This window comes from Microcebus murinus, chromosome 23, assembly GCF_040939455.1.
Source record: "Microcebus murinus isolate Inina chromosome 23, M.murinus_Inina_mat1.0, whole genome shotgun sequence".
In the NCBI taxonomy this organism is placed as follows: domain Eukaryota; kingdom Metazoa; phylum Chordata; class Mammalia; order Primates; family Cheirogaleidae; genus Microcebus; species Microcebus murinus.
Window position 1 is genome coordinate 1569375 of NC_134126.1, and position 222500 is coordinate 1791874.

At 63.1% G+C, this 222500-nt stretch overlaps 54 non-coding genes and 3 pseudogenes across 54 annotated transcripts; all 57 read right to left on the reverse strand.

Annotated features, from left to right (window-relative positions):
- Positions 1-500: 500 nt before the first annotated feature.
- LOC142863994 (uncharacterized) lies at positions 501-623 on the reverse strand (annotated as a pseudogene).
- A 3788-nt stretch (positions 624-4411) lies between these two features.
- Positions 4412-4530, reverse strand: LOC142864020 (5S ribosomal RNA). The gene has a single exon (XR_012914618.1). It is a non-coding gene; the product is annotated as a 5S ribosomal RNA (ribosomal RNA).
- A 3790-nt stretch (positions 4531-8320) lies between these two features.
- On the reverse strand, positions 8321-8439 carry LOC142864032 (5S ribosomal RNA). Its single transcript, XR_012914628.1, has one exon. It is a non-coding gene; the product is annotated as a 5S ribosomal RNA (ribosomal RNA).
- Positions 8440-12231: 3792 nt separating this feature from the next.
- LOC142864043 (5S ribosomal RNA) lies at positions 12232-12350 on the reverse strand. The gene has a single exon (XR_012914636.1). It is a non-coding gene; the product is annotated as a 5S ribosomal RNA (ribosomal RNA).
- Positions 12351-16139: 3789 nt separating this feature from the next.
- Positions 16140-16258, reverse strand: LOC142864048 (5S ribosomal RNA). The gene has a single exon (XR_012914641.1). It is a non-coding gene; the product is annotated as a 5S ribosomal RNA (ribosomal RNA).
- A 3789-nt stretch (positions 16259-20047) lies between these two features.
- On the reverse strand, positions 20048-20166 carry LOC142864049 (5S ribosomal RNA). The gene has a single exon (XR_012914642.1). It is a non-coding gene; the product is annotated as a 5S ribosomal RNA (ribosomal RNA).
- Positions 20167-23964: 3798 nt separating this feature from the next.
- Positions 23965-24083, reverse strand: LOC142864050 (5S ribosomal RNA). The gene has a single exon (XR_012914643.1). It is a non-coding gene; the product is annotated as a 5S ribosomal RNA (ribosomal RNA).
- A 3763-nt stretch (positions 24084-27846) lies between these two features.
- LOC142864051 (5S ribosomal RNA) lies at positions 27847-27965 on the reverse strand. Its single transcript, XR_012914644.1, has one exon. It is a non-coding gene; the product is annotated as a 5S ribosomal RNA (ribosomal RNA).
- A 3773-nt stretch (positions 27966-31738) lies between these two features.
- LOC142864052 (5S ribosomal RNA) lies at positions 31739-31857 on the reverse strand. Its single transcript, XR_012914645.1, has one exon. It is a non-coding gene; the product is annotated as a 5S ribosomal RNA (ribosomal RNA).
- Positions 31858-35628: 3771 nt separating this feature from the next.
- LOC142864053 (5S ribosomal RNA) lies at positions 35629-35747 on the reverse strand. Its single transcript, XR_012914646.1, has one exon. It is a non-coding gene; the product is annotated as a 5S ribosomal RNA (ribosomal RNA).
- A 3772-nt stretch (positions 35748-39519) lies between these two features.
- LOC142864054 (5S ribosomal RNA) lies at positions 39520-39638 on the reverse strand. Its single transcript, XR_012914647.1, has one exon. It is a non-coding gene; the product is annotated as a 5S ribosomal RNA (ribosomal RNA).
- Positions 39639-43401: 3763 nt separating this feature from the next.
- LOC142864055 (5S ribosomal RNA) lies at positions 43402-43520 on the reverse strand. The gene has a single exon (XR_012914648.1). It is a non-coding gene; the product is annotated as a 5S ribosomal RNA (ribosomal RNA).
- A 3773-nt stretch (positions 43521-47293) lies between these two features.
- Positions 47294-47412, reverse strand: LOC142864056 (5S ribosomal RNA). Its single transcript, XR_012914649.1, has one exon. It is a non-coding gene; the product is annotated as a 5S ribosomal RNA (ribosomal RNA).
- A 3767-nt stretch (positions 47413-51179) lies between these two features.
- On the reverse strand, positions 51180-51298 carry LOC142864057 (5S ribosomal RNA). Its single transcript, XR_012914650.1, has one exon. It is a non-coding gene; the product is annotated as a 5S ribosomal RNA (ribosomal RNA).
- A 3764-nt stretch (positions 51299-55062) lies between these two features.
- LOC142863925 (5S ribosomal RNA) lies at positions 55063-55181 on the reverse strand. Its single transcript, XR_012914590.1, has one exon. It is a non-coding gene; the product is annotated as a 5S ribosomal RNA (ribosomal RNA).
- A 3769-nt stretch (positions 55182-58950) lies between these two features.
- Positions 58951-59069, reverse strand: LOC142863926 (5S ribosomal RNA). Its single transcript, XR_012914591.1, has one exon. It is a non-coding gene; the product is annotated as a 5S ribosomal RNA (ribosomal RNA).
- A 3748-nt stretch (positions 59070-62817) lies between these two features.
- On the reverse strand, positions 62818-62936 carry LOC142864058 (5S ribosomal RNA). The gene has a single exon (XR_012914651.1). It is a non-coding gene; the product is annotated as a 5S ribosomal RNA (ribosomal RNA).
- A 3798-nt stretch (positions 62937-66734) lies between these two features.
- LOC142864059 (5S ribosomal RNA) lies at positions 66735-66853 on the reverse strand. The gene has a single exon (XR_012914652.1). It is a non-coding gene; the product is annotated as a 5S ribosomal RNA (ribosomal RNA).
- Positions 66854-70647: 3794 nt separating this feature from the next.
- On the reverse strand, positions 70648-70766 carry LOC142864060 (5S ribosomal RNA). Its single transcript, XR_012914653.1, has one exon. It is a non-coding gene; the product is annotated as a 5S ribosomal RNA (ribosomal RNA).
- Positions 70767-74555: 3789 nt separating this feature from the next.
- LOC142864061 (5S ribosomal RNA) lies at positions 74556-74674 on the reverse strand. The gene has a single exon (XR_012914654.1). It is a non-coding gene; the product is annotated as a 5S ribosomal RNA (ribosomal RNA).
- A 3787-nt stretch (positions 74675-78461) lies between these two features.
- Positions 78462-78580, reverse strand: LOC142864062 (5S ribosomal RNA). The gene has a single exon (XR_012914655.1). It is a non-coding gene; the product is annotated as a 5S ribosomal RNA (ribosomal RNA).
- Positions 78581-82369: 3789 nt separating this feature from the next.
- LOC142864064 (5S ribosomal RNA) lies at positions 82370-82488 on the reverse strand. Its single transcript, XR_012914657.1, has one exon. It is a non-coding gene; the product is annotated as a 5S ribosomal RNA (ribosomal RNA).
- A 3790-nt stretch (positions 82489-86278) lies between these two features.
- LOC142864065 (5S ribosomal RNA) lies at positions 86279-86397 on the reverse strand. The gene has a single exon (XR_012914658.1). It is a non-coding gene; the product is annotated as a 5S ribosomal RNA (ribosomal RNA).
- Positions 86398-90180: 3783 nt separating this feature from the next.
- On the reverse strand, positions 90181-90299 carry LOC142864066 (5S ribosomal RNA). Its single transcript, XR_012914659.1, has one exon. It is a non-coding gene; the product is annotated as a 5S ribosomal RNA (ribosomal RNA).
- Positions 90300-94082: 3783 nt separating this feature from the next.
- LOC142864067 (5S ribosomal RNA) lies at positions 94083-94201 on the reverse strand. Its single transcript, XR_012914660.1, has one exon. It is a non-coding gene; the product is annotated as a 5S ribosomal RNA (ribosomal RNA).
- Positions 94202-97989: 3788 nt separating this feature from the next.
- LOC142864068 (5S ribosomal RNA) lies at positions 97990-98108 on the reverse strand. The gene has a single exon (XR_012914661.1). It is a non-coding gene; the product is annotated as a 5S ribosomal RNA (ribosomal RNA).
- Positions 98109-101898: 3790 nt separating this feature from the next.
- On the reverse strand, positions 101899-102017 carry LOC142864069 (5S ribosomal RNA). The gene has a single exon (XR_012914662.1). It is a non-coding gene; the product is annotated as a 5S ribosomal RNA (ribosomal RNA).
- A 3783-nt stretch (positions 102018-105800) lies between these two features.
- LOC142864070 (5S ribosomal RNA) lies at positions 105801-105919 on the reverse strand. Its single transcript, XR_012914663.1, has one exon. It is a non-coding gene; the product is annotated as a 5S ribosomal RNA (ribosomal RNA).
- A 3785-nt stretch (positions 105920-109704) lies between these two features.
- On the reverse strand, positions 109705-109823 carry LOC142864071 (5S ribosomal RNA). Its single transcript, XR_012914664.1, has one exon. It is a non-coding gene; the product is annotated as a 5S ribosomal RNA (ribosomal RNA).
- A 3789-nt stretch (positions 109824-113612) lies between these two features.
- On the reverse strand, positions 113613-113731 carry LOC142864072 (5S ribosomal RNA). Its single transcript, XR_012914665.1, has one exon. It is a non-coding gene; the product is annotated as a 5S ribosomal RNA (ribosomal RNA).
- A 3788-nt stretch (positions 113732-117519) lies between these two features.
- On the reverse strand, positions 117520-117638 carry LOC142864073 (5S ribosomal RNA). The gene has a single exon (XR_012914666.1). It is a non-coding gene; the product is annotated as a 5S ribosomal RNA (ribosomal RNA).
- Positions 117639-121431: 3793 nt separating this feature from the next.
- On the reverse strand, positions 121432-121550 carry LOC142864075 (5S ribosomal RNA). The gene has a single exon (XR_012914668.1). It is a non-coding gene; the product is annotated as a 5S ribosomal RNA (ribosomal RNA).
- A 3791-nt stretch (positions 121551-125341) lies between these two features.
- LOC142864076 (5S ribosomal RNA) lies at positions 125342-125460 on the reverse strand. Its single transcript, XR_012914669.1, has one exon. It is a non-coding gene; the product is annotated as a 5S ribosomal RNA (ribosomal RNA).
- Positions 125461-129251: 3791 nt separating this feature from the next.
- On the reverse strand, positions 129252-129368 carry LOC142863932 (uncharacterized; annotated as a pseudogene).
- A 3785-nt stretch (positions 129369-133153) lies between these two features.
- On the reverse strand, positions 133154-133272 carry LOC142864077 (5S ribosomal RNA). Its single transcript, XR_012914670.1, has one exon. It is a non-coding gene; the product is annotated as a 5S ribosomal RNA (ribosomal RNA).
- Positions 133273-137065: 3793 nt separating this feature from the next.
- LOC142864078 (5S ribosomal RNA) lies at positions 137066-137184 on the reverse strand. Its single transcript, XR_012914671.1, has one exon. It is a non-coding gene; the product is annotated as a 5S ribosomal RNA (ribosomal RNA).
- Positions 137185-140975: 3791 nt separating this feature from the next.
- Positions 140976-141094, reverse strand: LOC142864079 (5S ribosomal RNA). The gene has a single exon (XR_012914672.1). It is a non-coding gene; the product is annotated as a 5S ribosomal RNA (ribosomal RNA).
- A 3791-nt stretch (positions 141095-144885) lies between these two features.
- On the reverse strand, positions 144886-145002 carry LOC142863933 (uncharacterized; annotated as a pseudogene).
- Positions 145003-148792: 3790 nt separating this feature from the next.
- On the reverse strand, positions 148793-148911 carry LOC142863897 (5S ribosomal RNA). Its single transcript, XR_012914562.1, has one exon. It is a non-coding gene; the product is annotated as a 5S ribosomal RNA (ribosomal RNA).
- A 3788-nt stretch (positions 148912-152699) lies between these two features.
- On the reverse strand, positions 152700-152818 carry LOC142863898 (5S ribosomal RNA). The gene has a single exon (XR_012914563.1). It is a non-coding gene; the product is annotated as a 5S ribosomal RNA (ribosomal RNA).
- Positions 152819-156611: 3793 nt separating this feature from the next.
- Positions 156612-156730, reverse strand: LOC142863899 (5S ribosomal RNA). Its single transcript, XR_012914564.1, has one exon. It is a non-coding gene; the product is annotated as a 5S ribosomal RNA (ribosomal RNA).
- A 3791-nt stretch (positions 156731-160521) lies between these two features.
- On the reverse strand, positions 160522-160640 carry LOC142863900 (5S ribosomal RNA). Its single transcript, XR_012914565.1, has one exon. It is a non-coding gene; the product is annotated as a 5S ribosomal RNA (ribosomal RNA).
- Positions 160641-164422: 3782 nt separating this feature from the next.
- On the reverse strand, positions 164423-164541 carry LOC142863901 (5S ribosomal RNA). Its single transcript, XR_012914566.1, has one exon. It is a non-coding gene; the product is annotated as a 5S ribosomal RNA (ribosomal RNA).
- A 3804-nt stretch (positions 164542-168345) lies between these two features.
- LOC142863903 (5S ribosomal RNA) lies at positions 168346-168464 on the reverse strand. The gene has a single exon (XR_012914568.1). It is a non-coding gene; the product is annotated as a 5S ribosomal RNA (ribosomal RNA).
- A 3775-nt stretch (positions 168465-172239) lies between these two features.
- LOC142863904 (5S ribosomal RNA) lies at positions 172240-172358 on the reverse strand. The gene has a single exon (XR_012914569.1). It is a non-coding gene; the product is annotated as a 5S ribosomal RNA (ribosomal RNA).
- Positions 172359-176123: 3765 nt separating this feature from the next.
- Positions 176124-176242, reverse strand: LOC142863905 (5S ribosomal RNA). The gene has a single exon (XR_012914570.1). It is a non-coding gene; the product is annotated as a 5S ribosomal RNA (ribosomal RNA).
- Positions 176243-180013: 3771 nt separating this feature from the next.
- On the reverse strand, positions 180014-180132 carry LOC142863927 (5S ribosomal RNA). Its single transcript, XR_012914592.1, has one exon. It is a non-coding gene; the product is annotated as a 5S ribosomal RNA (ribosomal RNA).
- A 3765-nt stretch (positions 180133-183897) lies between these two features.
- LOC142863906 (5S ribosomal RNA) lies at positions 183898-184016 on the reverse strand. Its single transcript, XR_012914571.1, has one exon. It is a non-coding gene; the product is annotated as a 5S ribosomal RNA (ribosomal RNA).
- Positions 184017-187784: 3768 nt separating this feature from the next.
- LOC142863907 (5S ribosomal RNA) lies at positions 187785-187903 on the reverse strand. Its single transcript, XR_012914572.1, has one exon. It is a non-coding gene; the product is annotated as a 5S ribosomal RNA (ribosomal RNA).
- Positions 187904-191664: 3761 nt separating this feature from the next.
- On the reverse strand, positions 191665-191783 carry LOC142863908 (5S ribosomal RNA). The gene has a single exon (XR_012914573.1). It is a non-coding gene; the product is annotated as a 5S ribosomal RNA (ribosomal RNA).
- Positions 191784-195550: 3767 nt separating this feature from the next.
- LOC142863909 (5S ribosomal RNA) lies at positions 195551-195669 on the reverse strand. Its single transcript, XR_012914574.1, has one exon. It is a non-coding gene; the product is annotated as a 5S ribosomal RNA (ribosomal RNA).
- Positions 195670-199426: 3757 nt separating this feature from the next.
- On the reverse strand, positions 199427-199545 carry LOC142863910 (5S ribosomal RNA). Its single transcript, XR_012914575.1, has one exon. It is a non-coding gene; the product is annotated as a 5S ribosomal RNA (ribosomal RNA).
- Positions 199546-203312: 3767 nt separating this feature from the next.
- On the reverse strand, positions 203313-203431 carry LOC142863911 (5S ribosomal RNA). Its single transcript, XR_012914576.1, has one exon. It is a non-coding gene; the product is annotated as a 5S ribosomal RNA (ribosomal RNA).
- A 3762-nt stretch (positions 203432-207193) lies between these two features.
- On the reverse strand, positions 207194-207312 carry LOC142863912 (5S ribosomal RNA). Its single transcript, XR_012914577.1, has one exon. It is a non-coding gene; the product is annotated as a 5S ribosomal RNA (ribosomal RNA).
- A 3776-nt stretch (positions 207313-211088) lies between these two features.
- On the reverse strand, positions 211089-211207 carry LOC142863928 (5S ribosomal RNA). Its single transcript, XR_012914593.1, has one exon. It is a non-coding gene; the product is annotated as a 5S ribosomal RNA (ribosomal RNA).
- Positions 211208-214970: 3763 nt separating this feature from the next.
- On the reverse strand, positions 214971-215089 carry LOC142863914 (5S ribosomal RNA). The gene has a single exon (XR_012914579.1). It is a non-coding gene; the product is annotated as a 5S ribosomal RNA (ribosomal RNA).
- Positions 215090-218850: 3761 nt separating this feature from the next.
- LOC142863915 (5S ribosomal RNA) lies at positions 218851-218969 on the reverse strand. Its single transcript, XR_012914580.1, has one exon. It is a non-coding gene; the product is annotated as a 5S ribosomal RNA (ribosomal RNA).
- Between the last annotated feature and the right edge of the window lie 3531 nt (positions 218970-222500).

Sequence of the window (222500 nt, forward strand, 5' to 3'; positions counted from 1 at the left end):
GAGAGAGAAAAGAAAATGCAATCCTAGAGGTAAGAGACACTTTTTAAAAATAATGAATCCGAAGAGAAAAGTAAAAGGAGGCCTGTGGAGCAGGTCTGGGTGTGACTCCGGATCCCCCAACATCAGGTGCCACCACCAAAGATTCCTGCGTGTAGCCCATAGAACCCCAAAAGCAACGGGACGAGTTCTGGTCACATACTCCCTCAAAATGACATCCTGGCCTTCTTCTGGAACTCCCTCCCCTCTCAGACTCTCAAGGTTTCCTCCAGCGTGTCGGTTCCCACAGAGCAGACCTTTGGTCTGAGACCTGACAGTCCAGATGCCACGCATGCTGCCGCGTGGCGGCGGTGTCGCGGCTTGGGACAAGAGGAGGCCCCACGGTGCGGGCTGGGGCGCCAGGCACCGCGCGGGCGCTGAGGGTGGGGGTGACCCCCACCCCGGGCCGCCGCCGCGCTCCCAGAAAGGGGACAGAACAAGAGGCAAAAAAAAAAAAAAGCAGCAGCCTGTGGCACCCGGTATTCCCAGGCGGTCTCCCATCCAAGTACTAACCAGGCCCGACCCTGCTTAGCTTCCGAGACCAGACGAGATCGGGGGCGTTCAGGGAGGGTGGTGTGGCCCTAGACGGCGGCGGAGGGCGCCCCTGCCCCGCTCGAGAAGCCGAGCCTCTCTGGGCTTCCCCGCCGCCGCCTCCCGCCCCAGGCCCCGCGCCGGGCCGGGCCGGGCCGGTTGAGTTCGCCGGCCGGGTCCCGCTGGCTCCCAGGGACGGGGGTGATGGGCGGGGCGGGGCGGGGCGGGGCGGGGCGGGGTGGGGGGCTGTCTCTCTATACACACACACACACACTCACACTCACTCACACTCACACAAGATGCGCCTCCACGGCTGGACTCGCCAAGGTGGAGCCCTCCCAGCCCCCCTCGTCTCCTCGCCCGGCCTCCTTCACCTACCCGCTGCCCACCCCCAGCGCGTCGCTGCCGCTGACTGCGCACGCGCGGGACGCTCGCCCTTTGACCCCAGCCAGGGGCCGCCCTCCCCCACAACCCCTTTCAGCTGTGCCCCCCCCCTCGCCCTGTGGGTGGGCTGCCGCCTATTCCCCCGGGCCAGGGCTGGGGCACAGCCAGTGTATGGGGCGTCTCTCTCTGGGGATGTGTCCCATGGGTGGGGTGGGGTGGCGTGGTTTGGGGGGTGCTGAAGAAATCAGTCCCCTCCATCTCCTACCTCTGGAAAACGCCCAAGCCCGTGGAGAACTGCCGGCACCGCTTCGTGGGGGCCGGGACCCTCCTCCGTGTCCTCCTGTGGCCCAGTCCAAGGGGCCTGGGCCTGGCCGGGGCTGCATTGGACCCCGACCACCCTGGCGTGTGGACTCGCTAAAAATCGGCCATTAGATATTGGATTCCAGCTTCCTGGAGGTCATTTCACTAATGAGTGCACCGGAAAGAGTTTCCTAATCCATCTGTGAGGGTGGCAACTGAAAGAGAATTTGAAAGCTGACAGAATAGGCGAGGGAAGGCATAGGAGATTTCCACACCCAGCAAGGAAGACTTTCCCGAAATGGAAGAAAGAAACGAGCAAACAGAGACACCGGTAGCCCGCCCGGAAAAGAGTCTGCCCCTGAGAGAAAGCACCCTGACCAGGTTCACCCGTGGGTGGGTGGCGAGCTAGCGGCATTCAGAAGAGCGAGGCCCGCAGTCTGTGCGGAAGACACCTGCGCTCGGGTGTGTGTGGCGGCGCGATTCACAAGCAGCTCTAGACGTTAAACCCAGGAGAAGCCAGGGAGTTCCCAACGCCCCAGGTGTCCTCAGCCCACGACTGGCTGCTGTGGGAATGCGAAGCCCGGCTCCTTGTCTCAGAGCGGGGTTCCCAGGAGGATCAGGCTGAAGCTGGGACTTGGCCTCAAAGTGTCCCCTCGCATGGCCACCCCCTTCCCCTTCCTGCTCCTCTACTCCTGGTGCCCCTCCATCCAGGGGCCAGACCTTAAAGAGTCACCGCAAGAGAATCCTGGTCCCAAAGGAGCCTTCTGGGGGACCGGTGCTGAGAGAGGTTGTGGGCATGGCCCGCTGGGGCTCTGCCCGACATAGGGCTGAGAGATGCCACCTCCCAGCTCTGGGTCCCTGCAGGAAGTGTTGGCAAGCACAGGGCCGGTCCTCCAAAGGCCCAGGTGCAGGGAGCCCAGGCCAAGCAGCCTGTGGAAGAAGCCACTTGCCGTGCCACCCCGGGAACAGGACTGCAGGCCCCGGCCCTTCCCACCTCCTCCTCCTCCTCCTCCTCCTCCCCCCCGCCCCGCCCCCACAGGGCACAGGGCTCAGAGACACCTCAGACTCTTGCTACCCAAAGTGCAAAGGGCATCAGTTGCTCCTCCAACCCCCCCCCCCCCCCCCCCGCCCAGCAGACCACGTTGTCCAGCCAGCCCCCGGGCCTCCCTGGGGTGCCCAGCACAAAAGTGCAGACACCCACCGGACCCTCAGTCTCAGTTTTCGGAGGTTTTTGCCACTCTAAGGACCCGCAGGCCAGCTGGGCCTTCGGGCAGGACAGAGAGCCCCGGAATCCGACGTGGAGAGCTGCGTGTACGTCCCCATCAGGAGGCGGTCCCCACCTCCGCGGCTCTCCCCTTGCGGGGAGCGGCAGCCCAGCCGGCAGCCGCAGGGCCTCAGGGAAGACACCAGGCTGGGCCCCCGCGGCACAGCGGGGGCACGTCCCCCGCACTCACGCGACTTAGGGACGGCTGCTGGAGACTGCTGCGGCCACCCTGCTGCCGGGTTTCTGGAGGGCTTCCTGGAAGCAGCATCCACACCAAGCCCTTGGAAGGCCCAGGCGACGGAGGAGCCGGTCAGGCAGGGGCCGAGGACGGTGAGAGGCCGGGCGGGAAGGAGCGTGTCAGGCAGGGGCAGAGGACGGTGACCGGCCGGGCGGGGAGGAGCCGGTCAGGCGGGGGCCCAGGACAGTGACGGGCCTGGCCGGGGAGGAGTGCGTCAGGCAGGGGCAGAGGAGACGGGCTGGGTAAGGGTTAGGGTTACAGTTAGGGCACAATTCACAATCCCAAAGACGTGGAAGCGACCCGAGTGCCCATCCATCCAGGAGTGCATCAATAAAATGTGGCGCGTGGACACCACGGAGTGCCATTCGGCTGTGAGGAGCAGCGGTGAGAGGGCGCCTCTCGTGTTCTCCTGGCCAGAGCTGGAACCCGTTCCAGTAAACCAAGTATCCCAAGAATGGACACACGAGCACCACGTGAGCGCGCTCACCAGCAAATTGGTACGAACGGATGGACGCCTAAGTGGACGGAGAGGAATCACCTTCATCGGGTGGGTGTCGGGCGGGTGGGGGGAGGGGAGGGGCATACACATCCATTAGGCATGGGGTGGGTGCGCACCGACTGGGGGATGGGCGCACTTGAAGCTCTGACCCGAGGGGGGAGGCTTGGAGAGGGCAAGGCACCCGACCTTAACATTGGTACCCCCACAATACGCTGGAACAACATGAGAGGTATATGAATAAGAACACAGGGGGGGCCGGGCGCGGTGGCTCACGCCTGTAATCCTAGCTCTCTGGGAGGCCGAGGCGGGCGGATTGCTCCAGGTCAGGAGTTCGAAACCAGCCTGAGCAAGAGCGAGACCCCGTCTCTACTAAAAATAGAAAGAAATTAATTGGCCAACTAATATATATAGAAAAACACAGCCGGGCGTGGTGGTGCATGCCTGTAGTCCCAACTACTCGGGAGGCTGAGGCAGCAGGATTGCTTGAGCCCGGAGATTGAGGTTGCTGTGAGCTAGGCTGACGCCATGGCACTCACTCTAGCCTGGGCAGCAAAACGAGACTCTGTCTCAAAAAATAAAAAAAAAAGAACACAGGGGGGAGGGCGGCACGGGCAACACATGTCACCTGAATACTTGTACTCCCATCATCTGCTTGAAAAGAGAGAGAAAAGAAAATGCAATCCTAGAGGTAAGAGACACTTTTTAAAAATAATGAATCCGAAGAGAAAAGTAAAAGGAGGCCTGTGGAGCAGGTCTGGGTGTGACTCCGGATCCCCCAACATCAGGTGCCACCACCAAAGATTCCTGCGTGTAGCCCATAGAACCCCAAAAGCAACGGGACGAGTTCTGGTCACATACTCCCTCAAAATGACATCCTGGCCTTCTTCTGGAACTCCCTCCCCTCTCAGACTCTCAAGGTTTCCTCCAGCGTGTCGGTTCCCACAGAGCAGACCTTTGGTCTGAGACCTGACAGTCCAGATGCCACGCATGCTGCCGCGTGGCGGCGGTGTCGCGGCTTGGGACAAGAGGAGGCCCCACGGTGCGGGCTGGGGCGCCAGGCACCGCGCGGGCGCTGAGGGTGGGGGTGACCCCCACCCCGGGCCGCCGCCGCGCTCCCAGAAAGGGGACAGAACAAGAGGCAAAAAAAAAAAAAAGCAGCAGCCTGTGGCACCCGGTATTCCCAGGCGGTCTCCCATCCAAGTACTAACCAGGCCCGACCCTGCTTAGCTTCCGAGACCAGACGAGATCGGGGGCGTTCAGGGTGGTGTGGCCCTAGACGGCGGCGGAGGGCGCCCCTGCCCCGCTCGAGAAGCCGAGCCTCTCTGGGCTTCCCCGCCGCCGCCTCCCGCCCCAGGCCCCGCGCCGGGCCGGGCCGGGCCGGTTGAGTTCGCCGGCCGGGTCCCGCTGGCTCCCAGGGACGGGGGTGATGGGCGGGGCGGGGCGGGGCGGGGCGGGGCGGGGCGGGGTGGGGGGCTGTCTCTCTATACACACACACACACACTCACACTCACTCACACTCACACAAGATGCGCCTCCACGGCTGGACTCGCCAAGGTGGAGCCCTCCCAGCCCCCCTCGTCTCCTCGCCCGGCCTCCTTCACCTACCCGCTGCCCACCCCCAGCGCGTCGCTGCCGCTGACTGCGCACGCGCGGGACGCTCGCCCTTTGACCCCAGCCAGGGGCCGCCCTCCCCCACAACCCCTTTCAGCTGTGCCCCCCCCCTCGCCCTGTGGGTGGGCTGCCGCCTATTCCCCCGGGCCAGGGCTGGGGCACAGCCAGTGTATGGGGCGTCTCTCTCTGGGGATGTGTCCCATGGGTGGGGTGGGGTGGCGTGGTTTGGGGGGTGCTGAAGAAATCAGTCCCCTCCATCTCCTACCTCTGGAAAACGCCCAAGCCCGTGGAGAACTGCCGGCACCGCTTCGTGGGGGCCGGGACCCTCCTCCGTGTCCTCCTGTGGCCCAGTCCAAGGGGCCTGGGCCTGGCCGGGGCTGCATTGGACCCCGACCACCCTGGCGTGTGGACTCGCTAAAAATCGGCCATTAGATATTGGATTCCAGCTTCCTGGAGGTCATTTCACTAATGAGTGCACCGGAAAGAGTTTCCTAATCCATCTGTGAGGGTGGCAACTGAAAGAGAATTTGAAAGCTGACAGAATAGGCGAGGGAAGGCATAGGAGATTTCCACACCCAGCAAGGAAGACTTTCCCGAAATGGAAGAAAGAAACGAGCAAACAGAGACACCGGTAGCCCGCCCGGAAAAGAGTCTGCCCCTGAGAGAAAGCACCCTGACCAGGTTCACCCGTGGGTGGGTGGCGAGCTAGCGGCATTCAGAAGAGCGAGGCCCGCAGTCTGTGCGGAAGACACCTGCGCTCGGGTGTGTGTGGCGGCGCGATTCACAAGCAGCTCTAGACGTTAAACCCAGGAGAAGCCAGGGAGTTCCCAACGCCCCAGGTGTCCTCAGCCCACGACTGGCTGCTGTGGGAATGCGAAGCCCGGCTCCTTGTCTCAGAGCGGGGTTCCCAGGAGGATCAGGCTGAAGCTGGGACTTGGCCTCAAAGTGTCCCCTCGCATGGCCACCCCCTTCCCCTTCCTGCTCCTCTACTCCTGGTGCCCCTCCATCCAGGGGCCAGACCTTAAAGAGTCACCGCAAGAGAATCCTGGTCCCAAAGGAGCCTTCTGGGGGACCGGTGCTGAGAGAGGTTGTGGGCATGGCCCGCTGGGGCTCTGCCCGACATAGGGCTGAGAGATGCCACCTCCCAGCTCTGGGTCCCTGCAGGAAGTGTTGGCAAGCACAGGGCCGGTCCTCCAAAGGCCCAGGTGCAGGGAGCCCAGGCCAAGCAGCCTGTGGAAGAAGCCACTTGCCGTGCCACCCCGGGAACAGGACTGCAGGCCCCGGCCCTTCCCACCTCCTCCTCCTCCTCCTCCTCCTCCCCCCCGCCCCGCCCCCACAGGGCACAGGGCTCAGAGACACCTCAGACTCTTGCTACCCAAAGTGCAAAGGGCATCAGTTGCTCCTCCAACCCCCCCCCCCCCCCCGCCCAGCAGACCACGTTGTCCAGCCAGCCCCCGGGCCTCCCTGGGGTGCCCAGCACAAAAGTGCAGACACCCACCGGACCCTCAGTCTCAGTTTTCGGAGGTTTTTGCCACTCTAAGGACCCGCAGGCCAGCTGGGCCTTCGGGCAGGACAGAGAGCCCCGGAATCCGACGTGGAGAGCTGCGTGTACGTCCCCATCAGGAGGCGGTCCCCACCTCCGCGGCTCTCCCCTTGCGGGGAGCGGCAGCCCAGCCGGCAGCCGCAGGGCCTCAGGGAAGACACCAGGCTGGGCCCCCGCGGCACAGCGGGGGCACGTCCCCCGCACTCACGCGACTTAGGGACGGCTGCTGGAGACTGCTGCGGCCACCCTGCTGCCGGGTTTCTGGAGGGCTTCCTGGAAGCAGCATCCACACCAAGCCCTTGGAAGGCCCAGGCGACGGAGGAGCCGGTCAGGCAGGGGCCGAGGACGGTGAGAGGCCGGGCGGGAAGGAGCGTGTCAGGCAGGGGCAGAGGACGGTGACCGGCCGGGCGGGGAGGAGCCGGTCAGGCGGGGGCCCAGGACAGTGACGGGCCTGGCCGGGGAGGAGTGCGTCAGGCAGGGGCAGAGGAGACGGGCTGGGTAAGGGTTAGGGTTACAGTTAGGGCACAATTCACAATCCCAAAGACGTGGAAGCGACCCGAGTGCCCATCCATCCAGGAGTGCATCAATAAAATGTGGCGCGTGGACACCACGGAGTGCCATTCGGCTGTGAGGAGCAGCGGTGAGAGGGCGCCTCTCGTGTTCTCCTGGCCAGAGCTGGAACCCGTTCCAGTAAACCAAGTATCCCAAGAATGGACACACGAGCACCACGTGAGCGCGCTCACCAGCAAATTGGTACGAACGGATGGACGCCTAAGTGGACGGAGAGGAATCACCTTCATCGGGTGGGTGTCGGGCGGGTGGGGGGAGGGGAGGGGCATACACATCCATTAGGCATGGGGTGGGTGCGCACCGACTGGGGGATGGGCGCACTTGAAGCTCTGACCCGAGGGGGGAGGCTTGGAGAGGGCAAGGCACCCGACCTTAACATTGGTACCCCCACAATACGCTGGAACAACATGAGAGGTATATGAATAAGAACACAGGGGGGGCCGGGCGCGGTGGCTCACGCCTGTAATCCTAGCTCTCTGGGAGGCCGAGGCGGGCGGATTGCTCCAGGTCAGGAGTTCGAAACCAGCCTGAGCAAGAGCGAGACCCCGTCTCTACTAAAAATAGAAAGAAATTAATTGGCCAACTAATATATATAGAAAAACACAGCCGGGCGTGGTGGTGCATGCCTGTAGTCCCAACTACTCGGGAGGCTGAGGCAGCAGGATTGCTTGAGCCCGGAGATTGAGGTTGCTGTGAGCTAGGCTGACGCCATGGCACTCACTCTAGCCTGGGCAGCAAAACGAGACTCTGTCTCAAAAAATAAAAAAAAAAGAACACAGGGGGGAGGGCGGCACGGGCAACACATGTCACCTGAATACTTGTACTCCCATCATCTGCTTGAAAAGAGAGAGAAAAGAAAATGCAATCCTAGAGGTAAGAGACACTTTTTAAAAATAATGAATCCGAAGAGAAAAGTAAAAGGAGGCCTGTGGAGCAGGTCTGGGTGTGACTCCGGATCCCCCAACATCAGGTGCCACCACCAAAGATTCCTGCGTGTAGCCCATAGAACCCCAAAAGCAACGGGACGAGTTCTGGTCACATACTCCCTCAAAATGACATCCTGGCCTTCTTCTGGAACTCCCTCCCCTCTCAGACTCTCAAGGTTTCCTCCAGCGTGTCGGTTCCCACAGAGCAGACCTTTGGTCTGAGACCTGACAGTCCAGATGCCACGCATGCTGCCGCGTGGCGGCGGTGTCGCGGCTTGGGACAAGAGGAGGCCCCACGGTGCGGGCTGGGGCGCCAGGCACCGCGCGGGCGCTGAGGGTGGGGGTGACCCCCACCCCGGGCCGCCGCCGCGCTCCCAGAAAGGGGACAGAACAAGAGGCAAAAAAAAAAAAAAGCAGCAGCCTGTGGCACCCGGTATTCCCAGGCGGTCTCCCATCCAAGTACTAACCAGGCCCGACCCTGCTTAGCTTCCGAGACCAGACGAGATCGGGGGCGTTCAGGGTGGTGTGGCCCTAGACGGCGGCGGAGGGCGCCCCTGCCCCGCTCGAGAAGCCGAGCCTCTCTGGGCTTCCCCGCCGCCGCCTCCCGCCCCAGGCCCCGCGCCGGGCCGGGCCGGGCCGGTTGAGTTCGCCGGCCGGGTCCCGCTGGCTCCCAGGGACGGGGGTGATGGGCGGGGCGGGGCGGGGCGGGGCGGGGCGGGGCGGGGTGGGGGGCTGTCTCTCTATACACACACACACACACTCACACTCACTCACACTCACACAAGATGCGCCTCCACGGCTGGACTCGCCAAGGTGGAGCCCTCCCAGCCCCCCTCGTCTCCTCGCCCGGCCTCCTTCACCTACCCGCTGCCCACCCCCAGCGCGTCGCTGCCGCTGACTGCGCACGCGCGGGACGCTCGCCCTTTGACCCCAGCCAGGGGCCGCCCTCCCCCACAACCCCTTTCAGCTGTGCCCCCCCCCTCGCCCTGTGGGTGGGCTGCCGCCTATTCCCCCGGGCCAGGGCTGGGGCACAGCCAGTGTATGGGGCGTCTCTCTCTGGGGATGTGTCCCATGGGTGGGGTGGGGTGGCGTGGTTTGGGGGGTGCTGAAGAAATCAGTCCCCTCCATCTCCTACCTCTGGAAAACGCCCAAGCCCGTGGAGAACTGCCGGCACCGCTTCGTGGGGGCCGGGACCCTCCTCCGTGTCCTCCTGTGGCCCAGTCCAAGGGGCCTGGGCCTGGCCGGGGCTGCATTGGACCCCGACCACCCTGGCGTGTGGACTCGCTAAAAATCGGCCATTAGATATTGGATTCCAGCTTCCTGGAGGTCATTTCACTAATGAGTGCACCGGAAAGAGTTTCCTAATCCATCTGTGAGGGTGGCAACTGAAAGAGAATTTGAAAGCTGACAGAATAGGCGAGGGAAGGCATAGGAGATTTCCACACCCAGCAAGGAAGACTTTCCCGAAATGGAAGAAAGAAACGAGCAAACAGAGACACCGGTAGCCCGCCCGGAAAAGAGTCTGCCCCTGAGAGAAAGCACCCTGACCAGGTTCACCCGTGGGTGGGTGGCGAGCTAGCGGCATTCAGAAGAGCGAGGCCCGCAGTCTGTGCGGAAGACACCTGCGCTCGGGTGTGTGTGGCGGCGCGATTCACAAGCAGCTCTAGACGTTAAACCCAGGAGAAGCCAGGGAGTTCCCAACGCCCCAGGTGTCCTCAGCCCACGACTGGCTGCTGTGGGAATGCGAAGCCCGGCTCCTTGTCTCAGAGCGGGGTTCCCAGGAGGATCAGGCTGAAGCTGGGACTTGGCCTCAAAGTGTCCCCTCGCATGGCCACCCCCTTCCCCTTCCTGCTCCTCTACTCCTGGTGCCCCTCCATCCAGGGGCCAGACCTTAAAGAGTCACCGCAAGAGAATCCTGGTCCCAAAGGAGCCTTCTGGGGGACCGGTGCTGAGAGAGGTTGTGGGCATGGCCCGCTGGGGCTCTGCCCGACATAGGGCTGAGAGATGCCACCTCCCAGCTCTGGGTCCCTGCAGGAAGTGTTGGCAAGCACAGGGCCGGTCCTCCAAAGGCCCAGGTGCAGGGAGCCCAGGCCAAGCAGCCTGTGGAAGAAGCCACTTGCCGTGCCACCCCGGGAACAGGACTGCAGGCCCCGGCCCTTCCCACCTCCTCCTCCTCCTCCTCCTCCTCCCCCCCGCCCCGCCCCCACAGGGCACAGGGCTCAGAGACACCTCAGACTCTTGCTACCCAAAGTGCAAAGGGCATCAGTTGCTCCTCCAACCCCCCCCCCCCCCCCCGCCCAGCAGACCACGTTGTCCAGCCAGCCCCCGGGCCTCCCTGGGGTGCCCAGCACAAAAGTGCAGACACCCACCGGACCCTCAGTCTCAGTTTTCGGAGGTTTTTGCCACTCTAAGGACCCGCAGGCCAGCTGGGCCTTCGGGCAGGACAGAGAGCCCCGGAATCCGACGTGGAGAGCTGCGTGTACGTCCCCATCAGGAGGCGGTCCCCACCTCCGCGGCTCTCCCCTTGCGGGGAGCGGCAGCCCAGCCGGCAGCCGCAGGGCCTCAGGGAAGACACCAGGCTGGGCCCCCGCGGCACAGCGGGGGCACGTCCCCCGCACTCACGCGACTTAGGGACGGCTGCTGGAGACTGCTGCGGCCACCCTGCTGCCGGGTTTCTGGAGGGCTTCCTGGAAGCAGCATCCACACCAAGCCCTTGGAAGGCCCAGGCGACGGAGGAGCCGGTCAGGCAGGGGCCGAGGACGGTGAGAGGCCGGGCGGGAAGGAGCGTGTCAGGCAGGGGCAGAGGACGGTGACCGGCCGGGCGGGGAGGAGCCGGTCAGGCGGGGGCCCAGGACAGTGACGGGCCTGGCCGGGGAGGAGTGCGTCAGGCAGGGGCAGAGGAGACGGGCTGGGTAAGGGTTAGGGTTACAGTTAGGGCACAATTCACAATCCCAAAGACGTGGAAGCGACCCGAGTGCCCATCCATCCAGGAGTGCATCAATAAAATGTGGCGCGTGGACACCACGGAGTGCCATTCGGCTGTGAGGAGCAGCGGTGAGAGGGCGCCTCTCGTGTTCTCCTGGCCAGAGCTGGAACCCGTTCCAGTAAACCAAGTATCCCAAGAATGGACACACGAGCACCACGTGAGCGCGCTCACCAGCAAATTGGTACGAACGGATGGACGCCTAAGTGGACGGAGAGGAATCACCTTCATCGGGTGGGTGTCGGGCGGGTGGGGGGAGGGGAGGGGCATACACATCCATTAGGCATGGGGTGGGTGCGCACCGACTGGGGGATGGGCGCACTTGAAGCTCTGACCCGAGGGGGGAGGCTTGGAGAGGGCAAGGCACCCGACCTTAACATTGGTACCCCCACAATACGCTGGAACAACATGAGAGGTATATGAATAAGAACACAGGGGGGGCCGGGCGCGGTGGCTCACGCCTGTAATCCTAGCTCTCTGGGAGGCCGAGGCGGGCGGATTGCTCCAGGTCAGGAGTTCGAAACCAGCCTGAGCAAGAGCGAGACCCCGTCTCTACTAAAAATAGAAAGAAATTAATTGGCCAACTAATATATATAGAAAAACACAGCCGGGCGTGGTGGTGCATGCCTGTAGTCCCAACTACTCGGGAGGCTGAGGCAGCAGGATTGCTTGAGCCCGGAGATTGAGGTTGCTGTGAGCTAGGCTGACGCCATGGCACTCACTCTAGCCTGGGCAGCAAAACGAGACTCTGTCTCAAAAAATAAAAAAAAAAGAACACAGGGGGGAGGGCGGCACGGGCAACACATGTCACCTGAATACTTGTACTCCCATCATCTGCTTGAAAAGAGAGAGAAAAGAAAATGCAATCCTAGAGGTAAGAGACACTTTTTAAAAATAATGAATCCGAAGAGAAAAGTAAAAGGAGGCCTGTGGAGCAGGTCTGGGTGTGACTCCGGATCCCCCAACATCAGGTGCCACCACCAAAGATTCCTGCGTGTAGCCCATAGAACCCCAAAAGCAACGGGACGAGTTCTGGTCACATACTCCCTCAAAATGACATCCTGGCCTTCTTCTGGAACTCCCTCCCCTCTCAGACTCTCAAGGTTTCCTCCAGCGTGTCGGTTCCCACAGAGCAGACCTTTGGTCTGAGACCTGACAGTCCAGATGCCACGCATGCTGCCGCGTGGCGGCGGTGTCGCGGCTTGGGACAAGAGGAGGCCCCACGGTGCGGGCTGGGGCGCCAGGCACCGCGCGGGCGCTGAGGGTGGGGGTGACCCCCACCCCGGGCCGCCGCCGCGCTCCCAGAAAGGGGACAGAACAAGAGGCAAAAAAAAAAAAAAAGCAGCAGCCTGTGGCACCCGGTATTCCCAGGCGGTCTCCCATCCAAGTACTAACCAGGCCCGACCCTGCTTAGCTTCCGAGACCAGACGAGATCGGGGGCGTTCAGGGTGGTGTGGCCCTAGACGGCGGCGGAGGGCGCCCCTGCCCCGCTCGAGAAGCCGAGCCTCTCTGGGCTTCCCCGCCGCCGCCTCCCGCCCCAGGCCCCGCGCCGGGCCGGGCCGGGCCGGTTGAGTTCGCCGGCCGGGTCCCGCTGGCTCCCAGGGACGGGGGTGATGGGCGGGGCGGGGCGGGGCGGGGCGGGGCGGGGCGGGGTGGGGGGCTGTCTCTCTATACACACACACACACACTCACACTCACTCACACTCACACAAGATGCGCCTCCACGGCTGGACTCGCCAAGGTGGAGCCCTCCCAGCCCCCCTCGTCTCCTCGCCCGGCCTCCTTCACCTACCCGCTGCCCACCCCCAGCGCGTCGCTGCCGCTGACTGCGCACGCGCGGGACGCTCGCCCTTTGACCCCAGCCAGGGGCCGCCCTCCCCCACAACCCCTTTCAGCTGTGCCCCCCCCCTCGCCCTGTGGGTGGGCTGCCGCCTATTCCCCCGGGCCAGGGCTGGGGCACAGCCAGTGTATGGGGCGTCTCTCTCTGGGGATGTGTCCCATGGGTGGGGTGGGGTGGCGTGGTTTGGGGGGTGCTGAAGAAATCAGTCCCCTCCATCTCCTACCTCTGGAAAACGCCCAAGCCCGTGGAGAACTGCCGGCACCGCTTCGTGGGGGCCGGGACCCTCCTCCGTGTCCTCCTGTGGCCCAGTCCAAGGGGCCTGGGCCTGGCCGGGGCTGCATTGGACCCCGACCACCCTGGCGTGTGGACTCGCTAAAAATCGGCCATTAGATATTGGATTCCAGCTTCCTGGAGGTCATTTCACTAATGAGTGCACCGGAAAGAGTTTCCTAATCCATCTGTGAGGGTGGCAACTGAAAGAGAATTTGAAAGCTGACAGAATAGGCGAGGGAAGGCATAGGAGATTTCCACACCCAGCAAGGAAGACTTTCCCGAAATGGAAGAAAGAAACGAGCAAACAGAGACACCGGTAGCCCGCCCGGAAAAGAGTCTGCCCCTGAGAGAAAGCACCCTGACCAGGTTCACCCGTGGGTGGGTGGCGAGCTAGCGGCATTCAGAAGAGCGAGGCCCGCAGTCTGTGCGGAAGACACCTGCGCTCGGGTGTGTGTGGCGGCGCGATTCACAAGCAGCTCTAGACGTTAAACCCAGGAGAAGCCAGGGAGTTCCCAACGCCCCAGGTGTCCTCAGCCCACGACTGGCTGCTGTGGGAATGCGAAGCCCGGCTCCTTGTCTCAGAGCGGGGTTCCCAGGAGGATCAGGCTGAAGCTGGGACTTGGCCTCAAAGTGTCCCCTCGCATGGCCACCCCCTTCCCCTTCCTGCTCCTCTACTCCTGGTGCCCCTCCATCCAGGGGCCAGACCTTAAAGAGTCACCGCAAGAGAATCCTGGTCCCAAAGGAGCCTTCTGGGGGACCGGTGCTGAGAGAGGTTGTGGGCATGGCCCGCTGGGGCTCTGCCCGACATAGGGCTGAGAGATGCCACCTCCCAGCTCTGGGTCCCTGCAGGAAGTGTTGGCAAGCACAGGGCCGGTCCTCCAAAGGCCCAGGTGCAGGGAGCCCAGGCCAAGCAGCCTGTGGAAGAAGCCACTTGCCGTGCCACCCCGGGAACAGGACTGCAGGCCCCGGCCCTTCCCACCTCCTCCTCCTCCTCCTCCTCCTCCCCCCCGCCCCGCCCCCACAGGGCACAGGGCTCAGAGACACCTCAGACTCTTGCTACCCAAAGTGCAAAGGGCATCAGTTGCTCCTCCAACCCCCCCCCCCCCCCGCCCAGCAGACCACGTTGTCCAGCCAGCCCCCGGGCCTCCCTGGGGTGCCCAGCACAAAAGTGCAGACACCCACCGGACCCTCAGTCTCAGTTTTCGGAGGTTTTTGCCACTCTAAGGACCCGCAGGCCAGCTGGGCCTTCGGGCAGGACAGAGAGCCCCGGAATCCGACGTGGAGAGCTGCGTGTACGTCCCCATCAGGAGGCGGTCCCCACCTCCGCGGCTCTCCCCTTGCGGGGAGCGGCAGCCCAGCCGGCAGCCGCAGGGCCTCAGGGAAGACACCAGGCTGGGCCCCCGCGGCACAGCGGGGGCACGTCCCCCACACTCACGCGACTTAGGGACGGCTGCTGGAGACTGCTGCGGCCACCCTGCTGCCGGGTTTCTGGAGGGCTTCCTGGAAGCAGCATCCACACCAAGCCCTTGGAAGGCCCAGGCGACGGAGGAGCCGGTCAGGCAGGGGCCGAGGACGGTGAGAGGCCGGGCGGGAAGGAGCGTGTCAGGCAGGGGCAGAGGACGGTGACCGGCCGGGCGGGGAGGAGCCGGTCAGGCGGGGGCCCAGGACAGTGACGGGCCTGGCCGGGGAGGAGTGCGTCAGGCAGGGGCAGAGGAGACGGGCTGGGTAAGGGTTAGGGTTACAGTTAGGGCACAATTCACAATCCCAAAGACGTGGAAGCGACCCGAGTGCCCATCCATCCAGGAGTGCATCAATAAAATGTGGCGCGTGGACACCACGGAGTGCCATTCGGCTGTGAGGAGCAGCGGTGAGAGGGCGCCTCTCGTGTTCTCCTGGCCAGAGCTGGAACCCGTTCCAGTAAACCAAGTATCCCAAGAATGGACACACGAGCACCACGTGAGCGCGCTCACCAGCAAATTGGTACGAACGGATGGACGCCTAAGTGGACGGAGAGGAATCACCTTCATCGGGTGGGTGTCGGGCGGGTGGGGGGAGGGGAGGGGCATACACATCCATTAGGCATGGGGTGGGTGCGCACCGACTGGGGGATGGGCGCACTTGAAGCTCTGACCCGAGGGGGGAGGCTTGGAGAGGGCAAGGCACCCGACCTTAACATTGGTACCCCCACAATACGCTGGAACAACATGAGAGGTATATGAATAAGAACACAGGGGGGGCCGGGCGCGGTGGCTCACGCCTGTAATCCTAGCTCTCTGGGAGGCCGAGGCGGGCGGATTGCTCCAGGTCAGGAGTTCGAAACCAGCCTGAGCAAGAGCGAGACCCCGTCTCTACTAAAAATAGAAAGAAATTAATTGGCCAACTAATATATATAGAAAAACACAGCCGGGCGTGGTGGTGCATGCCTGTAGTCCCAACTACTCGGGAGGCTGAGGCAGCAGGATTGCTTGAGCCCGGAGATTGAGGTTGCTGTGAGCTAGGCTGACGCCATGGCACTCACTCTAGCCTGGGCAGCAAAACGAGACTCTGTCTCAAAAAATAAAAAAAAAAGAACACAGGGGGGAGGGCGGCACGGGCAACACATGTCACCTGAATACTTGTACTCCCATCATCTGCTTGAAAAGAGAGAGAAAAGAAAATGCAATCCTAGAGGTAAGAGACACTTTTTAAAAATAATGAATCCGAAGAGAAAAGTAAAAGGAGGCCTGTGGAGCAGGTCTGGGTGTGACTCCGGATCCCCCAACATCAGGTGCCACCACCAAAGATTCCTGCGTGTAGCCCATAGAACCCCAAAAGCAACGGGACGAGTTCTGGTCACATACTCCCTCAAAATGACATCCTGGCCTTCTTCTGGAACTCCCTCCCCTCTCAGACTCTCAAGGTTTCCTCCAGCGTGTCGGTTCCCACAGAGCAGACCTTTGGTCTGAGACCTGACAGTCCAGATGCCACGCATGCTGCCGCGTGGCGGCGGTGTCGCGGCTTGGGACAAGAGGAGGCCCCACGGTGCGGGCTGGGGCGCCAGGCACCGCGCGGGCGCTGAGGGTGGGGGTGACCCCCACCCCGGGCCGCCGCCGCGCTCCCAGAAAGGGGACAGAACAAGAGGCAAAAAAAAAAAAAAGCAGCAGCCTGTGGCACCCGGTATTCCCAGGCGGTCTCCCATCCAAGTACTAACCAGGCCCGACCCTGCTTAGCTTCCGAGACCAGACGAGATCGGGGGCGTTCAGGGTGGTGTGGCCCTAGACGGCGGCAGAGGGCGCCCCTGCCCCGCTCGAGAAGCCGAGCCTCTCTGGGCTTCCCCGCCGCCGCCTCCCGCCCCAGGCCCCGCGCCGGGCCGGGCCGGGCCGGTTGAGTTCGCCGGCCGGGTCCCGCTGGCTCCCAGGGACGGGGGTGATGGGCGGGGCGGGGCGGGGCGGGGCGGGGCGGGGCGGGGTGGGGGGGCTGTCTCTCTATACACACACACACACACTCACACTCACTCACACTCACACAAGATGCGCCTCCACGGCTGGACTCGCCAAGGTGGAGCCCTCCCAGCCCCCCTCGTCTCCTCGCCCGGCCTCCTTCACCTACCCGCTGCCCACCCCCAGCGCGTCGCTGCCGCTGACTGCGCACGCGCGGGACGCTCGCCCTTTGACCCCAGCCAGGGGCCGCCCTCCCCCACAACCCCTTTCAGCTGTGCCCCCCCCCTCGCCCTGTGGGTGGGCTGCCGCCTATTCCCCCGGGCCAGGGCTGGGGCACAGCCAGTGTATGGGGCGTCTCTCTCTGGGGATGTGTCCCATGGGTGGGGTGGGGTGGCGTGGTTTGGGGGGTGCTGAAGAAATCAGTCCCCTCCATCTCCTACCTCTGGAAAACGCCCAAGCCCGTGGAGAACTGCCGGCACCGCTTCGTGGGGGCCGGGACCCTCCTCCGTGTCCTCCTGTGGCCCAGTCCAAGGGGCCTGGGCCTGGCCGGGGCTGCATTGGACCCCGACCACCCTGGCGTGTGGACTCGCTAAAAATCGGCCATTAGATATTGGATTCCAGCTTCCTGGAGGTCATTTCACTAATGAGTGCACCGGAAAGAGTTTCCTAATCCATCTGTGAGGGTGGCAACTGAAAGAGAATTTGAAAGCTGACAGAATAGGCGAGGGAAGGCATAGGAGATTTCCACACCCAGCAAGGAAGACTTTCCCGAAATGGAAGAAAGAAACGAGCAAACAGAGACACCGGTAGCCCGCCCGGAAAAGAGTCTGCCCCTGAGAGAAAGCACCCTGACCAGGTTCACCCGTGGGTGGGTGGCGAGCTAGCGGCATTCAGAAGAGCGAGGCCCGCAGTCTGTGCGGAAGACACCTGCGCTCGGGTGTGTGTGGCGGCGCGATTCACAAGCAGCTCTAGACGTTAAACCCAGGAGAAGCCAGGGAGTTCCCAACGCCCCAGGTGTCCTCAGCCCACGACTGGCTGCTGTGGGAATGCGAAGCCCGGCTCCTTGTCTCAGAGCGGGGTTCCCAGGAGGATCAGGCTGAAGCTGGGACTTGGCCTCAAAGTGTCCCCTCGCATGGCCACCCCCTTCCCCTTCCTGCTCCTCTACTCCTGGTGCCCCTCCATCCAGGGGCCAGACCTTAAAGAGTCACCGCAAGAGAATCCTGGTCCCAAAGGAGCCTTCTGGGGGACCGGTGCTGAGAGAGGTTGTGGGCATGGCCCGCTGGGGCTCTGCCCGACATAGGGCTGAGAGATGCCACCTCCCAGCTCTGGGTCCCTGCAGGAAGTGTTGGCAAGCACAGGGCCGGTCCTCCAAAGGCCCAGGTGCAGGGAGCCCAGGCCAAGCAGCCTGTGGAAGAAGCCACTTGCCGTGCCACCCCGGGAACAGGACTGCAGGCCCCGGCCCTTCCCACCTCCTCCTCCTCCTCCTCCTCCTCCCCCCCGCCCCGCCCCCACAGGGCACAGGGCTCAGAGACACCTCAGACTCTTGCTACCCAAAGTGCAAAGGGCATCAGTTGCTCCTCCAACCCCCCCCCCCCCCGCCCAGCAGACCACGTTGTCCAGCCAGCCCCCGGGCCTCCCTGGGGTGCCCAGCACAAAAGTGCAGACACCCACCGGACCCTCAGTCTCAGTTTTCGGAGGTTTTTGCCACTCTAAGGACCCGCAGGCCAGCTGGGCCTTCGGGCAGGACAGAGAGCCCCGGAATCCGACGTGGAGAGCTGCGTGTACGTCCCCATCAGGAGGCGGTCCCCACCTCCGCGGCTCTCCCCTTGCGGGGAGCGGCAGCCCAGCCGGCAGCCGCAGGGCCTCAGGGAAGACACCAGGCTGGGCCACCGCGGCACAGCGGGGGCACGTCCCCCGCACTCACGCGACTTAGAGACGGCTGCTGGAGACTGCTGCGGCCACCCTGCTGCCGGGTTTCTGGAGGGCTTCCTGGAAGCAGCATCCACACCAAGCCCTTGGAAGGCCCAGGCGACGGAGGAGCCGGTCAGGCAGGGGCCGAGGACGGTGAGAGGCCGGGCGGGAAGGAGCGTGTCAGGCAGGGGCAGAGGACGGTGACCGGCCGGGCGGGGAGGAGCCGGTCAGGCGGGGGCCCAGGACAGTGACGGGCCTGGCCGGGGAGGAGTGCGTCAGGCAGGGGCAGAGGAGACGGGCTGGGTAAGGGTTAGGGTTACAGTTAGGGCACAATTCACAATCCCAAAGACGTGGAAGCGACCCGAGTGCCCATCCATCCAGGAGTGCATCAATAAAATGTGGCGCGTGGACACCACGGAGTGCCATTCGGCTGTGAGGAGCAGCGGTGAGAGGGCGCCTCTCGTGTTCTCCTGGCCAGAGCTGGAACCCGTTCCAGTAAACCAAGTATCCCAAGAATGGACACACGAGCACCACGTGAGCGCGCTCACCAGCAAATTGGTACGAACGGATGGACGCCTAAGTGGACGGAGAGGAATCACCTTCATCGGGTGGGTGTCGGGCGGGTGGGGGGAGGGGAGGGGCATACACATCCATTAGGCATGGGGTGGGTGCGCACCGACTGGGGGATGGGCGCACTTGAAGCTCTGACCCGAGGGGGGAGGCTTGGAGAGGGCAAGGCACCCGACCTTAACATTGGTACCCCCACAATACGCTGGAACAACATGAGAGGTATATGAATAAGAACACAGGGGGGGCCGGGCGCGGTGGCTCACGCCTGTAATCCTAGCTCTCTGGGAGGCCGAGGCGGGCGGATTGCTCCAGGTCAGGAGTTCGAAACCAGCCTGAGCAAGAGCGAGACCCCGTCTCTACTAAAAATAGAAAGAAATTAATTGGCCAACTAATATATATAGAAAAACACAGCCGGGCGTGGTGGTGCATGCCTGTAGTCCCAACTACTCGGGAGGCTGAGGCAGCAGGATTGCTTGAGCCCGGAGATTGTGGTTGCTGTGAGCTAGGCTGACGCCATGGCACTCACTCTAGCCTGGGCAGCAAAACGAGACTCTGTCTCAAAAAATAAAAAAAAAAGAACACAGGGGGGAGGGCGGCACGGGCAACACATGTCACCTGAATACTTGTACTCCCATCATCTGCTTGAAAAGAGAGAGAAAAGAAAATGCAATCCTAGAGGTAAGAGACACTTTTTAAAAATAATGAATCCGAAGAGAAAAGTAAAAGGAGGCCTGTGGAGCAGGTCTGGGTGTGACTCCGGATCCCCCAACATCAGGTGCCACCACCAAAGATTCCTGCGTGTAGCCCATAGAACCCCAAAAGCAACGGGACGAGTTCTGGTCACATACTCCCTCAAAATGACATCCTGGCCTTCTTCTGGAACTCCCTCCCCTCTCAGACTCTCAAGGTTTCCTCCAGCGTGTCGGTTCCCACAGAGCAGACCTTTGGTCTGAGACCTGACAGTCCAGATGCCACGCATGCTGCCGCGTGGCGGCGGTGTCGCGGCTTGGGACAAGAGGAGGCCCCACGGTGCGGGCTGGGGCGCCAGGCACCGCGCGGGCGCTGAGGGTGGGGGTGACCCCCACCCCGGGCCGCCGCCGCGCTCCCAGAAAGGGGACAGAACAAGAGGCAAAAAAAAAAAAAAGCAGCAGCCTGTGGCACCCGGTATTCCCAGGCGGTCTCCCATCCAAGTACTAACCAGGCCCGACCCTGCTTAGCTTCCGAGACCAGACGAGATCGGGGGCGTTCAGGGTGGTGTGGCCCTAGACGGCGGCGGAGGGCGCCCCTGCCCCGCTCGAGAAGCCGAGCCTCTCTGGGCTTCCCCGCCGCCGCCTCCCGCCCCAGGCCCCGCGCCGGGCCGGGCCGGGCCGGTTGAGTTCGCCGGCCGGGTCCCGCTGGCTCCCAGGGACGGGGGTGATGGGCGGGGCGGGGCGGGGCGGGGCGGGGCGGGGCGGGGGGCTGTCTCTCTATACACACACACACACACTCACACTCACTCACACTCACACAAGATGCGCCTCCACGGCTGGACTCGCCAAGGTGGAGCCCTCCCAGCCCCCCTCGTCTCCTCGCCCGGCCTCCTTCACCTACCCGCTGCCCACCCCCAGCGCGTCGCTGCCGCTGACTGCGCACGCGCGGGACGCTCGCCCTTTGACCCCAGCCAGGGGCCGCCCTCCCCCACAACCCCTTTCAGCTGTGCCCCCCCCCTCGCCCTGTGGGTGGGCTGCCGCCTATTCCCCCGGGCCAGGGCTGGGGCACAGCCAGTGTATGGGGCGTCTCTCTCTGGGGATGTGTCCCATGGGTGGGGTGGGGTGGCGTGGTTTGGGGGGTGCTGAAGAAATCAGTCCCCTCCATCTCCTACCTCTGGAAAACGCCCAAGCCCGTGGAGAACTGCCGGCACCGCTTCGTGGGGGCCGGGACCCTCCTCCGTGTCCTCCTGTGGCCCAGTCCAAGGGGCCTGGGCCTGGCCGGGGCTGCATTGGACCCCGACCACCCTGGCGTGTGGACTCGCTAAAAATCGGCCATTAGATATTGGATTCCAGCTTCCTGGAGGTCATTTCACTAATGAGTGCACCGGAAAGAGTTTCCTAATCCATCTGTGAGGGTGGCAACTGAAAGAGAATTTGAAAGCTGACAGAATAGGCGAGGGAAGGCATAGGAGATTTCCACACCCAGCAAGGAAGACTTTCCCGAAATGGAAGAAAGAAACGAGCAAACAGAGACACCGGTAGCCCGCCCGGAAAAGAGTCTGCCCCTGAGAGAAAGCACCCTGACCAGGTTCACCCGTGGGTGGGTGGCGAGCTAGCGGCATTCAGAAGAGCGAGGCCCGCAGTCTGTGCGGAAGACACCTGCGCTCGGGTGTGTGTGGCGGCGCGATTCACAAGCAGCTCTAGACGTTAAACCCAGGAGAAGCCAGGGAGTTCCCAACGCCCCAGGTGTCCTCAGCCCACGACTGGCTGCTGTGGGAATGCGAAGCCCGGCTCCTTGTCTCAGAGCGGGGTTCCCAGGAGGATCAGGCTGAAGCTGGGACTTGGCCTCAAAGTGTCCCCTCGCATGGCCACCCCTTCCCCTTCCTGCTCCTCTACTCCTGGTGCCCCTCCATCCAGGGGCCAGACCTTAAAGAGTCACCGCAAGAGAATCCTGGTCCCAAAGGAGCCTTCTGGGGGACCGGTGCTGAGAGAGGTTGTGGGCATGGCCCGCTGGGGCTCTGCCCGACATAGGGCTGAGAGATGCCACCTCCCAGCTCTGGGTCCCTGCAGGAAGTGTTGGCAAGCACAGGGCCGGTCCTCCAAAGGCCCAGGTGCAGGGAGCCCAGGCCAAGCAGCCTGTGGAAGAAGCCACTTGCCGTGCCACCCCGGGAACAGGACTGCAGGCCCCGGCCCTTCCCACCTCCTCCTCCTCCTCCTCCTCCTCCCCCCCGCCCCGCCCCCACAGGGCACAGGGCTCAGAGACACCTCAGACTCTTGCTACCCAAAGTGCAAAGGGCATCAGTTGCTCCTCCAACCCCCCCCCCCCCGCCCAGCAGACCACGTTGTCCAGCCAGCCCCCGGGCCTCCCTGGGGTGCCCAGCACAAAAGTGCAGACACCCACCGGACCCTCAGTCTCAGTTTTCGGAGGTTTTTGCCACTCTAAGGACCCGCAGGCCAGCTGGGCCTTCGGGCAGGACAGAGAGCCCCGGAATCCGACGTGGAGAGCTGCGTGTACGTCCCCATCAGGAGGCGGTCCCCACCTCCGCGGCTCTCCCCTTGCGGGAGCGGCAGCCCAGCCGGCAGCCGCAGGGCCTCAGGGAAGACACCAGGCTGGGCCCCCGCGGCACAGCGGGGGCACGTCCCCCGCACTCACGCGACTTAGGGACGGCTGCTGGAGACTGCTGCGGCCACCCTGCTGCCGGGTTTCTGGAGGGCTTCCTGGAAGCAGCGTCCACACCAAGCCCTTGGAAGGCCCAGGCGACGGAGGAGCCGGTCAGGCAGGGGCCGAGGACGGTGAGAGGCCGGGCGGGCGGGAAGGAGCATGTCAGGCAGGGGCAGAGGACGGTGACAGGCCGGGCGGGGAGGAGCCGGTCAGGCGGGGGCCCAGGACAGTGACGGGCCTGGCCGGGGAGGAGTGCCTCAGGCAGGGGCAGAGGAGACGGGGGCTGGGTAAGGGTTAGGGTGACAGTTAGGGCACAATTCACAATCGCAAAGACGTGGAAGCCACCCGAGTGCCCATCCATCCAGGAGTGCATGAATAAAATGTGGCGCGTGGACACCACGGAGTGCCATTCGGCTGTGAGGAGCAGCGGTGAGAGGGCGTCTCTCGTGTTCTCCTGGCCAGAGCTGGAACCCGTTCCAGTAAGCCAGGTATCCCAAGAATGGACACACGAGCACCACGTGAGCGCGCTCACCAGCAAATTGGTACGAACGGATGGACGCCTAAGTGGACGGAGAGGAGTCACCTTCATCGGGTGGGTGTCGGGCGGGTGGGGGGAGGGGAGGGGCATACACATCCATTAGGCATGGGGTGGGTGCGCACCGACTGGGGGATGGGCGCACTTGAAGCTCTGACCCGAGGGGGGAGGCTTGGAGAGGGCAAGGCACCCGACCTTAACATTGGTACCCCCACAATACGCTGGAACAACATGAGAGGTATATGAATAAGAACACAGGGGGGGGGGGCCGGGCGCGGTGGCTCACGCCTGTAATCCTAGCTCTCTGGGAGGCCGAGGCGGGCGGATTGCTCCAGGTCAGGAGTTCGAAACCAGCCTGAGCAAGAGCGAGACCCCGTCTCTACTAAAAATAGAAAGAAATTAATTGGCCAACTAATATATATAGAAAAACACAGCCGGGCGTGGTGGTGCATGCCTGTAGTCCCAACTACTCGGGAGGCTGAGGCAGCAGGATTGCTTGAGCCCGGAGATTGAGGTTGCTGTGAGCTAGGCTGACGCCATGGCACTCACTCTAGCCTGGGCAGCAAAACGAGACTCTGTCTCAAAAAAAAAAAAAAAAAGAACACAGGGGGGAGGCCGGCACGGGCAACACATGTCACCTGAATACTTGTACTCCCATCATCTGCTTGAAGAGAGAGAGAAAAGAAACTGCAATCATAGAGGTAAGAGACACTTTTTAAAAATAATGAATCCGAAGAGAAAAGTAAAAGGAGGCCTGTGGAGCAGGTCTGGGTGTGACTCCGGATCCCCCAACATCAGGTGCCACCACCAAAGATTCCTGCGTGTAGCCCATAGAACCCCAAAAGCAACGGGACGAGTTCTGGTCACATACTCCCTCAAAATGACATCCTGGCCTTCTTCTGGAACTCCCTCCCCTCTCAGACTCTCAAGGTTTCCTCCAGCGTGTCGGTTCCCACAGAGCAGACCTTTGGTCTGAGACCTGACAGTCCAGATGCCACGCATGCTGCCGCGTGGCGGCGGTGTCGCGGCTTGGGACAAGAGGAGGCCCCACGGTGCGGGCTGGGGCGCCAGGCACCGCGCGGGCGCTGAGAGTGGGGGTGACCCGCACCCCGGGCCGCCGCCGCGCTCCCAGAAAGGGGACAGAACAAGAGGCAAAAAAAAAAAAAAAAAAAAAAGCAGCAGCCTGTGGCACCCGGTATTCCCAGGCGGTCTCCCATCCAAGTACTAACCAGGCCCGACCCTGCTTAGCTTCCGAGACCAGACGAGATCGGGGGCGTTCAGGGTGGTGTGGCCCTAGACGGCGGCGGAGGGCGCCCCTGCCCCGCTCGAGAAGCCGAGCCTCTCTGGGCTTCCCCGCCGCCGCCTCCCGCCCCAGGCCCCGCGCCGGGCCGGGCCGGTTGAGTTCGCAGGGACGGGGGTGATGGGCGGGGCGGGGCGGGGCGGGGCGGGGGGCTGTCTCTCTATACACACACACACACTCACACTCACTCACACTCACACAAGATGCGCCTCCACGGCTGGACTCGCCAAGGTGGAGCCCTCCCAGCCCCCCTCGTCTCCTCGCCCGGCCTCCTTCACCTACCCGCTGCCCACCCCCAGCGCGTCGCTGCCTCCCGCTGACTGCGCACGCGCGGGACGCTCGCCCTTTGACCCCAGCCAGGGGCCGCCCTCCCCCACAACCCCTTTCAGCTGCGCCCCCCCCTCGCCCTGTGGGTGGGCTGCCGCCTATTCCCCCGGGCCAGGGCTGGGGCACAGCCAGTGTATGGGGCGTCTCTCTCTGGGGATGTGTCCCATGGGTGGGGTGGGGTGGCGTGGTTTGGGGGGCGCTGAAGAAATCAGTCCCCTCCATCTCCTACCTCTGGAAAACGCCCAAGCCCGTGGAGAACTGCCGGCACCGCTTCGTGGGGGCCGGGACCCTCCTCCGTGTCCTCCTGTGGCCCAGTCCAAGGGGCCTGGGCCTGGCCGGGGCTGCATTGGACCCCGACCACCCTGGCGTGTGGACTCGCTAAAAATCGGCCATTAGATATTGGATTCCAGCTTCCTGGAGGTCATTTCACTAATGAGTGCACCGGAAAGAGTTTCCTAATCCATCTGTGAGGGTGGCAACTGAAAGAGAATTTGAAAGCTGACAGAATAGGCGAGGGAAGGCATAGGAGATTTCCACACCCAGCAAGGAAGACTTTCCCGAAATGGAAGAAAGAAACGAGCAAACAGAGACACCGGTAGCCCGCCCGGAAAAGAGTCTGCCCCTGAGAGAAAGCACCCTGACCAGGTTCACCCGTGGGTGGGTGGGTGGCGAGCTAGCGGCATTCAGAAGAGCGAGGCCCGCAGTCTGTGTGGAAGACACCTGCGCTCGGGTGTGTGTGGCGGCGCGATTCACAAGCAGCTCTAGACGTTAAACCAAGGAGAAGCCAGGGAGTTCCCAACGCCCCAGGTGTCCTCAGCCCACGACTGGCTGCTGTGGGAATGCGAAGCCCGGCTCCTGGTCTCAGAGCGGGGTTCCCAGGAGGATCAGGCTGAAGCTGGGACTCGGCCTCAAAGTGTCCCCTCGCATGGCCACCCCCTTCCCCTTCCTGCTCCTCTACTCCTGGTGCCCCTCCATCCAGGGGCCAGACCTTAAAGAGTCACCGCAAGAGAATCCTGGTCCCAAAGGAGCCTTCTGGGGGACCGGTGCTGAGAGAGGTTGTGGGCATGGCCCGCTGGGGCTCTGCCCGACCCAGGGCTGAGAGATGCCACCTCCCAGCTCTGGGTCCCTGCAGGAAGTGTTGGCAAGCACAGGGCCGGTCCTCCAAAGGCCCAGGTGCAGGGAGCCCAGGCCAAGCAGCCTGTGGAAGAAGCCACTTGCCGTGCCACCCCGGGAACAGGACTGCAGGCCCCGGCCCTTCCCACGTCCTCCTCCTCCTCCTCCTCCTCCTCCCCCCCGGCCCCCCCCCACAGGGCACAGGGCTCAGAGACACCTCAGACTCTTGCTACCCAAAGTGCAAAGGGCATCAGTTGCTCCTCCAACCCCCCCGCCCAGCAGACCACGTTGTCCAGCCAGCCCCCGGGCCTCCCTGGGGTGCCCAGCACAAAAGTGCAGACACCCACCGGACCCTCAATCTCAGTTTTCGGATGTTTTTGCCACTCTAAGGACCCGCAGGCCAGCTGGGCCTTCGGGCAGGACAGAGAGCCCCGGAATCCGACGTGGAGAGCTGCGTGTACGTCCCCATCAGGAGGCGGTCCCCACCTCCGCGGCTCTCCCCTTGCGGGGAGCGGCAGCCCAGCCGGCAGCCGCAGGGCCTCAGGGAAGACACCAGGCTGGGCCCCCGCGGCACAGCGGGGGCACGTCCCCCGCACTCACGCGACTTAGGGACGGCTGCTGGAGACTGCTGCGGCCACCCTGCTGCCGGGTTTCTGGAGGGCTTCCTGGAAGCAGCGTCCACACCAAGCCCTTGGAAGGCCCAGGCGACGGAGGAGCCGGTCAGGCAGGGGCCGAGGACGGTGAGAGGCCGGGCGGGCGGGAAGGAGCATGTCAGGCAGGGGCAGAGGACGGTGACAGGCCGGGCGGGGAGGAGCCGGTCAGGCGGGGGCCCAGGACAGTGACGGGCCTGGCCGGGGAGGAGTGCCTCAGGCAGGGGCAGAGGAGACGGGGGCTGGGTAAGGGTTAGGGTGACAGTTAGGGCACAATTCACAATCGCAAAGACGTGGAAGCCACCCGAGTGCCCATCCATCCAGGAGTGCATGAATAAAATGTGGCGCGTGGACACCACGGAGTGCCATTCGGCTGTGAGGAGCAGCGGTGAGAGGGCGTCTCTCGTGTTCTCCTGGCCAGAGCTGGAACCCGTTCCAGTAAGCCAGGTATCCCAAGAATGGACACACGAGCACCACGTGAGCGCGCTCACCAGCAAATTGGTACGAACGGATGGACGCCTAAGTGGACAGAGAGGAGTCACCTTCATCGGGTGGGTGTCGGGCGGGTGGGGGGAGGGGAGGGGCATACACATCCATTAGGCATGGGGTGGGTGCGCACCGACTGGGGGATGGGCGCACTTGAAGCTCTGACCCGAGGGGGGAGGCTTGGAGAGGGCAAGGCACCCGACCTTAACATTGGTACCCCCACAATACGCTGGAACAACATGAGAGGTATATGAATAAGAACACAGGGGGGGGGGCCGGGCGCGGTGGCTCACGCCTGTAATCCTAGCTCTCTGGGAGGCCGAGGCGGGCGGATTGCTCCAGGTCAGGAGTTCGAAACCAGCCTGAGCAAGAGCGAGACCCCGTCTCTACTAAAAATAGAAAGAAATTAATTGGCCAGCTAATATATATAGAAAAACACAGCCGGGCGTGGTGGTGCATGCCTGTAGTCCCAACTACTCGGGAGGCTGAGGCAGCAGGATTGCTTGAGCCCGGAGATTGAGGTTGCTGTGAGCTAGGCTGACGCCATGGCACTCACTCTAGCCTGGGCAGCAAAACGAGACTCTGTCTCAAAAAAAAAAAAAAAAAAGAACACAGGGGGGAGGGGGGCACGGGCAACACATGTCACCTGAATACTTGTACTCCCATCATCTGCTTGAAGAGAGAGAGAAAAGAAACTGCAATCATAGAGGTAAGAGACACTTTTTAAAAATAATGAATCCGAAGTGAAAAGTAAAAGGAGGCCTGTGGAGCAGGTCTGGGTGTGACTCCGGATCCCCCAACATCAGGTGCCACCACCAAAGATTCCTGCGTGTAGCCCATAGAACCCCAAAAGCAACGGGACGAGTTCTGGTCACATACTCCCTCAAAATGACATCCTGGCCTTCTTCTGGAACTCCCTCCCCTCTCAGACTCTCAAGGTTTCCTCCAGCGTGTCGGTTCCCACAGAGCAGACCTTTGGTCTGAGACCTGACAGTCCAGATGCCACGCATGCTGCCGCGTGGCGGCGGTGTCGCGGCTTGGGACAAGAGGAGGCCCCACGGTGCGGGCTGGGGCGCCAGGCACCGCGCGGGCGCTGAGAGTGGGGGTGACCCGCACCCCGGGCCGCCGCCGCGCTCCCAGAAAGGGGACAGAACAAGAGGCAAAAAAAAAAAAAAAAAAAAGCAGCAGCCTGTGGCACCCGGTATTCCCAGGCGGTCTCCCATCCAAGTACTAACCAGGCCCGACCCTGCTTAGCTTCCGAGACCAGACGAGATCGGGGGCGTTCAGGGTGGTGTGGCCCTAGACGGCGGCGGAGGGCGCCCCTGCCCCGCTCGAGAAGCCGAGCCTCTCTGGGCTTCCCCGCCGCCGCCTCCCGCCCCAGGCCCCGCGCCGGGCCGGGCCGGTTGAGTTCGCAGGGACGGGGGTGATGGGCGGGGCGGGGCGGGGCGTGGCGGGGCGGGGGGCTGTCTCTCTATACACACACACACACTCACACTCACTCACACTCACACAAGATGCGCCTCCACGGCTGGACTCGCCAAGGTGGAGCCCTCCCAGCCCCCCTCGTCTCCTCGCCCGGCCTCCTTCACCTACCCGCTGCCCACCCCCAGCGCGTCGCTGCCTCCCGCTGACTGCGCACGCCCGGGACGCTCGCCCTTTGACCCCAGCCAGGGGCCGCCCTCCCCCACAACCCCTTTCAGCTGCGCCCCCCCCTCGCCCTGTGGGTGGGCTGCCGCCTATTCCCCCGGGCCAGGGCTGGGGCACAGCCAGTGTATGGGGCGTCTCTCTCTGGGGATGTGTCCCATGGGTGGGGTGGGGTGGCGTGGTTTGGGGGGCGCTGAAGAAATCAGTCCCCTCCATCTCCTACCTCTGGAAAACGCCCAAGCCCGTGGAGAACTGCCGGCACCGCTTCGTGGGGGCCGGGACCCTCCTCCGTGTCCTCCTGTGGCCCAGTCCAAGGGGCCTGGGCCTGGCCGGGGCTGCATTGGACCCCGACCACCCTGGCGTGTGGACTCGCTAAAAATCGGCCATTAGATATTGGATTCCAGCTTCCTGGAGGTCATTTCACTAATGAGTGCACCGGAAAGAGTTTCCTAATCCATCTGTGAGGGTGGCAACTGAAAGAGAATTTGAAAGCTGACAGAATAGGCGAGGGAAGGCATAGGAGATTTCCACACCCAGCAAGGAAGACTTTCCCGAAATGGAAGAAAGAAACGAGCAAACAGAGACACCGGTAGCCCGCCCGGAAAAGAGTCTGCCCCTGAGAGAAAGCACCCTGACCAGGTTCACCCGTGGGTGGGTGGGTGGCGAGCTAGCGGCATTCAGAAGAGCGAGGCCCGCAGTCTGTGCGGAAGACACCTGCGCTCGGGTGTGTGTGGCGGCGCGATTCACAAGCAGCTCTAGACGTTAAACCAAGGAGAAGCCAGGGAGTTCCCAACGCCCCAGGTGTCCTCAGCCCACGACTGGCTGCTGTGGGAATGCGAAGCCCGGCTCCTGGTCTCAGAGCGGGGTTCCCAGGAGGATCAGGCTGAAGCTGGGACTCGGCCTCAAAGTGTCCCCTCGCATGGCCACCCCCTTCCCCTTCCTGCTCCTCTACTCCTGGTGCCCCTCCATCCAGGGGCCAGACCTTAAAGAGTCACCGCAAGAGAATCCTGGTCCCAAAGGAGCCTTCTGGGGGACCGGTGCTGAGAGAGGTTGTGGGCATGGCCCGCTGGGGCTCTGCCCGACCCAGGGCTGAGAGATGCCACCTCCCAGCTCTGGGTCCCTGCAGGAAGTGTTGGCAAGCACAGGGCCGGTCCTCCAAAGGCCCAGGTGCAGGGAGCCCAGGCCAAGCAGCCTGTGGAAGAAGCCACTTGCCGTGCCACCCCGGGAACAGGACTGCAGGCCCTGGCCCTTCCCACGTCCTCCTCCTCCTCCTCCTCCTCCTCCTCCCCCCCGGCCCCCCCCCACAGGGCACAGGGCTCAGAGACACCTCAGACTCTTGCTACCCAAAGTGCAAAGGGCATCAGTTGCTCCTCCAACCCCCCCGCCCAGCAGACCACGTTGTCCAGCCAGCCCCCGGGCCTCCCTGGGGTGCCCAGCACAAAAGTGCAGACACCCACCGGACCCTCAATCTCAGTTTTCGGATGTTTTTGCCACTCTAAGGACCCGCAGGCCAGCTGGGCCTTCGGGCAGGACAGAGAGCCCCGGAATCCGACGTGGAGAGCTGCGTGTACGTCCCCATCAGGAGGCGGTCCCCACCTCCGCGGCTCTCCCCTTGCGGGGAGCGGCAGCCCAGCCGGCAGCCGCAGGGCCTCAGGGAAGACACCAGGCTGGGCCCCCGCGGCACAGCGGGGGCACGTCCCCCGCACTCACGCGACTTAGGGACGGCTGCTGGAGACTGCTGCGGCCACCCTGCTGCCGGGTTTCTGGAGGGCTTCCTGGAAGCAGCGTCCACACCAAGCCCTTGGAAGGCCCAGGCGACGGAGGAGCCGGTCAGGCAGGGGCCGAGGACGGTGAGAGGCCGGGCGGGCGGGAAGGAGCATGTCAGGCAGGGGCAGAGGACGGTGACAGGCCGGGCGGGGAGGAGCCGGTCAGGCGGGGGCCCAGGACAGTGACGGGCCTGGCCGGGGAGGAGTGCCTCAGGCAGGGGCAGAGGAGACGGGGGCTGGGTAAGGGTTAGGGTGACAGTTAGGGCACAATTCACAATCGCAAAGACGTGGAAGCCACCCGAGTGCCCATCCATCCAGGAGTGCATGAATAAAATGTGGCGCGTGGACACCACGGAGTGCCATTCGGCTGTGAGGAGCAGCGGTGAGAGGGCGTCTCTCGTGTTCTCCTGGCCAGAGCTGGAACCCGTTCCAGTAAGCCAGGTATCCCAAGAATGGACACACGAGCACCACGTGAGCGCGCTCACCAGCAAATTGGTACGAACGGATGGACGCCTAAGTGGACAGAGAGGAGTCACCTTCATCGGGTGGGTGTCGGGCGGGTGGGGGGAGGGGAGGGGCATACACATCCATTAGGCATGGGGTGGGTGCGCACCGACTGGGGGATGGGCGCACTTGAAGCTCTGACCCGAGGGGGGAGGCTTGGAGAGGGCAAGGCACCCGACCTTAACATTGGTACCCCCACAATACGCTGGAACAACATGAGAGGTATATGAATAAGAACACGGGGGGGGGGGGCCGGGCGCGGTGGCTCACGCCTGTAATCCTAGCTCTCTGGGAGGCCGAGGCGGGCGGATTGCTCCAGGTCAGGAGTTCGAAACCAGCCTGAGCAAGAGCGAGACCCCGTCTCTACTAAAAATAGAAAGAAATTAATTGGCCAACTAATATATATAGAAAAACACAGCCGGGCGTGGTGGTGCATGCCTGTAGTCCCAACTACTCGGGAGGCTGAGGCAGCAGGATTGCTTGAGCCCGGAGATTGAGGTTGCTGTGAGCTAGGCTGACGCCATGGCACTCACTCTAGCCTGGGCAGCAAAACGAGACTCTGTCTCAAAAAAAAAAAAAAAAAGAACACAGGGGGGAGGCCGGCACGGGCAACACATGTCACCTGAATACTTGTACTCCCATCATCTGCTTGAAGAGAGAGAGAAAAGAAACTGCAATCATAGAGGTAAGAGACACTTTTTAAAAATAATGAATCCGAAGAGAAAAGTAAAAGGAGGCCTGTGGAGCAGGTCTGGGTGTGACTCCGGATCCCCCAACATCAGGTGCCACCACCAAAGATTCCTGCGTGTAGCCCATAGAACCCCAAAAGCAACGGGACGAGTTCTGGTCACATACTCCCTCAAAATGACATCCTGGCCTTCTTCTGGAACTCCCTCCCCTCTCAGACTCTCAAGGTTTCCTCCAGCGTGTCGGTTCCCACAGAGCAGACCTTTGGTCTGAGACCTGACAGTCCAGATGCCACGCATGCTGCCGCGTGGCGGCGGTGTCGCGGCTTGGGACAAGAGGAGGCCCCACGGTGCGGGCTGGGGCGCCAGGCACCGCGCGGGCGCTGAGAGTGGGGGTGACCCGCACCCCGGGCCGCCGCCGCGCTCCCAGAAAGGGGACAGAACAAGAGGCAAAAAAAAAAAAAAAAAAAAAAGCAGCAGCCTGTGGCACCTGGTATTCCCAGGGGGTCTCCCATCCAAGTACTAACCAGGCCCGACCCTGCTTAGCTTCCGAGACCAGACGAGATCGGGGGCGTTCAGGGTGGTGTGGCCCTAGACGGCGGCGGAGGGCGCCCCTGCCCCGCTCGAGAAGCCGAGCCTCTCTGGGCTTCCCCGCCGCCGCCTCCCGCCCCAGGCCCCGCGCCGGGCCGGGCCGGTTGAGTTCGCAGGGACGGGGGTGATGGGCGGGGCGGGGCGGGGCGGGGCGGGGTGGGGGGCTGTCTCTCTATACACACACACACACTCACACTCACTCACACTCACACAAGATGCGCCTCCACGGCTGGACTCGCCAAGGTGGAGCCCTCCCAGCCCCCCTCGTCTCCTCGCCCGGCCTCCTTCACCTACCCGCTGCCCACCCCCAGCGCGTCGCTGCCTCCCGCTGACTGCGCACGCGCGGGACGCTCGCCCTTTGACCCCAGCCAGGGGCCGCCCTCCCCCACAACCCCTTTCAGCTGCGCCCCCCCCTCGCCCTGTGGGTGGGGTGCCGCCTATTCCCCCGGGCCAGGGCTGGGGCACAGCCAGTGTATGGGGCGTCTCTCTCTGGGGATGTGTCCCATGGGTGGGGTGGGGTGGCGTGGTTTGGGGGGCGCTGAAGAAATCAGTCCCCTCCATCTCCTACCTCTGGAAAACGCCCAAGCCCGTGGAGAACTGCCGGCACCGCTTCGTGGGGGCCGGGACCCTCCTCCGTGTCCTCCTGTGGCCCAGTCCAAGGGGCCTGGGCCTGGCCGGGGCTGCATTGGACCCCGACCACCCTGGCGTGTGGACTCGCTAAAAATCGGCCATTAGATATTGGATTCCAGCTTCCTGGAGGTCATTTCACTAATGAGTGCACCGGAAAGAGTTTCCTAATCCATCTGTGAGGGTGGCAACTGAAAGAGAATTTGAAAGCTGACAGAATAGGCGAGGGAAGGCATAGGAGATTTCCACACCCAGCAAGGAAGACTTTCCCGAAATGGAAGAAAGAAACGAGCAAACAGAGACACCGGTAGCCCGCCCGGAAAAGAGTCTGCCCCTGAGAGAAAGCACCCTGACCAGGTTCACCCGTGGGTGGGTGGGTGGCGAGCTAGCGGCATTCAGAAGAGCGAGGCCCGCAGTCTGTGCGGAAGACACCTGCGCTCGGGTGTGTGTGGCGGCGCGATTCACAAGCAGCTCTAGACGTTAAACCAAGGAGAAGCCAGGGAGTTCCCAACGCCCCAGGTGTCCTCAGCCCACGACTGGCTGCTGTGGGAATGCGAAGCCCGGCTCCTGGTCTCAGAGCGGGGTTCCCAGGAGGATCAGGCTGAAGCTGGGACTCGGCCTCAAAGTGTCCCCTCGCATGGCCACCCCCTTCCCCTTCCTGCTCCTCTACTCCTGGTGCCCCTCCATCCAGGGGCCAGACCTTAAAGAGTCACCGCAAGAGAATCCTGGTCCCAAAGGAGCCTTCTGGGGGACCGGTGCTGAGAGAGGTTGTGGGCATGGCCCGCTGGGGCTCTGCCCGACCCAGGGCTGAGAGATGCCACCTCCCAGCTCTGGGTCCCTGCAGGAAGTGTTGGCAAGCACAGGGCCGGTCCTCCAAAGGCCCAGGTGCAGGGAGCCCAGGCCAAGCAGCCTGTGGAAGAAGCCACTTGCCGTGCCACCCCGGGAACAGGACTGCAGGCCCTGGCCCTTCCCACGTCCTCCTCCTCCTCCTCCTCCTCCTCCTCCCCCCCGGCCCCCCCCCACAGGGCACAGGGCTCAGAGACACCTCAGACTCTTGCTACCCAAAGTGCAAAGGGCATCAGTTGCTCCTCCAACCCCCCCGCCCAGCAGACCACGTTGTCCAGCCAGCCCCCGGGCCTCCCTGGGGTGCCCAGCACAAAAGTGCAGACACCCACCGGACCCTCAATCTCAGTTTTCGGATGTTTTTGCCACTCTAAGGACCCGCAGGCCAGCTGGGCCTTCGGGCAGGACAGAGAGCCCCGGAATCCGACGTGGAGAGCTGCGTGTACGTCCCCATCAGGAGGCGGTCCCCACCTCCGCGGCTCTCCCCTTGCGGGGAGCGGCAGCCCAGCCGGCAGCCGCAGGGCCTCAGGGAAGACACCAGGCTGGGCCCCCGCGGCACAGCGGGGGCACGTCCCCCGCACTCACGCGACTTAGGGACGGCTGCTGGAGACTGCTGCGGCCACCCTGCTGCCGGGTTTCTGGAGGGCTTCCTGGAAGCAGCGTCCACACCAAGCCCTTGGAAGGCCCAGGCGACGGAGGAGCCGGTCAGGCAGGGGCCGAGGACGGTGAGAGGCCGGGCGGGCGGGAAGGAGCATGTCAGGCAGGGGCAGAGGACGGTGACAGGCCGGGCGGGGAGGAGCCGGTCAGGCGGGGGCCCAGGACAGTGACGGGCCTGGCCGGGGAGGAGTGCCTCAGGCAGGGGCAGAGGAGACGGGGGCTGGGTAAGGGTTAGGGTGACAGTTAGGGCACAATTCACAATCGCAAAGACGTGGAAGCCACCCGAGTGCCCATCCATCCAGGAGTGCATGAATAAAATGTGGCGCGTGGACACCACGGAGTGCCATTCGGCTGTGAGGAGCAGCGGTGAGAGGGCGTCTCTCGTGTTCTCCTGGCCAGAGCTGGAACCCGTTCCAGTAAGCCAGGTATCCCAAGAATGGACACACGAGCACCACGTGAGCGCGCTCACCAGCAAATTGGTACGAACGGATGGACGCCTAAGTGGACAGAGAGGAGTCACCTTCATCGGGTGGGTGTCGGGCGGGTGGGGGGAGGGGAGGGGCATACACATCCATTAGGCATGGGGTGGGTGCGCACCGACTGGGGGATGGGCGCACTTGAAGCTCTGACCCGAGGGGGGAGGCTTGGAGAGGGCAAGGCACCCGACCTTAACATTGGTACCCCCACAATACGCTGGAACAACATGAGAGGTATATGAATAAGAACACAGGGGGGGGGGCCGGGCGCGGTGGCTCACGCCTGTAATCCTAGCTCTCTGGGAGGCCGAGGCGGGCGGATTGCTCCAGGTCAGGAGTTCGAAACCAGCCTGAGCAAGAGCGAGACCCCGTCTCTACTAAAAATAGAAAGAAATTAATTGGCCAACTAATATATATAGAAAAACACAGCCGGGCGTGGTGGTGCATGCCTGTAGTCCCAACTACTCGGGAGGCTGAGGCAGCAGGATTGCTTGAGCCCGGAGATTGAGGTTGCTGTGAGCTAGGCTGACGCCATGGCACTCACTCTAGCCTGGGCAGCAAAACGAGACTCTGTCTCAAAAAAAAAAAAAAAAAAGAACACAGGGGGGAGGGGGGCACGGGCAACACATGTCACCTGAATACTTGTACTCCCATCATCTGGTTGAAGAGAGAGAGAAAAGAAACTGCAATCATAGAGGTAAGAGACACTTTTTAAAAATAATGAATCCGAAGTGAAAAGTAAAAGGAGGCCTGTGGAGCAGGTCTGGGTGTGACTCCGGATCCCCCAACATCAGGTGCCACCACCAAAGATTCCTGCGTGTAGCCCATAGAACCCCAAAAGCAACGGGACGAGTTCTGGTCACATACTCCCTCAAAATGACATCCTGGCCTTCTTCTGGAACTCCCTCCCCTCTCAGACTCTCAAGGTTTCCTCCAGCGTGTCGGTTCCCACAGAGCAGACCTTTGGTCTGAGACCTGACAGTCCAGATGCCACGCATGCTGCCGCGTGGCGGCGGTGTCGCGGCTTGGGACAAGAGGAGGCCCCACGGTGCGGGCTGGGGCGCCAGGCACCGCGCGGGCGCTGAGAGTGGGGGTGACCCGCACCCCGGGCCGCCGCCGCGCTCCCAGAAAGGGGACAGAACAAGAGGCAAAAAAAAAAAAAAAAAAAAGCAGCAGCCTGTGGCACCCGGTATTCCCAGGCGGTCTCCCATCCAAGTACTAACCAGGCCCGACCCTGCTTAGCTTCCGAGACCAGACGAGATCGGGGGCGTTCAGGGTGGTGTGGCCCTAGACGGCGGCGGAGGGCGCCCCTGCCCCGCTCGAGAAGCCGAGCCTCTCTGGGCTTCCCCGCCGCCGCCTCCCGCCCCAGGCCCCGCGCCGGGCCGGGCCGGTTGAGTTCGCAGGGACGGGGGTGATGGGCGGGGCGGGGCGGGGCGGGGCGGGGCGGGGGGCTGTCTCTCTATACACACACACACACTCACACTCACTCACACTCACACAAGATGCGCCTCCACGGCTGGACTCGCCAAGGTGGAGCCCTCCCAGCCCCCCTCGTCTCCTCGCCCGGCCTCCTTCACCTACCCGCTGCCCACCCCCAGCGCGTCGCTGCCTCCCGCTGACTGCGCACGCCCGGGACGCTCGCCCTTTGACCCCAGCCAGGGGCCGCCCTCCCCCACAACCCCTTTCAGCTGCGCCCCCCCCTCGCCCTGTGGGTGGGCTGCCGCCTATTCCCCCGGGCCAGGGCTGGGGCACAGCCAGTGTATGGGGCGTCTCTCTCTGGGGATGTGTCCCATGGGTGGGGTGGGGTGGCGTGGTTTGGGGGGCGCTGAAGAAATCAGTCCCCTCCATCTCCTACCTCTGGAAAACGCCCAAGCCCGTGGAGAACTGCCGGCACCGCTTCGTGGGGGCCGGGACCCTCCTCCGTGTCCTCCTGTGGCCCAGTCCAAGGGGCCTGGGCCTGGCCGGGGCTGCATTGGACCCCGACCACCCTGGCGTGTGGACTCGCTAAAAATCGGCCATTAGATATTGGATTCCAGCTTCCTGGAGGTCATTTCACTAATGAGTGCACCGGAAAGAGTTTCCTAATCCATCTGTGAGGGTGGCAACTGAAAGAGAATTTGAAAGCTGACAGAATAGGCGAGGGAAGGCATAGGAGATTTCCACACCCAGCAAGGAAGACTTTCCCGAAATGGAAGAAAGAAACGAGCAAACAGAGACACCGGTAGCCCGCCCGGAAAAGAGTCTGCCCCTGAGAGAAAGCACCCTGACCAGGTTCACCCGTGGGTGGGTGGGTGGCGAGCTAGCGGCATTCAGAAGAGCGAGGCCCGCAGTCTGTGCGGAAGACACCTGCGCTCGGGTGTGTGTGGCGGCGCGATTCACAAGCAGCTCTAGACGTTAAACCAAGGAGAAGCCAGGGAGTTCCCAACGCCCCAGGTGTCCTCAGCCCACGACTGGCTGCTGTGGGAATGCGAAGCCCGGCTCCTGGTCTCAGAGCGGGGTTCCCAGGAGGATCAGGCTGAAGCTGGGACTCGGCCTCAAAGTGTCCCCTCGCATGGCCACCCCCTTCCCCTTCCTGCTCCTCTACTCCTGGTGCCCCTCCATCCAGGGGCCAGACCTTAAAGAGTCACCGCAAGAGAATCCTGGTCCCAAAGGAGCCTTCTGGGGGACCGGTGCTGAGAGAGGTTGTGGGCATGGCCCGCTGGGGCTCTGCCCGACCCAGGGCTGAGAGATGCCACCTCCCAGCTCTGGGTCCCTGCAGGAAGTGTTGGCAAGCACAGGGCCGGTCCTCCAAAGGCCCAGGTGCAGGGAGCCCAGGCCAAGCAGCCTGTGGAAGAAGCCACTTGCCGTGCCACCCCGGGAACAGGACTGCAGGCCCTGGCCCTTCCCACGTCCTCCTCCTCCTCCTCCTCCTCCTCCTCCCCCCCGGCCCCCCCCCACAGGGCACAGGGCTCAGAGACACCTCAGACTCTTGCTACCCAAAGTGCAAAGGGCATCAGTTGCTCCTCCAACCCCCCCGCCCAGCAGACCACGTTGTCCAGCCAGCCCCCGGGCCTCCCTGGGGTGCCCAGCACAAAAGTGCAGACACCCACCGGACCCTCAATCTCAGTTTTCGGATGTTTTTGCCACTCTAAGGACCCGCAGGCCAGCTGGGCCTTCGGGCAGGACAGAGAGCCCCGGAATCCGACGTGGAGAGCTGCGTGTACGTCCCCATCAGGAGGCGGTCCCCACCTCCGCGGCTCTCCCCTTGCGGGGAGCGGCAGCCCAGCCGGCAGCCGCAGGGCCTCAGGGAAGACACCAGGCTGGGCCCCCGCGGCACAGCGGGGGCACGTCCCCCGCACTCACGCGACTTAGGGACGGCTGCTGGAGACTGCTGCGGCCACCCTGCTGCCGGGTTTCTGGAGGGCTTCCTGGAAGCAGCGTCCACACCAAGCCCTTGGAAGGCCCAGGCGACGGAGGAGCCGGTCAGGCAGGGGCCGAGGACGGTGAGAGGCCGGGCGGGCGGGAAGGAGCATGTCAGGCAGGGGCAGAGGACGGTGACAGGCCGGGCGGGGAGGAGCCGGTCAGGCGGGGGCCCAGGACAGTGACGGGCCTGGCCGGGGAGGAGTGCCTCAGGCAGGGGCAGAGGAGACGGGGGCTGGGTAAGGGTTAGGGTGACAGTTAGGGCACAATTCACAATCGCAAAGACGTGGAAGCCACCCGAGTGCCCATCCATCCAGGAGTGCATGAATAAAATGTGGCGCGTGGACACCACGGAGTGCCATTCGGCTGTGAGGAGCAGCGGTGAGAGGGCGTCTCTCGTGTTCTCCTGGCCAGAGCTGGAACCCGTTCCAGTAAGCCAGGTATCCCAAGAATGGACACACGAGCACCACGTGAGCGCGCTCACCAGCAAATTGGTACGAACGGATGGACGCCTAAGTGGACAGAGAGGAGTCACCTTCATCGGGTGGGTGTCGGGCGGGTGGGGGGAGGGGAGGGGCATACACATCCATTAGGCATGGGGTGGGTGCGCACCGACTGGGGGATGGGCGCACTTGAAGCTCTGACCCGAGGGGGGAGGCTTGGAGAGGGCAAGGCACCCGACCTTAACATTGGTACCCCCACAATACGCTGGAACAACATGAGAGGTATATGAATAAGAACACGGGGGGGGGGGCCGGGCGCGGTGGCTCACGCCTGTAATCCTAGCTCTCTGGGAGGCCGAGGCGGGCGGATTGCTCCAGGTCAGGAGTTCGAAACCAGCCTGAGCAAGAGCGAGACCCCGTCTCTACTAAAAATAGAAAGAAATTAATTGGCCAACTAATATATATAGAAAAACACAGCCGGGCGTGGTGGTGCATGCCTGTAGTCCCAACTACTCGGGAGGCTGAGGCAGCAGGATTGCTTGAGCCCGGAGATTGAGGTTGCTGTGAGCTAGGCTGACGCCATGGCACTCACTCTAGCCTGGGCAGCAAAACGAGACTCTGTCTCAAAAAAAAAAAAAAAAAGAACACAGGGGGGAGGCCGGCACGGGCAACACATGTCACCTGAATACTTGTACTCCCATCATCTGCTTGAAGAGAGAGAGAAAAGAAACTGCAATCATAGAGGTAAGAGACACTTTTTAAAAATAATGAATCCGAAGAGAAAAGTAAAAGGAGGCCTGTGGAGCAGGTCTGGGTGTGACTCCGGATCCCCCAACATCAGGTGCCACCACCAAAGATTCCTGCGTGTAGCCCATAGAACCCCAAAAGCAACGGGACGAGTTCTGGTCACATACTCCCTCAAAATGACATCCTGGCCTTCTTCTGGAACTCCCTCCCCTCTCAGACTCTCAAGGTTTCCTCCAGCGTGTCGGTTCCCACAGAGCAGACCTTTGGTCTGAGACCTGACAGTCCAGATGCCACGCATGCTGCCGCGTGGCGGCGGTGTCGCGGCTTGGGACAAGAGGAGGCCCCACGGTGCGGGCTGGGGCGCCAGGCACCGCGCGGGCGCTGAGAGTGGGGGTGACCCGCACCCCGGGCCGCCGCCGCGCTCCCAGAAAGGGGACAGAACAAGAGGCAAAAAAAAAAAAAAAAAAAAAAGCAGCAGCCTGTGGCACCCGGTATTCCCAGGCGGTCTCCCATCCAAGTACTAACCAGGCCCGACCCTGCTTAGCTTCCGAGACCAGACGAGATCGGGGGCGTTCAGGGTGGTGTGGCCCTAGACGGCGGCGGAGGGCGCCCCTGCCCCGCTCGAGAAGCCGAGCCTCTCTGGGCTTCCCCGCCGCCGCCTCCCGCCCCAGGCCCCGCGCCGGGCCGGGCCGGTTGAGTTCGCAGGGACGGGGGTGATGGGCGGGGCGGGGCGGGGCGGGGCGGGGGGCTGTCTCTCTATACACACACACACACTCACACTCACTCACACTCACACAAGATGCGCCTCCACGGCTGGACTCGCCAAGGTGGAGCCCTCCCAGCCCCCCTCGTCTCCTCGCCCGGCCTCCTTCACCTACCCGCTGCCCACCCCCAGCGCGTCGCTGCCTCCCGCTGACTGCGCACGCGCGGGACGCTCGCCCTTTGACCCCAGCCAGGGGCCGCCCTCCCCCACAACCCCTTTCAGCTGCGCCCCCCCCTCGCCCTGTGGGTGGGCTGCCGCCTATTCCCCCGGGCCAGGGCTGGGGCACAGCCAGTGTATGGGGCGTCTCTCTCTGGGGATGTGTCCCATGGGTGGGGTGGGGTGGCGTGGTTTGGGGGGCGCTGAAGAAATCAGTCCCCTCCATCTCCTACCTCTGGAAAACGCCCAAGCCCGTGGAGAACTGCCGGCACCGCTTCGTGGGGGCCGGGACCCTCCTCCGTGTCCTCCTGTGGCCCAGTCCAAGGGGCCTGGGCCTGGCCGGGGCTGCATTGGACCCCGACCACCCTGGCGTGTGGACTCGCTAAAAATCGGCCATTAGATATTGGATTCCAGCTTCCTGGAGGTCATTTCACTAATGAGTGCACCGGAAAGAGTTTCCTAATCCATCTGTGAGGGTGGCAACTGAAAGAGAATTTGAAAGCTGACAGAATAGGCGAGGGAAGGCATAGGAGATTTCCACACCCAGCAAGGAAGACTTTCCCGAAATGGAAGAAAGAAACGAGCAAACAGAGACACCGGTAGCCCGCCCGGAAAAGAGTCTGCCCCTGAGAGAAAGCACCCTGACCAGGTTCACCCGTGGGTGGGTGGGTGGCGAGCTAGCGGCATTCAGAAGAGCGAGGCCCGCAGTCTGTGTGGAAGACACCTGCGCTCGGGTGTGTGTGGCGGCGCGATTCACAAGCAGCTCTAGACGTTAAACCAAGGAGAAGCCAGGGAGTTCCCAACGCCCCAGGTGTCCTCAGCCCACGACTGGCTGCTGTGGGAATGCGAAGCCCGGCTCCTGGTCTCAGAGCGGGGTTCCCAGGAGGATCAGGCTGAAGCTGGGACTCGGCCTCAAAGTGTCCCCTCGCATGGCCACCCCCTTCCCCTTCCTGCTCCTCTACTCCTGGTGCCCCTCCATCCAGGGGCCAGACCTTAAAGAGTCACCGCAAGAGAATCCTGGTCCCAAAGGAGCCTTCTGGGGGACCGGTGCTGAGAGAGGTTGTGGGCATGGCCCGCTGGGGCTCTGCCCGACCCAGGGCTGAGAGATGCCACCTCCCAGCTCTGGGTCCCTGCAGGAAGTGTTGGCAAGCACAGGGCCGGTCCTCCAAAGGCCCAGGTGCAGGGAGCCCAGGCCAAGCAGCCTGTGGAAGAAGCCACTTGCCGTGCCACCCCGGGAACAGGACTGCAGGCCCCGGCCCTTCCCACGTCCTCCTCCTCCTCCTCCTCCTCCTCCCCCCCGGCCCCCCCCCACAGGGCACAGGGCTCAGAGACACCTCAGACTCTTGCTACCCAAAGTGCAAAGGGCATCAGTTGCTCCTCCAACCCCCCCGCCCAGCAGACCACGTTGTCCAGCCAGCCCCCGGGCCTCCCTGGGGTGCCCAGCACAAAAGTGCAGACACCCACCGGACCCTCAATCTCAGTTTTCGGATGTTTTTGCCACTCTAAGGACCCGCAGGCCAGCTGGGCCTTCGGGCAGGACAGAGAGCCCCGGAATCCGACGTGGAGAGCTGCGTGTACGTCCCCATCAGGAGGCGGTCCCCACCTCCGCGGCTCTCCCCTTGCGGGGAGCGGCAGCCCAGCCGGCAGCCGCAGGGCCTCAGGGAAGACACCAGGCTGGGCCCCCGCGGCACAGCGGGGGCACGTCCCCCGCACTCACGCGACTTAGGGACGGCTGCTGGAGACTGCTGCGGCCACCCTGCTGCCGGGTTTCTGGAGGGCTTCCTGGAAGCAGCGTCCACACCAAGCCCTTGGAAGGCCCAGGCGACGGAGGAGCCGGTCAGGCAGGGGCCGAGGACGGTGAGAGGCCGGGCGGGCGGGAAGGAGCATGTCAGGCAGGGGCAGAGGACGGTGACAGGCCGGGCGGGGAGGAGCCGGTCAGGCGGGGGCCCAGGACAGTGACGGGCCTGGCCGGGGAGGAGTGCCTCAGGCAGGGGCAGAGGAGACGGGGGCTGGGTAAGGGTTAGGGTGACAGTTAGGGCACAATTCACAATCGCAAAGACGTGGAAGCCACCCGAGTGCCCATCCATCCAGGAGTGCATGAATAAAATGTGGCGCGTGGACACCACGGAGTGCCATTCGGCTGTGAGGAGCAGCGGTGAGAGGGCGTCTCTCGTGTTCTCCTGGCCAGAGCTGGAACCCGTTCCAGTAAGCCAGGTATCCCAAGAATGGACACACGAGCACCACGTGAGCGCGCTCACCAGCAAATTGGTACGAACGGATGGACGCCTAAGTGGACAGAGAGGAGTCACCTTCATCGGGTGGGTGTCGGGCGGGTGGGGGGAGGGGAGGGGCATACACATCCATTAGGCATGGGGTGGGTGCGCACCGACTGGGGGATGGGCGCACTTGAAGCTCTGACCCGAGGGGGGAGGCTTGGAGAGGGCAAGGCACCCGACCTTAACATTGGTACCCCCACAATACGCTGGAACAACATGAGAGGTATATGAATAAGAACACAGGGGGGGGGGGCCGGGCGCGGTGGCTCACGCCTGTAATCCTAGCTCTCTGGGAGGCCGAGGCGGGCGGATTGCTCCAGGTCAGGAGTTCGAAACCAGCCTGAGCAAGAGCGAGACCCCGTCTCTACTAAAAATAGAAAGAAATTAATTGGCCAACTAATATATATAGAAAAACACAGCCGGGCGTGGTGGTGCATGCCTGTAGTCCCAACTACTCGGGAGGCTGAGGCAGCAGGATTGCTTGAGCCCGGAGATTGAGGTTGCTGTGAGCTAGGCTGACGCCATGGCACTCACTCTAGCCTGGGCAGCAAAACGAGACTCTGTCTCAAAAAAAAAAAAAAAAAGAACACAGGGGGGAGGCCGGCACGGGCAACACATGTCACCTGAATACTTGTACTCCCATCATCTGCTTGAAGAGAGAGAGAAAAGAAACTGCAATCATAGAGGTAAGAGACACTTTTTAAAAATAATGAATCCGAAGAGAAAAGTAAAAGGAGGCCTGTGGAGCAGGTCTGGGTGTGACTCCGGATCCCCCAACATCAGGTGCCACCACCAAAGATTCCTGCGTGTAGCCCATAGAACCCCAAAAGCAACGGGACGAGTTCTGGTCACATACTCCCTCAAAATGACATCCTGGCCTTCTTCTGGAACTCCCTCCCCTCTCAGACTCTCAAGGTTTCCTCCAGCGTGTCGGTTCCCACAGAGCAGACCTTTGGTCTGAGACCTGACAGTCCAGATGCCACGCATGCTGCCGCGTGGCGGCGGTGTCGCGGCTTGGGACAAGAGGAGGCCCCACGGTGCGGGCTGGGGCGCCAGGCACCGCGCGGGCGCTGAGAGTGGGGGTGACCCGCACCCCGGGCCGCCGCCGCGCTCCCAGAAAGGGGACAGAACAAGAGGCAAAAAAAAAAAAAAAAAAAAGCAGCAGCCTGTGGCACCCGGTATTCCCAGGCGGTCTCCCATCCAAGTACTAACCAGGCCCGACCCTGCTTAGCTTCCGAGACCAGACGAGATCGGGGGCGTTCAGGGTGGTGTGGCCCTAGACGGCGGCGGAGGGCGCCCCTGCCCCGCTCGAGAAGCCGAGCCTCTCTGGGCTTCCCCGCCGCCGCCTCCCGCCCCAGGCCCCGCGCCGGGCCGGGCCGGTTGAGTTCGCAGGGACGGGGGTGATGGGCGGGGCGGGGCGGGGCGGGGCGGGGCGGGGGGCTGTCTCTCTATACACACACACACACTCACACTCACTCACACTCACACAAGATGCGCCTCCACGGCTGGACTCGCCAAGGTGGAGCCCTCCCAGCCCCCCTCGTCTCCTCGCCCGGCCTCCTTCACCTACCCGCTGCCCACCCCCAGCGCGTCGCTGCCTCCCGCTGACTGCGCACGCCCGGGACGCTCGCCCTTTGACCCCAGCCAGGGGCCGCCCTCCCCCACAACCCCTTTCAGCTGCGCCCCCCCCTCGCCCTGTGGGTGGGCTGCCGCCTATTCCCCCGGGCCAGGGCTGGGGCACAGCCAGTGTATGGGGCGTCTCTCTCTGGGGATGTGTCCCATGGGTGGGGTGGGGTGGCGTGGTTTGGGGGGCGCTGAAGAAATCAGTCCCCTCCATCTCCTACCTCTGGAAAACGCCCAAGCCCGTGGAGAACTGCCGGCACCGCTTCGTGGGGGCCGGGACCCTCCTCCGTGTCCTCCTGTGGCCCAGTCCAAGGGGCCTGGGCCTGGCCGGGGCTGCATTGGACCCCGACCACCCTGGCGTGTGGACTCGCTAAAAATCGGCCATTAGATATTGGATTCCAGCTTCCTGGAGGTCATTTCACTAATGAGTGCACCGGAAAGAGTTTCCTAATCCATCTGTGAGGGTGGCAACTGAAAGAGAATTTGAAAGCTGACAGAATAGGCGAGGGAAGGCATAGGAGATTTCCACACCCAGCAAGGAAGACTTTCCCGAAATGGAAGAAAGAAACGAGCAAACAGAGACACCGGTAGCCCGCCCGGAAAAGAGTCTGCCCCTGAGAGAAAGCACCCTGACCAGGTTCACCCGTGGGTGGGTGGGTGGCGAGCTAGCGGCATTCAGAAGAGCGAGGCCCGCAGTCTGTGCGGAAGACACCTGCGCTCGGGTGTGTGTGGCGGCGCGATTCACAAGCAGCTCTAGACGTTAAACCAAGGAGAAGCCAGGGAGTTCCCAACGCCCCAGGTGTCCTCAGCCCACGACTGGCTGCTGTGGGAATGCGAAGCCCGGCTCCTGGTCTCAGAGCGGGGTTCCCAGGAGGATCAGGCTGAAGCTGGGACTCGGCCTCAAAGTGTCCCCTCGCATGGCCACCCCCTTCCCCTTCCTGCTCCTCTACTCCTGGTGCCCCTCCATCCAGGGGCCAGACCTTAAAGAGTCACCGCAAGAGAATCCTGGTCCCAAAGGAGCCTTCTGGGGGACCGGTGCTGAGAGAGGTTGTGGGCATGGCCCGCTGGGGCTCTGCCCGACCCAGGGCTGAGAGATGCCACCTCCCAGCTCTGGGTCCCTGCAGGAAGTGTTGGCAAGCACAGGGCCGGTCCTCCAAAGGCCCAGGTGCAGGGAGCCCAGGCCAAGCAGCCTGTGGAAGAAGCCACTTGCCGTGCCACCCCGGGAACAGGACTGCAGGCCCTGGCCCTTCCCACGTCCTCCTCCTCCTCCTCCTCCTCCTCCTCCCCCCCGGCCCCCCCCCACAGGGCACAGGGCTCAGAGACACCTCAGACTCTTGCTACCCAAAGTGCAAAGGGCATCAGTTGCTCCTCCAACCCCCCCGCCCAGCAGACCACGTTGTCCAGCCAGCCCCCGGGCCTCCCTGGGGTGCCCAGCACAAAAGTGCAGACACCCACCGGACCCTCAATCTCAGTTTTCGGATGTTTTTGCCACTCTAAGGACCCGCAGGCCAGCTGGGCCTTCGGGCAGGACAGAGAGCCCCGGAATCCGACGTGGAGAGCTGCGTGTACGTCCCCATCAGGAGGCGGTCCCCACCTCCGCGGCTCTCCCCTTGCGGGGAGCGGCAGCCCAGCCGGCAGCCGCAGGGCCTCAGGGAAGACACCAGGCTGGGCCCCCGCGGCACAGCGGGGGCACGTCCCCCGCACTCACGCGACTTAGGGACGGCTGCTGGAGACTGCTGCGGCCACCCTGCTGCCGGGTTTCTGGAGGGCTTCCTGGAAGCAGCGTCCACACCAAGCCCTTGGAAGGCCCAGGCGACGGAGGAGCCGGTCAGGCAGGGGCCGAGGACGGTGAGAGGCCGGGCGGGCGGGAAGGAGCATGTCAGGCAGGGGCAGAGGACGGTGACAGGCCGGGCGGGGAGGAGCCGGTCAGGCGGGGGCCCAGGACAGTGACGGGCCTGGCCGGGGAGGAGTGCCTCAGGCAGGGGCAGAGGAGACGGGGGCTGGGTAAGGGTTAGGGTGACAGTTAGGGCACAATTCACAATCGCAAAGACGTGGAAGCCACCCGAGTGCCCATCCATCCAGGAGTGCATGAATAAAATGTGGCGCGTGGACACCACGGAGTGCCATTCGGCTGTGAGGAGCAGCGGTGAGAGGGCGTCTCTCGTGTTCTCCTGGCCAGAGCTGGAACCCGTTCCAGTAAGCCAGGTATCCCAAGAATGGACACACGAGCACCACGTGAGCGCGCTCACCAGCAAATTGGTACGAACGGATGGACGCCTAAGTGGACAGAGAGGAGTCACCTTCATCGGGTGGGTGTCGGGCGGGTGGGGGGAGGGGAGGGGCATACACATCCATTAGGCATGGGGTGGGTGCGCACCGACTGGGGGATGGGCGCACTTGAAGCTCTGACCCGAGGGGGGAGGCTTGGAGAGGGCAAGGCACCCGACCTTAACATTGGTACCCCCACAATACGCTGGAACAACATGAGAGGTATATGAATAAGAACACGGGGGGGGGGGGCCGGGCGCGGTGGCTCACGCCTGTAATCCTAGCTCTCTGGGAGGCCGAGGCGGGCGGATTGCTCCAGGTCAGGAGTTCGAAACCAGCCTGAGCAAGAGCGAGACCCCGTCTCTACTAAAAATAGAAAGAAATTAATTGGCCAACTAATATATATAGAAAAACACAGCCGGGCGTGGTGGTGCATGCCTGTAGTCCCAACTACTCGGGAGGCTGAGGCAGCAGGATTGCTTGAGCCCGGAGATTGAGGTTGCTGTGAGCTAGGCTGACGCCATGGCACTCACTCTAGCCTGGGCAGCAAAACGAGACTCTGTCTCAAAAAAAAAAAAAAAAAGAACACAGGGGGGAGGCCGGCACGGGCAACACATGTCACCTGAATACTTGTACTCCCATCATCTGCTTGAAGAGAGAGAGAAAAGAAACTGCAATCATAGAGGTAAGAGACACTTTTTAAAAATAATGAATCCGAAGAGAAAAGTAAAAGGAGGCCTGTGGAGCAGGTCTGGGTGTGACTCCGGATCCCCCAACATCAGGTGCCACCACCAAAGATTCCTGCGTGTAGCCCATAGAACCCCAAAAGCAACGGGACGAGTTCTGGTCACATACTCCCTCAAAATGACATCCTGGCCTTCTTCTGGAACTCCCTCCCCTCTCAGACTCTCAAGGTTTCCTCCAGCGTGTCGGTTCCCACAGAGCAGACCTTTGGTCTGAGACCTGACAGTCCAGATGCCACGCATGCTGCCGCGTGGCGGCGGTGTCGCGGCTTGGGACAAGAGGAGGCCCCACGGTGCGGGCTGGGGCGCCAGGCACCGCGCGGGCGCTGAGAGTGGGGGTGACCCGCACCCCGGGCCGCCGCCGCGCTCCCAGAAAGGGGACAGAACAAGAGGCAAAAAAAAAAAAAAAAAAAAAAGCAGCAGCCTGTGGCACCCGGTATTCCCAGGCGGTCTCCCATCCAAGTACTAACCAGGCCCGACCCTGCTTAGCTTCCGAGACCAGACGAGATCGGGGGCGTTCAGGGTGGTGTGGCCCTAGACGGCGGCGGAGGGCGCCCCTGCCCCGCTCGAGAAGCCGAGCCTCTCTGGGCTTCCCCGCCGCCGCCTCCCGCCCCAGGCCCCGCGCCGGGCCGGGCCGGTTGAGTTCGCAGGGACGGGGGTGATGGGCGGGGCGGGGCGGGGCGGGGCGGGGGGCTGTCTCTCTATACACACACACACACTCACACTCACTCACACTCACACAAGATGCGCCTCCACGGCTGGACTCGCCAAGGTGGAGCCCTCCCAGCCCCCCTCGTCTCCTCGCCCGGCCTCCTTCACCTACCCGCTGCCCACCCCCAGCGCGTCGCTGCCTCCCGCTGACTGCGCACGCGCGGGACGCTCGCCCTTTGACCCCAGCCAGGGGCCGCCCTCCCCCACAACCCCTTTCAGCTGCGCCCCCCCCTCGCCCTGTGGGTGGGCTGCCGCCTATTCCCCCGGGCCAGGGCTGGGGCACAGCCAGTGTATGGGGCGTCTCTCTCTGGGGATGTGTCCCATGGGTGGGGTGGGGTGGCGTGGTTTGGGGGGCGCTGAAGAAATCAGTCCCCTCCATCTCCTACCTCTGGAAAACGCCCAAGCCCGTGGAGAACTGCCGGCACCGCTTCGTGGGGGCCGGGACCCTCCTCCGTGTCCTCCTGTGGCCCAGTCCAAGGGGCCTGGGCCTGGCCGGGGCTGCATTGGACCCCGACCACCCTGGCGTGTGGACTCGCTAAAAATCGGCCATTAGATATTGGATTCCAGCTTCCTGGAGGTCATTTCACTAATGAGTGCACCGGAAAGAGTTTCCTAATCCATCTGTGAGGGTGGCAACTGAAAGAGAATTTGAAAGCTGACAGAATAGGCGAGGGAAGGCATAGGAGATTTCCACACCCAGCAAGGAAGACTTTCCCGAAATGGAAGAAAGAAACGAGCAAACAGAGACACCGGTAGCCCGCCCGGAAAAGAGTCTGCCCCTGAGAGAAAGCACCCTGACCAGGTTCACCCGTGGGTGGGTGGGTGGCGAGCTAGCGGCATTCAGAAGAGCGAGGCCCGCAGTCTGTGTGGAAGACACCTGCGCTCGGGTGTGTGTGGCGGCGCGATTCACAAGCAGCTCTAGACGTTAAACCAAGGAGAAGCCAGGGAGTTCCCAACGCCCCAGGTGTCCTCAGCCCACGACTGGCTGCTGTGGGAATGCGAAGCCCGGCTCCTGGTCTCAGAGCGGGGTTCCCAGGAGGATCAGGCTGAAGCTGGGACTCGGCCTCAAAGTGTCCCCTCGCATGGCCACCCCCTTCCCCTTCCTGCTCCTCTACTCCTGGTGCCCCTCCATCCAGGGGCCAGACCTTAAAGAGTCACCGCAAGAGAATCCTGGTCCCAAAGGAGCCTTCTGGGGGACCGGTGCTGAGAGAGGTTGTGGGCATGGCCCGCTGGGGCTCTGCCCGACCCAGGGCTGAGAGATGCCACCTCCCAGCTCTGGGTCCCTGCAGGAAGTGTTGGCAAGCACAGGGCCGGTCCTCCAAAGGCCCAGGTGCAGGGAGCCCAGGCCAAGCAGCCTGTGGAAGAAGCCACTTGCCGTGCCACCCCGGGAACAGGACTGCAGGCCCCGGCCCTTCCCACGTCCTCCTCCTCCTCCTCCTCCTCCTCCCCCCCGGCCCCCCCCCACAGGGCACAGGGCTCAGAGACACCTCAGACTCTTGCTACCCAAAGTGCAAAGGGCATCAGTTGCTCCTCCAACCCCCCCGCCCAGCAGACCACGTTGTCCAGCCAGCCCCCGGGCCTCCCTGGGGTGCCCAGCACAAAAGTGCAGACACCCACCGGACCCTCAATCTCAGTTTTCGGATGTTTTTGCCACTCTAAGGACCCGCAGGCCAGCTGGGCCTTCGGGCAGGACAGAGAGCCCCGGAATCCGACGTGGAGAGCTGCGTGTACGTCCCCATCAGGAGGCGGTCCCCACCTCCGCGGCTCTCCCCTTGCGGGGAGCGGCAGCCCAGCCGGCAGCCGCAGGGCCTCAGGGAAGACACCAGGCTGGGCCCCCGCGGCACAGCGGGGGCACGTCCCCCGCACTCACGCGACTTAGGGACGGCTGCTGGAGACTGCTGCGGCCACCCTGCTGCCGGGTTTCTGGAGGGCTTCCTGGAAGCAGCGTCCACACCAAGCCCTTGGAAGGCCCAGGCGACGGAGGAGCCGGTCAGGCAGGGGCCGAGGACGGTGAGAGGCCGGGCGGGCGGGAAGGAGCATGTCAGGCAGGGGCAGAGGACGGTGACAGGCCGGGCGGGGAGGAGCCGGTCAGGCGGGGGCCCAGGACAGTGACGGGCCTGGCCGGGGAGGAGTGCCTCAGGCAGGGGCAGAGGAGACGGGGGCTGGGTAAGGGTTAGGGTGACAGTTAGGGCACAATTCACAATCGCAAAGACGTGGAAGCCACCCGAGTGCCCATCCATCCAGGAGTGCATGAATAAAATGTGGCGCGTGGACACCACGGAGTGCCATTCGGCTGTGAGGAGCAGCGGTGAGAGGGCGTCTCTCGTGTTCTCCTGGCCAGAGCTGGAACCCGTTCCAGTAAGCCAGGTATCCCAAGAATGGACACACGAGCACCACGTGAGCGCGCTCACCAGCAAATTGGTACGAACGGATGGACGCCTAAGTGGACAGAGAGGAGTCACCTTCATCGGGTGGGTGTCGGGCGGGTGGGGGGAGGGGAGGGGCATACACATCCATTAGGCATGGGGTGGGTGCGCACCGACTGGGGGATGGGCGCACTTGAAGCTCTGACCCGAGGGGGGAGGCTTGGAGAGGGCAAGGCACCCGACCTTAACATTGGTACCCCCACAATACGCTGGAACAACATGAGAGGTATATGAATAAGAACACGGGGGGGGGGGGGGGCCGGGCGCGGTGGCTCACGCCTGTAATCCTAGCTCTCTGGGAGGCCGAGGCGGGCGGATTGCTCCAGGTCAGGAGTTCGAAACCAGCCTGAGCAAGAGCGAGACCCCGTCTCTACTAAAAATAGAAAGAAATTAATTGGCCAACTAATATATATAGAAAAACACAGCCGGGCGTGGTGGTGCATGCCTGTAGTCCCAACTACTCGGGAGGCTGAGGCAGCAGGATTGCTTGAGCCCGGAGATTGAGGTTGCTGTGAGCTAGGCTGACGCCATGGCACTCACTCTAGCCTGGGCAGCAAAACGAGACTCTGTCTCAAAAAAAAAAAAAAAAAGAACACAGGGGGGAGGCCGGCACGGGCAACACATGTCACCTGAATACTTGTACTCCCATCATCTGCTTGAAGAGAGAGAGAAAAGAAACTGCAATCATAGAGGTAAGAGACACTTTTTAAAAATAATGAATCCGAAGAGAAAAGTAAAAGGAGGCCTGTGGAGCAGGTCTGGGTGTGACTCCGGATCCCCCAACATCAGGTGCCACCACCAAAGATTCCTGCGTGTAGCCCATAGAACCCCAAAAGCAACGGGACGAGTTCTGGTCACATACTCCCTCAAAATGACATCCTGGCCTTCTTCTGGAACTCCCTCCCCTCTCAGACTCTCAAGGTTTCCTCCAGCGTGTCGGTTCCCACAGAGCAGACCTTTGGTCTGAGACCTGACAGTCCAGATGCCACGCATGCTGCCGCGTGGCGGCGGTGTCGCGGCTTGGGACAAGAGGAGGCCCCACGGTGCGGGCTGGGGCGCCAGGCACCGCGCGGGCGCTGAGAGTGGGGGTGACCCGCACCCCGGGCCGCCGCCGCGCTCCCAGAAAGGGGACAGAACAAGAGGCAAAAAAAAAAAAAAAAAAAAAGCAGCAGCCTGTGGCACCCGGTATTCCCAGGCGGTCTCCCATCCAAGTACTAACCAGGCCCGACCCTGCTTAGCTTCCGAGACCAGACGAGATCGGGGGCGTTCAGGGTGGTGTGGCCCTAGACGGCGGCGGAGGGCGCCCCTGCCCCGCTCGAGAAGCCGAGCCTCTCTGGGCTTCCCCGCCGCCGCCTCCCGCCCCAGGCCCCGCGCCGGGCCGGGCCGGTTGAGTTCGCAGGGACGGGGGTGATGGGCGGGGCGGGGCGGGGCGGGGCGGGGGGCTGTCTCTCTATACACACACACACACTCACACTCACTCACACTCACACAAGATGCGCCTCCACGGCTGGACTCGCCAAGGTGGAGCCCTCCCAGCCCCCCTCGTCTCCTCGCCCGGCCTCCTTCACCTACCCGCTGCCCACCCCCAGCGCGTCGCTGCCTCCCGCTGACTGCGCACGCGCGGGACGCTCGCCCTTTGACCCCAGCCAGGGGCCGCCCTCCCCCACAACCCCTTTCAGCTGCGCCCCCCCCTCGCCCTGTGGGTGGGCTGCCGCCTATTCCCCCGGGCCAGGGCTGGGGCACAGCCAGTGTATGGGGCGTCTCTCTCTGGGGATGTGTCCCATGGGTGGGGTGGGGTGGCGTGGTTTGGGGGGCGCTGAAGAAATCAGTCCCCTCCATCTCCTACCTCTGGAAAACGCCCAAGCCCGTGGAGAACTGCCGGCACCGCTTCGTGGGGGCCGGGACCCTCCTCCGTGTCCTCCTGTGGCCCAGTCCAAGGGGCCTGGGCCTGGCCGGGGCTGCATTGGACCCCGACCACCCTGGCGTGTGGACTCGCTAAAAATCGGCCATTAGATATTGGATTCCAGCTTCCTGGAGGTCATTTCACTAATGAGTGCACCGGAAAGAGTTTCCTAATCCATCTGTGAGGGTGGCAACTGAAAGAGAATTTGAAAGCTGACAGAATAGGCGAGGGAAGGCATAGGAGATTTCCACACCCAGCAAGGAAGACTTTCCCGAAATGGAAGAAAGAAACGAGCAAACAGAGACACCGGTAGCCCGCCCGGAAAAGAGTCTGCCCCTGAGAGAAAGCACCCTGACCAGGTTCACCCGTGGGTGGGTGGGTGGCGAGCTAGCGGCATTCAGAAGAGCGAGGCCCGCAGTCTGTGCGGAAGACACCTGCGCTCGGGTGTGTGTGGCGGCGCGATTCACAAGCAGCTCTAGACGTTAAACCAAGGAGAAGCCAGGGAGTTCCCAACGCCCCAGGTGTCCTCAGCCCACGACTGGCTGCTGTGGGAATGCGAAGCCCGGCTCCTGGTCTCAGAGCGGGGTTCCCAGGAGGATCAGGCTGAAGCTGGGACTCGGCCTCAAAGTGTCCCCTCGCATGGCCACCCCCTTCCCCTTCCTGCTCCTCTACTCCTGGTGCCCCTCCATCCAGGGGCCAGACCTTAAAGAGTCACCGCAAGAGAATCCTGGTCCCAAAGGAGCCTTCTGGGGGACCGGTGCTGAGAGAGGTTGTGGGCATGGCCCGCTGGGGCTCTGCCCGACCCAGGGCTGAGAGATGCCACCTCCCAGCTCTGGGTCCCTGCAGGAAGTGTTGGCAAGCACAGGGCCGGTCCTCCAAAGGCCCAGGTGCAGGGAGCCCAGGCCAAGCAGCCTGTGGAAGAAGCCACTTGCCGTGCCACCCCGGGAACAGGACTGCAGGCCCCGGCCCTTCCCACGTCCTCCTCCTCCTCCTCCTCCTCCTCCCCCCGGCCCCCCCCCACAGGGCACAGGGCTCAGAGACACCTCAGACTCTTGCTACCCAAAGTGCAAAGGGCATCAGTTGCTCCTCCAACCCCCCCGCCCAGCAGACCACGTTGTCCAGCCAGCCCCCGGGCCTCCCTGGGGTGCCCAGCACAAAAGTGCAGACACCCACCGGACCCTCAATCTCAGTTTTCGGATGTTTTTGCCACTCTAAGGACCCGCAGGCCAGCTGGGCCTTCGGGCAGGACAGAGAGCCCCGGAATCCGACGTGGAGAGCTGCGTGTACGTCCCCATCAGGAGGCGGTCCCCACCTCCGCGGCTCTCCCCTTGCGGGGAGCGGCAGCCCAGCCGGCAGCCGCAGGGCCTCAGGGAAGACACCAGGCTGGGCCCCCGCGGCACAGCGGGGGCACGTCCCCCGCACTCACGCGACTTAGGGACGGCTGCTGGAGACTGCTGCGGCCACCCTGCTGCCGGGTTTCTGGAGGGCTTCCTGGAAGCAGCGTCCACACCAAGCCCTTGGAAGGCCCAGGCGACGGAGGAGCCGGTCAGGCAGGGGCCGAGGACGGTGAGAGGCCGGGCGGGCGGGAAGGAGCATGTCAGGCAGGGGCAGAGGACGGTGACAGGCCGGGCGGGGAGGAGCCGGTCAGGCGGGGGCCCAGGACAGTGACGGGCCTGGCCGGGGAGGAGTGCCTCAGGCAGGGGCAGAGGAGACGGGGGCTGGGTAAGGGTTAGGGTGACAGTTAGGGCACAATTCACAATCGCAAAGACGTGGAAGCCACCCGAGTGCCCATCCATCCAGGAGTGCATGAATAAAATGTGGCGCGTGGACACCACGGAGTGCCATTCGGCTGTGAGGAGCAGCGGTGAGAGGGCGTCTCTCGTGTTCTCCTGGCCAGAGCTGGAACCCGTTCCAGTAAGCCAGGTATCCCAAGAATGGACACACGAGCACCACGTGAGCGCGCTCACCAGCAAATTGGTACGAACGGATGGACGCCTAAGTGGACAGAGAGGAGTCACCTTCATCGGGTGGGTGTCGGGCGGGTGGGGGGAGGGGAGGGGCATACACATCCATTAGGCATGGGGTGGGTGCGCACCGACTGGGGGATGGGCGCACTTGAAGCTCTGACCCGAGGGGGGAGGCTTGGAGAGGGCAAGGCACCCGACCTTAACATTGGTACCCCCACAATACGCTGGAACAACATGAGAGGTATATGAATAAGAACACAGGGGGGGGGGCCGGGCGCGGTGGCTCACGCCTGTAATCCTAGCTCTCTGGGAGGCCGAGGCGGGCGGATTGCTCCAGGTCAGGAGTTCGAAACCAGCCTGAGCAAGAGCGAGACCCCGTCTCTACTAAAAATAGAAAGAAATTAATTGGCCAACTAATATATATAGAAAAACACAGCCGGGCGTGGTGGTGCATGCCTGTAGTCCCAACTACTCGGGAGGCTGAGGCAGCAGGATTGCTTGAGCCCGGAGATTGAGGTTGCTGTGAGCTAGGCTGACGCCATGGCACTCACTCTAGCCTGGGCAGCAAAACGAGACTCTGTCTCAAAAAAAAAAAAAAAAAAGAACACAGGGGGGAGGGGGGCACGGGCAACACATGTCACCTGAATACTTGTACTCCCATCATCTGCTTGAAGAGAGAGAGAAAAGAAACTGCAATCATAGAGGTAAGAGACACTTTTTAAAAATAATGAATCCGAAGTGAAAAGTAAAAGGAGGCCTGTGGAGCAGGTCTGGGTGTGACTCCGGATCCCCCAACATCAGGTGCCACCACCAAAGATTCCTGCGTGTAGCCCATAGAACCCCAAAAGCAACGGGACGAGTTCTGGTCACATACTCCCTCAAAATGACATCCTGGCCTTCTTCTGGAACTCCCTCCCCTCTCAGACTCTCAAGGTTTCCTCCAGCGTGTCGGTTCCCACAGAGCAGACCTTTGGTCTGAGACCTGACAGTCCAGATGCCACGCATGCTGCCGCGTGGCGGCGGTGTCGCGGCTTGGGACAAGAGGAGGCCCCACGGTGCGGGCTGGGGCGCCAGGCACCGCGCGGGCGCTGAGAGTGGGGGTGACCCGCACCCCGGGCCGCCGCCGCGCTCCCAGAAAGGGGACAGAACAAGAGGCAAAAAAAAAAAAAAAAAAAAAAGCAGCAGCCTGTGGCACCCGGTATTCCCAGGGGGTCTCCCATCCAAGTACTAACCAGGCCCGACCCTGCTTAGCTTCCGAGACCAGACGAGATCGGGGGCGTTCAGGGTGGTGTGGCCCTAGACGGCGGCGGAGGGCGCCCCTGCCCCGCTCGAGAAGCCGAGCCTCTCTGGGCTTCCCCGCCGCCGCCTCCCGCCCCAGGCCCCGCGCCGGGCCGGGCCGGTTGAGTTCGCAGGGACGGGGGTGATGGGCGGGGCGGGGCGGGGCGGGGCGGGGGGCTGTCTCTCTATACACACACACACACTCACACTCACTCACACTCACACAAGATGCGCCTCCACGGCTGGACTCGCCAAGGTGGAGCCCTCCCAGCCCCCCTCGTCTCCTCGCCCGGCCTCCTTCACCTACCCGCTGCCCACCCCCAGCGCGTCGCTGCCTCCCGCTGACTGCGCACGCCCGGGACGCTCGCCCTTTGACCCCAGCCAGGGGCCGCCCTCCCCCACAACCCCTTTCAGCTGCGCCCCCCCCTCGCCCTGTGGGTGGGCTGCCGCCTATTCCCCCGGGCCAGGGCTGGGGCACAGCCAGTGTATGGGGCGTCTCTCTCTGGGGATGTGTCCCATGGGTGGGGTGGGGTGGCGTGGTTTGGGGGGCGCTGAAGAAATCAGTCCCCTCCATCTCCTACCTCTGGAAAACGCCCAAGCCCGTGGAGAACTGCCGGCACCGCTTCGTGGGGGCCGGGACCCTCCTCCGTGTCCTCCTGTGGCCCAGTCCAAGGGGCCTGGGCCTGGCCGGGGCTGCATTGGACCCCGACCACCCTGGCGTGTGGACTCGCTAAAAATCGGCCATTAGATATTGGATTCCAGCTTCCTGGAGGTCATTTCACTAATGAGTGCACCGGAAAGAGTTTCCTAATCCATCTGTGAGGGTGGCAACTGAAAGAGAATTTGAAAGCTGACAGAATAGGCGAGGGAAGGCATAGGAGATTTCCACACCCAGCAAGGAAGACTTTCCCGAAATGGAAGAAAGAAACGAGCAAACAGAGACACCGGTAGCCCGCCCGGAAAAGAGTCTGCCCCTGAGAGAAAGCACCCTGACCAGGTTCACCCGTGGGTGGGTGGGTGGCGAGCTAGCGGCATTCAGAAGAGCGAGGCCCGCAGTCTGTGCGGAAGACACCTGCGCTCGGGTGTGTGTGGCGGCGCGATTCACAAGCAGCTCTAGACGTTAAACCAAGGAGAAGCCAGGGAGTTCCCAACGCCCCAGGTGTCCTCAGCCCACGACTGGCTGCTGTGGGAATGCGAAGCCCGGCTCCTGGTCTCAGAGCGGGGTTCCCAGGAGGATCAGGCTGAAGCTGGGACTCGGCCTCAAAGTGTCCCCTCGCATGGCCACCCCCTTCCCCTTCCTGCTCCTCTACTCCTGGTGCCCCTCCATCCAGGGGCCAGACCTTAAAGAGTCACCGCAAGAGAATCCTGGTCCCAAAGGAGCCTTCTGGGGGACCGGTGCTGAGAGAGGTTGTGGGCATGGCCCGCTGGGGCTCTGCCCGACCCAGGGCTGAGAGATGCCACCTCCCAGCTCTGGGTCCCTGCAGGAAGTGTTGGCAAGCACAGGGCCGGTCCTCCAAAGGCCCAGGTGCAGGGAGCCCAGGCCAAGCAGCCTGTGGAAGAAGCCACTTGCCGTGCCACCCCGGGAACAGGACTGCAGGCCCTGGCCCTTCCCACGTCCTCCTCCTCCTCCTCCTCCTCCTCCTCCCCCCCGGCCCCCCCCCACAGGGCACAGGGCTCAGAGACACCTCAGACTCTTGCTACCCAAAGTGCAAAGGGCATCAGTTGCTCCTCCAACCCCCCCGCCCAGCAGACCACGTTGTCCAGCCAGCCCCCGGGCCTCCCTGGGGTGCCCAGCACAAAAGTGCAGACACCCACCGGACCCTCAATCTCAGTTTTCGGATGTTTTTGCCACTCTAAGGACCCGCAGGCCAGCTGGGCCTTCGGGCAGGACAGAGAGCCCCGGAATCCGACGTGGAGAGCTGCGTGTACGTCCCCATCAGGAGGCGGTCCCCACCTCCGCGGCTCTCCCCTTGCGGGGAGCGGCAGCCCAGCCGGCAGCCGCAGGGCCTCAGGGAAGACACCAGGCTGGGCCCCCGCGGCACAGCGGGGGCACGTCCCCCGCACTCACGCGACTTAGGGACGGCTGCTGGAGACTGCTGCGGCCACCCTGCTGCCGGGTTTCTGGAGGGCTTCCTGGAAGCAGCGTCCACACCAAGCCCTTGGAAGGCCCAGGCGACGGAGGAGCCGGTCAGGCAGGGGCCGAGGACGGTGAGAGGCCGGGCGGGCGGGAAGGAGCATGTCAGGCAGGGGCAGAGGACGGTGACAGGCCGGGCGGGGAGGAGCCGGTCAGGCGGGGGCCCAGGACAGTGACGGGCCTGGCCGGGGAGGAGTGCCTCAGGCAGGGGCAGAGGAGACGGGGGCTGGGTAAGGGTTAGGGTGACAGTTAGGGCACAATTCACAATCGCAAAGACGTGGAAGCCACCCGAGTGCCCATCCATCCAGGAGTGCATGAATAAAATGTGGCGCGTGGACACCACGGAGTGCCATTCGGCTGTGAGGAGCAGCGGTGAGAGGGCGTCTCTCGTGTTCTCCTGGCCAGAGCTGGAACCCGTTCCAGTAAGCCAGGTATCCCAAGAATGGACACACGAGCACCACGTGAGCGCGCTCACCAGCAAATTGGTACGAACGGATGGACGCCTAAGTGGACAGAGAGGAGTCACCTTCATCGGGTGGGTGTCGGGCGGGTGGGGGGAGGGGAGGGGCATACACATCCATTAGGCATGGGGTGGGTGCGCACCGACTGGGGGATGGGCGCACTTGAAGCTCTGACCCGAGGGGGGAGGCTTGGAGAGGGCAAGGCACCCGACCTTAACATTGGTACCCCCACAATACGCTGGAACAACATGAGAGGTATATGAATAAGAACACGGGGGGGGGGGGGCCGGGCGCGGTGGCTCACGCCTGTAATCCTAGCTCTCTGGGAGGCCGAGGCGGGCGGATTGCTCCAGGTCAGGAGTTCGAAACCAGCCTGAGCAAGAGCGAGACCCCGTCTCTACTAAAAATAGAAAGAAATTAATTGGCCAACTAATATATATAGAAAAACACAGCCGGGCGTGGTGGTGCATGCCTGTAGTCCCAACTACTCGGGAGGCTGAGGCAGCAGGATTGCTTGAGCCCGGAGATTGAGGTTGCTGTGAGCTAGGCTGACGCCATGGCACTCACTCTAGCCTGGGCAGCAAAACGAGACTCTGTCTCAAAAAAAAAAAAAAAAAGAACACAGGGGGGAGGCCGGCACGGGCAACACATGTCACCTGAATACTTGTACTCCCATCATCTGCTTGAAGAGAGAGAGAAAAGAAACTGCAATCATAGAGGTAAGAGACACTTTTTAAAAATAATGAATCCGAAGAGAAAAGTAAAAGGAGGCCTGTGGAGCAGGTCTGGGTGTGACTCCGGATCCCCCAACATCAGGTGCCACCACCAAAGATTCCTGCGTGTAGCCCATAGAACCCCAAAAGCAACGGGACGAGTTCTGGTCACATACTCCCTCAAAATGACATCCTGGCCTTCTTCTGGAACTCCCTCCCCTCTCAGACTCTCAAGGTTTCCTCCAGCGTGTCGGTTCCCACAGAGCAGACCTTTGGTCTGAGACCTGACAGTCCAGATGCCACGCATGCTGCCGCGTGGCGGCGGTGTCGCGGCTTGGGACAAGAGGAGGCCCCACGGTGCGGGCTGGGGCGCCAGGCACCGCGCGGGCGCTGAGAGTGGGGGTGACCCGCACCCCGGGCCGCCGCCGCGCTCCCAGAAAGGGGACAGAACAAGAGGCAAAAAAAAAAAAAAAAAAAAAAGCAGCAGCCTGTGGCACCCGGTATTCCCAGGGGGTCTCCCATCCAAGTACTAACCAGGCCCGACCCTGCTTAGCTTCCGAGACCAGACGAGATCGGGGGCGTTCAGGGTGGTGTGGCCCTAGACGGCGGCGGAGGGCGCCCCTGCCCCGCTCGAGAAGCCGAGCCTCTCTGGGCTTCCCCGCCGCCGCCTCCCGCCCCAGGCCCCGCGCCGGGCCGGGCCGGTTGAGTTCGCAGGGACGGGGGTGATGGGCGGGGCGGGGCGGGGCGGGGCGGGGGGCTGTCTCTCTATACACACACACACACTCACACTCACTCACACTCACACAAGATGCGCCTCCACGGCTGGACTCGCCAAGGTGGAGCCCTCCCAGCCCCCCTCGTCTCCTCGCCCGGCCTCCTTCACCTACCCGCTGCCCACCCCCAGCGCGTCGCTGCCTCCCGCTGACTGCGCACGCCCGGGACGCTCGCCCTTTGACCCCAGCCAGGGGCCGCCCTCCCCCACAACCCCTTTCAGCTGCGCCCCCCCCTCGCCCTGTGGGTGGGCTGCCGCCTATTCCCCCGGGCCAGGGCTGGGGCACAGCCAGTGTATGGGGCGTCTCTCTCTGGGGATGTGTCCCATGGGTGGGGTGGGGTGGCGTGGTTTGGGGGGCGCTGAAGAAATCAGTCCCCTCCATCTCCTACCTCTGGAAAACGCCCAAGCCCGTGGAGAACTGCCGGCACCGCTTCGTGGGGGCCGGGACCCTCCTCCGTGTCCTCCTGTGGCCCAGTCCAAGGGGCCTGGGCCTGGCCGGGGCTGCATTGGACCCCGACCACCCTGGCGTGTGGACTCGCTAAAAATCGGCCATTAGATATTGGATTCCAGCTTCCTGGAGGTCATTTCACTAATGAGTGCACCGGAAAGAGTTTCCTAATCCATCTGTGAGGGTGGCAACTGAAAGAGAATTTGAAAGCTGACAGAATAGGCGAGGGAAGGCATAGGAGATTTCCACACCCAGCAAGGAAGACTTTCCCGAAATGGAAGAAAGAAACGAGCAAACAGAGACACCGGTAGCCCGCCCGGAAAAGAGTCTGCCCCTGAGAGAAAGCACCCTGACCAGGTTCACCCGTGGGTGGGTGGGTGGCGAGCTAGCGGCATTCAGAAGAGCGAGGCCCGCAGTCTGTGTGGAAGACACCTGCGCTCGGGTGTGTGTGGCGGCGCGATTCACAAGCAGCTCTAGACGTTAAACCAAGGAGAAGCCAGGGAGTTCCCAACGCCCCAGGTGTCCTCAGCCCACGACTGGCTGCTGTGGGAATGCGAAGCCCGGCTCCTGGTCTCAGAGCGGGGTTCCCAGGAGGATCAGGCTGAAGCTGGGACTCGGCCTCAAAGTGTCCCCTCGCATGGCCACCCCCTTCCCCTTCCTGCTCCTCTACTCCTGGTGCCCCTCCATCCAGGGGCCAGACCTTAAAGAGTCACCGCAAGAGAATCCTGGTCCCAAAGGAGCCTTCTGGGGGACCGGTGCTGAGAGAGGTTGTGGGCATGGCCCGCTGGGGCTCTGCCCGACCCAGGGCTGAGAGATGCCACCTCCCAGCTCTGGGTCCCTGCAGGAAGTGTTGGCAAGCACAGGGCCGGTCCTCCAAAGGCCCAGGTGCAGGGAGCCCAGGCCAAGCAGCCTGTGGAAGAAGCCACTTGCCGTGCCACCCCGGGAACAGGACTGCAGGCCCCGGCCCTTCCCACGTCCTCCTCCTCCTCCTCCTCCTCCTCCCCCCCGGCCCCCCCCCACAGGGCACAGGGCTCAGAGACACCTCAGACTCTTGCTACCCAAAGTGCAAAGGGCATCAGTTGCTCCTCCAACCCCCCCGCCCAGCAGACCACGTTGTCCAGCCAGCCCCCGGGCCTCCCTGGGGTGCCCAGCACAAAAGTGCAGACACCCACCGGACCCTCAATCTCAGTTTTCGGATGTTTTTGCCACTCTAAGGACCCGCAGGCCAGCTGGGCCTTCGGGCAGGACAGAGAGCCCCGGAATCCGACGTGGAGAGCTGCGTGTACGTCCCCATCAGGAGGCGGTCCCCACCTCCGCGGCTCTCCCCTTGCGGGGAGCGGCAGCCCAGCCGGCAGCCGCAGGGCCTCAGGGAAGACACCAGGCTGGGCCCCCGCGGCACAGCGGGGGCACGTCCCCCGCACTCACGCGACTTAGGGACGGCTGCTGGAGACTGCTGCGGCCACCCTGCTGCCGGGTTTCTGGAGGGCTTCCTGGAAGCAGCGTCCACACCAAGCCCTTGGAAGGCCCAGGCGACGGAGGAGCCGGTCAGGCAGGGGCCGAGGACGGTGAGAGGCCGGGCGGGAAGGAGCGTGTCAGGCAGGGGCAGAGGACGGTGACCGGCCGGGCGGGGAGGAGCCGGTCAGGCGGGGGCCCAGGACAGTGACGGGCCTGGCCGGGGAGGAGTGCGTCAGGCAGGGGCAGAGGAGACGGGCTGGGTAAGGGTTAGGGTTACAGTTAGGGCACAATTCACAATCCCAAAGACGTGGAAGCGACCCGAGTGCCCATCCATCCAGGAGTGCATCAATAAAATGTGGCGCGTGGACACCACGGAGTGCCATTCGGCTGTGAGGAGCAGCGGTGAGAGGGCGCCTCTCGTGTTCTCCTGGCCAGAGCTGGAACCCGTTCCAGTAAACCAAGTATCCCAAGAATGGACACACGAGCACCACGTGAGCGCGCTCACCAGCAAATTGGTACGAACGGATGGACGCCTAAGTGGACGGAGAGGAATCACCTTCATCGGGTGGGTGTCGGGCGGGTGGGGGGAGGGGAGGGGCATACACATCCATTAGGCATGGGGTGGGTGCGCACCGACTGGGGGATGGGCGCACTTGAAGCTCTGACCCGAGGGGGGAGGCTTGGAGAGGGCAAGGCACCCGACCTTAACATTGGTACCCCCACAATACGCTGGAACAACATGAGAGGTATATGAATAAGAACACAGGGGGGGCCGGGCGCGGTGGCTCACGCCTGTAATCCTAGCTCTCTGGGAGGCCGAGGCGGGCGGATTGCTCCAGGTCAGGAGTTCGAAACCAGCCTGAGCAAGAGCGAGACCCCGTCTCTACTAAAAATAGAAAGAAATTAATTGGCCAACTAATATATATAGAAAAACACAGCCGGGCGTGGTGGTGCATGCCTGTAGTCCCAACTACTCGGGAGGCTGAGGCAGCAGGATTGCTTGAGCCCGGAGATTGAGGTTGCTGTGAGCTAGGCTGACGCCATGGCACTCACTCTAGCCTGGGCAGCAAAACGAGACTCTGTCTCAAAAAATAAAAAAAAAAGAACACAGGGGGGAGGGCGGCACGGGCAACACATGTCACCTGAATACTTGTACTCCCATCATCTGCTTGAAAAGAGAGAGAAAAGAAAATGCAATCCTAGAGGTAAGAGACACTTTTTAAAAATAATGAATCCGAAGAGAAAAGTAAAAGGAGGCCTGTGGAGCAGGTCTGGGTGTGACTCCGGATCCCCCAACATCAGGTGCCACCACCAAAGATTCCTGCGTGTAGCCCATAGAACCCCAAAAGCAACGGGACGAGTTCTGGTCACATACTCCCTCAAAATGACATCCTGGCCTTCTTCTGGAACTCCCTCCCCTCTCAGACTCTCAAGGTTTCCTCCAGCGTGTCGGTTCCCACAGAGCAGACCTTTGGTCTGAGACCTGACAGTCCAGATGCCACGCATGCTGCCGCGTGGCGGCGGTGTCGCGGCTTGGGACAAGAGGAGGCCCCACGGTGCGGGCTGGGGCGCCAGGCACCGCGCGGGCGCTGAGGGTGGGGGTGACCCCCACCCCGGGCCGCCGCCGCGCTCCCAGAAAGGGGACAGAACAAGAGGCAAAAAAAAAAAAAAAGCAGCAGCCTGTGGCACCCGGTATTCCCAGGCGGTCTCCCATCCAAGTACTAACCAGGCCCGACCCTGCTTAGCTTCCGAGACCAGACGAGATCGGGGGCGTTCAGGGTGGTGTGGCCCTAGACGGCGGCGGAGGGCGCCCCTGCCCCGCTCGAGAAGCCGAGCCTCTCTGGGCTTCCCCGCCGCCGCCTCCCGCCCCAGGCCCCGCGCCGGGCCGGGCCGGGCCGGGCCGGTTGAGTTCGCCGGCCGGGTCCCGCTGGCTCCCAGGGACGGGGGTGATGGGCGGGGCGGGGCGGGGCGGGGCGGGGCGGGGTGGGGGGCTGTCTCTCTATACACACACACACACACTCACACTCACTCACACTCACACAAGATGCGCCTCCACGGCTGGACTCGCCAAGGTGGAGCCCTCCCAGCCCCCCTCGTCTCCTCGCCCGGCCTCCTTCACCTACCCGCTGCCCACCCCCAGCGCGTCGCTGCCGCTGACTGCGCACGCGCGGGACGCTCGCCCTTTGACCCCAGCCAGGGGCCGCCCTCCCCCACAACCCCTTTCAGCTGTGCCCCCCCCCTCGCCCTGTGGGTGGGCTGCCGCCTATTCCCCCGGGCCAGGGCTGGGGCACAGCCAGTGTATGGGGCGTCTCTCTCTGGGGATGTGTCCCATGGGTGGGGTGGGGTGGCGTGGTTTGGGGGGTGCTGAAGAAATCAGTCCCCTCCATCTCCTACCTCTGGAAAACGCCCAAGCCCGTGGAGAACTGCCGGCACCGCTTCGTGGGGGCCGGGACCCTCCTCCGTGTCCTCCTGTGGCCCAGTCCAAGGGGCCTGGGCCTGGCCGGGGCTGCATTGGACCCCGACCACCCTGGCGTGTGGACTCGCTAAAAATCGGCCATTAGATATTGGATTCCAGCTTCCTGGAGGTCATTTCACTAATGAGTGCACCGGAAAGAGTTTCCTAATCCATCTGTGAGGGTGGCAACTGAAAGAGAATTTGAAAGCTGACAGAATAGGCGAGGGAAGGCATAGGAGATTTCCACACCCAGCAAGGAAGACTTTCCCGAAATGGAAGAAAGAAACGAGCAAACAGAGACACCGGTAGCCCGCCCGGAAAAGAGTCTGCCCCTGAGAGAAAGCACCCTGACCAGGTTCACCCGTGGGTGGGTGGCGAGCTAGCGGCATTCAGAAGAGCGAGGCCCGCAGTCTGTGCGGAAGACACCTGCGCTCGGGTGTGTGTGGCGGCGCGATTCACAAGCAGCTCTAGACGTTAAACCCAGGAGAAGCCAGGGAGTTCCCAACGCCCCAGGTGTCCTCAGCCCACGACTGGCTGCTGTGGGAATGCGAAGCCCGGCTCCTTGTCTCAGAGCGGGGTTCCCAGGAGGATCAGGCTGAAGCTGGGACTTGGCCTCAAAGTGTCCCCTCGCATGGCCACCCCCTTCCCCTTCCTGCTCCTCTACTCCTGGTGCCCCTCCATCCAGGGGCCAGACCTTAAAGAGTCACCGCAAGAGAATCCTGGTCCCAAAGGAGCCTTCTGGGGGACCGGTGCTGAGAGAGGTTGTGGGCATGGCCCGCTGGGGCTCTGCCCGACATAGGGCTGAGAGATGCCACCTCCCAGCTCTGGGTCCCTGCAGGAAGTGTTGGCAAGCACAGGGCCGGTCCTCCAAAGGCCCAGGTGCAGGGAGCCCAGGCCAAGCAGCCTGTGGAAGAAGCCACTTGCCGTGCCACCCCGGGAACAGGACTGCAGGCCCCGGCCCTTCCCACCTCCTCCTCCTCCTCCTCCTCCTCCCCCCCGCCCCGCCCCCACAGGGCACAGGGCTCAGAGACACCTCAGACTCTTGCTACCCAAAGTGCAAAGGGCATCAGTTGCTCCTCCAACCCCCCCCCCCCCCCCCCCCCCCCGCCCAGCAGACCACGTTGTCCAGCCAGCCCCCGGGCCTCCCTGGGGTGCCCAGCACAAAAGTGCAGACACCCACCGGACCCTCAGTCTCAGTTTTCGGAGGTTTTTGCCACTCTAAGGACCCGCAGGCCAGCTGGGCCTTCGGGCAGGACAGAGAGCCCCGGAATCCGACGTGGAGAGCTGCGTGTACGTCCCCATCAGGAGGCGGTCCCCACCTCCGCGGCTCTCCCCTTGCGGGGAGCGGCAGCCCAGCCGGCAGCCGCAGGGCCTCAGGGAAGACACCAGGCTGGGCCCCCGCGGCACAGCGGGGGCACGTCCCCCGCACTCACGCGACTTAGGGACGGCTGCTGGAGACTGCTGCGGCCACCCTGCTGCCGGGTTTCTGGAGGGCTTCCTGGAAGCAGCATCCACACCAAGCCCTTGGAAGGCCCAGGCGACGGAGGAGCCGGTCAGGCAGGGGCCGAGGACGGTGAGAGGCCGGGCGGGAAGGAGCGTGTCAGGCAGGGGCAGAGGACGGTGACCGGCCGGGCGGGGAGGAGCCGGTCAGGCGGGGGCCCAGGACAGTGACGGGCCTGGCCGGGGAGGAGTGCGTCAGGCAGGGGCAGAGGAGACGGGCTGGGTAAGGGTTAGGGTTACAGTTAGGGCACAATTCACAATCCCAAAGACGTGGAAGCGACCCGAGTGCCCATCCATCCAGGAGTGCATCAATAAAATGTGGCGCGTGGACACCACGGAGTGCCATTCGGCTGTGAGGAGCAGCGGTGAGAGGGCGCCTCTCGTGTTCTCCTGGCCAGAGCTGGAACCCGTTCCAGTAAACCAAGTATCCCAAGAATGGACACACGAGCACCACGTGAGCGCGCTCACCAGCAAATTGGTACGAACGGATGGACGCCTAAGTGGACGGAGAGGAATCACCTTCATCGGGTGGGTGTCGGGCGGGTGGGGGGAGGGGAGGGGCATACACATCCATTAGGCATGGGGTGGGTGCGCACCGACTGGGGGATGGGCGCACTTGAAGCTCTGACCCGAGGGGGGAGGCTTGGAGAGGGCAAGGCACCCGACCTTAACATTGGTACCCCCACAATACGCTGGAACAACATGAGAGGTATATGAATAAGAACACAGGGGGGGCCGGGCGCGGTGGCTCACGCCTGTAATCCTAGCTCTCTGGGAGGCCGAGGCGGGCGGATTGCTCCAGGTCAGGAGTTCGAAACCAGCCTGAGCAAGAGCGAGACCCCGTCTCTACTAAAAATAGAAAGAAATTAATTGGCCAACTAATATATATAGAAAAACACAGCCGGGCGTGGTGGTGCATGCCTGTAGTCCCAACTACTCGGGAGGCTGAGGCAGCAGGATTGCTTGAGCCCGGAGATTGAGGTTGCTGTGAGCTAGGCTGACGCCATGGCACTCACTCTAGCCTGGGCAGCAAAACGAGACTCTGTCTCAAAAAATAAAAAAAAAAGAACACAGGGGGGAGGGCGGCACGGGCAACACATGTCACCTGAATACTTGTACTCCCATCATCTGCTTGAAAAGAGAGAGAAAAGAAAATGCAATCCTAGAGGTAAGAGACACTTTTTAAAAATAATGAATCCGAAGAGAAAAGTAAAAGGAGGCCTGTGGAGCAGGTCTGGGTGTGACTCCGGATCCCCCAACATCAGGTGCCACCACCAAAGATTCCTGCGTGTAGCCCATAGAACCCCAAAAGCAACGGGACGAGTTCTGGTCACATACTCCCTCAAAATGACATCCTGGCCTTCTTCTGGAACTCCCTCCCCTCTCAGACTCTCAAGGTTTCCTCCAGCGTGTCGGTTCCCACAGAGCAGACCTTTGGTCTGAGACCTGACAGTCCAGATGCCACGCATGCTGCCGCGTGGCGGCGGTGTCGCGGCTTGGGACAAGAGGAGGCCCCACGGTGCGGGCTGGGGCGCCAGGCACCGCGCGGGCGCTGAGGGTGGGGGTGACCCCCACCCCGGGCCGCCGCCGCGCTCCCAGAAAGGGGACAGAACAAGAGGCAAAAAAAAAAAAAAGCAGCAGCCTGTGGCACCCGGTATTCCCAGGCGGTCTCCCATCCAAGTACTAACCAGGCCCGACCCTGCTTAGCTTCCGAGACCAGACGAGATCGGGGGCGTTCAGGGTGGTGTGGCCCTAGACGGCGGCGGAGGGCGCCCCTGCCCCGCTCGAGAAGCCGAGCCTCTCTGGGCTTCCCCGCCGCCGCCTCCCGCCCCAGGCCCCGCGCCGGGCCGGGCCGGGCCGGTTGAGTTCGCCGGCCGGGTCCCGCTGGCTCCCAGGGACGGGGGTGATGGGCGGGGCGGGGCGGGGCGGGGCGGGGCGGGGCGGGGTGGGGGGCTGTCTCTCTATACACACACACACACACTCACACTCACTCACACTCACACAAGATGCGCCTCCACGGCTGGACTCGCCAAGGTGGAGCCCTCCCAGCCCCCCTCGTCTCCTCGCCCGGCCTCCTTCACCTACCCGCTGCCCACCCCCAGCGCGTCGCTGCCGCTGACTGCGCACGCGCGGGACGCTCGCCCTTTGACCCCAGCCAGGGGCCGCCCTCCCCCACAACCCCTTTCAGCTGTGCCCCCCCCCTCGCCCTGTGGGTGGGCTGCCGCCTATTCCCCCGGGCCAGGGCTGGGGCACAGCCAGTGTATGGGGCGTCTCTCTCTGGGGATGTGTCCCATGGGTGGGGTGGGGTGGCGTGGTTTGGGGGGTGCTGAAGAAATCAGTCCCCTCCATCTCCTACCTCTGGAAAACGCCCAAGCCCGTGGAGAACTGCCGGCACCGCTTCGTGGGGGCCGGGACCCTCCTCCGTGTCCTCCTGTGGCCCAGTCCAAGGGGCCTGGGCCTGGCCGGGGCTGCATTGGACCCCGACCACCCTGGCGTGTGGACTCGCTAAAAATCGGCCATTAGATATTGGATTCCAGCTTCCTGGAGGTCATTTCACTAATGAGTGCACCGGAAAGAGTTTCCTAATCCATCTGTGAGGGTGGCAACTGAAAGAGAATTTGAAAGCTGACAGAATAGGCGAGGGAAGGCATAGGAGATTTCCACACCCAGCAAGGAAGACTTTCCCGAAATGGAAGAAAGAAACGAGCAAACAGAGACACCGGTAGCCCGCCCGGAAAAGAGTCTGCCCCTGAGAGAAAGCACCCTGACCAGGTTCACCCGTGGGTGGGTGGCGAGCTAGCGGCATTCAGAAGAGCGAGGCCCGCAGTCTGTGCGGAAGACACCTGCGCTCGGGTGTGTGTGGCGGCGCGATTCACAAGCAGCTCTAGACGTTAAACCCAGGAGAAGCCAGGGAGTTCCCAACGCCCCAGGTGTCCTCAGCCCACGACTGGCTGCTGTGGGAATGCGAAGCCCGGCTCCTTGTCTCAGAGCGGGGTTCCCAGGAGGATCAGGCTGAAGCTGGGACTTGGCCTCAAAGTGTCCCCTCGCATGGCCACCCCCTTCCCCTTCCTGCTCCTCTACTCCTGGTGCCCCTCCATCCAGGGGCCAGACCTTAAAGAGTCACCGCAAGAGAATCCTGGTCCCAAAGGAGCCTTCTGGGGGACCGGTGCTGAGAGAGGTTGTGGGCATGGCCCGCTGGGGCTCTGCCCGACATAGGGCTGAGAGATGCCACCTCCCAGCTCTGGGTCCCTGCAGGAAGTGTTGGCAAGCACAGGGCCGGTCCTCCAAAGGCCCAGGTGCAGGGAGCCCAGGCCAAGCAGCCTGTGGAAGAAGCCACTTGCCGTGCCACCCCGGGAACAGGACTGCAGGCCCCGGCCCTTCCCACCTCCTCCTCCTCCTCCTCCTCCTCCCCCCCGCCCCGCCCCCACAGGGCACAGGGCTCAGAGACACCTCAGACTCTTGCTACCCAAAGTGCAAAGGGCATCAGTTGCTCCTCCAACCCCCCCCCCCCCCCCCCCCGCCCAGCAGACCACGTTGTCCAGCCAGCCCCCGGGCCTCCCTGGGGTGCCCAGCACAAAAGTGCAGACACCCACCGGACCCTCAGTCTCAGTTTTCGGAGGTTTTTGCCACTCTAAGTACCCGCAGGCCAGCTGGGCCTTCGGGCAGGACAGAGAGCCCCGGAATCCGACGTGGAGAGCTGCGTGTACGTCCCCATCAGGAGGCGGTCCCCACCTCCGCGGCTCTCCCCTTGCGGGGAGCGGCAGCCCAGCCGGCAGCCGCAGGGCCTCAGGGAAGACACCAGGCTGGGCCCCCGCGGCACAGCGGGGGCACGTCCCCCGCACTCACGCGACTTAGGGACGGCTGCTGGAGACTGCTGCGGCCACCCTGCTGCCGGGTTTCTGGAGGGCTTCCTGGAAGCAGCATCCACACCAAGCCCTTGGAAGGCCCAGGCGACGGAGGAGCCGGTCAGGCAGGGGCCGAGGACGGTGAGAGGCCGGGCGGGAAGGAGCGTGTCAGGCAGGGGCAGAGGACGGTGACCGGCCGGGCGGGGAGGAGCCGGTCAGGCGGGGGCCCAGGACAGTGACGGGCCTGGCCGGGGAGGAGTGCGTCAGGCAGGGGCAGAGGAGACGGGCTGGGTAAGGGTTAGGGTTACAGTTAGGGCACAATTCACAATCCCAAAGACGTGGAAGCGACCCGAGTGCCCATCCATCCAGGAGTGCATCAATAAAATGTGGCGCGTGGACACCACGGAGTGCCATTCGGCTGTGAGGAGCAGCGGTGAGAGGGCGCCTCTCGTGTTCTCCTGGCCAGAGCTGGAACCCGTTCCAGTAAACCAAGTATCCCAAGAATGGACACACGAGCACCACGTGAGCGCGCTCACCAGCAAATTGGTACGAACGGATGGACGCCTAAGTGGACGGAGAGGAATCACCTTCATCGGGTGGGTGTCGGGCGGGTGGGGGGAGGGGAGGGGCATACACATCCATTAGGCATGGGGTGGGTGCGCACCGACTGGGGGATGGGCGCACTTGAAGCTCTGACCCGAGGGGGGAGGCTTGGAGAGGGCAAGGCACCCGACCTTAACATTGGTACCCCCACAATACGCTGGAACAACATGAGAGGTATATGAATAAGAACACAGGGGGGGCCGGGCGCGGTGGCTCACGCCTGTAATCCTAGCTCTCTGGGAGGCCGAGGCGGGCGGATTGCTCCAGGTCAGGAGTTCGAAACCAGCCTGAGCAAGAGCGAGACCCCGTCTCTACTAAAAATAGAAAGAAATTAATTGGCCAACTAATATATATAGAAAAACACAGCCGGGCGTGGTGGTGCATGCCTGTAGTCCCAACTACTCGGGAGGCTGAGGCAGCAGGATTGCTTGAGCCCGGAGATTGAGGTTGCTGTGAGCTAGGCTGACGCCATGGCACTCACTCTAGCCTGGGCAGCAAAACGAGACTCTGTCTCAAAAAATAAAAAAAAAAGAACACAGGGGGGAGGGCGGCACGGGCAACACATGTCACCTGAATACTTGTACTCCCATCATCTGCTTGAAAAGAGAGAGAAAAGAAAATGCAATCCTAGAGGTAAGAGACACTTTTTAAAAATAATGAATCCGAAGAGAAAAGTAAAAGGAGGCCTGTGGAGCAGGTCTGGGTGTGACTCCGGATCCCCCAACATCAGGTGCCACCACCAAAGATTCCTGCGTGTAGCCCATAGAACCCCAAAAGCAACGGGACGAGTTCTGGTCACATACTCCCTCAAAATGACATCCTGGCCTTCTTCTGGAACTCCCTCCCCTCTCAGACTCTCAAGGTTTCCTCCAGCGTGTCGGTTCCCACAGAGCAGACCTTTGGTCTGAGACCTGACAGTCCAGATGCCACGCATGCTGCCGCGTGGCGGCGGTGTCGCGGCTTGGGACAAGAGGAGGCCCCACGGTGCGGGCTGGGGCGCCAGGCACCGCGCGGGCGCTGAGGGTGGGGGTGACCCCCACCCCGGGCCGCCGCCGCGCTCCCAGAAAGGGGACAGAACAAGAGGCAAAAAAAAAAAAAAGCAGCAGCCTGTGGCACCCGGTATTCCCAGGCGGTCTCCCATCCAAGTACTAACCAGGCCCGACCCTGCTTAGCTTCCGAGACCAGACGAGATCGGGGGCGTTCAGGGTGGTGTGGCCCTAGACGGCGGCGGAGGGCGCCCCTGCCCCGCTCGAGAAGCCGAGCCTCTCTGGGCTTCCCCGCCGCCGCCTCCCGCCCCAGGCCCCGCGCCGGGCCGGGCCGGGCCGGTTGAGTTCGCCGGCCGGGTCCCGCTGGCTCCCAGGGACGGGGGTGATGGGCGGGGCGGGGCGGGGCGGGGCGGGGCGGGGCGGGGTGGGGGGCTGTCTCTCTATACACACACACACACACTCACACTCACTCACACTCACACAAGATGCGCCTCCACGGCTGGACTCGCCAAGGTGGAGCCCTCCCAGCCCCCCTCGTCTCCTCGCCCGGCCTCCTTCACCTACCCGCTGCCCACCCCCAGCGCGTCGCTGCCGCTGACTGCGCACGCGCGGGACGCTCGCCCTTTGACCCCAGCCAGGGGCCGCCCTCCCCCACAACCCCTTTCAGCTGTGCCCCCCCCCTCGCCCTGTGGGTGGGCTGCCGCCTATTCCCCCGGGCCAGGGCTGGGGCACAGCCAGTGTATGGGGCGTCTCTCTCTGGGGATGTGTCCCATGGGTGGGGTGGGGTGGCGTGGTTTGGGGGGTGCTGAAGAAATCAGTCCCCTCCATCTCCTACCTCTGGAAAACGCCCAAGCCCGTGGAGAACTGCCGGCACCGCTTCGTGGGGGCCGGGACCCTCCTCCGTGTCCTCCTGTGGCCCAGTCCAAGGGGCCTGGGCCTGGCCGGGGCTGCATTGGACCCCGACCACCCTGGCGTGTGGACTCGCTAAAAATCGGCCATTAGATATTGGATTCCAGCTTCCTGGAGGTCATTTCACTAATGAGTGCACCGGAAAGAGTTTCCTAATCCATCTGTGAGGGTGGCAACTGAAAGAGAATTTGAAAGCTGACAGAATAGGCGAGGGAAGGCATAGGAGATTTCCACACCCAGCAAGGAAGACTTTCCCGAAATGGAAGAAAGAAACGAGCAAACAGAGACACCGGTAGCCCGCCCGGAAAAGAGTCTGCCCCTGAGAGAAAGCACCCTGACCAGGTTCACCCGTGGGTGGGTGGCGAGCTAGCGGCATTCAGAAGAGCGAGGCCCGCAGTCTGTGCGGAAGACACCTGCGCTCGGGTGTGTGTGGCGGCGCGATTCACAAGCAGCTCTAGACGTTAAACCCAGGAGAAGCCAGGGAGTTCCCAACGCCCCAGGTGTCCTCAGCCCACGACTGGCTGCTGTGGGAATGCGAAGCCCGGCTCCTTGTCTCAGAGCGGGGTTCCCAGGAGGATCAGGCTGAAGCTGGGACTTGGCCTCAAAGTGTCCCCTCGCATGGCCACCCCCTTCCCCTTCCTGCTCCTCTACTCCTGGTGCCCCTCCATCCAGGGGCCAGACCTTAAAGAGTCACCGCAAGAGAATCCTGGTCCCAAAGGAGCCTTCTGGGGGACCGGTGCTGAGAGAGGTTGTGGGCATGGCCCGCTGGGGCTCTGCCCGACATAGGGCTGAGAGATGCCACCTCCCAGCTCTGGGTCCCTGCAGGAAGTGTTGGCAAGCACAGGGCCGGTCCTCCAAAGGCCCAGGTGCAGGGAGCCCAGGCCAAGCAGCCTGTGGAAGAAGCCACTTGCCGTGCCACCCCGGGAACAGGACTGCAGGCCCCGGCCCTTCCCACCTCCTCCTCCTCCTCCTCCTCCTCCCCCCCGCCCCGCCCCCACAGGGCACAGGGCTCAGAGACACCTCAGACTCTTGCTACCCAAAGTGCAAAGGGCATCAGTTGCTCCTCCAACCCCCCCCCCCCCCCGCCCAGCAGACCACGTTGTCCAGCCAGCCCCCGGGCCTCCCTGGGGTGCCCAGCACAAAAGTGCAGACACCCACCGGACCCTCAGTCTCAGTTTTCGGAGGTTTTTGCCACTCTAAGTACCCGCAGGCCAGCTGGGCCTTCGGGCAGGACAGAGAGCCCCGGAATCCGACGTGGAGAGCTGCGTGTACGTCCCCATCAGGAGGCGGTCCCCACCTCCGCGGCTCTCCCCTTGCGGGGAGCGGCAGCCCAGCCGGCAGCCGCAGGGCCTCAGGGAAGACACCAGGCTGGGCCCCCGCGGCACAGCGGGGGCACGTCCCCCGCACTCACGCGACTTAGGGACGGCTGCTGGAGACTGCTGCGGCCACCCTGCTGCCGGGTTTCTGGAGGGCTTCCTGGAAGCAGCATCCACACCAAGCCCTTGGAAGGCCCAGGCGACGGAGGAGCCGGTCAGGCAGGGGCCGAGGACGGTGAGAGGCCGGGCGGGAAGGAGCGTGTCAGGCAGGGGCAGAGGACGGTGACCGGCCGGGCGGGGAGGAGCCGGTCAGGCGGGGGCCCAGGACAGTGACGGGCCTGGCCGGGGAGGAGTGCGTCAGGCAGGGGCAGAGGAGACGGGCTGGGTAAGGGTTAGGGTTACAGTTAGGGCACAATTCACAATCCCAAAGACGTGGAAGCGACCCGAGTGCCCATCCATCCAGGAGTGCATCAATAAAATGTGGCGCGTGGACACCACGGAGTGCCATTCGGCTGTGAGGAGCAGCGGTGAGAGGGCGCCTCTCGTGTTCTCCTGGCCAGAGCTGGAACCCGTTCCAGTAAACCAAGTATCCCAAGAATGGACACACGAGCACCACGTGAGCGCGCTCACCAGCAAATTGGTACGAACGGATGGACGCCTAAGTGGACGGAGAGGAATCACCTTCATCGGGTGGGTGTCGGGCGGGTGGGGGGAGGGGAGGGGCATACACATCCATTAGGCATGGGGTGGGTGCGCACCGACTGGGGGATGGGCGCACTTGAAGCTCTGACCCGAGGGGGGAGGCTTGGAGAGGGCAAGGCACCCGACCTTAACATTGGTACCCCCACAATACGCTGGAACAACATGAGAGGTATATGAATAAGAACACAGGGGGGGCCGGGCGCGGTGGCTCACGCCTGTAATCCTAGCTCTCTGGGAGGCCGAGGCGGGCGGATTGCTCCAGGTCAGGAGTTCGAAACCAGCCTGAGCAAGAGCGAGACCCCGTCTCTACTAAAAATAGAAAGAAATTAATTGGCCAACTAATATATATAGAAAAACACAGCCGGGCGTGGTGGTGCATGCCTGTAGTCCCAACTACTCGGGAGGCTGAGGCAGCAGGATTGCTTGAGCCCGGAGATTGAGGTTGCTGTGAGCTAGGCTGACGCCATGGCACTCACTCTAGCCTGGGCAGCAAAACGAGACTCTGTCTCAAAAAATAAAAAAAAAAGAACACAGGGGGGAGGGCGGCACGGGCAACACATGTCACCTGAATACTTGTACTCCCATCATCTGCTTGAAAAGAGAGAGAAAAGAAAATGCAATCCTAGAGGTAAGAGACACTTTTTAAAAATAATGAATCCGAAGAGAAAAGTAAAAGGAGGCCTGTGGAGCAGGTCTGGGTGTGACTCCGGATCCCCCAACATCAGGTGCCACCACCAAAGATTCCTGCGTGTAGCCCATAGAACCCCAAAAGCAACGGGACGAGTTCTGGTCACATACTCCCTCAAAATGACATCCTGGCCTTCTTCTGGAACTCCCTCCCCTCTCAGACTCTCAAGGTTTCCTCCAGCGTGTCGGTTCCCACAGAGCAGACCTTTGGTCTGAGACCTGACAGTCCAGATGCCACGCATGCTGCCGCGTGGCGGCGGTGTCGCGGCTTGGGACAAGAGGAGGCCCCACGGTGCGGGCTGGGGCGCCAGGCACCGCGCGGGCGCTGAGGGTGGGGGTGACCCCCACCCCGGGCCGCCGCCGCGCTCCCAGAAAGGGGACAGAACAAGAGGCAAAAAAAAAAAAAAGCAGCAGCCTGTGGCACCCGGTATTCCCAGGCGGTCTCCCATCCAAGTACTAACCAGGCCCGACCCTGCTTAGCTTCCGAGACCAGACGAGATCGGGGGCGTTCAGGGTGGTGTGGCCCTAGACGGCGGCGGAGGGCGCCCCTGCCCCGCTCGAGAAGCCGAGCCTCTCTGGGCTTCCCCGCCGCCGCCTCCCGCCCCAGGCCCCGCGCCGGGCCGGGCCGGGCCGGTTGAGTTCGCCGGCCGGGTCCCGCTGGCTCCCAGGGACGGGGGTGATGGGCGGGGCGGGCCGGGGCGGGGCGGGGCGGGGCGGGGTGGGGGGCTGTCTCTCTATACACACACACACACACTCACACTCACTCACACTCACACAAGATGCGCCTCCACGGCTGGACTCGCCAAGGTGGAGCCCTCCCAGCCCCCCTCGTCTCCTCGCCCGGCCTCCTTCACCTACCCGCTGCCCACCCCCAGCGCGTCGCTGCCGCTGACTGCGCACGCGCGGGACGCTCGCCCTTTGACCCCAGCCAGGGGCCGCCCTCCCCCACAACCCCTTTCAGCTGTGCCCCCCCCCTCGCCCTGTGGGTGGGCTGCCGCCTATTCCCCCGGGCCAGGGCTGGGGCACAGCCAGTGTATGGGGCGTCTCTCTCTGGGGATGTGTCCCATGGGTGGGGTGGGGTGGCGTGGTTTGGGGGGTGCTGAAGAAATCAGTCCCCTCCATCTCCTACCTCTGGAAAACGCCCAAGCCCGTGGAGAACTGCCGGCACCGCTTCGTGGGGGCCGGGACCCTCCTCCGTGTCCTCCTGTGGCCCAGTCCAAGGGGCCTGGGCCTGGCCGGGGCTGCATTGGACCCCGACCACCCTGGCGTGTGGACTCGCTAAAAATCGGCCATTAGATATTGGATTCCAGCTTCCTGGAGGTCATTTCACTAATGAGTGCACCGGAAAGAGTTTCCTAATCCATCTGTGAGGGTGGCAACTGAAAGAGAATTTGAAAGCTGACAGAATAGGCGAGGGAAGGCATAGGAGATTTCCACACCCAGCAAGGAAGACTTTCCCGAAATGGAAGAAAGAAACGAGCAAACAGAGACACCGGTAGCCCGCCCGGAAAAGAGTCTGCCCCTGAGAGAAAGCACCCTGACCAGGTTCACCCGTGGGTGGGTGGCGAGCTAGCGGCATTCAGAAGAGCGAGGCCCGCAGTCTGTGCGGAAGACACCTGCGCTCGGGTGTGTGTGGCGGCGCGATTCACAAGCAGCTCTAGACGTTAAACCCAGGAGAAGCCAGGGAGTTCCCAACGCCCCAGGTGTCCTCAGCCCACGACTGGCTGCTGTGGGAATGCGAAGCCCGGCTCCTTGTCTCAGAGCGGGGTTCCCAGGAGGATCAGGCTGAAGCTGGGACTTGGCCTCAAAGTGTCCCCTCGCATGGCCACCCCCTTCCCCTTCCTGCTCCTCTACTCCTGGTGCCCCTCCATCCAGGGGCCAGACCTTAAAGAGTCACCGCAAGAGAATCCTGGTCCCAAAGGAGCCTTCTGGGGGACCGGTGCTGAGAGAGGTTGTGGGCATGGCCCGCTGGGGCTCTGCCCGACATAGGGCTGAGAGATGCCACCTCCCAGCTCTGGGTCCCTGCAGGAAGTGTTGGCAAGCACAGGGCCGGTCCTCCAAAGGCCCAGGTGCAGGGAGCCCAGGCCAAGCAGCCTGTGGAAGAAGCCACTTGCCGTGCCACCCCGGGAACAGGACTGCAGGCCCCGGCCCTTCCCACCTCCTCCTCCTCCTCCTCCTCCTCCCCCCCGCCCCGCCCCCACAGGGCACAGGGCTCAGAGACACCTCAGACTCTTGCTACCCAAAGTGCAAAGGGCATCAGTTGCTCCTCCAACCCCCCCCCCCCCGCCCAGCAGACCACGTTGTCCAGCCAGCCCCCGGGCCTCCCTGGGGTGCCCAGCACAAAAGTGCAGACACCCACCGGACCCTCAGTCTCAGTTTTCGGAGGTTTTTGCCACTCTAAGTACCCGCAGGCCAGCTGGGCCTTCGGGCAGGACAGAGAGCCCCGGAATCCGACGTGGAGAGCTGCGTGTACGTCCCCATCAGGAGGCGGTCCCCACCTCCGCGGCTCTCCCCTTGCGGGGAGCGGCAGCCCAGCCGGCAGCCGCAGGGCCTCAGGGAAGACACCAGGCTGGGCCCCCGCGGCACAGCGGGGGCACGTCCCCCGCACTCACGCGACTTAGGGACGGCTGCTGGAGACTGCTGCGGCCACCCTGCTGCCGGGTTTCTGGAGGGCTTCCTGGAAGCAGCATCCACACCAAGCCCTTGGAAGGCCCAGGCGACGGAGGAGCCGGTCAGGCAGGGGCCGAGGACGGTGAGAGGCCGGGCGGGAAGGAGCGTGTCAGGCAGGGGCAGAGGACGGTGACCGGCCGGGCGGGGAGGAGCCGGTCAGGCGGGGGCCCAGGACAGTGACGGGCCTGGCCGGGGAGGAGTGCGTCAGGCAGGGGCAGAGGAGACGGGCTGGGTAAGGGTTAGGGTTACAGTTAGGGCACAATTCACAATCCCAAAGACGTGGAAGCGACCCGAGTGCCCATCCATCCAGGAGTGCATCAATAAAATGTGGCGCGTGGACACCACGGAGTGCCATTCGGCTGTGAGGAGCAGCGGTGAGAGGGCGCCTCTCGTGTTCTCCTGGCCAGAGCTGGAACCCGTTCCAGTAAACCAAGTATCCCAAGAATGGACACACGAGCACCACGTGAGCGCGCTCACCAGCAAATTGGTACGAACGGATGGACGCCTAAGTGGACGGAGAGGAATCACCTTCATCGGGTGGGTGTCGGGCGGGTGGGGGGAGGGGAGGGGCATACACATCCATTAGGCATGGGGTGGGTGCGCACCGACTGGGGGATGGGCGCACTTGAAGCTCTGACCCGAGGGGGGAGGCTTGGAGAGGGCAAGGCACCCGACCTTAACATTGGTACCCCCACAATACGCTGGAACAACATGAGAGGTATATGAATAAGAACACAGGGGGGGCCGGGCGCGGTGGCTCACGCCTGTAATCCTAGCTCTCTGGGAGGCCGAGGCGGGCGGATTGCTCCAGGTCAGGAGTTCGAAACCAGCCTGAGCAAGAGCGAGACCCCGTCTCTACTAAAAATAGAAAGAAATTAATTGGCCAACTAATATATATAGAAAAACACAGCCGGGCGTGGTGGTGCATGCCTGTAGTCCCAACTACTCGGGAGGCTGAGGCAGCAGGATTGCTTGAGCCCGGAGATTGAGGTTGCTGTGAGCTAGGCTGACGCCATGGCACTCACTCTAGCCTGGGCAGCAAAACGAGACTCTGTCTCAAAAAATAAAAAAAAAAGAACACAGGGGGGAGGGCGGCACGGGCAACACATGTCACCTGAATACTTGTACTCCCATCATCTGCTTGAAAAGAGAGAGAAAAGAAAATGCAATCCTAGAGGTAAGAGACACTTTTTAAAAATAATGAATCCGAAGAGAAAAGTAAAAGGAGGCCTGTGGAGCAGGTCTGGGTGTGACTCCGGATCCCCCAACATCAGGTGCCACCACCAAAGATTCCTGCGTGTAGCCCATAGAACCCCAAAAGCAACGGGACGAGTTCTGGTCACATACTCCCTCAAAATGACATCCTGGCCTTCTTCTGGAACTCCCTCCCCTCTCAGACTCTCAAGGTTTCCTCCAGCGTGTCGGTTCCCACAGAGCAGACCTTTGGTCTGAGACCTGACAGTCCAGATGCCACGCATGCTGCCGCGTGGCGGCGGTGTCGCGGCTTGGGACAAGAGGAGGCCCCACGGTGCGGGCTGGGGCGCCAGGCACCGCGCGGGCGCTGAGGGTGGGGGTGACCCCCACCCCGGGCCGCCGCCGCGCTCCCAGAAAGGGGACAGAACAAGAGGCAAAAAAAAAAAAAAGCAGCAGCCTGTGGCACCCGGTATTCCCAGGCGGTCTCCCATCCAAGTACTAACCAGGCCCGACCCTGCTTAGCTTCCGAGACCAGACGAGATCGGGGGCGTTCAGGGTGGTGTGGCCCTAGACGGCGGCGGAGGGCGCCCCTGCCCCGCTCGAGAAGCCGAGCCTCTCTGGGCTTCCCCGCCGCCGCCTCCCGCCCCAGGCCCCGCGCCGGGCCGGGCCGGGCCGGTTGAGTTCGCCGGCCGGGTCCCGCTGGCTCCCAGGGACGGGGGTGATGGGCGGGGCGGGCCGGGGCGGGGCGGGGCGGGGCGGGGTGGGGGGCTGTCTCTCTATACACACACACACACACTCACACTCACTCACACTCACACAAGATGCGCCTCCACGGCTGGACTCGCCAAGGTGGAGCCCTCCCAGCCCCCCTCGTCTCCTCGCCCGGCCTCCTTCACCTACCCGCTGCCCACCCCCAGCGCGTCGCTGCCGCTGACTGCGCACGCGCGGGACGCTCGCCCTTTGACCCCAGCCAGGGGCCGCCCTCCCCCACAACCCCTTTCAGCTGTGCCCCCCCCCTCGCCCTGTGGGTGGGCTGCCGCCTATTCCCCCGGGCCAGGGCTGGGGCACAGCCAGTGTATGGGGCGTCTCTCTCTGGGGATGTGTCCCATGGGTGGGGTGGGGTGGCGTGGTTTGGGGGGTGCTGAAGAAATCAGTCCCCTCCATCTCCTACCTCTGGAAAACGCCCAAGCCCGTGGAGAACTGCCGGCACCGCTTCGTGGGGGCCGGGACCCTCCTCCGTGTCCTCCTGTGGCCCAGTCCAAGGGGCCTGGGCCTGGCCGGGGCTGCATTGGACCCCGACCACCCTGGCGTGTGGACTCGCTAAAAATCGGCCATTAGATATTGGATTCCAGCTTCCTGGAGGTCATTTCACTAATGAGTGCACCGGAAAGAGTTTCCTAATCCATCTGTGAGGGTGGCAACTGAAAGAGAATTTGAAAGCTGACAGAATAGGCGAGGGAAGGCATAGGAGATTTCCACACCCAGCAAGGAAGACTTTCCCGAAATGGAAGAAAGAAACGAGCAAACAGAGACACCGGTAGCCCGCCCGGAAAAGAGTCTGCCCCTGAGAGAAAGCACCCTGACCAGGTTCACCCGTGGGTGGGTGGCGAGCTAGCGGCATTCAGAAGAGCGAGGCCCGCAGTCTGTGCGGAAGACACCTGCGCTCGGGTGTGTGTGGCGGCGCGATTCACAAGCAGCTCTAGACGTTAAACCCAGGAGAAGCCAGGGAGTTCCCAACGCCCCAGGTGTCCTCAGCCCACGACTGGCTGCTGTGGGAATGCGAAGCCCGGCTCCTTGTCTCAGAGCGGGGTTCCCAGGAGGATCAGGCTGAAGCTGGGACTTGGCCTCAAAGTGTCCCCTCGCATGGCCACCCCCTTCCCCTTCCTGCTCCTCTACTCCTGGTGCCCCTCCATCCAGGGGCCAGACCTTAAAGAGTCACCGCAAGAGAATCCTGGTCCCAAAGGAGCCTTCTGGGGGACCGGTGCTGAGAGAGGTTGTGGGCATGGCCCGCTGGGGCTCTGCCCGACATAGGGCTGAGAGATGCCACCTCCCAGCTCTGGGTCCCTGCAGGAAGTGTTGGCAAGCACAGGGCCGGTCCTCCAAAGGCCCAGGTGCAGGGAGCCCAGGCCAAGCAGCCTGTGGAAGAAGCCACTTGCCGTGCCACCCCGGGAACAGGACTGCAGGCCCCGGCCCTTCCCACCTCCTCCTCCTCCTCCTCCTCCTCCCCCCCGCCCCGCCCCCACAGGGCACAGGGCTCAGAGACACCTCAGACTCTTGCTACCCAAAGTGCAAAGGGCATCAGTTGCTCCTCCAACCCCCCCCCCCCCCCGCCCAGCAGACCACGTTGTCCAGCCAGCCCCCGGGCCTCCCTGGGGTGCCCAGCACAAAAGTGCAGACACCCACCGGACCCTCAGTCTCAGTTTTCGGAGGTTTTTGCCACTCTAAGGACCCGCAGGCCAGCTGGGCCTTCGGGCAGGACAGAGAGCCCCGGAATCCGACGTGGAGAGCTGCGTGTACGTCCCCATCAGGAGGCGGTCCCCACCTCCGCGGCTCTCCCCTTGCGGGGAGCGGCAGCCCAGCCGGCAGCCGCAGGGCCTCAGGGAAGACACCAGGCTGGGCCCCCGCGGCACAGCGGGGGCACGTCCCCCGCACTCACGCGACTTAGGGACGGCTGCTGGAGACTGCTGCGGCCACCCTGCTGCCGGGTTTCTGGAGGGCTTCCTGGAAGCAGCATCCACACCAAGCCCTTGGAAGGCCCAGGCGACGGAGGAGCCGGTCAGGCAGGGGCCGAGGACGGTGAGAGGCCGGGCGGGAAGGAGCGTGTCAGGCAGGGGCAGAGGACGGTGACCGGCCGGGCGGGGAGGAGCCGGTCAGGCGGGGGCCCAGGACAGTGACGGGCCTGGCCGGGGAGGAGTGCGTCAGGCAGGGGCAGAGGAGACGGGCTGGGTAAGGGTTAGGGTTACAGTTAGGGCACAATTCACAATCCCAAAGACGTGGAAGCGACCCGAGTGCCCATCCATCCAGGAGTGCATCAATAAAATGTGGCGCGTGGACACCACGGAGTGCCATTCGGCTGTGAGGAGCAGCGGTGAGAGGGCGCCTCTCGTGTTCTCCTGGCCAGAGCTGGAACCCGTTCCAGTAAACCAAGTATCCCAAGAATGGACACACGAGCACCACGTGAGCGCGCTCACCAGCAAATTGGTACGAACGGATGGACGCCTAAGTGGACGGAGAGGAATCACCTTCATCGGGTGGGTGTCGGGCGGGTGGGGGGAGGGGAGGGGCATACACATCCATTAGGCATGGGGTGGGTGCGCACCGACTGGGGGATGGGCGCACTTGAAGCTCTGACCCGAGGGGGGAGGCTTGGAGAGGGCAAGGCACCCGACCTTAACATTGGTACCCCCACAATACGCTGGAACAACATGAGAGGTATATGAATAAGAACACAGGGGGGGCCGGGCGCGGTGGCTCACGCCTGTAATCCTAGCTCTCTGGGAGGCCGAGGCGGGCGGATTGCTCCAGGTCAGGAGTTCGAAACCAGCCTGAGCAAGAGCGAGACCCCGTCTCTACTAAAAATAGAAAGAAATTAATTGGCCAACTAATATATATAGAAAAACACAGCCGGGCGTGGTGGTGCATGCCTGTAGTCCCAACTACTCGGGAGGCTGAGGCAGCAGGATTGCTTGAGCCCGGAGATTGAGGTTGCTGTGAGCTAGGCTGACGCCATGGCACTCACTCTAGCCTGGGCAGCAAAACGAGACTCTGTCTCAAAAAATAAAAAAAAAAGAACACAGGGGGGAGGGCGGCACGGGCAACACATGTCACCTGAATACTTGTACTCCCATCATCTGCTTGAAAAGAGAGAGAAAAGAAAATGCAATCCTAGAGGTAAGAGACACTTTTTAAAAATAATGAATCCGAAGAGAAAAGTAAAAGGAGGCCTGTGGAGCAGGTCTGGGTGTGACTCCGGATCCCCCAACATCAGGTGCCACCACCAAAGATTCCTGCGTGTAGCCCATAGAACCCCAAAAGCAACGGGACGAGTTCTGGTCACATACTCCCTCAAAATGACATCCTGGCCTTCTTCTGGAACTCCCTCCCCTCTCAGACTCTCAAGGTTTCCTCCAGCGTGTCGGTTCCCACAGAGCAGACCTTTGGTCTGAGACCTGACAGTCCAGATGCCACGCATGCTGCCGCGTGGCGGCGGTGTCGCGGCTTGGGACAAGAGGAGGCCCCACGGTGCGGGCTGGGGCGCCAGGCACCGCGCGGGCGCTGAGGGTGGGGGTGACCCCCACCCCGGGCCGCCGCCGCGCTCCCAGAAAGGGGACAGAACAAGAGGCAAAAAAAAAAAAAAGCAGCAGCCTGTGGCACCCGGTATTCCCAGGCGGTCTCCCATCCAAGTACTAACCAGGCCCGACCCTGCTTAGCTTCCGAGACCAGACGAGATCGGGGGCGTTCAGGGTGGTGTGGCCCTAGACGGCGGCGGAGGGCGCCCCTGCCCCGCTCGAGAAGCCGAGCCTCTCTGGGCTTCCCCGCCGCCGCCTCCCGCCCCAGGCCCCGCGCCGGGCCGGGCCGGGCCGGTTGAGTTCGCCGGCCGGGTCCCGCTGGCTCCCAGGGACGGGGGTGATGGGCGGGGCGGGCCGGGGCGGGGCGGGGCGGGGTGGGGGGCTGTCTCTCTATACACACACACACACACTCACACTCACTCACACTCACACAAGATGCGCCTCCACGGCTGGACTCGCCAAGGTGGAGCCCTCCCAGCCCCCCTCGTCTCCTCGCCCGGCCTCCTTCACCTACCCGCTGCCCACCCCCAGCGCGTCGCTGCCACTGACTGCGCACGCGCGGGACGCTCGCCCTTTGACCCCAGCCAGGGGCCGCCCTCCCCCACAACCCCTTTCAGCTGTGCCCCCCCCCTCGCCCTGTGGGTGGGCTGCCGCCTATTCCCCCGGGCCAGGGCTGGGGCACAGCCAGTGTATGGGGCGTCTCTCTCTGGGGATGTGTCCCATGGGTGGGGTGGGGTGGCGTGGTTTGGGGGGTGCTGAAGAAATCAGTCCCCTCCATCTCCTACCTCTGGAAAACGCCCAAGCCCGTGGAGAACTGCCGGCACCGCTTCGTGGGGGCCGGGACCCTCCTCCGTGTCCTCCTGTGGCCCAGTCCAAGGGGCCTGGGCCTGGCCGGGGCTGCATTGGACCCCGACCACCCTGGCGTGTGGACTCGCTAAAAATCGGCCATTAGATATTGGATTCCAGCTTCCTGGAGGTCATTTCACTAATGAGTGCACCGGAAAGAGTTTCCTAATCCATCTGTGAGGGTGGCAACTGAAAGAGAATTTGAAAGCTGACAGAATAGGCGAGGGAAGGCATAGGAGATTTCCACACCCAGCAAGGAAGACTTTCCCGAAATGGAAGAAAGAAACGAGCAAACAGAGACACCGGTAGCCCGCCCGGAAAAGAGTCTGCCCCTGAGAGAAAGCACCCTGACCAGGTTCACCCGTGGGTGGGTGGCGAGCTAGCGGCATTCAGAAGAGCGAGGCCCGCAGTCTGTGCGGAAGACACCTGCGCTCGGGTGTGTGTGGCGGCGCGATTCACAAGCAGCTCTAGACGTTAAACCCAGGAGAAGCCAGGGAGTTCCCAACGCCCCAGGTGTCCTCAGCCCACGACTGGCTGCTGTGGGAATGCGAAGCCCGGCTCCTTGTCTCAGAGCGGGGTTCCCAGGAGGATCAGGCTGAAGCTGGGACTTGGCCTCAAAGTGTCCCCTCGCATGGCCACCCCCTTCCCCTTCCTGCTCCTCTACTCCTGGTGCCCCTCCATCCAGGGGCCAGACCTTAAAGAGTCACCGCAAGAGAATCCTGGTCCCAAAGGAGCCTTCTGGGGGACCGGTGCTGAGAGAGGTTGTGGGCATGGCCCGCTGGGGCTCTGCCCGACCCAGGGCTGAGAGATGCCACCTCCCAGCTCTGGGTCCCTGCAGGAAGTGTTGGCAAGCACAGGGCCGGTCCTCCAAAGGCCCAGGTGCAGGGAGCCCAGGCCAAGCAGCCTGTGGAAGAAGCCACTTGCCGTGCCACCCCGGGAACAGGACTGCAGGCCCCGGCCCTTCCCACCTCCTCCTCCTCCTCCTCCTCCTCCCCCCCGCCCCGCCCCCACAGGGCACAGGGCTCAGAGACACCTCAGACTCTTGCTACCCAAAGTGCAAAGGGCATCAGTTGCTCCTCCAACCCCCCCCCCCCCCCCCCCCCGCCCAGCAGACCACGTTGTCCAGCCAGCCCCCGGGCCTCCCTGGGGTGCCCAGCACAAAAGTGCAGACACCCACCGGACCCTCAGTCTCAGTTTTCGGAGGTTTTTGCCACTCTAAGGACCCGCAGGCCAGCTGGGCCTTCGGGCAGGACAGAGAGCCCCGGAATCCGACGTGGAGAGCTGCGTGTACGTCCCCATCAGGAGGCGGTCCCCACCTCCGCGGCTCTCCCCTTGCGGGGAGCGGCAGCCCAGCCGGCAGCCGCAGGGCCTCAGGGAAGACACCAGGCTGGGCCCCCGCGGCACAGCGGGGGCACGTCCCCCGCACTCACGCGACTTAGGGACGGCTGCTGGAGACTGCTGCGGCCACCCTGCTGCCGGGTTTCTGGAGGGCTTCCTGGAAGCAGCATCCACACCAAGCCCTTGGAAGGCCCAGGCGACGGAGGAGCCGGTCAGGCAGGGGCCGAGGACGGTGAGAGGCCGGGCGGGAAGGAGCGTGTCAGGCAGGGGCAGAGGACGGTGACCGGCCGGGCGGGGAGGAGCCGGTCAGGCGGGGGCCCAGGACAGTGACGGGCCTGGCCGGGGAGGAGTGCGTCAGGCAGGGGCAGAGGAGACGGGCTGGGTAAGGGTTAGGGTTACAGTTAGGGCACAATTCACAATCCCAAAGACGTGGAAGCGACCCGAGTGCCCATCCATCCAGGAGTGCATCAATAAAATGTGGCGCGTGGACACCACGGAGTGCCATTCGGCTGTGAGGAGCAGCGGTGAGAGGGCGCCTCTCGTGTTCTCCTGGCCAGAGCTGGAACCCGTTCCAGTAAACCAAGTATCCCAAGAATGGACACACGAGCACCACGTGAGCGCGCTCACCAGCAAATTGGTACGAACGGATGGACGCCTAAGTGGACGGAGAGGAATCACCTTCATCGGGTGGGTGTCGGGCGGGTGGGGGGAGGGGAGGGGCATACACATCCATTAGGCATGGGGTGGGTGCGCACCGACTGGGGGATGGGCGCACTTGAAGCTCTGACCCGAGGGGGGAGGCTTGGAGAGGGCAAGGCACCCGACCTTAACATTGGTACCCCCACAATACGCTGGAACAACATGAGAGGTATATGAATAAGAACACAGGGGGGGCCGGGCGCGGTGGCTCACGCCTGTAATCCTAGCTCTCTGGGAGGCCGAGGCGGGCGGATTGCTCCAGGTCAGGAGTTCGAAACCAGCCTGAGCAAGAGCGAGACCCCGTCTCTACTAAAAATAGAAAGAAATTAATTGGCCAACTAATATATATAGAAAAACACAGCCGGGCGTGGTGGTGCATGCCTGTAGTCCCAACTACTCGGGAGGCTGAGGCAGCAGGATTGCTTGAGCCCGGAGATTGAGGTTGCTGTGAGCTAGGCTGACGCCATGGCACTCACTCTAGCCTGGGCAGCAAAACGAGACTCTGTCTCAAAAAATAAAAAAAAAAGAACACAGGGGGGAGGGCGGCACGGGCAACACATGTCACCTGAATACTTGTACTCCCATCATCTGCTTGAAAAGAGAGAGAAAAGAAAATGCAATCCTAGAGGTAAGAGACACTTTTTAAAAATAATGAATCCGAAGAGAAAAGTAAAAGGAGGCCTGTGGAGCAGGTCTGGGTGTGACTCCGGATCCCCCAACATCAGGTGCCACCACCAAAGATTCCTGCGTGTAGCCCATAGAACCCCAAAAGCAACGGGACGAGTTCTGGTCACATACTCCCTCAAAATGACATCCTGGCCTTCTTCTGGAACTCCCTCCCCTCTCAGACTCTCAAGGTTTCCTCCAGCGTGTCGGTTCCCACAGAGCAGACCTTTGGTCTGAGACCTGACAGTCCAGATGCCACGCATGCTGCCGCGTGGCGGCGGTGTCGCGGCTTGGGACAAGAGGAGGCCCCACGGTGCGGGCTGGGGCGCCAGGCACCGCGCGGGCGCTGAGGGTGGGGGTGACCCCCACCCCGGGCCGCCGCCGCGCTCCCAGAAAGGGGACAGAACAAGAGGCAAAAAAAAAAAAAAGCAGCAGCCTGTGGCACCCGGTATTCCCAGGCGGTCTCCCATCCAAGTACTAACCAGGCCCGACCCTGCTTAGCTTCCGAGACCAGACGAGATCGGGGGCGTTCAGGGTGGTGTGGCCCTAGACGGCGGCGGAGGGCGCCCCTGCCCCGCTCGAGAAGCCGAGCCTCTCTGGGCTTCCCCGCCGCCGCCTCCCGCCCCAGGCCCCGCGCCGGGCCGGGCCGGGCCGGTTGAGTTCGCCGGCCGGGTCCCGCTGGCTCCCAGGGACGGGGGTGATGGGCGGGGCGGGCCGGGGCGGGGCGGGGCGGGGTGGGGGGCTGTCTCTCTATACACACACACACACACTCACACTCACTCACACTCACACAAGATGCGCCTCCACGGCTGGACTCGCCAAGGTGGAGCCCTCCCAGCCCCCCTCGTCTCCTCGCCCGGCCTCCTTCACCTACCCGCTGCCCACCCCCAGCGCGTCGCTGCCACTGACTGCGCACGCGCGGGACGCTCGCCCTTTGACCCCAGCCAGGGGCCGCCCTCCCCCACAACCCCTTTCAGCTGTGCCCCCCCCCTCGCCCTGTGGGTGGGCTGCCGCCTATTCCCCCGGGCCAGGGCTGGGGCACAGCCAGTGTATGGGGCGTCTCTCTCTGGGGATGTGTCCCATGGGTGGGGTGGGGTGGCGTGGTTTGGGGGGTGCTGAAGAAATCAGTCCCCTCCATCTCCTACCTCTGGAAAACGCCCAAGCCCGTGGAGAACTGCCGGCACCGCTTCGTGGGGGCCGGGACCCTCCTCCGTGTCCTCCTGTGGCCCAGTCCAAGGGGCCTGGGCCTGGCCGGGGCTGCATTGGACCCCGACCACCCTGGCGTGTGGACTCGCTAAAAATCGGCCATTAGATATTGGATTCCAGCTTCCTGGAGGTCATTTCACTAATGAGTGCACCGGAAAGAGTTTCCTAATCCATCTGTGAGGGTGGCAACTGAAAGAGAATTTGAAAGCTGACAGAATAGGCGAGGGAAGGCATAGGAGATTTCCACACCCAGCAAGGAAGACTTTCCCGAAATGGAAGAAAGAAACGAGCAAACAGAGACACCGGTAGCCCGCCCGGAAAAGAGTCTGCCCCTGAGAGAAAGCACCCTGACCAGGTTCACCCGTGGGTGGGTGGCGAGCTAGCGGCATTCAGAAGAGCGAGGCCCGCAGTCTGTGCGGAAGACACCTGCGCTCGGGTGTGTGTGGCGGCGCGATTCACAAGCAGCTCTAGACGTTAAACCCAGGAGAAGCCAGGGAGTTCCCAACGCCCCAGGTGTCCTCAGCCCACGACTGGCTGCTGTGGGAATGCGAAGCCCGGCTCCTTGTCTCAGAGCGGGGTTCCCAGGAGGATCAGGCTGAAGCTGGGACTTGGCCTCAAAGTGTCCCCTCGCATGGCCACCCCCTTCCCCTTCCTGCTCCTCTACTCCTGGTGCCCCTCCATCCAGGGGCCAGACCTTAAAGAGTCACCGCAAGAGAATCCTGGTCCCAAAGGAGCCTTCTGGGGGACCGGTGCTGAGAGAGGTTGTGGGCATGGCCCGCTGGGGCTCTGCCCGACATAGGGCTGAGAGATGCCACCTCCCAGCTCTGGGTCCCTGCAGGAAGTGTTGGCAAGCACAGGGCCGGTCCTCCAAAGGCCCAGGTGCAGGGAGCCCAGGCCAAGCAGCCTGTGGAAGAAGCCACTTGCCGTGCCACCCCGGGAACAGGACTGCAGGCCCCGGCCCTTCCCACCTCCTCCTCCTCCTCCTCCTCCTCCCCCCCGCCCCGCCCCCACAGGGCACAGGGCTCAGAGACACCTCAGACTCTTGCTACCCAAAGTGCAAAGGGCATCAGTTGCTCCTCCAACCCCCCCCCCCCCCGCCCAGCAGACCACGTTGTCCAGCCAGCCCCCGGGCCTCCCTGGGGTGCCCAGCACAAAAGTGCAGACACCCACCGGACCCTCAGTCTCAGTTTTCGGAGGTTTTTGCCACTCTAAGGACCCGCAGGCCAGCTGGGCCTTCGGGCAGGACAGAGAGCCCCGGAATCCGACGTGGAGAGCTGCGTGTACGTCCCCATCAGGAGGCGGTCCCCACCTCCGCGGCTCTCCCCTTGCGGGGAGCGGCAGCCCAGCCGGCAGCCGCAGGGCCTCAGGGAAGACACCAGGCTGGGCCCCCGCGGCACAGCGGGGGCACGTCCCCCGCACTCACGCGACTTAGGGACGGCTGCTGGAGACTGCTGCGGCCACCCTGCTGCCGGGTTTCTGGAGGGCTTCCTGGAAGCAGCATCCACACCAAGCCCTTGGAAGGCCCAGGCGACGGAGGAGCCGGTCAGGCAGGGGCCGAGGACGGTGAGAGGCCGGGCGGGAAGGAGCGTGTCAGGCAGGGGCAGAGGACGGTGACCGGCCGGGCGGGGAGGAGCCGGTCAGGCGGGGGCCCAGGACAGTGACGGGCCTGGCCGGGGAGGAGTGCGTCAGGCAGGGGCAGAGGAGACGGGCTGGGTAAGGGTTAGGGTTACAGTTAGGGCACAATTCACAATCCCAAAGACGTGGAAGCGACCCGAGTGCCCATCCATCCAGGAGTGCATCAATAAAATGTGGCGCGTGGACACCACGGAGTGCCATTCGGCTGTGAGGAGCAGCGGTGAGAGGGCGCCTCTCGTGTTCTCCTGGCCAGAGCTGGAACCCGTTCCAGTAAACCAAGTATCCCAAGAATGGACACACGAGCACCACGTGAGCGCGCTCACCAGCAAATTGGTACGAACGGATGGACGCCTAAGTGGACGGAGAGGAATCACCTTCATCGGGTGGGTGTCGGGCGGGTGGGGGGAGGGGAGGGGCATACACATCCATTAGGCATGGGGTGGGTGCGCACCGACTGGGGGATGGGCGCACTTGAAGCTCTGACCCGAGGGGGGAGGCTTGGAGAGGGCAAGGCACCCGACCTTAACATTGGTACCCCCACAATACGCTGGAACAACATGAGAGGTATATGAATAAGAACACAGGGGGGGCCGGGCGCGGTGGCTCACGCCTGTAATCCTAGCTCTCTGGGAGGCCGAGGCGGGCGGATTGCTCCAGGTCAGGAGTTCGAAACCAGCCTGAGCAAGAGCGAGACCCCGTCTCTACTAAAAATAGAAAGAAATTAATTGGCCAACTAATATATATAGAAAAACACAGCCGGGCGTGGTGGTGCATGCCTGTAGTCCCAACTACTCGGGAGGCTGAGGCAGCAGGATTGCTTGAGCCCGGAGATTGAGGTTGCTGTGAGCTAGGCTGACGCCATGGCACTCACTCTAGCCTGGGCAGCAAAACGAGACTCTGTCTCAAAAAATAAAAAAAAAAGAACACAGGGGGGAGGGCGGCACGGGCAACACATGTCACCTGAATACTTGTACTCCCATCATCTGCTTGAAAAGAGAGAGAAAAGAAAATGCAATCCTAGAGGTAAGAGACACTTTTTAAAAATAATGAATCCGAAGAGAAAAGTAAAAGGAGGCCTGTGGAGCAGGTCTGGGTGTGACTCCGGATCCCCCAACATCAGGTGCCACCACCAAAGATTCCTGCGTGTAGCCCATAGAACCCCAAAAGCAACGGGACGAGTTCTGGTCACATACTCCCTCAAAATGACATCCTGGCCTTCTTCTGGAACTCCCTCCCCTCTCAGACTCTCAAGGTTTCCTCCAGCGTGTCAGTTCCCACAGAGCAGACCTTTGGTCTGAGACCTGACAGTCCAGATGCCACGCATGCTGCCGCGTGGCGGCGGTGTCGCGGCTTGGGACAAGAGGAGGCCCCACGGTGCGGGCTGGGGCGCCAGGCACCGCGCGGGCGCTGAGGGTGGGGGTGACCCCCACCCCGGGCCGCCGCCGCGCTCCCAGAAAGGGGACAGAACAAGAGGCAAAAAAAAAAAAAAGCAGCAGCCTGTGGCACCCGGTATTCCCAGGCGGTCTCCCATCCAAGTACTAACCAGGCCCGACCCTGCTTAGCTTCCGAGACCAGACGAGATCGGGGGCGTTCAGGGTGGTGTGGCCCTAGACGGCGGCGGAGGGCGCCCCTGCCCCGCTCGAGAAGCCGAGCCTCTCTGGGCTTCCCCGCCGCCGCCTCCCGCCCCAGGCCCCGCGCCGGGCCGGGCCGGGCCGGTTGAGTTCGCCGGCCGGGTCCCGCTGGCTCCCAGGGACGGGGGTGATGGGCGGGGCGGGGCGGGGCGGGGCGGGGCGGGGTGGGGGGCTGTCTCTCTATACACACACACACACACTCACACTCACTCACACTCACACAAGATGCGCCTCCACGGCTGGACTCGCCAAGGTGGAGCCCTCCCAGCCCCCCTCGTCTCCTCGCCCGGCCTCCTTCACCTACCCGCTGCCCACCCCCAGCGCGTCGCTGCCGCTGACTGCGCACGCGCGGGACGCTCGCCCTTTGACCCCAGCCAGGGGCCGCCCTCCCCCACAACCCCTTTCAGCTGTGCCCCCCCCCTCGCCCTGTGGGTGGGCTGCCGCCTATTCCCCCGGGCCAGGGCTGGGGCACAGCCAGTGTATGGGGCGTCTCTCTCTGGGGATGTGTCCCATGGGTGGGGTGGGGTGGCGTGGTTTGGGGGGTGCTGAAGAAATCAGTCCCCTCCATCTCCTACCTCTGGAAAACGCCCAAGCCCGTGGAGAACTGCCGGCACCGCTTCGTGGGGGCCGGGACCCTCCTCCGTGTCCTCCTGTGGCCCAGTCCAAGGGGCCTGGGCCTGGCCGGGGCTGCATTGGACCCCGACCACCCTGGCGTGTGGACTCGCTAAAAATCGGCCATTAGATATTGGATTCCAGCTTCCTGGAGGTCATTTCACTAATGAGTGCACCGGAAAGAGTTTCCTAATCCATCTGTGAGGGTGGCAACTGAAAGAGAATTTGAAAGCTGACAGAATAGGCGAGGGAAGGCATAGGAGATTTCCACACCCAGCAAGGAAGACTTTCCCGAAATGGAAGAAAGAAACGAGCAAACAGAGACACCGGTAGCCCGCCCGGAAAAGAGTCTGCCCCTGAGAGAAAGCACCCTGACCAGGTTCACCCGTGGGTGGGTGGCGAGCTAGCGGCATTCAGAAGAGCGAGGCCCGCAGTCTGTGCGGAAGACACCTGCGCTCGGGTGTGTGTGGCGGCGCGATTCACAAGCAGCTCTAGACGTTAAACCCAGGAGAAGCCAGGGAGTTCCCAACGCCCCAGGTGTCCTCAGCCCACGACTGGCTGCTGTGGGAATGCGAAGCCCGGCTCCTTGTCTCAGAGCGGGGTTCCCAGGAGGATCAGGCTGAAGCTGGGACTTGGCCTCAAAGTGTCCCCTCGCATGGCCACCCCCTTCCCCTTCCTGCTCCTCTACTCCTGGTGCCCCTCCATCCAGGGGCCAGACCTTAAAGAGTCACCGCAAGAGAATCCTGGTCCCAAAGGAGCCTTCTGGGGGACCGGTGCTGAGAGAGGTTGTGGGCATGGCCCGCTGGGGCTCTGCCCGACATAGGGCTGAGAGATGCCACCTCCCAGCTCTGGGTCCCTGCAGGAAGTGTTGGCAAGCACAGGGCCGGTCCTCCAAAGGCCCAGGTGCAGGGAGCCCAGGCCAAGCAGCCTGTGGAAGAAGCCACTTGCCGTGCCACCCCGGGAACAGGACTGCAGGCCCCGGCCCTTCCCACCTCCTCCTCCTCCTCCTCCTCCTCCCCCCCGCCCCGCCCCCACAGGGCACAGGGCTCAGAGACACCTCAGACTCTTGCTACCCAAAGTGCAAAGGGCATCAGTTGCTCCTCCAACCCCCCCCCCCCCCGCCCAGCAGACCACGTTGTCCAGCCAGCCCCCGGGCCTCCCTGGGGTGCCCAGCACAAAAGTGCAGACACCCACCGGACCCTCAGTCTCAGTTTTCGGAGGTTTTTGCCACTCTAAGTACCCGCAGGCCAGCTGGGCCTTCGGGCAGGACAGAGAGCCCCGGAATCCGACGTGGAGAGCTGCGTGTACGTCCCCATCAGGAGGCGGTCCCCACCTCCGCGGCTCTCCCCTTGCGGGGAGCGGCAGCCCAGCCGGCAGCCGCAGGGCCTCAGGGAAGACACCAGGCTGGGCCCCCGCGGCACAGCGGGGGCACGTCCCCCGCACTCACGCGACTTAGGGACGGCTGCTGGAGACTGCTGCGGCCACCCTGCTGCCGGGTTTCTGGAGGGCTTCCTGGAAGCAGCATCCACACCAAGCCCTTGGAAGGCCCAGGCGACGGAGGAGCCGGTCAGGCAGGGGCCGAGGACGGTGAGAGGCCGGGCGGGAAGGAGCGTGTCAGGCAGGGGCAGAGGACGGTGACCGGCCGGGCGGGGAGGAGCCGGTCAGGCGGGGGCCCAGGACAGTGACGGGCCTGGCCGGGGAGGAGTGCGTCAGGCAGGGGCAGAGGAGACGGGCTGGGTAAGGGTTAGGGTTACAGTTAGGGCACAATTCACAATCCCAAAGACGTGGAAGCGACCCGAGTGCCCATCCATCCAGGAGTGCATCAATAAAATGTGGCGCGTGGACACCACGGAGTGCCATTCGGCTGTGAGGAGCAGCGGTGAGAGGGCGCCTCTCGTGTTCTCCTGGCCAGAGCTGGAACCCGTTCCAGTAAACCAAGTATCCCAAGAATGGACACACGAGCACCACGTGAGCGCGCTCACCAGCAAATTGGTACGAACGGATGGACGCCTAAGTGGACGGAGAGGAATCACCTTCATCGGGTGGGTGTCGGGCGGGTGGGGGGAGGGGAGGGGCATACACATCCATTAGGCATGGGGTGGGTGCGCACCGACTGGGGGATGGGCGCACTTGAAGCTCTGACCCGAGGGGGGAGGCTTGGAGAGGGCAAGGCACCCGACCTTAACATTGGTACCCCCACAATACGCTGGAACAACATGAGAGGTATATGAATAAGAACACAGGGGGGGCCGGGCGCGGTGGCTCACGCCTGTAATCCTAGCTCTCTGGGAGGCCGAGGCGGGCGGATTGCTCCAGGTCAGGAGTTCGAAACCAGCCTGAGCAAGAGCGAGACCCCGTCTCTACTAAAAATAGAAAGAAATTAATTGGCCAACTAATATATATAGAAAAACACAGCCGGGCGTGGTGGTGCATGCCTGTAGTCCCAACTACTCGGGAGGCTGAGGCAGCAGGATTGCTTGAGCCCGGAGATTGAGGTTGCTGTGAGCTAGGCTGACGCCATGGCACTCACTCTAGCCTGGGCAGCAAAACGAGACTCTGTCTCAAAAAAAAAAAAAAAAAGAACACAGGGGGGAGGGCGGCACGGGCAACACATGTCACCTGAATACTTGTACTCCCATCATCTGCTTGAAAAGAGAGAGAAAAGAAAATGCAATCCTAGAGGTAAGAGACACTTTTTAAAAATAATGAATCCGAAGAGAAAAGTAAAAGGAGGCCTGTGGAGCAGGTCTGGGTGTGACTCCGGATCCCCCAACATCAGGTGCCACCACCAAAGATTCCTGCGTGTAGCCCATAGAACCCCAAAAGCAACGGGACGAGTTCTGGTCACATACTCCCTCAAAATGACATCCTGGCCTTCTTCTGGAACTCCCTCCCCTCTCAGACTCTCAAGGTTTCCTCCAGCGTGTCGGTTCCCACAGAGCAGACCTTTGGTCTGAGACCTGACAGTCCAGATGCCACGCATGCTGCCGCGTGGCGGCGGTGTCGCGGCTTGGGACAAGAGGAGGCCCCACGGTGCGGGCTGGGGCGCCAGGCACCGCGCGGGCGCTGAGGGTGGGGGTGACCCCCACCCCGGGCCGCCGCCGCGCTCCCAGAAAGGGGACAGAACAAGAGGCAAAAAAAAAAAAAAGCAGCAGCCTGTGGCACCCGGTATTCCCAGGCGGTCTCCCATCCAAGTACTAACCAGGCCCGACCCTGCTTAGCTTCCGAGACCAGACGAGATCGGGGGCGTTCAGGGTGGTGTGGCCCTAGACGGCGGCGGAGGGCGCCCCTGCCCCGCTCGAGAAGCCGAGCCTCTCTGGGCTTCCCCGCCGCCGCCTCCCGCCCCAGGCCCCGCGCCGGGCCGGGCCGGGCCGGTTGAGTTCGCCGGCCGGGTCCCGCTGGCTCCCAGGGACGGGGGTGATGGGCGGGGCGGGGCGGGGCGGGGCGGGGCGGGGCGGGGTGGGGGGCTGTCTCTCTATACACACACACACACACTCACACTCACTCACACTCACACAAGATGCGCCTCCACGGCTGGACTCGCCAAGGTGGAGCCCTCCCAGCCCCCCTCGTCTCCTCGCCCGGCCTCCTTCACCTACCCGCTGCCCACCCCCAGCGCGTCGCTGCCGCTGACTGCGCACGCGCGGGACGCTCGCCCTTTGACCCCAGCCAGGGGCCGCCCTCCCCCACAACCCCTTTCAGCTGTGCCCCCCCCCTCGCCCTGTGGGTGGGCTGCCGCCTATTCCCCCGGGCCAGGGCTGGGGCACAGCCAGTGTATGGGGCGTCTCTCTCTGGGGATGTGTCCCATGGGTGGGGTGGGGTGGCGTGGTTTGGGGGGTGCTGAAGAAATCAGTCCCCTCCATCTCCTACCTCTGGAAAACGCCCAAGCCCGTGGAGAACTGCCGGCACCGCTTCGTGGGGGCCGGGACCCTCCTCCGTGTCCTCCTGTGGCCCAGTCCAAGGGGCCTGGGCCTGGCCGGGGCTGCATTGGACCCCGACCACCCTGGCGTGTGGACTCGCTAAAAATCGGCCATTAGATATTGGATTCCAGCTTCCTGGAGGTCATTTCACTAATGAGTGCACCGGAAAGAGTTTCCTAATCCATCTGTGAGGGTGGCAACTGAAAGAGAATTTGAAAGCTGACAGAATAGGCGAGGGAAGGCATAGGAGATTTCCACACCCAGCAAGGAAGACTTTCCCGAAATGGAAGAAAGAAACGAGCAAACAGAGACACCGGTAGCCCGCCCGGAAAAGAGTCTGCCCCTGAGAGAAAGCACCCTGACCAGGTTCACCCGTGGGTGGGTGGCGAGCTAGCGGCATTCAGAAGAGCGAGGCCCGCAGTCTGTGCGGAAGACACCTGCGCTCGGGTGTGTGTGGCGGCGCGATTCACAAGCAGCTCTAGACGTTAAACCCAGGAGAAGCCAGGGAGTTCCCAACGCCCCAGGTGTCCTCAGCCCACGACTGGCTGCTGTGGGAATGCGAAGCCCGGCTCCTTGTCTCAGAGCGGGGTTCCCAGGAGGATCAGGCTGAAGCTGGGACTTGGCCTCAAAGTGTCCCCTCGCATGGCCACCCCCTTCCCCTTCCTGCTCCTCTACTCCTGGTGCCCCTCCATCCAGGGGCCAGACCTTAAAGAGTCACCGCAAGAGAATCCTGGTCCCAAAGGAGCCTTCTGGGGGACCGGTGCTGAGAGAGGTTGTGGGCATGGCCCGCTGGGGCTCTGCCCGACATAGGGCTGAGAGATGCCACCTCCCAGCTCTGGGTCCCTGCAGGAAGTGTTGGCAAGCACAGGGCCGGTCCTCCAAAGGCCCAGGTGCAGGGAGCCCAGGCCAAGCAGCCTGTGGAAGAAGCCACTTGCCGTGCCACCCCGGGAACAGGACTGCAGGCCCCGGCCCTTCCCACCTCCTCCTCCTCCTCCTCCTCCTCCCCCCCGCCCCGCCCCCACAGGGCACAGGGCTCAGAGACACCTCAGACTCTTGCTACCCAAAGTGCAAAGGGCATCAGTTGCTCCTCCAACCCCCCCCCCCCCCGCCCAGCAGACCACGTTGTCCAGCCAGCCCCCGGGCCTCCCTGGGGTGCCCAGCACAAAAGTGCAGACACCCACCGGACCCTCAGTCTCAGTTTTCGGAGGTTTTTGCCACTCTAAGGACCCGCAGGCCAGCTGGGCCTTCGGGCAGGACAGAGAGCCCCGGAATCCGACGTGGAGAGCTGCGTGTACGTCCCCATCAGGAGGCGGTCCCCACCTCCGCGGCTCTCCCCTTGCGGGGAGCGGCAGCCCAGCCGGCAGCCGCAGGGCCTCAGGGAAGACACCAGGCTGGGCCCCCGCGGCACAGCGGGGGCACGTCCCCCGCACTCACGCGACTTAGGGACGGCTGCTGGAGACTGCTGCGGCCACCCTGCTGCCGGGTTTCTGGAGGGCTTCCTGGAAGCAGCATCCACACCAAGCCCTTGGAAGGCCCAGGCGACGGAGGAGCCGGTCAGGCAGGGGCCGAGGACGGTGAGAGGCCGGGCGGGAAGGAGCGTGTCAGGCAGGGGCAGAGGACGGTGACCGGCCGGGCGGGGAGGAGCCGGTCAGGCGGGGGCCCAGGACAGTGACGGGCCTGGCCGGGGAGGAGTGCGTCAGGCAGGGGCAGAGGAGACGGGCTGGGTAAGGGTTAGGGTTACAGTTAGGGCACAATTCACAATCCCAAAGACGTGGAAGCGACCCGAGTGCCCATCCATCCAGGAGTGCATCAATAAAATGTGGCGCGTGGACACCACGGAGTGCCATTCGGCTGTGAGGAGCAGCGGTGAGAGGGCGCCTCTCGTGTTCTCCTGGCCAGAGCTGGAACCCGTTCCAGTAAACCAAGTATCCCAAGAATGGACACACGAGCACCACGTGAGCGCGCTCACCAGCAAATTGGTACGAACGGATGGACGCCTAAGTGGACGGAGAGGAATCACCTTCATCGGGTGGGTGTCGGGCGGGTGGGGGGAGGGGAGGGGCATACACATCCATTAGGCATGGGGTGGGTGCGCACCGACTGGGGGATGGGCGCACTTGAAGCTCTGACCCGAGGGGGGAGGCTTGGAGAGGGCAAGGCACCCGACCTTAACATTGGTACCCCCACAATACGCTGGAACAACATGAGAGGTATATGAATAAGAACACAGGGGGGGCCGGGCGCGGTGGCTCACGCCTGTAATCCTAGCTCTCTGGGAGGCCGAGGCGGGCGGATTGCTCCAGGTCAGGAGTTCGAAACCAGCCTGAGCAAGAGCGAGACCCCGTCTCTACTAAAAATAGAAAGAAATTAATTGGCCAACTAATATATATAGAAAAACACAGCCGGGCGTGGTGGTGCATGCCTGTAGTCCCAACTACTCGGGAGGCTGAGGCAGCAGGATTGCTTGAGCCCGGAGATTGAGGTTGCTGTGAGCTAGGCTGACGCCATGGCACTCACTCTAGCCTGGGCAGCAAAACGAGACTCTGTCTCAAAAAATAAAAAAAAAAGAACACAGGGGGGAGGGCGGCACGGGCAACACATGTCACCTGAATACTTGTACTCCCATCATCTGCTTGAAAAGAGAGAGAAAAGAAAATGCAATCCTAGAGGTAAGAGACACTTTTTAAAAATAATGAATCCGAAGAGAAAAGTAAAAGGAGGCCTGTGGAGCAGGTCTGGGTGTGACTCCGGATCCCCCAACATCAGGTGCCACCACCAAAGATTCCTGCGTGTAGCCCATAGAACCCCAAAAGCAACGGGACGAGTTCTGGTCACATACTCCCTCAAAATGACATCCTGGCCTTCTTCTGGAACTCCCTCCCCTCTCAGACTCTCAAGGTTTCCTCCAGCGTGTCGGTTCCCACAGAGCAGACCTTTGGTCTGAGACCTGACAGTCCAGATGCCACGCATGCTGCCGCGTGGCGGCGGTGTCGCGGCTTGGGACAAGAGGAGGCCCCACGGTGCGGGCTGGGGCGCCAGGCACCGCGCGGGCGCTGAGGGTGGGGGTGACCCCCACCCCGGGCCGCCGCCGCGCTCCCAGAAAGGGGACAGAACAAGAGGCAAAAAAAAAAAAAAGCAGCAGCCTGTGGCACCCGGTATTCCCAGGCGGTCTCCCATCCAAGTACTAACCAGGCCCGACCCTGCTTAGCTTCCGAGACCAGACGAGATCGGGGGCGTTCAGGGTGGTGTGGCCCTAGACGGCGGCGGAGGGCGCCCCTGCCCCGCTCGAGAAGCCGAGCCTCTCTGGGCTTCCCCGCCGCCGCCTCCCGCCCCAGGCCCCGCGCCGGGCCGGGCCGGGCCGGTTGAGTTCGCCGGCCGGGTCCCGCTGGCTCCCAGGGACGGGGGTGATGGGCGGGGCGGGCCGGGGCGGGGCGGGGCGGGGTGGGGGGCTGTCTCTCTATACACACACACACACACTCACACTCACTCACACTCACACAAGATGCGCCTCCACGGCTGGACTCGCCAAGGTGGAGCCCTCCCAGCCCCCCTCGTCTCCTCGCCCGGCCTCCTTCACCTACCCGCTGCCCACCCCCAGCGCGTCGCTGCCACTGACTGCGCACGCGCGGGACGCTCGCCCTTTGACCCCAGCCAGGGGCCGCCCTCCCCCACAACCCCTTTCAGCTGTGCCCCCCCCCTCGCCCTGTGGGTGGGCTGCCGCCTATTCCCCCGGGCCAGGGCTGGGGCACAGCCAGTGTATGGGGCGTCTCTCTCTGGGGATGTGTCCCATGGGTGGGGTGGGGTGGCGTGGTTTGGGGGGTGCTGAAGAAATCAGTCCCCTCCATCTCCTACCTCTGGAAAACGCCCAAGCCCGTGGAGAACTGCCGGCACCGCTTCGTGGGGGCCGGGACCCTCCTCCGTGTCCTCCTGTGGCCCAGTCCAAGGGGCCTGGGCCTGGCCGGGGCTGCATTGGACCCCGACCACCCTGGCGTGTGGACTCGCTAAAAATCGGCCATTAGATATTGGATTCCAGCTTCCTGGAGGTCATTTCACTAATGAGTGCACCGGAAAGAGTTTCCTAATCCATCTGTGAGGGTGGCAACTGAAAGAGAATTTGAAAGCTGACAGAATAGGCGAGGGAAGGCATAGGAGATTTCCACACCCAGCAAGGAAGACTTTAGACTTTCCCGAAATGGAAGAAAGAAACGAGCAAACAGAGACACCGGTAGCCCGCCCGGAAAAGAGTCTGCCCCTGAGAGAAAGCACCCTGACCAGGTTCACCCGTGGGTGGGTGGCGAGCTAGCGGCATTCAGAAGAGCGAGGCCCGCAGTCTGTGCGGAAGACACCTGCGCTCGGGTGTGTGTGGCGGCGCGATTCACAAGCAGCTCTAGACGTTAAACCCAGGAGAAGCCAGGGAGTTCCCAACGCCCCAGGTGTCCTCAGCCCACGACTGGCTGCTGTGGGAATGCGAAGCCCGGCTCCTTGTCTCAGAGCGGGGTTCCCAGGAGGATCAGGCTGAAGCTGGGACTTGGCCTCAAAGTGTCCCCTCGCATGGCCACCCCCTTCCCCTTCCTGCTCCTCTACTCCTGGTGCCCCTCCATCCAGGGGCCAGACCTTAAAGAGTCACCGCAAGAGAATCCTGGTCCCAAAGGAGCCTTCTGGGGGACCGGTGCTGAGAGAGGTTGTGGGCATGGCCCGCTGGGGCTCTGCCCGACCCAGGGCTGAGAGATGCCACCTCCCAGCTCTGGGTCCCTGCAGGAAGTGTTGGCAAGCACAGGGCCGGTCCTCCAAAGGCCCAGGTGCAGGGAGCCCAGGCCAAGCAGCCTGTGGAAGAAGCCACTTGCCGTGCCACCCCGGGAACAGGACTGCAGGCCCCGGCCCTTCCCACCTCCTCCTCCTCCTCCTCCTCCTCCCCCCCGCCCCGCCCCCACAGGGCACAGGGCTCAGAGACACCTCAGACTCTTGCTACCCAAAGTGCAAAGGGCATCAGTTGCTCCTCCAACCCCCCCCCCCCCCGCCCAGCAGACCACGTTGTCCAGCCAGCCCCCGGGCCTCCCTGGGGTGCCCAGCACAAAAGTGCAGACACCCACCGGACCCTCAGTCTCAGTTTTCGGAGGTTTTTGCCACTCTAAGGACCCGCAGGCCAGCTGGGCCTTCGGGCAGGACAGAGAGCCCCGGAATCCGACGTGGAGAGCTGCGTGTACGTCCCCATCAGGAGGCGGTCCCCACCTCCGCGGCTCTCCCCTTGCGGGGAGCGGCAGCCCAGCCGGCAGCCGCAGGGCCTCAGGGAAGACACCAGGCTGGGCCCCCGCGGCACAGCGGGGGCACGTCCCCCGCACTCACGCGACTTAGGGACGGCTGCTGGAGACTGCTGCGGCCACCCTGCTGCCGGGTTTCTGGAGGGCTTCCTGGAAGCAGCATCCACACCAAGCCCTTGGAAGGCCCAGGCGACGGAGGAGCCGGTCAGGCAGGGGCCGAGGACGGTGAGAGGCCGGGCGGGAAGGAGCGTGTCAGGCAGGGGCAGAGGACGGTGACCGGCCGGGCGGGGAGGAGCCGGTCAGGCGGGGGCCCAGGACAGTGACGGGCCTGGCCGGGGAGGAGTGCGTCAGGCAGGGGCAGAGGAGACGGGCTGGGTAAGGGTTAGGGTTACAGTTAGGGCACAATTCACAATCCCAAAGACGTGGAAGCGACCCGAGTGCCCATCCATCCAGGAGTGCATCAATAAAATGTGGCGCGTGGACACCACGGAGTGCCATTCGGCTGTGAGGAGCAGCGGTGAGAGGGCGCCTCTCGTGTTCTCCTGGCCAGAGCTGGAACCCGTTCCAGTAAACCAAGTATCCCAAGAATGGACACACGAGCACCACGTGAGCGCGCTCACCAGCAAATTGGTACGAACGGATGGACGCCTAAGTGGACGGAGAGGAATCACCTTCATCGGGTGGGTGTCGGGCGGGTGGGGGGAGGGGAGGGGCATACACATCCATTAGGCATGGGGTGGGTGCGCACCGACTGGGGGATGGGCGCACTTGAAGCTCTGACCCGAGGGGGGAGGCTTGGAGAGGGCAAGGCACCCGACCTTAACATTGGTACCCCCACAATACGCTGGAACAACATGAGAGGTATATGAATAAGAACACAGGGGGGGCCGGGCGCGGTGGCTCACGCCTGTAATCCTAGCTCTCTGGGAGGCCGAGGCGGGCGGATTGCTCCAGGTCAGGAGTTCGAAACCAGCCTGAGCAAGAGCGAGACCCCGTCTCTACTAAAAATAGAAAGAAATTAATTGGCCAACTAATATATATAGAAAAACACAGCCGGGCGTGGTGGTGCATGCCTGTAGTCCCAACTACTCGGGAGGCTGAGGCAGCAGGATTGCTTGAGCCCGGAGATTGAGGTTGCTGTGAGCTAGGCTGACGCCATGGCACTCACTCTAGCCTGGGCAGCAAAACGAGACTCTGTCTCAAAAAATAAAAAAAAAAGAACACAGGGGGGAGGGCGGCACGGGCAACACATGTCACCTGAATACTTGTACTCCCATCATCTGCTTGAAAAGAGAGAGAAAAGAAAATGCAATCCTAGAGGTAAGAGACACTTTTTAAAAATAATGAATCCGAAGAGAAAAGTAAAAGGAGGCCTGTGGAGCAGGTCTGGGTGTGACTCCGGATCCCCCAACATCAGGTGCCACCACCAAAGATTCCTGCGTGTAGCCCATAGAACCCCAAAAGCAACGGGACGAGTTCTGGTCACATACTCCCTCAAAATGACATCCTGGCCTTCTTCTGGAACTCCCTCCCCTCTCAGACTCTCAAGGTTTCCTCCAGCGTGTCGGTTCCCACAGAGCAGACCTTTGGTCTGAGACCTGACAGTCCAGATGCCACGCATGCTGCCGCGTGGCGGCGGTGTCGCGGCTTGGGACAAGAGGAGGCCCCACGGTGCGGGCTGGGGCGCCAGGCACCGCGCGGGCGCTGAGGGTGGGGGTGACCCCCACCCCGGGCCGCCGCCGCGCTCCCAGAAAGGGGACAGAACAAGAGGCAAAAAAAAAAAAAAGCAGCAGCCTGTGGCACCCGGTATTCCCAGGCGGTCTCCCATCCAAGTACTAACCAGGCCCGACCCTGCTTAGCTTCCGAGACCAGACGAGATCGGGGGCGTTCAGGGTGGTGTGGCCCTAGACGGCGGCGGAGGGCGCCCCTGCCCCGCTCGAGAAGCCGAGCCTCTCTGGGCTTCCCCGCCGCCGCCTCCCGCCCCAGGCCCCGCGCCGGGCCGGGCCGGGCCGGTTGAGTTCGCCGGCCGGGTCCCGCTGGCTCCCAGGGACGGGGGTGATGGGCGGGGCGGGCCGGGGCGGGGCGGGGCGGGGTGGGGGGCTGTCTCTCTATACACACACACACACACTCACACTCACTCACACTCACACAAGATGCGCCTCCACGGCTGGACTCGCCAAGGTGGAGCCCTCCCAGCCCCCCTCGTCTCCTCGCCCGGCCTCCTTCACCTACCCGCTGCCCACCCCCAGCGCGTCGCTGCCACTGACTGCGCACGCGCGGGACGCTCGCCCTTTGACCCCAGCCAGGGGCCGCCCTCCCCCACAACCCCTTTCAGCTGTGCCCCCCCCCTCGCCCTGTGGGTGGGCTGCCGCCTATTCCCCCGGGCCAGGGCTGGGGCACAGCCAGTGTATGGGGCGTCTCTCTCTGGGGATGTGTCCCATGGGTGGGGTGGGGTGGCGTGGTTTGGGGGGTGCTGAAGAAATCAGTCCCCTCCATCTCCTACCTCTGGAAAACGCCCAAGCCCGTGGAGAACTGCCGGCACCGCTTCGTGGGGGCCGGGACCCTCCTCCGTGTCCTCCTGTGGCCCAGTCCAAGGGGCCTGGGCCTGGCCGGGGCTGCATTGGACCCCGACCACCCTGGCGTGTGGACTCGCTAAAAATCGGCCATTAGATATTGGATTCCAGCTTCCTGGAGGTCATTTCACTAATGAGTGCACCGGAAAGAGTTTCCTAATCCATCTGTGAGGGTGGCAACTGAAAGAGAATTTGAAAGCTGACAGAATAGGCGAGGGAAGGCATAGGAGATTTCCACACCCAGCAAGGAAGACTTTCCCGAAATGGAAGAAAGAAACGAGCAAACAGAGACACCGGTAGCCCGCCCGGAAAAGAGTCTGCCCCTGAGAGAAAGCACCCTGACCAGGTTCACCCGTGGGTGGGTGGCGAGCTAGCGGCATTCAGAAGAGCGAGGCCCGCAGTCTGTGCGGAAGACACCTGCGCTCGGGTGTGTGTGGCGGCGCGATTCACAAGCAGCTCTAGACGTTAAACCCAGGAGAAGCCAGGGAGTTCCCAACGCCCCAGGTGTCCTCAGCCCACGACTGGCTGCTGTGGGAATGCGAAGCCCGGCTCCTTGTCTCAGAGCGGGGTTCCCAGGAGGATCAGGCTGAAGCTGGGACTTGGCCTCAAAGTGTCCCCTCGCATGGCCACCCCCTTCCCCTTCCTGCTCCTCTACTCCTGGTGCCCCTCCATCCAGGGGCCAGACCTTAAAGAGTCACCGCAAGAGAATCCTGGTCCCAAAGGAGCCTTCTGGGGGACCGGTGCTGAGAGAGGTTGTGGGCATGGCCCGCTGGGGCTCTGCCCGACATAGGGCTGAGAGATGCCACCTCCCAGCTCTGGGTCCCTGCAGGAAGTGTTGGCAAGCACAGGGCCGGTCCTCCAAAGGCCCAGGTGCAGGGAGCCCAGGCCAAGCAGCCTGTGGAAGAAGCCACTTGCCGTGCCACCCCGGGAACAGGACTGCAGGCCCCGGCCCTTCCCACCTCCTCCTCCTCCTCCTCCTCCTCCCCCCCGCCCCGCCCCCACAGGGCACAGGGCTCAGAGACACCTCAGACTCTTGCTACCCAAAGTGCAAAGGGCATCAGTTGCTCCTCCAACCCCCCCCCCCCCCGCCCAGCAGACCACGTTGTCCAGCCAGCCCCCGGGCCTCCCTGGGGTGCCCAGCACAAAAGTGCAGACACCCACCGGACCCTCAGTCTCAGTTTTCGGAGGTTTTTGCCACTCTAAGGACCCGCAGGCCAGCTGGGCCTTCGGGCAGGACAGAGAGCCCCGGAATCCGACGTGGAGAGCTGCGTGTACGTCCCCATCAGGAGGCGGTCCCCACCTCCGCGGCTCTCCCCTTGCGGGGAGCGGCAGCCCAGCCGGCAGCCGCAGGGCCTCAGGGAAGACACCAGGCTGGGCCCCCGCGGCACAGCGGGGGCACGTCCCCCGCACTCACGCGACTTAGGGACGGCTGCTGGAGACTGCTGCGGCCACCCTGCTGCCGGGTTTCTGGAGGGCTTCCTGGAAGCAGCATCCACACCAAGCCCTTGGAAGGCCCAGGCGACGGAGGAGCCGGTCAGGCAGGGGCCGAGGACGGTGAGAGGCCGGGCGGGAAGGAGCGTGTCAGGCAGGGGCAGAGGACGGTGACCGGCCGGGCGGGGAGGAGCCGGTCAGGCGGGGGCCCAGGACAGTGACGGGCCTGGCCGGGGAGGAGTGCGTCAGGCAGGGGCAGAGGAGACGGGCTGGGTAAGGGTTAGGGTTACAGTTAGGGCACAATTCACAATCCCAAAGACGTGGAAGCGACCCGAGTGCCCATCCATCCAGGAGTGCATCAATAAAATGTGGCGCGTGGACACCACGGAGTGCCATTCGGCTGTGAGGAGCAGCGGTGAGAGGGCGCCTCTCGTGTTCTCCTGGCCAGAGCTGGAACCCGTTCCAGTAAACCAAGTATCCCAAGAATGGACACACGAGCACCACGTGAGCGCGCTCACCAGCAAATTGGTACGAACGGATGGACGCCTAAGTGGACGGAGAGGAATCACCTTCATCGGGTGGGTGTCGGGCGGGTGGGGGGAGGGGAGGGGCATACACATCCATTAGGCATGGGGTGGGTGCGCACCGACTGGGGGATGGGCGCACTTGAAGCTCTGACCCGAGGGGGGAGGCTTGGAGAGGGCAAGGCACCCGACCTTAACATTGGTACCCCCACAATACGCTGGAACAACATGAGAGGTATATGAATAAGAACACAGGGGGGGCCGGGCGCGGTGGCTCACGCCTGTAATCCTAGCTCTCTGGGAGGCCGAGGCGGGCGGATTGCTCCAGGTCAGGAGTTCGAAACCAGCCTGAGCAAGAGCGAGACCCCGTCTCTACTAAAAATAGAAAGAAATTAATTGGCCAACTAATATATATAGAAAAACACAGCCGGGCGTGGTGGTGCATGCCTGTAGTCCCAACTACTCGGGAGGCTGAGGCAGCAGGATTGCTTGAGCCCGGAGATTGAGGTTGCTGTGAGCTAGGCTGACGCCATGGCACTCACTCTAGCCTGGGCAGCAAAACGAGACTCTGTCTCAAAAAATAAAAAAAAAAGAACACAGGGGGGAGGGCGGCACGGGCAACACATGTCACCTGAATACTTGTACTCCCATCATCTGCTTGAAAAGAGAGAGAAAAGAAAATGCAATCCTAGAGGTAAGAGACACTTTTTAAAAATAATGAATCCGAAGAGAAAAGTAAAAGGAGGCCTGTGGAGCAGGTCTGGGTGTGACTCCGGATCCCCCAACATCAGGTGCCACCACCAAAGATTCCTGCGTGTAGCCCATAGAACCCCAAAAGCAACGGGACGAGTTCTGGTCACATACTCCCTCAAAATGACATCCTGGCCTTCTTCTGGAACTCCCTCCCCTCTCAGACTCTCAAGGTTTCCTCCAGCGTGTCGGTTCCCACAGAGCAGACCTTTGGTCTGAGACCTGACAGTCCAGATGCCACGCATGCTGCCGCGTGGCGGCGGTGTCGCGGCTTGGGACAAGAGGAGGCCCCACGGTGCGGGCTGGGGCGCCAGGCACCGCGCGGGCGCTGAGGGTGGGGGTGACCCCCACCCCGGGCCGCCGCCGCGCTCCCAGAAAGGGGACAGAACAAGAGGCAAAAAAAAAAAAAAGCAGCAGCCTGTGGCACCCGGTATTCCCAGGCGGTCTCCCATCCAAGTACTAACCAGGCCCGACCCTGCTTAGCTTCCGAGACCAGACGAGATCGGGGGCGTTCAGGGTGGTGTGGCCCTAGACGGCGGCGGAGGGCGCCCCTGCCCCGCTCGAGAAGCCGAGCCTCTCTGGGCTTCCCCGCCGCCGCCTCCCGCCCCAGGCCCCGCGCCGGGCCGGGCCGGGCCGGTTGAGTTCGCCGGCCGGGTCCCGCTGGCTCCCAGGGACGGGGGTGATGGGCGGGGCGGGCCGGGGCGGGGCGGGGCGGGGTGGGGGGCTGTCTCTCTATACACACACACACACACTCACACTCACTCACACTCACACAAGATGCGCCTCCACGGCTGGACTCGCCAAGGTGGAGCCCTCCCAGCCCCCCTCGTCTCCTCGCCCGGCCTCCTTCACCTACCCGCTGCCCACCCCCAGCGCGTCGCTGCCACTGACTGCGCACGCGCGGGACGCTCGCCCTTTGACCCCAGCCAGGGGCCGCCCTCCCCCACAACCCCTTTCAGCTGTGCCCCCCCCCTCGCCCTGTGGGTGGGCTGCCGCCTATTCCCCCGGGCCAGGGCTGGGGCACAGCCAGTGTATGGGGCGTCTCTCTCTGGGGATGTGTCCCATGGGTGGGGTGGGGTGGCGTGGTTTGGGGGGTGCTGAAGAAATCAGTCCCCTCCATCTCCTACCTCTGGAAAACGCCCAAGCCCGTGGAGAACTGCCGGCACCGCTTCGTGGGGGCCGGGACCCTCCTCCGTGTCCTCCTGTGGCCCAGTCCAAGGGGCCTGGGCCTGGCCGGGGCTGCATTGGACCCCGACCACCCTGGCGTGTGGACTCGCTAAAAATCGGCCATTAGATATTGGATTCCAGCTTCCTGGAGGTCATTTCACTAATGAGTGCACCGGAAAGAGTTTCCTAATCCATCTGTGAGGGTGGCAACTGAAAGAGAATTTGAAAGCTGACAGAATAGGCGAGGGAAGGCATAGGAGATTTCCACACCCAGCAAGGAAGACTTTCCCGAAATGGAAGAAAGAAACGAGCAAACAGAGACACCGGTAGCCCGCCCGGAAAAGAGTCTGCCCCTGAGAGAAAGCACCCTGACCAGGTTCACCCGTGGGTGGGTGGCGAGCTAGCGGCATTCAGAAGAGCGAGGCCCGCAGTCTGTGCGGAAGACACCTGCGCTCGGGTGTGTGTGGCGGCGCGATTCACAAGCAGCTCTAGACGTTAAACCCAGGAGAAGCCAGGGAGTTCCCAACGCCCCAGGTGTCCTCAGCCCACGACTGGCTGCTGTGGGAATGCGAAGCCCGGCTCCTTGTCTCAGAGCGGGGTTCCCAGGAGGATCAGGCTGAAGCTGGGACTTGGCCTCAAAGTGTCCCCTCGCATGGCCACCCCCTTCCCCTTCCTGCTCCTCTACTCCTGGTGCCCCTCCATCCAGGGGCCAGACCTTAAAGAGTCACCGCAAGAGAATCCTGGTCCCAAAGGAGCCTTCTGGGGGACCGGTGCTGAGAGAGGTTGTGGGCATGGCCCGCTGGGGCTCTGCCCGACATAGGGCTGAGAGATGCCACCTCCCAGCTCTGGGTCCCTGCAGGAAGTGTTGGCAAGCACAGGGCCGGTCCTCCAAAGGCCCAGGTGCAGGGAGCCCAGGCCAAGCAGCCTGTGGAAGAAGCCACTTGCCGTGCCACCCCGGGAACAGGACTGCAGGCCCCGGCCCTTCCCACCTCCTCCTCCTCCTCCTCCTCCTCCCCCCCGCCCCGCCCCCACAGGGCACAGGGCTCAGAGACACCTCAGACTCTTGCTACCCAAAGTGCAAAGGGCATCAGTTGCTCCTCCAACCCCCCCCCCCCCCCCGCCCAGCAGACCACGTTGTCCAGCCAGCCCCCGGGCCTCCCTGGGGTGCCCAGCACAAAAGTGCAGACACCCACCGGACCCTCAGTCTCAGTTTTCGGAGGTTTTTGCCACTCTAAGGACCCGCAGGCCAGCTGGGCCTTCGGGCAGGACAGAGAGCCCCGGAATCCGACGTGGAGAGCTGCGTGTACGTCCCCATCAGGAGGCGGTCCCCACCTCCGCGGCTCTCCCCTTGCGGGGAGCGGCAGCCCAGCCGGCAGCCGCAGGGCCTCAGGGAAGACACCAGGCTGGGCCCCCGCGGCACAGCGGGGGCACGTCCCCCGCACTCACGCGACTTAGGGACGGCTGCTGGAGACTGCTGCGGCCACCCTGCTGCCGGGTTTCTGGAGGGCTTCCTGGAAGCAGCATCCACACCAAGCCCTTGGAAGGCCCAGGCGACGGAGGAGCCGGTCAGGCAGGGGCCGAGGACGGTGAGAGGCCGGGCGGGAAGGAGCGTGTCAGGCAGGGGCAGAGGACGGTGACCGGCCGGGCGGGGAGGAGCCGGTCAGGCGGGGGCCCAGGACAGTGACGGGCCTGGCCGGGGAGGAGTGCGTCAGGCAGGGGCAGAGGAGACGGGCTGGGTAAGGGTTAGGGTTACAGTTAGGGCACAATTCACAATCCCAAAGACGTGGAAGCGACCCGAGTGCCCATCCATCCAGGAGTGCATCAATAAAATGTGGCGCGTGGACACCACGGAGTGCCATTCGGCTGTGAGGAGCAGCGGTGAGAGGGCGCCTCTCGTGTTCTCCTGGCCAGAGCTGGAACCCGTTCCAGTAAACCAAGTATCCCAAGAATGGACACACGAGCACCACGTGAGCGCGCTCACCAGCAAATTGGTACGAACGGATGGACGCCTAAGTGGACGGAGAGGAATCACCTTCATCGGGTGGGTGTCGGGCGGGTGGGGGGAGGGGAGGGGCATACACATCCATTAGGCATGGGGTGGGTGCGCACCGACTGGGGGATGGGCGCACTTGAAGCTCTGACCCGAGGGGGGAGGCTTGGAGAGGGCAAGGCACCCGACCTTAACATTGGTACCCCCACAATACGCTGGAACAACATGAGAGGTATATGAATAAGAACACAGGGGGGGCCGGGCGCGGTGGCTCACGCCTGTAATCCTAGCTCTCTGGGAGGCCGAGGCGGGCGGATTGCTCCAGGTCAGGAGTTCGAAACCAGCCTGAGCAAGAGCGAGACCCCGTCTCTACTAAAAATAGAAAGAAATTAATTGGCCAACTAATATATATAGAAAAACACAGCCGGGCGTGGTGGTGCATGCCTGTAGTCCCAACTACTCGGGAGGCTGAGGCAGCAGGATTGCTTGAGCCCGGAGATTGAGGTTGCTGTGAGCTAGGCTGACGCCATGGCACTCACTCTAGCCTGGGCAGCAAAACGAGACTCTGTCTCAAAAAATAAAAAAAAAAGAACACAGGGGGGAGGGCGGCACGGGCAACACATGTCACCTGAATACTTGTACTCCCATCATCTGCTTGAAAAGAGAGAGAAAAGAAAATGCAATCCTAGAGGTAAGAGACACTTTTTAAAAATAATGAATCCGAAGAGAAAAGTAAAAGGAGGCCTGTGGAGCAGGTCTGGGTGTGACTCCGGATCCCCCAACATCAGGTGCCACCACCAAAGATTCCTGCGTGTAGCCCATAGAACCCCAAAAGCAACGGGACGAGTTCTGGTCACATACTCCCTCAAAATGACATCCTGGCCTTCTTCTGGAACTCCCTCCCCTCTCAGACTCTCAAGGTTTCCTCCAGCGTGTCGGTTCCCACAGAGCAGACCTTTGGTCTGAGACCTGACAGTCCAGATGCCACGCATGCTGCCGCGTGGCGGCGGTGTCGCGGCTTGGGACAAGAGGAGGCCCCACGGTGCGGGCTGGGGCGCCAGGCACCGCGCGGGCGCTGAGGGTGGGGGTGACCCCCACCCCGGGCCGCCGCCGCGCTCCCAGAAAGGGGACAGAACAAGAGGCAAAAAAAAAAAAAAGCAGCAGCCTGTGGCACCCGGTATTCCCAGGCGGTCTCCCATCCAAGTACTAACCAGGCCCGACCCTGCTTAGCTTCCGAGACCAGACGAGATCGGGGGCGTTCAGGGTGGTGTGGCCCTAGACGGCGGCGGAGGGCGCCCCTGCCCCGCTCGAGAAGCCGAGCCTCTCTGGGCTTCCCCGCCGCCGCCTCCCGCCCCAGGCCCCGCGCCGGGCCGGGCCGGGCCGGGCCGGTTGAGTTCGCCGGCCGGGTCCCGCTGGCTCCCAGGGACGGGGGTGATGGGCGGGGCGGGGCGGGGCGGGGCGGGGCGGGGTGGGGGGCTGTCTCTCTATACACACACACACACACTCACACTCACTCACACTCACACAAGATGCGCCTCCACGGCTGGACTCGCCAAGGTGGAGCCCTCCCAGCCCCCCTCGTCTCCTCGCCCGGCCTCCTTCACCTACCCGCTGCCCACCCCCAGCGCGTCGCTGCCGCTGACTGCGCACGCGCGGGACGCTCGCCCTTTGACCCCAGCCAGGGGCCGCCCTCCCCCACAACCCCTTTCAGCTGTGCCCCCCCCCTCGCCCTGTGGGTGGGCTGCCGCCTATTCCCCCGGGCCAGGGCTGGGGCACAGCCAGTGTATGGGGCGTCTCTCTCTGGGGATGTGTCCCATGGGTGGGGTGGGGTGGCGTGGTTTGGGGGGTGCTGAAGAAATCAGTCCCCTCCATCTCCTACCTCTGGAAAACGCCCAAGCCCGTGGAGAACTGCCGGCACCGCTTCGTGGGGGCCGGGACCCTCCTCCGTGTCCTCCTGTGGCCCAGTCCAAGGGGCCTGGGCCTGGCCGGGGCTGCATTGGACCCCGACCACCCTGGCGTGTGGACTCGCTAAAAATCGGCCATTAGATATTGGATTCCAGCTTCCTGGAGGTCATTTCACTAATGAGTGCACCGGAAAGAGTTTCCTAATCCATCTGTGAGGGTGGCAACTGAAAGAGAATTTGAAAGCTGACAGAATAGGCGAGGGAAGGCATAGGAGATTTCCACACCCAGCAAGGAAGACTTTCCCGAAATGGAAGAAAGAAACGAGCAAACAGAGACACCGGTAGCCCGCCCGGAAAAGAGTCTGCCCCTGAGAGAAAGCACCCTGACCAGGTTCACCCGTGGGTGGGTGGCGAGCTAGCGGCATTCAGAAGAGCGAGGCCCGCAGTCTGTGCGGAAGACACCTGCGCTCGGGTGTGTGTGGCGGCGCGATTCACAAGCAGCTCTAGACGTTAAACCCAGGAGAAGCCAGGGAGTTCCCAACGCCCCAGGTGTCCTCAGCCCACGACTGGCTGCTGTGGGAATGCGAAGCCCGGCTCCTTGTCTCAGAGCGGGGTTCCCAGGAGGATCAGGCTGAAGCTGGGACTTGGCCTCAAAGTGTCCCCTCGCATGGCCACCCCCTTCCCCTTCCTGCTCCTCTACTCCTGGTGCCCCTCCATCCAGGGGCCAGACCTTAAAGAGTCACCGCAAGAGAATCCTGGTCCCAAAGGAGCCTTCTGGGGGACCGGTGCTGAGAGAGGTTGTGGGCATGGCCCGCTGGGGCTCTGCCCGACATAGGGCTGAGAGATGCCACCTCCCAGCTCTGGGTCCCTGCAGGAAGTGTTGGCAAGCACAGGGCCGGTCCTCCAAAGGCCCAGGTGCAGGGAGCCCAGGCCAAGCAGCCTGTGGAAGAAGCCACTTGCCGTGCCACCCCGGGAACAGGACTGCAGGCCCCGGCCCTTCCCACCTCCTCCTCCTCCTCCTCCTCCTCCCCCCCGCCCCGCCCCCACAGGGCACAGGGCTCAGAGACACCTCAGACTCTTGCTACCCAAAGTGCAAAGGGCATCAGTTGCTCCTCCAACCCCCCCCCCCCCCGCCCAGCAGACCACGTTGTCCAGCCAGCCCCCGGGCCTCCCTGGGGTGCCCAGCACAAAAGTGCAGACACCCACCGGACCCTCAGTCTCAGTTTTCGGAGGTTTTTGCCACTCTAAGTACCCGCAGGCCAGCTGGGCCTTCGGGCAGGACAGAGAGCCCCGGAATCCGACGTGGAGAGCTGCGTGTACGTCCCCATCAGGAGGCGGTCCCCACCTCCGCGGCTCTCCCCTTGCGGGGAGCGGCAGCCCAGCCGGCAGCCGCAGGGCCTCAGGGAAGACACCAGGCTGGGCCCCCGCGGCACAGCGGGGGCACGTCCCCCGCACTCACGCGACTTAGGGACGGCTGCTGGAGACTGCTGCGGCCACCCTGCTGCCGGGTTTCTGGAGGGCTTCCTGGAAGCAGCATCCACACCAAGCCCTTGGAAGGCCCAGGCGACGGAGGAGCCGGTCAGGCAGGGGCCGAGGACGGTGAGAGGCCGGGCGGGAAGGAGCGTGTCAGGCAGGGGCAGAGGACGGTGACCGGCCGGGCGGGGAGGAGCCGGTCAGGCGGGGGCCCAGGACAGTGACGGGCCTGGCCGGGGAGGAGTGCGTCAGGCAGGGGCAGAGGAGACGGGCTGGGTAAGGGTTAGGGTTACAGTTAGGGCACAATTCACAATCCCAAAGACGTGGAAGCGACCCGAGTGCCCATCCATCCAGGAGTGCATCAATAAAATGTGGCGCGTGGACACCACGGAGTGCCATTCGGCTGTGAGGAGCAGCGGTGAGAGGGCGCCTCTCGTGTTCTCCTGGCCAGAGCTGGAACCCGTTCCAGTAAACCAAGTATCCCAAGAATGGACACACGAGCACCACGTGAGCGCGCTCACCAGCAAATTGGTACGAACGGATGGACGCCTAAGTGGACGGAGAGGAATCACCTTCATCGGGTGGGTGTCGGGCGGGTGGGGGGAGGGGAGGGGCATACACATCCATTAGGCATGGGGTGGGTGCGCACCGACTGGGGGATGGGCGCACTTGAAGCTCTGACCCGAGGGGGGAGGCTTGGAGAGGGCAAGGCACCCGACCTTAACATTGGTACCCCCACAATACGCTGGAACAACATGAGAGGTATATGAATAAGAACACAGGGGGGGCCGGGCGCGGTGGCTCACGCCTGTAATCCTAGCTCTCTGGGAGGCCGAGGCGGGCGGATTGCTCCAGGTCAGGAGTTCGAAACCAGCCTGAGCAAGAGCGAGACCCCGTCTCTACTAAAAATAGAAAGAAATTAATTGGCCAACTAATATATATAGAAAAACACAGCCGGGCGTGGTGGTGCATGCCTGTAGTCCCAACTACTCGGGAGGCTGAGGCAGCAGGATTGCTTGAGCCCGGAGATTGAGGTTGCTGTGAGCTAGGCTGACGCCATGGCACTCACTCTAGCCTGGGCAGCAAAACGAGACTCTGTCTCAAAAAATAAAAAAAAAAGAACACAGGGGGGAGGGCGGCACGGGCAACACATGTCACCTGAATACTTGTACTCCCATCATCTGCTTGAAAAGAGAGAGAAAAGAAAATGCAATCCTAGAGGTAAGAGACACTTTTTAAAAATAATGAATCCGAAGAGAAAAGTAAAAGGAGGCCTGTGGAGCAGGTCTGGGTGTGACTCCGGATCCCCCAACATCAGGTGCCACCACCAAAGATTCCTGCGTGTAGCCCATAGAACCCCAAAAGCAACGGGACGAGTTCTGGTCACATACTCCCTCAAAATGACATCCTGGCCTTCTTCTGGAACTCCCTCCCCTCTCAGACTCTCAAGGTTTCCTCCAGCGTGTCGGTTCCCACAGAGCAGACCTTTGGTCTGAGACCTGACAGTCCAGATGCCACGCATGCTGCCGCGTGGCGGCGGTGTCGCGGCTTGGGACAAGAGGAGGCCCCACGGTGCGGGCTGGGGCGCCAGGCACCGCGCGGGCGCTGAGGGTGGGGGTGACCCCCACCCCGGGCCGCCGCCGCGCTCCCAGAAAGGGGACAGAACAAGAGGCAAAAAAAAAAAAAAAGCAGCAGCCTGTGGCACCCGGTATTCCCAGGCGGTCTCCCATCCAAGTACTAACCAGGCCCGACCCTGCTTAGCTTCCGAGACCAGACGAGATCGGGGGCGTTCAGGGTGGTGTGGCCCTAGACGGCGGCGGAGGGCGCCCCTGCCCCGCTCGAGAAGCCGAGCCTCTCTGGGCTTCCCCGCCGCCGCCTCCCGCCCCAGGCCCCGCGCCGGGCCGGGCCGGGCCGGGCCGGTTGAGTTCGCCGGCCGGGTCCCGCTGGCTCCCAGGGACGGGGGTGATGGGCGGGGCGGGGCGGGGCGGGGCGGGGCGGGGTGGGGGGCTGTCTCTCTATACACACACACACACACTCACACTCACTCACACTCACACAAGATGCGCCTCCACGGCTGGACTCGCCAAGGTGGAGCCCTCCCAGCCCCCCTCGTCTCCTCGCCCGGCCTCCTTCACCTACCCGCTGCCCACCCCCAGCGCGTCGCTGCCGCTGACTGCGCACGCGCGGGACGCTCGGCCTTTGACCCCAGCCAGGGGCCGCCCTCCCCCACAACCCCTTTCAGCTGTGCCCCCCCCCTCGCCCTGTGGGTGGGCTGCCGCCTATTCCCCCGGGCCAGGGCTGGGGCACAGCCAGTGTATGGGGCGTCTCTCTCTGGGGATGTGTCCCATGGGTGGGGTGGGGTGGCGTGGTTTGGGGGGTGCTGAAGAAATCAGTCCCCTCCATCTCCTACCTCTGGAAAACGCCCAAGCCCGTGGAGAACTGCCGGCACCGCTTCGTGGGGGCCGGGACCCTCCTCCGTGTCCTCCTGTGGCCCAGTCCAAGGGGCCTGGGCCTGGCCGGGGCTGCATTGGACCCCGACCACCCTGGCGTGTGGACTCGCTAAAAATCGGCCATTAGATATTGGATTCCAGCTTCCTGGAGGTCATTTCACTAATGAGTGCACCGGAAAGAGTTTCCTAATCCATCTGTGAGGGTGGCAACTGAAAGAGAATTTGAAAGCTGACAGAATAGGCGAGGGAAGGCATAGGAGATTTCCACACCCAGCAAGGAAGACTTTCCCGAAATGGAAGAAAGAAACGAGCAAACAGAGACACCGGTAGCCCGCCCGGAAAAGAGTCTGCCCCTGAGAGAAAGCACCCTGACCAGGTTCACCCGTGGGTGGGTGGCGAGCTAGCGGCATTCAGAAGAGCGAGGCCCGCAGTCTGTGCGGAAGACACCTGCGCTCGGGTGTGTGTGGCGGCGCGATTCACAAGCAGCTCTAGACGTTAAACCCAGGAGAAGCCAGGGAGTTCCCAACGCCCCAGGTGTCCTCAGCCCACGACTGGCTGCTGTGGGAATGCGAAGCCCGGCTCCTTGTCTCAGAGCGGGGTTCCCAGGAGGATCAGGCTGAAGCTGGGACTTGGCCTCAAAGTGTCCCCTCGCATGGCCACCCCCTTCCCCTTCCTGCTCCTCTACTCCTGGTGCCCCTCCATCCAGGGGCCAGACCTTAAAGAGTCACCGCAAGAGAATCCTGGTCCCAAAGGAGCCTTCTGGGGGACCGGTGCTGAGAGAGGTTGTGGGCATGGCCCGCTGGGGCTCTGCCCGACATAGGGCTGAGAGATGCCACCTCCCAGCTCTGGGTCCCTGCAGGAAGTGTTGGCAAGCACAGGGCCGGTCCTCCAAAGGCCCAGGTGCAGGGAGCCCAGGCCAAGCAGCCTGTGGAAGAAGCCACTTGCCGTGCCACCCCGGGAACAGGACTGCAGGCCCCGGCCCTTCCCACCTCCTCCTCCTCCTCCTCCTCCTCCCCCCCGCCCCGCCCCCACAGGGCACAGGGCTCAGAGACACCTCAGACTCTTGCTACCCAAAGTGCAAAGGGCATCAGTTGCTCCTCCAACCCCCCCCCCCCCCGCCCAGCAGACCACGTTGTCCAGCCAGCCCCCGGGCCTCCCTGGGGTGCCCAGCACAAAAGTGCAGACACCCACCGGACCCTCAGTCTCAGTTTTCGGAGGTTTTTGCCACTCTAAGTACCCGCAGGCCAGCTGGGCCTTCGGGCAGGACAGAGAGCCCCGGAATCCGACGTGGAGAGCTGCGTGTACGTCCCCATCAGGAGGCGGTCCCCACCTCCGCGGCTCTCCCCTTGCGGGGAGCGGCAGCCCAGCCGGCAGCCGCAGGGCCTCAGGGAAGACACCAGGCTGGGCCCCCGCGGCACAGCGGGGGCACGTCCCCCGCACTCACGCGACTTAGGGACGGCTGCTGGAGACTGCTGCGGCCACCCTGCTGCCGGGTTTCTGGAGGGCTTCCTGGAAGCAGCATCCACACCAAGCCCTTGGAAGGCCCAGGCGACGGAGGAGCCGGTCAGGCAGGGGCCGAGGACGGTGAGAGGCCGGGCGGGAAGGAGCGTGTCAGGCAGGGGCAGAGGACGGTGACCGGCCGGGCGGGGAGGAGCCGGTCAGGCGGGGGCCCAGGACAGTGACGGGCCTGGCCGGGGAGGAGTGCGTCAGGCAGGGGCAGAGGAGACGGGCTGGGTAAGGGTTAGGGTTACAGTTAGGGCACAATTCACAATCCCAAAGACGTGGAAGCGACCCGAGTGCCCATCCATCCAGGAGTGCATCAATAAAATGTGGCGCGTGGACACCACGGAGTGCCATTCGGCTGTGAGGAGCAGCGGTGAGAGGGCGCCTCTCGTGTTCTCCTGGCCAGAGCTGGAACCCGTTCCAGTAAACCAAGTATCCCAAGAATGGACACACGAGCACCACGTGAGCGCGCTCACCAGCAAATTGGTACGAACGGATGGACGCCTAAGTGGACGGAGAGGAATCACCTTCATCGGGTGGGTGTCGGGCGGGTGGGGGGAGGGGAGGGGCATACACATCCATTAGGCATGGGGTGGGTGCGCACCGACTGGGGGATGGGCGCACTTGAAGCTCTGACCCGAGGGGGGAGGCTTGGAGAGGGCAAGGCACCCGACCTTAACATTGGTACCCCCACAATACGCTGGAACAACATGAGAGGTATATGAATAAGAACACAGGGGGGGCCGGGCGCGGTGGCTCACGCCTGTAATCCTAGCTCTCTGGGAGGCCGAGGCGGGCGGATTGCTCCAGGTCAGGAGTTCGAAACCAGCCTGAGCAAGAGCGAGACCCCGTCTCTACTAAAAATAGAAAGAAATTAATTGGCCAACTAATATATATAGAAAAACACAGCCGGGCGTGGTGGTGCATGCCTGTAGTCCCAACTACTCGGGAGGCTGAGGCAGCAGGATTGCTTGAGCCCGGAGATTGAGGTTGCTGTGAGCTAGGCTGACGCCATGGCACTCACTCTAGCCTGGGCAGCAAAACGAGACTCTGTCTCAAAAAATAAAAAAAAAAGAACACAGGGGGGAGGGCGGCACGGGCAACACATGTCACCTGAATACTTGTACTCCCATCATCTGCTTGAAAAGAGAGAGAAAAGAAAATGCAATCCTAGAGGTAAGAGACACTTTTTAAAAATAATGAATCCGAAGAGAAAAGTAAAAGGAGGCCTGTGGAGCAGGTCTGGGTGTGACTCCGGATCCCCCAACATCAGGTGCCACCACCAAAGATTCCTGCGTGTAGCCCATAGAACCCCAAAAGCAACGGGACGAGTTCTGGTCACATACTCCCTCAAAATGACATCCTGGCCTTCTTCTGGAACTCCCTCCCCTCTCAGACTCTCAAGGTTTCCTCCAGCGTGTCGGTTCCCACAGAGCAGACCTTTGGTCTGAGACCTGACAGTCCAGATGCCACGCATGCTGCCGCGTGGCGGCGGTGTCGCGGCTTGGGACAAGAGGAGGCCCCACGGTGCGGGCTGGGGCGCCAGGCACCGCGCGGGCGCTGAGGGTGGGGGTGACCCCCACCCCGGGCCGCCGCCGCGCTCCCAGAAAGGGGACAGAACAAGAGGCAAAAAAAAAAAAAAGCAGCAGCCTGTGGCACCCGGTATTCCCAGGCGGTCTCCCATCCAAGTACTAACCAGGCCCGACCCTGCTTAGCTTCCGAGACCAGACGAGATCGGGGGCGTTCAGGGTGGTGTGGCCCTAGACGGCGGCGGAGGGCGCCCCTGCCCCGCTCGAGAAGCCGAGCCTCTCTGGGCTTCCCCGCCGCCGCCTCCCGCCCCAGGCCCCGCGCCGGGCCGGGCCGGGCCGGGCCGGTTGAGTTCGCCGGCCGGGTCCCGCTGGCTCCCAGGGACGGGGGTGATGGGCGGGGCGGGGCGGGGCGGGGCGGGGCGGGGTGGGGGGCTGTCTCTCTATACACACACACACACACTCACACTCACTCACACTCACACAAGATGCGCCTCCACGGCTGGACTCGCCAAGGTGGAGCCCTCCCAGCCCCCCTCGTCTCCTCGCCCGGCCTCCTTCACCTACCCGCTGCCCACCCCCAGCGCGTCGCTGCCGCTGACTGCGCACGCGCGGGACGCTCGCCCTTTGACCCCAGCCAGGGGCCGCCCTCCCCCACAACCCCTTTCAGCTGTGCCCCCCCCCTCGCCCTGTGGGTGGGCTGCCGCCTATTCCCCCGGGCCAGGGCTGGGGCACAGCCAGTGTATGGGGCGTCTCTCTCTGGGGATGTGTCCCATGGGTGGGGTGGGGTGGCGTGGTTTGGGGGGTGCTGAAGAAATCAGTCCCCTCCATCTCCTACCTCTGGAAAACGCCCAAGCCCGTGGAGAACTGCCGGCACCGCTTCGTGGGGGCCGGGACCCTCCTCCGTGTCCTCCTGTGGCCCAGTCCAAGGGGCCTGGGCCTGGCCGGGGCTGCATTGGACCCCGACCACCCTGGCGTGTGGACTCGCTAAAAATCGGCCATTAGATATTGGATTCCAGCTTCCTGGAGGTCATTTCACTAATGAGTGCACCGGAAAGAGTTTCCTAATCCATCTGTGAGGGTGGCAACTGAAAGAGAATTTGAAAGCTGACAGAATAGGCGAGGGAAGGCATAGGAGATTTCCACACCCAGCAAGGAAGACTTTCCCGAAATGGAAGAAAGAAACGAGCAAACAGAGACACCGGTAGCCCGCCCGGAAAAGAGTCTGCCCCTGAGAGAAAGCACCCTGACCAGGTTCACCCGTGGGTGGGTGGCGAGCTAGCGGCATTCAGAAGAGCGAGGCCCGCAGTCTGTGCGGAAGACACCTGCGCTCGGGTGTGTGTGGCGGCGCGATTCACAAGCAGCTCTAGACGTTAAACCCAGGAGAAGCCAGGGAGTTCCCAACGCCCCAGGTGTCCTCAGCCCACGACTGGCTGCTGTGGGAATGCGAAGCCCGGCTCCTTGTCTCAGAGCGGGGTTCCCAGGAGGATCAGGCTGAAGCTGGGACTTGGCCTCAAAGTGTCCCCTCGCATGGCCACCCCCTTCCCCTTCCTGCTCCTCTACTCCTGGTGCCCCTCCATCCAGGGGCCAGACCTTAAAGAGTCACCGCAAGAGAATCCTGGTCCCAAAGGAGCCTTCTGGGGGACCGGTGCTGAGAGAGGTTGTGGGCATGGCCCGCTGGGGCTCTGCCCGACATAGGGCTGAGAGATGCCACCTCCCAGCTCTGGGTCCCTGCAGGAAGTGTTGGCAAGCACAGGGCCGGTCCTCCAAAGGCCCAGGTGCAGGGAGCCCAGGCCAAGCAGCCTGTGGAAGAAGCCACTTGCCGTGCCACCCCGGGAACAGGACTGCAGGCCCCGGCCCTTCCCACCTCCTCCTCCTCCTCCTCCTCCTCCCCCCCGCCCCGCCCCCACAGGGCACAGGGCTCAGAGACACCTCAGACTCTTGCTACCCAAAGTGCAAAGGGCATCAGTTGCTCCTCCAACCCCCCCCCCCCCCCCCCCGCCCAGCAGACCACGTTGTCCAGCCAGCCCCCGGGCCTCCCTGGGGTGCCCAGCACAAAAGTGCAGACACCCACCGGACCCTCAGTCTCAGTTTTCGGAGGTTTTTGCCACTCTAAGGACCCGCAGGCCAGCTGGGCCTTCGGGCAGGACAGAGAGCCCCGGAATCCGACGTGGAGAGCTGCGTGTACGTCCCCATCAGGAGGCGGTCCCCACCTCCGCGGCTCTCCCCTTGCGGGGAGCGGCAGCCCAGCCGGCAGCCGCAGGGCCTCAGGGAAGACACCAGGCTGGGCCCCCGCGGCACAGCGGGGGCACGTCCCCCGCACTCACGCGACTTAGGGACGGCTGCTGGAGACTGCTGCGGCCACCCTGCTGCCGGGTTTCTGGAGGGCTTCCTGGAAGCAGCATCCACACCAAGCCCTTGGAAGGCCCAGGCGACGGAGGAGCCGGTCAGGCAGGGGCCGAGGACGGTGAGAGGCCGGGCGGGAAGGAGCGTGTCAGGCAGGGGCAGAGGACGGTGACCGGCCGGGCGGGGAGGAGCCGGTCAGGCGGGGGCCCAGGACAGTGACGGGCCTGGCCGGGGAGGAGTGCGTCAGGCAGGGGCAGAGGAGACGGGCTGGGTAAGGGTTAGGGTTACAGTTAGGGCACAATTCACAATCCCAAAGACGTGGAAGCGACCCGAGTGCCCATCCATCCAGGAGTGCATCAATAAAATGTGGCGCGTGGACACCACGGAGTGCCATTCGGCTGTGAGGAGCAGCGGTGAGAGGGCGCCTCTCGTGTTCTCCTGGCCAGAGCTGGAACCCGTTCCAGTAAACCAAGTATCCCAAGAATGGACACACGAGCACCACGTGAGCGCGCTCACCAGCAAATTGGTACGAACGGATGGACGCCTAAGTGGACGGAGAGGAATCACCTTCATCGGGTGGGTGTCGGGCGGGTGGGGGGAGGGGAGGGGCATACACATCCATTAGGCATGGGGTGGGTGCGCACCGACTGGGGGATGGGCGCACTTGAAGCTCTGACCCGAGGGGGGAGGCTTGGAGAGGGCAAGGCACCCGACCTTAACATTGGTACCCCCACAATACGCTGGAACAACATGAGAGGTATATGAATAAGAACACAGGGGGGGCCGGGCGCGGTGGCTCACGCCTGTAATCCTAGCTCTCTGGGAGGCCGAGGCGGGCGGATTGCTCCAGGTCAGGAGTTCGAAACCAGCCTGAGCAAGAGCGAGACCCCGTCTCTACTAAAAATAGAAAGAAATTAATTGGCCAACTAATATATATAGAAAAACACAGCCGGGCGTGGTGGTGCATGCCTGTAGTCCCAACTACTCGGGAGGCTGAGGCAGCAGGATTGCTTGAGCCCGGAGATTGAGGTTGCTGTGAGCTAGGCTGACGCCATGGCACTCACTCTAGCCTGGGCAGCAAAACGAGACTCTGTCTCAAAAAATAAAAAAAAAAGAACACAGGGGGGAGGGCGGCACGGGCAACACATGTCACCTGAATACTTGTACTCCCATCATCTGCTTGAAAAGAGAGAGAAAAGAAAATGCAATCCTAGAGGTAAGAGACACTTTTTAAAAATAATGAATCCGAAGAGAAAAGTAAAAGGAGGCCTGTGGAGCAGGTCTGGGTGTGACTCCGGATCCCCCAACATCAGGTGCCACCACCAAAGATTCCTGCGTGTAGCCCATAGAACCCCAAAAGCAACGGGACGAGTTCTGGTCACATACTCCCTCAAAATGACATCCTGGCCTTCTTCTGGAACTCCCTCCCCTCTCAGACTCTCAAGGTTTCCTCCAGCGTGTCGGTTCCCACAGAGCAGACCTTTGGTCTGAGACCTGACAGTCCAGATGCCACGCATGCTGCCGCGTGGCGGCGGTGTCGCGGCTTGGGACAAGAGGAGGCCCCACGGTGCGGGCTGGGGCGCCAGGCACCGCGCGGGCGCTGAGGGTGGGGGTGACCCCCACCCCGGGCCGCCGCCGCGCTCCCAGAAAGGGGACAGAACAAGAGGCAAAAAAAAAAAAAAGCAGCAGCCTGTGGCACCCGGTATTCCCAGGCGGTCTCCCATCCAAGTACTAACCAGGCCCGACCCTGCTTAGCTTCCGAGACCAGACGAGATCGGGGGCGTTCAGGGTGGTGTGGCCCTAGACGGCGGCGGAGGGCGCCCCTGCCCCGCTCGAGAAGCCGAGCCTCTCTGGGCTTCCCCGCCGCCGCCTCCCGCCCCAGGCCCCGCGCCGGGCCGGGCCGGGCCGGTTGAGTTCGCCGGCCGGGTCCCGCTGGCTCCCAGGGACGGGGGTGATGGGCGGGGCGGGGCGGGGCGGGGCGGGGCGGGGCGGGGTGGGGGGCTGTCTCTCTATACACACACACACACACTCACACTCACTCACACTCACACAAGATGCGCCTCCACGGCTGGACTCGCCAAGGTGGAGCCCTCCCAGCCCCCCTCGTCTCCTCGCCCGGCCTCCTTCACCTACCCGCTGCCCACCCCCAGCGCGTCGCTGCCGCTGACTGCGCACGCGCGGGACGCTCGCCCTTTGACCCCAGCCAGGGGCCGCCCTCCCCCACAACCCCTTTCAGCTGTGCCCCCCCCCTCGCCCTGTGGGTGGGCTGCCGCCTATTCCCCCGGGCCAGGGCTGGGGCACAGCCAGTGTATGGGGCGTCTCTCTCTGGGGATGTGTCCCATGGGTGGGGTGGGGTGGCGTGGTTTGGGGGGTGCTGAAGAAATCAGTCCCCTCCATCTCCTACCTCTGGAAAACGCCCAAGCCCGTGGAGAACTGCCGGCACCGCTTCGTGGGGGCCGGGACCCTCCTCCGTGTCCTCCTGTGGCCCAGTCCAAGGGGCCTGGGCCTGGCCGGGGCTGCATTGGACCCCGACCACCCTGGCGTGTGGACTCGCTAAAAATCGGCCATTAGATATTGGATTCCAGCTTCCTGGAGGTCATTTCACTAATGAGTGCACCGGAAAGAGTTTCCTAATCCATCTGTGAGGGTGGCAACTGAAAGAGAATTTGAAAGCTGACAGAATAGGCGAGGGAAGGCATAGGAGATTTCCACACCCAGCAAGGAAGACTTTCCCGAAATGGAAGAAAGAAACGAGCAAACAGAGACACCGGTAGCCCGCCCGGAAAAGAGTCTGCCCCTGAGAGAAAGCACCCTGACCAGGTTCACCCGTGGGTGGGTGGCGAGCTAGCGGCATTCAGAAGAGCGAGGCCCGCAGTCTGTGCGGAAGACACCTGCGCTCGGGTGTGTGTGGCGGCGCGATTCACAAGCAGCTCTAGACGTTAAACCCAGGAGAAGCCAGGGAGTTCCCAACGCCCCAGGTGTCCTCAGCCCACGACTGGCTGCTGTGGGAATGCGAAGCCCGGCTCCTTGTCTCAGAGCGGGGTTCCCAGGAGGATCAGGCTGAAGCTGGGACTTGGCCTCAAAGTGTCCCCTCGCATGGCCACCCCCTTCCCCTTCCTGCTCCTCTACTCCTGGTGCCCCTCCATCCAGGGGCCAGACCTTAAAGAGTCACCGCAAGAGAATCCTGGTCCCAAAGGAGCCTTCTGGGGGACCGGTGCTGAGAGAGGTTGTGGGCATGGCCCGCTGGGGCTCTGCCCGACATAGGGCTGAGAGATGCCACCTCCCAGCTCTGGGTCCCTGCAGGAAGTGTTGGCAAGCACAGGGCCGGTCCTCCAAAGGCCCAGGTGCAGGGAGCCCAGGCCAAGCAGCCTGTGGAAGAAGCCACTTGCCGTGCCACCCCGGGAACAGGACTGCAGGCCCCGGCCCTTCCCACCTCCTCCTCCTCCTCCTCCTCCTCCCCCCCGCCCCGCCCCCACAGGGCACAGGGCTCAGAGACACCTCAGACTCTTGCTACCCAAAGTGCAAAGGGCATCAGTTGCTCCTCCAACCCCCCCCCCCCCCCCCGCCCAGCAGACCACGTTGTCCAGCCAGCCCCCGGGCCTCCCTGGGGTGCCCAGCACAAAAGTGCAGACACCCACCGGACCCTCAGTCTCAGTTTTCGGAGGTTTTTGCCACTCTAAGGACCCGCAGGCCAGCTGGGCCTTCGGGCAGGACAGAGAGCCCCGGAATCCGACGTGGAGAGCTGCGTGTACGTCCCCATCAGGAGGCGGTCCCCACCTCCGCGGCTCTCCCCTTGCGGGGAGCGGCAGCCCAGCCGGCAGCCGCAGGGCCTCAGGGAAGACACCAGGCTGGGCCCCCGCGGCACAGCGGGGGCACGTCCCCCGCACTCACGCGACTTAGGGACGGCTGCTGGAGACTGCTGCGGCCACCCTGCTGCCGGGTTTCTGGAGGGCTTCCTGGAAGCAGCATCCACACCAAGCCCTTGGAAGGCCCAGGCGACGGAGGAGCCGGTCAGGCAGGGGCCGAGGACGGTGAGAGGCCGGGCGGGAAGGAGCGTGTCAGGCAGGGGCAGAGGACGGTGACCGGCCGGGCGGGGAGGAGCCGGTCAGGCGGGGGCCCAGGACAGTGACGGGCCTGGCCGGGGAGGAGTGCGTCAGGCAGGGGCAGAGGAGACGGGCTGGGTAAGGGTTAGGGTTACAGTTAGGGCACAATTCACAATCCCAAAGACGTGGAAGCGACCCGAGTGCCCATCCATCCAGGAGTGCATCAATAAAATGTGGCGCGTGGACACCACGGAGTGCCATTCGGCTGTGAGGAGCAGCGGTGAGAGGGCGCCTCTCGTGTTCTCCTGGCCAGAGCTGGAACCCGTTCCAGTAAACCAAGTATCCCAAGAATGGACACACGAGCACCACGTGAGCGCGCTCACCAGCAAATTGGTACGAACGGATGGACGCCTAAGTGGACGGAGAGGAATCACCTTCATCGGGTGGGTGTCGGGCGGGTGGGGGGAGGGGAGGGGCATACACATCCATTAGGCATGGGGTGGGTGCGCACCGACTGGGGGATGGGCGCACTTGAAGCTCTGACCCGAGGGGGGAGGCTTGGAGAGGGCAAGGCACCCGACCTTAACATTGGTACCCCCACAATACGCTGGAACAACATGAGAGGTATATGAATAAGAACACAGGGGGGGCCGGGCGCGGTGGCTCACGCCTGTAATCCTAGCTCTCTGGGAGGCCGAGGCGGGCGGATTGCTCCAGGTCAGGAGTTCGAAACCAGCCTGAGCAAGAGCGAGACCCCGTCTCTACTAAAAATAGAAAGAAATTAATTGGCCAACTAATATATATAGAAAAACACAGCCGGGCGTGGTGGTGCATGCCTGTAGTCCCAACTACTCGGGAGGCTGAGGCAGCAGGATTGCTTGAGCCCGGAGATTGAGGTTGCTGTGAGCTAGGCTGACGCCATGGCACTCACTCTAGCCTGGGCAGCAAAACGAGACTCTGTCTCAAAAAATAAAAAAAAAAGAACACAGGGGGGAGGGCGGCACGGGCAACACATGTCACCTGAATACTTGTACTCCCATCATCTGCTTGAAAAGAGAGAGAAAAGAAAATGCAATCCTAGAGGTAAGAGACACTTTTTAAAAATAATGAATCCGAAGAGAAAAGTAAAAGGAGGCCTGTGGAGCAGGTCTGGGTGTGACTCCGGATCCCCCAACATCAGGTGCCACCACCAAAGATTCCTGCGTGTAGCCCATAGAACCCCAAAAGCAACGGGACGAGTTCTGGTCACATACTCCCTCAAAATGACATCCTGGCCTTCTTCTGGAACTCCCTCCCCTCTCAGACTCTCAAGGTTTCCTCCAGCGTGTCGGTTCCCACAGAGCAGACCTTTGGTCTGAGACCTGACAGTCCAGATGCCACGCATGCTGCCGCGTGGCGGCGGTGTCGCGGCTTGGGACAAGAGGAGGCCCCACGGTGCGGGCTGGGGCGCCAGGCACCGCGCGGGCGCTGAGGGTGGGGGTGACCCCCACCCCGGGCCGCCGCCGCGCTCCCAGAAAGGGGACAGAACAAGAGGCAAAAAAAAAAAAAAGCAGCAGCCTGTGGCACCCGGTATTCCCAGGCGGTCTCCCATCCAAGTACTAACCAGGCCCGACCCTGCTTAGCTTCCGAGACCAGACGAGATCGGGGGCGTTCAGGGTGGTGTGGCCCTAGACGGCGGCGGAGGGCGCCCCTGCCCCGCTCGAGAAGCCGAGCCTCTCTGGGCTTCCCCGCCGCCGCCTCCCGCCCCAGGCCCCGCGCCGGGCCGGGCCGGGCCGGTTGAGTTCGCCGGCCGGGTCCCGCTGGCTCCCAGGGACGGGGGTGATGGGCGGGGCGGGGCGGGGCGGGGCGGGGCGGGGCGGGGTGGGGGGCTGTCTCTCTATACACACACACACACACTCACACTCACTCACACTCACACAAGATGCGCCTCCACGGCTGGACTCGCCAAGGTGGAGCCCTCCCAGCCCCCCTCGTCTCCTCGCCCGGCCTCCTTCACCTACCCGCTGCCCACCCCCAGCGCGTCGCTGCCGCTGACTGCGCACGCGCGGGACGCTCGCCCTTTGACCCCAGCCAGGGGCCGCCCTCCCCCACAACCCCTTTCAGCTGTGCCCCCCCCCTCGCCCTGTGGGTGGGCTGCCGCCTATTCCCCCGGGCCAGGGCTGGGGCACAGCCAGTGTATGGGGCGTCTCTCTCTGGGGATGTGTCCCATGGGTGGGGTGGGGTGGCGTGGTTTGGGGGGTGCTGAAGAAATCAGTCCCCTCCATCTCCTACCTCTGGAAAACGCCCAAGCCCGTGGAGAACTGCCGGCACCGCTTCGTGGGGGCCGGGACCCTCCTCCGTGTCCTCCTGTGGCCCAGTCCAAGGGGCCTGGGCCTGGCCGGGGCTGCATTGGACCCCGACCACCCTGGCGTGTGGACTCGCTAAAAATCGGCCATTAGATATTGGATTCCAGCTTCCTGGAGGTCATTTCACTAATGAGTGCACCGGAAAGAGTTTCCTAATCCATCTGTGAGGGTGGCAACTGAAAGAGAATTTGAAAGCTGACAGAATAGGCGAGGGAAGGCATAGGAGATTTCCACACCCAGCAAGGAAGACTTTCCCGAAATGGAAGAAAGAAACGAGCAAACAGAGACACCGGTAGCCCGCCCGGAAAAGAGTCTGCCCCTGAGAGAAAGCACCCTGACCAGGTTCACCCGTGGGTGGGTGGCGAGCTAGCGGCATTCAGAAGAGCGAGGCCCGCAGTCTGTGCGGAAGACACCTGCGCTCGGGTGTGTGTGGCGGCGCGATTCACAAGCAGCTCTAGACGTTAAACCCAGGAGAAGCCAGGGAGTTCCCAACGCCCCAGGTGTCCTCAGCCCACGACTGGCTGCTGTGGGAATGCGAAGCCCGGCTCCTTGTCTCAGAGCGGGGTTCCCAGGAGGATCAGGCTGAAGCTGGGACTTGGCCTCAAAGTGTCCCCTCGCATGGCCACCCCCTTCCCCTTCCTGCTCCTCTACTCCTGGTGCCCCTCCATCCAGGGGCCAGACCTTAAAGAGTCACCGCAAGAGAATCCTGGTCCCAAAGGAGCCTTCTGGGGGACCGGTGCTGAGAGAGGTTGTGGGCATGGCCCGCTGGGGCTCTGCCCGACATAGGGCTGAGAGATGCCACCTCCCAGCTCTGGGTCCCTGCAGGAAGTGTTGGCAAGCACAGGGCCGGTCCTCCAAAGGCCCAGGTGCAGGGAGCCCAGGCCAAGCAGCCTGTGGAAGAAGCCACTTGCCGTGCCACCCCGGGAACAGGACTGCAGGCCCCGGCCCTTCCCACCTCCTCCTCCTCCTCCTCCTCCTCCCCCCCGCCCCGCCCCCACAGGGCACAGGGCTCAGAGACACCTCAGACTCTTGCTACCCAAAGTGCAAAGGGCATCAGTTGCTCCTCCAACCCCCCCCCCCCCCCCCGCCCAGCAGACCACGTTGTCCAGCCAGCCCCCGGGCCTCCCTGGGGTGCCCAGCACAAAAGTGCAGACACCCACCGGACCCTCAGTCTCAGTTTTCGGAGGTTTTTGCCACTCTAAGGACCCGCAGGCCAGCTGGGCCTTCGGGCAGGACAGAGAGCCCCGGAATCCGACGTGGAGAGCTGCGTGTACGTCCCCATCAGGAGGCGGTCCCCACCTCCGCGGCTCTCCCCTTGCGGGGAGCGGCAGCCCAGCCGGCAGCCGCAGGGCCTCAGGGAAGACACCAGGCTGGGCCCCCGCGGCACAGCGGGGGCACGTCCCCCGCACTCACGCGACTTAGGGACGGCTGCTGGAGACTGCTGCGGCCACCCTGCTGCCGGGTTTCTGGAGGGCTTCCTGGAAGCAGCATCCACACCAAGCCCTTGGAAGGCCCAGGCGACGGAGGAGCCGGTCAGGCAGGGGCCGAGGACGGTGAGAGGCCGGGCGGGAAGGAGCGTGTCAGGCAGGGGCAGAGGACGGTGACCGGCCGGGCGGGGAGGAGCCGGTCAGGCGGGGGCCCAGGACAGTGACGGGCCTGGCCGGGGAGGAGTGCGTCAGGCAGGGGCAGAGGAGACGGGCTGGGTAAGGGTTAGGGTTACAGTTAGGGCACAATTCACAATCCCAAAGACGTGGAAGCGACCCGAGTGCCCATCCATCCAGGAGTGCATCAATAAAATGTGGCGCGTGGACACCACGGAGTGCCATTCGGCTGTGAGGAGCAGCGGTGAGAGGGCGCCTCTCGTGTTCTCCTGGCCAGAGCTGGAACCCGTTCCAGTAAACCAAGTATCCCAAGAATGGACACACGAGCACCACGTGAGCGCGCTCACCAGCAAATTGGTACGAACGGATGGACGCCTAAGTGGACGGAGAGGAATCACCTTCATCGGGTGGGTGTCGGGCGGGTGGGGGGAGGGGAGGGGCATACACATCCATTAGGCATGGGGTGGGTGCGCACCGACTGGGGGATGGGCGCACTTGAAGCTCTGACCCGAGGGGGGAGGCTTGGAGAGGGCAAGGCACCCGACCTTAACATTGGTACCCCCACAATACGCTGGAACAACATGAGAGGTATATGAATAAGAACACAGGGGGGGCCGGGCGCGGTGGCTCACGCCTGTAATCCTAGCTCTCTGGGAGGCCGAGGCGGGCGGATTGCTCCAGGTCAGGAGTTCGAAACCAGCCTGAGCAAGAGCGAGACCCCGTCTCTACTAAAAATAGAAAGAAATTAATTGGCCAACTAATATATATAGAAAAACACAGCCGGGCGTGGTGGTGCATGCCTGTAGTCCCAACTACTCGGGAGGCTGAGGCAGCAGGATTGCTTGAGCCCGGAGATTGAGGTTGCTGTGAGCTAGGCTGACGCCATGGCACTCACTCTAGCCTGGGCAGCAAAACGAGACTCTGTCTCAAAAAATAAAAAAAAAAGAACACAGGGGGGAGGGCGGCACGGGCAACACATGTCACCTGAATACTTGTACTCCCATCATCTGCTTGAAAAGAGAGAGAAAAGAAAATGCAATCCTAGAGGTAAGAGACACTTTTTAAAAATAATGAATCCGAAGAGAAAAGTAAAAGGAGGCCTGTGGAGCAGGTCTGGGTGTGACTCCGGATCCCCCAACATCAGGTGCCACCACCAAAGATTCCTGCGTGTAGCCCATAGAACCCCAAAAGCAACGGGACGAGTTCTGGTCACATACTCCCTCAAAATGACATCCTGGCCTTCTTCTGGAACTCCCTCCCCTCTCAGACTCTCAAGGTTTCCTCCAGCGTGTCGGTTCCCACAGAGCAGACCTTTGGTCTGAGACCTGACAGTCCAGATGCCACGCATGCTGCCGCGTGGCGGCGGTGTCGCGGCTTGGGACAAGAGGAGGCCCCACGGTGCGGGCTGGGGCGCCAGGCACCGCGCGGGCGCTGAGGGTGGGGGTGACCCCCACCCCGGGCCGCCGCCGCGCTCCCAGAAAGGGGACAGAACAAGAGGCAAAAAAAAAAAAAAGCAGCAGCCTGTGGCACCCGGTATTCCCAGGCGGTCTCCCATCCAAGTACTAACCAGGCCCGACCCTGCTTAGCTTCCGAGACCAGACGAGATCGGGGGCGTTCAGGGTGGTGTGGCCCGGCGGCGGAGGGCGCCCCTGCCCCGCTCGAGAAGCCGAGCCTCTCTGGGCTTCCCCGCCGCCGCCTCCCGCCCCAGGCCCCGCGCCGGGCCGGGCCGGGCCGGGCCGGTTGAGTTCGCCGGCCGGGTCCCGCTGGCTCCCAGGGACGGGGGTGATGGGCGGGGCGGGGCGGGGCGGGGCGGGGCGGGGTGGGGGGCTGTCTCTCTATACACACACACACACACTCACACTCACTCACACTCACACAAGATGCGCCTCCACGGCTGGACTCGCCAAGGTGGAGCCCTCCCAGCCCCCCTCGTCTCCTCGCCCGGCCTCCTTCACCTACCCGCTGCCCACCCCCAGCGCGTCGCTGCCGCTGACTGCGCACGCGCGGGACGCTCGGCCTTTGACCCCAGCCAGGGGCCGCCCTCCCCCACAACCCCTTTCAGCTGTGCCCCCCCCCTCGCCCTGTGGGTGGGCTGCCGCCTATTCCCCCGGGCCAGGGCTGGGGCACAGCCAGTGTATGGGGCGTCTCTCTCTGGGGATGTGTCCCATGGGTGGGGTGGGGTGGCGTGGTTTGGGGGGTGCTGAAGAAATCAGTCCCCTCCATCTCCTACCTCTGGAAAACGCCCAAGCCCGTGGAGAACTGCCGGCACCGCTTCGTGGGGGCCGGGACCCTCCTCCGTGTCCTCCTGTGGCCCAGTCCAAGGGGCCTGGGCCTGGCCGGGGCTGCATTGGACCCCGACCACCCTGGCGTGTGGACTCGCTAAAAATCGGCCATTAGATATTGGATTCCAGCTTCCTGGAGGTCATTTCACTAATGAGTGCACCGGAAAGAGTTTCCTAATCCATCTGTGAGGGTGGCAACTGAAAGAGAATTTGAAAGCTGACAGAATAGGCGAGGGAAGGCATAGGAGATTTCCACACCCAGCAAGGAAGACTTTCCCGAAATGGAAGAAAGAAACGAGCAAACAGAGACACCGGTAGCCCGCCCGGAAAAGAGTCTGCCCCTGAGAGAAAGCACCCTGACCAGGTTCACCCGTGGGTGGGTGGCGAGCTAGCGGCATTCAGAAGAGCGAGGCCCGCAGTCTGTGCGGAAGACACCTGCGCTCGGGTGTGTGTGGCGGCGCGATTCACAAGCAGCTCTAGACGTTAAACCCAGGAGAAGCCAGGGAGTTCCCAACGCCCCAGGTGTCCTCAGCCCACGACTGGCTGCTGTGGGAATGCGAAGCCCGGCTCCTTGTCTCAGAGCGGGGTTCCCAGGAGGATCAGGCTGAAGCTGGGACTTGGCCTCAAAGTGTCCCCTCGCATGGCCACCCCCTTCCCCTTCCTGCTCCTCTACTCCTGGTGCCCCTCCATCCAGGGGCCAGACCTTAAAGAGTCACCGCAAGAGAATCCTGGTCCCAAAGGAGCCTTCTGGGGGACCGGTGCTGAGAGAGGTTGTGGGCATGGCCCGCTGGGGCTCTGCCCGACATAGGGCTGAGAGATGCCACCTCCCAGCTCTGGGTCCCTGCAGGAAGTGTTGGCAAGCACAGGGCCGGTCCTCCAAAGGCCCAGGTGCAGGGAGCCCAGGCCAAGCAGCCTGTGGAAGAAGCCACTTGCCGTGCCACCCCGGGAACAGGACTGCAGGCCCCGGCCCTTCCCACCTCCTCCTCCTCCTCCTCCTCCTCCCCCCCGCCCCGCCCCCACAGGGCACAGGGCTCAGAGACACCTCAGACTCTTGCTACCCAAAGTGCAAAGGGCATCAGTTGCTCCTCCAACCCCCCCCCCCCCCGCCCAGCAGACCACGTTGTCCAGCCAGCCCCCGGGCCTCCCTGGGGTGCCCAGCACAAAAGTGCAGACACCCACCGGACCCTCAGTCTCAGTTTTCGGAGGTTTTTGCCACTCTAAGTACCCGCAGGCCAGCTGGGCCTTCGGGCAGGACAGAGAGCCCCGGAATCCGACGTGGAGAGCTGCGTGTACGTCCCCATCAGGAGGCGGTCCCCACCTCCGCGGCTCTCCCCTTGCGGGGAGCGGCAGCCCAGCCGGCAGCCGCAGGGCCTCAGGGAAGACACCAGGCTGGGCCCCCGCGGCACAGCGGGGGCACGTCCCCCGCACTCACGCGACTTAGGGACGGCTGCTGGAGACTGCTGCGGCCACCCTGCTGCCGGGTTTCTGGAGGGCTTCCTGGAAGCAGCATCCACACCAAGCCCTTGGAAGGCCCAGGCGACGGAGGAGCCGGTCAGGCAGGGGCCGAGGACGGTGAGAGGCCGGGCGGGAAGGAGCGTGTCAGGCAGGGGCAGAGGACGGTGACCGGCCGGGCGGGGAGGAGCCGGTCAGGCGGGGGCCCAGGACAGTGACGGGCCTGGCCGGGGAGGAGTGCGTCAGGCAGGGGCAGAGGAGACGGGCTGGGTAAGGGTTAGGGTTACAGTTAGGGCACAATTCACAATCCCAAAGACGTGGAAGCGACCCGAGTGCCCATCCATCCAGGAGTGCATCAATAAAATGTGGCGCGTGGACACCACGGAGTGCCATTCGGCTGTGAGGAGCAGCGGTGAGAGGGCGCCTCTCGTGTTCTCCTGGCCAGAGCTGGAACCCGTTCCAGTAAACCAAGTATCCCAAGAATGGACACACGAGCACCACGTGAGCGCGCTCACCAGCAAATTGGTACGAACGGATGGACGCCTAAGTGGACGGAGAGGAATCACCTTCATCGGGTGGGTGTCGGGCGGGTGGGGGGAGGGGAGGGGCATACACATCCATTAGGCATGGGGTGGGTGCGCACCGACTGGGGGATGGGCGCACTTGAAGCTCTGACCCGAGGGGGGAGGCTTGGAGAGGGCAAGGCACCCGACCTTAACATTGGTACCCCCACAATACGCTGGAACAACATGAGAGGTATATGAATAAGAACACAGGGGGGGCCGGGCGCGGTGGCTCACGCCTGTAATCCTAGCTCTCTGGGAGGCCGAGGCGGGCGGATTGCTCCAGGTCAGGAGTTCGAAACCAGCCTGAGCAAGAGCGAGACCCCGTCTCTACTAAAAATAGAAAGAAATTAATTGGCCAACTAATATATATAGAAAAACACAGCCGGGCGTGGTGGTGCATGCCTGTAGTCCCAACTACTCGGGAGGCTGAGGCAGCAGGATTGCTTGAGCCCGGAGATTGAGGTTGCTGTGAGCTAGGCTGACGCCATGGCACTCACTCTAGCCTGGGCAGCAAAACGAGACTCTGTCTCAAAAAATAAAAAAAAAAGAACACAGGGGGGAGGGCGGCACGGGCAACACATGTCACCTGAATACTTGTACTCCCATCATCTGCTTGAAAAGAGAGAGAAAAGAAAATGCAATCCTAGAGGTAAGAGACACTTTTTAAAAATAATGAATCCGAAGAGAAAAGTAAAAGGAGGCCTGTGGAGCAGGTCTGGGTGTGACTCCGGATCCCCCAACATCAGGTGCCACCACCAAAGATTCCTGCGTGTAGCCCATAGAACCCCAAAAGCAACGGGACGAGTTCTGGTCACATACTCCCTCAAAATGACATCCTGGCCTTCTTCTGGAACTCCCTCCCCTCTCAGACTCTCAAGGTTTCCTCCAGCGTGTCGGTTCCCACAGAGCAGACCTTTGGTCTGAGACCTGACAGTCCAGATGCCACGCATGCTGCCGCGTGGCGGCGGTGTCGCGGCTTGGGACAAGAGGAGGCCCCACGGTGCGGGCTGGGGCGCCAGGCACCGCGCGGGCGCTGAGGGTGGGGGTGACCCCCACCCCGGGCCGCCGCCGCGCTCCCAGAAAGGGGACAGAACAAGAGGCAAAAAAAAAAAAAAGCAGCAGCCTGTGGCACCCGGTATTCCCAGGCGGTCTCCCATCCAAGTACTAACCAGGCCCGACCCTGCTTAGCTTCCGAGACCAGACGAGATCGGGGGCGTTCAGGGTGGTGTGGCCCTAGACGGCGGCGGAGGGCGCCCCTGCCCCGCTCGAGAAGCCGAGCCTCTCTGGGCTTCCCCGCCGCCGCCTCCCGCCCCAGGCCCCGCGCCGGGCCGGGCCGGGCCGGGCCGGTTGAGTTCGCCGGCCGGGTCCCGCTGGCTCCCAGGGACGGGGGTGATGGGCGGGGCGGGGCGGGGCGGGGCGGGGCGGGGTGGGGGGCTGTCTCTCTATACACACACACACACACTCACACTCACTCACACTCACACAAGATGCGCCTCCACGGCTGGACTCGCCAAGGTGGAGCCCTCCCAGCCCCCCTCGTCTCCTCGCCCGGCCTCCTTCACCTACCCGCTGCCCACCCCCAGCGCGTCGCTGCCGCTGACTGCGCACGCGCGGGACGCTCGCCCTTTGACCCCAGCCAGGGGCCGCCCTCCCCCACAACCCCTTTCAGCTGTGCCCCCCCCCTCGCCCTGTGGGTGGGCTGCCGCCTATTCCCCCGGGCCAGGGCTGGGGCACAGCCAGTGTATGGGGCGTCTCTCTCTGGGGATGTGTCCCATGGGTGGGGTGGGGTGGCGTGGTTTGGGGGGTGCTGAAGAAATCAGTCCCCTCCATCTCCTACCTCTGGAAAACGCCCAAGCCCGTGGAGAACTGCCGGCACCGCTTCGTGGGGGCCGGGACCCTCCTCCGTGTCCTCCTGTGGCCCAGTCCAAGGGGCCTGGGCCTGGCCGGGGCTGCATTGGACCCCGACCACCCTGGCGTGTGGACTCGCTAAAAATCGGCCATTAGATATTGGATTCCAGCTTCCTGGAGGTCATTTCACTAATGAGTGCACCGGAAAGAGTTTCCTAATCCATCTGTGAGGGTGGCAACTGAAAGAGAATTTGAAAGCTGACAGAATAGGCGAGGGAAGGCATAGGAGATTTCCACACCCAGCAAGGAAGACTTTCCCGAAATGGAAGAAAGAAACGAGCAAACAGAGACACCGGTAGCCCGCCCGGAAAAGAGTCTGCCCCTGAGAGAAAGCACCCTGACCAGGTTCACCCGTGGGTGGGTGGCGAGCTAGCGGCATTCAGAAGAGCGAGGCCCGCAGTCTGTGCGGAAGACACCTGCGCTCGGGTGTGTGTGGCGGCGCGATTCACAAGCAGCTCTAGACGTTAAACCCAGGAGAAGCCAGGGAGTTCCCAACGCCCCAGGTGTCCTCAGCCCACGACTGGCTGCTGTGGGAATGCGAAGCCCGGCTCCTTGTCTCAGAGCGGGGTTCCCAGGAGGATCAGGCTGAAGCTGGGACTTGGCCTCAAAGTGTCCCCTCGCATGGCCACCCCCTTCCCCTTCCTGCTCCTCTACTCCTGGTGCCCCTCCATCCAGGGGCCAGACCTTAAAGAGTCACCGCAAGAGAATCCTGGTCCCAAAGGAGCCTTCTGGGGGACCGGTGCTGAGAGAGGTTGTGGGCATGGCCCGCTGGGGCTCTGCCCGACATAGGGCTGAGAGATGCCACCTCCCAGCTCTGGGTCCCTGCAGGAAGTGTTGGCAAGCACAGGGCCGGTCCTCCAAAGGCCCAGGTGCAGGGAGCCCAGGCCAAGCAGCCTGTGGAAGAAGCCACTTGCCGTGCCACCCCGGGAACAGGACTGCAGGCCCCGGCCCTTCCCACCTCCTCCTCCTCCTCCTCCTCCTCCCCCCCGCCCCGCCCCCACAGGGCACAGGGCTCAGAGACACCTCAGACTCTTGCTACCCAAAGTGCAAAGGGCATCAGTTGCTCCTCCAACCCCCCCCCCCCCCCCCCCGCCCAGCAGACCACGTTGTCCAGCCAGCCCCCGGGCCTCCCTGGGGTGCCCAGCACAAAAGTGCAGACACCCACCGGACCCTCAGTCTCAGTTTTCGGAGGTTTTTGCCACTCTAAGGACCCGCAGGCCAGCTGGGCCTTCGGGCAGGACAGAGAGCCCCGGAATCCGACGTGGAGAGCTGCGTGTACGTCCCCATCAGGAGGCGGTCCCCACCTCCGCGGCTCTCCCCTTGCGGGGAGCGGCAGCCCAGCCGGCAGCCGCAGGGCCTCAGGGAAGACACCAGGCTGGGCCCCCGCGGCACAGCGGGGGCACGTCCCCCGCACTCACGCGACTTAGGGACGGCTGCTGGAGACTGCTGCGGCCACCCTGCTGCCGGGTTTCTGGAGGGCTTCCTGGAAGCAGCATCCACACCAAGCCCTTGGAAGGCCCAGGCGACGGAGGAGCCGGTCAGGCAGGGGCCGAGGACGGTGAGAGGCCGGGCGGGAAGGAGCGTGTCAGGCAGGGGCAGAGGACGGTGACCGGCCGGGCGGGGAGGAGCCGGTCAGGCGGGGGCCCAGGACAGTGACGGGCCTGGCCGGGGAGGAGTGCGTCAGGCAGGGGCAGAGGAGACGGGCTGGGTAAGGGTTAGGGTTACAGTTAGGGCACAATTCACAATCCCAAAGACGTGGAAGCGACCCGAGTGCCCATCCATCCAGGAGTGCATCAATAAAATGTGGCGCGTGGACACCACGGAGTGCCATTCGGCTGTGAGGAGCAGCGGTGAGAGGGCGCCTCTCGTGTTCTCCTGGCCAGAGCTGGAACCCGTTCCAGTAAACCAAGTATCCCAAGAATGGACACACGAGCACCACGTGAGCGCGCTCACCAGCAAATTGGTACGAACGGATGGACGCCTAAGTGGACGGAGAGGAATCACCTTCATCGGGTGGGTGTCGGGCGGGTGGGGGGAGGGGAGGGGCATACACATCCATTAGGCATGGGGTGGGTGCGCACCGACTGGGGGATGGGCGCACTTGAAGCTCTGACCCGAGGGGGGAGGCTTGGAGAGGGCAAGGCACCCGACCTTAACATTGGTACCCCCACAATACGCTGGAACAACATGAGAGGTATATGAATAAGAACACAGGGGGGGCCGGGCGCGGTGGCTCACGCCTGTAATCCTAGCTCTCTGGGAGGCCGAGGCGGGCGGATTGCTCCAGGTCAGGAGTTCGAAACCAGCCTGAGCAAGAGCGAGACCCCGTCTCTACTAAAAATAGAAAGAAATTAATTGGCCAACTAATATATATAGAAAAACACAGCCGGGCGTGGTGGTGCATGCCTGTAGTCCCAACTACTCGGGAGGCTGAGGCAGCAGGATTGCTTGAGCCCGGAGATTGAGGTTGCTGTGAGCTAGGCTGACGCCATGGCACTCACTCTAGCCTGGGCAGCAAAACGAGACTCTGTCTCAAAAAATAAAAAAAAAAGAACACAGGGGGGAGGGCGGCACGGGCAACACATGTCACCTGAATACTTGTACTCCCATCATCTGCTTGAAAAGAGAGAGAAAAGAAAATGCAATCCTAGAGGTAAGAGACACTTTTTAAAAATAATGAATCCGAAGAGAAAAGTAAAAGGAGGCCTGTGGAGCAGGTCTGGGTGTGACTCCGGATCCCCCAACATCAGGTGCCACCACCAAAGATTCCTGCGTGTAGCCCATAGAACCCCAAAAGCAACGGGACGAGTTCTGGTCACATACTCCCTCAAAATGACATCCTGGCCTTCTTCTGGAACTCCCTCCCCTCTCAGACTCTCAAGGTTTCCTCCAGCGTGTCGGTTCCCACAGAGCAGACCTTTGGTCTGAGACCTGACAGTCCAGATGCCACGCATGCTGCCGCGTGGCGGCGGTGTCGCGGCTTGGGACAAGAGGAGGCCCCACGGTGCGGGCTGGGGCGCCAGGCACCGCGCGGGCGCTGAGGGTGGGGGTGACCCCCACCCCGGGCCGCCGCCGCGCTCCCAGAAAGGGGACAGAACAAGAGGCAAAAAAAAAAAAAAGCAGCAGCCTGTGGCACCCGGTATTCCCAGGCGGTCTCCCATCCAAGTACTAACCAGGCCCGACCCTGCTTAGCTTCCGAGACCAGACGAGATCGGGGGCGTTCAGGGTGGTGTGGCCCTAGACGGCGGCGGAGGGCGCCCCTGCCCCGCTCGAGAAGCCGAGCCTCTCTGGGCTTCCCCGCCGCCGCCTCCCGCCCCAGGCCCCGCGCCGGGCCGGGCCGGGCCGGTTGAGTTCGCCGGCCGGGTCCCGCTGGCTCCCAGGGACGGGGGTGATGGGCGGGGCGGGGCGGGGCGGGGCGGGGCGGGGCGGGGTGGGGGGCTGTCTCTCTATACACACACACACACACTCACACTCACTCACACTCACACAAGATGCGCCTCCACGGCTGGACTCGCCAAGGTGGAGCCCTCCCAGCCCCCCTCGTCTCCTCGCCCGGCCTCCTTCACCTACCCGCTGCCCACCCCCAGCGCGTCGCTGCCGCTGACTGCGCACGCGCGGGACGCTCGCCCTTTGACCCCAGCCAGGGGCCGCCCTCCCCCACAACCCCTTTCAGCTGTGCCCCCCCCCTCGCCCTGTGGGTGGGCTGCCGCCTATTCCCCCGGGCCAGGGCTGGGGCACAGCCAGTGTATGGGGCGTCTCTCTCTGGGGATGTGTCCCATGGGTGGGGTGGGGTGGCGTGGTTTGGGGGGTGCTGAAGAAATCAGTCCCCTCCATCTCCTACCTCTGGAAAACGCCCAAGCCCGTGGAGAACTGCCGGCACCGCTTCGTGGGGGCCGGGACCCTCCTCCGTGTCCTCCTGTGGCCCAGTCCAAGGGGCCTGGGCCTGGCCGGGGCTGCATTGGACCCCGACCACCCTGGCGTGTGGACTCGCTAAAAATCGGCCATTAGATATTGGATTCCAGCTTCCTGGAGGTCATTTCACTAATGAGTGCACCGGAAAGAGTTTCCTAATCCATCTGTGAGGGTGGCAACTGAAAGAGAATTTGAAAGCTGACAGAATAGGCGAGGGAAGGCATAGGAGATTTCCACACCCAGCAAGGAAGACTTTCCCGAAATGGAAGAAAGAAACGAGCAAACAGAGACACCGGTAGCCCGCCCGGAAAAGAGTCTGCCCCTGAGAGAAAGCACCCTGACCAGGTTCACCCGTGGGTGGGTGGCGAGCTAGCGGCATTCAGAAGAGCGAGGCCCGCAGTCTGTGCGGAAGACACCTGCGCTCGGGTGTGTGTGGCGGCGCGATTCACAAGCAGCTCTAGACGTTAAACCCAGGAGAAGCCAGGGAGTTCCCAACGCCCCAGGTGTCCTCAGCCCACGACTGGCTGCTGTGGGAATGCGAAGCCCGGCTCCTTGTCTCAGAGCGGGGTTCCCAGGAGGATCAGGCTGAAGCTGGGACTTGGCCTCAAAGTGTCCCCTCGCATGGCCACCCCCTTCCCCTTCCTGCTCCTCTACTCCTGGTGCCCCTCCATCCAGGGGCCAGACCTTAAAGAGTCACCGCAAGAGAATCCTGGTCCCAAAGGAGCCTTCTGGGGGACCGGTGCTGAGAGAGGTTGTGGGCATGGCCCGCTGGGGCTCTGCCCGACATAGGGCTGAGAGATGCCACCTCCCAGCTCTGGGTCCCTGCAGGAAGTGTTGGCAAGCACAGGGCCGGTCCTCCAAAGGCCCAGGTGCAGGGAGCCCAGGCCAAGCAGCCTGTGGAAGAAGCCACTTGCCGTGCCACCCCGGGAACAGGACTGCAGGCCCCGGCCCTTCCCACCTCCTCCTCCTCCTCCTCCTCCTCCCCCCCGCCCCGCCCCCACAGGGCACAGGGCTCAGAGACACCTCAGACTCTTGCTACCCAAAGTGCAAAGGGCATCAGTTGCTCCTCCAACCCCCCCCCCCCCCCCCGCCCAGCAGACCACGTTGTCCAGCCAGCCCCCGGGCCTCCCTGGGGTGCCCAGCACAAAAGTGCAGACACCCACCGGACCCTCAGTCTCAGTTTTCGGAGGTTTTTGCCACTCTAAGGACCCGCAGGCCAGCTGGGCCTTCGGGCAGGACAGAGAGCCCCGGAATCCGACGTGGAGAGCTGCGTGTACGTCCCCATCAGGAGGCGGTCCCCACCTCCGCGGCTCTCCCCTTGCGGGGAGCGGCAGCCCAGCCGGCAGCCGCAGGGCCTCAGGGAAGACACCAGGCTGGGCCCCCGCGGCACAGCGGGGGCACGTCCCCCGCACTCACGCGACTTAGGGACGGCTGCTGGAGACTGCTGCGGCCACCCTGCTGCCGGGTTTCTGGAGGGCTTCCTGGAAGCAGCATCCACACCAAGCCCTTGGAAGGCCCAGGCGACGGAGGAGCCGGTCAGGCAGGGGCCGAGGACGGTGAGAGGCCGGGCGGGAAGGAGCGTGTCAGGCAGGGGCAGAGGACGGTGACCGGCCGGGCGGGGAGGAGCCGGTCAGGCGGGGGCCCAGGACAGTGACGGGCCTGGCCGGGGAGGAGTGCGTCAGGCAGGGGCAGAGGAGACGGGCTGGGTAAGGGTTAGGGTTACAGTTAGGGCACAATTCACAATCCCAAAGACGTGGAAGCGACCCGAGTGCCCATCCATCCAGGAGTGCATCAATAAAATGTGGCGCGTGGACACCACGGAGTGCCATTCGGCTGTGAGGAGCAGCGGTGAGAGGGCGCCTCTCGTGTTCTCCTGGCCAGAGCTGGAACCCGTTCCAGTAAACCAAGTATCCCAAGAATGGACACACGAGCACCACGTGAGCGCGCTCACCAGCAAATTGGTACGAACGGATGGACGCCTAAGTGGACGGAGAGGAATCACCTTCATCGGGTGGGTGTCGGGCGGGTGGGGGGAGGGGAGGGGCATACACATCCATTAGGCATGGGGTGGGTGCGCACCGACTGGGGGATGGGCGCACTTGAAGCTCTGACCCGAGGGGGGAGGCTTGGAGAGGGCAAGGCACCCGACCTTAACATTGGTACCCCCACAATACGCTGGAACAACATGAGAGGTATATGAATAAGAACACAGGGGGGGCCGGGCGCGGTGGCTCACGCCTGTAATCCTAGCTCTCTGGGAGGCCGAGGCGGGCGGATTGCTCCAGGTCAGGAGTTCGAAACCAGCCTGAGCAAGAGCGAGACCCCGTCTCTACTAAAAATAGAAAGAAATTAATTGGCCAACTAATATATATAGAAAAACACAGCCGGGCGTGGTGGTGCATGCCTGTAGTCCCAACTACTCGGGAGGCTGAGGCAGCAGGATTGCTTGAGCCCGGAGATTGAGGTTGCTGTGAGCTAGGCTGACGCCATGGCACTCACTCTAGCCTGGGCAGCAAAACGAGACTCTGTCTCAAAAAATAAAAAAAAAAGAACACAGGGGGGAGGGCGGCACGGGCAACACATGTCACCTGAATACTTGTACTCCCATCATCTGCTTGAAAAGAGAGAGAAAAGAAAATGCAATCCTAGAGGTAAGAGACACTTTTTAAAAATAATGAATCCGAAGAGAAAAGTAAAAGGAGGCCTGTGGAGCAGGTCTGGGTGTGACTCCGGATCCCCCAACATCAGGTGCCACCACCAAAGATTCCTGCGTGTAGCCCATAGAACCCCAAAAGCAACGGGACGAGTTCTGGTCACATACTCCCTCAAAATGACATCCTGGCCTTCTTCTGGAACTCCCTCCCCTCTCAGACTCTCAAGGTTTCCTCCAGCGTGTCGGTTCCCACAGAGCAGACCTTTGGTCTGAGACCTGACAGTCCAGATGCCACGCATGCTGCCGCGTGGCGGCGGTGTCGCGGCTTGGGACAAGAGGAGGCCCCACGGTGCGGGCTGGGGCGCCAGGCACCGCGCGGGCGCTGAGGGTGGGGGTGACCCCCACCCCGGGCCGCCGCCGCGCTCCCAGAAAGGGGACAGAACAAGAGGCAAAAAAAAAAAAAAGCAGCAGCCTGTGGCACCCGGTATTCCCAGGCGGTCTCCCATCCAAGTACTAACCAGGCCCGACCCTGCTTAGCTTCCGAGACCAGACGAGATCGGGGGCGTTCAGGGTGGTGTGGCCCTAGACGGCGGCGGAGGGCGCCCCTGCCCCGCTCGAGAAGCCGAGCCTCTCTGGGCTTCCCCGCCGCCGCCTCCCGCCCCAGGCCCCGCGCCGGGCCGGGCCGGGCCGGTTGAGTTCGCCGGCCGGGTCCCGCTGGCTCCCAGGGACGGGGGTGATGGGCGGGGCGGGGCGGGGCGGGGCGGGGCGGGGCGGGGTGGGGGGCTGTCTCTCTATACACACACACACACACTCACACTCACTCACACTCACACAAGATGCGCCTCCACGGCTGGACTCGCCAAGGTGGAGCCCTCCCAGCCCCCCTCGTCTCCTCGCCCGGCCTCCTTCACCTACCCGCTGCCCACCCCCAGCGCGTCGCTGCCGCTGACTGCGCACGCGCGGGACGCTCGCCCTTTGACCCCAGCCAGGGGCCGCCCTCCCCCACAACCCCTTTCAGCTGTGCCCCCCCCCTCGCCCTGTGGGTGGGCTGCCGCCTATTCCCCCGGGCCAGGGCTGGGGCACAGCCAGTGTATGGGGCGTCTCTCTCTGGGGATGTGTCCCATGGGTGGGGTGGGGTGGCGTGGTTTGGGGGGTGCTGAAGAAATCAGTCCCCTCCATCTCCTACCTCTGGAAAACGCCCAAGCCCGTGGAGAACTGCCGGCACCGCTTCGTGGGGGCCGGGACCCTCCTCCGTGTCCTCCTGTGGCCCAGTCCAAGGGGCCTGGGCCTGGCCGGGGCTGCATTGGACCCCGACCACCCTGGCGTGTGGACTCGCTAAAAATCGGCCATTAGATATTGGATTCCAGCTTCCTGGAGGTCATTTCACTAATGAGTGCACCGGAAAGAGTTTCCTAATCCATCTGTGAGGGTGGCAACTGAAAGAGAATTTGAAAGCTGACAGAATAGGCGAGGGAAGGCATAGGAGATTTCCACACCCAGCAAGGAAGACTTTCCCGAAATGGAAGAAAGAAACGAGCAAACAGAGACACCGGTAGCCCGCCCGGAAAAGAGTCTGCCCCTGAGAGAAAGCACCCTGACCAGGTTCACCCGTGGGTGGGTGGCGAGCTAGCGGCATTCAGAAGAGCGAGGCCCGCAGTCTGTGCGGAAGACACCTGCGCTCGGGTGTGTGTGGCGGCGCGATTCACAAGCAGCTCTAGACGTTAAACCCAGGAGAAGCCAGGGAGTTCCCAACGCCCCAGGTGTCCTCAGCCCACGACTGGCTGCTGTGGGAATGCGAAGCCCGGCTCCTTGTCTCAGAGCGGGGTTCCCAGGAGGATCAGGCTGAAGCTGGGACTTGGCCTCAAAGTGTCCCCTCGCATGGCCACCCCCTTCCCCTTCCTGCTCCTCTACTCCTGGTGCCCCTCCATCCAGGGGCCAGACCTTAAAGAGTCACCGCAAGAGAATCCTGGTCCCAAAGGAGCCTTCTGGGGGACCGGTGCTGAGAGAGGTTGTGGGCATGGCCCGCTGGGGCTCTGCCCGACATAGGGCTGAGAGATGCCACCTCCCAGCTCTGGGTCCCTGCAGGAAGTGTTGGCAAGCACAGGGCCGGTCCTCCAAAGGCCCAGGTGCAGGGAGCCCAGGCCAAGCAGCCTGTGGAAGAAGCCACTTGCCGTGCCACCCCGGGAACAGGACTGCAGGCCCCGGCCCTTCCCACCTCCTCCTCCTCCTCCTCCTCCTCCCCCCCGCCCCGCCCCCACAGGGCACAGGGCTCAGAGACACCTCAGACTCTTGCTACCCAAAGTGCAAAGGGCATCAGTTGCTCCTCCAACCCCCCCCCCCCCCCCCGCCCAGCAGACCACGTTGTCCAGCCAGCCCCCGGGCCTCCCTGGGGTGCCCAGCACAAAAGTGCAGACACCCACCGGACCCTCAGTCTCAGTTTTCGGAGGTTTTTGCCACTCTAAGGACCCGCAGGCCAGCTGGGCCTTCGGGCAGGACAGAGAGCCCCGGAATCCGACGTGGAGAGCTGCGTGTACGTCCCCATCAGGAGGCGGTCCCCACCTCCGCGGCTCTCCCCTTGCGGGGAGCGGCAGCCCAGCCGGCAGCCGCAGGGCCTCAGGGAAGACACCAGGCTGGGCCCCCGCGGCACAGCGGGGGCACGTCCCCCGCACTCACGCGACTTAGGGACGGCTGCTGGAGACTGCTGCGGCCACCCTGCTGCCGGGTTTCTGGAGGGCTTCCTGGAAGCAGCATCCACACCAAGCCCTTGGAAGGCCCAGGCGACGGAGGAGCCGGTCAGGCAGGGGCCGAGGACGGTGAGAGGCCGGGCGGGAAGGAGCGTGTCAGGCAGGGGCAGAGGACGGTGACCGGCCGGGCGGGGAGGAGCCGGTCAGGCGGGGGCCCAGGACAGTGACGGGCCTGGCCGGGGAGGAGTGCGTCAGGCAGGGGCAGAGGAGACGGGCTGGGTAAGGGTTAGGGTTACAGTTAGGGCACAATTCACAATCCCAAAGACGTGGAAGCGACCCGAGTGCCCATCCATCCAGGAGTGCATCAATAAAATGTGGCGCGTGGACACCACGGAGTGCCATTCGGCTGTGAGGAGCAGCGGTGAGAGGGCGCCTCTCGTGTTCTCCTGGCCAGAGCTGGAACCCGTTCCAGTAAACCAAGTATCCCAAGAATGGACACACGAGCACCACGTGAGCGCGCTCACCAGCAAATTGGTACGAACGGATGGACGCCTAAGTGGACGGAGAGGAATCACCTTCATCGGGTGGGTGTCGGGCGGGTGGGGGGAGGGGAGGGGCATACACATCCATTAGGCATGGGGTGGGTGCGCACCGACTGGGGGATGGGCGCACTTGAAGCTCTGACCCGAGGGGGGAGGCTTGGAGAGGGCAAGGCACCCGACCTTAACATTGGTACCCCCACAATACGCTGGAACAACATGAGAGGTATATGAATAAGAACACAGGGGGGGCCGGGCGCGGTGGCTCACGCCTGTAATCCTAGCTCTCTGGGAGGCCGAGGCGGGCGGATTGCTCCAGGTCAGGAGTTCGAAACCAGCCTGAGCAAGAGCGAGACCCCGTCTCTACTAAAAATAGAAAGAAATTAATTGGCCAACTAATATATATAGAAAAACACAGCCGGGCGTGGTGGTGCATGCCTGTAGTCCCAACTACTCGGGAGGCTGAGGCAGCAGGATTGCTTGAGCCCGGAGATTGAGGTTGCTGTGAGCTAGGCTGACGCCATGGCACTCACTCTAGCCTGGGCAGCAAAACGAGACTCTGTCTCAAAAAATAAAAAAAAAAGAACACAGGGGGGAGGGCGGCACGGGCAACACATGTCACCTGAATACTTGTACTCCCATCATCTGCTTGAAAAGAGAGAGAAAAGAAAATGCAATCCTAGAGGTAAGAGACACTTTTTAAAAATAATGAATCCGAAGAGAAAAGTAAAAGGAGGCCTGTGGAGCAGGTCTGGGTGTGACTCCGGATCCCCCAACATCAGGTGCCACCACCAAAGATTCCTGCGTGTAGCCCATAGAACCCCAAAAGCAACGGGACGAGTTCTGGTCACATACTCCCTCAAAATGACATCCTGGCCTTCTTCTGGAACTCCCTCCCCTCTCAGACTCTCAAGGTTTCCTCCAGCGTGTCGGTTCCCACAGAGCAGACCTTTGGTCTGAGACCTGACAGTCCAGATGCCACGCATGCTGCCGCGTGGCGGCGGTGTCGCGGCTTGGGACAAGAGGAGGCCCCACGGTGCGGGCTGGGGCGCCAGGCACCGCGCGGGCGCTGAGGGTGGGGGTGACCCCCACCCCGGGCCGCCGCCGCGCTCCCAGAAAGGGGACAGAACAAGAGGCAAAAAAAAAAAAAAGCAGCAGCCTGTGGCACCCGGTATTCCCAGGCGGTCTCCCATCCAAGTACTAACCAGGCCCGACCCTGCTTAGCTTCCGAGACCAGACGAGATCGGGGGCGTTCAGGGTGGTGTGGCCCGGCGGCGGAGGGCGCCCCTGCCCCGCTCGAGAAGCCGAGCCTCTCTGGGCTTCCCCGCCGCCGCCTCCCGCCCCAGGCCCCGCGCCGGGCCGGGCCGGGCCGGGCCGGTTGAGTTCGCCGGCCGGGTCCCGCTGGCTCCCAGGGACGGGGGTGATGGGCGGGGCGGGGCGGGGCGGGGCGGGGCGGGGTGGGGGGCTGTCTCTCTATACACACACACACACACTCACACTCACTCACACTCACACAAGATGCGCCTCCACGGCTGGACTCGCCAAGGTGGAGCCCTCCCAGCCCCCCTCGTCTCCTCGCCCGGCCTCCTTCACCTACCCGCTGCCCACCCCCAGCGCGTCGCTGCCGCTGACTGCGCACGCGCGGGACGCTCGGCCTTTGACCCCAGCCAGGGGCCGCCCTCCCCCACAACCCCTTTCAGCTGTGCCCCCCCCCTCGCCCTGTGGGTGGGCTGCCGCCTATTCCCCCGGGCCAGGGCTGGGGCACAGCCAGTGTATGGGGCGTCTCTCTCTGGGGATGTGTCCCATGGGTGGGGTGGGGTGGCGTGGTTTGGGGGGTGCTGAAGAAATCAGTCCCCTCCATCTCCTACCTCTGGAAAACGCCCAAGCCCGTGGAGAACTGCCGGCACCGCTTCGTGGGGGCCGGGACCCTCCTCCGTGTCCTCCTGTGGCCCAGTCCAAGGGGCCTGGGCCTGGCCGGGGCTGCATTGGACCCCGACCACCCTGGCGTGTGGACTCGCTAAAAATCGGCCATTAGATATTGGATTCCAGCTTCCTGGAGGTCATTTCACTAATGAGTGCACCGGAAAGAGTTTCCTAATCCATCTGTGAGGGTGGCAACTGAAAGAGAATTTGAAAGCTGACAGAATAGGCGAGGGAAGGCATAGGAGATTTCCACACCCAGCAAGGAAGACTTTCCCGAAATGGAAGAAAGAAACGAGCAAACAGAGACACCGGTAGCCCGCCCGGAAAAGAGTCTGCCCCTGAGAGAAAGCACCCTGACCAGGTTCACCCGTGGGTGGGTGGCGAGCTAGCGGCATTCAGAAGAGCGAGGCCCGCAGTCTGTGCGGAAGACACCTGCGCTCGGGTGTGTGTGGCGGCGCGATTCACAAGCAGCTCTAGACGTTAAACCCAGGAGAAGCCAGGGAGTTCCCAACGCCCCAGGTGTCCTCAGCCCACGACTGGCTGCTGTGGGAATGCGAAGCCCGGCTCCTTGTCTCAGAGCGGGGTTCCCAGGAGGATCAGGCTGAAGCTGGGACTTGGCCTCAAAGTGTCCCCTCGCATGGCCACCCCCTTCCCCTTCCTGCTCCTCTACTCCTGGTGCCCCTCCATCCAGGGGCCAGACCTTAAAGAGTCACCGCAAGAGAATCCTGGTCCCAAAGGAGCCTTCTGGGGGACCGGTGCTGAGAGAGGTTGTGGGCATGGCCCGCTGGGGCTCTGCCCGACATAGGGCTGAGAGATGCCACCTCCCAGCTCTGGGTCCCTGCAGGAAGTGTTGGCAAGCACAGGGCCGGTCCTCCAAAGGCCCAGGTGCAGGGAGCCCAGGCCAAGCAGCCTGTGGAAGAAGCCACTTGCCGTGCCACCCCGGGAACAGGACTGCAGGCCCCGGCCCTTCCCACCTCCTCCTCCTCCTCCTCCTCCTCCCCCCCGCCCCGCCCCCACAGGGCACAGGGCTCAGAGACACCTCAGACTCTTGCTACCCAAAGTGCAAAGGGCATCAGTTGCTCCTCCAACCCCCCCCCCCCCCGCCCAGCAGACCACGTTGTCCAGCCAGCCCCCGGGCCTCCCTGGGGTGCCCAGCACAAAAGTGCAGACACCCACCGGACCCTCAGTCTCAGTTTTCGGAGGTTTTTGCCACTCTAAGTACCCGCAGGCCAGCTGGGCCTTCGGGCAGGACAGAGAGCCCCGGAATCCGACGTGGAGAGCTGCGTGTACGTCCCCATCAGGAGGCGGTCCCCACCTCCGCGGCTCTCCCCTTGCGGGGAGCGGCAGCCCAGCCGGCAGCCGCAGGGCCTCAGGGAAGACACCAGGCTGGGCCCCCGCGGCACAGCGGGGGCACGTCCCCCGCACTCACGCGACTTAGGGACGGCTGCTGGAGACTGCTGCGGCCACCCTGCTGCCGGGTTTCTGGAGGGCTTCCTGGAAGCAGCATCCACACCAAGCCCTTGGAAGGCCCAGGCGACGGAGGAGCCGGTCAGGCAGGGGCCGAGGACGGTGAGAGGCCGGGCGGGAAGGAGCGTGTCAGGCAGGGGCAGAGGACGGTGACCGGCCGGGCGGGGAGGAGCCGGTCAGGCGGGGGCCCAGGACAGTGACGGGCCTGGCCGGGGAGGAGTGCGTCAGGCAGGGGCAGAGGAGACGGGCTGGGTAAGGGTTAGGGTTACAGTTAGGGCACAATTCACAATCCCAAAGACGTGGAAGCGACCCGAGTGCCCATCCATCCAGGAGTGCATCAATAAAATGTGGCGCGTGGACACCACGGAGTGCCATTCGGCTGTGAGGAGCAGCGGTGAGAGGGCGCCTCTCGTGTTCTCCTGGCCAGAGCTGGAACCCGTTCCAGTAAACCAAGTATCCCAAGAATGGACACACGAGCACCACGTGAGCGCGCTCACCAGCAAATTGGTACGAACGGATGGACGCCTAAGTGGACGGAGAGGAATCACCTTCATCGGGTGGGTGTCGGGCGGGTGGGGGGAGGGGAGGGGCATACACATCCATTAGGCATGGGGTGGGTGCGCACCGACTGGGGGATGGGCGCACTTGAAGCTCTGACCCGAGGGGGGAGGCTTGGAGAGGGCAAGGCACCCGACCTTAACATTGGTACCCCCACAATACGCTGGAACAACATGAGAGGTATATGAATAAGAACACAGGGGGGGCCGGGCGCGGTGGCTCACGCCTGTAATCCTAGCTCTCTGGGAGGCCGAGGCGGGCGGATTGCTCCAGGTCAGGAGTTCGAAACCAGCCTGAGCAAGAGCGAGACCCCGTCTCTACTAAAAATAGAAAGAAATTAATTGGCCAACTAATATATATAGAAAAACACAGCCGGGCGTGGTGGTGCATGCCTGTAGTCCCAACTACTCGGGAGGCTGAGGCAGCAGGATTGCTTGAGCCCGGAGATTGAGGTTGCTGTGAGCTAGGCTGACGCCATGGCACTCACTCTAGCCTGGGCAGCAAAACGAGACTAGACTCTGTCTCAAAAAATAAAAAAAAAAGAACACAGGGGGGAGGGCGGCACGGGCAACACATGTCACCTGAATACTTGTACTCCCATCATCTGCTTGAAAAGAGAGAGAAAAGAAAATGCAATCCTAGAGGTAAGAGACACTTTTTAAAAATAATGAATCCGAAGAGAAAAGTAAAAGGAGGCCTGTGGAGCAGGTCTGGGTGTGACTCCGGATCCCCCAACATCAGGTGCCACCACCAAAGATTCCTGCGTGTAGCCCATAGAACCCCAAAAGCAACGGGACGAGTTCTGGTCACATACTCCCTCAAAATGACATCCTGGCCTTCTTCTGGAACTCCCTCCCCTCTCAGACTCTCAAGGTTTCCTCCAGCGTGTCGGTTCCCACAGAGCAGACCTTTGGTCTGAGACCTGACAGTCCAGATGCCACGCATGCTGCCGCGTGGCGGCGGTGTCGCGGCTTGGGACAAGAGGAGGCCCCACGGTGCGGGCTGGGGCGCCAGGCACCGCGCGGGCGCTGAGGGTGGGGGTGACCCCCACCCCGGGCCGCCGCCGCGCTCCCAGAAAGGGGACAGAACAAGAGGCAAAAAAAAAAAAAAGCAGCAGCCTGTGGCACCCGGTATTCCCAGGCGGTCTCCCATCCAAGTACTAACCAGGCCCGACCCTGCTTAGCTTCCGAGACCAGACGAGATCGGGGGCGTTCAGGGTGGTGTGGCCCTAGACGGCGGCGGAGGGCGCCCCTGCCCCGCTCGAGAAGCCGAGCCTCTCTGGGCTTCCCCGCCGCCGCCTCCCGCCCCAGGCCCCGCGCCGGGCCGGGCCGGGCCGGTTGAGTTCGCCGGCCGGGTCCCGCTGGCTCCCAGGGACGGGGGTGATGGGCGGGGCGGGGCGGGGCGGGGCGGGGCGGGGTGGGGGGCTGTCTCTCTATACACACACACACACACTCACACTCACTCACACTCACACAAGATGCGCCTCCACGGCTGGACTCGCCAAGGTGGAGCCCTCCCAGCCCCCCTCGTCTCCTCGCCCGGCCTCCTTCACCTACCCGCTGCCCACCCCCAGCGCGTCGCTGCCGCTGACTGCGCACGCGCGGGACGCTCGCCCTTTGACCCCAGCCAGGGGCCGCCCTCCCCCACAACCCCTTTCAGCTGTGCCCCCCCCCTCGCCCTGTGGGTGGGCTGCCGCCTATTCCCCCGGGCCAGGGCTGGGGCACAGCCAGTGTATGGGGCGTCTCTCTCTGGGGATGTGTCCCATGGGTGGGGTGGGGTGGCGTGGTTTGGGGGGTGCTGAAGAAATCAGTCCCCTCCATCTCCTACCTCTGGAAAACGCCCAAGCCCGTGGAGAACTGCCGGCACCGCTTCGTGGGGGCCGGGACCCTCCTCCGTGTCCTCCTGTGGCCCAGTCCAAGGGGCCTGGGCCTGGCCGGGGCTGCATTGGACCCCGACCACCCTGGCGTGTGGACTCGCTAAAAATCGGCCATTAGATATTGGATTCCAGCTTCCTGGAGGTCATTTCACTAATGAGTGCACCGGAAAGAGTTTCCTAATCCATCTGTGAGGGTGGCAACTGAAAGAGAATTTGAAAGCTGACAGAATAGGCGAGGGAAGGCATAGGAGATTTCCACACCCAGCAAGGAAGACTTTCCCGAAATGGAAGAAAGAAACGAGCAAACAGAGACACCGGTAGCCCGCCCGGAAAAGAGTCTGCCCCTGAGAGAAAGCACCCTGACCAGGTTCACCCGTGGGTGGGTGGCGAGCTAGCGGCATTCAGAAGAGCGAGGCCCGCAGTCTGTGCGGAAGACACCTGCGCTCGGGTGTGTGTGGCGGCGCGATTCACAAGCAGCTCTAGACGTTAAACCCAGGAGAAGCCAGGGAGTTCCCAACGCCCCAGGTGTCCTCAGCCCACGACTGGCTGCTGTGGGAATGCGAAGCCCGGCTCCTTGTCTCAGAGCGGGGTTCCCAGGAGGATCAGGCTGAAGCTGGGACTTGGCCTCAAAGTGTCCCCTCGCATGGCCACCCCCTTCCCCTTCCTGCTCCTCTACTCCTGGTGCCCCTCCATCCAGGGGCCAGACCTTAAAGAGTCACCGCAAGAGAATCCTGGTCCCAAAGGAGCCTTCTGGGGGACCGGTGCTGAGAGAGGTTGTGGGCATGGCCCGCTGGGGCTCTGCCCGACATAGGGCTGAGAGATGCCACCTCCCAGCTCTGGGTCCCTGCAGGAAGTGTTGGCAAGCACAGGGCCGGTCCTCCAAAGGCCCAGGTGCAGGGAGCCCAGGCCAAGCAGCCTGTGGAAGAAGCCACTTGCCGTGCCACCCCGGGAACAGGACTGCAGGCCCCGGCCCTTCCCACCTCCTCCTCCTCCTCCTCCTCCTCCCCCCCGCCCCGCCCCCACAGGGCACAGGGCTCAGAGACACCTCAGACTCTTGCTACCCAAAGTGCAAAGGGCATCAGTTGCTCCTCCAACCCCCCCCCCCCCCCCCCCGCCCAGCAGACCACGTTGTCCAGCCAGCCCCCGGGCCTCCCTGGGGTGCCCAGCACAAAAGTGCAGACACCCACCGGACCCTCAGTCTCAGTTTTCGGAGGTTTTTGCCACTCTAAGGACCCGCAGGCCAGCTGGGCCTTCGGGCAGGACAGAGAGCCCCGGAATCCGACGTGGAGAGCTGCGTGTACGTCCCCATCAGGAGGCGGTCCCCACCTCCGCGGCTCTCCCCTTGCGGGGAGCGGCAGCCCAGCCGGCAGCCGCAGGGCCTCAGGGAAGACACCAGGCTGGGCCCCCGCGGCACAGCGGGGGCACGTCCCCCGCACTCACGCGACTTAGGGACGGCTGCTGGAGACTGCTGCGGCCACCCTGCTGCCGGGTTTCTGGAGGGCTTCCTGGAAGCAGCATCCACACCAAGCCCTTGGAAGGCCCAGGCGACGGAGGAGCCGGTCAGGCAGGGGCCGAGGACGGTGAGAGGCCGGGCGGGAAGGAGCGTGTCAGGCAGGGGCAGAGGACGGTGACCGGCCGGGCGGGGAGGAGCCGGTCAGGCGGGGGCCCAGGACAGTGACGGGCCTGGCCGGGGAGGAGTGCGTCAGGCAGGGGCAGAGGAGACGGGCTGGGTAAGGGTTAGGGTTACAGTTAGGGCACAATTCACAATCCCAAAGACGTGGAAGCGACCCGAGTGCCCATCCATCCAGGAGTGCATCAATAAAATGTGGCGCGTGGACACCACGGAGTGCCATTCGGCTGTGAGGAGCAGCGGTGAGAGGGCGCCTCTCGTGTTCTCCTGGCCAGAGCTGGAACCCGTTCCAGTAAACCAAGTATCCCAAGAATGGACACACGAGCACCACGTGAGCGCGCTCACCAGCAAATTGGTACGAACGGATGGACGCCTAAGTGGACGGAGAGGAATCACCTTCATCGGGTGGGTGTCGGGCGGGTGGGGGGAGGGGAGGGGCATACACATCCATTAGGCATGGGGTGGGTGCGCACCGACTGGGGGATGGGCGCACTTGAAGCTCTGACCCGAGGGGGGAGGCTTGGAGAGGGCAAGGCACCCGACCTTAACATTGGTACCCCCACAATACGCTGGAACAACATGAGAGGTATATGAATAAGAACACAGGGGGGGCCGGGCGCGGTGGCTCACGCCTGTAATCCTAGCTCTCTGGGAGGCCGAGGCGGGCGGATTGCTCCAGGTCAGGAGTTCGAAACCAGCCTGAGCAAGAGCGAGACCCCGTCTCTACTAAAAATAGAAAGAAATTAATTGGCCAACTAATATATATAGAAAAACACAGCCGGGCGTGGTGGTGCATGCCTGTAGTCCCAACTACTCGGGAGGCTGAGGCAGCAGGATTGCTTGAGCCCGGAGATTGAGGTTGCTGTGAGCTAGGCTGACGCCATGGCACTCACTCTAGCCTGGGCAGCAAAACGAGACTCTGTCTCAAAAAATAAAAAAAAAAGAACACAGGGGGGAGGGCGGCACGGGCAACACATGTCACCTGAATACTTGTACTCCCATCATCTGCTTGAAAAGAGAGAGAAAAGAAAATGCAATCCTAGAGGTAAGAGACACTTTTTAAAAATAATGAATCCGAAGAGAAAAGTAAAAGGAGGCCTGTGGAGCAGGTCTGGGTGTGACTCCGGATCCCCCAACATCAGGTGCCACCACCAAAGATTCCTGCGTGTAGCCCATAGAACCCCAAAAGCAACGGGACGAGTTCTGGTCACATACTCCCTCAAAATGACATCCTGGCCTTCTTCTGGAACTCCCTCCCCTCTCAGACTCTCAAGGTTTCCTCCAGCGTGTCGGTTCCCACAGAGCAGACCTTTGGTCTGAGACCTGACAGTCCAGATGCCACGCATGCTGCCGCGTGGCGGCGGTGTCGCGGCTTGGGACAAGAGGAGGCCCCACGGTGCGGGCTGGGGCGCCAGGCACCGCGCGGGCGCTGAGGGTGGGGGTGACCCCCACCCCGGGCCGCCGCCGCGCTCCCAGAAAGGGGACAGAACAAGAGGCAAAAAAAAAAAAAAGCAGCAGCCTGTGGCACCCGGTATTCCCAGGCGGTCTCCCATCCAAGTACTAACCAGGCCCGACCCTGCTTAGCTTCCGAGACCAGACGAGATCGGGGGCGTTCAGGGTGGTGTGGCCCTAGACGGCGGCGGAGGGCGCCCCTGCCCCGCTCGAGAAGCCGAGCCTCTCTGGGCTTCCCCGCCGCCGCCTCCCGCCCCAGGCCCCGCGCCGGGCCGGGCCGGGCCGGTTGAGTTCGCCGGCCGGGTCCCGCTGGCTCCCAGGGACGGGGGTGATGGGCGGGGCGGGGCGGGGCGGGGCGGGGCGGGGCGGGGTGGGGGGCTGTCTCTCTATACACACACACACACACTCACACTCACTCACACTCACACAAGATGCGCCTCCACGGCTGGACTCGCCAAGGTGGAGCCCTCCCAGCCCCCCTCGTCTCCTCGCCCGGCCTCCTTCACCTACCCGCTGCCCACCCCCAGCGCGTCGCTGCCGCTGACTGCGCACGCGCGGGACGCTCGCCCTTTGACCCCAGCCAGGGGCCGCCCTCCCCCACAACCCCTTTCAGCTGTGCCCCCCCCCTCGCCCTGTGGGTGGGCTGCCGCCTATTCCCCCGGGCCAGGGCTGGGGCACAGCCAGTGTATGGGGCGTCTCTCTCTGGGGATGTGTCCCATGGGTGGGGTGGGGTGGCGTGGTTTGGGGGGTGCTGAAGAAATCAGTCCCCTCCATCTCCTACCTCTGGAAAACGCCCAAGCCCGTGGAGAACTGCCGGCACCGCTTCGTGGGGGCCGGGACCCTCCTCCGTGTCCTCCTGTGGCCCAGTCCAAGGGGCCTGGGCCTGGCCGGGGCTGCATTGGACCCCGACCACCCTGGCGTGTGGACTCGCTAAAAATCGGCCATTAGATATTGGATTCCAGCTTCCTGGAGGTCATTTCACTAATGAGTGCACCGGAAAGAGTTTCCTAATCCATCTGTGAGGGTGGCAACTGAAAGAGAATTTGAAAGCTGACAGAATAGGCGAGGGAAGGCATAGGAGATTTCCACACCCAGCAAGGAAGACTTTCCCGAAATGGAAGAAAGAAACGAGCAAACAGAGACACCGGTAGCCCGCCCGGAAAAGAGTCTGCCCCTGAGAGAAAGCACCCTGACCAGGTTCACCCGTGGGTGGGTGGCGAGCTAGCGGCATTCAGAAGAGCGAGGCCCGCAGTCTGTGCGGAAGACACCTGCGCTCGGGTGTGTGTGGCGGCGCGATTCACAAGCAGCTCTAGACGTTAAACCCAGGAGAAGCCAGGGAGTTCCCAACGCCCCAGGTGTCCTCAGCCCACGACTGGCTGCTGTGGGAATGCGAAGCCCGGCTCCTTGTCTCAGAGCGGGGTTCCCAGGAGGATCAGGCTGAAGCTGGGACTTGGCCTCAAAGTGTCCCCTCGCATGGCCACCCCCTTCCCCTTCCTGCTCCTCTACTCCTGGTGCCCCTCCATCCAGGGGCCAGACCTTAAAGAGTCACCGCAAGAGAATCCTGGTCCCAAAGGAGCCTTCTGGGGGACCGGTGCTGAGAGAGGTTGTGGGCATGGCCCGCTGGGGCTCTGCCCGACATAGGGCTGAGAGATGCCACCTCCCAGCTCTGGGTCCCTGCAGGAAGTGTTGGCAAGCACAGGGCCGGTCCTCCAAAGGCCCAGGTGCAGGGAGCCCAGGCCAAGCAGCCTGTGGAAGAAGCCACTTGCCGTGCCACCCCGGGAACAGGACTGCAGGCCCCGGCCCTTCCCACCTCCTCCTCCTCCTCCTCCTCCTCCCCCCCGCCCCGCCCCCACAGGGCACAGGGCTCAGAGACACCTCAGACTCTTGCTACCCAAAGTGCAAAGGGCATCAGTTGCTCCTCCAACCCCCCCCCCCCCCCCCCCGCCCAGCAGACCACGTTGTCCAGCCAGCCCCCGGGCCTCCCTGGGGTGCCCAGCACAAAAGTGCAGACACCCACCGGACCCTCAGTCTCAGTTTTCGGAGGTTTTTGCCACTCTAAGGACCCGCAGGCCAGCTGGGCCTTCGGGCAGGACAGAGAGCCCCGGAATCCGACGTGGAGAGCTGCGTGTACGTCCCCATCAGGAGGCGGTCCCCACCTCCGCGGCTCTCCCCTTGCGGGGAGCGGCAGCCCAGCCGGCAGCCGCAGGGCCTCAGGGAAGACACCAGGCTGGGCCCCCGCGGCACAGCGGGGGCACGTCCCCCGCACTCACGCGACTTAGGGACGGCTGCTGGAGACTGCTGCGGCCACCCTGCTGCCGGGTTTCTGGAGGGCTTCCTGGAAGCAGCATCCACACCAAGCCCTTGGAAGGCCCAGGCGACGGAGGAGCCGGTCAGGCAGGGGCCGAGGACGGTGAGAGGCCGGGCGGGAAGGAGCGTGTCAGGCAGGGGCAGAGGACGGTGACCGGCCGGGCGGGGAGGAGCCGGTCAGGCGGGGGCCCAGGACAGTGACGGGCCTGGCCGGGGAGGAGTGCGTCAGGCAGGGGCAGAGGAGACGGGCTGGGTAAGGGTTAGGGTTACAGTTAGGGCACAATTCACAATCCCAAAGACGTGGAAGCGACCCGAGTGCCCATCCATCCAGGAGTGCATCAATAAAATGTGGCGCGTGGACACCACGGAGTGCCATTCGGCTGTGAGGAGCAGCGGTGAGAGGGCGCCTCTCGTGTTCTCCTGGCCAGAGCTGGAACCCGTTCCAGTAAACCAAGTATCCCAAGAATGGACACACGAGCACCACGTGAGCGCGCTCACCAGCAAATTGGTACGAACGGATGGACGCCTAAGTGGACGGAGAGGAATCACCTTCATCGGGTGGGTGTCGGGCGGGTGGGGGGAGGGGAGGGGCATACACATCCATTAGGCATGGGGTGGGTGCGCACCGACTGGGGGATGGGCGCACTTGAAGCTCTGACCCGAGGGGGGAGGCTTGGAGAGGGCAAGGCACCCGACCTTAACATTGGTACCCCCACAATACGCTGGAACAACATGAGAGGTATATGAATAAGAACACAGGGGGGGCCGGGCGCGGTGGCTCACGCCTGTAATCCTAGCTCTCTGGGAGGCCGAGGCGGGCGGATTGCTCCAGGTCAGGAGTTCGAAACCAGCCTGAGCAAGAGCGAGACCCCGTCTCTACTAAAAATAGAAAGAAATTAATTGGCCAACTAATATATATAGAAAAACACAGCCGGGCGTGGTGGTGCATGCCTGTAGTCCCAACTACTCGGGAGGCTGAGGCAGCAGGATTGCTTGAGCCCGGAGATTGAGGTTGCTGTGAGCTAGGCTGACGCCATGGCACTCACTCTAGCCTGGGCAGCAAAACGAGACTCTGTCTCAAAAAATAAAAAAAAAAGAACACAGGGGGGAGGGCGGCACGGGCAACACATGTCACCTGAATACTTGTACTCCCATCATCTGCTTGAAAAGAGAGAGAAAAGAAAATGCAATCCTAGAGGTAAGAGACACTTTTTAAAAATAATGAATCCGAAGAGAAAAGTAAAAGGAGGCCTGTGGAGCAGGTCTGGGTGTGACTCCGGATCCCCCAACATCAGGTGCCACCACCAAAGATTCCTGCGTGTAGCCCATAGAACCCCAAAAGCAACGGGACGAGTTCTGGTCACATACTCCCTCAAAATGACATCCTGGCCTTCTTCTGGAACTCCCTCCCCTCTCAGACTCTCAAGGTTTCCTCCAGCGTGTCGGTTCCCACAGAGCAGACCTTTGGTCTGAGACCTGACAGTCCAGATGCCACGCATGCTGCCGCGTGGCGGCGGTGTCGCGGCTTGGGACAAGAGGAGGCCCCACGGTGCGGGCTGGGGCGCCAGGCACCGCGCGGGCGCTGAGGGTGGGGGTGACCCCCACCCCGGGCCGCCGCCGCGCTCCCAGAAAGGGGACAGAACAAGAGGCAAAAAAAAAAAAAAGCAGCAGCCTGTGGCACCCGGTATTCCCAGGCGGTCTCCCATCCAAGTACTAACCAGGCCCGACCCTGCTTAGCTTCCGAGACCAGACGAGATCGGGGGCGTTCAGGGTGGTGTGGCCCTAGACGGCGGCGGAGGGCGCCCCTGCCCCGCTCGAGAAGCCGAGCCTCTCTGGGCTTCCCCGCCGCCGCCTCCCGCCCCAGGCCCCGCGCCGGGCCGGGCCGGGCCGGTTGAGTTCGCCGGCCGGGTCCCGCTGGCTCCCAGGGACGGGGGTGATGGGCGGGGCGGGGCGGGGCGGGGCGGGGCGGGGCGGGGTGGGGGGCTGTCTCTCTATACACACACACACACACTCACACTCACTCACACTCACACAAGATGCGCCTCCACGGCTGGACTCGCCAAGGTGGAGCCCTCCCAGCCCCCCTCGTCTCCTCGCCCGGCCTCCTTCACCTACCCGCTGCCCACCCCCAGCGCGTCGCTGCCGCTGACTGCGCACGCGCGGGACGCTCGCCCTTTGACCCCAGCCAGGGGCCGCCCTCCCCCACAACCCCTTTCAGCTGTGCCCCCCCCCTCGCCCTGTGGGTGGGCTGCCGCCTATTCCCCCGGGCCAGGGCTGGGGCACAGCCAGTGTATGGGGCGTCTCTCTCTGGGGATGTGTCCCATGGGTGGGGTGGGGTGGCGTGGTTTGGGGGGTGCTGAAGAAATCAGTCCCCTCCATCTCCTACCTCTGGAAAACGCCCAAGCCCGTGGAGAACTGCCGGCACCGCTTCGTGGGGGCCGGGACCCTCCTCCGTGTCCTCCTGTGGCCCAGTCCAAGGGGCCTGGGCCTGGCCGGGGCTGCATTGGACCCCGACCACCCTGGCGTGTGGACTCGCTAAAAATCGGCCATTAGATATTGGATTCCAGCTTCCTGGAGGTCATTTCACTAATGAGTGCACCGGAAAGAGTTTCCTAATCCATCTGTGAGGGTGGCAACTGAAAGAGAATTTGAAAGCTGACAGAATAGGCGAGGGAAGGCATAGGAGATTTCCACACCCAGCAAGGAAGACTTTCCCGAAATGGAAGAAAGAAACGAGCAAACAGAGACACCGGTAGCCCGCCCGGAAAAGAGTCTGCCCCTGAGAGAAAGCACCCTGACCAGGTTCACCCGTGGGTGGGTGGCGAGCTAGCGGCATTCAGAAGAGCGAGGCCCGCAGTCTGTGCGGAAGACACCTGCGCTCGGGTGTGTGTGGCGGCGCGATTCACAAGCAGCTCTAGACGTTAAACCCAGGAGAAGCCAGGGAGTTCCCAACGCCCCAGGTGTCCTCAGCCCACGACTGGCTGCTGTGGGAATGCGAAGCCCGGCTCCTTGTCTCAGAGCGGGGTTCCCAGGAGGATCAGGCTGAAGCTGGGACTTGGCCTCAAAGTGTCCCCTCGCATGGCCACCCCCTTCCCCTTCCTGCTCCTCTACTCCTGGTGCCCCTCCATCCAGGGGCCAGACCTTAAAGAGTCACCGCAAGAGAATCCTGGTCCCAAAGGAGCCTTCTGGGGGACCGGTGCTGAGAGAGGTTGTGGGCATGGCCCGCTGGGGCTCTGCCCGACATAGGGCTGAGAGATGCCACCTCCCAGCTCTGGGTCCCTGCAGGAAGTGTTGGCAAGCACAGGGCCGGTCCTCCAAAGGCCCAGGTGCAGGGAGCCCAGGCCAAGCAGCCTGTGGAAGAAGCCACTTGCCGTGCCACCCCGGGAACAGGACTGCAGGCCCCGGCCCTTCCCACCTCCTCCTCCTCCTCCTCCTCCTCCCCCCCGCCCCGCCCCCACAGGGCACAGGGCTCAGAGACACCTCAGACTCTTGCTACCCAAAGTGCAAAGGGCATCAGTTGCTCCTCCAACCCCCCCCCCCCCCCCCGCCCAGCAGACCACGTTGTCCAGCCAGCCCCCGGGCCTCCCTGGGGTGCCCAGCACAAAAGTGCAGACACCCACCGGACCCTCAGTCTCAGTTTTCGGAGGTTTTTGCCACTCTAAGGACCCGCAGGCCAGCTGGGCCTTCGGGCAGGACAGAGAGCCCCGGAATCCGACGTGGAGAGCTGCGTGTACGTCCCCATCAGGAGGCGGTCCCCACCTCCGCGGCTCTCCCCTTGCGGGGAGCGGCAGCCCAGCCGGCAGCCGCAGGGCCTCAGGGAAGACACCAGGCTGGGCCCCCGCGGCACAGCGGGGGCACGTCCCCCGCACTCACGCGACTTAGGGACGGCTGCTGGAGACTGCTGCGGCCACCCTGCTGCCGGGTTTCTGGAGGGCTTCCTGGAAGCAGCATCCACACCAAGCCCTTGGAAGGCCCAGGCGACGGAGGAGCCGGTCAGGCAGGGGCCGAGGACGGTGAGAGGCCGGGCGGGAAGGAGCGTGTCAGGCAGGGGCAGAGGACGGTGACCGGCCGGGCGGGGAGGAGCCGGTCAGGCGGGGGCCCAGGACAGTGACGGGCCTGGCCGGGGAGGAGTGCGTCAGGCAGGGGCAGAGGAGACGGGCTGGGTAAGGGTTAGGGTTACAGTTAGGGCACAATTCACAATCCCAAAGACGTGGAAGCGACCCGAGTGCCCATCCATCCAGGAGTGCATCAATAAAATGTGGCGCGTGGACACCACGGAGTGCCATTCGGCTGTGAGGAGCAGCGGTGAGAGGGCGCCTCTCGTGTTCTCCTGGCCAGAGCTGGAACCCGTTCCAGTAAACCAAGTATCCCAAGAATGGACACACGAGCACCACGTGAGCGCGCTCACCAGCAAATTGGTACGAACGGATGGACGCCTAAGTGGACGGAGAGGAATCACCTTCATCGGGTGGGTGTCGGGCGGGTGGGGGGAGGGGAGGGGCATACACATCCATTAGGCATGGGGTGGGTGCGCACCGACTGGGGGATGGGCGCACTTGAAGCTCTGACCCGAGGGGGGAGGCTTGGAGAGGGCAAGGCACCCGACCTTAACATTGGTACCCCCACAATACGCTGGAACAACATGAGAGGTATATGAATAAGAACACAGGGGGGGCCGGGCGCGGTGGCTCACGCCTGTAATCCTAGCTCTCTGGGAGGCCGAGGCGGGCGGATTGCTCCAGGTCAGGAGTTCGAAACCAGCCTGAGCAAGAGCGAGACCCCGTCTCTACTAAAAATAGAAAGAAATTAATTGGCCAACTAATATATATAGAAAAACACAGCCGGGCGTGGTGGTGCATGCCTGTAGTCCCAACTACTCGGGAGGCTGAGGCAGCAGGATTGCTTGAGCCCGGAGATTGAGGTTGCTGTGAGCTAGGCTGACGCCATGGCACTCACTCTAGCCTGGGCAGCAAAACGAGACTCTGTCTCAAAAAATAAAAAAAAAAGAACACAGGGGGGAGGGCGGCACGGGCAACACATGTCACCTGAATACTTGTACTCCCATCATCTGCTTGAAAAGAGAGAGAAAAGAAAATGCAATCCTAGAGGTAAGAGACACTTTTTAAAAATAATGAATCCGAAGAGAAAAGTAAAAGGAGGCCTGTGGAGCAGGTCTGGGTGTGACTCCGGATCCCCCAACATCAGGTGCCACCACCAAAGATTCCTGCGTGTAGCCCATAGAACCCCAAAAGCAACGGGACGAGTTCTGGTCACATACTCCCTCAAAATGACATCCTGGCCTTCTTCTGGAACTCCCTCCCCTCTCAGACTCTCAAGGTTTCCTCCAGCGTGTCGGTTCCCACAGAGCAGACCTTTGGTCTGAGACCTGACAGTCCAGATGCCACGCATGCTGCCGCGTGGCGGCGGTGTCGCGGCTTGGGACAAGAGGAGGCCCCACGGTGCGGGCTGGGGCGCCAGGCACCGCGCGGGCGCTGAGGGTGGGGGTGACCCCCACCCCGGGCCGCCGCCGCGCTCCCAGAAAGGGGACAGAACAAGAGGCAAAAAAAAAAAAAAGCAGCAGCCTGTGGCACCCGGTATTCCCAGGCGGTCTCCCATCCAAGTACTAACCAGGCCCGACCCTGCTTAGCTTCCGAGACCAGACGAGATCGGGGGCGTTCAGGGTGGTGTGGCCCTAGACGGCGGCGGAGGGCGCCCCTGCCCCGCTCGAGAAGCCGAGCCTCTCTGGGCTTCCCCGCCGCCGCCTCCCGCCCCAGGCCCCGCGCCGGGCCGGGCCGGGCCGGTTGAGTTCGCCGGCCGGGTCCCGCTGGCTCCCAGGGACGGGGGTGATGGGCGGGGCGGGGCGGGGCGGGGCGGGGCGGGGTGGGGGGCTGTCTCTCTATACACACACACACACACTCACACTCACTCACACTCACACAAGATGCGCCTCCACGGCTGGACTCGCCAAGGTGGAGCCCTCCCAGCCCCCCTCGTCTCCTCGCCCGGCCTCCTTCACCTACCCGCTGCCCACCCCCAGCGCGTCGCTGCCGCTGACTGCGCACGCGCGGGACGCTCGCCCTTTGACCCCAGCCAGGGGCCGCCCTCCCCCACAACCCCTTTCAGCTGTGCCCCCCCCCTCGCCCTGTGGGTGGGCTGCCGCCTATTCCCCCGGGCCAGGGCTGGGGCACAGCCAGTGTATGGGGCGTCTCTCTCTGGGGATGTGTCCCATGGGTGGGGTGGGGTGGCGTGGTTTGGGGGGTGCTGAAGAAATCAGTCCCCTCCATCTCCTACCTCTGGAAAACGCCCAAGCCCGTGGAGAACTGCCGGCACCGCTTCGTGGGGGCCGGGACCCTCCTCCGTGTCCTCCTGTGGCCCAGTCCAAGGGGCCTGGGCCTGGCCGGGGCTGCATTGGACCCCGACCACCCTGGCGTGTGGACTCGCTAAAAATCGGCCATTAGATATTGGATTCCAGCTTCCTGGAGGTCATTTCACTAATGAGTGCACCGGAAAGAGTTTCCTAATCCATCTGTGAGGGTGGCAACTGAAAGAGAATTTGAAAGCTGACAGAATAGGCGAGGGAAGGCATAGGAGATTTCCACACCCAGCAAGGAAGACTTTCCCGAAATGGAAGAAAGAAACGAGCAAACAGAGACACCGGTAGCCCGCCCGGAAAAGAGTCTGCCCCTGAGAGAAAGCACCCTGACCAGGTTCACCCGTGGGTGGGTGGCGAGCTAGCGGCATTCAGAAGAGCGAGGCCCGCAGTCTGTGCGGAAGACACCTGCGCTCGGGTGTGTGTGGCGGCGCGATTCACAAGCAGCTCTAGACGTTAAACCCAGGAGAAGCCAGGGAGTTCCCAACGCCCCAGGTGTCCTCAGCCCACGACTGGCTGCTGTGGGAATGCGAAGCCCGGCTCCTTGTCTCAGAGCGGGGTTCCCAGGAGGATCAGGCTGAAGCTGGGACTTGGCCTCAAAGTGTCCCCTCGCATGGCCACCCCCTTCCCCTTCCTGCTCCTCTACTCCTGGTGCCCCTCCATCCAGGGGCCAGACCTTAAAGAGTCACCGCAAGAGAATCCTGGTCCCAAAGGAGCCTTCTGGGGGACCGGTGCTGAGAGAGGTTGTGGGCATGGCCCGCTGGGGCTCTGCCCGACATAGGGCTGAGAGATGCCACCTCCCAGCTCTGGGTCCCTGCAGGAAGTGTTGGCAAGCACAGGGCCGGTCCTCCAAAGGCCCAGGTGCAGGGAGCCCAGGCCAAGCAGCCTGTGGAAGAAGCCACTTGCCGTGCCACCCCGGGAACAGGACTGCAGGCCCCGGCCCTTCCCACCTCCTCCTCCTCCTCCTCCTCCTCCCCCCCGCCCCGCCCCCACAGGGCACAGGGCTCAGAGACACCTCAGACTCTTGCTACCCAAAGTGCAAAGGGCATCAGTTGCTCCTCCAACCCCCCCCCCCCCGCCCAGCAGACCACGTTGTCCAGCCAGCCCCCGGGCCTCCCTGGGGTGCCCAGCACAAAAGTGCAGACACCCACCGGACCCTCAGTCTCAGTTTTCGGAGGTTTTTGCCACTCTAAGGACCCGCAGGCCAGCTGGGCCTTCGGGCAGGACAGAGAGCCCCGGAATCCGACGTGGAGAGCTGCGTGTACGTCCCCATCAGGAGGCGGTCCCCACCTCCGCGGCTCTCCCCTTGCGGGGAGCGGCAGCCCAGCCGGCAGCCGCAGGGCCTCAGGGAAGACACCAGGCTGGGCCACCGCGGCACAGCGGGGGCACGTCCCCCGCACTCACGCGACTTAGAGACGGCTGCTGGAGACTGCTGCGGCCACCCTGCTGCCGGGTTTCTGGAGGGCTTCCTGGAAGCAGCATCCACACCAAGCCCTTGGAAGGCCCAGGCGACGGAGGAGCCGGTCAGGCAGGGGCCGAGGACGGTGAGAGGCCGGGCGGGAAGGAGCGTGTCAGGCAGGGGCAGAGGACGGTGACCGGCCGGGCGGGGAGGAGCCGGTCAGGCGGGGGCCCAGGACAGTGACGGGCCTGGCCGGGGAGGAGTGCGTCAGGCAGGGGCAGAGGAGACGGGCTGGGTAAGGGTTAGGGTTACAGTTAGGGCACAATTCACAATCCCAAAGACGTGGAAGCGACCCGAGTGCCCATCCATCCAGGAGTGCATCAATAAAATGTGGCGCGTGGACACCACGGAGTGCCATTCGGCTGTGAGGAGCAGCGGTGAGAGGGCGCCTCTCGTGTTCTCCTGGCCAGAGCTGGAACCCGTTCCAGTAAACCAAGTATCCCAAGAATGGACACACGAGCACCACGTGAGCGCGCTCACCAGCAAATTGGTACGAACGGATGGACGCCTAAGTGGACGGAGAGGAATCACCTTCATCGGGTGGGTGTCGGGCGGGTGGGGGGAGGGGAGGGGCATACACATCCATTAGGCATGGGGTGGGTGCGCACCGACTGGGGGATGGGCGCACTTGAAGCTCTGACCCGAGGGGGGAGGCTTGGAGAGGGCAAGGCACCCGACCTTAACATTGGTACCCCCACAATACGCTGGAACAACATGAGAGGTATATGAATAAGAACACAGGGGGGGCCGGGCGCGGTGGCTCACGCCTGTAATCCTAGCTCTCTGGGAGGCCGAGGCGGGCGGATTGCTCCAGGTCAGGAGTTCGAAACCAGCCTGAGCAAGAGCGAGACCCCGTCTCTACTAAAAATAGAAAGAAATTAATTGGCCAACTAATATATATAGAAAAACACAGCCGGGCGTGGTGGTGCATGCCTGTAGTCCCAACTACTCGGGAGGCTGAGGCAGCAGGATTGCTTGAGCCCGGAGATTGAGGTTGCTGTGAGCTAGGCTGACGCCATGGCACTCACTCTAGCCTGGGCAGCAAAACGAGACTCTGTCTCAAAAAATAAAAAAAAAAGAACACAGGGGGGAGGGCGGCACGGGCAACACATGTCACCTGAATACTTGTACTCCCATCATCTGCTTGAAAAGAGAGAGAAAAGAAAATGCAATCCTAGAGGTAAGAGACACTTTTTAAAAATAATGAATCCGAAGAGAAAAGTAAAAGGAGGCCTGTGGAGCAGGTCTGGGTGTGACTCCGGATCCCCCAACATCAGGTGCCACCACCAAAGATTCCTGCGTGTAGCCCATAGAACCCCAAAAGCAACGGGACGAGTTCTGGTCACATACTCCCTCAAAATGACATCCTGGCCTTCTTCTGGAACTCCCTCCCCTCTCAGACTCTCAAGGTTTCCTCCAGCGTGTCGGTTCCCACAGAGCAGACCTTTGGTCTGAGACCTGACAGTCCAGATGCCACGCATGCTGCCGCGTGGCGGCGGTGTCGCGGCTTGGGACAAGAGGAGGCCCCACGGTGCGGGCTGGGGCGCCAGGCACCGCGCGGGCGCTGAGGGTGGGGGTGACCCCCACCCCGGGCCGCCGCCGCGCTCCCAGAAAGGGGACAGAACAAGAGGCAAAAAAAAAAAAAAGCAGCAGCCTGTGGCACCCGGTATTCCCAGGCGGTCTCCCATCCAAGTACTAACCAGGCCCGACCCTGCTTAGCTTCCGAGACCAGACGAGATCGGGGGCGTTCAGGGTGGTGTGGCCCTAGACGGCGGCGGAGGGCGCCCCTGCCCCGCTCGAGAAGCCGAGCCTCTCTGGGCTTCCCCGCCGCCGCCTCCCGCCCCAGGCCCCGCGCCGGGCCGGGCCGGGCCGGGCCGGTTGAGTTCGCCGGCCGGGTCCCGCTGGCTCCCAGGGACGGGGGTGATGGGCGGGGCGGGGCGGGGCGGGGCGGGGTGGGGGGCTGTCTCTCTATACACACACACACACACTCACACTCACTCACACTCACACAAGATGCGCCTCCACGGCTGGACTCGCCAAGGTGGAGCCCTCCCAGCCCCCCTCGTCTCCTCGCCCGGCCTCCTTCACCTACCCGCTGCCCACCCCCAGCGCGTCGCTGCCGCTGACTGCGCACGCGCGGGACGCTCGCCCTTTGACCCCAGCCAGGGGCCGCCCTCCCCCACAACCCCTTTCAGCTGTGCCCCCCCCCTCGCCCTGTGGGTGGGCTGCCGCCTATTCCCCCGGGCCAGGGCTGGGGCACAGCCAGTGTATGGGGCGTCTCTCTCTGGGGATGTGTCCCATGGGTGGGGTGGGGTGGCGTGGTTTGGGGGGTGCTGAAGAAATCAGTCCCCTCCATCTCCTACCTCTGGAAAACGCCCAAGCCCGTGGAGAACTGCCGGCACCGCTTCGTGGGGGCCGGGACCCTCCTCCGTGTCCTCCTGTGGCCCAGTCCAAGGGGCCTGGGCCTGGCCGGGGCTGCATTGGACCCCGACCACCCTGGCGTGTGGACTCGCTAAAAATCGGCCATTAGATATTGGATTCCAGCTTCCTGGAGGTCATTTCACTAATGAGTGCACCGGAAAGAGTTTCCTAATCCATCTGTGAGGGTGGCAACTGAAAGAGAATTTGAAAGCTGACAGAATAGGCGAGGGAAGGCATAGGAGATTTCCACACCCAGCAAGGAAGACTTTCCCGAAATGGAAGAAAGAAACGAGCAAACAGAGACACCGGTAGCCCGCCCGGAAAAGAGTCTGCCCCTGAGAGAAAGCACCCTGACCAGGTTCACCCGTGGGTGGGTGGCGAGCTAGCGGCATTCAGAAGAGCGAGGCCCGCAGTCTGTGCGGAAGACACCTGCGCTCGGGTGTGTGTGGCGGCGCGATTCACAAGCAGCTCTAGACGTTAAACCCAGGAGAAGCCAGGGAGTTCCCAACGCCCCAGGTGTCCTCAGCCCACGACTGGCTGCTGTGGGAATGCGAAGCCCGGCTCCTTGTCTCAGAGCGGGGTTCCCAGGAGGATCAGGCTGAAGCTGGGACTTGGCCTCAAAGTGTCCCCTCGCATGGCCACCCCTTCCCCTTCCTGCTCCTCTACTCCTGGTGCCCCTCCATCCAGGGGCCAGACCTTAAAGAGTCACCGCAAGAGAATCCTGGTCCCAAAGGAGCCTTCTGGGGGACCGGTGCTGAGAGAGGTTGTGGGCATGGCCCGCTGGGGCTCTGCCCGACATAGGGCTGAGAGATGCCACCTCCCAGCTCTGGGTCCCTGCAGGAAGTGTTGGCAAGCACAGGGCCGGTCCTCCAAAGGCCCAGGTGCAGGGAGCCCAGGCCAAGCAGCCTGTGGAAGAAGCCACTTGCCGTGCCACCCCGGGAACAGGACTGCAGGCCCCGGCCCTTCCCACCTCCTCCTCCTCCTCCTCCTCCTCCCCCCCGCCCCGCCCCCACAGGGCACAGGGCTCAGAGACACCTCAGACTCTTGCTACCCAAAGTGCAAAGGGCATCAGTTGCTCCTCCAACCCCCCCCCCCCCCCCCCGCCCAGCAGACCACGTTGTCCAGCCAGCCCCCGGGCCTCCCTGGGGTGCCCAGCACAAAAGTGCAGACACCCACCGGACCCTCAGTCTCAGTTTTCGGAGGTTTTTGCCACTCTAAGGACCCGCAGGCCAGCTGGGCCTTCGGGCAGGACAGAGAGCCCCGGAATCCGACGTGGAGAGCTGCGTGTACGTCCCCATCAGGAGGCGGTCCCCACCTCCGCGGCTCTCCCCTTGCGGGGAGCGGCAGCCCAGCCGGCAGCCGCAGGGCCTCAGGGAAGACACCAGGCTGGGCCCCCGCGGCACAGCGGGGGCACGTCCCCCGCACTCACGCGACTTAGGGACGGCTGCTGGAGACTGCTGCGGCCACCCTGCTGCCGGGTTTCTGGAGGGCTTCCTGGAAGCAGCGTCCACACCAAGCCCTTGGAAGGCCCAGGCGACGGAGGAGCCGGTCAGGCAGGGGCCGAGGACGGTGAGAGGCCGGGCGGGCGGGAAGGAGCATGTCAGGCAGGGGCAGAGGACGGTGACCGGCCGGGCGGGGAGGAGCCGGTCAGGCGGGGGCCCAGGACAGTGACGGGCCTGGCCGGGGAGGAGTGCCTCAGGCAGGGGCAGAGGAGACGGGGGCTGGGTAAGGGTTAGGGTGACAGTTAGGGCACAATTCACAATCGCAAAGACGTGGAAGCCACCCGAGTGCCCATCCATCCAGGAGTGCATGAATAAAATGTGGCGCGGGGACACCACGGAGTGCCATTCGGCTGTGAGGAGCAGCGGTGAGAGGGCGTCTCTCGTGTTCTCCTGGCCAGAGCTGGAACCCGTTCCAGTAAGCCAGGTATCCCAAGAATGGACACACGAGCACCACGTGAGCGCGCTCACCAGCAAATTGGTACGAACGGATGGACGCCTAAGTGGACAGAGAGGAGTCACCTTCATCGGGTGGGTGTCGGGCGGGTGGGGGCAGGGGAGGGGCATACACATCCATTAGGCATGGGGTGGGTGCGCACCGACTGGGGGATGGGCGCACTTGAAGCTCTGACCCGAGGGGGGAGGCTTGGAGAGGGCAAGGCACCCGACCTTAACATTGGTACCCCCACAATACGCTGGAACAACATGAGAGGTATATGAATAAGAACACAGGGGGGGGGGGCCGGGCGCGGTGGCTCACGCCTGTAATCCTAGCTCTCTGGGAGGCCGAGGCGGGCGGATTGCTCCAGGTCAGGAGTTCGAAACCAGCCTGAGCAAGAGCGAGACCCCGTCTCTACTAAAAATAGAAAGAAATTAATTGGCCAACTAATATATATAGAAAAACACAGCCGGGCGTGGTGGTGCATGCCTGTAGTCCCAACTACTCGGGAGGCTGAGGCAGCAGGATTGCTTGAGCCCGGAGATTGAGGTTGCTGTGAGCTAGGCTGACGCCATGGCACTCACTCTAGCCTGGGCAGCAAAACGAGACTCTGTCTCAAAAAAAAAAAAAAAAAGAACACAGGGGGGAGGCCGGCACGGGCAACACATGTCACCTGAATACTTGTACTCCCATCATCTGCTTGAAGAGAGAGAGAAAAGAAACTGCAATCATAGAGGTAAGAGACACTTTTTAAAAATAATGAATCCGAAGAGAAAAGTAAAAGGAGGCCTGTGGAGCAGGTCTGGGTGTGACTCCGGATCCCCCAACATCAGGTGCCACCACCAAAGATTCCTGCGTGTAGCCCATAGAACCCCAAAAGCAACGGGACGAGTTCTGGTCACATACTCCCTCAAAATGACATCCTGGCCTTCTTCTGGAACTCCCTCCCCTCTCAGACTCTCAAGGTTTCCTCCAGCGTGTCGGTTCCCACAGAGCAGACCTTTGGTCTGAGACCTGACAGTCCAGATGCCACGCATGCTGCCGCGTGGCGGCGGTGTCGCGGCTTGGGACAAGAGGAGGCCCCACGGTGCGGGCTGGGGCGCCAGGCACCGCGCGGGCGCTGAGAGTGGGGGTGACCCGCACCCCGGGCCGCCGCCGCGCTCCCAGAAAGGGGACAGAACAAGAGGCAAAAAAAAAAAAAAAAAAAAAAGCAGCAGCCTGTGGCACCCGGTATTCCCAGGCGGTCTCCCATCCAAGTACTAACCAGGCCCGACCCTGCTTAGCTTCCGAGACCAGACGAGATCGGGGGCGTTCAGGGTGGTGTGGCCCTAGACGGCGGCGGAGGGCGCCCCTGCCCCGCTCGAGAAGCCGAGCCTCTCTGGGCTTCCCCGCCGCCGCCTCCCGCCCCAGGCCCCGCGCCGGGCCGGGCCGGTTGAGTTCGCAGGGACGGGGGTGATGGGCGGGGCGGGGCGGGGCGGGGCGGGGGGCTGTCTCTCTATACACACACACACACTCACACTCACTCACACTCACACAAGATGCGCCTCCACGGCTGGACTCGCCAAGGTGGAGCCCTCCCAGCCCCCCTCGTCTCCTCGCCCGGCCTCCTTCACCTACCCGCTGCCCACCCCCAGCGCGTCGCTGCCTCCCGCTGACTGCGCACGCGCGGGACGCTCGCCCTTTGACCCCAGCCAGGGGCCGCCCTCCCCCACAACCCCTTTCAGCTGCGCCCCCCCCTCGCCCTGTGGGTGGGCTGCCGCCTATTCCCCCGGGCCAGGGCTGGGGCACAGCCAGTGTATGGGGCGTCTCTCTCTGGGGATGTGTCCCATGGGTGGGGTGGGGTGGCGTGGTTTGGGGGGCGCTGAAGAAATCAGTCCCCTCCATCTCCTACCTCTGGAAAACGCCCAAGCCCGTGGAGAACTGCCGGCACCGCTTCGTGGGGGCCGGGACCCTCCTCCGTGTCCTCCTGTGGCCCAGTCCAAGGGGCCTGGGCCTGGCCGGGGCTGCATTGGACCCCGACCACCCTGGCGTGTGGACTCGCTAAAAATCGGCCATTAGATATTGGATTCCAGCTTCCTGGAGGTCATTTCACTAATGAGTGCACCGGAAAGAGTTTCCTAATCCATCTGTGAGGGTGGCAACTGAAAGAGAATTTGAAAGCTGACAGAATAGGCGAGGGAAGGCATAGGAGATTTCCACACCCAGCAAGGAAGACTTTCCCGAAATGGAAGAAAGAAACGAGCAAACAGAGACACCGGTAGCCCGCCCGGAAAAGAGTCTGCCCCTGAGAGAAAGCACCCTGACCAGGTTCACCCGTGGGTGGGTGGGTGGCGAGCTAGCGGCATTCAGAAGAGCGAGGCCCGCAGTCTGTGTGGAAGACACCTGCGCTCGGGTGTGTGTGGCGGCGCGATTCACAAGCAGCTCTAGACGTTAAACCAAGGAGAAGCCAGGGAGTTCCCAACGCCCCAGGTGTCCTCAGCCCACGACTGGCTGCTGTGGGAATGCGAAGCCCGGCTCCTGGTCTCAGAGCGGGGTTCCCAGGAGGATCAGGCTGAAGCTGGGACTCGGCCTCAAAGTGTCCCCTCGCATGGCCACCCCCTTCCCCTTCCTGCTCCTCTACTCCTGGTGCCCCTCCATCCAGGGGCCAGACCTTAAAGAGTCACCGCAAGAGAATCCTGGTCCCAAAGGAGCCTTCTGGGGGACCGGTGCTGAGAGAGGTTGTGGGCATGGCCCGCTGGGGCTCTGCCCGACCCAGGGCTGAGAGATGCCACCTCCCAGCTCTGGGTCCCTGCAGGAAGTGTTGGCAAGCACAGGGCCGGTCCTCCAAAGGCCCAGGTGCAGGGAGCCCAGGCCAAGCAGCCTGTGGAAGAAGCCACTTGCCGTGCCACCCCGGGAACAGGACTGCAGGCCCCGGCCCTTCCCACGTCCTCCTCCTCCTCCTCCTCCTCCTCCCCCCCGGCCCCCCCCCACAGGGCACAGGGCTCAGAGACACCTCAGACTCTTGCTACCCAAAGTGCAAAGGGCATCAGTTGCTCCTCCAACCCCCCCCCCCCCCCCCCGCCCAGCAGACCACGTTGTCCAGCCAGCCCCCGGGCCTCCCTGGGGTGCCCAGCACAAAAGTGCAGACACCCACCGGACCCTCAGTCTCAGTTTTCGGAGGTTTTTGCCACTCTAAGGACCCGCAGGCCAGCTGGGCCTTCGGGCAGGACAGAGAGCCCCGGAATCCGACGTGGAGAGCTGCGTGTACGTCCCCATCAGGAGGCGGTCCCCACCTCCGCGGCTCTCCCCTTGCGGGGAGCGGCAGCCCAGCCGGCAGCCGCAGGGCCTCAGGGAAGACACCAGGCTGGGCCCCCGCGGCACAGCGGGGGCACGTCCCCCGCACTCACGCGACTTAGGGACGGCTGCTGGAGACTGCTGCGGCCACCCTGCTGCCGGGTTTCTGGAGGGCTTCCTGGAAGCAGCGTCCACACCAAGCCCTTGGAAGGCCCAGGCGACGGAGGAGCCGGTCAGGCAGGGGCCGAGGACGGTGAGAGGCCGGGCGGGCGGGAAGGAGCATGTCAGGCAGGGGCAGAGGACGGTGACAGGCCGGGCGGGGAGGAGCCGGTCAGGCGGGGGCCCAGGACAGTGACGGGCCTGGCCGGGGAGGAGTGCCTCAGGCAGGGGCAGAGGAGACGGGGGCTGGGTAAGGGTTAGGGTGACAGTTAGGGCACAATTCACAATCGCAAAGACGTGGAAGCCACCCGAGTGCCCATCCATCCAGGAGTGCATGAATAAAATGTGGCGCGTGGACACCACGGAGTGCCATTCGGCTGTGAGGAGCAGCGGTGAGAGGGCGTCTCTCGTGTTCTCCTGGCCAGAGCTGGAACCCGTTCCAGTAAGCCAGGTATCCCAAGAATGGACACACGAGCACCACGTGAGCGCGCTCACCAGCAAATTGGTACGAACGGATGGACGCCTAAGTGGACAGAGAGGAGTCACCTTCATCGGGTGGGTGTCGGGCGGGTGGGGGGAGGGGAGGGGCATACACATCCATTAGGCATGGGGTGGGTGCGCACCGACTGGGGGATGGGCGCACTTGAAGCTCTGACCCGAGGGGGGAGGCTTGGAGAGGGCAAGGCACCCGACCTTAACATTGGTACCCCCACAATACGCTGGAACAACATGAGAGGTATATGAATAAGAACACAGGGGGGGGGGGCCGGGCGCGGTGGCTCACGCCTGTAATCCTAGCTCTCTGGGAGGCCGAGGCGGGCGGATTGCTCCAGGTCAGGAGTTCGAAACCAGCCTGAGCAAGAGCGAGACCCCGTCTCTACTAAAAATAGAAAGAAATTAATTGGCCAACTAATATATATAGAAAAACACAGCCGGGCGTGGTGGTGCATGCCTGTAGTCCCAACTACTCGGGAGGCTGAGGCAGCAGGATTGCTTGAGCCCGGAGATTGAGGTTGCTGTGAGCTAGGCTGACGCCATGGCACTCACTCTAGCCTGGGCAGCAAAACGAGACTCTGTCTCAAAAAAAAAAAAAAAAAGAACACAGGGGGGAGGCCGGCACGGGCAACACATGTCACCTGAATACTTGTACTCCCATCATCTGCTTGAAGAGAGAGAGAAAAGAAACTGCAATCATAGAGGTAAGAGACACTTTTTAAAAATAATGAATCCGAAGAGAAAAGTAAAAGGAGGCCTGTGGAGCAGGTCTGGGTGTGACTCCGGATCCCCCAACATCAGGTGCCACCACCAAAGATTCCTGCGTGTAGCCCATAGAACCCCAAAAGCAACGGGACGAGTTCTGGTCACATACTCCCTCAAAATGACATCCTGGCCTTCTTCTGGAACTCCCTCCCCTCTCAGACTCTCAAGGTTTCCTCCAGCGTGTCGGTTCCCACAGAGCAGACCTTTGGTCTGAGACCTGACAGTCCAGATGCCACGCATGCTGCCGCGTGGCGGCGGTGTCGCGGCTTGGGACAAGAGGAGGCCCCACGGTGCGGGCTGGGGCGCCAGGCACCGCGCGGGCGCTGAGAGTGGGGGTGACCCGCACCCCGGGCCGCCGCCGCGCTCCCAGAAAGGGGACAGAACAAGAGGCAAAAAAAAAAAAAAAAAAAAAGCAGCAGCCTGTGGCACCCGGTATTCCCAGGCGGTCTCCCATCCAAGTACTAACCAGGCCCGACCCTGCTTAGCTTCCGAGACCAGACGAGATCGGGGGCGTTCAGGGTGGTGTGGCCCTAGACGGCGGCGGAGGGCGCCCCTGCCCCGCTCGAGAAGCCGAGCCTCTCTGGGCTTCCCCGCCGCCGCCTCCCGCCCCAGGCCCCGCGCCGGGCCGGGCCGGTTGAGTTCGCAGGGACGGGGGTGATGGGCGGGGCGGGGCGGGGCGGGGCGGGGGGCTGTCTCTCTATACACACACACACACTCACACTCACTCACACTCACACAAGATGCGCCTCCACGGCTGGACTCGCCAAGGTGGAGCCCTCCCAGCCCCCCTCGTCTCCTCGCCCGGCCTCCTTCACCTACCCGCTGCCCACCCCCAGCGCGTCGCTGCCTCCCGCTGACTGCGCACGCCCGGGACGCTCGCCCTTTGACCCCAGCCAGGGGCCGCCCTCCCCCACAACCCCTTTCAGCTGCGCCCCCCCCTCGCCCTGTGGGTGGGCTGCCGCCTATTCCCCCGGGCCAGGGCTGGGGCACAGCCAGTGTATGGGGCGTCTCTCTCTGGGGATGTGTCCCATGGGTGGGGTGGGGTGGCGTGGTTTGGGGGGCGCTGAAGAAATCAGTCCCCTCCATCTCCTACCTCTGGAAAACGCCCAAGCCCGTGGAGAACTGCCGGCACCGCTTCGTGGGGGCCGGGACCCTCCTCCGTGTCCTCCTGTGGCCCAGTCCAAGGGGCCTGGGCCTGGCCGGGGCTGCATTGGACCCCGACCACCCTGGCGTGTGGACTCGCTAAAAATCGGCCATTAGATATTGGATTCCAGCTTCCTGGAGGTCATTTCACTAATGAGTGCACCGGAAAGAGTTTCCTAATCCATCTGTGAGGGTGGCAACTGAAAGAGAATTTGAAAGCTGACAGAATAGGCGAGGGAAGGCATAGGAGATTTCCACACCCAGCAAGGAAGACTTTCCCGAAATGGAAGAAAGAAACGAGCAAACAGAGACACCGGTAGCCCGCCCGGAAAAGAGTCTGCCCCTGAGAGAAAGCACCCTGACCAGGTTCACCCGTGGGTGGGTGGGTGGCGAGCTAGCGGCATTCAGAAGAGCGAGGCCCGCAGTCTGTGTGGAAGACACCTGCGCTCGGGTGTGTGTGGCGGCGCGATTCACAAGCAGCTCTAGACGTTAAACCAAGGAGAAGCCAGGGAGTTCCCAACGCCCCAGGTGTCCTCAGCCCACGACTGGCTGCTGTGGGAATGCGAAGCCCGGCTCCTGGTCTCAGAGCGGGGTTCCCAGGAGGATCAGGCTGAAGCTGGGACTCGGCCTCAAAGTGTCCCCTCGCATGGCCACCCCCTTCCCCTTCCTGCTCCTCTACTCCTGGTGCCCCTCCATCCAGGGGCCAGACCTTAAAGAGTCACCGCAAGAGAATCCTGGTCCCAAAGGAGCCTTCTGGGGGACCGGTGCTGAGAGAGGTTGTGGGCATGGCCCGCTGGGGCTCTGCCCGACCCAGGGCTGAGAGATGCCACCTCCCAGCTCTGGGTCCCTGCAGGAAGTGTTGGCAAGCACAGGGCCGGTCCTCCAAAGGCCCAGGTGCAGGGAGCCCAGGCCAAGCAGCCTGTGGAAGAAGCCACTTGCCGTGCCACCCCGGGAACAGGACTGCAGGCCCCGGCCCTTCCCACGTCCTCCTCCTCCTCCTCCTCCTCCTCCCCCCCGGCCCCCCCCCACAGGGCACAGGGCTCAGAGACACCTCAGACTCTTGCTACCCAAAGTGCAAAGGGCATCAGTTGCTCCTCCAACCCCCCCGCCCAGCAGACCACGTTGTCCAGCCAGCCCCCGGGCCTCCCTGGGGTGCCCAGCACAAAAGTGCAGACACCCACCGGACCCTCAATCTCAGTTTTCGGATGTTTTTGCCACTCTAAGGACCCGCAGGCCAGCTGGGCCTTCGGGCAGGACAGAGAGCCCCGGAATCCGACGTGGAGAGCTGCGTGTACGTCCCCATCAGGAGGCGGTCCCCACCTCCGCGGCTCTCCCCTTGCGGGGAGCGGCAGCCCAGCCGGCAGCCGCAGGGCCTCAGGGAAGACACCAGGCTGGGCCCCCGCGGCACAGCGGGGGCACGTCCCCCGCACTCACGCGACTTAGGGACGGCTGCTGGAGACTGCTGCGGCCACCCTGCTGCCGGGTTTCTGGAGGGCTTCCTGGAAGCAGCGTCCACACCAAGCCCTTGGAAGGCCCAGGCGACGGAGGAGCCGGTCAGGCAGGGGCCGAGGACGGTGAGAGGCCGGGCGGGCGGGAAGGAGCATGTCAGGCAGGGGCAGAGGACGGTGACAGGCCGGGCGGGGAGGAGCCGGTCAGGCGGGGGCCCAGGACAGTGACGGGCCTGGCCGGGGAGGAGTGCCTCAGGCAGGGGCAGAGGAGACGGGGGCTGGGTAAGGGTTAGGGTGACAGTTAGGGCACAATTCACAATCGCAAAGACGTGGAAGCCACCCGAGTGCCCATCCATCCAGGAGTGCATCAATAAAATGTGGCGCGTGGACACCACGGAGTGCCATTCGGCTGTGAGGAGCAGCGGTGAGAGGGCGTCTCTCGTGTTCTCCTGGCCAGAGCTGGAACCCGTTCCAGTAAGCCAGGTATCCCAAGAATGGACACACGAGCACCACGTGAGCGCGCTCACCAGCAAATTGGTACGAACGGATGGACGCCTAAGTGGACAGAGAGGAGTCACCTTCATCGGGTGGGTGTCGGGCGGGTGGGGGGAGGGGAGGGGCATACACATCCATTAGGCATGGGGTGGGTGCGCACCGACTGGGGGATGGGCGCACTTGAAGCTCTGACCCGAGGGGGGAGGCTTGGAGAGGGCAAGGCACCCGACCTTAACATTGGTACCCCCACAATACGCTGGAACAACATGAGAGGTATATGAATAAGAACACAGGGGGGGGGGCCGGGCGCGGTGGCTCACGCCTGTAATCCTAGCTCTCTGGGAGGCCGAGGCGGGCGGATTGCTCCAGGTCAGGAGTTCGAAACCAGCCTGAGCAAGAGCGAGACCCCGTCTCTACTAAAAATAGAAAGAAATTAATTGGCCAACTAATATATATAGAAAAACACAGCCGGGCGTGGTGGTGCATGCCTGTAGTCCCAACTACTCGGGAGGCTGAGGCAGCAGGATTGCTTGAGCCCGGAGATTGAGGTTGCTGTGAGCTAGGCTGACGCCATGGCACTCACTCTAGCCTGGGCAGCAAAACGAGACTCTGTCTCAAAAAAAAAAAAAAAAAAGAACACAGGGGGGAGGGGGGCACGGGCAACACATGTCACCTGAATACTTGTACTCCCATCATCTGCTTGAAGAGAGAGAGAAAAGAAACTGCAATCATAGAGGTAAGAGACACTTTTTAAAAATAATGAATCCGAAGTGAAAAGTAAAAGGAGGCCTGTGGAGCAGGTCTGGGTGTGACTCCGGATCCCCCAACATCAGGTGCCACCACCAAAGATTCCTGCGTGTAGCCCATAGAACCCCAAAAGCAACGGGACGAGTTCTGGTCACATACTCCCTCAAAATGACATCCTGGCCTTCTTCTGGAACTCCCTCCCCTCTCAGACTCTCAAGGTTTCCTCCAGCGTGTCGGTTCCCACAGAGCAGACCTTTGGTCTGAGACCTGACAGTCCAGATGCCACGCATGCTGCCGCGTGGCGGCGGTGTCGCGGCTTGGGACAAGAGGAGGCCCCACGGTGCGGGCTGGGGCGCCAGGCACCGCGCGGGCGCTGAGAGTGGGGGTGACCCGCACCCCGGGCCGCCGCCGCGCTCCCAGAAAGGGGACAGAACAAGAGGCAAAAAAAAAAAAAAAAAAAAAAGCAGCAGCCTGTGGCACCCGGTATTCCCAGGCGGTCTCCCATCCAAGTACTAACCAGGCCCGACCCTGCTTAGCTTCCGAGACCAGACGAGATCGGGGGCGTTCAGGGTGGTGTGGCCCTAGACGGCGGCGGAGGGCGCCCCTGCCCCGCTCGAGAAGCCGAGCCTCTCTGGGCTTCCCCGCCGCCGCCTCCCGCCCCAGGCCCCGCGCCGGGCCGGGCCGGTTGAGTTCGCAGGGACGGGGGTGATGGGCGGGGCGGGGCGGGGCGGGGCGGGGGGCTGTCTCTCTATACACACACACACACTCACACTCACTCACACTCACACAAGATGCGCCTCCACGGCTGGACTCGCCAAGGTGGAGCCCTCCCAGCCCCCCTCGTCTCCTCGCCCGGCCTCCTTCACCTACCCGCTGCCCACCCCCAGCGCGTCGCTGCCTCCCGCTGACTGCGCACGCGCGGGACGCTCGCCCTTTGACCCCAGCCAGGGGCCGCCCTCCCCCACAACCCCTTTCAGCTGCGCCCCCCCCTCGCCCTGTGGGTGGGCTGCCGCCTATTCCCCCGGGCCAGGGCTGGGGCACAGCCAGTGTATGGGGCGTCTCTCTCTGGGGATGTGTCCCATGGGTGGGGTGGGGTGGCGTGGTTTGGGGGGCGCTGAAGAAATCAGTCCCCTCCATCTCCTACCTCTGGAAAACGCCCAAGCCCGTGGAGAACTGCCGGCACCGCTTCGTGGGGGCCGGGACCCTCCTCCGTGTCCTCCTGTGGCCCAGTCCAAGGGGCCTGGGCCTGGCCGGGGCTGCATTGGACCCCGACCACCCTGGCGTGTGGACTCGCTAAAAATCGGCCATTAGATATTGGATTCCAGCTTCCTGGAGGTCATTTCACTAATGAGTGCACCGGAAAGAGTTTCCTAATCCATCTGTGAGGGTGGCAACTGAAAGAGAATTTGAAAGCTGACAGAATAGGGGAGGGAAGGCATAGGAGATTTCCACACCCAGCAAGGAAGACTTTCCCGAAATGGAAGAAAGAAACGAGCAAACAGAGACACCGGTAGCCCGCCCGGAAAAGAGTCTGCCCCTGAGAGAAAGCACCCTGACCAGGTTCACCCGTGGGTGGGTGGGTGGCGAGCTAGCGGCATTCAGAAGAGCGAGGCCCGCAGTCTGTGCGGAAGACACCTGCGCTCGGGTGTGTGTGGCGGCGCGATTCACAAGCAGCTCTAGACGTTAAACCAAGGAGAAGCCAGGGAGTTCCCAACGCCCCAGGTGTCCTCAGCCCACGACTGGCTGCTGTGGGAATGCGAAGCCCGGCTCCTGGTCTCAGAGCGGGGTTCCCAGGAGGATCAGGCTGAAGCTGGGACTCGGCCTCAAAGTGTCCCCTCGCATGACCACCCCCTTCCCCTTCCTGCTCCTCTACTCCTGGTGCCCCTCCATCCAGGGGCCAGACCTTAAAGAGTCACCGCAAGAGAATCCTGGTCCCAAAGGAGCCTTCTGGGGGACCGGTGCTGAGAGAGGTTGTGGGCATGGCCCGCTGGGGCTCTGCCCGACCCAGGGCTGAGAGATGCCACCTCCCAGCTCTGGGTCCCTGCAGGAAGTGTTGGCAAGCACAGGGCCGGTCCTCCAAAGGCCCAGGTGCAGGGGGCCCAGGCCAAGCAGCCTGTGGAAGAAGCCACTTGCCGTGCCACCCCGGGAACAGGACTGCAGGCCCTGGCCCTTCCCACGTCCTCCTCCTCCTCCTCCTCCTCCTCCTCCTCCCCCCCGGCCCCCCCCCACAGGGCACAGGGCTCAGAGACACCTCAGACTCTTGCTACCCAAAGTGCAAAGGGCATCAGTTGCTCCTCCAACCCCCCCGCCCAGCAGACCACGTTGTCCAGCCAGCCCCCGGGCCTCCCTGGGGTGCCCAGCACAAAAGTGCAGACACCCACCGGACCCTCAATCTCAGTTTTCGGATGTTTTTGCCACTCTAAGGACCCGCAGGCCAGCTGGGCCTTCGGGCAGGACAGAGAGCCCCGGAATCCGACGTGGAGAGCTGCGTGTACGTCCCCATCAGGAGGCGGTCCCCACCTCCGCGGCTCTCCCCTTGCGGGGAGCGGCAGCCCAGCCGGCAGCCGCAGGGCCTCAGGGAAGACACCAGGCTGGGCCCCCGCGGCACAGCGGGGGCACGTCCCCCGCACTCACGCGACTTAGGGACGGCTGCTGGAGACTGCTGCGGCCACCCTGCTGCCGGGTTTCTGGAGGGCTTCCTGGAAGCAGCGTCCACACCAAGCCCTTGGAAGGCCCAGGCGACGGAGGAGCCGGTCAGGCAGGGGCCGAGGACGGTGAGAGGCCGGGCGGGCGGGAAGGAGCATGTCAGGCAGGGGCAGAGGACGGTGACAGGCCGGGCGGGGAGGAGCCGGTCAGGCGGGGGCCCAGGACAGTGACGGGCCTGGCCGGGGAGGAGTGCCTCAGGCAGGGGCAGAGGAGACGGGGGCTGGGTAAGGGTTAGGGTGACAGTTAGGGCACAATTCACAATCGCAAAGACGTGGAAGCCACCCGAGTGCCCATCCATCCAGGAGTGCATCAATAAAATGTGGCGCGTGGACACCACGGAGTGCCATTCGGCTGTGAGGAGCAGCGGTGAGAGGGCGTCTCTCGTGTTCTCCTGGCCAGAGCTGGAACCCGTTCCAGTAAGCCAGGTATCCCAAGAATGGACACACGAGCACCACGTGAGCGCGCTCACCAGCAAATTGGTACGAACGGATGGACGCCTAAGTGGACAGAGAGGAGTCACCTTCATCGGGTGGGTGTCGGGCGGGTGGGGGGAGGGGAGGGGCATACACATCCATTAGGCATGGGGTGGGTGCGCACCGACTGGGGGATGGGCGCACTTGAAGCTCTGACCCGAGGGGGGAGGCTTGGAGAGGGCAAGGCACCCGACCTTAACATTGGTACCCCCACAATACGCTGGAACAACATGAGAGGTATATGAATAAGAACACGGGGGGGGGGGGCCGGGCGCGGTGGCTCACGCCTGTAATCCTAGCTCTCTGGGAGGCCGAGGCGGGCGGATTGCTCCAGGTCAGGAGTTCGAAACCAGCCTGAGCAAGAGCGAGACCCCGTCTCTACTAAAAATAGAAAGAAATTAATTGGCCAACTAATATATATAGAAAAACACAGCCGGGCGTGGTGGTGCATGCCTGTAGTCCCAACTACTCGGGAGGCTGAGGCAGCAGGATTGCTTGAGCCCGGAGATTGAGGTTGCTGTGAGCTAGGCTGACGCCATGGCACTCACTCTAGCCTGGGCAGCAAAACGAGACTCTGTCTCAAAAAAAAAAAAAAAAAGAACACAGGGGGGAGGCCGGCACGGGCAACACATGTCACCTGAATACTTGTACTCCCATCATCTGCTTGAAGAGAGAGAGAAAAGAAACTGCAATCATAGAGGTAAGAGACACTTTTTAAAAATAATGAATCCGAAGAGAAAAGTAAAAGGAGGCCTGTGGAGCAGGTCTGGGTGTGACTCCGGATCCCCCAACATCAGGTGCCACCACCAAAGATTCCTGCGTGTAGCCCATAGAACCCCAAAAGCAACGGGACGAGTTCTGGTCACATACTCCCTCAAAATGACATCCTGGCCTTCTTCTGGAACTCCCTCCCCTCTCAGACTCTCAAGGTTTCCTCCAGCGTGTCGGTTCCCACAGAGCAGACCTTTGGTCTGAGACCTGACAGTCCAGATGCCACGCATGCTGCCGCGTGGCGGCGGTGTCGCGGCTTGGGACAAGAGGAGGCCCCACGGTGCGGGCTGGGGCGCCAGGCACCGCGCGGGCGCTGAGAGTGGGGGTGACCCGCACCCCGGGCCGCCGCCGCGCTCCCAGAAAGGGGACAGAACAAGAGGCAAAAAAAAAAAAAAAAAAAAAAGCAGCAGCCTGTGGCACCCGGTATTCCCAGGGGGTCTCCCATCCAAGTACTAACCAGGCCCGACCCTGCTTAGCTTCCGAGACCAGACGAGATCGGGGGCGTTCAGGGTGGTGTGGCCCTAGACGGCGGCGGAGGGCGCCCCTGCCCCGCTCGAGAAGCCGAGCCTCTCTGGGCTTCCCCGCCGCCGCCTCCCGCCCCAGGCCCCGCGCCGGGCCGGGCCGGTTGAGTTCGCAGGGACGGGGGTGATGGGCGGGGCGGGGCGGGGCGGGGCGGGGGGCTGTCTCTCTATACACACACACACACTCACACTCACTCACACTCACACAAGATGCGCCTCCACGGCTGGACTCGCCAAGGTGGAGCCCTCCCAGCCCCCCTCGTCTCCTCGCCCGGCCTCCTTCACCTACCCGCTGCCCACCCCCAGCGCGTCGCTGCCTCCCGCTGACTGCGCACGCGCGGGACGCTCGCCCTTTGACCCCAGCCAGGGGCCGCCCTCCCCCACAACCCCTTTCAGCTGCGCCCCCCCCTCGCCCTGTGGGTGGGCTGCCGCCTATTCCCCCGGGCCAGGGCTGGGGCACAGCCAGTGTATGGGGCGTCTCTCTCTGGGGATGTGTCCCATGGGTGGGGTGGGGTGGCGTGGTTTGGGGGGCGCTGAAGAAATCAGTCCCCTCCATCTCCTACCTCTGGAAAACGCCCAAGCCCGTGGAGAACTGCCGGCACCGCTTCGTGGGGGCCGGGACCCTCCTCCGTGTCCTCCTGTGGCCCAGTCCAAGGGGCCTGGGCCTGGCCGGGGCTGCATTGGACCCCGACCACCCTGGCGTGTGGACTCGCTAAAAATCGGCCATTAGATATTGGATTCCAGCTTCCTGGAGGTCATTTCACTAATGAGTGCACCGGAAAGAGTTTCCTAATCCATCTGTGAGGGTGGCAACTGAAAGAGAATTTGAAAGCTGACAGAATAGGCGAGGGAAGGCATAGGAGATTTCCACACCCAGCAAGGAAGACTTTCCCGAAATGGAAGAAAGAAACGAGCAAACAGAGACACCGGTAGCCCGCCCGGAAAAGAGTCTGCCCCTGAGAGAAAGCACCCTGACCAGGTTCACCCGTGGGTGGGTGGGTGGCGAGCTAGCGGCATTCAGAAGAGCGAGGCCCGCAGTCTGTGCGGAAGACACCTGCGCTCGGGTGTGTGTGGCGGCGCGATTCACAAGCAGCTCTAGACGTTAAACCAAGGAGAAGCCAGGGAGTTCCCAACGCCCCAGGTGTCCTCAGCCCACGACTGGCTGCTGTGGGAATGCGAAGCCCGGCTCCTGGTCTCAGAGCGGGGTTCCCAGGAGGATCAGGCTGAAGCTGGGACTCGGCCTCAAAGTGTCCCCTCGCATGGCCACCCCCTTCCCCTTCCTGCTCCTCTACTCCTGGTGCCCCTCCATCCAGGGGCCAGACCTTAAAGAGTCACCGCAAGAGAATCCTGGTCCCAAAGGAGCCTTCTGGGGGACCGGTGCTGAGAGAGGTTGTGGGCATGGCCCGCTGGGGCTCTGCCCGACCCAGGGCTGAGAGATGCCACCTCCCAGCTCTGGGTCCCTGCAGGAAGTGTTGGCAAGCACAGGGCCGGTCCTCCAAAGGCCCAGGTGCAGGGAGCCCAGGCCAAGCAGCCTGTGGAAGAAGCCACTTGCCGTGCCACCCCGGGAACAGGACTGCAGGCCCTGGCCCTTCCCACGTCCTCCTCCTCCTCCTCCTCCTCCTCCTCCCCCCCGGCCCCCCCCCACAGGGCACAGGGCTCAGAGACACCTCAGACTCTTGCTACCCAAAGTGCAAAGGGCATCAGTTGCTCCTCCAACCCCCCCGCCCAGCAGACCACGTTGTCCAGCCAGCCCCCGGGCCTCCCTGGGGTGCCCAGCACAAAAGTGCAGACACCCACCGGACCCTCAATCTCAGTTTTCGGATGTTTTTGCCACTCTAAGGACCCGCAGGCCAGCTGGGCCTTCGGGCAGGACAGAGAGCCCCGGAATCCGACGTGGAGAGCTGCGTGTACGTCCCCATCAGGAGGCGGTCCCCACCTCCGCGGCTCTCCCCTTGCGGGGAGCGGCAGCCCAGCCGGCAGCCGCAGGGCCTCAGGGAAGACACCAGGCTGGGCCCCCGCGGCACAGCGGGGGCACGTCCCCCGCACTCACGCGACTTAGGGACGGCTGCTGGAGACTGCTGCGGCCACCCTGCTGCCGGGTTTCTGGAGGGCTTCCTGGAAGCAGCGTCCACACCAAGCCCTTGGAAGGCCCAGGCGACGGAGGAGCCGGTCAGGCAGGGGCCGAGGACGGTGAGAGGCCGGGCGGGCGGGAAGGAGCATGTCAGGCAGGGGCAGAGGACGGTGACAGGCCGGGCGGGGAGGAGCCGGTCAGGCGGGGGCCCAGGACAGTGACGGGCCTGGCCGGGGAGGAGTGCCTCAGGCAGGGGCAGAGGAGACGGGGGCTGGGTAAGGGTTAGGGTGACAGTTAGGGCACAATTCACAATCGCAAAGACGTGGAAGCCACCCGAGTGCCCATCCATCCAGGAGTGCATGAATAAAATGTGGCGCGTGGACACCACGGAGTGCCATTCGGCTGTGAGGAGCAGCGGTGAGAGGGCGTCTCTCGTGTTCTCCTGGCCAGAGCTGGAACCCGTTCCAGTAAGCCAGGTATCCCAAGAATGGACACACGAGCACCACGTGAGCGCGCTCACCAGCAAATTGGTACGAACGGATGGACGCCTAAGTGGACAGAGAGGAGTCACCTTCATCGGGTGGGTGTCGGGCGGGTGGGGGGAGGGGAGGGGCATACACATCCATTAGGCATGGGGTGGGTGCGCACCGACTGGGGGATGGGCGCACTTGAAGCTCTGACCCGAGGGGGGAGGCTTGGAGAGGGCAAGGCACCCGACCTTAACATTGGTACCCCCACAATACGCTGGAACAACATGAGAGGTATATGAATAAGAACACGGGGGGGGGGCCGGGCGCGGTGGCTCACGCCTGTAATCCTAGCTCTCTGGGAGGCCGAGGCGGGCGGATTGCTCCAGGTCAGGAGTTCGAAACCAGCCTGAGCAAGAGCGAGACCCCGTCTCTACTAAAAATAGAAAGAAATTAATTGGCCAACTAATATATATAGAAAAACACAGCCGGGCGTGGTGGTGCATGCCTGTAGTCCCAACTACTCGGGAGGCTGAGGCAGCAGGATTGCTTGAGCCCGGAGATTGAGGTTGCTGTGAGCTAGGCTGACGCCATGGCACTCACTCTAGCCTGGGCAGCAAAACGAGACTCTGTCTCAAAAAAAAAAAAAAAAAGAACACAGGGGGGAGGCCGGCACGGGCAACACATGTCACCTGAATACTTGTACTCCCATCATCTGCTTGAAGAGAGAGAGAAAAGAAACTGCAATCATAGAGGTAAGAGACACTTTTTAAAAATAATGAATCCGAAGAGAAAAGTAAAAGGAGGCCTGTGGAGCAGGTCTGGGTGTGACTCCGGATCCCCCAACATCAGGTGCCACCACCAAAGATTCCTGCGTGTAGCCCATAGAACCCCAAAAGCAACGGGACGAGTTCTGGTCACATACTCCCTCAAAATGACATCCTGGCCTTCTTCTGGAACTCCCTCCCCTCTCAGACTCTCAAGGTTTCCTCCAGCGTGTCGGTTCCCACAGAGCAGACCTTTGGTCTGAGACCTGACAGTCCAGATGCCACGCATGCTGCCGCGTGGCGGCGGTGTCGCGGCTTGGGACAAGAGGAGGCCCCACGGTGCGGGCTGGGGCGCCAGGCACCGCGCGGGCGCTGAGAGTGGGGGTGACCCGCACCCCGGGCCGCCGCCGCGCTCCCAGAAAGGGGACAGAACAAGAGGCAAAAAAAAAAAAAAAAAAAAAGCAGCAGCCTGTGGCACCCGGTATTCCCAGGCGGTCTCCCATCCAAGTACTAACCAGGCCCGACCCTGCTTAGCTTCCGAGACCAGACGAGATCGGGGGCGTTCAGGGTGGTGTGGCCCTAGACGGCGGCGGAGGGCGCCCCTGCCCCGCTCGAGAAGCCGAGCCTCTCTGGGCTTCCCCGCCGCCGCCTCCCGCCCCAGGCCCCGCGCCGGGCCGGGCCGGTTGAGTTCGCAGGGACGGGGGTGATGGGCGGGGCGGGGCGGGGCGGGGCGGGGGGCTGTCTCTCTATACACACACACACACTCACACTCACTCACACTCACACAAGATGCGCCTCCACGGCTGGACTCGCCAAGGTGGAGCCCTCCCAGCCCCCCTCGTCTCCTCGCCCGGCCTCCTTCACCTACCCGCTGCCCACCCCCAGCGCGTCGCTGCCTCCCGCTGACTGCGCACGCGCGGGACGCTCGCCCTTTGACCCCAGCCAGGGGCCGCCCTCCCCCACAACCCCTTTCAGCTGCGCCCCCCCCTCGCCCTGTGGGTGGGCTGCCGCCTATTCCCCCGGGCCAGGGCTGGGGCACAGCCAGTGTATGGGGCGTCTCTCTCTGGGGATGTGTCCCATGGGTGGGGTGGGGTGGCGTGGTTTGGGGGGCGCTGAAGAAATCAGTCCCCTCCATCTCCTACCTCTGGAAAACGCCCAAGCCCGTGGAGAACTGCCGGCACCGCTTCGTGGGGGCCGGGACCCTCCTCCGTGTCCTCCTGTGGCCCAGTCCAAGGGGCCTGGGCCTGGCCGGGGCTGCATTGGACCCCGACCACCCTGGCGTGTGGACTCGCTAAAAATCGGCCATTAGATATTGGATTCCAGCTTCCTGGAGGTCATTTCACTAATGAGTGCACCGGAAAGAGTTTCCTAATCCATCTGTGAGGGTGGCAACTGAAAGAGAATTTGAAAGCTGACAGAATAGGCGAGGGAAGGCATAGGAGATTTCCACACCCAGCAAGGAAGACTTTCCCGAAATGGAAGAAAGAAACGAGCAAACAGAGACACCGGTAGCCCGCCCGGAAAAGAGTCTGCCCCTGAGAGAAAGCACCCTGACCAGGTTCACCCGTGGGTGGGTGGGTGGCGAGCTAGCGGCATTCAGAAGAGCGAGGCCCGCAGTCTGTGCGGAAGACACCTGCGCTCGGGTGTGTGTGGCGGCGCGATTCACAAGCAGCTCTAGACGTTAAACCAAGGAGAAGCCAGGGAGTTCCCAACGCCCCAGGTGTCCTCAGCCCACGACTGGCTGCTGTGGGAATGCGAAGCCCGGCTCCTGGTCTCAGAGCGGGGTTCCCAGGAGGATCAGGCTGAAGCTGGGACTCGGCCTCAAAGTGTCCCCTCGCATGGCCACCCCCTTCCCCTTCCTGCTCCTCTACTCCTGGTGCCCCTCCATCCAGGGGCCAGACCTTAAAGAGTCACCGCAAGAGAATCCTGGTCCCAAAGGAGCCTTCTGGGGGACCGGTGCTGAGAGAGGTTGTGGGCATGGCCCGCTGGGGCTCTGCCCGACCCAGGGCTGAGAGATGCCACCTCCCAGCTCTGGGTCCCTGCAGGAAGTGTTGGCAAGCACAGGGCCGGTCCTCCAAAGGCCCAGGTGCAGGGAGCCCAGGCCAAGCAGCCTGTGGAAGAAGCCACTTGCCGTGCCACCCCGGGAACAGGACTGCAGGCCCCGGCCCTTCCCACGTCCTCCTCCTCCTCCTCCTCCTCCTCCCCCCCGGCCCCCCCCCACAGGGCACAGGGCTCAGAGACACCTCAGACTCTTGCTACCCAAAGTGCAAAGGGCATCAGTTGCTCCTCCACCCCCCCCCCCCGCCCAGCAGACCACGTTGTCCAGCCAGCCCCCGGGCCTCCCTGGGGTGCCCAGCACAAAAGTGCAGACACCCACCGGACCCTCAATCTCAGTTTTCGGATGTTTTTGCCACTCTAAGGACCCGCAGGCCAGCTGGGCCTTCGGGCAGGACAGAGAGCCCCGGAATCCGACGTGGAGAGCTGCGTGTACGTCCCCATCAGGAGGCGGTCCCCACCTCCGCGGCTCTCCCCTTGCGGGGAGCGGCAGCCCAGCCGGCAGCCGCAGGGCCTCAGGGAAGACACCAGGCTGGGCCCCCGCGGCACAGCGGGGGCACGTCCCCCGCACTCACGCGACTTAGGGACGGCTGCTGGAGACTGCTGCGGCCACCCTGCTGCCGGGTTTCTGGAGGGCTTCCTGGAAGCAGCGTCCACACCAAGCCCTTGGAAGGCCCAGGCGACGGAGGAGCCGGTCAGGCAGGGGCCGAGGACGGTGAGAGGCCGGGCGGGCGGGAAGGAGCATGTCAGGCAGGGGCAGAGGACGGTGACAGGCCGGGCGGGGAGGAGCCGGTCAGGCGGGGGCCCAGGACAGTGACGGGCCTGGCCGGGGAGGAGTGCCTCAGGCAGGGGCAGAGGAGACGGGGGCTGGGTAAGGGTTAGGGTGACAGTTAGGGCACAATTCACAATCGCAAAGACGTGGAAGCCACCCGAGTGCCCATCCATCCAGGAGTGCATGAATAAAATGTGGCGCGTGGACACCACGGAGTGCCATTCGGCTGTGAGGAGCAGCGGTGAGAGGGCGTCTCTCGTGTTCTCCTGGCCAGAGCTGGAACCCGTTCCAGTAAGCCAGGTATCCCAAGAATGGACACACGAGCACCACGTGAGCGCGCTCACCAGCAAATTGGTACGAACGGATGGACGCCTAAGTGGACAGAGAGGAGTCACCTTCATCGGGTGGGTGTCGGGCGGGTGGGGGGAGGGGAGGGGCATACACATCCATTAGGCATGGGGTGGGTGCGCACCGACTGGGGGATGGGCGCACTTGAAGCTCTGACCCGAGGGGGGAGGCTTGGAGAGGGCAAGGCACCCGACCTTAACATTGGTACCCCCACAATACGCTGGAACAACATGAGAGGTATATGAATAAGAACACGGGGGGGGGGGGCCGGGCGCGGTGGCTCACGCCTGTAATCCTAGCTCTCTGGGAGGCCGAGGCGGGCGGATTGCTCCAGGTCAGGAGTTCGAAACCAGCCTGAGCAAGAGCGAGACCCCGTCTCTACTAAAAATAGAAAGAAATTAATTGGCCAACTAATATATATAGAAAAACACAGCCGGGCGTGGTGGTGCATGCCTGTAGTCCCAACTACTCGGGAGGCTGAGGCAGCAGGATTGCTTGAGCCCGGAGATTGAGGTTGCTGTGAGCTAGGCTGACGCCATGGCACTCACTCTAGCCTGGGCAGCAAAACGAGACTCTGTCTCAAAAAAAAAAAAAAAAAGAACACAGGGGGGAGGCCGGCACGGGCAACACATGTCACCTGAATACTTGTACTCCCATCATCTGCTTGAAGAGAGAGAGAAAAGAAACTGCAATCATAGAGGTAAGAGACACTTTTTAAAAATAATGAATCCGAAGAGAAAAGTAAAAGGAGGCCTGTGGAGCAGGTCTGGGTGTGACTCCGGATCCCCCAACATCAGGTGCCACCACCAAAGATTCCTGCGTGTAGCCCATAGAACCCCAAAAGCAACGGGACGAGTTCTGGTCACATACTCCCTCAAAATGACATCCTGGCCTTCTTCTGGAACTCCCTCCCCTCTCAGACTCTCAAGGTTTCCTCCAGCGTGTCGGTTCCCACAGAGCAGACCTTTGGTCTGAGACCTGACAGTCCAGATGCCACGCATGCTGCCGCGTGGCGGCGGTGTCGCGGCTTGGGACAAGAGGAGGCCCCACGGTGCGGGCTGGGGCGCCAGGCACCGCGCGGGCGCTGAGAGTGGGGGTGACCCGCACCCCGGGCCGCCGCCGCGCTCCCAGAAAGGGGACAGAACAAGAGGCAAAAAAAAAAAAAAAAAAAAAGCAGCAGCCTGTGGCACCCGGTATTCCCAGGCGGTCTCCCATCCAAGTACTAACCAGGCCCGACCCTGCTTAGCTTCCGAGACCAGACGAGATCGGGGGCGTTCAGGGTGGTGTGGCCCTAGACGGCGGCGGAGGGCGCCCCTGCCCCGCTCGAGAAGCCGAGCCTCTCTGGGCTTCCCCGCCGCCGCCTCCCGCCCCAGGCCCCGCGCCGGGCCGGGCCGGTTGAGTTCGCAGGGACGGGGGTGATGGGCGGGGCGGGGCGGGGCGGGGCGGGGGGCTGTCTCTCTATACACACACACACACTCACACTCACTCACACTCACACAAGATGCGCCTCCACGGCTGGACTCGCCAAGGTGGAGCCCTCCCAGCCCCCCTCGTCTCCTCGCCCGGCCTCCTTCACCTACCCGCTGCCCACCCCCAGCGCGTCGCTGCCTCCCGCTGACTGCGCACGCCCGGGACGCTCGCCCTTTGACCCCAGCCAGGGGCCGCCCTCCCCCACAACCCCTTTCAGCTGCGCCCCCCCCTCGCCCTGTGGGTGGGCTGCCGCCTATTCCCCCGGGCCAGGGCTGGGGCACAGCCAGTGTATGGGGCGTCTCTCTCTGGGGATGTGTCCCATGGGTGGGGTGGGGTGGCGTGGTTTGGGGGGCGCTGAAGAAATCAGTCCCCTCCATCTCCTACCTCTGGAAAACGCCCAAGCCCGTGGAGAACTGCCGGCACCGCTTCGTGGGGGCCGGGACCCTCCTCCGTGTCCTCCTGTGGCCCAGTCCAAGGGGCCTGGGCCTGGCCGGGGCTGCATTGGACCCCGACCACCCTGGCGTGTGGACTCGCTAAAAATCGGCCATTAGATATTGGATTCCAGCTTCCTGGAGGTCATTTCACTAATGAGTGCACCGGAAAGAGTTTCCTAATCCATCTGTGAGGGTGGCAACTGAAAGAGAATTTGAAAGCTGACAGAATAGGCGAGGGAAGGCATAGGAGATTTCCACACCCAGCAAGGAAGACTTTCCCGAAATGGAAGAAAGAAACGAGCAAACAGAGACACCGGTAGCCCGCCCGGAAAAGAGTCTGCCCCTGAGAGAAAGCACCCTGACCAGGTTCACCCGTGGGTGGGTGGGTGGCGAGCTAGCGGCATTCAGAAGAGCGAGGCCCGCAGTCTGTGCGGAAGACACCTGCGCTCGGGTGTGTGTGGCGGCGCGATTCACAAGCAGCTCTAGACGTTAAACCAAGGAGAAGCCAGGGAGTTCCCAACGCCCCAGGTGTCCTCAGCCCACGACTGGCTGCTGTGGGAATGCGAAGCCCGGCTCCTGGTCTCAGAGCGGGGTTCCCAGGAGGATCAGGCTGAAGCTGGGACTCGGCCTCAAAGTGTCCCCTCGCATGGCCACCCCCTTCCCCTTCCTGCTCCTCTACTCCTGGTGCCCCTCCATCCAGGGGCCAGACCTTAAAGAGTCACCGCAAGAGAATCCTGGTCCCAAAGGAGCCTTCTGGGGGACCGGTGCTGAGAGAGGTTGTGGGCATGGCCCGCTGGGGCTCTGCCCGACCCAGGGCTGAGAGATGCCACCTCCCAGCTCTGGGTCCCTGCAGGAAGTGTTGGCAAGCACAGGGCCGGTCCTCCAAAGGCCCAGGTGCAGGGAGCCCAGGCCAAGCAGCCTGTGGAAGAAGCCACTTGCCGTGCCACCCCGGGAACAGGACTGCAGGCCCCGGCCCTTCCCACGTCCTCCTCCTCCTCCTCCTCCTCCTCCCCCCCGGCCCCCCCCCACAGGGCACAGGGCTCAGAGACACCTCAGACTCTTGCTACCCAAAGTGCAAAGGGCATCAGTTGCTCCTCCACCCCCCCCCCCCGCCCAGCAGACCACGTTGTCCAGCCAGCCCCCGGGCCTCCCTGGGGTGCCCAGCACAAAAGTGCAGACACCCACCGGACCCTCAATCTCAGTTTTCGGATGTTTTTGCCACTCTAAGGACCCGCAGGCCAGCTGGGCCTTCGGGCAGGACAGAGAGCCCCGGAATCCGACGTGGAGAGCTGCGTGTACGTCCCCATCAGGAGGCGGTCCCCACCTCCGCGGCTCTCCCCTTGCGGGGAGCGGCAGCCCAGCCGGCAGCCGCAGGGCCTCAGGGAAGACACCAGGCTGGGCCCCCGCGGCACAGCGGGGGCACGTCCCCCGCACTCACGCGACTTAGGGACGGCTGCTGGAGACTGCTGCGGCCACCCTGCTGCCGGGTTTCTGGAGGGCTTCCTGGAAGCAGCGTCCACACCAAGCCCTTGGAAGGCCCAGGCGACGGAGGAGCCGGTCAGGCAGGGGCCGAGGACGGTGAGAGGCCGGGCGGGCGGGAAGGAGCATGTCAGGCAGGGGCAGAGGACGGTGACAGGCCGGGCGGGGAGGAGCCGGTCAGGCGGGGGCCCAGGACAGTGACGGGCCTGGCCGGGGAGGAGTGCCTCAGGCAGGGGCAGAGGAGACGGGGGCTGGGTAAGGGTTAGGGTGACAGTTAGGGCACAATTCACAATCGCAAAGACGTGGAAGCCACCCGAGTGCCCATCCATCCAGGAGTGCATGAATAAAATGTGGCGCGTGGACACCACGGAGTGCCATTCGGCTGTGAGGAGCAGCGGTGAGAGGGCGTCTCTCGTGTTCTCCTGGCCAGAGCTGGAACCCGTTCCAGTAAGCCAGGTATCCCAAGAATGGACACACGAGCACCACGTGAGCGCGCTCACCAGCAAATTGGTACGAACGGATGGACGCCTAAGTGGACAGAGAGGAGTCACCTTCATCGGGTGGGTGTCGGGCGGGTGGGGGGAGGGGAGGGGCATACACATCCATTAGGCATGGGGTGGGTGCGCACCGACTGGGGGATGGGCGCACTTGAAGCTCTGACCCGAGGGGGGAGGCTTGGAGAGGGCAAGGCACCCGACCTTAACATTGGTACCCCCACAATACGCTGGAACAACATGAGAGGTATATGAATAAGAACACAGGGGGGGGGGCCGGGCGCGGTGGCTCACGCCTGTAATCCTAGCTCTCTGGGAGGCCGAGGCGGGCGGATTGCTCCAGGTCAGGAGTTCGAAACCAGCCTGAGCAAGAGCGAGACCCCGTCTCTACTAAAAATAGAAAGAAATTAATTGGCCAGCTAATATATATAGAAAAACACAGCCGGGCGTGGTGGTGCATGCCTGTAGTCCCAACTACTCGGGAGGCTGAGGCAGCAGGATTGCTTGAGCCCGGAGATTGAGGTTGCTGTGAGCTAGGCTGACGCCATGGCACTCACTCTAGCCTGGGCAGCAAAACGAGACTCTGTCTCAAAAAAAAAAAAAAAAAAGAACACAGGGGGGAGGGGGGCACGGGCAACACATGTCACCTGAATACTTGTACTCCCATCATCTGCTTGAAGAGAGAGAGAAAAGAAACTGCAATCATAGAGGTAAGAGACACTTTTTAAAAATAATGAATCCGAAGTGAAAAGTAAAAGGAGGCCTGTGGAGCAGGTCTGGGTGTGACTCCGGATCCCCCAACATCAGGTGCCACCACCAAAGATTCCTGCGTGTAGCCCATAGAACCCCAAAAGCAACGGGACGAGTTCTGGTCACATACTCCCTCAAAATGACATCCTGGCCTTCTTCTGGAACTCCCTCCCCTCTCAGACTCTCAAGGTTTCCTCCAGCGTGTCGGTTCCCACAGAGCAGACCTTTGGTCTGAGACCTGACAGTCCAGATGCCACGCATGCTGCCGCGTGGCGGCGGTGTCGCGGCTTGGGACAAGAGGAGGCCCCACGGTGCGGGCTGGGGCGCCAGGCACCGCGCGGGCGCTGAGGGTGGGGGTGACCCCCACCCCGGGCCGCCGCCGCGCTCCCAGAAAGGGGACAGAACAAGAGGCAAAAAAAAAAAAAAGCAGCAGCCTGTGGCACCCGGTATTCCCAGGCGGTCTCCCATCCAAGTACTAACCAGGCCCGACCCTGCTTAGCTTCCGAGACCAGACGAGATCGGGGGCGTTCAGGGTGGTGTGGCCCTAGACGGCGGCGGAGGGCGCCCCTGCCCCGCTCGAGAAGCCGAGCCTCTCTGGGCTTCCCCGCCGCCGCCTCCCGCCCCAGGCCCCGCGCCGGGCCGGGCCGGTTGAGTTCGCAGGGACGGGGGTGATGGGCGGGGCGGGGCGGGGCGGGGCGGGGGGCTGTCTCTCTATACACACACACACACTCACACTCACTCACACTCACACAAGATGCGCCTCCACGGCTGGACTCGCCAAGGTGGAGCCCTCCCAGCCCCCCTCGTCTCCTCGCCCGGCCTCCTTCACCTACCCGCTGCCCACCCCCAGCGCGTCGCTGCCTCCCGCTGACTGCGCACGCCCGGGACGCTCGCCCTTTGACCCCAGCCAGGGGCCGCCCTCCCCCACAACCCCTTTCAGCTGCGCCCCCCCCTCGCCCTGTGGGTGGGCTGCCGCCTATTCCCCCGGGCCAGGGCTGGGGCACAGCCAGTGTATGGGGCGTCTCTCTCTGGGGATGTGTCCCATGGGTGGGGTGGGGTGGCGTGGTTTGGGGGGCGCTGAAGAAATCAGTCCCCTCCATCTCCTACCTCTGGAAAACGCCCAAGCCCGTGGAGAACTGCCGGCACCGCTTCGTGGGGGCCGGGACCCTCCTCCGTGTCCTCCTGTGGCCCAGTCCAAGGGGCCTGGGCCTGGCCGGGGCTGCATTGGACCCCGACCACCCTGGCGTGTGGACTCGCTAAAAATCGGCCATTAGATATTGGATTCCAGCTTCCTGGAGGTCATTTCACTAATGAGTGCACCGGAAAGAGTTTCCTAATCCATCTGTGAGGGTGGCAACTGAAAGAGAATTTGAAAGCTGACAGAATAGGCGAGGGAAGGCATAGGAGATTTCCACACCCAGCAAGGAAGACTTTCCCGAAATGGAAGAAAGAAACGAGCAAACAGAGACACCGGTAGCCCGCCCGGAAAAGAGTCTGCCCCTGAGAGAAAGCACCCTGACCAGGTTCACCCGTGGGTGGGTGGGTGGCGAGCTAGCGGCATTCAGAAGAGCGAGGCCCGCAGTCTGTGCGGAAGACACCTGCGCTCGGGTGTGTGTGGCGGCGCGATTCACAAGCAGCTCTAGACGTTAAACCAAGGAGAAGCCAGGGAGTTCCCAACGCCCCAGGTGTCCTCAGCCCACGACTGGCTGCTGTGGGAATGCGAAGCCCGGCTCCTGGTCTCAGAGCGGGGTTCCCAGGAGGATCAGGCTGAAGCTGGGACTCGGCCTCAAAGTGTCCCCTCGCATGGCCACCCCCTTCCCCTTCCTGCTCCTCTACTCCTGGTGCCCCTCCATCCAGGGGCCAGACCTTAAAGAGTCACCGCAAGAGAATCCTGGTCCCAAAGGAGCCTTCTGGGGGACCGGTGCTGAGAGAGGTTGTGGGCATGGCCCGCTGGGGCTCTGCCCGACCCAGGGCTGAGAGATGCCACCTCCCAGCTCTGGGTCCCTGCAGGAAGTGTTGGCAAGCACAGGGCCGGTCCTCCAAAGGCCCAGGTGCAGGGAGCCCAGGCCAAGCAGCCTGTGGAAGAAGCCACTTGCCGTGCCACCCCGGGAACAGGACTGCAGGCCCTGGCCCTTCCCACGTCCTCCTCCTCCTCCTCCTCCTCCTCCTCCCCCCCGGCCCCCCCCCACAGGGCACAGGGCTCAGAGACACCTCAGACTCTTGCTACCCAAAGTGCAAAGGGCATCAGTTGCTCCTCCAACCCCCCCGCCCAGCAGACCACGTTGTCCAGCCAGCCCCCGGGCCTCCCTGGGGTGCCCAGCACAAAAGTGCAGACACCCACCGGACCCTCAATCTCAGTTTTCGGATGTTTTTGCCACTCTAAGGACCCGCAGGCCAGCTGGGCCTTCGGGCAGGACAGAGAGCCCCGGAATCCGACGTGGAGAGCTGCGTGTACGTCCCCATCAGGAGGCGGTCCCCACCTCCGCGGCTCTCCCCTTGCGGGGAGCGGCAGCCCAGCCGGCAGCCGCAGGGCCTCAGGGAAGACACCAGGCTGGGCCCCCGCGGCACAGCGGGGGCACGTCCCCCGCACTCACGCGACTTAGGGACGGCTGCTGGAGACTGCTGCGGCCACCCTGCTGCCGGGTTTCTGGAGGGCTTCCTGGAAGCAGCGTCCACACCAAGCCCTTGGAAGGCCCAGGCGACGGAGGAGCCGGTCAGGCAGGGGCCGAGGACGGTGAGAGGCCGGGCGGGCGGGAAGGAGCATGTCAGGCAGGGGCAGAGGACGGTGACAGGCCGGGCGGGGAGGAGCCGGTCAGGCGGGGGCCCAGGACAGTGACGGGCCTGGCCGGGGAGGAGTGCCTCAGGCAGGGGCAGAGGAGACGGGGGCTGGGTAAGGGTTAGGGTGACAGTTAGGGCACAATTCACAATCGCAAAGACGTGGAAGCCACCCGAGTGCCCATCCATCCAGGAGTGCATGAATAAAATGTGGCGCGTGGACACCACGGAGTGCCATTCGGCTGTGAGGAGCAGCGGTGAGAGGGCGTCTCTCGTGTTCTCCTGGCCAGAGCTGGAACCCGTTCCAGTAAGCCAGGTATCCCAAGAATGGACACACGAGCACCACGTGAGCGCGCTCACCAGCAAATTGGTACGAATGGATGGACGCCTAAGTGGACAGAGAGGAGTCACCTTCATCGGGTGGGTGTCGGGCGGGTGGGGGGAGGGGAGGGGCATACACATCCATTAGGCATGGGGTGGGTGCGCACCGACTGGGGGATGGGCGCACTTGAAGCTCTGACCCGAGGGGGGAGGCTTGGAGAGGGCAAGGCACCCGACCTTAACATTGGTACCCCCACAATACGCTGGAACAACATGAGAGGTATATGAATAAGAACACGGGGGGGGGGGGCCGGGCGCGGTGGCTCACGCCTGTAATCCTAGCTCTCTGGGAGGCCGAGGCGGGCGGATTGCTCCAGGTCAGGAGTTCGAAACCAGCCTGAGCAAGAGCGAGACCCCGTCTCTACTAAAAATAGAAAGAAATTAATTGGCCAACTAATATATATAGAAAAACACAGCCGGGCGTGGTGGTGCATGCCTGTAGTCCCAACTACTCGGGAGGCTGAGGCAGCAGGATTGCTTGAGCCCGGAGATTGAGGTTGCTGTGAGCTAGGCTGACGCCATGGCACTCACTCTAGCCTGGGCAGCAAAACGAGACTCTGTCTCAAAAAAAAAAAAAAAAAGAACACAGGGGGGAGGCCGGCACGGGCAACACATGTCACCTGAATACTTGTACTCCCATCATCTGCTTGAAGAGAGAGAGAAAAGAAACTGCAATCATAGAGGTAAGAGACACTTTTTAAAAATAATGAATCCGAAGAGAAAAGTAAAAGGAGGCCTGTGGAGCAGGTCTGGGTGTGACTCCGGATCCCCCAACATCAGGTGCCACCACCAAAGATTCCTGCGTGTAGCCCATAGAACCCCAAAAGCAACGGGACGAGTTCTGGTCACATACTCCCTCAAAATGACATCCTGGCCTTCTTCTGGAACTCCCTCCCCTCTCAGACTCTCAAGGTTTCCTCCAGCGTGTCGGTTCCCACAGAGCAGACCTTTGGTCTGAGACCTGACAGTCCAGATGCCACGCATGCTGCCGCGTGGCGGCGGTGTCGCGGCTTGGGACAAGAGGAGGCCCCACGGTGCGGGCTGGGGCGCCAGGCACCGCGCGGGCGCTGAGAGTGGGGGTGACCCGCACCCCGGGCCGCCGCCGCGCTCCCAGAAAGGGGACAGAACAAGAGGCAAAAAAAAAAAAAAAAAAAAAGCAGCAGCCTGTGGCACCCGGTATTCCCAGGCGGTCTCCCATCCAAGTACTAACCAGGCCCGACCCTGCTTAGCTTCCGAGACCAGACGAGATCGGGGGCGTTCAGGGTGGTGTGGCCCTAGACGGCGGCGGAGGGCGCCCCTGCCCCGCTCGAGAAGCCGAGCCTCTCTGGGCTTCCCCGCCGCCGCCTCCCGCCCCAGGCCCCGCGCCGGGCCGGGCCGGTTGAGTTCGCAGGGACGGGGGTGATGGGCGGGGCGGGGCGGGGCGGGGCGGCGGGCTGTCTCTCTATACACACACACACACTCACACTCACTCACACTCACACAAGATGCGCCTCCACGGCTGGACTCGCCAAGGTGGAGCCCTCCCAGCCCCCCTCGTCTCCTCGCCCGGCCTCCTTCACCTACCCGCTGCCCACCCCCAGCGCGTCGCTGCCTCCCGCTGACTGCGCACGCGCGGGACGCTCGCCCTTTGACCCCAGCCAGGGGCCGCCCTCCCCCACAACCCCTTTCAGCTGCGCCCCCCCCTCGCCCTGTGGGTGGGCTGCCGCCTATTCCCCCGGGCCAGGGCTGGGGCACAGCCAGTGTATGGGGCGTCTCTCTCTGGGGATGTGTCCCATGGGTGGGGTGGGGTGGCGTGGTTTGGGGGGCGCTGAAGAAATCAGTCCCCTCCATCTCCTACCTCTGGAAAACGCCCAAGCCCGTGGAGAACTGCCGGCACCGCTTCGTGGGGGCCGGGACCCTCCTCCGTGTCCTCCTGTGGCCCAGTCCAAGGGGCCTGGGCCTGGCCGGGGCTGCATTGGACCCCGACCACCCTGGCGTGTGGACTCGCTAAAAATCGGCCATTAGATATTGGATTCCAGCTTCCTGGAGGTCATTTCACTAATGAGTGCACCGGAAAGAGTTTCCTAATCCATCTGTGAGGGTGGCAACTGAAAGAGAATTTGAAAGCTGACAGAATAGGCGAGGGAAGGCATAGGAGATTTCCACACCCAGCAAGGAAGACTTTCCCGAAATGGAAGAAAGAAACGAGCAAACAGAGACACCGGTAGCCCGCCCGGAAAAGAGTCTGCCCCTGAGAGAAAGCACCCTGACCAGGTTCACCCGTGGGTGGGTGGGTGGCGAGCTAGCGGCATTCAGAAGAGCGAGGCCCGCAGTCTGTGTGGAAGACACCTGCGCTCGGGTGTGTGTGGCGGCGCGATTCACAAGCAGCTCTAGACGTTAAACCAAGGAGAAGCCAGGGAGTTCCCAACGCCCCAGGTGTCCTCAGCCCACGACTGGCTGCTGTGGGAATGCGAAGCCCGGCTCCTGGTCTCAGAGCGGGGTTCCCAGGAGGATCAGGCTGAAGCTGGGACTCGGCCTCAAAGTGTCCCCTCGCATGGCCACCCCCTTCCCCTTCCTGCTCCTCTACTCCTGGTGCCCCTCCATCCAGGGGCCAGACCTTAAAGAGTCACCGCAAGAGAATCCTGGTCCCAAAGGAGCCTTCTGGGGGACCGGTGCTGAGAGAGGTTGTGGGCATGGCCCGCTGGGGCTCTGCCCGACCCAGGGCTGAGAGATGCCACCTCCCAGCTCTGGGTCCCTGCAGGAAGTGTTGGCAAGCACAGGGCCGGTCCTCCAAAGGCCCAGGTGCAGGGAGCCCAGGCCAAGCAGCCTGTGGAAGAAGCCACTTGCCGTGCCACCCCGGGAACAGGACTGCAGGCCCCGGCCCTTCCCACGTCCTCCTCCTCCTCCTCCTCCTCCTCCCCCCCGGCCCCCCCCCACAGGGCACAGGGCTCAGAGACACCTCAGACTCTTGCTACCCAAAGTGCAAAGGGCATCAGTTGCTCCTCCAACCCCCCCGCCCAGCAGACCACGTTGTCCAGCCAGCCCCCGGGCCTCCCTGGGGTGCCCAGCACAAAAGTGCAGACACCCACCGGACCCTCAATCTCAGTTTTCGGATGTTTTTGCCACTCTAAGGACCCGCAGGCCAGCTGGGCCTTCGGGCAGGACAGAGAGCCCCGGAATCCGACGTGGAGAGCTGCGTGTACGTCCCCATCAGGAGGCGGTCCCCACCTCCGCGGCTCTCCCCTTGCGGGGAGCGGCAGCCCAGCCGGCAGCCGCAGGGCCTCAGGGAAGACACCAGGCTGGGCCCCCGCGGCACAGCGGGGGCACGTCCCCCGCACTCACGCGACTTAGGGACGGCTGCTGGAGACTGCTGCGGCCACCCTGCTGCCGGGTTTCTGGAGGGCTTCCTGGAAGCAGCGTCCACACCAAGCCCTTGGAAGGCCCAGGCGACGGAGGAGCCGGTCAGGCAGGGGCCGAGGACGGTGAGAGGCCGGGCGGGCGGGAAGGAGCATGTCAGGCAGGGGCAGAGGACGGTGACAGGCCGGGCGGGGAGGAGCCGGTCAGGCGGGGGCCCAGGACAGTGACGGGCCTGGCCGGGGAGGAGTGCCTCAGGCAGGGGCAGAGGAGACGGGGGCTGGGTAAGGGTTAGGGTGACAGTTAGGGCACAATTCACAATCGCAAAGACGTGGAAGCCACCCGAGTGCCCATCCATCCAGGAGTGCATGAATAAAATGTGGCGCGTGGACACCACGGAGTGCCATTCGGCTGTGAGGAGCAGCGGTGAGAGGGCGTCTCTCGTGTTCTCCTGGCCAGAGCTGGAACCCGTTCCAGTAAGCCAGGTATCCCAAGAATGGACACACGAGCACCACGTGAGCGCGCTCACCAGCAAATTGGTACGAACGGATGGACGCCTAAGTGGACAGAGAGGAGTCACCTTCATCGGGTGGGTGTCGGGCGGGTGGGGGGAGGGGAGGGGCATACACATCCATTAGGCATGGGGTGGGTGCGCACCGACTGGGGGATGGGCGCACTTGAAGCTCTGACCCGAGGGGGGAGGCTTGGAGAGGGCAAGGCACCCGACCTTAACATTGGTACCCCCACAATACGCTGGAACAACATGAGAGGTATATGAATAAGAACACAGGGGGGGGGGCCGGGCGCGGTGGCTCACGCCTGTAATCCTAGCTCTCTGGGAGGCCGAGGCGGGCGGATTGCTCCAGGTCAGGAGTTCGAAACCAGCCTGAGCAAGAGCGAGACCCCGTCTCTACTAAAAATAGAAAGAAATTAATTGGCCAGCTAATATATATAGAAAAACACAGCCGGGCGTGGTGGTGCATGCCTGTAGTCCCAACTACTCGGGAGGCTGAGGCAGCAGGATTGCTTGAGCCCGGAGATTGAGGTTGCTGTGAGCTAGGCTGATGCCATGGCACTCACTCTAGCCTGGGCAGCAAAACGAGACTCTGTCTCAAAAAAAAAAAAAAAAAAGAACACAGGGGGGAGGGGGGCACGGGCAACACATGTCACCTGAATACTTGTACTCCCATCATCTGCTTGAAGAGAGAGAGAAAAGAAACTGCAATCATAGAGGTAAGAGACACTTTTTAAAAATAATGAATCCGAAGTGAAAAGTAAAAGGAGGCCTGTGGAGCAGGTCTGGGTGTGACTCCGGATCCCCCAACATCAGGTGCCACCACCAAAGATTCCTGCGTGTAGCCCATAGAACCCCAAAAGCAACGGGACGAGTTCTGGTCACATACTCCCTCAAAATGACATCCTGGCCTTCTTCTGGAACTCCCTCCCCTCTCAGACTCTCAAGGTTTCCTCCAGCGTGTCGGTTCCCACAGAGCAGACCTTTGGTCTGAGACCTGACAGTCCAGATGCCACGCATGCTGCCGCGTGGCGGCGGTGTCGCGGCTTGGGACAAGAGGAGGCCCCACGGTGCGGGCTGGGGCGCCAGGCACCGCGCGGGCGCTGAGGGTGGGGGTGACCCCCACCCCGGGCCGCCGCCGCGCTCCCAGAAAGGGGACAGAACAAGAGGCAAAAAAAAAAAAAAGCAGCAGCCTGTGGCACCCGGTATTCCCAGGCGGTCTCCCATCCAAGTACTAACCAGGCCCGACCCTGCTTAGCTTCCGAGACCAGACGAGATCGGGGGCGTTCAGGGTGGTGTGGCCCTAGACGGCGGCGGAGGGCGCCCCTGCCCCGCTCGAGAAGCCGAGCCTCTCTGGGCTTCCCCGCCGCCGCCTCCCGCCCCAGGCCCCGCGCCGGGCCGGGCCGGTTGAGTTCGCAGGGACGGGGGTGATGGGCGGGGCGGGGCGGGGCGGGGCGGGGGGCTGTCTCTCTATACACACACACACACTCACACTCACTCACACTCACACAAGATGCGCCTCCACGGCTGGACTCGCCAAGGTGGAGCCCTCCCAGCCCCCCTCGTCTCCTCGCCCGGCCTCCTTCACCTACCCGCTGCCCACCCCCAGCGCGTCGCTGCCTCCCGCTGACTGCGCACGCCCGGGACGCTCGCCCTTTGACCCCAGCCAGGGGCCGCCCTCCCCCACAACCCCTTTCAGCTGCGCCCCCCCCTCGCCCTGTGGGTGGGCTGCCGCCTATTCCCCCGGGCCAGGGCTGGGGCACAGCCAGTGTATGGGGCGTCTCTCTCTGGGGATGTGTCCCATGGGTGGGGTGGGGTGGCGTGGTTTGGGGGGCGCTGAAGAAATCAGTCCCCTCCATCTCCTACCTCTGGAAAACGCCCAAGCCCGTGGAGAACTGCCGGCACCGCTTCGTGGGGGCCGGGACCCTCCTCCGTGTCCTCCTGTGGCCCAGTCCAAGGGGCCTGGGCCTGGCCGGGGCTGCATTGGACCCCGACCACCCTGGCGTGTGGACTCGCTAAAAATCGGCCATTAGATATTGGATTCCAGCTTCCTGGAGGTCATTTCACTAATGAGTGCACCGGAAAGAGTTTCCTAATCCATCTGTGAGGGTGGCAACTGAAAGAGAATTTGAAAGCTGACAGAATAGGCGAGGGAAGGCATAGGAGATTTCCACACCCAGCAAGGAAGACTTTCCCGAAATGGAAGAAAGAAACGAGCAAACAGAGACACCGGTAGCCCGCCCGGAAAAGAGTCTGCCCCTGAGAGAAAGCACCCTGACCAGGTTCACCCGTGGGTGGGTGGGTGGCGAGCTAGCGGCATTCAGAAGAGCGAGGCCCGCAGTCTGTGCGGAAGACACCTGCGCTCGGGTGTGTGTGGCGGCGCGATTCACAAGCAGCTCTAGACGTTAAACCAAGGAGAAGCCAGGGAGTTCCCAACGCCCCAGGTGTCCTCAGCCCACGACTGGCTGCTGTGGGAATGCGAAGCCCGGCTCCTGGTCTCAGAGCGGGGTTCCCAGGAGGATCAGGCTGAAGCTGGGACTCGGCCTCAAAGTGTCCCCTCGCATGGCCACCCCCTTCCCCTTCCTGCTCCTCTACTCCTGGTGCCCCTCCATCCAGGGGCCAGACCTTAAAGAGTCACCGCAAGAGAATCCTGGTCCCAAAGGAGCCTTCTGGGGGACCGGTGCTGAGAGAGGTTGTGGGCATGGCCCGCTGGGGCTCTGCCCGACCCAGGGCTGAGAGATGCCACCTCCCAGCTCTGGGTCCCTGCAGGAAGTGTTGGCAAGCACAGGGCCGGTCCTCCAAAGGCCCAGGTGCAGGGAGCCCAGGCCAAGCAGCCTGTGGAAGAAGCCACTTGCCGTGCCACCCCGGGAACAGGACTGCAGGCCCTGGCCCTTCCCACGTCCTCCTCCTCCTCCTCCTCCTCCTCCTCCCCCCCGGCCCCCCCCCACAGGGCACAGGGCTCAGAGACACCTCAGACTCTTGCTACCCAAAGTGCAAAGGGCATCAGTTGCTCCTCCAACCCCCCCGCCCAGCAGACCACGTTGTCCAGCCAGCCCCCGGGCCTCCCTGGGGTGCCCAGCACAAAAGTGCAGACACCCACCGGACCCTCAATCTCAGTTTTCGGATGTTTTTGCCACTCTAAGGACCCGCAGGCCAGCTGGGCCTTCGGGCAGGACAGAGAGCCCCGGAATCCGACGTGGAGAGCTGCGTGTACGTCCCCATCAGGAGGCGGTCCCCACCTCCGCGGCTCTCCCCTTGCGGGGAGCGGCAGCCCAGCCGGCAGCCGCAGGGCCTCAGGGAAGACACCAGGCTGGGCCCCCGCGGCACAGCGGGGGCACGTCCCCCGCACTCACGCGACTTAGGGACGGCTGCTGGAGACTGCTGCGGCCACCCTGCTGCCGGGTTTCTGGAGGGCTTCCTGGAAGCAGCGTCCACACCAAGCCCTTGGAAGGCCCAGGCGACGGAGGAGCCGGTCAGGCAGGGGCCGAGGACGGTGAGAGGCCGGGCGGGCGGGAAGGAGCATGTCAGGCAGGGGCAGAGGACGGTGACAGGCCGGGCGGGGAGGAGCCGGTCAGGCGGGGGCCCAGGACAGTGACGGGCCTGGCCGGGGAGGAGTGCCTCAGGCAGGGGCAGAGGAGACGGGGGCTGGGTAAGGGTTAGGGTGACAGTTAGGGCACAATTCACAATCGCAAAGACGTGGAAGCCACCCGAGTGCCCATCCATCCAGGAGTGCATGAATAAAATGTGGCGCGTGGACACCACGGAGTGCCATTCGGCTGTGAGGAGCAGCGGTGAGAGGGCGTCTCTCGTGTTCTCCTGGCCAGAGCTGGAACCCGTTCCAGTAAGCCAGGTATCCCAAGAATGGACACACGAGCACCACGTGAGCGCGCTCACCAGCAAATTGGTACGAATGGATGGACGCCTAAGTGGACAGAGAGGAGTCACCTTCATCGGGTGGGTGTCGGGCGGGTGGGGGGAGGGGAGGGGCATACACATCCATTAGGCATGGGGTGGGTGCGCACCGACTGGGGGATGGGCGCACTTGAAGCTCTGACCCGAGGGGGGAGGCTTGGAGAGGGCAAGGCACCCGACCTTAACATTGGTACCCCCACAATACGCTGGAACAACATGAGAGGTATATGAATAAGAACACGGGGGGGGGGGGCCGGGCGCGGTGGCTCACGCCTGTAATCCTAGCTCTCTGGGAGGCCGAGGCGGGCGGATTGCTCCAGGTCAGGAGTTCGAAACCAGCCTGAGCAAGAGCGAGACCCCGTCTCTACTAAAAATAGAAAGAAATTAATTGGCCAACTAATATATATAGAAAAACACAGCCGGGCGTGGTGGTGCATGCCTGTAGTCCCAACTACTCGGGAGGCTGAGGCAGCAGGATTGCTTGAGCCCGGAGATTGAGGTTGCTGTGAGCTAGGCTGACGCCATGGCACTCACTCTAGCCTGGGCAGCAAAACGAGACTCTGTCTCAAAAAAAAAAAAAAAAAGAACACAGGGGGGAGGCCGGCACGGGCAACACATGTCACCTGAATACTTGTACTCCCATCATCTGCTTGAAGAGAGAGAGAAAAGAAACTGCAATCATAGAGGTAAGAGACACTTTTTAAAAATAATGAATCCGAAGAGAAAAGTAAAAGGAGGCCTGTGGAGCAGGTCTGGGTGTGACTCCGGATCCCCCAACATCAGGTGCCACCACCAAAGATTCCTGCGTGTAGCCCATAGAACCCCAAAAGCAACGGGACGAGTTCTGGTCACATACTCCCTCAAAATGACATCCTGGCCTTCTTCTGGAACTCCCTCCCCTCTCAGACTCTCAAGGTTTCCTCCAGCGTGTCGGTTCCCACAGAGCAGACCTTTGGTCTGAGACCTGACAGTCCAGATGCCACGCATGCTGCCGCGTGGCGGCGGTGTCGCGGCTTGGGACAAGAGGAGGCCCCACGGTGCGGGCTGGGGCGCCAGGCACCGCGCGGGCGCTGAGAGTGGGGGTGACCCGCACCCCGGGCCGCCGCCGCGCTCCCAGAAAGGGGACAGAACAAGAGGCAAAAAAAAAAAAAAAAAAAAAGCAGCAGCCTGTGGCACCCGGTATTCCCAGGCGGTCTCCCATCCAAGTACTAACCAGGCCCGACCCTGCTTAGCTTCCGAGACCAGACGAGATCGGGGGCGTTCAGGGTGGTGTGGCCCTAGACGGCGGCGGAGGGCGCCCCTGCCCCGCTCGAGAAGCCGAGCCTCTCTGGGCTTCCCCGCCGCCGCCTCCCGCCCCAGGCCCCGCGCCGGGCCGGGCCGGTTGAGTTCGCAGGGACGGGGGTGATGGGCGGGGCGGGGCGGGGCGGGGCGGCGGGCTGTCTCTCTATACACACACACACACTCACACTCACTCACACTCACACAAGATGCGCCTCCACGGCTGGACTCGCCAAGGTGGAGCCCTCCCAGCCCCCCTCGTCTCCTCGCCCGGCCTCCTTCACCTACCCGCTGCCCACCCCCAGCGCGTCGCTGCCTCCCGCTGACTGCGCACGCGCGGGACGCTCGCCCTTTGACCCCAGCCAGGGGCCGCCCTCCCCCACAACCCCTTTCAGCTGCGCCCCCCCCTCGCCCTGTGGGTGGGCTGCCGCCTATTCCCCCGGGCCAGGGCTGGGGCACAGCCAGTGTATGGGGCGTCTCTCTCTGGGGATGTGTCCCATGGGTGGGGTGGGGTGGCGTGGTTTGGGGGGCGCTGAAGAAATCAGTCCCCTCCATCTCCTACCTCTGGAAAACGCCCAAGCCCGTGGAGAACTGCCGGCACCGCTTCGTGGGGGCCGGGACCCTCCTCCGTGTCCTCCTGTGGCCCAGTCCAAGGGGCCTGGGCCTGGCCGGGGCTGCATTGGACCCCGACCACCCTGGCGTGTGGACTCGCTAAAAATCGGCCATTAGATATTGGATTCCAGCTTCCTGGAGGTCATTTCACTAATGAGTGCACCGGAAAGAGTTTCCTAATCCATCTGTGAGGGTGGCAACTGAAAGAGAATTTGAAAGCTGACAGAATAGGCGAGGGAAGGCATAGGAGATTTCCACACCCAGCAAGGAAGACTTTCCCGAAATGGAAGAAAGAAACGAGCAAACAGAGACACCGGTAGCCCGCCCGGAAAAGAGTCTGCCCCTGAGAGAAAGCACCCTGACCAGGTTCACCCGTGGGTGGGTGGGTGGCGAGCTAGCGGCATTCAGAAGAGCGAGGCCCGCAGTCTGTGTGGAAGACACCTGCGCTCGGGTGTGTGTGGCGGCGCGATTCACAAGCAGCTCTAGACGTTAAACCAAGGAGAAGCCAGGGAGTTCCCAACGCCCCAGGTGTCCTCAGCCCACGACTGGCTGCTGTGGGAATGCGAAGCCCGGCTCCTGGTCTCAGAGCGGGGTTCCCAGGAGGATCAGGCTGAAGCTGGGACTCGGCCTCAAAGTGTCCCCTCGCATGGCCACCCCCTTCCCCTTCCTGCTCCTCTACTCCTGGTGCCCCTCCATCCAGGGGCCAGACCTTAAAGAGTCACCGCAAGAGAATCCTGGTCCCAAAGGAGCCTTCTGGGGGACCGGTGCTGAGAGAGGTTGTGGGCATGGCCCGCTGGGGCTCTGCCCGACCCAGGGCTGAGAGATGCCACCTCCCAGCTCTGGGTCCCTGCAGGAAGTGTTGGCAAGCACAGGGCCGGTCCTCCAAAGGCCCAGGTGCAGGGAGCCCAGGCCAAGCAGCCTGTGGAAGAAGCCACTTGCCGTGCCACCCCGGGAACAGGACTGCAGGCCCCGGCCCTTCCCACGTCCTCCTCCTCCTCCTCCTCCTCCTCCCCCCCGGCCCCCCCCCACAGGGCACAGGGCTCAGAGACACCTCAGACTCTTGCTACCCAAAGTGCAAAGGGCATCAGTTGCTCCTCCAACCCCCCCGCCCAGCAGACCACGTTGTCCAGCCAGCCCCCGGGCCTCCCTGGGGTGCCCAGCACAAAAGTGCAGACACCCACCGGACCCTCAATCTCAGTTTTCGGATGTTTTTGCCACTCTAAGGACCCGCAGGCCAGCTGGGCCTTCGGGCAGGACAGAGAGCCCCGGAATCCGACGTGGAGAGCTGCGTGTACGTCCCCATCAGGAGGCGGTCCCCACCTCCGCGGCTCTCCCCTTGCGGGGAGCGGCAGCCCAGCCGGCAGCCGCAGGGCCTCAGGGAAGACACCAGGCTGGGCCCCCGCGGCACAGCGGGGGCACGTCCCCCGCACTCACGCGACTTAGGGACGGCTGCTGGAGACTGCTGCGGCCACCCTGCTGCCGGGTTTCTGGAGGGCTTCCTGGAAGCAGCGTCCACACCAAGCCCTTGGAAGGCCCAGGCGACGGAGGAGCCGGTCAGGCAGGGGCCGAGGACGGTGAGAGGCCGGGCGGGCGGGAAGGAGCATGTCAGGCAGGGGCAGAGGACGGTGACAGGCCGGGCGGGGAGGAGCCGGTCAGGCGGGGGCCCAGGACAGTGACGGGCCTGGCCGGGGAGGAGTGCCTCAGGCAGGGGCAGAGGAGACGGGGGCTGGGTAAGGGTTAGGGTGACAGTTAGGGCACAATTCACAATCGCAAAGACGTGGAAGCCACCCGAGTGCCCATCCATCCAGGAGTGCATGAATAAAATGTGGCGCGTGGACACCACGGAGTGCCATTCGGCTGTGAGGAGCAGCGGTGAGAGGGCGTCTCTCGTGTTCTCCTGGCCAGAGCTGGAACCCGTTCCAGTAAGCCAGGTATCCCAAGAATGGACACACGAGCACCACGTGAGCGCGCTCACCAGCAAATTGGTACGAACGGATGGACGCCTAAGTGGACAGAGAGGAGTCACCTTCATCGGGTGGGTGTCGGGCGGGTGGGGGGAGGGGAGGGGCATACACATCCATTAGGCATGGGGTGGGTGCGCACCGACTGGGGGATGGGCGCACTTGAAGCTCTGACCCGAGGGGGGAGGCTTGGAGAGGGCAAGGCACCCGACCTTAACATTGGTACCCCCACAATACGCTGGAACAACATGAGAGGTATATGAATAAGAACACAGGGGGGGGGGCCGGGCGCGGTGGCTCACGCCTGTAATCCTAGCTCTCTGGGAGGCCGAGGCGGGCGGATTGCTCCAGGTCAGGAGTTCGAAACCAGCCTGAGCAAGAGCGAGACCCCGTCTCTACTAAAAATAGAAAGAAATTAATTGGCCAGCTAATATATATAGAAAAACACAGCCGGGCGTGGTGGTGCATGCCTGTAGTCCCAACTACTCGGGAGGCTGAGGCAGCAGGATTGCTTGAGCCCGGAGATTGAGGTTGCTGTGAGCTAGGCTGACGCCATGGCACTCACTCTAGCCTGGGCAGCAAAACGAGACTCTGTCTCAAAAAAAAAAAAAAAAAGAACACAGGGGGGAGGGGGGCACGGGCAACACATGTCACCTGAATACTTGTACTCCCATCATCTGCTTGAAGAGAGAGAGAAAAGAAACTGCAATCATAGAGGTAAGAGACACTTTTTAAAAATAATGAATCCGAAGTGAAAAGTAAAAGGAGGCCTGTGGAGCAGGTCTGGGTGTGACTCCGGATCCCCCAACATCAGGTGCCACCACCAAAGATTCCTGCGTGTAGCCCATAGAACCCCAAAAGCAACGGGACGAGTTCTGGTCACATACTCCCTCAAAATGACATCCTGGCCTTCTTCTGGAACTCCCTCCCCTCTCAGACTCTCAAGGTTTCCTCCAGCGTGTCGGTTCCCACAGAGCAGACCTTTGGTCTGAGACCTGACAGTCCAGATGCCACGCATGCTGCCGCGTGGCGGCGGTGTCGCGGCTTGGGACAAGAGGAGGCCCCACGGTGCGGGCTGGGGCGCCAGGCACCGCGCGGGCGCTGAGAGTGGGGGTGACCCGCACCCCGGGCCGCCGCCGCGCTCCCAGAAAGGGGACAGAACAAGAGGCAAAAAAAAAAAAAAAAAAAAGCAGCAGCCTGTGGCACCCGGTATTCCCAGGCGGTCTCCCATCCAAGTACTAACCAGGCCCGACCCTGCTTAGCTTCCGAGACCAGACGAGATCGGGGGCGTTCAGGGTGGTGTGGCCCTAGACGGCGGCGGAGGGCGCCCCTGCCCCGCTCGAGAAGCCGAGCCTCTCTGGGCTTCCCCGCCGCCGCCTCCCGCCCCAGGCCCCGCGCCGGGCCGGGCCGGTTGAGTTCGCAGGGACGGGGGTGATGGGCGGGGCGGGGCGGGGCGGGGCGGGGCGGGGGGCTGTCTCTCTATACACACACACACACTCACACTCACTCACACTCACACAAGATGCGCCTCCACGGCTGGACTCGCCAAGGTGGAGCCCTCCCAGCCCCCCTCGTCTCCTCGCCTGGCCTCCTTCACCTACCCGCTGCCCACCCCCAGCGCGTCGCTGCCTCCCGCTGACTGCGCACGCCCGGGACGCTCGCCCTTTGACCCCAGCTAGGGGCCGCCCTCCCCCACAACCCCTTTCAGCTGCGCCCCCCCCTCGCCCTGTGGGTGGGCTGCCGCCTATTCCCCCGGGCCAGGGCTGGGGCACAGCCAGTGTATGGGGCGTCTCTCTCTGGGGATGTGTCCCATGGGTGGGGTGGGGTGGCGTGGTTTGGGGGGCGCTGAAGAAATCAGTCCCCTCCATCTCCTACCTCTGGAAAACGCCCAAGCCCGTGGAGAACTGCCGGCACCGCTTCGTGGGGGCCGGGACCCTCCTCCGTGTCCTCCTGTGGCCCAGTCCAAGGGGCCTGGGCCTGGCCGGGGCTGCATTGGACCCCGACCACCCTGGCGTGTGGACTCGCTAAAAATCGGCCATTAGATATTGGATTCCAGCTTCCTGGAGGTCATTTCACTAATGAGTGCACCGGAAAGAGTTTCCTAATCCATCTGTGAGGGTGGCAACTGAAAGAGAATTTGAAAGCTGACAGAATAGGCGAGGGAAGGCATAGGAGATTTCCACACCCAGCAAGGAAGACTTTCCCGAAATGGAAGAAAGAAACGAGCAAACAGAGACACCGGTAGCCCGCCCGGAAAAGAGTCTGCCCCTGAGAGAAAGCACCCTGACCAGGTTCACCCGTGGGTGGGTGGGTGGCGAGCTAGCGGCATTCAGAAGAGCGAGGCCCGCAGTCTGTGCGGAAGACACCTGCGCTCGGGTGTGTGTGGCGGCGCGATTCACAAGCAGCTCTAGACGTTAAACCAAGGAGAAGCCAGGGAGTTCCCAACGCCCCAGGTGTCCTCAGCCCACGACTGGCTGCTGTGGGAATGCGAAGCCCGGCTCCTGGTCTCAGAGCGGGGTTCCCAGGAGGATCAGGCTGAAGCTGGGACTCGGCCTCAAAGTGTCCCCTCGCATGGCCACCCCCTTCCCCTTCCTGCTCCTCTACTCCTGGTGCCCCTCCATCCAGGGGCCAGACCTTAAAGAGTCACCGCAAGAGAATCCTGGTCCCAAAGGAGCCTTCTGGGGGACCGGTGCTGAGAGAGGTTGTGGGCATGGCCCGCTGGGGCTCTGCCCGACCCAGGGCTGAGAGATGCCACCTCCCAGCTCTGGGTCCCTGCAGGAAGTGTTGGCAAGCACAGGGCCGGTCCTCCAAAGGCCCAGGTGCAGGGAGCCCAGGCCAAGCAGCCTGTGGAAGAAGCCACTTGCCGTGCCACCCCGGGAACAGGACTGCAGGCCCTGGCCCTTCCCACGTCCTCCTCCTCCTCCTCCTCCTCCTCCTCCCCCCCGGCCCCCCCCCACAGGGCACAGGGCTCAGAGACACCTCAGACTCTTGCTACCCAAAGTGCAAAGGGCATCAGTTGCTCCTCCAACCCCCCCGCCCAGCAGACCACGTTGTCCAGCCAGCCCCCGGGCCTCCCTGGGGTGCCCAGCACAAAAGTGCAGACACCCACCGGACCCTCAATCTCAGTTTTCGGATGTTTTTGCCACTCTAAGGACCCGCAGGCCAGCTGGGCCTTCGGGCAGGACAGAGAGCCCCGGAATCCGACGTGGAGAGCTGCGTGTACGTCCCCATCAGGAGGCGGTCCCCACCTCCGCGGCTCTCCCCTTGCGGGGAGCGGCAGCCCAGCCGGCAGCCGCAGGGCCTCAGGGAAGACACCAGGCTGGGCCCCCGCGGCACAGCGGGGGCACGTCCCCCGCACTCACGCGACTTAGGGACGGCTGCTGGAGACTGCTGCGGCCACCCTGCTGCCGGGTTTCTGGAGGGCTTCCTGGAAGCAGCGTCCACACCAAGCCCTTGGAAGGCCCAGGCGACGGAGGAGCCGGTCAGGCAGGGGCCGAGGACGGTGAGAGGCCGGGCGGGCGGGAAGGAGCATGTCAGGCAGGGGCAGAGGACGGTGACAGGCCGGGCGGGGAGGAGCCGGTCAGGCGGGGGCCCAGGACAGTGACGGGCCTGGCCGGGGAGGAGTGCCTCAGGCAGGGGCAGAGGAGACGGGGGCTGGGTAAGGGTTAGGGTGACAGTTAGGGCACAATTCACAATCGCAAAGACGTGGAAGCCACCCGAGTGCCCATCCATCCAGGAGTGCATGAATAAAATGTGGCGCGTGGACACCACGGAGTGCCATTCGGCTGTGAGGAGCAGCGGTGAGAGGGCGTCTCTCGTGTTCTCCTGGCCAGAGCTGGAACCCGTTCCAGTAAGCCAGGTATCCCAAGAATGGACACACGAGCACCACGTGAGCGCGCTCACCAGCAAATTGGTACGAACGGATGGACGCCTAAGTGGACAGAGAGGAGTCACCTTCATCGGGTGGGTGTCGGGCGGGTGGGGGGAGGGGAGGGGCATACACATCCATTAGGCATGGGGTGGGTGCGCACCGACTGGGGGATGGGCGCACTTGAAGCTCTGACCCGAGGGGGGAGGCTTGGAGAGGGCAAGGCACCCGACCTTAACATTGGTACCCCCACAATACGCTGGAACAACATGAGAGGTATATGAATAAGAACACGGGGGGGGGGGGGGCCGGGCGCGGTGGCTCACGCCTGTAATCCTAGCTCTCTGGGAGGCCGAGGCGGGCGGATTGCTCCAGGTCAGGAGTTCGAAACCAGCCTGAGCAAGAGCGAGACCCCGTCTCTACTAAAAATAGAAAGAAATTAATTGGCCAACTAATATATATAGAAAAACACAGCCGGGCGTGGTGGTGCATGCCTGTAGTCCCAACTACTCGGGAGGCTGAGGCAGCAGGATTGCTTGAGCCCGGAGATTGAGGTTGCTGTGAGCTAGGCTGACGCCATGGCACTCACTCTAGCCTGGGCAGCAAAACGAGACTCTGTCTCAAAAAAAAAAAAAAAAAGAACACAGGGGGGAGGCCGGCACGGGCAACACATGTCACCTGAATACTTGTACTCCCATCATCTGCTTGAAGAGAGAGAGAAAAGAAACTGCAATCATAGAGGTAAGAGACACTTTTTAAAAATAATGAATCCGAAGAGAAAAGTAAAAGGAGGCCTGTGGAGCAGGTCTGGGTGTGACTCCGGATCCCCCAACATCAGGTGCCACCACCAAAGATTCCTGCGTGTAGCCCATAGAACCCCAAAAGCAACGGGACGAGTTCTGGTCACATACTCCCTCAAAATGACATCCTGGCCTTCTTCTGGAACTCCCTCCCCTCTCAGACTCTCAAGGTTTCCTCCAGCGTGTCGGTTCCCACAGAGCAGACCTTTGGTCTGAGACCTGACAGTCCAGATGCCACGCATGCTGCCGCGTGGCGGCGGTGTCGCGGCTTGGGACAAGAGGAGGCCCCACGGTGCGGGCTGGGGCGCCAGGCACCGCGCGGGCGCTGAGAGTGGGGGTGACCCGCACCCCGGGCCGCCGCCGCGCTCCCAGAAAGGGGACAGAACAAGAGGCAAAAAAAAAAAAAAAAAAAAAAAGCAGCAGCCTGTGGCACCCGGTATTCCCAGGGGGTCTCCCATCCAAGTACTAACCAGGCCCGACCCTGCTTAGCTTCCGAGACCAGACGAGATCGGGGGCGTTCAGGGTGGTGTGGCCCTAGACGGCGGCGGAGGGCGCCCCTGCCCCGCTCGAGAAGCCGAGCCTCTCTGGGCTTCCCCGCCGCCGCCTCCCGCCCCAGGCCCCGCGCCGGGCCGGGCCGGTTGAGTTCGCAGGGACGGGGGTGATGGGCGGGGCGGGGCGGGGCGGGGCGGGGGGCTGTCTCTCTATACACACACACACACTCACACTCACTCACACTCACACAAGATGCGCCTCCACGGCTGGACTCGCCAAGGTGGAGCCCTCCCAGCCCCCCTCGTCTCCTCGCCCGGCCTCCTTCACCTACCCGCTGCCCACCCCCAGCGCGTCGCTGCCTCCCGCTGACTGCGCACGCCCGGGACGCTCGCCCTTTGACCCCAGCCAGGGGCCGCCCTCCCCCACAACCCCTTTCAGCTGCGCCCCCCCCTCGCCCTGTGGGTGGGCTGCCGCCTATTCCCCCGGGCCAGGGCTGGGGCACAGCCAGTGTATGGGGCGTCTCTCTCTGGGGATGTGTCCCATGGGTGGGGTGGGGTGGCGTGGTTTGGGGGGCGCTGAAGAAATCAGTCCCCTCCATCTCCTACCTCTGGAAAACGCCCAAGCCCGTGGAGAACTGCCGGCACCGCTTCGTGGGGGCCGGGACCCTCCTCCGTGTCCTCCTGTGGCCCAGTCCAAGGGGCCTGGGCCTGGCCGGGGCTGCATTGGACCCCGACCACCCTGGCGTGTGGACTCGCTAAAAATCGGCCATTAGATATTGGATTCCAGCTTCCTGGAGGTCATTTCACTAATGAGTGCACCGGAAAGAGTTTCCTAATCCATCTGTGAGGGTGGCAACTGAAAGAGAATTTGAAAGCTGACAGAATAGGCGAGGGAAGGCATAGGAGATTTCCACACCCAGCAAGGAAGACTTTCCCGAAATGGAAGAAAGAAACGAGCAAACAGAGACACCGGTAGCCCGCCCGGAAAAGAGTCTGCCCCTGAGAGAAAGCACCCTGACCAGGTTCACCCGTGGGTGGGTGGGTGGCGAGCTAGCGGCATTCAGAAGAGCGAGGCCCGCAGTCTGTGCGGAAGACACCTGCGCTCGGGTGTGTGTGGCGGCGCGATTCACAAGCAGCTCTAGACGTTAAACCAAGGAGAAGCCAGGGAGTTCCCAACGCCCCAGGTGTCCTCAGCCCACGACTGGCTGCTGTGGGAATGCGAAGCCCGGCTCCTGGTCTCAGAGCGGGGTTCCCAGGAGGATCAGGCTGAAGCTGGGACTCGGCCTCAAAGTGTCCCCTCGCATGGCCACCCCCTTCCCCTTCCTGCTCCTCTACTCCTGGTGCCCCTCCATCCAGGGGCCAGACCTTAAAGAGTCACCGCAAGAGAATCCTGGTCCCAAAGGAGCCTTCTGGGGGACCGGTGCTGAGAGAGGTTGTGGGCATGGCCCGCTGGGGCTCTGCCCGACCCAGGGCTGAGAGATGCCACCTCCCAGCTCTGGGTCCCTGCAGGAAGTGTTGGCAAGCACAGGGCCGGTCCTCCAAAGGCCCAGGTGCAGGGAGCCCAGGCCAAGCAGCCTGTGGAAGAAGCCACTTGCCGTGCCACCCCGGGAACAGGACTGCAGGCCCCGGCCCTTCCCACGTCCTCCTCCTCCTCCTCCTCCTCCTCCCCCCCGGCCCCCCCCCACAGGGCACAGGACTCAGAGACACCTCAGACTCTTGCTACCCAAAGTGCAAAGGGCATCAGTTGCTCCTCCAACCCCCCCGCCCAGCAGACCACGTTGTCCAGCCAGCCCCCGGGCCTCCCTGGGGTGCCCAGCACAAAAGTGCAGACACCCACCGGACCCTCAATCTCAGTTTTCGGATGTTTTTGCCACTCTAAGGACCCGCAGGCCAGCTGGGCCTTCGGGCAGGACAGAGAGCCCCGGAATCCGACGTGGAGAGCTGCGTGTACGTCCCCATCAGGAGGCGGTCCCCACCTCCGCGGCTCTCCCCTTGCGGGGAGCGGCAGCCCAGCCGGCAGCCGCAGGGCCTCAGGGAAGACACCAGGCTGGGCCCCCGCGGCACAGCGGGGGCACGTCCCCCGCACTCACGCGACTTAGGGACGGCTGCTGGAGACTGCTGCGGCCACCCTGCTGCCGGGTTTCTGGAGGGCTTCCTGGAAGCAGCGTCCACACCAAGCCCTTGGAAGGCCCAGGCGACGGAGGAGCCGGTCAGGCAGGGGCCGAGGACGGTGAGAGGCCGGGCGGGCGGGAAGGAGCATGTCAGGCAGGGGCAGAGGACGGTGACAGGCCGGGCGGGGAGGAGCCGGTCAGGCGGGGGCCCAGGACAGTGACGGGCCTGGCCGGGGAGGAGTGCCTCAGGCAGGGGCAGAGGAGACGGGGGCTGGGTAAGGGTTAGGGTGACAGTTAGGGCACAATTCACAATCGCAAAGACGTGGAAGCCACCCGAGTGCCCATCCATCCAGGAGTGCATGAATAAAATGTGGCGCGTGGACACCACGGAGTGCCATTCGGCTGTGAGGAGCAGCGGTGAGAGGGCGTCTCTCGTGTTCTCCTGGCCAGAGCTGGAACCCGTTCCAGTAAGCCAGGTATCCCAAGAATGGACACACGAGCACCACGTGAGCGCGCTCACCAGCAAATTGGTACGAACGGATGGACGCCTAAGTGGACAGAGAGGAGTCACCTTCATCGGGTGGGTGTCGGGCGGGTGGGGGGAGGGGAGGGGCATACACATCCATTAGGCATGGGGTGGGTGCGCACCGACTGGGGGATGGGCGCACTTGAAGCTCTGACCCGAGGGGGGAGGCTTGGAGAGGGCAAGGCACCCGACCTTAACATTGGTACCCCCACAATACGCTGGAACAACATGAGAGGTATATGAATAAGAACACAGGGGGGGGGGCCGGGCGCGGTGGCTCACGCCTGTAATCCTAGCTCTCTGGGAGGCCGAGGCGGGCGGATTGCTCCAGGTCAGGAGTTCGAAACCAGCCTGAGCAAGAGCGAGACCCCGTCTCTACTAAAAATAGAAAGAAATTAATTGGCCAACTAATATATATAGAAAAACACAGCCGGGCGTGGTGGTGCATGCCTGTAGTCCCAACTACTCGGGAGGCTGAGGCAGCAGGATTGCTTGAGCCCGGAGATTGAGGTTGCTGTGAGCTAGGCTGACGCCATGGCACTCACTCTAGCCTGGGCAGCAAAACGAGACTCTGTCTCAAAAAAAAAAAAAAAAAAGAACACAGGGGGGAGGGGGGCACGGGCAACACATGTCACCTGAATACTTGTACTCCCATCATCTGCTTGAAGAGAGAGAGAAAAGAAACTGCAATCATAGAGGTAAGAGACACTTTTTAAAAATAATGAATCCGAAGTGAAAAGTAAAAGGAGGCCTGTGGAGCAGGTCTGGGTGTGACTCCGGATCCCCCAACATCAGGTGCCACCACCAAAGATTCCTGCGTGTAGCCCATAGAACCCCAAAAGCAACGGGACGAGTTCTGGTCACATACTCCCTCAAAATGACATCCTGGCCTTCTTCTGGAACTCCCTCCCCTCTCAGACTCTCAAGGTTTCCTCCAGCGTGTCGGTTCCCACAGAGCAGACCTTTGGTCTGAGACCTGACAGTCCAGATGCCACGCATGCTGCCGCGTGGCGGCGGTGTCGCGGCTTGGGACAAGAGGAGGCCCCACGGTGCGGGCTGGGGCGCCAGGCACCGCGCGGGCGCTGAGAGTGGGGGTGACCCGCACCCCGGGCCGCCGCCGCGCTCCCAGAAAGGGGACAGAACAAGAGGCAAAAAAAAAAAAAAAAAAAAGCAGCAGCCTGTGGCACCCGGTATTCCCAGGCGGTCTCCCATCCAAGTACTAACCAGGCCCGACCCTGCTTAGCTTCCGAGACCAGACGAGATCGGGGGCGTTCAGGGTGGTGTGGCCCTAGACGGCGGCGGAGGGCGCCCCTGCCCCGCTCGAGAAGCCGAGCCTCTCTGGGCTTCCCCGCCGCCGCCTCCCGCCCCAGGCCCCGCGCCGGGCCGGGCCGGTTGAGTTCGCAGGGACGGGGGTGATGGGCGGGGCGGGGCGGGGCGGGGGGCTGTCTCTCTATACACACACACACACTCACACTCACTCACACTCACACAAGATGCGCCTCCACGGCTGGACTCGCCAAGGTGGAGCCCTCCCAGCCCCCCTCGTCTCCTCGCCCGGCCTCCTTCACCTACCCGCTGCCCACCCCCAGCGCGTCGCTGCCTCCCGCTGACTGCGCACGCCCGGGACGCTCGCCCTTTGACCCCAGCCAGGGGCCGCCCTCCCCCACAACCCCTTTCAGCTGCGCCCCCCCCTCGCCCTGTGGGTGGGCTGCCGCCTATTCCCCCGGGCCAGGGCTGGGGCACAGCCAGTGTATGGGGCGTCTCTCTCTGGGGATGTGTCCCATGGGTGGGGTGGGGTGGCGTGGTTTGGGGGGCGCTGAAGAAATCAGTCCCCTCCATCTCCTACCTCTGGAAAACGCCCAAGCCCGTGGAGAACTGCCGGCACCGCTTCGTGGGGGCCGGGACCCTCCTCCGTGTCCTCCTGTGGCCCAGTCCAAGGGGCCTGGGCCTGGCCGGGGCTGCATTGGACCCCGACCACCCTGGCGTGTGGACTCGCTAAAAATCGGCCATTAGATATTGGATTCCAGCTTCCTGGAGGTCATTTCACTAATGAGTGCACCGGAAAGAGTTTCCTAATCCATCTGTGAGGGTGGCAACTGAAAGAGAATTTGAAAGCTGACAGAATAGGCGAGGGAAGGCATAGGAGATTTCCACACCCAGCAAGGAAGACTTTCCCGAAATGGAAGAAAGAAACGAGCAAACAGAGACACCGGTAGCCCGCCCGGAAAAGAGTCTGCCCCTGAGAGAAAGCACCCTGACCAGGTTCACCCGTGGGTGGGTGGGTGGCGAGCTAGCGGCATTCAGAAGAGCGAGGCCCGCAGTCTGTGCGGAAGACACCTGCGCTCGGGTGTGTGTGGCGGCGCGATTCACAAGCAGCTCTAGACGTTAAACCAAGGAGAAGCCAGGGAGTTCCCAACGCCCCAGGTGTCCTCAGCCCACGACTGGCTGCTGTGGGAATGCGAAGCCCGGCTCCTGGTCTCAGAGCGGGGTTCCCAGGAGGATCAGGCTGAAGCTGGGACTCGGCCTCAAAGTGTCCCCTCGCATGGCCACCCCCTTCCCCTTCCTGCTCCTCTACTCCTGGTGCCCCTCCATCCAGGGGCCAGACCTTAAAGAGTCACCGCAAGAGAATCCTGGTCCCAAAGGAGCCTTCTGGGGGACCGGTGCTGAGAGAGGTTGTGGGCATGGCCCGCTGGGGCTCTGCCCGACCCAGGGCTGAGAGATGCCACCTCCCAGCTCTGGGTCCCTGCAGGAAGTGTTGGCAAGCACAGGGCCGGTCCTCCAAAGGCCCAGGTGCAGGGAGCCCAGGCCAAGCAGCCTGTGGAAGAAGCCACTTGCCGTGCCACCCCGGGAACAGGACTGCAGGCCCTGGCCCTTCCCACGTCCTCCTCCTCCTCCTCCTCCTCCTCCTCCCCCCCGGCCCCCCCCCACAGGGCACAGGGCTCAGAGACACCTCAGACTCTTGCTACCCAAAGTGCAAAGGGCATCAGTTGCTCCTCCAACCCCCCCGCCCAGCAGACCACGTTGTCCAGCCAGCCCCCGGGCCTCCCTGGGGTGCCCAGCACAAAAGTGCAGACACCCACCGGACCCTCAATCTCAGTTTTCGGATGTTTTTGCCACTCTAAGGACCCGCAGGCCAGCTGGGCCTTCGGGCAGGACAGAGAGCCCCGGAATCCGACGTGGAGAGCTGCGTGTACGTCCCCATCAGGAGGCGGTCCCCACCTCCGCGGCTCTCCCCTTGCGGGGAGCGGCAGCCCAGCCGGCAGCCGCAGGGCCTCAGGGAAGACACCAGGCTGGGCCCCCGCGGCACAGCGGGGGCACGTCCCCCGCACTCACGCGACTTAGGGACGGCTGCTGGAGACTGCTGCGGCCACCCTGCTGCCGGGTTTCTGGAGGGCTTCCTGGAAGCAGCGTCCACACCAAGCCCTTGGAAGGCCCAGGCGACGGAGGAGCCGGTCAGGCAGGGGCCGAGGACGGTGAGAGGCCGGGCGGGCGGGAAGGAGCATGTCAGGCAGGGGCAGAGGACGGTGACAGGCCGGGCGGGGAGGAGCCGGTCAGGCGGGGGCCCAGGACAGTGACGGGCCTGGCCGGGGAGGAGTGCCTCAGGCAGGGGCAGAGGAGACGGGGGCTGGGTAAGGGTTAGGGTGACAGTTAGGGCACAATTCACAATCGCAAAGACGTGGAAGCCACCCGAGTGCCCATCCATCCAGGAGTGCATGAATAAAATGTGGCGCGTGGACACCACGGAGTGCCATTCGGCTGTGAGGAGCAGCGGTGAGAGGGCGTCTCTCGTGTTCTCCTGGCCAGAGCTGGAACCCGTTCCAGTAAGCCAGGTATCCCAAGAATGGACACACGAGCACCACGTGAGCGCGCTCACCAGCAAATTGGTACGAACGGATGGACGCCTAAGTGGACAGAGAGGAGTCACCTTCATCGGGTGGGTGTCGGGCGGGTGGGGGGAGGGGAGGGGCATACACATCCATTAGGCATGGGGTGGGTACGCACCGACTGGGGGATGGGCGCACTTGAAGCTCTGACCCGAGGGGGGAGGCTTGGAGAGGGCAAGGCACCCGACCTTAACATTGGTACCCCCACAATACGCTGGAACAACATGAGAGGTATATGAATAAGAACACGGGGGGGGGGCCGGGCGCGGTGGCTCACGCCTGTAATCCTAGCTCTCTGGGAGGCCGAGGCGGGCGGATTGCTCCAGGTCAGGAGTTCGAAACCAGCCTGAGCAAGAGCGAGACCCCGTCTCTACTAAAAATAGAAAGAAATTAATTGGCCAACTAATATATATAGAAAAACACAGCCGGGCGTGGTGGTGCATGCCTGTAGTCCCAACTACTCGGGAGGCTGAGGCAGCAGGATTGCTTGAGCCCGGAGATTGAGGTTGCTGTGAGCTAGGCTGACGCCATGGCACTCACTCTAGCCTGGGCAGCAAAACGAGACTCTGTCTCAAAAAAAAAAAAAAAAAGAACACAGGGGGGAGGCCGGCACGGGCAACACATGTCACCTGAATACTTGTACTCCCATCATCTGCTTGAAGAGAGAGAGAAAAGAAACTGCAATCATAGAGGTAAGAGACACTTTTTAAAAATAATGAATCCGAAGAGAAAAGTAAAAGGAGGCCTGTGGAGCAGGTCTGGGTGTGACTCCGGATCCCCCAACATCAGGTGCCACCACCAAAGATTCCTGCGTGTAGCCCATAGAACCCCAAAAGCAACGGGACGAGTTCTGGTCACATACTCCCTCAAAATGACATCCTGGCCTTCTTCTGGAACTCCCTCCCCTCTCAGACTCTCAAGGTTTCCTCCAGCGTGTCGGTTCCCACAGAGCAGACCTTTGGTCTGAGACCTGACAGTCCAGATGCCACGCATGCTGCCGCGTGGCGGCGGTGTCGCGGCTTGGGACAAGAGGAGGCCCCACGGTGCGGGCTGGGGCGCCAGGCACCGCGCGGGCGCTGAGAGTGGGGGTGACCCGCACCCCGGGCCGCCGCCGCGCTCCCAGAAAGGGGACAGAACAAGAGGCAAAAAAAAAAAAAAAAAAAAAAGCAGCAGCCTGTGGCACCCGGTATTCCCAGGCGGTCTCCCATCCAAGTACTAACCAGGCCCGACCCTGCTTAGCTTCCGAGACCAGACGAGATCGGGGGCGTTCAGGGTGGTGTGGCCCTAGACGGCGGCGGAGGGCGCCCCTGCCCCGCTCGAGAAGCCGAGCCTCTCTGGGCTTCCCCGCCGCCGCCTCCCGCCCCAGGCCCCGCGCCGGGCCGGGCCGGTTGAGTTCGCAGGGACGGGGGTGATGGGCGGGGCGGGGCGGGGCGGGGCGGGGGGCTGTCTCTCTATACACACACACACACTCACACTCACTCACACTCACACAAGATGCGCCTCCACGGCTGGACTCGCCAAGGTGGAGCCCTCCCAGCCCCCCTCGTCTCCTCGCCCGGCCTCCTTCACCTACCCGCTGCCCACCCCCAGCGCGTCGCTGCCTCCCGCTGACTGCGCACGCGCGGGACGCTCGCCCTTTGACCCCAGCCAGGGGCCGCCCTCCCCCACAACCCCTTTCAGCTGCGCCCCCCCCTCGCCCTGTGGGTGGGCTGCCGCCTATTCCCCCGGGCCAGGGCTGGGGCACAGCCAGTGTATGGGGCGTCTCTCTCTGGGGATGTGTCCCATGGGTGGGGTGGGGTGGCGTGGTTTGGGGGGCGCTGAAGAAATCAGTCCCCTCCATCTCCTACCTCTGGAAAACGCCCAAGCCCGTGGAGAACTGCCGGCACCGCTTCGTGGGGGCCGGGACCCTCCTCCGTGTCCTCCTGTGGCCCAGTCCAAGGGGCCTGGGCCTGGCCGGGGCTGCATTGGACCCCGACCACCCTGGCGTGTGGACTCGCTAAAAATCGGCCATTAGATATTGGATTCCAGCTTCCTGGAGGTCATTTCACTAATGAGTGCACCGGAAAGAGTTTCCTAATCCATCTGTGAGGGTGGCAACTGAAAGAGAATTTGAAAGCTGACAGAATAGGCGAGGGAAGGCATAGGAGATTTCCACACCCAGCAAGGAAGACTTTCCCGAAATGGAAGAAAGAAACGAGCAAACAGAGACACCGGTAGCCCGCCCGGAAAAGAGTCTGCCCCTGAGAGAAAGCACCCTGACCAGGTTCACCCGTGGGTGGGTGGGTGGCGAGCTAGCGGCATTCAGAAGAGCGAGGCCCGCAGTCTGTGTGGAAGACACCTGCGCTCGGGTGTGTGTGGCGGCGCGATTCACAAGCAGCTCTAGACGTTAAACCAAGGAGAAGCCAGGGAGTTCCCAACGCCCCAGGTGTCCTCAGCCCACGACTGGCTGCTGTGGGAATGCGAAGCCCGGCTCCTGGTCTCAGAGCGGGGTTCCCAGGAGGATCAGGCTGAAGCTGGGACTCGGCCTCAAAGTGTCCCCTCGCATGGCCACCCCCTTCCCCTTCCTGCTCCTCTACTCCTGGTGCCCCTCCATCCAGGGGCCAGACCTTAAAGAGTCACCGCAAGAGAATCCTGGTCCCAAAGGAGCCTTCTGGGGGACCGGTGCTGAGAGAGGTTGTGGGCATGGCCCGCTGGGGCTCTGCCCGACCCAGGGCTGAGAGATGCCACCTCCCAGCTCTGGGTCCCTGCAGGAAGTGTTGGCAAGCACAGGGCCGGTCCTCCAAAGGCCCAGGTGCAGGGAGCCCAGGCCAAGCAGCCTGTGGAAGAAGCCACTTGCCGTGCCACCCCGGGAACAGGACTGCAGGCCCCGGCCCTTCCCACGTCCTCCTCCTCCTCCTCCTCCTCCTCCCCCCCGGCCCCCCCCCACAGGGCACAGGGCTCAGAGACACCTCAGACTCTTGCTACCCAAAGTGCAAAGGGCATCAGTTGCTCCTCCAACCCCCCCGCCCAGCAGACCACGTTGTCCAGCCAGCCCCCGGGCCTCCCTGGGGTGCCCAGCACAAAAGTGCAGACACCCACCGGACCCTCAATCTCAGTTTTCGGATGTTTTTGCCACTCTAAGGACCCGCAGGCCAGCTGGGCCTTCGGGCAGGACAGAGAGCCCCGGAATCCGACGTGGAGAGCTGCGTGTACGTCCCCATCAGGAGGCGGTCCCCACCTCCGCGGCTCTCCCCTTGCGGGGAGCGGCAGCCCAGCCGGCAGCCGCAGGGCCTCAGGGAAGACACCAGGCTGGGCCCCCGCGGCACAGCGGGGGCACGTCCCCCGCACTCACGCGACTTAGGGACGGCTGCTGGAGACTGCTGCGGCCACCCTGCTGCCGGGTTTCTGGAGGGCTTCCTGGAAGCAGCGTCCACACCAAGCCCTTGGAAGGCCCAGGCGACGGAGGAGCCGGTCAGGCAGGGGCCGAGGACGGTGAGAGGCCGGGCGGGCGGGAAGGAGCATGTCAGGCAGGGGCAGAGGACGGTGACAGGCCGGGCGGGGAGGAGCCGGTCAGGCGGGGGCCCAGGACAGTGACGGGCCTGGCCGGGGAGGAGTGCCTCAGGCAGGGGCAGAGGAGACGGGGGCTGGGTAAGGGTTAGGGTGACAGTTAGGGCACAATTCACAATCGCAAAGACGTGGAAGCCACCCGAGTGCCCATCCATCCAGGAGTGCATGAATAAAATGTGGCGCGTGGACACCACGGAGTGCCATTCGGCTGTGAGGAGCAGCGGTGAGAGGGCGTCTCTCGTGTTCTCCTGGCCAGAGCTGGAACCCGTTCCAGTAAGCCAGGTATCCCAAGAATGGACACACGAGCACCACGTGAGCGCGCTCACCAGCAAATTGGTACGAACGGATGGACGCCTAAGTGGACAGAGAGGAGTCACCTTCATCGGGTGGGTGTCGGGCGGGTGGGGGGAGGGGAGGGGCATACACATCCATTAGGCATGGGGTGGGTGCGCACCGACTGGGGGATGGGCGCACTTGAAGCTCTGACCCGAGGGGGGAGGCTTGGAGAGGGCAAGGCACCCGACCTTAACATTGGTACCCCCACAATACGCTGGAACAACATGAGAGGTATATGAATAAGAACACAGGGGGGGGGGCCGGGCGCGGTGGCTCACGCCTGTAATCCTAGCTCTCTGGGAGGCCGAGGCGGGCGGATTGCTCCAGGTCAGGAGTTCGAAACCAGCCTGAGCAAGAGCGAGACCCCGTCTCTACTAAAAATAGAAAGAAATTAATTGGCCAGCTAATATATATAGAAAAACACAGCCGGGCGTGGTGGTGCATGCCTGTAGTCCCAACTACTCGGGAGGCTGAGGCAGCAGGATTGCTTGAGCCCGGAGATTGAGGTTGCTGTGAGCTAGGCTGACGCCATGGCACTCACTCTAGCCTGGGCAGCAAAACGAGACTCTGTCTCAAAAAAAAAAAAAAAAAAAGAACACAGGGGGGAGGGGGGCACGGGCAACACATGTCACCTGAATACTTGTACTCCCATCATCTGCTTGAAGAGAGAGAGAAAAGAAACTGCAATCATAGAGGTAAGAGACACTTTTTAAAAATAATGAATCCGAAGTGAAAAGTAAAAGGAGGCCTGTGGAGCAGGTCTGGGTGTGACTCCGGATCCCCCAACATCAGGTGCCACCACCAAAGATTCCTGCGTGTAGCCCATAGAACCCCAAAAGCAACGGGACGAGTTCTGGTCACATACTCCCTCAAAATGACATCCTGGCCTTCTTCTGGAACTCCCTCCCCTCTCAGACTCTCAAGGTTTCCTCCAGCGTG